Genomic DNA, 288,358 nt, shown 5'->3' on the forward strand with positions numbered 1-288,358 from the left:
AGGCTCAGGTTTTGTCCACAGAAATCAGAGACCAAAATTATCTGAGGCAGTGCACTGTACATACAAATGCAGGGATGGACACACGTGATGTGTTAATTGCCACCTTCACTGCAAGCTTGCGCTGCTAGCAAGGGACAACACGTTAAACATACCATGCATTGAAATGTAATAGCAATAAACCATTTTTATTTCCAGACTTTATGGCTACCTCATATAGCTTTATTTCTTCACCCATAAAAATGGAGTACCCACTATATTTCAGGATTTATGGCAGGATTAAATGAAATAAGACACATAAAATGATATGTATTTAAAATTTTGTATCTGTATCTAGCATTATAACATTTTCTTACGTTTACTGCTTTTTAATTGTTTACAGTGTCCACTGCTAAGACTTTTCCATCGTGAACTCCATCTTCAGGTACTTCTACTTAAAGAAACAATCTGTGCAGGGGAGAATGTCTTTGTTAAATTCACAACTGATAGTCTTATAAAATACAGTCACAAGGTGGCATCTTCCTACTGTCCCTACTGCCTGTCGCTGTGATTCACTAACACTGTGTGATAGATTTTAAAACAAAACGATACTGTGCCCAACATGCATGGAAACTGAAACTTTTCCTGCCTCTGCTTCCATTTACGGGACTTGATTCTTGACATCTCAGAAGAACCTTTGCCGGCACCACTCTCTTCTTTCTTCCTCACTTCCCCTTCTATCTCTCCCCCCTACAATCTGTCCTGTCTTTTTACAGCACCTGCTTTAATGTAGGAAGGTGGTTGCAGTGAAGGGTGGGGTGAAGGTGGGTGTCCTTTACACAAGTCCCATTGGATAGACAGGGATTGAGGTTCACTTTCTTGTTGATCAGGGTGCAGGTGGTGAGAAAAATATAAGGCATGCCCCATCCCTTACACCACCAACACACGTTTTTTTTTTTTTTTTCCACGTAAGTCTTTATGTCATGAGATGAATCCCAGGTAGTTTTTTTCTCAGTCTGGCTCCATGGTGTCATTTCAGTACCTTTAGGTTGCTTCTGGAACATTTTTCATGGGATGAAAAATATAGAAAAGAAGAATTTAATCAAATGTATAGCTTCTCAATTACAAACTCCTGCTAGAGTCAACCACTGCTACGTAATTCATCACAGTTACATGTAATACAGCAGGCATCAGGTGAATTTACTACCCCAAACTAAAGATCAGAAAGTCCTTGCAGAAATTGATTTATAACTTTCCTATAGGAACCTCCTCAATTTTAGGGCAGACTAAGCTTCCCAGGGTTTTGTCTCCACTTTGCTTTTTGAACTCAACTGTCTTCCCAATTCAGGTGACTCAATATGGTCATTATTTGCTCTGTTCACTAAATATTTCTACTTTCTGCTTTCTAGGACTATGGTAGGATTGTACTTCCCAACCTTTGGAATTGGACAGGGCCATGCATCTTTTTTTGGACAATGAAATGAAGCAGAAGTGATGTGTGTCACTTTTGGGGGTAGTGAGTAACTCACTATGTATGTCCTCTTTTCTCTGCCATAGCATTTATGAAAGCATATATTGAGAGGATAGCTTCCACGGCTGCAGGTTTGAGTTTATTATACAGGATCAAGTTCAGCTGAATGTAACGGGAAAACTCAATTAAAAGGGGTAGATAGGCAATCTGAGATGACTGTGGTGGTTTTCCTCTGTGAAGTCTGCAGGAACCCAGGCTCGTTCTAGATTACTACTCAGCTGTTGCTATAATGTGACCATTATTCTCATGATCCAAGATGGCTGCTAGAGGTCTGACACCATATTCATGTTCCAGGCAGAAAATGGAATAAGGGAAGAAAGGAGACAACCAACAAAAGAAGCAGCTGTCTTTTAAAGAGGTTTTCTCGAAGCTGCCACACAGAACCAGGATTTATATGTCATTACCCAGATTCTAGCATCACGGCCGCATTCATCTGTAAGGGAGGCTGGGATATGTAATCTTTATTTTGGGTACCTTTGTGCCCAGCTAAAACTCAAGAGCTCTATTGCTATTCAAGAAGGGGAGACCAGATATGGTAGGTAGGTGACTAGGAGTCTCTGCCACAGTGAGCATATGACCTAAGTTAGGACAATTATAATGGCCCATCCCCTTCATCACAGTGCTGGGCTAAGGAATGGGCATATAACCCATGCTTGCTTCAGTGGAGTCTTTCTTTAGGGTCATGGGGGTGGTGGTTTTTCTTGATTTTTTTTTTTAACTTGAGCTTAGGGGGAAGAGTCTTTCCTTCTCAGGTCATAAATCCAAAGACAGAAACTTAATCCAACATACAAAGAGAAGCAGAAGAGAGAGAAAAATGGAAGACTTACGTAGTTCTTGATTTCCTTTTCCAAGGCTTTTTGAGACCAGTCCACCACTGCCTTTTGTCCAGTTTAGTTACTGAGCAAAGCAATCCCTTCTTGTTTTCAGCAAGGAGAAGTTGGGTGCCTATTGCTTGCAACCAGAAAGTCCTAAAGCAATCGTCTACATCCCTGGGTCTCTTTGGGAGCATATGAGCAAATACACATAGTGGCTGCCACAGTGCCTGGCACATAAAGGTCCTAAAATATTAGCTCTTAATGATGTGTTCGAAATAACACCGAGTAGATGAAATTTGGACAGACTTTCTCTTTTTTTAAAGTCTCAGCTCAAATGAGGTCTTGCTTATTCCCGGGGAAGATCGAGAACTTTCTCTCCTTGCTCTCTCCATCCTTGCAATCATCCTACTGCTCTGTAATTGTTTGCAAGTCTGTGTTCTCTTCTGATATCCTTTGAACTTCTGGAAGACTCGAACTGAGTCTTATTCAGCTTTAAATCCTCAGTATCTAATATTCTAGCACGGTAGATGGTCAAATAGAAAAATCCTAGAAAAATGAGGATTTGAAGAGTATTTATGGTTAAATGTGGCAATAATAGCAACCAGCATTTGTAGAGTACATGCTATAGTCTAAGCACTAGCCTAAGAACTTTGTTTTTATGATTAGATCCTCACAATAACCTTTAATATGCTATTATTATTACTCCATTTTACAGATGAGCAAACTAATGTCAAGGTCATACCACTACTGAATGGCAGAGCCAAGACTTCATTCTGGGCAAACAGACTCCAAGAGCCCTAACATTTCAACCAATATACTGTGAAGGTATTTCATTAAATATAGATGGAATTAAATCATCTAATATTAGAGACAAAGGAAACTCTGAGATCATTGAATTCCATCATGAAACAGATGTGGAAATTGAAGCCAAGCGTTGGAAGTGTCTTGGTTCAGAGGATTTATATAATTGCAGAGGCATATCTACACCGGGCTCCTGACTCCTAGCTAGAATCATTTTTACAAAGTTTACTCCACCTCTTATGCAAAGTTTACTCCTTCTTTGCACTTGCACCATCCCTTTCGGGGTTTTGTTTTGGAAAAACTACCCCTAGGTGGCAACTTGTGTTTCAAAGTAGCTATGTGCCAGGTACCATTCAAAGCCAAGGAAATAGCCCTCTATGGGTCTCACCTGTTGAAACAGACCACCGGGCACATGAAAGAGGACTGGGGAAAAGGGACCCTTGCTCATCATCAGATTTCAGCTCAAACTTTATGTCCTCCACAAATGCTTCCCTGGTCTTCTAAGGTCAAATCTATCTGCCTAAGGTCTCCTTCATAGCCTTAGCATGGTCAGCTGTAATTATATACATTATTTGTGAAATATCTGGTTAATGGTCACGTCACTTGTTACCCTATAAGTTCCTTGGGGACAAGATCTATGTCAATTTGTTTTCCTCCTTATATTCCAGGTGTTCTGGCACACAATAGGTGCTCAAAACTATTTGTTGACTGAATGAAGGAGTGACCAAATGGATGAATAAATAAATGCATGAATGCAGCACCATGACGAATCATCCCTATGGGCTGCATAGGGGTAGATGCAACCCTTATATGGTGTGATCTGAGGCGACCCTCAAGAGGACACACTCACACAACCAGAAAGCCCCACCAGGGAAGTCAAATAAACATCCACTTGGTGAGGGCTTTGAGGAACCGGAGAGGGAAAAAGAGACACAAAAGGTGAGCAAGCAATTTTCAAAGGATGCTTTCAACTCCCTGGCCAGTCCGTGTGTGTTTCCTCTACGAAGTGTTTCCAATTACTGTGGCACTCTCGGTATCTGGATCCATCTCCAGTGAATTCCTCTGCAGCTCCTGCCAGACATATGGGATCAATCAGGGCTTCGGCGCTAGTGCGCTTGCTGCGGGAATGTTGACAGCCTGACAGACGCGGGGTTCTGGTGTCATGGAATCTCCGAGAGTCTTTGGCTTGAACTCGGGAGGAGAATGAGAAGGGGGAGGAGAGAGATAGAGGCAGAGATAGAGGAAGGAGAGGGGAGAGGGAGAGACAGAGATAGGAGGGAGAGAAGGAGGGAAGCGGGAGATTTTTCTTGACTGCCCCCTTTCCTTCAAACATTTTATAGGCTTCAGGGGGAGCGAGGAGGAGGAGAGAGAGGGGAGAGAAAAGACGAGAGCGAGAGGGGTAGCGAGCGCGCGCCGTTCCATCCCTTGTCCCCGGGCGGCCGGAGGAGGTTGGACTGTGTCCCCAGTGTCAGATGAGAGGGCGCTGAGGCTCGCGGCCGCCGTCCCGTGCCCCGAGCCCCGCGCCGCGCACGCCCCTCAGCGAGCCGGGCGGCTGAGCATCTCTCCGCGCCGGGCCGACGCCTGCGCCCCGGGCGGCCGCTCCGTCTCCAGCGCAATGTGGGCGCGCCTGGCCTTTTGTTGCTGGGGTCTGGCGCTCGTTTCGGGCTGGGCGACCTTTCAGCAGCTGTCCCCGTCGCGCAATTTCAGCTTCCGCCTCTTCCCCGAGGCCGCGCCCGAGACCCCGGGGCGGCTGCCCGCTCCGCCCGCGCCCGGCGAGGACGCGGCGGCGGAGGAGAGCAAAGTGGAGCGGCTGGGCCAGGCTTTCCGGCGACGCGTGCGGCGGCTGCGGGAGCTCAGCGAGCGCCTGGAGCTCGTCTTCCTGGTGGACGAGTCGTCCAGCGTGGGCCAAGCCAACTTCCTCAGCGAGCTCAAGTTCGTCCGTAAGCTGCTGTCCGACTTCCCCGTGGTGCCCACGGCCACGCGCGTGGCCATCGTGACCTTCTCGTCCAAGAACAACGTGGTGCCGCGCGTCGATTACATCTCCTCCCGCCGCGCGCACCAGCACAAGTGCGCGCTGCTCAGCCGCGAGATCCCGGCCATCACCTACCGCGGTGGCGGCACCTACACCAAGGGCGCCTTCCAGCAAGCCGCGGTAAGGTGCCCGCCCCTCCCGGCCCCGGCCCCGGCCCCAGCCCGCGCCCCGGCCCTGCCCACCCACCGCTGCCTCTCCGGCTCAAAGCCCGGCTCAGCCTAGGGCAAGCCACAGCACCCTGAGTCAAGCGTCCCCATCCCCAAAGTCAGAATCATACCTACCCTTCTATTGTTGGTGGGTGGGGTCCCTTGGGATGATGGATTTTAAAGGCTTAGGAAGATGTCAGGCTCCTTATTAAGTGGTCTTTGAGGACCCTCTTAGGAAGAGGTCCTTGAGATGCCCTTCACAATTCACGCTCGTAGGGACAAACCGTGGCCAAACTGGAACAGGTGAGTATGTTTTATGAAGTGTCTCTAAAGGTAAGAGGTAAAGTGACCTGAGCATTTCGCCAATTCTCTGGTACGTGACTTTATGCTTTCAATATGAATTTCGTTGCTCTGAGTCTTTTACAAGATTTTTAGCACCTGGTAGAGGAAGTCAGTTTAAGATGCTGGACTTTTACTTTTCCAAAATTTAACTTTTTCTAATTACAACGTGACACATGTTCAGTTGAAGAAAATTTGGAGCATATAGAAATGTCAGACACATGATAGCAAGCCAATTTTTGTGAAATGAATGAAATCAGAGGAGGAAAAGGGGGTGGGGGAACGAAGCCTCTGATCCCATCACCCTTATAAAGCCACTGTTTACATGTTGTTGAACATTTGCCCAGTATGCACATCTGCACATACTTTAAACCAAACTGGTGTCTTGCTCTTTTGTAGTCTACATTTTTCATTTGTTATATCATGAAATGATCTACATCATTATATATGTAATATAATATAGTTATTATATACCTACCTAAGTTGCATACTAGTCTAATGGGTGCATATACTATGATCTATTTTACCTGTCACCAGTTGTTGGACACTTAGGTTTTTATTGTCATGGTAAACACAAATATTTATGGACCCCTTTGATTACTTCTGTAGGAAGAATTTCTGTAAAGTTGCTGAATTAAAGATACGGACATTTGTAAACTACTTGATACATATTTCCAGTTCTCCCTTGGAGGCTTGTATAGATTAACATTCCCACCAGCAGAGCTATCACAGCAGTAAGTTTGCCACATGGTCACCAATAACATGTGCTCATATTTTTAATGTCTTTGCCAATTTGGTAGGTGAATAGAGGTATCATTTTGGCAAATTCAATTGTTTTAGTTTTACTGGGGAATGAACATTTTCTGATACATTTACTGGGCATTTGTATTTTTCCTTTGATAATTACCTGGTCATAATTTTTGCCCATTTTGCAATTATGGTACGTGTTTGTTAGTTTATTTTAATGATTTGTAAAAGCTCTTTACATAGTAAGACTGGTCACTCTTTTTTATACATGCTGCAAATGTTTCTCCAGTTCACTGCCTTTTACTTTTCTTTATCACAGTGTTGTTAGATGGATGATTTAAATTTGTATTTAGCCAAATCCATCAAACTTTGTCTTTAAGATCCTACATTTGCTTATGTTCTTAGAATGGCTTTCTCATTTCCCAAATCAGAGAAATATTTTCCCATCTAACAGTTTAATCTGTCAGGAGCTTGTTTTAGTGTATGGTATGACAGAGATGTCTAACTTTATTTTTTAATAAACAGTTAACCAATCGTCCCAGCATCATTTGTTTACTAGCCATTCATCCTTTTCCAATTTAATTGAATGCCACTTTTATCATACACTAAAAGCTTATGGGTATTTGATCTCCTCCTGGCTTTCTATGAATTTTTTATTATCCTGGATGATAGGATAGTCTATCCTATTATCTATCTATTTAAGCTTTCAAAAAGTGATTTAATTATTATAACCTTACAATATATTTAAATATCTGGTAGTGCAAATTCTCCTTTTTCTTATCTTTTCTTTTTAAATCAGTTCTTTTATATTTATTACTTAATATGAATTTTCAATTCACTTTCACATATTCCAAATGAAACCAGCCAGGATTTTGATTTCAATATAGAAAATATAGAATTAAATTGGGGATTATTTACATTTTATAATAATAGTCCTTCCAAGTCAAAAATATGGTATGTCCATTTATAACCAGTTCTTTTTGTATCCTTCAGTAAAGCCATAGATTTCTAGTAATTAAGTCCTGCATATATTTTTCAAATTTAGACCTAAATGTATTCTATTCAATACTATCATGCATAGCATCTTTTCAAATTAAATTTCAAACAATTATTCCTCTTTTACTTTTTAAAAATTTTATTGAAGTATAGTCAATTTACAGTGTTAATTTCTGCTGTACAGCAAAGTGACTTAGTTATACATATACTTTTTCATATGTTTTGCATTATGGTTTATCACAAGATATTGAATATAGTTCCCTGTGCTATACAGTAGGACCTTGTTGTTTATCCATCCTGTATATACTAGTTTGCATTTGCTAATTGCAAACTCCCAATCCTTCCCTTCCCCATTGCCCCTCCCCCTTGGCAACCGCAGTCTGTTCTCTATGTCTGTGAGACTGTTTCTGTTTCATAGATATGTTCATTTGTGTTGTATTTTAGATTCCACATATAAGTGATGTCACATGGTATTTGTCTTTCTCTTTCTGACTTACTTCACTTAGCATGATAATCTCTAGGTCCATCCATGTTGCTGCAAATGGCATCATTGCATTCTTTTTTATGGCTGAGTAATAGTCCATGTATTTAGGTCTTATTCCCATTTTTCGATTGGGTTGTTTGTTTTTTTGTTATTGAGTAGTATGAGCTGTTAGACAATTATTCTTAATGTAGAGAAACGTTGGTTTTTTTAAACATGACTTCTGTATCTGAATTCTTGTCCAAGTCTCTTTGATTCGTTTTTTAAGAATACATTTTATTTTACTGATAGTGTTTATTGTAGAAGATAAAATAAGCAGAAAAAATTTCTGTAAATACACTGTAATATTTTGGTACATATCCTTCTTTTTGCAGTTGTCAAGGTAGTAGGTGTGTTTTCATATGTGTACATATATCATGCATAAATAATGTTTAATTGTATTGTATGTTCTCTTTTTTAACTTGACTTTTCCATCATATTTTGCAGTCTTCTTTTCATAATAAGAAACACACTTCTACTTTGTCATTTTTCATGGTCACACAGTATTCCATTACAGGATGTGCTTTTATTTTTATCATGTAATTACCTATTATTATATATTTAGGCTGTTACAAACAATACTATCATATTTCTAATAATTTCCCTAATACAAATTTCTGAAGTGGTAGGTATTATTCCTTCAAAGAGGATGCCTATTTTTTAAGGCCTTTGTTACGTGTGCCAAGTGGCTTTGTAGAAAATGGGTACCAAATTGCACTCCTACATGTAGTGCCTGCATCTGTATATAGGACACAGCCAACACAGGTTAGTATCATTTGAACATGACACCCCTAATTTATATGTGAAAAGTAGAATCCCTTTTTTTTTTTTTTTTTTTTTGCTGCGTTGGGTCTTCGTTGCTGCGTGTGAGCTTTTCTGTAGTTGCGGTGAACAGGGGCTACTCTTCATTGCTGTGCGCGGGCTTCTTGTTGCAGTGGCTTCTCTTGTTGCAGAGCGTGGGCTCTAGGCACGTGGGCTTCAGTAATTGTGTCACACGGACTCAGTAGTTGTGGCTCGTGGGCTCTAGAGTGCAGGCTCAGTAGTTGTGGCGCAGGGGCTTAGTTGCTCTGCAGCATGTGGGATCTTCCTAGACCAGGATCGAACCTGTGTCCCCTGCATTGGCAGGAGGATTCTTAACCACTGTGCCACCAGGGAAGTCCCTAGAATCCCATTTTATATTGTTTTTCCTCATTAGTGAGGCTGAACACTTTTTTCATGTACTGTTGGCCATATATAGCTCTTTTTTTGAATACCTCTTAAAATATTTGGGGATTATTATCCATCTTTCATTTGAGGGTGCTTCTTTTTCTTAGTGATTTGTAAATGCATTTTAAATCTTAATGATATTAACCCTCCTGCTGCCAAGTCTGCGGCAAGTATCTTTTCTCTGTGTTTCACTTGCCTTTGAATTTTGTTTATGATGCTAGCATCTACCATTTTATCAATCTGTTGAATCTACTTTTAATTTGTGCTTTTTTTCCCCTTTCCTATGAAGTTTGAAAGGCTTTTGCCTTTAAGACACAAAAGAACTCCCTAAAGATGTCCTCTCTTGATTGAAGTAGTTACGCCAGGCAGGGTTCAGCTTTGTAGACTCAGTCCTCTGTTGGCCTCCACTCTGAGTTCTCATGAAGTCCCAAAGGCTGGCCTTATTCCTCATGTCACTGCCCACTCCATCAGGGAAGAACCCCTCTGCATCAGGGAAAAACTTGCCATAGACCAGCTCCTCTGTTTGGCTTGGCCAGGTCTGCCCAGGGCCTCTCAGTACTGTTGATCCAAATCAGTTCAATGGGTAATGAGTTGAGTATGAACTGCTTTCCTCAAGACCTGCTCTGTCTTCAGCTTTCTCCTTCCAAATACTACATCCTGTCTTGGAAAGTGGAATTGCCAATAGGGGTCCCAGTGCCTTTCTTCAGTCTGGATCCGTTTGTAATCTAACAAGCAGAAATTTCTCAAAAGTTTGTTTTAACTGAACTTTCCCTTGACTTTATTTTCCTTTTCTCATTTTGGTTGGGTTACGAGAAGGTACAGCAGAGGGTCAGCTGGACTCAGTTCCTGTCTAACCTGGAAACCTACATGTCTTTATTGTGACATTGCCAAGCCTCTGATGAGTATGCTTAGGTATAATTAGAATATGATATTTATGGAGAAAATTGATAGAAGATGACTGGTGTTTAGAAATGGTATTAGTAGAAGTTTGAATGTGAATTTTGGCAAAGAGATCAAGCAAGCCTGTTTTATCACAGGATTAGTTTGAAAATGATAAACTGTGTGGTTCTGTTTGGAAATTTAGACATTTCTTCAGGGAGATGAAACAGTTCATCAGATTCCCATGTGTGCATAGAATGGTAATATTGGAACTGATTGTGATCTGGCCTTTACGTGAAATTGAAAATCATGGGGACATTTTTGAGATTATTCATTATTTTCCCCAGAAAAATGAGTTTTTCAAACCTTTTCCATTTGACACTGAATGACCTCACAGCTGTCCGCAGCCACAAACACAGGCAGACAAATATGCAAACACATAGATACACACTTGCAAGTACATGGCTACCCCTCCCAATTCAGACATCTTCTCCTCTTATGTAAAATTTCAAGATAGAGAATTTCCTTTACCAACATGAAATTTGCTGTTATCTACTCAGCACATATGATTTACTAAACAAAAAGGGTAACAGTATTGCTTCATTTTTTATAGGGTGTCAGAATTGTACCACTTGATGGGGGGAGTGTATGCACAGACACACTTTATTTGAATGGATGAACTTTAATGTAGATGTTTTCTTTTGGGGCACCATCCCCGACTGTCATCAAAGAGTATAGGGCAAAAGCAGTGAAATCTGTAGTTAGTACAGTTCCCTCCAGAGACACAATCGATAGATTGGGGGAAAGATTTAGCACCTTGAACTTAATTACATGAAAGCCTTTGACAAAACAAACGAAAAGCTCTTCAGCTTTTCCTTTCCAAGAGATGACTGTTTCACAGTGACCTTTCTTTTGGTTTTTCTCCCTGACATGTATTTATAAATTGCCTTTCCTGAAGTGCATATTTTGGACTGGCCCCTCTATGAATGCAAAACTCTTCAACTCCTAAGCATTTCACATCATAATAAAATCAGAGCCCCTCATCCCACTTCACTTTTGCTAAATAGCTCTTACACAAACATAGCATGGAGCTTCCGTTGGAAAAAACTGCTGCTTTCTTTATTGTTCCAGAGTTCCAGAAATATGATCTGATGGTGGGGCACGTGCTGCCTTGCCAAAAATCTGAGCTTTAGGTGTGGCCCGAAGACTGGGAATAGACAGGCGGAGACTCTTCCTAGCTTCCAGGGAAGGGCATCGTCATTATGTGTCCACGCTGCTACACGTTCACACCTTTACCTTTTAAGTGTTCTGATAAAACCTGGAGTTGTGTGAGATGCCACCAGATTAAAACCCTGATGAATAAAATTAAGGCTATTTTATTTCTATACAATGAACCCATAATAGCCTATGAAGCAGTCTTTCTGATGGCCCAGATGCTGAAGGAATAAGCAAAGTTTGGGTTCTCCTTCCCTATTGGAAGAGGTAGAGGGGAGTCATACAATCTGCAGGGGATTCAGCTGTTCCAAACTCAGAGCATGATTTAGATGTCAAGAATTACTCACCGTTGAAGGAGCTAAGTTCTTTTTTGATGCTGGAAAGATGATCTTGCTAAATACAGCTCTGGAAGTGTTCTCTCTTTTGTGCTTCTTAAGCTTTAAAACAATTCTCTTGTTGCCTTGGTCTTCTGTAGGAACTTCTTTGGTAATCCCATCTGTACTTTAGAAGTGTGAATGAGGAATGAAGGAATGAATGAATCCTCAGTGCATAAAATAGATCCAGACCTCTCGTATATTTCCCAGGCAAAGATGGTACTGAAATTTATTTGGAGAGAGAGCAAATAATTGTCAGATATTGAATTCTAATTTCTTCTTAGTCTGGTATCTGTGTATTTTATTTATTAGTTTTGTTATGCCCAGCATACAGGACACTGTGATATGTATTAAGAGGGTGCAGTATGCTACTGTTAAAGACACTTATCACTGTTGGCTGCCAGTATTATATGGTGTTTGGTTGGAATGCATCATGAGGGTACTTGGTCAAAGACTGAATGCTGAAACACAGAGGAAGGGCAGACTGCTCTGTCCTACTTCACTTCTGTGGTCAGAGGATAGGAAAGCCTTCCCCAGTGTCCTCTTGGTACAATGTGCTAGAGAGGATTTCTCTTAACAGTGACCACGAAGTAGAATTATTAAATGTATTCATTCTTGATCAGATACACCTTTAATTTGTAAAGTGATCTGTAATTTATGAAGCGCTTTCATGTTATGATTTTACAGAATCAGTTTTACAGAAAAGGCCTGGATACTAGGAGAGGTTAGGTAACTAAATGGTACTCACAGGGCTGAATGAATGCCGAAGGTAGAGTCAATCCAGTGTCCGTTTTGTCATCTGGTCTTTCTCCTCCCCACCACCCCTCACCCCACCCACATCTTACGTATTACCTCCATTTGTTGAGTTGTATCAAAAGCCAGGGAGAAGAAGGAAATCCCATCTCCAGAGCTTCTAAAGTGTTACATAAGATATAATGCCAGTTTAACCCAGAAGACAAAAACCATGGCTTTAAGGCCATAGTCATTCTGTGGGTGCTTTTCAATTGGCCCTTAATGTGTGTGATATATATATGGCCTATGTGTGTGTGCAGGTGTGCATATATGTGTGTGTGTGTGTGTGTGTGTGTGTATGTATTTGTATATTTTAAAATACATATGTATATTTAATGTATGTTTTAATTTTGGCAAGCATTTTAAAATCAGGAGATAGCATTTTTTAAAAATCTGAGTTTGGGGCTCACTCTTTTTTTTTTTTTTAACATCTTTATTGGAGTGTAATTGCTTTACAGTGGTGTGCCAGTTTCTACCCTACAACAAAGTGAATCAGCCATACATATACATATATCCCCATATCTCCTCCCTCTTGCATCTTCCTCCCACCCTCCCTATCCCACCCCTCTAGGTGGTCTAGAGAGACCAAGCTGATCTCTCTGTGCTTTGTGGCTGCTTCCCACTGGCTATCTATTTTACCATTTGGTAGTGTGTATATGTCCATGTGGGGCTTACTCTTGACAGATTGGGGTGTGTAACAATTCTGGGTGTGATTTCTCTCCTCAGCATCCCCACCTGGCACTTAGAATTCCATTTTGTGATCCTTGATTGTGTTCCACACTCTAACAGGGACCAATCACTGGCAGAGCCTGAGATGGTATAATCCCTTCTGGTTTGTCCTCTGAGCTTCCTTTTTAACCCAATATTAGCTGAGATTAAATTTAGCTAGATGTAGTAGCAAAATCTAAAGTACCACTAGCTTAAACATGATAAACAGTTTTGTCTCTCTCAAATTAAGTCTTGAGTAGAAAAGTCAGAGCTAATATGGCAGCTGTCTGATGTCTTCAGGGACCCAGAGTCCTCTCTTTCAGACCTCTGTTCTATCATCTTCAGGTCACCTCATGGTCCAAGATAGCTGTTGGAGCTCCTACCATCAGGGGCTCATTCCAGGAGGCAAGAAAGGATAAAGACAGTCATATTGCTACTTAAGAAGACTCTGTAGCAATTCACACAATACTTCCACGTAGATCTCACCGAGGGGGACTTGGTCTCAATCCCGTCCTTAGCTTTCCAGAGTTTTGTTACTGAAGAGGAAGAAGAGTGTGGATACTGAGGAAGTGATGAGTGGTCTTTACCAAACCAGTGTGTCAAGAAGAGTGTATGTCTAACCAGAGAAATATCTGGAAATCCCATTTCGTTTCTTCCTCAAATGGCCCAGCTCAAGATGGAAGAGTCAGGCCTTGCCTAACTAAAAAAGACCTTTGTCCTTGTGCCTGATCATGCTTTTTGTTTTAGAAAAACTCTCAAAGTTCCTGAGCAACCTATTTAAATTTTGGCAACAGAAACTTTCTATGTTAGTTTCCTAGAAGCTTCTAAATAATATGGCATTCACTTCCAAATAAAAGATTATACTGAGAGAGATGGGGGGAAAAACGCATGCCGCAAAATATAATCAATATTTTGTTGTCAGTTAGTAAATCCAAATGAACCTTTCTCAGGAAAACATGGTTCTTCTTTGGCTTTTCAGAGGAAGCTGTCAGGTTAAGAGACTTCTACATTAAAAGGAATTTCCTGTTCTGTATTATCTCTGCCTTTCCCGTAGGTTTTTAACACTATTCTCTAAATCTCCCCCGGCCATATGAAGAATGTATTTCTGGCATAGAATCTGCTTACATGCAGTAACCTGCTTTGGTTTGGAGGCCAATTGTGGATAGGAAACATTCTGGGAGATGTTGTAGCCCATGAATGTTGTTACAGCACTTCATTTGAAATGAATGATAGCGAGAAGGAACTGAAATACGCAGTGCATTAGTAGGTGCATTTTCTTATCAATCTTGATGAAAAGATTTTTTAAATATTCATCTTCTTTGCTGTCTGCCTTTGTCATTAGGTCATTCAACCAGTTGCGTTTTATTTGTGTAAAGTGTCAAGCAATAACAATGTTTCAAATTCAGAGCATTCTTTCTTTCCTAGTTGCAGTGAACCCGAAAACTATAAACTTGAGGAGCTGAGTCTAGTTGCTACGTATGTTGAAATCGTGATGGCTACCTTGTTTTGTGTGAATAGATGTCATTCAAAATTAAGGACAAAACTTCCTACAAGAGTAATAGAGAAAAACATTTTTAAGTTCTTAGCAGGGCTTATTACAAGATTGAATCATTTACAGAGTAAAATTCGTTTACTTAGTAAATTTACTTAGTCATTTACTAAGTAGAATCCAAGTTGGATATTTTTCCAGTTGTAAGTTATCGCTAGAGGGTGTAAAATATCTTTTGAGGTACGTGAGTTCGATGCACTCTTTTCTTAATTCCCTCTGAAACGCTCCTGGTAGCCGTCGTCGTTTAATGCCCATCCTACTGCACCTAGTTATAGGATATACTGGTGGCTAATGTAAAGTATAGTTTTATAAAATTTCAAAGGTGATATTTAAAATGTATATATGTGTATATGGTTAAAATACATACACTTCTAATTTTCGCAGATATGAACTCTCTCAAATTTCCACTAGTTCCACCTCTAAACTTGTATGCATCTCTATTTAACCATACGTCCTCACCTTTATTAGAGTAATGGTCTCTTCCCTCAGCCCAGGAATACCTTCTACTGAATATTTCTCCTTCTTTCTTCTGTCTTCAAGGTCTTTCTCTTAACAGCCTCCTTTCTCGTAATGTAGAGCATTCACAATACATCTGTGTATTTAAAATCGGTAGCATGTTTCCAGAGCAATGTGGTAAATTGTCAGTATGTTTGCAGTCTTAAAAGTATAAGTCGTAAAACTAAATTACCCACCAAGGAGCTTCTCATAAGAAATAATTCAAGAAACACACAAAGATTCCTGTAAAAGGATGTTCATCCCAGCATTCCTTGGAATAGGACTTTAGAAACAATTGGCTATGGTTTGGGAGGGCTTAATAAATGACACCTTTCTTCACCTCTCCTGAGTTCTAAATCAGTTGAATTATAATACAATAGAGAAGTCAGGTGGAGAATCAAGCATGCCCGCATCTCCTGCTTAATGCAGGCTTAGGTGCACAGCAACCTAATACTGAATCTCTAAATTAGATTGACTTGCATCCCCTGGAACAGGCAGTGCTGGGCACATGGAGCCTACCTCTGTAAACTGCAGACTGGCAACCCAAGGCCAAAGAAAAGGGGAGAGGGAGGAGATGAGGAAGCCTTCCTCCCCAGGGGCAGGGTGAGAATGGGGGTGTCAGGGGACCAGAGGGTAACTCTGATGGCTGACACTCCACCCAGAAACTAGAGGCAGCAACAACCAACTTGCAAGGTTAACAGAATAAAAACACATCCACAGTGAATATATTCAGTAAAATCATGTCTTTAAAGATTATTTAATGACATCGTAGATTGGCCAAATAACATATGAAATGAGCCAAAACTCTCTGTGTGTTTACCATCACTGTATAAAACTGTATATATAAAAGTCCAATTTCATAAAATTATGCACTCAGGAAAACAACTGAGAAGAAAAATGTCAAAATATTAACAGTAGTTGTCTATAAGCAGTATATTTACCTGTTTAAATAAATCCATTTCTTCTGCTTTTGAAAAACTATTTATAACGAACATGTATTACTTACTAGGAAGTGAAATATCATTGCTCACCTGGGTACAGATGATTGAAGACATGCCTTTGGGGCATCTGGAGGCATAGCCTGAAGCGGTCGGTCTGAAGTATAAAATCCTTTTGAATCTCAGCTTTTATCTAAATTGTCATGCGAACTTTGTATACTATCCCACGAAACAGCTCTGCTTTAAGAAATAAAATAATGCTTTAGCTGATCATCAGGAAATCGAAGTGAAACAATTCCAATCTTTTTTTTTTTTCCCGAATGCCAAATGCTGTTGTACGGAGTCCATCAGGACTGGAGAATTGTCCTGGGTTGAAAGCACCGACCCTACAGACCCTGTTATGCCCTCCAGCTGTCCCTTTCCTCCCTCCTAGTGTCACCTTGCGTCTTCAGGATCCAAACTCACATAAAAATCTGCGCGCAGATGACAGTGGTTGTTTCACCACTTGGCAAGCTCCCTGTGGGTATTCACTCAGGAGAGGAGACCTGATGGCTGGCCACAGTGTGACACAGAGTAGAGCGTTGAGGCTGCAGATGGTGGAAACAACTGACTCCATCACCTTGCTGAGAGGCTAGGGAACGTGGCCTTCTTTTGGCTTCTCGCACCTGGAGGAGGGATGCTGACCCACTGCCCTGTCAGTCCCTCTTACTCTCGCTGATCAAAGACATTCTCATAGCAGAAAGGTATTCTCTAACCCGTTAATATCATCACATGTAAATGAAAAAATTGCCTCAAAGGACCCATTTTCCACAATCCATTCTTCTCTAGCTCTCAGGGTTCACTTTGTTTTGTGTGTGTGGTTTTTGTCCTGGGCGGAAACAGGCAGCCTATTTGCCTGCTGTTGTTGGTGGAGAGGGTTCAGGCACAGTCAGCTGTGTTGTTTGATAGTGTATTTTGATAATGGTACCTCTGTCAACTTGGCTCACTCATTTTGACCTACACCAATCAAGTTGTATCTGCAAATAAGGCCTCATTGTCTTGATCCTATTTTATAGGCGTTACCTTTCCAGATGAATCTGCAGTGGACTTAGAAAGAAGTTAAGCAATTTTTATTTGCTTGTTTGTGTTTTTCACAGTACTGTTTCTAGCCAAGACTTCTCTCTTTTTAGTCACAATTTCCTTCAAAATATGCATGCTTGGCTTTTAAATGTTGCTCCCAAAGTGGTGATTTCAGGCAGTTATTGTTGGAAGTTTCTAGCAATAAAGATACCAAAGTTTAGGCTATTTGTAGCTAATCGGTAGTAAAAATCTGCATTTTAAGTACTCATCGGCAGCAGGACGTGATGTAGGACTTTCACTGTGGTCTCAGATTTGGCACTGGGACCTGTGGCTTAAACTAATGAGCGCTGAATATTCCACATTTTAAAGAGCGCCACCAACAACTTTGATGCGTTCCCTCAGAGGAAATGGTTGGATGCTGCGCAGAGCAGGCCCTACACGATCAGCCATTTCCCTCAGCCTCCGCCTAGCACCCTGGTCTCGTTTATACCGTCAGAGGGCGGAGAAGCGAGGGAAAAACTGAGACCCAGAAACAGAGCAGGCATTGGGGATCTTTGCCTTTGGGGAGAGCAGAGTTCCTACTGGAAGGCTAATCTCTCCTGGCCCTCATAGAGGACTTTCCCCTTCCAGCAGCTAAGTGAAGGGGAGACCAGCATTCTCTGTACTGGTTGGAAATTTACTTGGGCAGAAGCCTTGATTTGCTCCTGTGCCGATTGAATGGAGACAGTGCAAGCCAGAGACAGAGCCAGTGTCTCCGTTTGGGTTCTGCCTGAAGCGGAACTGAGATGAGGATTCGAGTGCAAGTAGCTTGTTTGGGAGGTAAACAAACCTAGTAAACATTGCTAGGAGAGTCAGGATGTGAGCCAGGAAGGGAACCAGCAGTTACAGGAAAGGTAATTTGTGCTTAATCCCAGTAGGAGCCGGGGTGGAATTCAAGCCTTTGAGTGAACACAGCAGAGAGGGATCTGGGGGCATTTATAGACCTACTCTCATCAGTCACTGTTGAGGGCCTCTCTCTGGAGAGCATTAATTCTCTGCCGCTCTCACCTCCCCTGCCGGTGAATAGAGTGGTCTCCAAAGGAAGCCCTCAGACAAAGAGATACAGATGCTGGGATATGGGACGGGGCGTTATTGACAGGGTCGGGTGTTGCGGGCAGAAAGAGGCCTCAGAGGAACAGCCTGCCCTGCCAACGTTTGGCAAAGCAAGGGTGCGTGACTTTTCCATAGGGGAAGGAGAACAAGGAAAATAACTGGGCTTGCGTCACTTTATTGCCTGCTAAGCAGACAACTGGCATAGGGAGAAGTTACTGGGTGTACTACTGGAAGTGGGATCTGAACATGGGCCAGAGGTCGTTAGTCCACAAACACAGGAAGTACCAATGACTTTTTCTCTATCACCTTTCACTTTTTCCTCTTTTGAAATTTCCTGTTTCTCCTGTGGTTTCAAGGTATGAGGCCCAGTGTCGGAACCTAGGAGGCAGAGGTAGCTGAAGTCCCAGCAGTACAGTTCTGTTCAGAAATTTTGCAGAGTCATCTGTGTTCACCTATTTGATATTTTCCCAAATGTGGGGAAATACTGGAGGGAGTTATCTAATTAGATTGGGAAATTACAGGGAAACATGGTACATACTCTTTTGTAGCACTTGTTGTCTGGGTGATGTCTGTCTACCCTCTGCTTGTTAAGGACAGAGACCACATCTTATTTGACTTTATATCTCCTGAAGGACCTCGAAAATGATATTTATTATAACCTTAGTATTCAGTATTTTAAACTTTAGTATATCAGAGATAGTATTGTGCTTCTATGATTTCTAACTAAAACAAGGATGGCTATGACGTCTTCTTAAAGGAATATCCAGTGAATGCTTGGTTTCTTAAATGATAGGTTATAATAATTTTAGCAAATTCACCCTTTAGACCACTTTCCCAGGGGAGAAATAGAAAGTGCTGAGTAGCATCTTAGGCGTGAATTCTTACCTTTTTTCCCTAAATCTGGTCCAGGAGGCAAACCCCACAGCACCTCTAGAAGAGACCATCCAATGAGTTCAAAAGAGAACGTGCAGGCATCTGAGGTTTTAAATTCATGTCTTCTCTCCATATCACTGTCAGCACTGCCCTTTAACCACTTCTGTAGTGGCATCCTCATAACAGGACAGGTTCAAGTGGTTCTTTTTTTTCCCTCTACCTGGGGCATCATCACCCCCTTCTCGGCTCAGGTGGAGTTGTACAGGTTTTGGTTATAGAGTCATAATTTTCCCTAATCCCCTGATGTAGCTTGTCAGGCTTCACAGATATGATGACTTATTTTCATTCACCGCTTCAAATGAAATATGGGTTTCACTGTCATTGGTTTACCTACTTGATGGATGTATCCTAGCAACACGTTAAAAGTTTCTTTTGCGACTAATGGTAGTGAGTAATTGCTACTTGTCAGGTCCCACACTAAGCACTCCCCCTATATGAATTCATTAAACCCTTGCAACAGAAAAGTGTCCTCAGGTTGTTATTATTTCCTGAGTACAGATGAGGAAACTGAGGCACAGAGAACGTAAGTAACTTGACCAGAGTGGCACTGCTGATAGGTCAAGGTGTACTGGATTTCAGATCCAGGCAGTCTGGGCCAAAGTCTAAACTTTTAACCACTGTGTAATACTGCCTCTGTTAGAGGATCCAGTAAGGGCAAGACCCACTGATACATACTCAGCAATGAAGTTCATTGCAGAGACTTGAGGCAGAGAGGGCAGCTGTGAGGAGGACTTGAGTATGTGGATGCCCACGCAGAAGACCAAGCAGAACAGGCACAGGGCTAAGAGGAGTGAACATTTGCAGAATGTCATTTGAGTGGACACTCTCTGAAGCATCTGATAATCCCAAGTGATGATCTTTAGCCCCCATCCCCTTCACCCCCACTCAGTACAGGGAATTGCCTCTCAGATGCCATTTTTTAAAAATTTATTTTATTGAAGTGTAGTTGATTTACAATGTTGTATTAATTTCTGCTGTACAGCGAAGTGATTCAGTTATAGATATATATACCTTCTTTTCATATTCTTTTCCGTTATGGTTTATTACAGGACATGGAATACAGTTCCCTGTGCTATACAGTAGGACCTTGTTGTTTATACCATTTTTATACAATTTAATTACACTGGCCAGCGTCTCCCACCTCGTGTATCTTAACAGATGTCTCCACCAATCCTTGCAGAGACCAAGCCACTGAAGCAGTGGGAGATTGTATCTCTTGTTTGCAACACATCTGCCTCTGTCCTCTTTATTTATCTACTTTTCTGAGCTTTTCAGTTCCTCTAATCCAAGGTCAGCACTCAGCCTCACATCTTTTGTTGAAATGAAAATGTGACTCAAGCAAAGTTACTATTTTTTAGTCCCAGGTACTTCTTGTCCATGTCTCAAAATGTCATACAGTGTAAACTTAAGTTTATAAATGTACATGCCAAACCTCAGTATAAAACTTGGTCTTCCAACTAAATTCAGTTTATCCTGATCTGGGATACTCAGTGTTCCCCTGCATCATAACATTCCCATTTTTTTATATGCCATTCCATTTCACAAAAGAAAAATATCTCCATTATGAATATTTTAGTGTTTTCTTCAGATAAGAAAATCTCACTTTAGCAATCGGCTCCGTGATCCCCAATGCTTAGAAACATCTTTCTTCAAGTACCTTAGGTAATGAACTAGATCATTTATATATGCAGTGCATATTTAAGGAACACTGTCACTGTTCTAGGTGTAAGCATGTATTTAAATGATAAGAATTGTTTAATTCACTAGAGACTGTATTATAGTAATTTTAAAAGTCAGCATGTTTGAATGATGATGGATGTAAATATTACTACAGTCATTGATTGATAATTTAAGTATATACATATAATAAGTCTTCTAATCTATGCAAACTCAACCCTAAATTGTTTGGGGTCTAATTTCAGTTTTTTTAAAAAACATGATACACAGAATCTGTTGCCCTATAATGGAATTAATATAGTCATTCATAGAAACTAAAATACAAAACAAAACAAAGGAAACAAAAGGAAAACAAAATGAACTTCCAAATGTCATTCATTTGGAATGCTAATAAATGTCACAATTAAATGTGGTTTTTGATAAATTTAGGCTAATTATAACATACGCAATAAGTTCATGAACTGAGAACCTCCACTCAACCTCCACCCTCTTTGAATCTCCCATGTATCAGTACACTTGATTTGAGATACATCTGGCTTTTTGAAAAATTGTGTTGTTCCTGAATCCCAAATATTTACAATATAATGGTTAGATTCTCTGTGTCTTGTATATTCTAAACTCCAGCTAAACTTTTCCTTCATAGTTACTATTGAAATACCTGGTAAGAAGACATAGTTTCTTTCCTGACAGCTTTGAATCATCAATAATGTGTTTCTCTACCAAATGTCAAACAGATAGCTAGTGGGAAGCAGCCGCATAGCACAGGGAGATCAGCTCGGTGCTTTGTGACCGCCTAGAGGGGTGGGATAGGGAGGGTGGAAGGGAGGGAGACGCAAGAGGGAAGAGATATGGGAACATATGTATATGTATAACTGATTCACTTTGTTATAAAGCGGAAACTAACACACCATTGTAAAGCAATTATACTCCAATAAAGATGTTAAAAAATAATAATAATAAATACAAAGGAAAAAAAATAATGTGTTTCTACTTTCTCAGTTATATTTTTACACTTGAATTCTTCTAGTCTATACACCATGTTTCCTAACATTTGGTGCTTTTTTGGAAGAACAGTTTGACCTGATAAGTGTCCAAAGCAGTTTTTCTGCTGGATAAGTCTAGGCATAGCATTAAATTCTTCCTTTCTGTTGTAGCTCATTTCTTCTGTGGTCCATGTCAATCAACAACCATTTTCCCCAAGAACCATACCCATCGTCCTCCTCAATCCTTTGCCCACCTATAGAGGTTGTCCCATTCTGGATGGACTGAGGGTGGTGATCCAGTAGTTGAGATGGATCATTTATATTCTGTCTCCTGGAAATTTGGACTCAGGCACAAAGAGCTCTGAGAGAGTAGAATTTTTTTCCCAGTGTGTAGAGAATAGAGGTAGGACTATACACAGGTAACCAGAGGAATCCCATCAGCGTGAGGAGGGATTTGCATGCGTTTCTCTAAAAATAATTTTTGCTTCTTTTCCTTGTTATGTAAATAAGAGACCAATTAATAGTTTTAGGTGAAACAGAAAAATGTAACTATTTTAGTTTTTGTTTTGTACTCTTTTTTTCTATGTGTGAGTACATATATAATTATGTATAAATATGTAGTAAAAGTATGTTTTTAAGTTTTATTTTTAAAGCTTCATATTGAGAATTGCCCCATACAATAAAATTCTGAAATTACCCTTCAAGTTTATCCAATTGAACTTTTAAATATTACCAGTCAGTTGTCGCTACAGAACTTTGCAATTAAAACATTTACCCTCGTGCACACCTCTTTCTCAACATCTCTCAATATTTCCTTTTTATTTAATTCTGTTTCATCTGAAATTTTTGGATTATTCATTTCCATTCCTTGCCTCATCATATTAGCTAGACTTTCCACATAGAAGTGATGGGACAGTCTAGCTTTGTTATTAAATTTAATGAGACTGTTTCAAGCATGTTTTTGCCCATTGGTTTGCAGTAGCTCTTTCTGTCATATTAAGTAAGTGCCCCTGTATTCTTTGCCTAAGTCATTTGTAAAACCATAAACTGATACCCAAGTATCATTTGAGGTTACTTTCTCCTTTGACCACTTGATGTGAAGCCCATGAACAGACTCCCTAATACCTTTGACTTTATGGGCTGCTACTCGGTCATACTGTATAGACGTTTAACATGTTAGCTGAAATCATTTTATAAATTGATTGATAACAATATTAATCATAAATTTGAATTTTTATTTTGTTGTCAATTAGCAGTTTGAGTGACATGTCATTTAGCCCTCTTTCATTGTCATTTGGATTCCCATGACTTCACTTTTTGCTCTCCAGATTTTCTTTATTCCTGGCATGTTTCTAGAATGGATGGTGGAATTTGGCATTATTGGAAGACTGTTTGGTCTTTTGCATGTTTATTCTGTTGTTTTTTTTACAGTCTGGATTAAGTCTGCTACTCATCAACTCCCGTGCACACCATTTCCCAATTTGATGTACTGTTCCAGTGGGTCCACTTCAGAATGTTTTGTGTCTGTGTTTAATAACTAAAGCATGTACGTGGGTGGAGAAATTCTGTGACCATAAATCTGAGATTAAGTTCTTTTCTGACCCTCTGGTTCTTTTCTGATTTGGCTAGACTGTGAAAAATAGCCCAAATGTTACTCAAGCCAACATTGTTTTTTCATTCTAGAATTTCAGTCTAGAAAGCCTGAGTAAATGCTTAAATAAGACATATTAAATGTAATTGATTTGATATCACAATATAAATAGGAAAGCTCAGTTACTGCAGAATACTCTTTCCAGCTGTACTTTTGTCATTGTTTTACTTTTTGCTTGTTTGTTTTTAGTGAATGTTTTTGTTGTATCATCAAGTAGTACGATTAAAAATCCCGAGCACAATGCTTGGTATATAACAGAAGCTCGATATAGGTTTGGTGAAATAAGTTTAAATATAGCTTTTATAAGATTTTTTTTCATTTCACGATTGCATAACGAGACTACTGCCACAAAAGTTTTGGCCTAGAATTTATTAGTTTATTCTGCATGTTGGACACATATCTAATGAAAATTAAGGCATTTACTTGTTTATTCTTTCATCCACTTATTTCATAGTTATTTTTTGATCTTCAATGGAATAAAAATATGAGTCAACCTTGCCATTGAGTATCTTGCTAGCCTGGGATATGGCCAGATGTATAAGTGTCAACTCTGTTGGGGTTGGTGTGTAGTGGGGGGCATTGAGGTGGATTTCATACTTGGGAAAGTTTCAATGAGGAGATGAACTTTGATCTGGATTTTGAAGAACTGGTAAAAGTGGAGGTAGACATAGTGGGAGATAAGAAAGAGTTGTTAATTTCCAGGTGGAGCAAACAGAAGGAAAGCATGGTGTGTTTCAAAACCTCTGAATAGAATGGTGTAGGGAGCATATGGTGTAAGAAGTAGGTTGGGGAAGTAGGAGATAGGGATGGGATAAGGGATGTGACTGGAAGCGATACTTAGGACTAGGTGATAAAAGGGCTTGTAAAGAAATTTATGCTTTATTTTGTAGATGGAGGGAAGATCGTGGAAATTTTAAACATGATTAGATCAGTATTTCAGAAAGGTAAGTTGGATGGCAGGTCAGACAATGGATTTGAAAGAAGAGCAACTGCAGCTAGAGATGCTTAAAACAACTGGTGTTTTTCAATAATCCAGACAGAACCAATATCCTGTACCTAAACTGAGGCTGGGGCAATACAATCGTGAGACTCCTAGATAGTTCAGAGGTGAAATGTATAGGTCTGGATCGGTTACTGAAGGTGATAGATTAGAAAGGAGGCATCATAAATTACTCCGAGATTGCAGATTTATAAAGTGGGATAGATTATGGTGCCGTCGTTGACCTATTTTAAGAACAGAAGGAAGGAAACCTTATTTGTGCATCGTGAGGATAAATGGAGTTTGAGGGGCATGTGGCACATTCAGGCAGAGGTGTCCACTGGACTGCTGGAACTTCATACTGGGAGTTTGAGTTTATATGACATACATTTAGCAGTCATTAGTCTATAGGTGAGACTCAAAGTTCTGAGTTCACGTGACGTTTCGTAGGGCAAGAATAGAGGAAGGAGAAAGAGAAAATTCGGAAATGATATAAAAGGACAAAATAGAGGTAAATAAAACCCTGTAAATGTACTACCAAGAGATAGTCAACATTTTGAGGTACACGCTGTTAGTCATACTCATACATACATGCACATACATGTAGTATTGAATACATTTACACACACATGCACACTAATGTAAAAAAAACATTGTTTTTGGTTACCTACTTTTTACATTTAATATTATTCAGTATTATTATTCTAAGGATATTTCATGATTGCCCTGTTATTTATTTAACCAGTAACCTATTGTTGCAATTTTATATTGTTTCCATTTTCTATTTTGCAAATTATTCTAGGATATTCATCCTTTTGATCACTTTTTATGTGTATCCATGGTTATTTCCTTAAGATATTCTTAGATGTAGAATTGTAGTTCAAATCACATGAAATTTTGGGGGCTATGATCACTTTGTCTCACTGTACTCCCAAATATTAACAGTCTAGGTGGCGTTTCCAGTAGAAGTAACTGTTTCCCCACATATTTTACAACTTTTACCTTAAAAAAAAAAAAAAACTTTGACCATTTGAGAAGTGAAAACATAGTATTTCTATTATTGAACTTTCATTATTTTGGTTGTTAGTGAAGTTAAATGTTTTTCATATTTTCTGACAAATAGAATTCCTTTTTTTTTGTCTTTGTTTTGCTCAAACATCTATGTTTCTGTTATTTTTCTCATTCTTTTCCTTTAGAGATATATAAAAGTTCTTTATATTTTAAGGACCTTAATACTCTATTTGACAAGCATGATGAATATATTTTCCAGTTTATCCCTTGCTTTCTAATTGATTTTTTGAGACAGAGCAGAAACTTTAAGGAATGCAGTACTAATTATGGTTTTGTCTTACTGCCTTGGCTAGAAGTTGCAAAAGGATTTTAAGTAAGAGTGAAAATACTTAGAATTGCTGATTTGCTCCTTATCTAATTGGGAAGTATGCTGAGTCTTCACAGTTAAGCATGATTTTACAGTGTTGCTTTGAGATAGATACTCTGTCATATTACTGAGTATCTTTTTATTTCTAATTTTCATTCATAAAAATAAAAAACTTAATTTTATTGAATGCCTTTTTAGTATCTTGTATTATTATTTTCTTTTAATTGGCACGATTATGTTGTGTTATAGCAAAAGACAATTTTAATCTACTTTTGCATTTGAGGAATGAACCTTATTGAATAAAGGAGAAAGATCTTTTGAATCTTATATTTTTGTTTAGATTCACTTTATTTTTATTTTTTTATTGAAATATGGTTGATTTACAATGTTTCAGGTGTACAGCAAAGTGATTCAGTTATATATATATATATATATATATATATATATATATATTCTTTTTCAGATTCTTTACCATTATAGTTTATTACACGATATTGAATATAGTTCCCTGTGCTATACAGTAGGACCTTGTTGTTCACCGATTTTGTATATAGTCGTTTGTATCTGCTAGTCCCAAACTCGTAATTTATTCTTCTCCCCTTTCCACTTTGGTAACCATAAGTTTGTTTTCTATGTCTGTGAGTCTATTTCTGTTTTGTAAATAAGTTCATTTGTATCATTTTTTTAGATTTCATATATAAGTGATATCGTATGATATTTGTCTTTCTCTGTTTTGAATATCATTTGAATTCAGTTTGGGAGTGTTTATTTGGAATTGTGCATTTATGTTTTACCACCAAGGTGTATTTCTGTCTTTCGTTGCCTTTTTGGTTTCCCGGCATTTTTTTTTCTTTTCCAGTCCCTCGCCTCCTGCACATCTCTGTTTTCTTCTTAGCCTGCTCTCTTTCTGTGGCTTTCAGTTCCTGTTTTCATAGACGCTATGGCTTTCTAAATCCTAGTGATGCAAGTACCATTCTATTGCATTGCTTTCTTCTTATTTCAGTATTAAATTACGTATTCTTCCAAATCTTCAAGTTGATTTTGCAGTTCTTGAGTTGACAGAATATTTTTATGGGCCTGCTTAGACTTTCTGTGTTTTTCCCTCCAGGGACAAGGCTATATCTAGTTTGACCTGCATGATCCAGTATGGTAGACACTAGCTAGATGTGGCTATTTAAATTTAAATTAATTAAAATTATACACAGTTATGAATTCACTTCCTTAGTTGCAGTAGTTTCCTTTCAGGTGGTCAGTAGCCACATGTGCCTAGAGGCTACTCTATTGAACAGAGCAAATAACATGTCAATTATCACAGAAAGTTCTGTTGGACAGTGCTTATTTAGACCCTCTGTTTCCAGATGCAGTGTGTGGCTTATTTTTAACCCTCTTCACTGATCACTTGGGTAGGTTTTCGATTTGTTTTATCAATAATAATAATAGCAGATGTTATAGCCATGTATTCCAACACTGATTTTACACACTTGTTGATTGTGTGCTGCAAACACTTTCACCGGATATACCATTTCATTCATGGTTGAGGAAGAAGGAGGACACAAAACTCCTATCTGGCTTCTTTGAAATTTTTTTGCTAAATAAAGATAGAATGTAAGGTACAGATAAAGTTTAGGAATTCACTGTGAAAAACAGAACTAAATCCTAGAAAGCATTTATTATGTGCACTTACCATAGGTAAATAAAACACTGAAATGGTGATGAGAAATGAAGTAAACAAAGGACTGAAAGGAAAACAAAACTGGCTGAGAAGCTAAAGGGAATAAAGAGAAAACTGTGTGAGACAAAGAAGTATTGTAAAAAGAAAAATAAATGCAATGCCAGGATTAATTCTTTTTTTTCTTAAGGTGACAATTTTTAGGCGATTTTTAAGGTACTTTTTTAAAATAGGAAGTATAGTCGATTTACAATGTTGTGTTAGTTTCTGGTATACAACAAAGTGATTCTGGTATATATATATCTATTCTTTTTCAGATTCTCTTCCATTATAGGTCATTACAAGTTGTTGAATATAGTTCCCTGTGCTATACAGTAGGTCCTTGTTGTTTGTCTGTTTTATATATAGTAGTGTGTATATTTTAATCCCAAACTCCTAATTTATCCCTTCCCCCCTCCCCTTTGGTAACCATAAGTTTGTTTTCTATGTCTGTGAGTCTGTTTCTGTTTTGTAAATAAATATATTTGTATCATGTTTTTAGATTCCACATATAACTGATATCATATGGTATTTGTCTTTCTCTGTCTCCTTACTTCACTTAGTATCATAATCTCTAGGTCCAGGATTAATTCTTTTTTTTTTTTTTTTTGCGGTATGTGGGCCTCTCACTGTTGTGGCCTCTCCCGTTGCAGAGCACAGGCTCAGCGGCCATGGCTCACGGGCCCAGCTGCTCTGCGGCATATGACATCCTCCTGGACCGGGGCATGAACCTGCATCCCCTGCAACGGCAGGCGGACTCTCAACCACTGCGCCACCAGGGAAGCCCCCAGGATTAATTCTTAATTGGAAGTAGAAGGGAAGGGAAACACTGTGTAAAACCAGTGATATGGAAGAAAAGCTTGAGACATTTCCACCCAATTCGGAAGGAAGTAGAATGAGGTAAAAATGAAAAAAGAATAGAATATGTCCAGAAAATGATGAACCAACAGATGAATATGAATATATAAGAATATGAATATATCCTTTTCCCAGATATACTATTCACAGATATAAAGCAATAAACATTCCTTGAACTGAAGAATATTTGAGTATTCAAATTAAAAGTATTAACTAAATAGCAGATGAAGCTTGATGAAATTTTGGAATTTGAAGAATGAGGAAAATATTACAAGTAGCTTATGGTGTCTTTTTTTAAATTGAAGTATAGTTGATTTACAATGTTGTGTTAATTTCTGCTGTGCAGCAAAGTTATTCAGTTATACATATATATATACATATTCTTTTAAAAATTCTTTTCCGTTATGGTTTATCACAGGATATTGAATATACTTCCCTGTGCTATTCAGTAGGACCTTTTGTTTATCCATTCTGTATATAAAGGCTTGCATCTGCTAACCCCAAACTTCCAATCCATCCGTCCCCCACCCCTCATTCCCCTTGGCGACCACAAGTCTGTTCTCTATGTCTGTGAGTCTGTTTCTGTTTCATAGATAAGTTCACTTGTGTTGTATTTTAGATTCCACATATACGTGATATCCTGTGGTATTTGTCTTTCTCTTTCTGACTTACTTTGCTTAGTATGATAATCTCTAGGTCCATCCATGTTGCTACAAATGGCATTATTTAATTCTTTTTTATGGCTGAGTAGTATTCCATTGTATGTGTGTGTGTGTATATATACACACCACATCTTCTTTGTCCATTCATCTATCGATGGACATTTAGATTGTTTCCATGTCTTGGCTGTTGTAGATAGTGCGGCTATGAAGACACAGACGCATGTATCTTTTTGAATTATAGTTTTGTCTGGAAATATGCCCAGGAGTGGGATTGCTTAATCATATGGCAACTCTATTTTTAGTTTTTTGAGGAATATCCATACTGTTTTCCATAGTGGCTGTACCAACTTACATTCCCTGTGGTGTATTCTTTGTACTTAATGTTCCCTAACATGGAAAAAAACATATGTGGAAAACAAGTTGAAACACTGGCATAATTCACTAGTTTTCTGCCTCCTGGAGGAAAGTGGCTCTGATAGAGCCACAATAGGTATCAGTTCACAAAATCATATTTTTTTAAAGATGACTTATGAGTTTCTCTAGTTACTATCCTCAGTCAAAGTTGACCACAGTGGGTAATTGCAGCTAAGGTTGTGCTGAGGTTGGTATTATATCTACATGTAGTTTAATTAATGGAGCCCAAGGGCAAATATTGTCCCCATGTCAGCTTTCTTGTAACCTCTGTTTTTCTTTCAAGATCGTTTTTCAAAACAGTTCCCTTGTGGCCTGACTTGGAGGGTGTGGGGAGGGGGATTGCAGTCTTGTGTAATGGTGATGGATCTCGGGTGTTAGAACAATGTTACACAACCCTGCATTTTTATCATTCTAATGACTCTTACTGGACACGGGGAGCTTACTTCTCTGCCAGATATTTATACAAGCTAATCAGAGGCTTGATACAATACAGATGGTGATAACCTCTTGCTATACAAAGTTCACGTCAAGTTTTTTGTTGGCCACAAAGGGTTTGCCTCATTCAGTATTCTGGACCAAAAAATTCTATTTCTTAAATACCTTTCAAAGGATTGCAGATGATGTAAACTATTTCAGGAACTGTAAGAGGAGAATCAAGAGTTGGTCCTCTACCACATTCCACCAACATTACCACAGCTCTATTTACTTCTTAGATCTGTGGGATGAAAAAATTGTTTTTATTGAATTATGTTCTTATTCAAGTATGATGAAGCACAGAGATTGGGGGAGGGGGGTAGGTTATTTTCAGTAAATCATCCATTCCCCGCTCTATCCTTAAAGTGCATTCCAAACCCAGATCTTGTGTAATTCTTTGCTTGGACTACTAGTCCTGCTATTCTTCTTACTATTTTAAGCTTAATATATTGTCTTGCCAACAGATATAATGGTTCCTGTAAATACTCAGTAGTTCTCTGCAAGAAGAGAAGAAAAATAGAATCATAGCTTAAAGTGTTTTGTACCTAATGAGTAGTACAACCAGAAATCTCTGCAAATCCTAACCTGGATGTCAAGGAATGTTATTGACAGGAGTGAAGATTAATATTCCAAGATGGTATTTGTTTATGTCTAAAGGACAATAAAGGCACAAAAAGAAAACTTTATCTCTTTTTGTGCAAAACTCTACAACATACAGCACACACACACATTCTGTATATTCCCACTGCTCACTTAAGACCAATGTACTCAAGCAACTCTCTCCAGTGTATCCTAGAGTTTATCCACTCTAGATTTCTAGATGTAGAATTGCTGGATCAAATGGTTGGATAGAAAAAAAATTAATGAAGAATTTGATAAGCTGACTCTCAACCTCAATTGGAAAGGAGAATGTTCAAGGTTAACTACAAACATTTTAAAAGAGAAAATAAAAGGATGTTAGAGTTTCCCTACCAGATATGAAAAAAAATACTATGACAGTATAGTAACCAAACTATGTGGCATTGGCCATGAATCAGCAAGTAAGTCAATAAAACAGAATGAAGAGACTTTAACCAGGGAAGAAAATTGCTTATGAAGTTGGATAAAAGTAAAGGGAGTATCTATTTCACATCAAAGAAAAATGTATGGATTTAATAATTTTTAAAAAACAGAAGTGTTAGAGAAAAGACTATGAGAATATTTTAATAGACTTGGGGAGGGGAAGCTTTCTAAAGCAGTATATGAGGAGAGAGAGATAAGGGTGACTCCAAGGTTTTTGGCCTGAGCACTGGCTGCATTATGGGCTGCTGTTTATTGACTAATATTTATTGAGTGTGTACTATTTCCCAAGTGCTGTGCTAAACTTTGAGAATTAAGAATTGAAGAACTAGACAAAAATGTCTGCCTTCAAGGAAGTTACATGTGGGGAGGAGACTAGGTTTTTGTCTGAAGTTGCCCTTGCCTTTGTCACCTCGGAATATCTTTGAGCTGTGCTGCAAAGAGGTTGAATCAAGTGACCTCCTTCTCTCTCCCCCTGCCCTTCATCTCTAGCCTTTGCCTCTCCCTCTAAATAAGGTGGGGTTGTCGGAGTTCCAAAAGACTTTATTCTACCTGTTTTCCAAGATATCACAAGGTTCCATCAGTAAGAGAAGCTGTGTTTGTAAAAAAGAACATATTTCGCTCTCTGCCGATTAAGATTTTTAAAAAATTCTTTATGTTTCTAATATATTTTTCTAGTTGTCATTTCTATTTTGAGACTCCAATCCACCTGATGAGAGAAAACTCCACCCAGGTACTTCCAAGCAAATTCAAAATCAGAAATTTCTCAAGTGCTTCACTTTTGAAAACGGAGCCACATTCAGGAATGTTTTCCTCTTCCATTTCTCCCTCTAGTTGAGTCTAAACTTTGGAGCTTCTGCAAAGCTGCAGCAAAGGAGTGGATGTCCACCTCTCAGCTCTGACACTCCCTGCATGTCCATCGTCTGGAATTGTCTCAGTTCTCTCATCAGTGGTCATGATGATCATCCTTGGTCATCTGCATATGGGTTTGTCAGCTTTGCCACCCTTGATGCAGTAATCTGGGGATTCCAGGATTTCTTCATGTTGCTATTGCCTGAGAGAGACATAGCTCTCATGGTCCATGCTGTCAGCCACTCCCACATCCTTAATATTGCAAAACTCCCTAGGAGTCTTGATATTGCACCAACTCTCTCTCCTAAGCCTCTCCAGGAATACACAAGACTCATCAGGTCTTCTCCTCTTCAACATCCCACATAGTTATATTCTATTGCCCCATGTCACTGTGACCAGCAGCACTTCTGTGGGACTTACCATTATCCCAAATATCCACATGGAAAGAGGACTCATGGATCCCTATACCCATCCCTATAAGGGAATGTCAGTCATCGCTCCTACGGTGACTGAGTTGGGGGGTGTGGAGGGATTGGTATAGAGCACAGCGCCTCACAGCAACATCTAAATCTCCTCCCCTAACTCCTCTTTCTCTCCCTCTCCTCAGAGGTTCTTTTTTTAAATTATTTTTTATACAATTTTTAAAGGTTACACTCCATCTACAGTTATTACAAAATGTTGGCTATATTCCCCATGTTGTACAATACATCCTTGTAGCCTATTCTTATACCCAGTAGTTTGTACTTCCCACTCCCTCACCTGTATATTGTCCCTCCCCTCTCTCTCCCCACTGGTAACCACTGGTTTGTTCTCTATATTTATGAGTCTGCTTGTTTTTTGTTATATTCACTAATTTGTTGTACATTTTAGATTCCGCATAATAAGTGATACCGTACAGTATTTGTCTTTCTCTGTCTGACTTATTTCACTTAGCATAATGCCCTCCAAATCCACCCACGTTACTGCAAATGGCAAAATTTCGTTCTTTTTTATGGACGAGTAGTATTCCATTGTGTATATATACCACATCCTCTTTATCCATTCATCTTTTGATGGACACTTAGGTTGCTTCCATATCTTGGCATTTGTAAATAATGCTGCTGTGAACGTTGGGGTTCAGGTATCTTTTCAAATTAGTGTTCTTGTTTTCTTCAGATATATACCCAGGAGTGGGATTGCTGGGTCATATGGTAATGCTATTTTTAGATTTTTGAGCAACCTCCATACTGTTCTCCACAGTGGCCGCACCAATTTATATTCCCACCAACAGTGTACAAAGGGTTCCCTTTTCTCCACATCATCACCAGCATTAGTTACTTCTGTTCTTTTCGACGATAGCCATTCAGAGGTTCTTTTCTTGTCTGGAGTGAGGAAATATCTTACACGTACCAAGTATTCACCCCAGATCTTCTTGTCATTCATCAAGAGGGCGGCTTCTTAAGCCTTAAGAGCCATTAGTATCTCACGTTATTCTGCCACATACACCTGCCCTCTTCCTGTCTTCAGTACGGTCCTTCCACACTGTTTGTTTTCCTTTATTTCACTTGGTTTTCGAGAAGAAGTGGAATGAAGTGTTTGAATACCTTTTCTCAAATTGCTGGCTTTCCAGATGTTTTCCAGAGTAAATTTTAGTTTAATGTAATTGTCTTTAAATTCGGATTTAACAGCTTTATCTTTAGCTCACAAACTCTGAAACTAATTGGCAGGAATTATTGAATTAGAATAAATACCTATTAATTATATACTAATGAAATATGCTTTCTACAGACATGAATCTTATGAGAGAATCTGGGTCTTATAGCTGAGCCTGTCCCCTAACATGAATTGAGGCAAAGTTATTTTTAAAATCATAATATCTCCTTTTAACTTTAACAGAATGTAGGTTATAATGTTGCTCTTCTTTTGAATGTAGTATTTCTTGAATCATTGCTTAAGAAACATTGGATTCCTTCTAAGAACTTGCCAGAAAATATACCCTGGTGCCTCTTTACCTTTCCTAACCATTTCTAATGAAAAGCAACAACGGCAAATTTATTTATAAGCCAGACTCACCATTGGATCTCTTGTGCCTTTACAGTATGACGTTACAAAGCATCAGTGGCAATGAATATACACTTTTTTAAAAAAAAAGGTTTCACCTTTTTCCTTTTATCTATAGAGAAGGAACAGCATATAACATTGTAAAGGATAACTCACTTGTCCTAAAACAGTAAAGCCCAGTTGTCACATTGAATGAATCAGTATTTTCTCATGAAGTTAGGACACCACCAAAAAAACAGCTGATTTGGTACTAATACTGGGTGGTCCAAAAAAGATGAAGTGTTGAATCAATTCTCCAGTTTTGGAGGAGCAGTGGAAAAACAAATAGAGGAGGCAAGTGAGTCATTATTAACTCTGGAAAAGACACGTTCTGTTAAATTTTCTTCTCGTCCAGCTTTTAGTGTATGATCATGAAGTGGTTCAGCTAGGTAGGTAAGTGGGTAGCTAGCTAAATATGATAGGAAGTAGGTACATAAGACTCAGATTTGGTCCATATTTTGAGCCTGAAAATCAATAGAAATAGTTTAACAATAATTGATAATATTAATACAAATTCATTCCATAAACTTTTTTGTGTGTGTGGCTGTGCTGGGTCTTCGTTGCGATGCGTGGGCTCTTCACTGCGGTGCGCAGGCTTCTCTAGTTGTGGTGTGCGGGCTTAGTTGCCTCGCAGCATGTGGGATCTTCGTTCCCTGACCAGGGATTGAACCTGCATCCCCTGCATTGGAAGGTGGATTCTTTACACTAGACCGCCAGGGAAGTCCCCATAAACATTTGTTCCTCTCAATTAGCAAGCTCTGTGGCAATGATGATGATGGTGATGATGATGATACATTTTAAATGCTTTTGAGGTTTATTGTGGTTCTTTGAGAAGACCATTGTAGGCTCTCATCTGTGCCTGTTTGTGTTTTCCCTTCACTGATCAGTGTTCCATTCCTCGCTCTTGTGAAATGTTAATGATCTTCACCAGCACTCCCTTACCTAATAAGGGAGGCTCAGAGTAGGCCAACACAATACGTACTCATACTAACTTGCCCTATTTCATTACAGCAAATTCTTCGTCATTCTAGAGAAAACTCAACAAAAGTTATATTTCTCATTACGGATGGATATTCCAACGGGGGAGATCCAAGACCCATTGCAGCATCACTGCGAGATTTTGGAGTGGAAATCTTCACTTTTGGCATATGGCAAGGAAACATTCGAGAACTGAATGACATGGCTTCCACCCCAAAGGAGGAGCACTGCTACCTGCTCCACAGTTTTGAAGAATTTGAGGCTTTAGCCCGCCGAGCGTTGCATGAAGGTAATGGAAACCTACTGGCATCACGCAGTGCGTTTAAACAGGGTTTGCTTCTTGCTTATTTCTTGAAACCCACTGTGGGGATAATACCAAGCCCTATGAGGTCTTCGCTGAGCGTGATGCCCATGTGTTCTTTGTGTATTATGAGCTGCGTTGAACTTCATGAGTAGAGATGACATTCTGGCCTTGCAACAGGAGTATTTGTTTTGTTTTGTTTTTTAATAACTGTGATACATTTTCACTAAAATGTCCATATGCTCCCACCTGGAACCATTAGAATCAGTGGAATGAACGAGGTGTGTTTTGAGGCCACACACGGAGTCGGAAGCCTTGACTTACATCTCATCTTCAGTTATCTGGAAGGATGAAGTAAACATTCAGAGACATGCTTAGTGAATCTAACCAGAGTGTTTCCAGAAATATACATAAAGATTATAGGGACAATAAATACTCAACACATACTTCTTGACCCGACAGTTTGAATATAGATATGCTTATGGATAAACTGAAGAGCAGTGACAGCGACAGGGAGTAGCATCAGTAAATCCATTCATTAGAGTTCTTTGTACACCATTTATAAGGATGTTTAGTTGGGTGACTTAAGTCAGATGAACTTCCAAGTGTAGTATGGGCATGTATCTTGCAGTGATCCAGGAGAGAAAGTGCAGATTGGGAGGAGGAGATGGGGATCTAGCCTCAGACCAACGCCATGGAGCAAATTAGGCTTGATCTTTGCAGGTGTCCACATGAAAGATTCAGTTTGATGGGCAAATCATGGCAACATGAGGTTTCCTCACAATTAGTGATGTTCAAAATAAGTGGGTCAGCCTTACCGTAGTTCCAACAGAAGAATTTAGAGCAGCATCTCAGGCTACCTATGGATACAGGAAAAATTCCCAATTGGTCACCTACTAACTGGGTGGCTTTGGGAAAATTATTTAACTTTTGCACTCCCTAGATTTCTTGTTAATAGAGTAGGGTACAAGAATAGTACCTACTTCATAGGCTTATTCCAAGGATTAAATGGATTAATACATATAAAGTGATTAGAAAAGTCACTGAGGGCTTATTATACTAAGCTCTCAATAACTGTCCATTGGCTATTACCTTAGCCAATTTATCTAACATCTATGAGCTTCAGTTTCCTCTACTTTTAAAATAGAGATATTATAACATGTACCGAATAGCTTTGTCAGGAGAATTAAATAAAATATTTAAATTTCACCAGCACAGTGTTTGGCATATGACAGAAGTTCAGTAACTGGGGCTTTTTTTGTTTCTCCTTTTCTCTGGGAAAAGTGATATATATGCTGAGTAGGAAGACAGAGTGGCTGTTGCACTAGATGGGATTATGAAATTGTGGGTGTTATTGGCTGTGTCATAGAGGACTCATTTCCAGTCCTACCAACCTTCTGTTTTGTAGGATGGGGGCCTTCTGCCCAATGCAAGTTGAGTCAGAAACTGGATGGGACAGAGTCTTCAAGGAAAGGATTTTGGTTACCCTATCACAACAGAGTTTTGAAAGGCATCACTTTTATTACAAAATACTAAAATCTAAAATGTGTAATACTCTAATCAAGTTTCCAGGTTCCGTAAGAAAAAATTCTGTTTTTACTGAAAAGAAACGATGGGGGCAAAGGAAGTGAACCTCATTTCTCCTGCCTCCGTGTTCTCTGAAGCAGCTTTCTTTTTTATATATATAGTTTTTTATTTTTATACAATTTTTAAAGTTACTTCCAATTTACAGTTATTACAAAATATTGCCTATGTTCCCTGTGTTGTACAATACATCCTTGAGCCCATCTTATACCCAAGAGTTTGTACCTTCCACTCCCCCACCGCCACACTGCCCCTCCCCTCACTGGTAACCACTAGTTTGTTCTCTCTATCTGTGGTCTGCTGAAACTACTTTCAATTTGGATGGATCCACTATTGGTCTCAAGGCTGTCCATGTTTGTGGCCAGTCTCAATAGATGTAGGTTCCAGAATAATAGCTTTCCACATATGCAGCTTGTTCACTTATCTCTCTCCCCGACCTAAATGCCAGTGCACCAGTCTTAAAGCTACGTTTTTCTTGCTCCCTCGACTGCCAAATAAACCTGTGTCTCAGAGCTAAGTCCAAGATGCCCATGTTGCAGACCTTGTACCCACACCATAGTCTATTAGATGGGGCTTTAGGGTACTTGGTTGTACAGGTCTCTTTCTCTTAGGGCAGGGGTCTTCCCTTTACGTTGTCCCTGTCTATTGTTCAGGGTCTTAATGCATAGAGACAGATGTTCCATAACTGAGGCCATCACCAATCTCCTTTCTGGGTATTCAATGGCAGTTCATGTGTCTTGCTGAAACTCACTCATTTGAGTTTCTACTGTGGACCTATCACTGTATCTGCCTAGCACTGTGGACCTAGTGCTGGAATTTAGGCTAAGACTTTTGAACTTCCTCAGCAGGTAAATGGAACTTACTGTGTGCCTGATTGTAGGCCATCCATTCCTGATAAGTCATAGTCGACCTTACCCTGCCCCGTTAAGTCACTTTCAGAACAGGACAGCTCTGCCTGTGTTGTTGAATTCCCAGCATAGCTCACGTCAGAGCATGGCTCAAATAATCCGTATGGTCTCCTTTTACACAACAAGTGAACATTTATTTAAAATTGAGAGAGAAACCAGATCCTCGTTCTATTCTTCAACTTGTGTGGTACCATTGTTTCAGTTTTTAATCAAATAATTCTAGAAGTAATGGTATTTATTCTTAAATCAGTAATCACCATCAGCACCCTTTGGCAGCAGTCAGGATTGCAGCTTTATTTATTTATCTGAACAAGGATTCTAGAAATCTGGTTACTGCTGCCTGACCTCATGCTGGTGTGGAAGCCTGGGGATTGACCTGGAGAACCGACTACATTACTTCCTGCTGCATCTGGAGACTGCTCGCTGAAACTACTTAATTTCTGCCTGACCCTGCATGGCCTTGAGAACTTAGGATGAGGTCCAAGACTGAAATAGCTTAACCAGCTGAATCAAATTCCCAGTCTGTGGTCCTGCAAATCACACACCGTCATATTTGGATGGGAGTGGGGGAGCAGTTGGGAATTTGATGGAAATGAAAAGATACTTTCTCTGTCTTGAGCTTCAGTTGTGGTAACGAGAGAATGTAACATGCAACTGCTCATTCATTTTTTTTTTTATGACCGCCCTGTCATATGTGCTTGGTAGATCTGCCTTCTGGGAGTTTTATTCAAGAGGATATGTCCCATTGCTCGTATCTGTGTGAAGCCGGCAAAGACTGCTGTGACCAGATGGCAAGCTGCAAGTGTGGGACACACACGGGTCATTTTGAGTGCATCTGTGAGAAGGGGTATTACGGGAAGGGTCTACAGTACGAATGCACAGGTGAGTGCCCAGTCTGTGTGTAACTGTGTCAGTTGTCTTTTCCTGTGTAGGAATCTGTCCACATACTCCATGGGTAAACACTAAGTGTTTGGTACTGCTCATGAGTCTGTGGATCGGTTGGGCAGCACTTTTGGTCTCAGCTGTGTTGGCGCAAGCATTTGTCGTTGGCTGTGAGTAGGGTTGGCTGCCCCGCTGATCTTACTTGAGTTCTCTCACCTGTTTGGGGATCAGCTAGCTGGAGGCTGGTCTAAAAGGGCTTGTCTAGGACTACTAGGCTGTCCTTTATATGGCCTCTCAGACCCCATGAAGTCAGCCCAGGCTTGTTTACATGGTAGGGGCAGAGCTCCAAGAGGAAGAATGGCCTCTTGAAGCCTAGGTTCAGATCCGGAAAGGGAGGAGATTTGGGAACTTTTATTTGTAATCAGTCAATAGCCAAATCGCCAAAATCTACCTCAGCCTCTGTGGGAGATTGCAGCCCGTGGGATTCTGGTCCTCAGGCCACATGTAACTTGTAGGATTGTCACCAAAAAATGTAACTGATGGTCTTTTAGCTCTTCATAAGTCTCCACGAAGGGACATTAGAAAGCTCTAAAAGGGACATCACTTCAAAATGGAATTCACTTCTTCGACACTTATAATTTTATCTCCTCTAGGTTTTCTTACCACAGGATCTTCATGTTTTTAATACTATATTAGAAAGACAAGAAGAACAACTTGGGATTCTTGGGTTCTAAATTATATTTTAGCTGTGATACAAAAATAAATTATGTTTTAGGAAATATCAGATATACAGAAGTACTGTATGGTTTTGCTGTGATAGCATTTGGTTTGCTCTGTTTTACTTAAAAGGTAACACGGTTTTTAGAACTTACAACTCTTCCACGGTTTGCTGTTTGGGAAAAATGTATTCCCATGGAAATTAATACCCACCAGGAGAATTTGGGGGCAGTAGGTTTACTTTATACTGGCCGGTGTGGTCTTTCACTGCTCGTTTCACGTGAACATTATTTCATTCTGCTGTTGGGAAGGTAGGTGGGTCTGCTCTATAACACAGAAACGTGGTTCTCCCAGGGGTGAACCTTCCAGGTCTTTGACCTGACCTGCTTTCTCTCTTTTCTTCTCCTCGTGGGACATTTCTTCTCAGGTTCTTCTTTTACTCACTTTTACTTTGTTTTTTAAATTGAAGTATAGTTGATTTATGGTGTTGAGTTCGTTTCTGCTGTACAGCAGAGTGATTCAGTTATAATATATATACATTCTTTTTTTTATGTTCTTTTCCACTGTGGTTTATCCCAGGATATTGACTATGCTTTCTTGTGCTCTACGGTAGGACCTTGTTGGTCCATGCTGTATATAATCGCTGGCGTCTGCTAGTCCCAGCCTCTGACACTTGCTTTCATTCGTGTTGCTCCCTCATCTCCCTTCCCTCGATTTCTCCTCCCCCCACCACTGGCCCTGATCCCAGCTGGCGGACATCCTTCCCGGGTCCGAGTGTCCATGCTCGCCCAGCAGAATCATTCCTTTCTTGGCCCTGCTCCCACTCCATCAAGCAGGATTTCTCATTTAAGCAGAAAAAAGGGAGGGTGGGATCTGCCCAACTGCCTCTGAGTTGGCAAGATGCCTCCCCTTGAATCTTCCCACACTTTCACGAACAGCCCAGCTTGGCACTCTCCCCGACGCCCCCTCCTTCCCTCTCCCGTCCAAGCCCACCGAACACAGGCAGAAGCTCTCGTTTTCTTTGCTGCATGCTGTAGTCAGCATGTCTGCTTTCCGTGTGGTCCTAGACTGAGCTCGCTGCCAGCAAGCCACTGCCGTGTGGCTGCCCAACAGCTCAGCCATGCCGTACCCGGCCTCCGCCACTCCCGGGCACTGTAATCTTGCATCCCCAGGGATAAGCTGCAGGAAGAGAGGGGGGCAGTTCACAAACCCACTGCCCCCAGTTACCCAAGTCGCTGTGGCTGCTACCAGTCGTGCATTGCAGGCAGAGAGGCACAGCCATCCATCTGTAAAATGTACACAGTTGGGTGGGCCTGTCAGTGGAGCTGCAGTGGAGGGGACAACAGCACTTTGGCTGCTGGTTCCAGGCAAGAACACCAAGCACAAAAGGAATCGTTTTTCCATCCCTTCTCTTAAATTAGTAAGCCTTCCTTACGTGCAGGATTGCAGTTAGATCCAGTTCATTTATATAACTGTTTTTTGGTTTGTTTTTTTTTTTTTTGGCTGTGCCACGCAGCTTGTGGGATCTTAGTTCCCCGAGCAGGGATCCAACCCGCACTCCCTGCAGTGGAAGCACAGAGTCTTAACCACTGGACTGCCAGAAAGTCCCTGATACAAATGTTGATATCGTCATCTTCAATATTTGTTTCTCAGGGGTTAGAGAAAGTGGTATTGGAACTCTGAGCTGTGATTTTCACACTTTCGGGAGGCAGTGTTCATCACTGGCTTCTCCTTCATGGTACCAGCTAAGAGAAAATAAATAAATTATAGCCTTCTGGTGACATGAAAGACTCATTACTAGACTCGTATCTTTTGGAATGGCAGAAAGAAATATTTGCTCTAAATCATCCAATACTGAAAACCCAGCAGCTGTGAGCCCCTTTTCAAATCTATTTAGCTGACAAATGTTCCTGAGCACTTTCTCTGTGCCAGTGGTTCAGTAGTTCAACGTGCAGGTAGGTGTTCAGTGGTGAACAGACAGACATGGTGCCTACCTTCTTAGAACTTACAATCTGACTACACAAATCAATTTGTAATCACAAACTGTGAAGTGCAGTATGAAGAAGGGACTGCCGAGAAGTTTAGACTCATATTGTACTCTCTAAACCGAGATCTGCAGGATGACTAGAAGATAGTTATTTTATTGCTTCAGGAGAGGATGTTACCTTTCATTAAGAAGAGTTGGCATTCTGGGTATTTATCCTCATTGTAGAAACAATGCCTTTCCGAAGCAAATCATTTCTCTTTAGAGCCAAAAGAAACCTTAGGGAGTATCTGCTCTAAACCCTTCATTCTACAAGAGGAAATTGAGGTCTCAGGGAAAGACGGGTATTTTGCTCAAGATGGCATATCCCGCCATCAATCAGCAGGACCGGGAAGGGACCCGGGACACTCTTCTCTAAATCCTGTTTTCAAGTTATCAAACTGCTTATTTTGCACTTTTGAAAAAAGCTTCTTGGGTACATTGCTTTTTGGAGACCATAAACACTGAACTGAAAGTGGTTAAAAATGCAGAAGGATCGAGCTCCAGTTCAGCCTCTGACATAAACTGTGTGGCTTTGGGTGATGCTTTCTGATTCTCAGTTTCTTCTGTAAAGTGGGCTTAATAATGGTATAGTTTTATGTGTATATATGTATGTATAGTTTTATGTATATATATATATTTTTGGTATAGTTTTATATATATATATACACATACATATATGTATATAGAAGTATACCTATAGATATGTGTGTGTGTATACAGTCATGTATGTATGTGTGGATAGATGGTTGGGTAATTGAGAGAATATACTTAGAATGCTTAGGACAGTATCTGGCACATCAATTCTTGATCAATGGTAGCTTTTATTATTAATCATTGTGAGATAATATAAATGTTATGAGAAAGCTAATGAAAGAACATTAAAATAATTATCTCAAGAATGAGATATTGAAGACAGGGGATCCCATCTATTTTGTAAATTCCGCTCTTCTGGGCTAGACTAGTGGCCCTAACCTGAGGAATTGTGCTATGGGGAGGATAAGGAAGGTTCCTGCATGCAGGTGAGTACCATCGGGAAGCTTTGCTGCTACTAAAGATGACCATATTGACATGACGAGTGTCCAGTGAAAATCAAGAATCCTGTGTGAGAAAAGGCAGTGGGATAATGTGCCATTGGATTTTGAAGTAGAGGTTGTTTGCTTGATTAGGGAAGAGTTATATGCTGAGGCAAATTGTATTTGTTAGTTTCGTAGAAATGTAGAATACTAGAGCTAGCTGTAAGGGTTTTTCTCACAGTTCACTTGGGAGATGACGAAACTGCATCCCATATAGGAAGTTGTTTTTTTTTTTTTTTTGGTTGTAAATCAATGCTTTATGAAAGGCTGTTGATATTTTGTTTTTGTTTTTAAAAAAACCTACATAACTCGCTTTCATTTACTGCAGATATTTTGTATAATTCAGAAATCCAGGTATGGGACTTTAATACTACATGAGCAGGTTTCAAGGGCTGAGAAAACATCCTTCTAGGATTAGTTATTGAACTTAAGGGACTAAAAAACTGTCGAACCTAATGAAAGGGAGTCGCTTCCAATTTCTAGCTCTAGGATTACTTTCCTCATTCTTCACATTTAACATAGACATTTGGAAGTGGTGATGCTACGATGACAGCAGTAAATGACTGATGATGGTGATAATAATAATGATAGCTAATATTTGAGTAGCACTTACTACATCCCAGACACCATTTCAATCCTCGATGTATATAAACTCATGTAATGGTCACAGTAACTCTCTGGAGTATTGTGAGACAAGGAAACAAAGTCTGAGAGGTAAAGTAACTGGTCCAGGGTCACACAGCTAATAGAGCTGATTTATGAACCCAAGTTGTCTGGCTCTGGAGTCTACCAGCTAGCCATAGAGATAGACATTCAACAAATAAACACAATTGAAAATATAATTTCAAATTCTGTTAAGTATCAGTTTGATCCTTATGAGATCATCAATATTGGATCACTTTCAACCCACAAGGTAGCAGCTTCATGCAGCTCAACGTGATGTTAGGCAGGAAGAGAAGAGAATGAGTTATATAAAGACAAACCCAATCATGCCACACACCTGCTTACTGTTTTTTAATTATGACTCATTTGTTCAATAAACTTCAAGCTCTTTAGCAGAGCATTCAGGTTGTATTATCTGACCTCTTTACCCTTTGACCTAAAAGCTGGAGCTAGTTATAGTTTCCCCCAAATACCACTCTATTTCATTTCTCAGACATTTCTTCCTGCTTCTGCAGGTTCCCTTTCCCACCACACCCAACTATTCGCTTTTTTTAAAAACATTTTTATTGGAGTATAATTGCTTTACAATGATGTGTTAGTTTCTGCTGTATAACAAAGTGAATCAGCTATACATATACATATGTCCCCATACCTCTTCCCTCTTGCATCTCCCTCCCTCCCACCCTCCCTATCCCACCCCTCCAGGTGGTCACAAAGCACCCAGCTGATCTCCCTGTGCTATGCGGCTGCTTCCCACTAGCTATCTATTTAACATTTGGTCCAACCATTTGCTTTGTTCCTGCTTCATCAGACTAGTGATTTAATGGGCAGTGATTTTCTAGTTCGTTCTGTATCCTCACTGCCTGCCTTCAGAGCCCATCAAGGAAAAGGATGTGGGCTTCCCTGGTGGCGCAGTGGTTGAGAATCCGCCTGCCAATGCAGGGGACACGGGTTCGAGCCCTGGTCCGGGAAGATCCCACATGCCACGGAGCAACTAAGCCCGTGCGCCACAACGACTGAGCCTGCGCTCTGGAGCCCTCAAGCCACAGCTACTGAAGCCCGCACATCTAGAACCCGTGCTCCGCAACAAGAGAAGCCACCACAGTGAGAAGCCCACGCACCACAACGAAGAGTAGACGCCCTCGCCGCAACTTGAGAAAGCAGCAACGAAGACCCAACGCAGCAATAAACAAACAAACAAACAAATTTATTTTTAAAAAAAGGAAAAGAAAATGGATATAGGTAAGAGGCCAGGTTTAATACCAGAATCTTAAATGGACAAGAACTCATTATTGAAATCTTAAGCAATTGCCTGGTTTCCACCTCTGCCTTGGGCACCACAGGGTCCTTAGCACAAAGGCATGTGCTAAGACATTTTTAAGAATGTACTGAATTTGTTTGAATGCAAAATATTTACATTTGGTTAAATTTTGTCAGCAATAAATCAAATACAGAGTATGGTTAATTCACTAGATGAGTCACTTTTACATGGCTCGATCATCATAATCAGTTGTGAATAGCTAGTGAACTCCTGTTGTAAATCCAGGCAGCTGCAGCTGTTCTGAACTTCACCAGAAGGGATTTGAGAGACGCAGAGACCATAGACATCTTGAGACACTGCTTTGCAGGCACCGACTCCATTTCAGTGAGTTTGGAATGATTAGCAGATTGAAAATTATAGCTGGATGGGGGTCAAGGCTGAGGACCAGATAATGAGCCAGAGCCCCGGTTATATTATTTTTCATAAAAGGAGGCTACACAGTAGAAATGGTAACAATGGAATATTTATGTGGGAATATCTTATTACACATGTAAATATATACACACAATTCCCCACCCCCACCCGGCACACACCTGCATACACACACACACACACACACACACATACACACACACACACATTTTCCTAACATTTCTTTGGAAAGAGAAAGGACAGAGAGCTCTAGAAATTCTTGAATAGAAACCAGAACATTTGGAAATCTTGTTCTCTGAGCAGAGCGTAGCTGGGTTTTTTTCTCCAAAAAACCTCCCCAGTGGTGCCTAATAATGGATTTGTAAGGTGTAAGGAATTTGTACAATGTATCCCTATTCGCTTTTTTATGAGGGAATATTGCTGGCATGTTGACAGTGGTTCCCATCAGCTTGAGGAGGATGGGTCACTGCTGCCTGCACTGGGCTAGTTTGTTCAGTTTGCCACTGAATGTGGTAGGTATTCAGTCCTGATGGTGCATTTTCCAGTCTATCATAATTTTTTTTTTTTTTTTCGGTACGGAGGCCTCTCACTGTTGTGGCCTCTCCCGTTGCGGAGCACAGGCTCCGGATGCGCAGGCTCAGCGGCCATGGCTCACGGGCCCAGCCGCTCCTCAGCATGTGGGATCTTCCCAGACCGGGGCACGAACCCGTGTCCCCTGCATCGGCAGGCGGACTCTCAACCACTGCGCCACCAGGGAAGCCCTATCATAATTTTTATAACAGGAAAATGCATATCATTAGACCATAGGTGTGAAACATCACCAAACTCCAAAGTCAGAATATTGTATTTCAGTTCAGTTATTGTATTCTTCAGCTCTATACCTTCTATTTGGTCACTTGACTATATTTTCTGTTTCTTTGTTGAAGTTCTCACTGTATTCAGTCTTCTCCCAAGTTTGGTGAGCGTCTTTATGACCAGGACTTTGAACTCTATCAGGTGAATTACTTATCTCTATTTAATTAAGGTTTTGTCCTGAGGTTTTGTCTTGTTCTTTTGTTTGGAACAGCCGTTTCATTTTCCTTGACTCTCTGCGTTGCTCGTCCACCCCTCCCCTAGCTCTTGGTTGTCTCTTGAACCTTTGTGACTGTCCACGCAGCCTATTTTACGTCTAATTTATTTTAGTTGAGGCCGTGCCAGGACCTGTCAGTGTCCCAAAGGCGAGGATCTCAGTCAGCACCTAGATTCAGGCTGTTTGGAATTCACACCTTCGGGCAGCAGCTTCTAAAGTATGCAGATATCTAAAGTATGCGATATATGCAGTCCTCTGGGACCCCAAGTGTAAAAGACCTGTTGGCCGCCAGAGCCGGGTGATCTGGAGGTGTCCCCTGGGTGGCAGTCACAAAAACTGGGGCTCCAGACGCGTGTATAAACTTTCCAGGAGGTATCAGGAAGGTGTGGCGTGGCAGAGCATGCATGCCACGGCCTGGGTTCCCTGAGGGCACCTCTGCAGGCCTCTGTTTGCTTGGCAAAGCTGAAGCCACCCCTCCAGAAGCCTCCAGAAGAAGAAGATAGGCCTCTTTCACAGAAGCAGAGGGGCGGTGGTCGGTTTCAGTCTATTGTCTGTGCAGTGCCCCGGTGGGGAGTAGCCTGCCTGGAACTGTCTCTCCGATCATTCCAGGGGACCCAAGAACACTGGCCACCCCCCAGCCCCGGCCTCCAGAGACAGGAAATCCAGGGACATCTCCTGGGAGGCAGTCGCAAAAACCAGGGCACCAGACAGGTGTGAAAGCCCCCCTGTGGGAGATATTGGCATTTTGGAGCACGGCCAGGGAGAGCGTGAAGATAGCACCTCCTCTTGGAGATCTCTGGAAAGGATCACAGTTAGCACTTACGCGTGTGTTTAATTAGAAACCTGCCCCACCTCGGGCTGCAGCTGTGATGATTTGCTAATAGGCCACTTTCACAGAAAGTCTGAGCTCCTGTGTCTGTTGCCTCTTCCTGTCTCTTGGGGGCGGAAGCCGTTTAAGAGCTCTTTCTCCATTGGTTACAGTCCTGTGGGACCCACGAGCATAAGCCCTGCCGGCCTCCAGAGTCAGGCAATCAAGGGGTATCCCCTACTCAGCAGCCGCAAAAGCCAGGGCACCAGCCATGTGTGAAAGCTCCCCTTCGGGAGATACTATGGCTCTAGAGCACAGCGGAGGGAGACAGTATAGATGGCATCTGCTGGAAAAAGAAGAAGAAAAAAAGATGCTACCCACTGGCTAGAGTGAAGAAGAGGAAGGGGGTGAAGATGGTGTCCGCCAGTCAGCAGGCCCCTAGGTGTGTGCTAATCTCAGATGCCTTAAGATGAGCAAATGGCTTCAATCACAGCAAGTCCGGATGCCCCTGGACCCACTGCCTCTGCGCTGAACCCTGGGGCAGGTGAGTCATGAAAGAGCCCATTAAGAGGCGTTTCTCAGTTCCTTATGGTCTATGGGTCTCGTGGACTCGAGCCCTGTTGATTTTCAAAGCTAGAGGTTTTGGGGTCTCTTCTCTCAGATGCAGGTCTTACAAGTTGGGTACTCACGTGGCATTCAGACTCCTCCTGCCTCAAGGAGCAGCTTCGGGCTTTGAGTTTTCTCTGGATTGTGGGTGGCCACGCTGTTATGGGGTTTATGGCTAGGTTGTGTCCCAGCCCCTCCTGCCTGTTTTGATGTGGGCCTTCTGTCATTTGCCCAATGTGTAGGGGTCGCTCAGAGAGCTTTTAGTTTTTTTTCAGAGGAAGTTGTCCCATATGTAGCTGCAGATTCAGTGTGTCGGGGGAGGTGGTGAGCCCAGGATCCTCCGTCACCATCTCGAACAGAACCTCTCAAAGTCAGAATGTTGTTTCCTTTAGAGCTACTCATAAATATACCCAATATTGAAAAATTGTCAAAAGAAGGATTATGACCAATTTCTGCTTCTCACTGTAAAATCTTCCTCTCTCCCTTCTTCTTTTCCCCAGCCCCATTATAAGTACCTCTTTCCAATAACAATGAAAAGGAGACAAAGGGAAAACAATTAACATCTGCGAAATCAGTAATCTTCAAATGTGTTTGCTCACGTAACCCCTAAAGAAAGACTGAAAACCCACGTGCCCCTCATTGATTTTTAAGAGGCCCCCTAAGCTTTTCAATGGGGTTTGTAAAGACGGCATTTCTATAGTACTGTATTGATGTTTTAAAATAAAACTGTTGCAGCACTATTAAATGTACCCACCGAAATCTAAGTACTACAGCAAATCTGATTACTTCTAGTAGTATCCATTGATGAACAAGCACCTTTTTAAAAAATGTTTTATTGAAGTATAGTTGATACAATGTTTTGTTAGTTTCAGGTGTACAGCAAAGTGATTCGGTTTATATATATATATATATATTTTTTTTTCTTTTTCAGATTCTGTTTCCCGTATAGGTTATCACAAAATATTGAGTGTAGTTCCCTGTGCTATAGAGTAGGTCCTTGTTGGTTATCTATTTTATATATAGTAATGTGCATATGTTAATCCCAAACTCCTAATTTATCCCTCCTCCCCCCCTTTCCCCTTTGGTAAACATAAGTTTGTTTTCTGTGTCTGCAAGCAATTTTTTTTAATGCCGAAACTTTGCATGTTTTCTTAGATCTCTTTACTCCACTTCTACCACATAATTCTATTCTTTTTTTTATAGTTCTTTTATAAAAAATATTTGTTTATTTATTTGGTTGCACTGGGTCTTAGTTGCAGCAGGCAGTCTCCCTAGTTGTGGCTTACGGGCTCCGTAGTTGTGGCTCGCCAGCTCCTTAGTTGTGGCATGCAAACTTTTAGTTGCGGCATGCATGTGGGATCTAGTTCCTTGACCAGGGATCGAACCCAGGCCCCCTGCATTGGGAGAGTGGAGTCTTAACCACTGTACCACCAGGGGGAAGTCCCCACATAATTCTCTTCTAATGCAACATATTTTTATGTCCTAAAGGCTTTTATTGATTGCAGAATTCTACTTCTCTGCTACAAAAATTGTTGATATCTATTGAAATTTTTACATTTTCTGTGACCAAAATTGCTAACAGATTGAGTTATTATTGCAGTTGTTACTTGTATATAATTTGTCAAACATTATTACACATTTTGATACTTGTTACATATAAAAAATAAGATACTATTGGAGATTCATCTCTTAATCAGACGGGTTGTTCATTAATTCATGGACCCATGGATTTCTGTTGTTCACGGTTAGAATAAGAGCATACAGCATTCATTTCAATGCTGTTTTTCATTTTGATAGGTTTTAGTGCTGAAAACCTTCTTCATACAAATATGTAGATGGCATTTGAAAGAGTTGTGTTAAATTGATGTCACTCAGTTCTTGGAGTTCCTCCTGAGTTACATGCCAAAAATAACATAAGTTATCTATTGTCAAAAAAGGATTGTAAATGATCTCTCAGCTGACAATTCCCTTAGGTCCTCTTTCAATTTTATTGAAACTAAGGAACTGGAAAACTTTTCACCAGCAAAAGGGGTTAAAAACCCATCATTCCAATCATTCATTTTCTCAAATTTCTGGGAAGCCCCCCCCAAAGACTAGAACTTTACCAGGACTTATTAAAAGACTACCTGTTACTATTTCATTTGGAAGCATTTTGTTTAACGTTGATCTTGGGAAAAACAAAATAGTATGAATTTTAATAAACTTTTTAAAAAAATAATTTTTTTTTTAATTTATATATTTTTGGCTGCATTGGGCCTTTGTTGCTGCACGCGGGCTTTCTCTAGTTGCGGTTTGCGGGGGCTACTCTTCGTTGCAGTGTTCGGGCCTCTCATTACGGTGGCTTCTCTTGTTGCGGAGCGCAGGCTCTCGGCATGCAGTCTTCAGTAGTTGTGGCACACAAGCTCAGTAGTTGTGGCTCGTGGGCTGTAGAGCGCAGGCTCAGTAGTTGTGGCGCACAGGCTTAGTTGCTCCGCGGTATGTGGGATCTTCCCGGACCAGGGCTCAAACCTGTGTCCCCTGCATTGGCAGGCGGATTCTTAACCACTGCACCACCAGGCAAGTCCCTGAATTTTACTAAACTTTTAACAATTCAATAGTCTTTGATAAAATTATTTTACCCTAAAATGTGCGTTAATATCTTCTTATCAAAATCTTGGAGCCATAGATTTAGCTTATTTAGTTTCTGGACAAACATCTACCATATCACCTATCTGTGAAAATGTTTCTCACAGTCAAACCTATCCTCCAAATCAGATTTATTTTCTGAGAGAAAAAGGCCTAAATAAGCCAGTGCACATTCCAGTGGCAATCACATTACTTTAGAATTCTACAGTTGATAAACGAGGCAGAGAGCCTGCCCTGAACTTGTCATCTGGGCGAAATAAGCTGCTGCCACCTTCAGTATTTCTTATGGACATTTTCTTCCTTGCTTTGCCCTCATGCAACTCTTCTAAAGAAGTGGCGTGTGCTTCGACGGTAGTCAGGGGGTTGAAAAGGAAAGGGGGTAAATGAACGATGCCTTCCCTCCCCCGTCCCCACGCAACCATGTATCTGAATTCAAAACATCCCAGAAATGAGCCAAAATACTCCATTTCCAATGTCAAGAAATATTGAAAGATACTTAACTGAAATATGTGAAAGACTAGAAGAGTTTCTTAGAGGACCTGCTTATTGTGCCTTGATCTGAAGGGTCTCCAGATACCGGAGATTTATTGCCTTGGGGCAATGCATCAAGATTTAGAAGGGATGAAAAGGACACATTTCTTTTGAAAAATGAACAAAGGGCAGTTGTGTAAAGGTGCCCTAGATGCTTTCTCTGGCATATCAGTTTAGCTAAGAGGACAAAGGAATGTCGAAGTTCTGGAAATTGGCTCTCTAAAATGATTCATGCCACATCCACATGCCTCTTGCAGAGTCTGTGCCCGCTTATGTGCCTCTTTGGCAGAAGAGGAAACAGTGTGAAAGAATTTTAAGTTTTCCTAATGGCATTCATCTCTAAAGAAGTTAGTGAGCAGACCCAGCTCTCTCGGAGCCCAGAATCCACGCTGTCTCTGTGCCATTTTATTGCCTACAGTGATTCCATAGCACTCATTGCCCCGTCCTTATCCATCAAGGAAATGATCCAGAAATATTTTGCTGCTCTTTCCGGACTACATTTAAAATAAACAGTTGCTTCTCAGCTGTAGCTTAGCATCTCAAGTGTTTGGTTCCATGGGCTCTGCATGGAGATGGTGCTTACTAAATATGAGATGATCGGTCAAGTTTAGATGGTAGCCAAGGTTAGCAATTTGAAAATGATAGCCCAAGCTAGAAAAAAATCAGGCTCAGCAAAATGATGGGCGCTGTGAGTGTGCTAACTGCTGGTAATGCCGAGATACATGATTCGATCCTTATACAACCTTGTAAATCCATAAATAAATCTATAAATAAATAGTTATGGATTACCAGTTAGTGGCATGAATGCTAGTGACGAATCCTAGTTCTGTCACTTCCTCACTGTGTTTTTCTGGGCAAGTTCTTTGACCTCTGTGGGCCTTAGTTTCTTAGTCTATGAAATGGGGTTAATACCAGTAGGATTGTTATAAAAAGGCAGTGAGATAATACGTGTGAAAAGCTTGCTGTGGTGCTTGGCATATAGTTAAGTCCTTGATTAATTTAAATTGTTACGCTCTAGCAGTGGTGGTTCTTAACAAGGAGAGATTTTGCCCCCTTGGGGACATCTAGCAATGTCTGAAGATGTTATTGGTTGTCACAGTGGAAGGAGCTATTGTCATCTAGTGGCTCAAGGCCAGGGATGCTGCTAAATAGCCTACGATACACCAAACAGCTGTGACAAGTTCCACATGTCACCCTCTACTGAGGTTGAGACACCTGCTCTATATTGACAAACTGAATTAATGCTTTAACGTAAGATTCAGAAAACATTACTGTGTCTCTTTTTAAAGTTTGAGAATAAACATCAAAGCCATGAGATCCTGCTAGACTTAAATGATCTCTTGGGTATGAACATTGCAGCATCTGATGCTCCGGCCACCCCAGGGTGCTGGTGGCCGCTCAGACACTGCAGACTCTTTCACGGCTCCACACTTGTGCATTTTTGTCCTCCTTTGCTTAGAATATTCCACATTTTGTCTGTCTGTTCAGTTCTTACCTATCCATCAGGATTCATAACAAACTCACTTCTCTTATGAAACTTTCCCTTTCATTCCTTCTTGCCCTGGCACAGACAGATCTAGATTTTTTGGTTCTCATAAATATCTTTTTTTTCTGTTAACATTTACCACACAGCATCATCATTTTTGTTAGGTTTTGTCCTCCTCTGGTATCCTATGAATCCCTTTAGGGCAGGATTATGTCTATGTCTCTCTCTCTCTCCCTTTCTCTTTTTTCATTGCCTCTGCTACATGGCCATGAACTTGGAGTAAGCATTAATAAACTTTGAGTGAATGAATGAACGAGTAAATAAATAAAGCAAATTCCATGTTTAGATGTTAGAATACAGCATATGGAAACTCTGCTTGGTTCCCAACTTCCTGAGAATTTTCCATTCCTTTTTTAGAGAAATGAAGGTGAACAAGTCTACTGACCCTTAGAAGCACTGGCTTAGAATCAAAGTCAGCCATCTGGAAGGCCGAGATCAACAGTAGGAAGTGGCTAATCACACATTTATCTCTTTCATGTTATCTAGTTACTGAGATTAGTTTCCAAATTTTGTTCTAAAACCATGGTATTTTGTGTGTGTGTATGTATGTATGTGTTTGTATGTATGTGTAAAGCTATTTACATGTATTGATGATTGATGGTTTGGGGCAGTGTCTTAATTCATATCACAGTCAAGACAGCATTCCAGGATATTGTGGGTTTTTATCATTTAAACAATCATTTAACAAATATAAAACAAACCATTATCACTATATGCAGCATAGTGTTAGTGGTTGGGAAATTTTTCATAAAACCTTGAAATGTATAGATTTTGTCAAAATATGGAAGCAGTTGTATTAAAGTAAGTCATGAACTATAGAATAAGTTATGAGAAAAAAGTAATCAAATACACATTATATGTGAAACGTGAACTATGTAAAGATATAACCATAAAGATTAATAGGGCAAGGTTACACTTTTTCACCATCAATATTTAATGTTAAACAAAAAAAGAGCCGTTTTACTATTTTCATATGATGTTATTGTTAACCTAGAAAATCCAAAGAAATCCATGGAAAATGAGTAGAATTAATAGACTTGTAAGGTAGCAAGATAAAGACTTCAAATCAATGAAACATTAAGTTTTAAAAATGTGATGAAATCCCATTTACAATAATAAGGAAAAAATGTGTTTCCTAAGATTAATTTGAAAGAGAAATGTGTGACCCTCATTAGGAACTGTAAAATTTCAGAGAAACTGATATATGAATAAGAGGGTCAATTTGTGAATTTCTGCAGGAGGAATACCCTCTCCGGTCTTGCCAATACTCACACATACCCTTCATCATATTCTGTTCCACGTATAAAGCAATGGTTAGGTATGAAGAAATATCCCTGACCTCCAACCAGCTGCACCTCTGTAGTGATGCGGATACCCCAGGCTCCAAGATACAGTTTCTCTACATTGCATGTTTCTGGTTACACCTTGAAATTTTGCTTCTCTGCCTTTTGCTTTTTTAATTTTTATTACATGTTTTCTTTTGAGATAATATCGTCACGTGCAGTTTTAAGAATTAATACAGAGAGATCCCCTATGTCATTTTCCTAGTTTTTCTCAATGATATCATTTTGCAAAACTACAGTATAATATCACAATCAGGATATTGACATTGATACAGACAAGATACAGAACAGCTCTACCACCACGAGATTCTATAACATGCTTTTTTAGAACAACAACCACTTCCCTCCTACCCTTGGCTGCCCCTTCTTTAACCTCTTGAAACCTCTAATCTGTCCTCCATTTCTCCAATGTTGTCATTTCACCAGTGTTGGGTAAACATTCCTCCAGCAGAGGAAGAGGGTTGAGGGGCACTGCCAGGTGAACATAGAAACCCAGGTTCCTCCTTTTGTTCTGTTGATTGACACTGATAAGTATGTGTGTGGTGAGGGGATCCTCATTACTGCTGCATGTGGGTGGAAGTCCATGCCCTTTGTTAAGCCTTCACTGACACCACCCTGGGTGGAAGGGGTAGGGATGCCTGATGATTGCTCCCCATGTGGCCTCCACTGACACTGCAAGGAAGGAACCTCTTTACTGCTTGGTGGTGGTGCAAGTCCTCACTCTCCACTGAACCTACCCTGAGACACCACTCCAGTGGGGTGGGGAGGGACCTCTTGGTACTTCTGGGTGAGTATGGAAGAGAGACACCATCCTCGCCTCTGTGTTCTTCATTGGCATGAAAGACCCATCTCTCTGCTTGGCCTTCTCCCATACGAACTCTGGCAGAGGTGTGAGAGTGCTTTTCTAGAGCTTTGCAGGAGTGGAAGTCTAGGCTCTCCACTTGGCCTCTGCCTGGTATGGCTGGGCTTGGGTCACAGGTCTTTTTCTGTGGAGTTTGGCTAGAAGAGAGGAGTCAGTTGTTTACTGTCCACAAGTGTTCCATCTTGCTAGGCTGCCCTTTTCTTCATCCTTCGGCTGAGAGAACTGTATTTTGTTGTTTTGGGGGTTTTTGTCCATCCCCATTGGTGTTTTGGGGGATGCCAGCTTCTTCAGCTCTATGTCTAGGATACGTGATGAAAAAGGAAGCCCAAGGAACTGACTACCATGTTGTTCTTTGAATCTCAAGGTCCCTAGTTGGTCTGCCTTCTTATCAGTGTCATTTCTTGTTTATTTTATATATAACATCTGGGGGTTTTAGTTGTACTTTAGCAGAAGGACTAAGGAAAAATACATCTACTCTATCTTCCCAGAAAAATGTTCCTCTGCTTTTTGTGTGCATCATTTCTTCTCTGTTGACAGGTTTTTCCATGATGGTTGTATCAGTCCAACAGTGATATTGTTCTTTATGTGTTATGTCTTTAGGGTCACTCTTTGTAGAAGTGGTGATGTCAGTTTTTCTCATATCTTATGCCTGAAGATGACTTTTATTTCTGGAAAACCAAAAGTAACCAAAAAGACAATGGGAAACAATGGTTAATGGCCAATCAATAAAGGATAACAATTTTAGCAAGAATTATGGAGAAAAAGACATTAAAGCAATTAAGCAAAAAAAAAAAGCATTAATTAACTATAGCTCAAAGTTCTTAAATCATCCTTATGTATAGAGGTAGATGGGGGTGAGTGAATCTTTCCATGTGTTTGAGTATGAAATGTTATTCACATGCAAAGTCCTTCTCCAAAAGGCATCCAAAGTGATCTTTTCACACACCCTAACTTAACATGTTATCATTGTTCTCATTGTCTTAAGAATAAACTCCTAGCTTTTGAAAGTGACCTATCCAGCCCCAATGGGTCTGGCACTCACCTTTCTAAGCCTCACCCCTCTGTCCTCCAGCCAGTGTGAGCTCTTATATTTTCAGGATTGCCCTCTCTTGCCTCTGGGTCTGCACATGTTGTTCCCTCTGTCCGGAATGCTATCACCCTGTTTCTACACCCCTCTCCTCACTTCTATGCTCGGTCTTGGTCCCACCTCTGAAATCACTTTGACCAACAGAGCTTTCCTGACCACCCCACCCCTGCCTCAAGTCTGGATAACATCTCTCTCATGTGTTGTCACGTAGCATGGTACTTTGCCCCTTTTTAATCCTCCTTTGAAGACCACAGGCAAAGTTCTGTCTTATCCTTCTGTCTATCCCAAGTACCCCATCACCTGTCATATCCTTTTCATCCCTACAGAGGGTGATGACATTTTAGTTTCACAGCTACTTGGCTATAAACTTGATCACCCATGCATTGTGATGGAAAAAACAGTTCTCCAATTGGTTACATCAAGTAGAGATGGTCAGACAGTGTCACAGCCCATAGTAATTAGTAGAATTCTCATCCGAGGATTCTCCCTTGATGCTTTGCACCACACCCTCCTTTAAGTGATGAGCTGGGAGAAAGGTGGTGAGGTGGTGAAATTTCACGTGTTGAAAGTATTGTAATTGCCAAAGTAAAATACTTGCAATTTTATTTACACACAGATTATTCAGAAAATAATCCAAACATTTGAATATGGGAATATGGAAGGGGAAAATTGACTAGATGGGTGGAGTATTTCAAGGTGCAGTAGAGGAGACCACACAGATCATCAGAATGAATGAATGCCAGGCAGAATAGGTCACTCTGAATCGGGTTTTATGGAAACTACAGGAGGAAATCATTTAAATCTGTCCATTGACTCCTTTAAATATTTATCGAATTATCCTTTAGGTACTTCAGAAGATACGATTCTTGCACAGTACTTGCCTTAAAGTAGCTTAATATGAAGTAGAGCCATAATTACTGCAAACAAGTCAGAATGTGTGCCATGAACCAAGAATTACGGTTAATCCAGTTCTAAACAACTGAGATTGAATAAAAATAAAAATGATGTGACATATGTCATATGCAAAATGCTATGGCTGTTCAAAAAATATTTACTGTTAGTTATGGAGATGATGGGATTTGAAATGGGTTTGAAAGTTAGAATGAGGACAGTTAGAAATAGGGGTACTGTTGTGGACAACGAAAAGTACAGGCTTGTGATGGGGACTGAAGTTAGCTTGTATGGGTGGTTAAGTAGCCTAAATCTATGGGGAAAAGTGGGATTCATGGAAAGAATGGTAAGGAGCAGTGTACTAGATTGTACTGGGACTTGAACTCCAGGCTCTGGAGATGGCCTTTGGTCAATTGGCAACAGTAAGCCATTGAAGATTTTTGAGCAGGAAAGTGGCATGATGAAAGGCATGTTACAGGAATATGAATTCAGCATCTGTGGCAGAAATCACGGAATCTGAAGTAACCTAGAACAAGAGATGTATGTATAGAGGTTACAGATCGATCAAGTCATAAAATAATAAGATCCTCAATTAGCACAGCAACCAATGGGCATAGAAACTGATACTATCCATATTTCTAAGCCCTCAAAGACCTTAAAGTCTTATTGAACTGAGGTAGAAGAGATGAGGAAAGAAAAATACCAAAGGCAACCATGGCCTGAGACCTTACTCAAAACTTACCACTCTTTATATGACCCAAAGGGAAACAAATTTGACAACAAACACCAAACCATACTCAGAATCTTTCTCCTTTCTGACTGCTAAAGTCAAGTGTTACCAGATCCAGCATGTGCCCTTTCTCTTGTTCCTTAGGCCAGGCTAATTCATCAGATATGCATCAGTACAGTTGTGAAAGTTGTTAAAATTTTGAAATACAAATGTATTGGTTGGTAAACAGCTGCTGCCCCCAAGTCCCTAAATGTCCCCTTACTGATCTCACCCTCTCTCCAGCCTCACTGGTCTGTCCCACAATCCAGCACCTACAGAGGTAACATCTGGCAGATTAGTGGGCATGCAGAACTCTGCTTGATGCTACAGCTCATGTCTGCTCTTATGGATCAGTGTTCATGCCATTGTGGCAACATTTTATTTATTTACTTATTTTTAGTACTCTTTATTTATTTTTATTTACCTTTGGCTGTGTCGGGTCTTAGTTGCGGCACGCGGGATCTTTTGTTGCAGCGTGCAGGCTCTGGTTGCAGCGTTCAGGCTTCTCTCTAGTCGTGGCATGTGGGTTTTCTCTCTCTAGCTGTGGCACGCAGGCTCCAGGGCTCTGTAGTTTGTGGCATGCAGGCTCTCTAGTTGAGGCACGCGAGCTCAGTAGTTGCGGCACACAGGCTTAGTTGCCCCGCGGCATGTGGAATCTTAGTTCCCTGACCAGGGATCGAACCCGTGACCCCTGCATTATAAGGCTGATTCTTTACCACTGGACCACCAGGGAAGTCCCTCTGGTAACATTTTAAATATTACCCCTACCAGGGATAGAGTTTTCTCCCAGAAGGTTCTCAAGTTCCGTAAGAAAATAGACTTCTGTTGGGCCTACACATGTCTGAATCTCAGAGATAGATTCACCCTAGATTCAAGTTGAAAACCTGCTGCATTGGAATTCATGGGACTTCACATTTAAATAATGATTAATTGGTAATTTAAAAAACTCATGAGAGTACAGTAAGATATGTACTTTTATTCCTGATAATGGGAATATACAATAACTTGACAGTAGACTAATGAAGAGTTAATATTATTTTGCCTAAGGAAAAAAAATGTTAATGGGTGAATGATATAAGGGAAATAGATGGTTATAGGAACGTTGTTTTTAATTGTAAAACATTGGAATCAACCTAAATATTAAACATTAAAAGAATAGTTAAACCAGAGTAGTCAAGCTTATGGTAAATTTTATTTTTCTTCTTTATACAATTCTTAGCTATCAGCTATTTTAGAAGGAATAAATAAGTTGAAGATAATTCTAAAATCTCCGGAGGCCTTTCCTAAAAGTGCTTGCCCGTGAAGTTTTAATTGTAAAACTCAGGATGATCTCACATTTCTCACCCAGACAGTAAACACCTTAAGACAATTAAGAGTTTTCAGGGAATTCCCTGGTGGTCCAGGGACCCGGGTTTGATCCCTGGTCGGGGAACTAAGATCCCACAAGCCGCGTGGCACAGCCAAAAAAAAAAAAAAAAAGAGAACACAGAGTTTTCAACTACAAAGACTTTGCCTAAGTGTTCTATACTCAGCCAGGTTATATTTGTGTGTAATGTATGTGTTTATGTGTGATATATGTATTTATGTCTCTATGTGTACGTATGTGTGTACACATATATTCTTAACACATGACGCTTACTTCGCTGATGCATCTTCTTTTGGACACAGTCTTTTGAGAGTTTTGTCTTTTCTTTTTTGATAGACTCGTCCTAATCCATCAGTAATTTCCTTTCTAGTTGGAGCAGATGTTTACATTTGCAACATGGTGTCCTGCAGCTTGGGTGCCATTTGCTGCTCTGGCACCACACAGTTGCCTACATTCACAATTTTGCCCAAATAGTATTCCAGCCAGATGAGCTAACCAATCACAGGAAGGTTGGCAGGATGCTAATTCATTTTACACAGATTCAGATGTGCAGAATCCAGGTCAGTTCAAAAAGTCTCCTCTTCTAATTCCTTGAAAATAGAAAGGATCTTGGCTGTCTACTAAAAAAAAAGTCCCTCATATGTATACCTAGGTCCTTGTCCTGTACTTGTGACAAGGATTGACTTAGCCTCGGGGAAAGCTGGTTCTTTTCTAGTGCAGTGGACCCCTGTGCTCAAAATCCTAACACAACTGTTTGTAGGAACAGATTCCTTACTCAGAATGAATCCATAAAGTTGAGAAGAAGCATGATATTGTAATAATGAAGAGCCTTTTTGGGGGGGGGGGCCCAGATAACTTGCTTGATGTCCTACCTAGATACAGCAGCACCGAGGGCTTTTGATTTGCACAACTCCTGGGTCCCATTATCATCTACATGAATGGGCACACTTGGAGTTGTGTACTTCACAGCCTGAATGCAGCTGATGCAACTTCCCTAAAACTATATTCTTTAAAGAGTTTCATTAACCTTTAAAGGTGGATTGTGCAAAGAACAGAGGCTCTTAGTATTTATAGAGATTTTTAAAACATTAATCTTAGATTATGTATAAGAAGGAATTTTGTAAAGTATAAGTTACTGTATAATAAATATTATTAACTAAAATAGTCATCTAAAGGATTGATATTTAGAGAACAGAGAGTTCTTTATATTCTACAAATTCCAAACTGGTTGATATTTTTATTTACTTGAGTCAAAAAATTGTGTTGACAGTTGAAGAAAAATCTAATGTTAGCACATGATAATTTCAAGAATCACAGTTCCAATAATAGTAGCTGATAACTGCTAAGATGTTTCTGAAAAGAGAAAGTACTTATTTTAACAACAACAAGAAGAGCAATTAAGAAACATTATTTGGTACATTTCCAGGAAGGGAATCATTTCATATGATAAAAAAATTGTACCCTAGCCCTTTACCATCACTTGTGGAACTTTTTCAAACCACAGTTAATTTCATCTTTTCAACTTTTGCTTGGTTTTAGATGAGGAATTTCCCCCCTTGGGAATCAAAGAAGTTGATTACACCTCTCCCACTAGAGTTGTGCAATGCCTTTAAATAGTTCTCCTAAAATCTGTTTTCCATTACCATTATGAATTTCACAATACCTTTCCAAATGTATTTTTGGATATTTTTATCCAAAGCACTGTTCTCCAGTGTTGTAAATTCTTGATTACTCAAAAGGTTTTGGAGAGTAATGGTGTAAAATTAGCTCCTTTTTATGTAATATTATTTTTTAAATAAATTATAAAATCTGTAGGTAAAATCTGACTGTTCATATGAAAAGTTTATTTAACTTTTTAGTATTATTCTATTTATAGAATCATCAAATGTTAGCATTGGAAAGGTCATAGCCATCATTAAATGTAACCTCTGTATTTTGTAGGAAAACTTTTTAAAAACTCACTTGCCAGTGACCCCGTAGCTTGTTAGTGGAGCAGCCAGGATAGCAACTCAGTTGTCTTGACTCCTAGTCTAATGTCCTTTCACTCCGCCCTGTTGTTACTCCCTCTGACTTTGGTCCTTCCTCCACACTAACCCATCCTCCACTTCCAGTAGAGCTTGTTTTCTCCTGCCCTCCCATGGAGAGAAAGAGACAAGTGCGTATGTTACCCGCAGTGTGATATGTGCCAGAACAGAGGTGGGGGTAATGTGCTCTGAGGCACAGAAATGAAGGTAACAATATCTGTCTGAAAAAGTTAGAGAAGCTTTGAAGAACAAGTTAGTCTTGAAGGATACTGGAGGTTCATTTAGAGAAAGGAAAGCATATGCCAAGGCAGAAGCTAAGTGGAAGATAGGAAAGGGAAAGAGAGAGAGATAATATTTACCAAGCACCAGAGCATCTACTGGGCACAGCAAGCCATGAAAAAAGTATAACTGTCTCTTTTATAGTTGAGAAAATTAAGAGTTGGGGACATTATTCTAACATTTACTGAATGCCAACTACATGCCCGGCATTGTTGCTTTACTCACATTATTTCAATTAATCCTAACAACAGATTTATAAGGCAAGTACTACTAATATTACACGCGAAGAAACAAAGTCTCAGAAAAATTAATTGGTCAAACTCCCAAGTCCAGTAAACTGAGGTCGGGGAGGTGTGCTGCAAAACTAGTCTCTGCTTGATTCTGAAGCAGCTTCTGATCGGGATATGGAGTTCACTGGTTCATTGTAGCAGACAGGGGAAAGTTATAGATGGATCAAAGAATTACAGTAAAACCCAAAAGAACTTTTTGGCCAACCCAATTGTTCAGAGTAAAGAGAGAGGGCCTCATCCTGTTGGTGCAGTTTTTGATAGAAAATGCTTTGATCACATTTGTATTTTAGAAAGATGTTCAGGCAGCAACATCTAAGATGGATTAAAGAGTAGAGATGAAGGTTGAGGGAACCAGTGAAAGGACTTTGTAAAAACCTGGAAGAGAGGTAATGAGTTCCTGTCTAAGATAGGAGCGATGCAGATGGAGGGATAGGCGAAATGCTGAGGGTTTTTAAGGAGTAAAACCCAAACAACATGATTTCAATTTGGATATTGAAGGAGATGGAGGGAGAAGTAGGAATCAAAGTGATCTCTGAGGTCAGAGAACCAATAACTGTGAAATGAAATACAGCATTTGAGACAATGACTTTCTTTTATGCATAATTTTTATTTACTTTTAATGTTTTTGCACAATACCTATTCAGTATAATAAAACAAGAAAATGTAAATCAGCAAAAATATACAAACTGGGAAGGCTCATAATTCTACCATGAATATATGTCATGTATTCATAACATTATAGAATTTTATGCATTCATTAGCCAGAAGATCATACAATACATATGGTGTTTGAAACATACATTGTTTTACGCTCAGCTACACAATTTGATTGACCTTCCATGTCAAGAATTCTGTTTTTATGGCTAATATACCATTTGACGGATTTGTCATAAGAATTTAACAAACCCCCCATCTCTTGACATTTGTCTTGATTTCCAGTGCTGTGTAATGACAGACAATAATTATACATACTTATATGTGTAGGTAAAAAATGTTTACTTTCACTTGGACAAATTATTAGAAATGAAATGCTATATCAAAGGGAAAGCTCCACTTGAGGCTTTTGGTGTCTACCCTCAGGTTGCCCTACAGAGTTGGAGAGAGCCTGTTTGCCCACATGCCTGCCAGCAGTGGGTACTAACATCCATTAAAAATTTTTCCAAATTAAAAAGTAGTCATCAATTTGCATTTTTCATTATAAGTGAGGTTAGACAGTGTATCCTACTATTATAGGTCATTTTCATTTCTTCTTTAGTAAATTTCCAGCTTTTGTTCTTTGTCAACTTTTCTATTGAAGTATTCCTATCTTTTTCATGTATTAGAAAAAGCTCTTTATGTGTTAAGCTTTTATTTCTCCTTAAGGTACTAATTTGTTTGCTTCCTGAAATTTTTTTGAAATATTTAACATATATTTTAACATCCAACTATTTTTAACCTGTATCTCTGGCTTGTTTTTAAGTTTATATGTTATCAGCAGGGTTAAATTAACCCATTACTATTATTGATGATAACTGATATATTTGGTTTTACTTCCATTACCTTAGTTAATGACATTTTGTTATAAATTCTTTCTGCTATTTATCTTCTTGTTCTGTTTTTCTTTTTTTTAATTTTTAAAAATTTTTTAACTTTTTTTTTTTTACGGTAGGTCCTTGTTGGTTATCTGTCTTAAATACAGCAGTGTGTACATGACAGTCCCAAACTCCCAGTCTATCCCTTCCCCCTACCTTTCCCCCCTGGTAACCATAAGTTCATTCTCTAAGTCTGTGAGTCTGTTATGTAAATAAGTTCATTTGTATCATTTTTTTAGATTCCGCATATAAGCGATATCATACGATATTTGTCTTTCTCTGTCTGACTTATTTCACTTAGTATGATAATCTCCAGGTCCATCCATGTTGCTATAAATGGCATTATTTCATTCTTTTTAATGGCTGAGTAATATTCCATTGTACATATGTACCACGTCTTCTTTATCCATTCATCTGTCGATGGACATTTAGGTTGCATCCATGTCTTGGCTATTGTAAACAGTGCTGCAATGAACACTGGGGTGCATGTATCCTTTCGAACCATGTTTTTTCTTTCTTTTTTTTTTTTTTGCGGTACGTGGGCCTCTCACCATTGTGGCTTCTCCCATTGCGGAGCACAGGCTCCGGATGCGCAGGATCAGCGGCCATGGCTCACGGGCCCAGCCGCTCCGTGGCATGTGGGATCTTCCCGGACCGGGGCACAAACCTGTGTTCCCTACATCGGCAGGCGGACTCTCAACCACTGCACCACCAGGGAAGCCCCGAACCATGTTTTTCTCCAGATAAATGCCAGGAGTGGGATTGCTGGATCATATGGTAACTCTATTTTTAGTTTTTTGAGAAACCGCCATACTGTTCTCCATAGCAGCTGTACCAATTTATATTCCCACCAACAGTGTAGGACGGTTCCCTTTTCTCCACACCCTCTCCAGCATTTACTGTCCATTTGATGATGGCCATTCTGACTGGTGTGAGGTAATCTCATTGTAGTTTTGATTTGCATTTCTCTAATAATTAGTGATGTTGAGCATCTTTTCTTGTCCCTCTTGGCCATCTATATGTCTTCTTAGGAGAAATGTCTATTTAGGTCTTCTGCCCATTTTTTGATTGGGTTGTTTGTTTTTTGGATATTGAGCCACTTGAGCTGTTTGTAAATTTTGGATACTAATCCCTTGTCAGTCACATCATTTGCGAATATTTTCTCCCATTCTGTGGGTTGTCTTTTTATTTTGTTGTGGTTTCCTTTGCTGTGCAAAAGCTTTCAAGTTTAATTTGATCCCATTTGTTTATTTTTGTTTTTACTTCCATTACTCTGGGAGACAGATCAAAAAAGATATTGCTGTGATTTATGTCAAATAATGTTCTGCCTATGTTTTTCTCTAAGAGTTTTATACTATCTGGTCTTACATTTAGGGCTTTTGAGTTTATTTTTATGTATAGTGTTAAAGAATGTTCTAGTTTTGTTTTTTACATGTAGTTGTTCAGTTTTCCCAGCACCGTTTATTGAAGAGACTGTCTTTTCTCCATTGTACTCTTGCCTCTTTTGTCGTAGATTAAATGACCATGGGTGCGTGGGTTTATTTCTGGCTTTCTGTCCTGTTCCATTGGTCTATATTTCTGTTTTTGTGCCAGTACCATGCTGTTTTGATGACTGTGGCTTTGCAGTAGAATCTGAAGTCGGGGAGCCTGATTCCTCCAGCTCTGTTTTTCTTTGTCAAGATTGCTTTGGCTATTTGGGGTCTTTTGTGTCTCTATACAAATTTTAAGATTTTTTGATCTAGTTCTGTGAAAAATGCCATTGGTAATTTGATAGGGATTGCATTGAATCTGTAGATTGCCTTGGGTAGTATAGTCATTTTAGCAATATTGATTCTTCCAATCCAAGAACATGGTATATGTTTCCATCTGTTTGTGCCGTCTGCAGTTTCTTTCATCAGCATCGTATAGCTTTCAGAGTACAGGTCTTTTGTCTCTTTAGGTAGGTTTATCCTAGGTATTTTATTCTTTTTGATGCAATGGTAAATAGGATTTTTTTTTAAATTTCTCTTTCTGATCTTTTGTTGTTAGTGTGTAGAAATGCAACAGATTTCTGTATATTAATTTTGTATCGTGCAACTTTACCAAATTCATTGATGAGCTCTAGTAATTTTCTGGTAGCATTTTTAGGATTTTCTATGTATAGTATCATGTCATCTGCAAACAGTGACAGTTTTATGTCTTCTTTTCCAATTTGGATTCCTTTTATTTCTTTTTCTTCTCTGATTGCCGTGGCTAGGACTTCCAAAACTATGTTGAATAAAAGTGGTGAGAGTGGACATCCTTCTCTTGTTCCTGATCTTAGAGGAAATGCTTTCAGCTTTTCACCACTGAGTATGATGTTAGCTGTAGGTTTGTCATATATGGCCTTTATTATGTTGAGGTATGTTCCCTCTGTGCCCATTTTCTGGAGAGTTTTTATCACAAATTGCTGTTGAATTTTGTTAAAAGCTTTTTCTGCATCTGTTGAGATGATCATATGGTTTTTATTCTTCAATTTGTTGACGTGGTATAGCACATTGTTTGACTTGCGGATATCGAAAAATCCTTGCATCCCTGGGATAAATCCCACTCGCTCATGGTGTATGATCCTTTTAATGTATTGTTGGATTTGGATTGCTGGTATTTTGCTGAGGATTTTGGCATCTATGTTCATCAGTGATATTGGCCTATAATTTTCTTTTTTTGTGGTATCTTTGTCTAGTTTTGGTATCAGGGTGATGGTGGCCTCATAGAATGAGTTCAGGAGTGTTCCTTCCTCTGCAATTTTTTGGAATAGTTTCAGAAGGAGAGGTGTTAACTCTTCTCTAAATGTTTGATAGAATTCGCCTGTGAAGCCATCTGGTCCTAGACTTTTGCTTGTTGAGAGTTTTTTAATCACGGTTTCAATTTCAGTACTTGTGGTTGGTCTGTTCATATTTTCTGTTGCTTCCTGGTTCAGTCTTGGGAGATTGTACGTTTCTAAGAATTTGTCCATTTCTTCTAAGTTGTCCATTTTTTTGGCACACAGTTGCTTGTAGTAGTCTTTTATGATCCTTTGTATTTCTGTGTTGTCCATTGTAACTTCTCCTTTTTCATTCCTAATTTTATTGATTTGAGCCCTCTCCTTTTTTTTTCTTGATGAGTCTTGCTAAAGGTTTATCCATTTTGTTTATCCTTTCAAAGAACCAGCTTTTAGTTTCATTGATCATTTCTACTATTTTCTTGTTCTCTAATCCATTTATTTCTGCTCTGATCTTTATAATTTCTTTCCGTCTGCTAACTTTGGGTTTTGTTTGCTCTTCTTTCTCTAGTTGCTTTAGGTGTAAGGTTAGGTTGTTTTATTTGTGATTTTTCTTGTTTCCCAAGGTAAGATTGTATTGCTATGGACTTGCCTCTTTGAACTGCTTTTGCTGCATCCCATAGGTTTTGGATCATTGTGATTTTGTTTTCATTTGTCTCTAGGTATATTTTGATTTCCTCTTGGATTTCTTCAGGAATCCATTGGTTGTTTAGTAGCTATGTTTTTCTACCTTTGTTATTTGGGTTTTTTTCTCTTCCACTGATTTGGAGGTTATGCATTCTTTTTCTATTCATAGTTATGTGAATTTTTTGTGTACAAATTGAACCTGTGTTTTTCTTTCAGTTTTTTCATATTGATATATATAAAAGGAAATGAGAACTTTATCTTTTCCTCTTCCCAACCATCCCCCGTTTCCCTCAGACTTTAAACATTTTTTCTTTATAATATGTAAAGATTATTATTTTTTTCCCTTAGATCGTATGTCTTTCTTTTTAAGGGGCTTTATTTGCTATTTCATAATTTTTACAATTATTTTAGCAAGATATTTAGCAATATATGGTATGTCCCACTACTTTCTTAATCTCAAGTGATTTATTGAATACCATTTTTTTCCTCATACTTGAGTTCTTTATGTTGATTTCTTTTCAATCAGTGAAATACATGTTGATTTCCAGAAGTCATGCACATTCTCAAATGTATTTCTCTTCCCTCATATTTACCAGTAGGTTGCCCAGATATAGAGTTTTGGGTTCATAATATTTTTTCCACATAGCTGTATATCTTATTTCATTCTTTTTTCATGGCATTTGTTTTTGCACAGGAAAAATGAAATGTCAGTTTGATTTTCCCATTTATTTTGTTTTTCTTTCCTAAACACTTGTCATACTTTCCCTTTGTTTTGGGTGTTAATCACTTTTTATTAATTTTGCTGGGAACTTGATGAGTTTTTATTGCCCTGAAACTTCAAGTAAGGAATATTTTCTTGCATTAATATCACAGCTTTTACTTGTGTTGTTCTGGAATTTTCTGGCTTCTTTTTACTGCCTCCAACAACAGTTTTAATCTTGCTGTTACAGTTTATGTTTTCTTTTCCATTTGTATGTTTATCTTAATCATTTTCTCCTATAGCTGCTGCCTTCTGTTCAAAGGATACAGTGTTGTCCTGCATCTTCTTGAAGATCTGTGCCAATATTTACTGAACTTTTTATAAAAAGGACTATTCAGAAATATGAATAATTCAATAATAATTCAGTATTTAATGCTATGATGCTTTGAAGTAATGTTCCCTTTTTTTCTGCTGAAGTATTTTTCGTAAGTCACACATCATTATAACTTTCCTACAAATGTTTCTCTCATTCTTAAATAGCTACAGCTTTATCAATTCTGGAATTTTCTACTATATACATGGGAAAATGTTCTCTTCTGTTTTTAAATATAATCAAGAATGTTAGAAGCATGATTTTTTTCTAAAAATTACATTATATTACGAGTCTTCTCTCTCAATAATGATTTCTTCTGTTTTTAGCATATTTTAGTTGTTAAGACAAGGACTTTTGCATCCAGGAGACCTGGGTTTGAGACATAGAACATGTAGTAGTAAAGAACATGGCCTCTGGATCCCAATTCTCTTGGTTTAAACCCCAGCTTTGTCACTTACTGTGTAACTTTGGCAAGTTAGAACACCTCTTAGTGCCTTAGTTTTCTCATCTGTAAAATGAGGTTAATAATATTTATTACTTCATAGGTTCTTAAATGGATAAACAGATAATATTTATAAAATATATAGAACAGTCCCTGGGACATAGTGAATGCTATGTAAATATCTGCTTTAAAATTCTAGCTCTAATCTTTATCTCAATTTTGTTGTAAACCTAAAAAAAAGTCTTTGAAAAAGATAAACAAGCCAGAGCTTGTCTACCTGGAAACAGGCCTTAAACAAATGACAGTAGGAAGAAGAAAGGAGTGTACTACCATTTAAAAATATTTGACTTACTAATTACAAACAAGATAAATGTGATTTTGAATTTCAGCATAAAAATGTAATAAACCAATGTTAAATGCTAAAAAAATCTCCTAGCGCTATCACCTGTTAACTGAGTAACTTTAGTCAAATCGTCAAATTACTCTAAGCCTCCATTCTCTCTTTAAAATAGACACAATACTAATAAAAGTAATGTACTTATCAATAAAAATATTAGTAATTATTAATACTACTTATTAATACTGTGAGGATTAAAGGAGATAATTTATATCAAGTATCACCACATAAGTGCACATTCCTTGGTTGCTACTATTTTTTTAAATAATCTAATGCATACTTGACTACACTACATTTGTTTGGCTTTATTAAGTATTGCAAGTCTCTTTATTCCACAGTTTCTCTGTTGTTGAATTCTTAATTGTGAGTTACTTTACAGATGTGTAACTCCAGGGAGAGTAAGTACAGATTCAAAGCCGCATTGTCAGTGCAGAGGGAAGATATGAAGCAAGGTCAATCAGATCCCGCTTTTCATCTTTTTTTTTTTTTTTTTCCTTGAGCCTGGGAAAAGCAGGGTCTGTGATTCTTTTTTTCTTCAAAAGGCTTATTTCCCATCAGTAGGATCATTTCCCTCAAGCCCTTTACTTTTCCTCACCCTTTGTCCAGTGCTTTGAACCGAAACAAGGGGCCCAGTGCTTTTTGCATATCTACAACTATTCTGTTCTGCTGGGAGTGAGTGTTGGGGGACACAATGGGGGAGGTGCGGCTGCACAGGTTGGGGGGGGTTGATGGAATATGGGGTATACTGTCTTTAGCACGATGTTTTTACGTGTTGAGTATCATTGATGCCTTTTAGTCCATTTACGTACATTGCTGTTTTGAATTTTCCCACAAATAAGCCCAGCAATATCATGCCATGATGTGTTGTGATTGTAACTAATTGTGGGACATCAAAGAGGCCACTTCATTACCTGCAAATAGCCAACTATATCAATCTTTTAAAAAAATCTTGGTTTCTCTCCTTGCTTGAATTATACGATTATTTCTATGAAAAGCTATTGTTTGGGACTTTACCCCCCTAATCAGTTTCCAAAATGTTGTTAACTGTCCATTGATGTACCCCACATAAAATGGGTTTCCCTGGCTTACCCACAGCTTGCCCATCCGGGACATACAAACCAGAAGGTTCACCAGGAGGAATCAGCACGTGCCTTCCATGTCCTGATGAAAATCACACTTCTCCACCCGGAAGTACTTCCCCTGAAGACTGTGTCTGCAAGGAGGGGTACCGGGCATCTGGCCAGACCTGCAAAGGTACGGATCCCACCACTGGCAGATAGGAAATATAAAAGCTGATCTCTTTTAGGGAAGTAATGCCGGTGTTTTCATCCAATTAATTGGGCATGGTCTTTAATATTCCTTCCTCTAATCTTATTTGGGGGGAATTCTTTGTTTTTATCATCTAGCATTCCTTATCACTGAACATATCCACATCTTGCTCCAGAGAAAGGAGATCTGAGACTCCACAAGTAATGTGGCTATGAAAACAGATTTAGTATCGGCAAAGATCTAAAATGAATCTAAGAGAGAGAAGTCACAAATTTAACAGCAAATTTGAATAACAAATGAGCTAGTTTGGGCTCTGGTGATGGTTAAATCCATTTAAAGAAAATATTTTTATAAGTAAAGTACTTTGATATTATTCATATCAAAAATTAAAAGTATTTAATTAGTCAAAGCTGTGGCTCTTGGGATTTGTGGCAGACATGCTTTGCTGGACTTATTTGTTCTTTATTTTATGCCCCTCTAACTGAGAAGGAAAATAGCTAATGACCTATGAGGGTCAAGAACTAGAAAATTTCGTATCCACATAGATATCAAGATTTTAAAATTTCTAAGCTTAAACCATATTTAGTCTGTTTTTAAACTTAACTGGAAGCAAATACCTAGTAAGCATGAGCCGTAAGTGTTCTTCTTCCAAATGCGCTCTTAGGAATTCATATGCAGTAGATGGGAATGCTGTTGATAATTTAGCTCTGTGTATACAATGTCCTCTTGACCGGAAAAGAAAAAGCGGGGGTGGGGGGAGGATGCTTTATAGACAGAGACTCACTTTGCTTTTTACTCTTGTCCCTGTAAATGTTAGTTGTCCGCTGCCCTGCCCTGAAGCCTCCTGAAAATGGTTACTTTATCCAGAACACTTGCAACAGCCACTTCAATGCAGCCTGTGGGGTCCGATGTCACCCCGGGTTCGACCTCGTGGGAAGCAGCATCTTCTTGTGTCTGCCCGATGGTTTGTGGTCCGGCTCTGAGAGCTCCTGCAGAGGTATGCAGACTGCCAGTTCACGTTGTTTATTGATTGTCTTGCTCGACGTCCTCAACTTAAACTCTAATGGACTACTAGATTCTTTGTTTCTTTTGATTTCATAGACCATAGACCACAGAAAGAGAAAAAATTACAGGAGGTTTGAAGTCAGAACTACTAAGTTCAGTTGACCACATCATCATAAACTATGCCCTTTGTGTTTCTTTTATGAACAAGCAAAGGAAAGGCCTGCCTGGGAAAGAAATGGACAGGTTACCTTAAACCTCAGATTTCAAGCAGCCAAGACAGGGTCCAGGGAGAGTTTGGGGATGATCAGTGTGCGGCTTTGATGTCTACTTTGATTGTAGGTCTCCAAGGACCACACCAGTATCCTGTGACAAGAGTAGTTAGCCAATGTATACATCCCCAGCCTTCACTTTGAATAGACAGCATGCCACAGAAAGTGGGAGTTTGCTAAAGTGACATCCCAAAGAGCCTCATCGGGCCAACAGAAAAGGGGGCAGTACCATAGATAGAACCTGAGGCTCCCACATCAGATACAGAGGAACAACAAGCAAAATTGAGAGTACCTTAATTCGCTTCCACTCTTGCCGTCTCCAAGACCTACTTTCCTACTTCTTACGACCACTGCATGGCCAGCTTCCTAGGGTTTCACAAATTGGGTTGAAAGAGAAGGCTCTCTAAGAAGAGAGGGGGACAAGCCAAAGGACTTGAGAACCCCTGCCCGTGAAGCTTCTGAATACAGTATTCCCCCCGTCACCTCGGGTTGCCAGGTGAAATACAGGACACCCGTTTAGATTCAAATTTTAGATAAACAACAAATAACTTTTTAGTATAAGTAAGTCCCATACAAGACTGGAGACCTTCTTATACAAAGAATTATTTGTTGCTTTTCTGAAATTCAAATTTAACTGGATATCCTCATTTGTTTGTTTTTATGCTAAATCTGGCAACATGACCCCCAACACATCCCCTAGGCATCCTTTGGCAATATAGTTTGCTGACGCTTTGACTGTTCCAAGACCCTGTATCACCCAGCTCACTGGAGTAGGGTAAGAAGTTCTGTCTTCTAGTCTTCTCTTAGCTCCCACACCCATAAGGGAAGCCAACCTACTCACAACTTCACGGTCATTTGTGAACCCCAGGAGACATTCACTGTTTGTATTAATCGGCTACCAATACTGAACTCATCTATGAATATGAATTTGCTTAAATCAGGTCCCAGTCCAGACCCTTATCTCTACTTAACAAAAAGAGAAGGAATCAGCAAAGTGAACAAGGGAGACCTGAAAGAAGAGGGGAGAAAAATGGAATCACAGAGATTCAAAGGCAATTACATTGGTAAAATAAGATTAGGATTCCAAGAAATGGGAGAAATCTGAGAGGAGGAAGGTATCTTAGGGAGAAGAAAAAGGTTGCTGGCACAATAAACAGACATAGTCAAAAGCCAAATTAATAAGTTAGAAAATCAACGCAAGAAATCCTTCTGAAAGTAGAGCAACATTTGAAAGATTAGAAAAAAGATGAAAGAATAAAATGACACAAGAATAGTCAAAGGAAATAGACTCTTCACAGATTAGGAATCCAGAGAGAGAATGGAGTGGAGGAGAAGCACTAATAGAAGATCAAAGAATATAACCGCAAGCTGAAATCTTGAAAATACACATGACTGAAATCTTTGATAGTCAACTTAAAATCACTTACTGGGTGCCAGAAAGCAAATTATAGAAAACAGATCCATGTCTGGAAATAATCTTATTGAAACTTCTGAAAGCCCTGGAAAAATTAGAAAATTGGGCCTGTTTCACAGTTAGAAATAATATTACCTATAAAGGAAAGGGAATCAGACTTGCCTTGAGCCCGTTATTAGCCATTCTAAATGTTAGAAGATAAGAGTATGTTTCCTGAGAAAGAAAGAATTAGACCCTAGATTTCTAAACTCCGACAAGCTATTGTTTATGTGGGAAAGCAAAGCAAAGACATTCTTAGTCATACAGTCTCAAAGGGTAAAAAGCCTATTACTGAAAAGGTTGATCATAGGAACCTCTTAGAAATATTCCTGTAAAGTTACATAGTTATTAAGTTCTTTGTAAAACCTCTACCCCTTCTTCCAAATACCTCATGGCAGAAGGTAGAAAACATGACATTTTAACTTTCCACTTACTGACCTTCCAAAGAAGAGTGAGAAAATCAGGCAGACATCCCCTTTAGGATAAGGTCTGGCCCTTGCCTCTTTAACCCTCTACAGTCTCCATCCTGAGCCTCGAATCCTACACTAAAGCCTTAAGAAATGGCCATGCCCTCTCAGGAAGCCATCCGTTTGCAAGTTGTTTCAACAGCCTTGATTGTCCAGTCATTCCTTTGGTCCCTGTATATAAGCCCTCCCTGTCGCTGACCTTCTCATCTGGGATGGGATGACCCCTAACCTCTGTATGTGCATCCACAAACCTGTCCTACCCGCATTCTAGCCCTTGTGCTTTGTGTGTGAGGGTCAGTCAGGGAAGCCCAGGAAATACACCATCTGTGCTATGGGATGAGGAACTTTTTAAGAATCAGACCTTACATGATTTTGGAAGGAGCTGGGAAGCAGAAGGTCCAGAAGAGAAATTGGAGGATCAGAGGAGTTACTACCAGTTCAGTCTGAGAATCCAAGCCCACCCAGCTGCTGAAGTGGAACCACAAGGGAGAAATGCGTTGGGAGGTCTAAGAGAAGCTTTATCTCTCTGTAACCATGCCCTGATGCTCTACATCCAAGAACCCAGCAGTGAGCTTGGGGCCACCTTGGGTCAACAGGGTCAGCAATTGGGATGTGGACTGGAGGTGACCAAAGACAAGCTGGAACCTACTGTGCATGTGTGCATTTGTCCATCACTGATTCTGCCTGCAGTGATCACTGCCTCTCTTCCGCCTTCCAAGATCAAGTGCAGGTTCTTCTTTTGATCAACCCTAAACTGGCCCACAATAAGGGGATTCTGACAGTGTTTCCCAGCTTAACCAACTTGTTACAATACAAACCACCCTACTTAACTTTAATTAATTAACTCGTCGATCACCTCTGCTGGTCTGTGAGCTCATTATGAGCACAGAACGTATCTTCCCCCACCCCAGCTAATCCTTGGTTATACTTCTGGTAAATGATATGGATAAGTACATTGACAAATAGATACACTGACAGTCTGCTTGTGTCACTTCCCATTATGCAGTCCCATTTTTAAAAAGCAGGCTTGTTGTCTTCTATGCAATTTGCATTGATGTCCCCGTATAAGTAAAATAACTTTAATCAAAATAAGAGCGATGCTCCAGGATGTGAACTTTTCTGAGCTCCCTTTCATTTCACCTCCAAAAAACTACTCCCTAACTTACCAGTGAACGAAGTTGTCCTGAATGAAGGTACTAAGTCAGGCTCTTCCTCCAGCTCCTCATTAAAGGATTTAGTTATAGACATACTTCGTTTTACTGAGCTTTGCTTTATTTTGCTTTGCTGATGTTGCAGTTTTTACAAATTGAAGGTTTGTACTGATAACAACCCCACGTTGTCAGATAATGGTTAGCATTTTTTAGCAATAAACTGTTTTTAAGTAATGGGCGTATATTGGTTTTTAGAATAATGCTAATTTGCACACTTAATAGACTACAGTATAGTGTAAACATAAATTTTTTTTTTTTTTTTTTTTTTTTTTTTTTTGGTGGTACGCGGTCCTCTCACTGTTGTGGCCTCTCCCGTTGCGGAGCACAGGCTCCGGACGCGCAGGCCCAGCGGCCATGGCTCACGGGCCCAGCTGCTCCACGGCATGTGGGATCTTCCCGGACCGGGGCACGAACCCGTGTCCCCTGCATCGGCAGGCGGACTCTCAACCAGTGCGCCACCAGGGAAGCCCTAAACATAACTTTTATATGCACTGGGAAACCAAAAAAATCGTGGGACTTGCTTTACTGCAATAGTCACTGTATTTGGTGGTCTGGAACTGAGCCTGCAATATCTCTGAGGTCTGCCTGTACTTGAGGTATTGTTCTGTGAAACATATACCATAATTCATTAATTCAAAAACACTTTTCCCCCCACATCTTAACATCCTAAAACTGAAATGTACCTCAACAACCATGGCGTTGAATCCTTTCACAGACATTACTGTTTCTTTATTAGCAGCTTATAAAATAATGTTGTGCCTTACAATTGGGGCGTCTGGGATTCGGTGAAATATGGCAGTTATGTGGGAATTCACTTCTGTTTCAGGAGGGGTAGTGTGGAGAAAGTAGCATTTTACAGGTCTAATTTAAATCTAATATAAAGACAGAGGATAAGTTTATTTTTTTTCTTGAAAATCTTTCTAAAAGCGAGGCAGAAATGAAAGACCAGTGTAAAATATAAAGACTTTTACAAATTTCATGTTACATCCTAAATGTTCTGTAGGGTTAAATAATAACTAATAGTCTTGATTCTTATTCCTCCTATACATTCTTCATTAAAACACGCTCTGAATTTTATCTGAATTACACATTCCTTTCTAAACTAGTAAGGATTCCTTTGTGGTCTCTCAGTGATAACTAGCTAAACCACAACATGAAAGTAAAGTAAATTTTGTGATAGTATTTTTCCTGAGAAAAACGTTCAGGCAACAGTGAGAACCCTGCATTTCACATCAGATTTATTTTATTTTCAGTATAGAAGCTGTCAAAATTGGGAGAGTGACAGGAAGTGTAAATCTGAGAAAAAAATCTAACGAGTCTTTCCACTGAGAACCAGATCAAGTTCTCACATTGTCTGCTACCTAGTAGACCATTCTCTTGAAAGACTAAATTGCTGTTTTCTAAAAAGACTAAATAAATATTTAAGGATTGCTTTAACATGAATGTCAGTCAAACGTTTATTGCAGAAGTTTTCAGCTTATGGAAATAAAAATAGTTTTGAAGTTGAAACTCATAAATAAGCATGTTCCTATCAAAAATGATAAAAATGGTCATTCTTGGTTGAAAAGGAGTATAAAATGTTTAAGAACTAAATAGGAATTATTACATATGCTTTGTATTCCCTGAGGAGCAGTGCAAGTTTATTAAAACCAACACTTGAGAAGCAATGTAATTTGCATATGTATGAAACACCAGCTCTAATTTACTATCAGTTCTCTTGAGAGATGTTGCAAGTTCATTTCCTCTCAAGTTGGAAAGCTGGAGTCATTTCAGCAGTTTATTGGATCAAAAGCAGTTGTTTAATATGGTTTTCTAGATTTTCTATATCTTGATCATAGTAATTTGTCTCATTCACTTTTAATTCTACCTGGCTCTTGGTATTGTGCTACGCCTGATGAGTGCCCTCAAGAAAAGTCAAAATAGGGGAGGCAAAATATTTCTACACCCTTGATGGATACACTCAATAAAGATTCTACTTACATGGTGGACACACTCCATAAAAATCAAAACGTGGAAGGCAAAATAATTCTGCTCATTTGTCATTAATAGTTGACTTTGGTCCAAACCATCCCAGTGATTGAAAGACGAGGGCTTATGGTTTAACTTCTAATCTAATTCTTGAATTTTCTCTCAGGAGTAATCAATCCTAAATGAATATTTCATGCACCCAATATTTATGTTCTGCCAACTAATATAATTTGAATGGGTTCCTTCAGAGTAGATTCTGTGAAACCGCGACTTCAGTTGAATATGCACTGAATATTTTACCCCAACTTCCTTTCCTATTATTTTAAAGCTAAGCTTTCATCATAAGTAACTGCATGCTTCATATGAAAAATTGGCAAATGCATAAAAGAAGGAAAAAGACATCTTACCCAGAGTCTCAACAAAGTTCTTGAGTCCCAAGTGATTTTGTTCAAAAATATTTAGAGATCTCTCTGTTGTCTTGTGGCCTTTAGTGTTGCAGGAGTGTTATCTGAGAGAAAAGTGAGATTTGTTCTTTGCAGGGGTTTTTGCTTTTCGTACAATGCCTGATGCTTATTGGATTATATCTGTAAGCTATTAAAATGAGTATCCACGCCCATCTGTTGGCATATTCAACAAGAATCCACTGTCTTGTGCTCTCCGTATCTCTGTTTATCACCAGGATGTACATGCCATCTGACTGAAAGGGTGCACGGCCGTGGGTCTCTGCAGCCCCCCACCTTTCCCTCTCCCTTCCCTGCACTCTCCTTTCCCCACCCTCTTCCATGTCTCCCCCTCCCCTCCTCTTCCTCTCTGTCACCTGCCTTTCTCCTCCTCTTCTCTTCCCTTTCTTCTCCCCTCTCCTTATTCTCCCCTTTTCTTTCCTCCTTTACTGTCCTTCCTCCTTCCTCCTTCTCCTGATTTGAAATCCTGATTTGAGTGGGTCTAAGCTAGAACTGGAGGAAAAGAAGTGTAGAAAGAGCATAAACTCTTTAGAGATAATTTTACCTAAAGAAGAACACATAACAGATTGGAGGCTCCAGTAGGGTATAGAATTTGATGGAGTTGAAGCTCTTGAGGGAATAATCTAGGAAGATAGGAGGTCGTTGTCAGAGGAGGGTGCGTGGATTGGTGCTGGCAAGGTCTAGAGGATAAGGCAGTGGAGGGGAGGCTGAAATAAGGTGAAGGATGTGGTTATTGGTGAAGAAGAGGTAAGGAATATGACTCTGGGGTATTGGAATGATCATCTACATAGATCATGAAATCACCAGCTTATGTGTGTGTGTGTGTGCACGTGTGTGCCAGAGAGAGAGAGAGAGAGAGAGAGAGAGAGAGAGAGAAATATAAAATCATTAAAGAATGAGAAGTGGCCAAAAGGTCAACAGGCAACTGGGGAGCGGGGGTGGGGGTGGGGGGGGAAGGGATGTTTTTCCTCCCTCCAGGGAGCTGGAGGTGTTTAGGAAGAAGGAAGAGAATGATCTGGGAAGGCATTAAAGAGCAGGTCCTGTCTATAAGAGACAATAAGATTTTTTACTAGGATGAGAAAGTAAGGAAAAGTTCATAAGAGAAGTTTAGGATTTATTGAGGACTGATGATGTATTCCAGAGGGCAGGTGCATGAGTTTGTGAGTTAGAGTTGGATCAGAGCTGTGTGGGGATGACCCTGGTAGATGAAGCGATTGTCCTGAACAAGAATATAGGGCCTGCTGGAATTGACAGAGATGTACTCTAAGGCGCTCTATGGGATTTGGGTGGGCTAGGCGGTGGTAGACTCTTGCCGGAACTCAGAGCACAGATGTCACTTGGGAACCTGCAGGAGCAGTCCGAGTACCTTCTTGTAGCTTCTCTGATGCAGCGTTGAGGCAGGAGTGGCAGCGCTGGGGAAACGCACAGTTCTCTGGACAGCCCATGGCACTTCTGCTGCTGGTGGTGCAGAGGCACAGGGCCCTCTCCAGCCTCCAGAGCTTAGTAAATACTCTTCTAGCTCCTTTTTCATGGTGGTTTCAAAGTCCATAGAGAAAGGAAGTGTATCACCAGTTGCAACCTGGTCACTTCTCAGACCAGGGGAACATGATCTGGGCTCACAGGCTCTACCCCTGAGCAAGGTTGGAACACATACAAATCCCATGAGCTGAAAGAGGCGAAAGAGCTTCCCTTGGAAAATTAACAAAGGGAAAATGAATGGATGCTGGGCAGAGGGAATTAGGGTTTGCATATACCTACTGGTATCAGTGACCCAAGTAACTAGGTCATAAGACAATTAAGGGTTTGTTTTTCTCTCACCTGAAAGGACAGAAGTAGGTAATCCAAAACTGCTATGATAGCTCATTGTCATCAGAGACCCAGGCTTCTTTTATTTTTTTGCTGTACCATCTTAGTGCATGAGACTTACCCTGTAATATGCTGGGGCCCTATCCTTCATGTCTGTATTTCAGGACAAAAGGAGGAAGAGGGGAAGGCAAAAAAGGTACTCTCTCAACTGATAGTCCCCACTCAAAAGCTTTTCCAGAAGTCCCATACAACCTTAGCGTATATGTCACTGGCTCTCATTTGTTGCGACGGAGGTGGAGAATTGTTATCTTCTAGCTGTGCCTGTTACTATGCTGAATAAAACTGGGAGGAGTGGTTATTGGGTGGGCAACTAGCAGTCTCTGCTGCAGCAGCAAAAACAAACAAAACAATGGTAATGCATAAGTCAATATTATCATCATGAGCTAGGATTTGCAGGAAGCGTCTGGGAAGAAAGGGGTGAAAAAGCTAAAAGGACCAGAATTGTGGCTAGAGTAGAATGCTGCAGTTCAAGATTGCAGAGGCTGAGCAGCTGTCAAGAGTCTGGGATAATTAAAAATCCCAGGATATGCCCATGAGGTCTGAAAACGGAAGTGAACCTGATCTCTGTCCTGGGAAAGACCCCTTCCTTTTGTTAGAACGTAGCCTGGAGAATCACAGCAAAGGCCCAGCTGAGGGCTGCAGGGACCTCCCTTTGTAAACCATCCCCAGTCTCCAGCCATTATTGTCCATTTAGGACCAGACTCCTTAAACAGCTTAAGTTTCCCACCTGTAGACAGAGGTGGAACACAGTGATGTTGTTTAGGCCATGCATTTGATAAAACATAGGCTTTTAATTATCCCATACTAACTGAAAATATAATGGTGTGTTATTTACTGTTTGTAATGTGTAGGCCTTATTAAATTTATAATTATTATCTTTGTCCTCATTGAGTAGAATATGATCTAATTGTTTTCATTTCACATAGCGAGAACATGCCCTCGTCTCCGCCAACCCAAACATGGCCGCCTCAGCTGTTCTACCGGAGAACTGTCCTATAGGACAGTGTGTTTGGTCACCTGTGATGAAGGGTACAGACTAGAAGGAAGTGCTAGGCTTACCTGCCAAGTAAACGCCCAGTGGGATGGTCTAGAACCCCGGTGTGTGGGTAAGTTCTTAGAAGGCATGGTGCCTTGGATGGGTCATTTCTCTTGCTCTCTGGTTTCTCCTCTTTTCTGTGAAGACCTAGAACTAAAAACTGACTCATTATGGGTATAAATACACATCCATATGTATAGGTATGTGGCGCTGTAGACACATGAACAAATATGTAGTTTTATTCCCCTCCACTGGTAAAAAGACTTCTCACCACAATCCAGTTTTCCGAATCCCTAAAGATTACAGCTTCAAATGGGAATGATTTTTGTTTTAATTGGGGCAAATTTGGATGGATTTTTAAACAGCAAATGCTGTGTAATTCCCTCAATTTTTAAAACACAATTTACCTTTACCTTGTTGATGAAAGGACAAAATTATGAACCAGTGAATGTTAAGATGGGCCGTAAAATTCTCTTTCATCAGAAGATTTTCTGCCTTGTCCTTCACCAAGAGTTGTGACATCTCATGCCTGAAATTGGGTCCAGAATGAATAAACTCAGTAGCTCTTCCAGTTTGCTGCATCTTATACACTGTTGAAACATTAACGATGGTAATGATGATGATGAAATGATAATAACTACCATTAGTGAACCCTTACGATGTCTCAGATACAGTATACCTGGGAGTGCTACCAGGTAAGTCATTAAATAACCAACTTCCAAAATAGGAAGATGAACTATATGTAGGGAATAAATTGAGGTATTCCAGGACCCTAGATGGGAAAACTAGGTACTATAACTATCTCTATTCTTTATAAATTGATTTACAGGTTTATTCTAGTATAATCTAGTATTGGATCCAGGGCTGATAATAAGGGAAGGTGTCACCAGAAAGGATATTGGGCTTTACTGAGGGGTTCAGTAACAGTCCTAGAGTTGACCCTCATGGTGCAGGCTCAGAAAACTTATACGGGGGTATTATATATTTAAATAATAATTTAATAATAAAAATAACAAGTAAAGTTTATTAACAATGAGATACTTGTCATGACTACTGAAAGACATAGGCCTGACAGGCATAATATTTCCCTGGAGGCAGAAGCTACAAGGATTCCCAAACCACAAACAGACTTAGTTGGCATAAAACCAAGACAAAGGGAGTTAGCTTCTCCAGATAGTTCACAGAATTAAATGAAGATGATGGATCTATCCACCATAAAAAGGCTGCTTTGGCAATGGAACAAAAAATCTCAATAAATCCCTTTAGTTGGAACGTTGTCTCCCAAGATTAGAATTTGTATCTAGATATTAATGTTTACTCCTGAGAATCATCTATTTCACTGGCTCCATGGATGAGTAGCTTTTCTTGTGAGGGACCCAGTCTTTTATTAAAAATGTAATACATTTAATAAGGTTACTCTGGAGTTATTCTTTAAAGAATTTAAATTTAATTATTAAGTTTAGCTTAAAATTTTAAAATTCTTTAAACTTTAAGAATTCTCTTTAAAATTATTGCGTACATCCCTGTAATGATTTAAAGTGTATGTCAATCTTGGTAGATTTGAAGTCTAACCATCAAAAGGAAATTATATCCTTATTTACAATTTATTGGGGAACAACTCACCGTAGCCCCCAAATTCTGACAATAACGATAATTACTATGAAATTTTCCACTTAAAAAATTGATAGACATGAATAGAAAGCGTATTGAAGAATAGATAGTTGCAAAACTGGAAAATTTTGAACATGAGGTACAATGAGGGAGAACTTATTCTCACCATCATAAGACAGATTATGAACCCACAGTGATTAAAATAGTACATTAATGGTACAAAGATGCACAGAACAATGGAAGCAAACATGGCTCAGAAACAAACATTATTTTTTGTAGAAGAATATAATATTCAGTAAGGGAAATTTTAGATATCCATGGGGGAAAGAAGCTTATCTAAAAATTAGTCAGTTTTGACTCACCTCATTTTTAAAAATCACTAAGTTAATTTAACTAATTAATTAAATGAGGCAAATTAAGGAGTGAAGTATAAGAAATAATATGGAGAAAATACGGATTTTAATGGAGAAGAACTTCATATAAATAAAAAGGACACTAGATTTGAATACATAAAGATGTAAATTTCTGTACTTCAAATGAACTCTCTGCATTATTAAAATGCAAACAAGAAAAAGTTATTTGAAACACATAAAAAAAAAGTCAATGTCCTTAACATTTTCTGACGTATGAAACTAGACCAAAACACAAAAATGTGAAGACTCCAATACAAAAAGAGATAAAGGAAATGAATTAAATGAACAAAGGAGACGTTTTAAAAATACAATTAAAAAATAAACAAATTGAGAAAATTCTAGAACCAAAGTTATGAGATATGGGTTAAATTATACACTGATAAAATTTCTTAGATATAAATATTTTCATTATTAAACAGGAAGAATGAAAATAACATTAAATTCAAAAGCTACGAAAATAATGATTGCAAGAGAAGTTGAAAGAAGTACATAATAATAATGAAGATGAATTATAAAAGGAGATGGAATGCAGTAGAGTGGATAAGAGGAAAATCTTTGAATAAAGTAATAAAATAAATTTTAAAAAGAAAGAAAAATGCAAAACTAGAATTTTTCCAGGAAGCTATCACAAAGGAATACATGAGGTCTGAGGTTTTTATTTTATTTTTTTAAAATATATTTATTATTTTTGGCTGCATTGGGTCTTCGTTGGTGCGCATGGGCTTTCTCTAGTTTTGGTGAGCGGGGGCTACTCTATTCTTTTAAAATTTTTATTTTTAACATCTTTATTGGAGTATAGTTGCTTTACAATGGTGTGTAAGTTTCTGCTTTATAACAAAGTGAATCAGTTATACATATACATATGTTCCCATATCTCTTCCCTCTTGCGTCTCCCTCCCTCCCACCCTCCCTATCCCACCCCTCTAGGTGATCACGAACCACCTAGCTGATCTCCCTGTGCTATGCGGCTGCTTCCCACTAGCTATCTGTTTTACGTTTGGTAGTGTATATATGTCCATGCCACTCTCTCACTTTGTCACAGCTTAGGGGGCTACTCTTCATTGCGGTGCACGGGCTTCTCATTGCTGTGGCTTCTCTCGTTGCGGAGCACGGGCTCTAGGCGCGCGTGTTTCAGTAGCTGTGGCACGTGGGCTCAGTAGTTGTGGCTCACAGGCTCTAGAGCACAGGCTCAATAATTGTGGTGCATGGGCTTAGCTGCTCCACAGCATGTGGGGTCTTCCTGGACCAGGGATCGAACCCGTGTCCCCTGCATTGGCAGGCGGATTCTTAACCACTGCGTCACCAGGGAAGTCCCAGAGGTCTGAGGTTTTTAAAAGAATAATAAAATACCGTACAATACATTTATTATGCATGATTTTCTAAGAAAATGAAAATTATTAAATGAATCAAGAAAAAAAGTAGAAAAGCAAGTATATAGTTACCTATGGGTAATTTACAAAAAAATGGAAATGTTATCAGAGTTTAATTACTACTCCCAAAATGACTGAGGGATCAGTGAAACTCTTTCAAACTTTTAAAAAGCAGTAATTCTCATACCATGTAATTTGGCCCAGTTAGTGGAAAGTTAATCAGTTCATACTATCAAACTATTATTATTCTATTGCCAACCTGACAACTTTTACCAAGAAAGAAATACATATATATAGAAAATACACTAGCAATCCACATTCAAAAGAATGGTCTGCCAAAACGAGTAGAGGTTTATCCTAGGAATGTAAGGAGGGTTTAAAATTAGGTACTCTATCAACATAATAAATTACTTCATTATAAAAAATAGGAAAAATTCATATGGTTGCTCAGTATAAGATAAAAATGTATTATTATCATTTAAAACACATTTTTAATAGAACTCTAAGAAACTCATATTGATTACTGACATAATAAAAAAGTCCATCTTAAATCTGCATCCAGTTATGGAAACAATGTAGACAGTCTTATTAAATCTGGAAAAAGAAAAGGATTCCAGATTCATCCGTATTATTTAGCATTGTTCTCTAAGCTTTAGCTCTTGTAATAAATCATAAGGTTAGAGCTTAGAGGATTCAGAATCATCATTTGTAAACTACGTGTCTACCTCCAAAAAAGAATGAACCTACTTAAAGACTGAGAGTTCATTAAAGTCATAAGAATATCAAATAAACAACTCTTCTATATAAATGATAAACAGAATATATAGAGAAAAATCACATTCAAAAGATCTATAGAAAATATAAAATATGGAAGAATAACCTTAAAGAGAAATGTGTGAAACCTGTGTTACACAAACTACAAAATATTACTGAAAGACAAAAAGAACACCTTAATGTTTTTACAAAATGTTATCAAAATGTAAGTTCTCTCCAAATATATGTATATGTAAAATGCAATATCATCCAATAGCCCAAAAGGGTTTTTCTTTTTTGCCCCCTTTTTGGAATTGGGGATTGACTCCAGGATTCATCTGGAAGAATGTGTAGGCAAAACTCACTGAAATAAGATTGAAAGGGAAGAGTAATAAAGAGTAGTAAAAAGAAAGTAGCTCTACTGGGTTTTAAAATATATACTAAAACTGCAAAAATGAAGAGTATGCAAGAATTGCATCAGATCAATGGGACTGAATAGATTCCAAAACTTACGAGTTTCACGTATCATTAGGGAAGCATCATAGCTCAGTTGAGAAGATAAGATTTATTCAACTGATAATAAAGGAAAATTGGCTAGCTCCTTGGGAAAAACAAAATGAAATTTTCATATGTTTTTAATACACACCAGACACATAAATTCTTCATAGTTTTAAAAATATAAATTAGGGCTTCCCTGGTGGCGCGGTGGTTCGGAGTCCGCCTGCCGATGCGGGGACGCGGGTTCGTGCCCCGGTCCGGGAGGATCCTGCGTGCCGCGGAGCGGCTGGGCCCGTGAGCCGTGGCCGCTGGGCCTGCGCGTCCGGGGCCTGTGCTCCGCGGTGGGAGGGGCTGAGGCGGTGAGAGGCCCGCGTACTATTAACCCATGTATTAGGCATAAAAGCAATGGGAAAAGATTTACCATTAGATTAGAAAAGATTAGATTAGACTATATAAAAACTAAAGACATCATTCAAAAGGTCATAAATAGTAAGAAAGAGAATATTAACAGGGAATAAAATCTTCAACAATTATGACAGCTAAAAGAATAATTTTCTTAATTTATAAATAACATACCTGAATAAATGATTTAAAGTCCCATATAGTTGTTATATTTGAACCACAGATTTGGCCCTGATTTTCCTCTTGGTCAAAGCAAAATAGGAAGTCTGGGCAACCACGTGGTACATACTGTGCAAAAACAAAGAAACATATCAATTTCTCGGGAAAATTTGCTTTTGCTGACCGAGAGGTTTGAAAGCAGTCATTTCAGGGAAGAGGCATGGTTGTGGAATATTTTAGGAGCACACAGGTTCTGCTACTTACCAATTGGGTAGCCTCAGGAAAGTTAACTATGAGAGTTACTATTATGTTCCAGCGCTCTTGTTTGTAAGTGGGAATAATAACAACAGCCCTTACTGCATATGTTTAAATGGGTCTATCCTTGTAAAGCCCTTAGAATAATGCCTGGCATATCACATGGGAAATACAGACTAAAGACGCCAGCAGTGCTCCCAGTAGAATCACTACTACAACGACAAACAAATGTGTGTATGGGGTCATGTGTGTGTGTGTGTGTGTGTGACACACACAGAGACACATGCCCTGCATTAAGTCCTAGTCTGATTTTCCATTCTATCTCCAGTCTACCTAATTCTACCTAATTCATCTGCTATTCTTCATCTGTGCTGAAAATAACATCATTAAGAGTCAAGGCCCTAATTATGACATAGTGATTCTAGGGAGAGTATAAAAGATAGAACCTAATTCACTATTTTATACTTTGTAGCCATAACGTAACATTCTGCAAACTGAATGAAGGTGCTCTAAGCAAATGATAAAAGTCACAGTCGGCATTGATTTAAGTGCTAGTTAGAAATCTTTCAAGATTTTGATGCACCGGCAACATAGCATGAGGTAACTCAAGAGAGACGGTTGAGCGTTATTTACAATACAGCATTTGTTTAGTGTCACATACAGACCTCATTTAGTGACTTATGTCAGTCCCACAGCAGACCAATTGTATTTTTCTCGAGTAAAGCGAATCTGTGACATTTGCAATCTGTGGGAACGCAAATAACATTTTCTTGCTCTCCTACAATAGAGCGCCACTGCTCCACCTTTCAGAAGCCCAGAGGTGTCATCGTGTCACCCCCCACCTGTGGCAAGCATCCAGCCAAACCTGGGACGATTTGTCAGCTAAGTTGCCACCAAGGATTCATTTTATCAGGAGGCAGAGAAGAAGTGAGGTGCACCACCTCCGGAAAATGGAGTGCCAAAGTTCAGACAGCTGCTTGTGAAGGTAGGTCCGTACAATGGTCAAGTTAAAAACCAAATTCTATATAATGACACATTGGTGCAGTGTGGGACTGTCCCTCTTTGCTACTTTTGCTGCAAATCTATGGTAAAAGGATAGATGTAACCCCAGAAAATGCTATGAAGATGTCTGTTACAAAATCATGGACTCACAAAATCCAATTACAATGTACCAGGCAACAATAGAAGAGATAGAAAACTAAGGATGATATTAGAGCTGGAAATCAGGTTAAGTTTTCCATTGGGAGTTGAAGATCTTTGGGGAATTTCTGGCTCCTATAAAGCAGGTGAGATTAAGTTAATTTTTTTTAAAAAAAAGCAAGTCATCAGCCCTATGAAACCTGCATCTCAGTACTTTCACAAGAGAACATTGCCATCTTCCTAGCAACAAGAGCCGACTGCAGTGAAAAGGAGCTATTGAGAGCAAGAAAGAGTTCTTAGAAGTAAAAATATAAATGTCTCTAAGAGAAGGGTCGAAAAGTGGAGTGGGTGTTGTTGAAAACAATATTAGTGATTTGACAAAGCAAACTGAGAATTCCTTCAGAATGGAGAACTGATAAACAGGGAACTTGAATATCCCAATGGATCAAGCCCAAAAGATGGAAGTTAAGAGATACCTGTGATAAATCGAGAAACCCCAATAAAGAGTTCCAGAAGCAGAGAGAGGATAAGGGATGGAGGAGAAGAATTTCCTCCCAGTAGAAGGAAGTCCCCCTGAGCTTCAGAAAGCCTTGAATTTTTTTGATCAAAATAGCCTCAGACCTTGTTTATCTCTTTTATATAAAGTAGTATATATCTGTTAACCCCAAGCTCTTAATTTGTCCCTTCTCCCCAACAACAAGGTCCTACCAAGTAGCTCAGGGAACTATATTCAATATCTTGTAATAACCTATAATGGAAAAGAATCTGAAAAAATATATATACATATATATGTGTATATATATGTGTGTATATATGTATGTATGTATGTATAACTGAATCACTTTGCTGTACACCTGAAACTAACACAACATTGTAAATCAACTATACTTCAATAAAAAATAAAGTACCATTGCCAGAGAAATAGAGTTTATTGATCCATGTTCAAGAAAACAGTGAGTAATGTGACTCCAAAAAAAAATAGGGGCTTCCCTGGTGGCTCAGGTGTTAGGAGTCCGCCTGCCAATGCAGGGCACACGGGTTCAAGCCCTGGCCCAGGAGGATCCCACATGCCGCTGAGCAGCTAGGCCAGTGCGCCACAACTACTGAGCCTGTGCTCTGGAGCCCGTGTACTGCAATACTGAAGCCTGCGTGCCTAGAGCCTGTGCTCCACAACAGGAGAGGCCACCGCAATGAAAGGTCCGTGCACCGCAACGAAGAGTAGCCCCCGCTTGCCACAACTAGAGAAAGCCCATGCGCAGCAACAAAGACCCAACTCAGTCAAAAATAAATAAATTAATTTAAAAAAAACAGCCTCTGAATGTTGGGCAGGCATACTTTCACTACTCCCTGTGAAATTTCCAAGGTCCAAAGTTCAGGAGAAAATCTGAAGTTTCCAGAGAGAAAAGAGAAATTTCACAAAGGAAATAAGGATCAGACTCACACTACACTTCTCATTTATAACTCTAAATGCCAGAAGGAAATGTAGCAGTGTTCTAAGAATACAGAGGGAAAATAGATATAAACTTTAAATTCCAAATCTATTCAAGCTAATATTCAAGTGTAAAGGAAAAATAAAATACTGCTTTAGATTTTAAGAGTTAATATGCTAATGCATCTTTGTGGGGGAAAATTGTCTAAGTATTAGCCCCTCTGAGAAAAGGAAAATATAAATTGAATAAAATTTTAAAGGAACAAGAATGTGAGACACAAATTAGATCAATTCGGATATATTCAGCTGCAAGTTACAGAAGACCTAATTTAACGTAACTTAAGAGGATTTATTATACCATGTAATGAGAACTTAGCTGCACAGTGACTGATGTGGCTATGTGGAATGTTACCACATCTAATTCAGTATCTGTACTGCAAAGTTTCACACTGCAAAAAATATCATTGGCTTTAATTTGTTGTTTGTTTTGCCAGAACATTTTAGCGCACTAATTAATTCCATTTGACAGCATTTCCAGTGCAGTTCCTTCCTGCCAGTCAACATTCATTTTTTCTGTCTCTTTATTTCATTCCAAAAATATTTATCAAACTCCTGTTATATGCCAGGAACTATATAATACAATGGGACAAGAGATATCCTGGCATTCAAAGAACTTAAATTCTTTGGGAGGAGAAAATTTAATTTCAAAATGGCAAAACGAGTTATGGTTAGGAAGGACAGAGGGCCATGGGAACTTGTGGAGTGAGCACCTAAAATGGACCAGTGGGGTCAGAGAAGCTTCCTGAGGAGCTTGTGTCTAAGCTGAGAATTAAAGGACAAGTAGGGGTTTCCTGGGTAAAGGGGGAAGAGAGCATTGATTCAGGCAAATAAAAGGACGTGGGCAAAGACCCAGGTATAAGAAGAACCATGGTGCTCTCGTGGGACTGAGAGTATTCCATGTGGAGACTGAGTTCTGGTAGGGGATTTGTCAGAGAGGAGGGGATTTGTCCCCTCTTAGGGGAGCAGGTGCCAGTTCAGGAAGGGCTTCATAAGTCATCCTGAGATACATTATCCTGAAGGCAGTTGTAAATTCCAAATCAGTCAGGAATTGGGATGTAAAAAGCGAGTCACAGAGTATTAATGTCTTTTTACCTCTCTCTTAAACGACTTAGAATTACACATTGGTATGTTAACTGATTTGTGTATTTTCTGAATCAGATGTGGAAGCTCCTCAAATCAACTGTCCTGCGGACATAGAGGCTGAGACTCAAGAACAGCAAGACTCTGCTAATATCACTTGGCAAATCCCAACAGCTAAAGACAACTCTGGGGAAAAGGTAAGGTTTGAGCAAATATTTGCATCCTTTGTCAGATGGATTCTAAATACACTGCAAATATGTGTGCTATTGAAAACTTACTAATTAATGATAGTGCCCTCTCTAGCTGTACTCATAAATGTTAATGCTCCATCTGATAGAAGAATGATCAGCCTTGAATTTTTCATTAGAAATTTCAGATGAAAATCTCAAAACGGAAACCCTTCATTCTGCGGATTCGTTGGCTGAGAATTCTTTGCCCCTTCCTAGGCTCTGAAGATCTTTTAAGAAAAAGAAAGATGGGGAATCAATCTTAGTTTCTATTTTTAAGCATATGTTTTAAAATATGATCCTGAAATGATTGCATATTGGCCGGTCTGAAGAAGATAACATCAGTGTTTCTTACTCAGCTTTTTTAAAACCAGCATTATTCAGAACACAGTATTTTAGTCTAGTATATACAGTAGCTTGAGGTAATTATCCATCAGATGCTAGGAAAGGAATTAGGAATTTAACACCCTCTTAAATCTATACTTTTACCGTTCACATACATGAAGATGCCCTTAAATAGTATATAGTTTTTACACTTGCATGTAAATATGTAAGTTGTGTCATTCAAGGACATGTGCCATTCAACGACACACACACAATATGTTCTGATAATTGTGTTGAATAAACACAATATACTTTAAAAAATCAAGATAACTTTTTTAAAGTGTATTATTAAATATAGTCATCACTCTGTATATTACATCTCCAGGATTTATTTATCTTATAAGTGGAAGTTTGTACCTTTTGTCCACCTTCACCCCTTTTGAGCACCCCCATACCCCTCTTCTGGCAACCACCAAACTGTTCTCCGTATCTGTGATCTTTTTTTTTTTTCCTGCCACTTATTAGCGAGATCATATGGTATTTATCTTTAGGTAACCAAAGACAAGGTAACTTTTAAATCTGATTTTAAAAGTGTAAATGTAAATTATAGTACTTACTATACTGTCGGTGATGTGTGCGTTGAGTGCTCCCTCGTGTGTAGTTTCCACATTCTATTAAGAGGCCCGTGAAAACATGCACTGTCATCATCATCCTGGTCATTGTCATCAAATACTAAGAAGAGTGCAGGGACATACTTCAGGATCCATGAGAATTTAGACAAAATGTAGCACCTGTGTGTTGAAATACTTTTTCAGAATACAGTGGAAAAAACCAATGGATCTGACCTCAAAAGTATTTCTCAATTTTTTTAAATAAACTTATTTTTTTAATTATTTATTTTTGGCTGCGTTGGGTCTTCGTTGCTGTGCGTGGGCTTTCTCTAGTTGCGGCGAGTGGGGGGGCTACTCTCCGTTGCTGGCGGGCTTCTCCTTATGGTGGCTCCTCTTGTTGTGGAGCATGGGTTCTAGGTGCACGGGCTTCAGTAGTTGTGGTGCCTGGGCTCAGTCGTTGTGGCTCGTGGGCTCTAGAGCTCAGCCTCAATAGTTGTGGCACATGGGCTTAGTTGATCCGCGGCATGTGGGATCTTCCCACACCAGGGATCGAACCCATATCCCCTGCATTGGCAGGTGGATTCTTAACTACTGCGCCACCAGGGAAGTGCCTCAATTTGTATTTTTAATAGTTCTCTAGCAAACTAGAGAAAAATGCTTCAAATATGTCAAATGTTAGAATGTTTATTACATCACATATTAATATAAATTTATCTTTATCACATTATAATTTTCAAACGGACTAAGAAGGCAAACATATGGTTCAAAAAGGGAAGAATATATCTATATCATGCAATCATATGAGAATTTAATCTTACCGTAAGACATTAAGAAACTGCAAATTAAAACAATGACCTCATGCCATATTTTTGATTTACCAAAAGGTAATGATATTTAATATAGATCAGAGAACTTTGAATGGGAACTTTGACAATGATACTATCAATTGGAATGCAAATACTAACTAATACTAACAATGGGAATACTAACAATGGGAATACTAACAATGGGAATGCAAATACTAACTAATACTAACAATGGGAATTCTAACAATGGGAATGCAAATACTAACAATGGGAATGCAGATTTTTACCGTGATCTGGGAAATAAATTTTGTATTATCTATCAATAAAATGCTAATGACTTTGAGGTTAATAATTCTGTTTCTGGAAATTTATTATAAGGACATAATAAAAATATTTTAAAATTATCTGTACAAAACTGTTATCGTAGTGCTGTTTACAACATTAAAATTCAACATTTCATATGTATCCCAGCTCTATAAGCTATATAGATAAATAGTCTAGAAAGAAGTATACCAAAGGCTATGTCTGATTTTTTTTTCCTTTTTGCTATACATAAAATATTGTGTCTTTTTTACTTCTTTGCTAATAATATATAAACCAAAAAATAATAAAAGTACTATTAATCTTAACTTTAACTTTCCTGATATTTCTCTCCAATAGGTGTCAATCCACGTTCATCCAGCTTTTACCCCACCTTATCTTTTCCCAATTGGAGATGTTGCTATCACGTACACAGCAACTGACCTATCCAGCAACCAAGCCAGCTGCACTTTCCATATCAAGGTTATTGGTAAGTCTTCAAATTACTTGGGTAGGTTTGTGAAAATAATCCAGTGCCCCCAAAGACTTTCCTTCTCCTTTATCTTCAACAACTCCTTTCTCACTGATTCTTCCTTCTGTCATTGAAGCCACTTCCTCTTTGAAACCTACGTACCCTTTAATTATCACTCTGTCTCTTTGACCCCTTCCTATATGAGCCTTTTGAAAAGTTCCCAATGGTTGCCATCATCTTTTGACTTAACTGCCATTTATTCTCAAAGTCACTCAAGTCTGGCTTCTGTCTCCTTCACTCATAGAAACTACTTTCATCAAGGTTACGGTGATCTCTAGAGCTAATCCTACTGCACACTTTTTAGTCCTTATTTGACATGTTTCCATAGATTTTACATTATTAACCATGCTCTCTTTATCAAAACTGCCTCCTTCCATAGCTTCTCTGACACCAGTCTTTCTGGGTTTTTTCCCCCATTATTCTCATTTTTCCTCCTTGATTGCTTTTTTAGGCTTCTCTTCCTCAGACCAACTCTCAAATGTGGATCGTCCCCAGGATTCCGGCCTTGGCCTTCTTCTCTTTCTCTCTCTCTGGTTTTCCTGGTAATTTTGTTAACTGACAGCTCCCAGATTTCTATCTCCAGCTCAAATTTCTCTTCTGAAATTCAGAGCAGTGTATAATACTGCCTACCGACTTTCCCACGTGGATGCCCCACAGGCACTTCAAACTCACCCAAACCTAAAATATTTCTTAGCTCAGAAAATGGAGTGAAGACCTAGCTACCATGCAGAAATCTGGAAGTCATTCTTGATTCCTCTCCCTCCATCACCAACATCTAATACCTCATCAGGTTCTACTGGTTTCATCTCCTTAGTATCTCTGAAATCTGTCCCAGTCTCTCCATCCTCACATCCCACTGCTATACATCACTCCTTCTTTTTAATTTTACTTTATTGTTTTGGTTTGGTTTACTCCATCATCTCCCAATTGGTGTTTGTGCTTTCAATCAATTCAGTAGATACCAGATACCCACCAGCAAGACTTAATACGTGCAGAATATATGAAGTGGTCTGTAGCACTCAAGAGCACAGACTCTGAACCCAAACTGCTTGACTCCATAGCCAGCTCTCCCACTTAAGGCAGCATAACCAGTCACTCTCTGTGCCTCAGTTTCTTCATCCAGAAATAGAATGAATAAATATATTACCTTATAGGGTTATTGTGAGATTTTTGATTAGTTAAGATATACAAACTGCTCAAGGTAGTGCCTGACACATTAAGCTGTGTGTAAATGTATTAACATTTTTGTATTTTGGTCTCAGATGTATTTTTAATGTTTATTTTAAAATTCAGTACATTAAATTCATTTCATTTTAAGACTTTTACATAACCTCTTGAAATAACCAATGTGTATCAAACTGGCTTCTTACCCTAGAAGTGATAGGTTTTGGTGAAAGTAGGTAAAAAGACTCATGTGAAAGTCAGTCTAGTTCATGTCATAGTGCTTAGTTGTTTTTAATTGCTTTTTCAAGGTTGTTTTAAGCATGGACTTTATCAGTCACATGAAAAATATGTTGGGTGTGTTTTTATGGCGCTGTGATTTTAAACATGAAAATGTGATTCAAGAGTTTGCCAAGTTTTCGTTTTTCACAATGAAGAGTCAGTATGATGAAATGTCAAAAGTGTACTCGAGTGTCTAGCTAGACACTAGCTGAATTTTCAAATTATGAAAGAGAGGAAATGGGAGGGAGGAGGGGACAGGAGAAGGAGGGGGAAAGAGAGAGTGGGAGAGAAAGGGAGGGGGAGAGAGAGACACAGAAAATATTCCAAAGCCTGCATTTTCTTGTTTTCCTCAGATGAGGGGGGGTGTTGGTGTCTTGATGATAAATGAGAGGAAATAGGAACGCTTTTGCTTAACATTCCACAGAGTGCTGCCTCACTTGCTTTGAATGGACTTTCTCTCCCTCGTGGAGACAATGCATCTGGCTGGTCCCTCCAATTCTTTGACAGTCATTGGCCTCGTCTTACTGCTCTCCTGTCCCTGAACTTCAACTTTAAACTGTTTGGCTAAAATCAGATAAATTTAGAAAATCTTGGAACTATTTCATCTGCAGTTTCTTTTGGGAAAATAGTAAATACTGTCGGATTTGTAAATTTAACTGTGAATTGGCTTGATTCAGAATTCTCAAAGTGCACTGACCTCCTACGAGCGTTCCTTCATTCTTTTCCTTATTCAGCAACTTTTTCTGAGCATCTGTTGTGGGCCAGGTGCCCTGCTAGGCCATGGAGACCTAACTGTGAGCAAAGGAGGCTCCACTGCTGGTTGACAGAGTTTACAGCCTAGGAAAGTAGTAAACCAAAGATCCTGTACTAAGGAAATGACAAACGTGAGGAAAAGAGAAAAACTGAACATTTATTCATAAGACTTAGCTTAAAACAAAAATCTATATATTCTCCAGAGGTAGAGCTCGTTTACTTTCAGAATTATATGTTTCCGTGTGTCATTGACAGTATATCATCCTAGTCTTGAGGTCTATGACTCCAATTTACCAGCTTAATGACCTAAGGCAAGTCTCTTAAATTTGCCTGGTTTCAGATTCCTTACCTATATAATTAGAAAAGTAGTATTCGTCCCTCAAAGGCATGTTGTTACAAATAGAAGGACATTTCAAAAGTGTAAACATTAATAGTTATGTTAAAATTTCCTTCTTTACACCTTCTTTGTTGTCCTTTACTGACATCCTAAAAATTCCACCACATTCCGTCAGAGCTTTGAAACCTGGCTTATCCCTGCCGCCACCTCAAACCCCTCCTTCAGTGTAGATTACAGTGCCCAGCAACAGACTCACAGGTCTTTCATTTCTACCATGGCTTTCACCCCCTCTCCACTGTAGCCCCCCATTCCCATGTCCACACCCTGTTCTTTGTCTTTACCTGGAATTTATCAGCCTTAGGAATCTTAGACTCCAGTGTCCCATCTATGGACATAACCTCCTGGCCTTCCAACAATACAACATCCTCACTTACATCTTACGTATTCTACAGCATGACTCGGATCTCTGCCCATTGGTCCGTCCATTTAGCATCTATCAGCCCTTCCGTTAAGAGGAGGATCGTGGGAATGATCCCAGTGAAATGACTGCCTTGGTCATTGCACGCCTTCCAATTATCTGGGAAGGTTTTCTACACTTCTAGGTGGGTCAGCTCAACTACCAGTGGCGAAACTCACAAATTAAATGCTCACCGTATCCTGAATTTGCCTTTCATACTGCTATGCTCATGGTGATTTTAGCAATCTGGTATTCCTTCTTCAACAGGCAGAGGGAAGTATAGCAAGAATCAGCTTTTTCTTTTGATGTTGAGGTCAGGGATGAAACATACCTCCTCATCAAAGGGACCCCAGGGCCAGCCTTATGTCTAACAAGGTCAGGGTTCTCTGCCAGCACAAGTAGACTTTGGTTCTCTCTTGCAACCCTCCTCATCAGTTTTGAACATCAGTTGTGACTTCATTCTCTGATCTCATGTTCTTTAGATGTAGAACCGCCTAGCATAGACTGGTGCAGATCCCCACCTCCAGTCCAGGTCTCCGAGAAGGAACATGCCGCCACCTGGGATGAGCCTCAGTTCTCGGACAACTCAGGTGAGAACGCAGAGATCGTGTTGTCAGTATGTTACCACCAAATGATACTTTATTTTGAAAAGCTTTTAAAAAGGTAAAAGAGAAATGAAAAGCAAATTACATCTAAATAGAATGAATAATTATATAAGGTAATACGTTTTAATGCTAGGATAAGTATATATAATTTAACATTATTAATCTTACCTATTCGTGGCGTTTCCTTTCATTCAGTATTCAGTGGACATTATTAAACGTGTACAAGGTGTTTTATTTGAAAGTGTTCTAATAAATTCATTGAGTCTCTAAGCTTCCATTGTCCTAAAGACATAAACTATGCATCCTTTTGGTAAATCTAACGCAGTTCTATGTTTTCATACTCAGTTCTTAAACATTTGTCAAAAAAGTTATAAAAATTCATGGGAAGACAGAAAAAAATGGGCTAATATAGCTGAAATTCACTTTAAAGCTTTGACCAAAACCCCAAAAGCAATAAGAATGCAAGTTAAATAGATTTCTTAATTAAATTTCCAGTATTCACAGTGACTGACCTATTCAAGGAAAATATTTAGTAAGAATGCCTTAATTTAATAGGTTTTTGAGTCAACAATTTCTGTGTTATAGCGTAAAATTATATCTTTTATTTTCTACTAGCGGCCAAATCAGTACAAATAGAATGCCCAGCTGGTTTGTATAAACAGAAAATGAAAATTCAAATCAAATAAAGCGACTGCACACAATAACCCTCAAATTGGATTCCTTCTTTCCGCTTCTTTCCTTTCTAGGGGCTGTGTTGGCCATCACCAGAAGTCATACACCAGGAGACCTTTTCCCTCACGGGGAGACGGTAGTGCGGTACACAGCCACTGACCCCTCAGGCAATAACAGAACATGTGACATCCACATTATCATAAAAGGTATACTCTGCATAAGCCTCCAAAAATCTAGTTGAACTTGATACATGTAATCGCTGTTGCGCTCTGTTTTGTGAAAGAAAATAGTCCATGAGCAGTAGATGTTTAAAGTTAGAATACTGACAGATTTTACTGAGATTTCTGATCATTATTCCTTCACTTCATGGTAAATAGAAATATTTTCTTCTGGGGTAGTCTTTAATTAACGACTTATTAACATTTTCTCCAAAGTTGTAAAGTATTGTTGTCATGATCCTATTTTGAATGCTTGAGAAGACAGATTCAGAAAATGTATTTCCTATGTAATGTTGTCTGGTTTTCATTTTTCTTAAAGGAATGCCAAAAATAACTTGCAAATCAGAAGTACTTTATCTTTTCATAAAATATGCACAGTTACACATAGGTAATTAATTACCCATAATTACACATAGGTACAGTTTTTTAACTGTACCCACCTAGGAATCAAAAAGCAGACTTTGCAAGAATCCCACACTAAGGATTTACTGTGAGAGTTCTTCTAGGAGTAGTGGTGGACAGGAGGAATCCTCTTCAAAATTCAGCTTAGACTCCTGGATTTTAATTTGTATTTCTTATACCACTGTATATGAGGAATACAATTTTTTTTTACACAGGTTCCCCCTGTGAAGTTCCATTTACACCTGTAAATGGGGATTTTCTATGTACTCAAGATAGTGCTGGAGTTAACTGCACATTAAGTTGCTTAGAGGGCTATGATTTCACAGAAGGGTCTACTGACAAGTATTATTGTGCTTATGAAGATGGTATCTGGAAGCCACCATATTCCACTGAATGGCCAGACTGTGCTAGTAAGTTCTAATTATTTTCTGGACTCCTTTCATATGTGTGAGTATGTATTTGTCTGCCTATGTGTATAACTTTCTAAACATTAAAGGGAAAAATTGCTTTAATATAGGGATTAGGTTTGGTGAGTGGAAAACGGTGCCGTGAATTTGAAGTGTTTGCAGCTAAAAGAAATGCTTGTCCCTTGACTTAAGATATTAGCCCCCCAGAGTCTTGCTACTTATCGGATTGCTATAGGATAAGATTCAGTTTATGGCAAAACCATCTTGGCGCTCTCATTTTCATTTACCAGAATTATCCAAAGAGACTTGTCAGCGTGTCATTCTTGACTTGTAAACTTCAACTTATAAAGTATAGTCTTACAGTCTTTAGAAGAGCTTATGTTTAAGGTAAGAGCCGATATACGTGATGCAGTGAGAGATCAGTCACGTTCTCTTTAGAAGTGATTCAGATTTAGAGCTATTCTGTAATCTTATATATTATTATAAAAATAACCCAATATCTTTGTCTAGTGTAAATAATATTTTCTGGAGTGAATCTTTGATCTAGTACTGTAGATGAAGTTTAAATGCCAATGTCTTAGAAAAACAGTAAAGCCCACTTACTTGAGCTATTTTTTTCCCCAAATTTGGGAAGCAAATAAAAGTGATATCACTCACCTCTATCAAAGATTTAGACAGTAGGATTTTTTTTTTTTTCTTTTTCTTTTTTTCGGTATGCAGGCCTCTCACTGTTGTGGCTTCTCCCGTTGCGGAGCACAGGCTCCGGACGCCCAGGCTCAGAGGCCATGGCTCACGGGCCCAGCCGCTCCGCGGCATGTGGGATCTTCCCGGACCGGGGCACGAACCCGTGTCCCCTGCACTGGCAGGCGGACTCTCAACCACTGCGCCACCAGGGAAACCCTAGACAATATGATTTTAATGCTGATGCTATTAGGAGACATCGTCTCTGAATATTCCGAGACATCTTGCTGAGTCTAAATTCTAAGCTTCTGATCCAAGGAAAAATTTATCTTTGTGAAATTACACTTTCAAAAAATAGAATTTCACATAATATTCAGAAAATTTTCAATGTCTATTGTTTGCAAATATAATATAAACATATAAGTTATAAGTTTACATAAATATAAATTATAATATCTTTTTTTTTTTTTTTTGCGGTACGCGGGCCTCTCACTGTTGTGGCCTCTCCCGTTGCGGAGCACAGGCTCCGCACGCGCAGGCCCAGCGGCCATGGCTCACGGGCCCAGCCGCTCCGCGGCATGTGGGATCTTCCCGGACCGGGGCACGAACCCGTGTCCCTGCATCGGCAGGCGGACTCTCAACCACTGCGCCACCAGGGAAGCCCAAATTATAATATCTTTGATGCAGCTAGTATTTTTCAAAGATTCCCAGGAATATAATGAGGAGAATTTTTATATCTCTTTTTCTCTTAAATACTCATTTTTTAATATGATTGGAAGGCAAAGAATAATATATCAAAGCAAACTCATCACCGGGTAACTGGGTACAGAGCTGCTTGGCTCATGGTTTATTATGATCAATTAATGCCTGGAAACGTTCCTTAACTGTCATCTTTTGTTTTTATAACAATCCCAAAAATCATGTCAGGATTAAAATACCAAGTTACAGTTATTCCACAGAAAATTAAATCGTTGTTTTGAAAACACTAACCAACTGGAGCTGTTTTTTTCCAACATTTTCCAGTAAAACGTTTTGCAAATCATGGGTTCAAGTCCTTTGAGATGCTGTACAAAGCAACTCGTTGTGATGACACGGAGCTGTTGAAGAAGTTTTCTGAAGCATTTGAGACCACCTTGGGGAAAATGGTATGTCAGTAGCATTCCTGTGTTGTTTGCCGTATTTGAAAGGACGCTCGCTGTTGAGTTTTTTGTAACCTCTCTGGGTCACCTGCCACAAAAATTCTTTGTCCCGATGATTCCCTTCTTCTTTGTGACCCAAACTTGCTCCTCGTATTTAGAATTATTCGTAGGATTTTGGACTTCTGGAGTGAATTATATGTAAATCTGTGTTAAAGCACTTTGAATTTTTTAAAACACTCCAAGTCAGAAAGGGAAGCTTAGGGTCCATGTGGTTTGAGAATGTCTGCTTTGTTATTTAAAGTATGACAAAAATGCCATTGTAGGCTGTATTTCTTTTATGATGAGGAGATCATTGAACATTTAAAGGATTTTCTTTTTCATGTGTTTTCGTTTAGGACTCTTTCAGTGATTCCAAGAAAGCAAAACGATGTATTTAACTATATTGAATGTCTTGAAGGCAGGAAATGATGACATATATATATATATATATATTTGTATCCGTAACAGAGTTGAGTGGCTTAGATTTTGGATAGATTCTGAAAGTAGATGTAGTAGTAGTAGTAGATTTGATACAGAGTGTGAGAGAAAGCAAGGCATCGAGGAGGCGGAGTGTACAGGAGCATAGATACAGGAGTGAGTCCACATGGTGATGTAAGTGTGTGAAGGAAGGATCTTTTGTGACTATTTGATCTGTGAAAAAAGATGCGGAATGATCAGCCTGGAGTGTGGATGGGGAGGAGTTGCTGGAGGTTTGAGAACACAGAACATGGTATAAAATAATTTTCTAGGAGAGCATAAATGAATATTCTAGGGAAATGTAGTAGGCTTGGCAGTAAGCAGCATTGTGTTTTCTCCTAAGCTATGGTTGAGCATGTGGGCGCAAATGTGGAGAAAGCAGAGCAATGAATTTAACCAGGGTTAAAGGTCCTCCAGGCAAACATATTCAGGAGGGTGCATGCACGGGAGTAATTCATGGTGGTAGACCATGGGATCCAAGATGGGCAAATAAGGAAGTGAAGACATCAGGAGCTGAGAGACAGTGAGGAGGTGGGTAGCATCAGTGGATTATAGATTCTGATGAAGTCAAAGAATTGTTGGATTCTTGGGAGTAGGAGAAGGTGCAGTTACTGGTAACAACGAGGTCTGAGGGTATGATCATGAGACATACCCTCAAGTGTATGTCTCATGTATGTCAAGTGACAAAGTAGAGCTGGGGGCTTCCCTGGTGGTGCAGTGGTTGAGAACCTGCCTGCTAATGCAGGGGACACAGGTTCGAGCCCTGGTCTAGGAGGATCCCACATGCCGTGGAGCAACTAGGCCTGTTGCCACAACAGAGCCACAACTACTGAGCCTGTGCTCCACAACAAGAGAGGCCGCAATAGTGAGAGGCCCGCGCACCGCGATGAAGAGTGGCCCCCGCTTGCCACAACTAGAGATAGCCCTCGCACAGAAACGAAGACCCAACACAGCAAAAATAAATTAATTAATTAATAAACTCCTACCCCCAACATCTTCTTTAAAAAAAAAAAAGTAGAGCTGGAAGACAGAAGAGGAAGAGAAAGTGAGACTCCAAGGTGATAGAAGGATCAGCTGGGTGGATGCAGAAATCACCGAGGGCTCTAACAAGGACGGTTACCAAGCGCTCTCAGAATGAGAGGGTGACTCAGAGTGGGGGAGGGCTGTAGGTGATGGCCACAAGGAGGGTCAGTGTGTGGTATAGTTGATTGCAGGAGCTTCCAAACTGTGAGGCTTCAAGGAGGTTCATGGGAGCATGATCTGGAAACAGCAATAAAGAGTGAGGAGGACACTTCCTCCATGCCCACCACCTAAGAAAACTAGGAAGTCAGGTTTCATTGAGAGCAAAAATGAAGAGAACATAAAGAGAGGAGGTTAAAAAAATAATAATAATAATAGGAGATTGGCTGATTACTGACTGTGTGTTTCAGAGGGCATCGAGGAAGATTTTGAGGACTTGGAGAAGGGTGGGAGATAGGGTCAGAGAAAAGGGAGCTAAAGAGCCATTAATAAAATGTTGTAAATCAACTGCACTTCAATTTTTAAAAAGCCAAATGGGGTGAAAGTTAAGAGACAAGAGATATCCCAAGAGTCCTGGTTCTCTTGTGGTAAGTGATATAAACCGAAAGAAAAGGCATGAGGCTAATCCTGGTGGTCCACAGGCACTTAGAGGAGGTAGGGGAGGGCATGGAGGAGGTCAGGAGCCTTTTTAAGGGCAGACAGAGCTCTAGGGCCCTCTCTTCCCTCCTGCTGATGGAGAGGTGAAGGCCAGAGGAGCAAAGGGCTTATCCAAGGCACACCCAGATGTGAAGTACATTTTGTCCTCTTCATTTTTTATTTGCAGGTCCCATCATTTTGTAGTGACGCTGATGACATTGACTGCAGACTGGAGGACCTGACCAAAAAATACTGCCTCGAATATAATTATGAGTATGAAAATGGCTTTGCAATTGGTAATGAAATTATTTAGTGTGGGTAGTTGGCAAAACTGATCTGCAGACTAAGAAAATCATTCCAGAAGAGTGGGGCAAACTGGAAAAATGATCTTTCATTCATTTATTCATCAAGTATTTTAAGATGACTGGATAACTTGGTACTGTGCTTAATGATCTTTATAAATATATTACATTTGGGGTATCAAATAAATTCTTTCAAAATATTAGCCAAAATGCCTCACGATGATAAAAACTAAGAAAACTAAGTCACATTATGATTGTAAAATTCAAATATTCATATGAGATCTTAGAAGAGAATAGTAATAACTATAAAGTACTAACAATTTTTATATGGCATTTAACTTAAATTGCAAGTAAGCCATTTATTCAAGTCTAATATACCTTCAAGTGGAATTCTGATGTTTTCTTCATGTAGAGTCTGAACACTTTTTTCTTGTTTTTTTGAGATATAATTGACATATAACTTTTATTAAAGCTACTCCAAAGTGTGCTATGTGAGTTTTTTGGCTGGTCCAACTGACCATTTAGCTTACTGTCTTCAGATTTCTAGATTTCAATTGTGTCCCTCAATTAGCAAACTTGTCCTTTCCAGTAATTATTTTTATTTCATTCTTATAAAACTGTCCAGAACTTGCAGAGTAATGTTTTAAAATATAATAGTGATAACAAAATAGTGTCGTGTTTAAAGCACATGAACTCTACAAGCAACTAGTAAGGTCTGAATCCTGGCTTCCCCACCAACTAGGTGTGTGGTCTTGAGCCCAAGTTCTCAAACCACTCTGTGCTTCCATTTTCTCACGTATAAATTGGGTATATAAGAGTACTGAACTCATAGAGCCATCGTAAGGATTAAAGGAGGAAGTACAAGTATAAATAAAGTGCTTAGAAGGTTATTTGAGACAGTATTAATTCACATGACAGCAGACATCCTTTTTGTTTCTGACACTAGTCGTGTTTTTAGTGATGCAGCACTGAGTGATGTTGAATGTTGCTTTAGATTTTTAAATTTAAAAATATTATTTGTGCATATGTGTTTACTACAAAAATTTGAAAAATGCTAAAGAACGATATTGAGATAACCTGCAATCCCAGAAATAATTCTGTTAATATATTAATGAATATGTAACTGTACATGCATATGTATGCTGACCCATACTATTTTGTAAACGTGAGTTTTTAGGTAAGATTTTATTCAGGACATTTTTATGTCATAAATATTATGCTTCAATACAATTTTAATATCTGCATATTATTTTATGAGTCAGTTTGCCATAATTTATATAAACAGTTTCCTATTGGTAGGCTTAAGTTGTTTTCCAATTTTAACTATTATGTACAACTTCTCAGTGAACATATTTGACGTTAAAGTTTTAGATAGAAAAACACAAGGTGGCATTGGCAGGGGAGCTGGCAATGGCACATCTAGAATAACAATGCCTCTTCTGTCACACATGACCCAGGTTTCCCTCAACCCCCAGATTGTTGAGGTAGGTTGCAGGGGTGCAGGGATACACACAGAGGGAGTCAGTTGTCATCATGAGGCTTTGAGATGGGTGATGTTTGTCATTCTAGAAGGATCCAGATGGCATGTGGTACAAGTGATCCTAAGAGACAACCCTTCCTTCTTGAGTGTCCTCACAACAGAGTCACAAGATCAGCGTAATGGTTATAACACCTTGGCAAGTCATAATGTATGGAAAATAAAGGGCCAATAAATATATTAAAATTGTTTGATCTTATAATAATCATGTAATTCAAATGCAAACTAAAATGAGATGCCATTTTTGACCTGTCAGATTAACAAATTTGAATAAGAATCATAACACCCAGAGTTGGCAAGGGTGTCAGGGGAAAAAAACCGTATTCGTATATTGTGTGTAGAGGAGACATTGAAGGGCATTTGACGATATGTACCTAAAGGATTAAAAATGCTCAGACCCAGAAATTCCACTTCTAAGGATATTTCTCAAGATAAAAGTCATGCTAATGTACAAACATGTACCACTTTTTATAAATTCTAAGATGTACACTTTTCATTTGGGCATCTCTGAAATTGGGATGTGTCTTCTCATTGATGGTGTCTTATACTTTATGAAATAGTGTATGTACAAGGATGTTCTAAAATTTTGAAATAACCTAAAAGTTTGAAGATAGAAACCTGCTTAGTTTGTAGTATAGCTGTAGAAGAGAATATTATGAAACCATTTGACACAGAAATATTATATTTTTGAAAAAATTTGAAAAGCTATTACCAAATAATATACATATAGTATGATCTCGTTTTGTTAAAAGTGCAGTATGCTTATTTTTATTCTAGCTATATATATATATATATATATATATATATATGTATCTATGCATAAATGTGTATGTGTGTATTTATATATTCATAGAAAAAATTCTTGCCTAAAATGTTATGGTCGTTATTTCCATGTGATGGAATTATAAGTAATCTTTTATATTTTTCTCTTTGCTAATCTGTTTTTTTTTTTCTATCAACATAATGGCTACATGACACTTGTGGGACAAATGTTTAAGTGAAAAACAAAAATATTGATCCCAGTTCTTTTTAATGGCCCAAAACATGAATTAAGCTAAAAAAAAAAAACCAACTTACTCAAAAACCAACTTACTTAAGTGGACAAGTCTGTATAAATAGAATTTGATGTTTAACGCACCTAACTAAGCAACAACAGCAGTATGGCTAGACCAATATTAATATCATTTACTATCACTGAGGTTTTAGAATGAGTCAAATATGAGCCAGTTTGCATAAATTAGCTCAGTTATTCCACAGACAAACCTATGAGGTAAGCACAGTTATCTCAGTGTAGACACAAAGAAACTGAGATTCAGAGAGATGAAAGGAGCCTGACTAAGATTGTGCAGCCGTACACCGTATATGAGAAGCCACAGTCTGAATCCTTGATCACAGTGATATGGAGGGCATCCAAAGAAGCACGTGCAGCCGTGCTGCCTCCAGCATAGCTTCCTAACTACCTAATCATGTAACTTACATGCTGCCCTCAGAAACTACCCCCACCTTTGAAATATAATGCAGCTATGCAGATACTTGAACAATCTTCACAAAAGGAAATCTGTTTACATGCGTTAAGTTTATAACGCTGATACAAAAAAGCAAGAATGGAGCAAACCCTGAAGGGAAATAGGAATTGATTAAAATCTGTACCTCCTCCCATTTCCTCTAAAGTTAAGGTAATTTATTATTAGGTCAAGGATAGAATGTTTTAAATGCCTGTATAGCTCTACAGAGACTTTGCTTTATACTTTTAATGGAATTCATTGGTAATCTAAACTTCATATGAAGCTACAGGATGATACTACAGACGAAACCTTGTATATGGTATATTATTATGGGCAGTTTAAGCGATGATCAAGGACAGTTTGATTTGTGGACTCACATTAGAACCTAAACGCTGATAAAGGTGCAACTGTAACATCTTTTGTCTCTCTGCCCCAATTGTCCAGGACCTGTCGGCTGGGGTGCAGCTAACAGGCTGGATTACTCTTATGATGACTTCCTGGACACTGTGCGAGAAACACCCACGGGCGCTGGCAAAGCCAGATCTTCACGGATTAAAAGAAGTGCCCTGTTATCTGACCACAAAATTAAGTTAATTTTTAACATCACAGGTAAGGATAGACGATCTATTTGAAAAGGTTAATATAGAGAGAAATTCTTGATTGGAGACCTGTTTTTCAAATTTTCTGTTTGTTATCATTATTAGGAAATGACCCTGGAACTGAAAATTAGGGCAAGCACGATCAACCAAGTTTGGTCATTTTTTTCTTACTATCACAGATGTATTTTATAGTTGCCATAGCAACAAGCCCCCTGCTTTGTGCTCATCTTGACATGATGAACTACGGTGTGTTTTTAAAAAGCGAGAGTTTGCAGGAATTTAATATGTAATCGTGAAGAACTCCACAAAAGGGTGATGTAGATCCAGCATAGGAGAGAAAGGTTAAAACAAATCGTGTTGTTTTTAATATTCTCCAGGTACTAGTTGCTCAGTAAGCGGTGTTTAAGTTTCAGTTTATTTTTCCTGGAAGGTTTTTAATATGCTATTTCTCTTTGGTAAAAACTCAGTACAGATGGCTTCCTGCAACACCATGTGTGTGTGTTATGTTTTCTCTTGTTTCGTTTTTATCTCAGCTAGTGTGCCCTTACCTGATGAAAGAAATGATACCCTTGAATTGGAAAATCAGCAACGACTCATTAAGACATTGGAAACTATCACAAATCGACTGAAAAGGACCCTTACTAAGGAGCCCATGTATTCCTTTCATCTTGCATCTGAAATGCTTGTAGCTGACAGCAATTCCTTAGAAACCGAAAAGGCTTTCCTCTTCTGCAGACCAGGCTCCATGCTGAGAGGGCGTATGTGTGGTAAGACTTCTCCCTGTAATCAAAAATATTTGGTGCCTATTGGGTCAAATGACACGGATAGAGTCGTTTTACAACTCTAAAGGGATATTGTGATGAAAGCTACATTTTCTTATTGTTACATGCTTAGTGTCTCAAAAATCTAGATAACCACTATTGGTCACAACAAGAAAATTATTTTAGGTGAGCGACTCAAATCTTCGTTTTATTTATAGATCTTTAGACCTCACAGCTTTCAGCAGCAACTCCAATAACAGAAACTCATACTTTCTGACCACTCATGTGTGCTGGCTGAGCCCGTCTCATGTGTTTAATCCTGTTTAGCTACTGTATGCGGTACCATTCTTATTAAGTACATTTTATACATGAGAAAACTGAAGCCAGGGAGGCTAAGAACTTACCCAGTAAGTCTTACCATTTAAGACAGTAAGTGGTGTAGCCGAGATTCCCACCCAGGCAGCCAACATGAAATTCACATAGCATAAAGTGAACCATTTTAAAGTATACAATTCAGGGACTTCCCTGGTGGCGCAATGGTTAAGAATCCGCCTGCCAATGCAGGGGACACGGGTTCGATCCCTGGTCTGGGAAGATCCCACATGCCGCGGATCGACTAAGCCCATGTGCCACAACTACTGAGCCTGTGCTCTAGACCCCGCAAGCCACCACTACTGAACCCACGTGCCACAACTACTGAAGCCTGCGCGCCTAAAGCCTGTGCTCCGCAACAAGAGAAGCCACCGCCTTGAGAAGCCCGCGCACCTCAAAGAAGAGAAGCCCCCGCTCGCCGCAACTAGACCCGTGCACAGCAACGAAGACCCAGCACAGCCAAAAATAAATAAATTTATTTTAAAAAGTATACAATTCAGGGCCTCCCTGGTGGCGCAGTGGTTGAGAGTCCGCCTGCCGATGCAGGGGACACGAGTTCGTGCCCCCGTCCGGGGGGATCCCACGTGCCGCGGAGCGGCTGGGCCCGTGAGCCATGGCCGCTGGGCCTGCGCGTCCGGAGCCTGCGCGTCCGGAGCCTGTGCTCCGCAGCGGGAGAGGCCACGGCAGTGAGAGGCCCGCGTACCGCAAAAAAAAAAAAAAAAAAAAAAAAAAAAGTATACAGTTTAGTGGTATTTAGTACAATCGCAATGTCATTCAACCGTCACCTCTACCACAATTCCAGAACATTTTCATCACCCCCAAAGGAGACCCCAGACCCATTAAACTTCCCTTCCCCATTCTCCCTCCCCCGAGTCCCTTAGCTTTTACCCCTAATTTAGACTGTCACCATCTGGATCAGTTCCAGTCTCTTTCCCTAACAAGTCATCATTTGTAGATGGCAGGATCTCCTCTGACTAAACTCTGTACACTCAGTGGAACCAACTGACGTGAGTCTTCTGTTAACCCCTCTGTAGGTTGGGGCTCTTGTGTCCTGGTCGGAAAACCTTCCCCAACAGTTCTTATTGCTATTCCCAGAGCTCAGCTGAGTTTTTCACGGTGTGATAAACAGTCCATCCAAAGCACATGAACGTCGTCTTTCCGAGCCTCCTCTTGTTTCTTTCTCAACCTGTGAGTGAAAATCAGGAATCGCCTTGGCCAGCATTTTGCATTTCTCCGTGTGGTCTTCAGGCTACCTGTGTCAGCATACCCTGAAGTGCTTTCAAAATGCAGCTTGATTAAGGCCCCATCCCAAAACGGATGCATCTGACCCCTTGGGGTTAGGGCATTGGAATCTGAAATGTAATAAGTTGCCAGGTAATTCTTACATAGCTTAACACCTCAGAATCACCCAAGTGATTCTTTCAAGTGTCCTCTCTCTAAAAATACTAACTTCGATAGCAGCCTTTCAGTGAATTTAACATCCCACTTTGGTCTCAGAAACTCTGCACTCCAGGCGTCCAAATAGTAGAGCAAATCTTCAAGGAAGGAAGGTTCTAAGATTGGCCTGTTTCCTCGGAGGCTTTGGGTCTGAGGATGCCTCAGACTTGCCTTCAGTGGGCAGTAATTCCTGCAATCAGAGACAAGGGTCGACTTAACTCCCTTTTTTTAGGCTCACCACCTTTGCCTGTTTTTATTTCTAGAAATAATGCTATAATGGACACTCAATTTCATAAGGGAAACCATTCAGAAGAACAGCTATGAAATCATTTTTCATATCTCGAAGCCCCAAATTAACCTAAACATTCATTGTTTTATCCTCTTCTTCCATGAACTGTGTGTTTCCAGAATAATCTGGTTTATTAGAACTTTAACCCACACTTCAAAGCCGCCATCATATAAACACTAAGCTTGGTCAACAAGAATTTGCATTTTCTCAAAAAAAAAAAGAATCTACTGTTGGTTTAGAGGAATACATTTCTGGAAGGTTTATCATGTGAGTAAGCCTCTGGCAGTAAAATTTAACCCATAAACAATAGTATCTGGAAGCAGGCTTTATTACTCTCATGCCTTAGGGAAAAAGCACATTCCATACTATATTCAGTGTGTCCTGCTTGTTTTCTCTTCAGTCAATTGCCCTTTGGGAACCTACTATTCTCTGGAGAATTCTGTCTGTGAAAGCTGCTTGATGGGCTCCTATCAAGATGAAGAAGGGCAGCTTGAGTGCAAACCCTGTCCAACTGGAACTTACACTGAATATCTCCATTCAAGAAGTAGCTCGGAATGTAAAGGTAGGGGCTTAGTGCTCATTTTGACCAGAAGCCTAAATTTTGTTTCCAGTTATAAAATCTCAATGGCAAATAGGATGAAATATGAGCATTACCAAAAGCAATTTCATTAATTGATTTTTTTCTTTCTTTTAATTGCAAACTGTTACCTGAATGTTTCCCTCACTTTAGAGAAGTCCATTTATCTTTCCTTTTGCAACAGTCCATTGCTCTAAGTCAAACTCCACTGTCAAGAACTCTAATCCACATTCGTCAATGAACCTGGGTGTTTTAGTGAATCTCACTTTAATTGGTGGAAAGGACTTTCATGGCTCTTAGCAAGCATTAGGCTGCTTTTTGTTAGAATAATATTTGATGTGATGAGATTCACTCTCCATTTACTTGGAAATGAATAACTACAGGCCCATATGCAGCTATTCTTGCTACTGAAATATCCAGTCCTTTCAAAATATTGTTACTGTTATTCTCAATGAACATTCCTGATGGAAACATTTTCTTTCACATTTAAAGTTACAGTAAGACACACCTAAAAGAAGGAATTGCAGAATTGTTCCTTCTTGCCTATTGTTGCCAATGCAGGTGTGGGTACCTCATGACACGTAAACTTGAGAGCAGTGCTAGGTGATTGCAAATGCACTAAAAACGTTAGCAGCGATGAAAATGAGAGTCATCCGGAGGAGAAGGGCAGGAGGAAAGGACAGTGCACCGGGAATTGGGGAATCTGGCCCTAAGCCCGCTCTACTACAAAACCATTGCTATGAGTTTGGGAAAGTTGCTTAATTAACCTCTCTGGGCCTGATGCTAAGACTACTTTTACTTCCTCTCTGCCAACCCTCAAATGAAATGGTGTCTGCAGGCAGGAGGAGGTAAGAGGGCCTGTTCTTATTTAGAGGGAAAAAAGGCGCCGGTATAGTCATGAGACTCTAGCTCATGGGGGTTTTGTTTCAGTCACTCAAGGGAACAGTGCACAAGCTGAGAACTTGTACAGAAACAAGCTTCCCCGTGACAGCTTGATCTTATGAGTGTGCCTTTCTGAGGTGCAGGTTTCTAACTTCACCCAAAAACTCTTCGTCGACATTTTCTATGTGTCAAACACCGTGCTAGGTCATAATACAAGTAACTGGAAATGAGCCTAAGACTTAGTATACGGAAGTACGGGGAGTCTAAAATATGACGTGTATGCTTGGAGTTCTTCGTGACCCTCATTCTATCCTAAGTAAATTAAAATGTGGAAAATCCTGTTGTACACAGTGCTAATTTTGTATAGCTGATGTCATCGTTATTAACCATGTTACATTTTTCGTTTTAGCTCAGTGTAAGCAAGGCACCTACTCATCAAATGGGCTTGAGACCTGCGAATCTTGTCCACTGGGCAGCTATCAGCCAGCGTTTGGTTCCCGGGGTTGCCTCGTGTGTCCAGAAAATACTTCAACAGTGAAGAGAGGAGCCGTGGACATTTCTGCTTGTGGAGGTTAAGTCTTAGACATCGCTTTTTTCCCCAAGCCTCCTAGGTTCTATGCATGGAGGAGTGGAATCTTTTTAGCAAAACCATATGTCTACTGCATGCAAAGAATGTAAATAACTGTCTCTTCATAGAGAGTTTCCTTCTATTCGGCCAGTCAATACTTAAGTGTAAACACCCATAATATAAACACCGTGCTGGTACCGTTAGGAACACACAAGAAGCACAAGGCTTGGTCCCAGCCCTCAACATTTGTAACCATGTGGCCACATGATATGATAGAAATACATCTCAACTAGGAACTTAGATTCCTCGGGTTAAAATGAGGTCTTATCTAACGTTCCTTGAAACTCTAAAAATACCACCTCTGAATTGTAACGTTCATTCCCTACAGTTTGAAGATCTTCATGAGTGATTATCCACTCTGGCTGCACACTAGAATCATTGCACGTTTACATCAGTATTTTTAAAATACTGAAACCCAGTCTCTGTCCCCCCAGATATTCTGATTTAAGTTTTCTGGTTTTCTTCTGAAGTTCCCCCAGGTGATTCTAAAGTATGACTAATTTTGGTTCTCAAATGTCACCATGGAGGGTTTGTTAAAACATAGATTGCTGGGCCCCAGCCCCAGAGTTTTTAATTCAGCAGGTCAGGTGTGGGGCCTGAGAATTTGCATTTCTAACTAGTTCTCAAGTGATGCTGATTCTGCTTGGTCCAGGGACCACACATTGAGAACCACTGGTTTAAATAGAAATATAAAGATTAGAGTTCTGTTTTTCAAATAGTTCTAACATCCCTACCAAGTACAGTTTTCCAGCAGTGAAAAAACTGGAAGCCATAAACAAAAGCAAAAGATGAAAACTTAGAATGACAGTGAAACTAGGTCTGACAGTCAAGGTCAGCCTATTGCCAGAAACTCCCATAAACTGCAATGACTTTGCAATTTCAGTGGAACTTTGCAAAAAATAAAAATTTGTTGGCCTCTCTCTGCTACATCACTGGGAACAGAACAAGCATGCCTGGCTAAAAGATGACTTTTTAAAAAATTGTGAGTCCTCCCCATTCTTTATACCCTTACTGAAAAACCTAAGGTCTATGGCAATCTGAAAGTTTAAACTCTTCCCTTACTGAGTGATGTTTTTAAGAAGCCAGTCTGCTGGTTCCCCATTCCCTCAAGCTACACACACATCCCATCCTCATTGCACCCCAATCATATATACATCTGCATCCACTTAGAGGCTGAGAGTCCTAGAAAACAGATGCTTAGGATGTTTGAGTGTGGTGGTAGGGAGGGGATGGAGCGTGTCCAGCATTGCTTCCTGGGAGTCGTAGTCCTCATAACTTAAGTGCTACAGGAAATACATACTGTGAGTTATAGGTTTTATATGCTCCATCGGGTTGACTCTCAGAATTTCACAGTAGATGAAAGCCTCTTAGACCAGAGGAATTGGGAGAGCAGTGTTCATCGACCTAATGTTTCACTGATGAGAAGAGAATTTAACTAGGACCTATTTGAAACTCAGAAACCACGTGTGTTGTGTAATACCAGCTGTGGATTTTTTTTTAATTAAAAGTCAAACAAAACCTCACATTATGGTTGAAAGAGATCTGCCAAAGACTCTATTATTTTGTCAGTATACAAGCTAACTATGGAAGAAAGTCTGCAGGAAAAAATCCTCTCTCTCTCTCTGTCTCCCTCTCTCCCTCCCTCCCTCTCTCCTTCCTTCCTTCCTTCCAACCACAAAAGCAACTAGGATTTTTACAGTGAAACAAGTTCATAGTTGATAAATTTTTATCCTTTAACTTTCCAAATAATCCTTGAGGTTTTCTAATAGCAAATTACTGCAATTAAGTAATTATAATTCCCAGGAAATCTCTAAATTCCTGGTAACTGTTCCATTTCTCCTAATATTTCTAGCATATGTTTAACCACAGTCTACTTGTCCTGAGTAGGAACTGGTAATATTTGGTAATGACACTTTCCCCTACGGTGCTGGGTAAACACCATTTTACTTTTACTTTAAATTTAAATGTGTGTGAGTTCTAAAACAGTCCCTTATATATTTTCCTTAGTTTTCCCTTTTCTGTCCCTCTCTCCCCCTCCCCTTCTTTCTTTCTCTCCTTCTCCTCTTTTCTCTTTCTGTACTGATTTATGTTTTATGGGCATGTTGTACAGTTTATCTTATTTTTTGCTGACATATCACTTTTTGCCTCCTTTGGCCTGTTGAACTGAAAATATCATTAATAAATATAGCAGTTATCTTTAAGTATACTGTTATGTTAGCATAATGTAACATTCTTTATACATTTCACCGATTGTCACTTATTAGGATATTAGATAGTCTTGAGTCCTTGGTTACAAAAGAGCCTGAAATTTTCCATTTTTTAAAAATGATTTTTATCAAAATAATTAATCCCACAAATGAGTTTTTGGTGATGGTGTTGTTTACATATGGTCCCAATAGAAGGAAAGATTATTTGTGGCACAGGAGGATAACACTTCTTAGCCCAACCCTGTAGGATGAAGTTAAAAGGAGGCTCAGAATAAGAGGCTTTGACTTTTGGCTTTGTCATAGGAAACCAATGGCTCCAAGGCTGTATTTATTCCTTTACACTATCAGGGGACAGACATGTGAGGTTACATTTTTCCCTGGTCATTTCAGGGAAATGAATGCTTAAAAATGCTTTATTTTTAATTCTATTTTGATATCACTTTTGGCATATTTGAATACTTTTTTTCTCTATCTCTACAGTAGAAGAGGTGAGAAGAGTTTTGTTCCATTTGTCTTGATTTAGAAACCACAGTTTCTCTGGCCAAGGTTCAAAAGGAAACTTTCTCACATCTTTTCTTATGACATTAGTCCATTAGGAACTGTGTCATGTGTGTATGCATGTGTATTTAATACTATACTGTGTACTAGATAGTGCTATTATTATGTATATGTTTATACATTCATATATGTGTGTGTATGTATATGTGTGTGTGTGTGTGTATATATATATATATAGGTACTGCATATATAAATTATATATTAAATGCTGATTATTCACTCTTGGAAAGTATATTTGTGATGACAACTGTCTGCCCTTGGAATGTAATTTTTTTTTTTTTTTTTTTTGCGGTATGCGGGCCTCTCACTGTTGTGGCCTCTGCAATTGCGGAGCACAGGCTCCGGACGCGCAGGCTCAGCGGCCATGGCCCAGCTGCTCCGCGGCATGTGGGATCTTCCCAGACCGGGGCACGAACCCATGTCCCCTGCATCGGCAGGCGGACTCTCAACCACTGCGCCACCAGGGAAGCCCCTTGGAATGTAATTTAAACTAATTTCCACATGAAAGTTTATTTTACACTTTCTAGGTCAAAAAGCAAAGTACAGACATCACAACACCATGTTTGCTATTTTGAGATGCTAATTGGCTTATTTTTAATCTTAAGATTTTATTATTATTATATCTTCGTATAATTTTTGACAATTATAGTATAATTATGTGCTACAACTGACAGTATAATTCTGTCAGTTTTTAGGGGCACAGTCTTTTTTTCTTTTTAAGATTTCTTTTTCTTCTTTTTAAGATTGTACTGAAAAAAGTTATATGGAAAAAACAGTTTCATTCATTATAGCATCTTGGGTTTAAGTGGCAGCATTTATATTTCTAGCATATCATGCACACTCATAGATATCCTCTCAAACAGAAAATTTATACTTTTATCAGTGGAAGATCTATGCTTGCAATTAACTAATTAGCTATTTGGAAGGTACCTTTTCCAAATAGACAATCATTTTTGGAAACTTGGGAATCAGAAAACCCATTTTAAACTCCTATGGGTTTATAATATGTTTGTGCAAAGCCCTGGCTACATCTAGTAACAGAGTAGATTATTTTATTCTTGGTGAAACAAAGATACTTGTAGTTTAAAACTCTTCTTGAATATAGCAAATGTAGCCACCAGAAATTTTTTTTTCTAAATATGCATTAATAGCTATGTTATCTTCTGCCATCTCTTGATTCAACTCTCTACTTTTTGTCAGTTGGGTACGTAAAAGAACTCTTTTACAAGAGATTCGCCTGGCTCTTTTTGCTTAAGAAATTTGATCAAAGCGTCTTGAGATTACGACAGATGTGTTGTCATTTACTTCATGTTTATTGTCATACCAATAAAAAAGAGATGCCATCACTTGGAGTATCATGCTCCCTTGAGCCTCAAGTGTATCTCTAAATTTTTCAACCATATTGGTAATTATTTCTGCTATACTAATTTTTATTATCAAGAATCCAAAACCTAAATGATAAGTATGCTGATATCCTGAGTAGCTGTTTCCCTGTGTCCTGTCTTCTATACTTAATTTTATGCAGACAAGTCTTAATAGTTTTAGTAGTTTTCTCAGTTTATAATGGTTTCAGGGCTCACCCAAATGACTCCAGTTCACACACTCCACCTGAATTTGTCTATGGGTCACAGTCTAAAACCCCAACCCAAGGATTTAATCATGGGTGCTCTACCCCACTCTCCCTCTACCAGATGTAACCAAAATTTATGTTTGGGGCTGTTTTCTTATATTCCACCAAATCTTGGCAAGAGAATTTCCAATTTGGTTAAAAGATAATATTCAACTGCATGTTGTTTACGAAAAGCATGTCTAACCCAAAATGACATTAAAAGTTTTAAAAATAAAAGACCCCCAGTAAATGATAGACAACTCTAGAGGGGAAATAAAAATTTCTGGGAAACGTAAAAAATGCAACTTCATTTATCATCAAAATGCAAATTAAAATAACAGCGTGATTCCATTTTTACCTTCAAGTAGGAAAAAAGTAAATAATCATTTTGAAGGCTGAGCATGCAGTGAGAAGGGCAATTTCATACGCTGCCAATGGGACTGTAAATTACATTATTTAAACATTTGGGCATGACACATTTATGGCTTTAAATTGTCATATCTTTAGCTCTAACTACTCAACTACTCAAAGTCAAGTGTTATCCCAAGGAAATAATCAGAGCTATATTAAAAAATTTATAGAGAAAATTTCATGTCAGCATTATTTATAATAGCAAACTAGTAGAAACGAGCTAAGTGTTCAACAGGAGAGGAAACGTGAGATCAGTTATGGTCTGCCAATGAGATGTAACATTTTTCATTTGTTAAACACCATGTTACTTAATGATTTGGGGAATGATTTGCTTATGATATAAAGTTAAGTGGAAAAATCATAACACAATATTATACGGCCAATTCTGATTTTTCCTGAGTTGCTGTGTGTTGTTAAAGATGGGAAGGAAACAACAATACATTTATCTAGGTGATAAAATGGTCTGGGTATTAAGTACGTGCAAGGGAAAATATTAGCAATGCGATAGCTTTCTTATAACCAAAGCTTCTTTTAGAGGTAGGGTATACTACTAGGAAGCACAAATGATTTGTTCTTACTTTTGCAGTGCCTTGTCCAGTAGGAGAGTTCTCTCGTTCTGGGTTAATGCCCTGTTATCCATGTCCTCGAGACTACTACCAGCCCAATCCAGGGAAGTCCTTCTGCTTATCTTGTCCCTTTTATGGAACTACAACCATCACTGGTGCCAGATCCATCACAGATTGTTCCAGTAAGATGATATCCTTCATTTCTCATGTAACCCTGTGTTGGAGACTTTTGTTTATCTCTGCGGTAGCTTCAATTCTGAATATTACTATTTTCAGTGCCTTTGGGTGTCCAGATGTGTTAAACTATCCTTCTGAAGGTCTTTTTGATGACAGTGACTCAGAGATTCTTATTTTGGGAATGTCGAACTTGATAAATTCCAAATTTCTGAAAGTCTAGAATTTAATGACATAATTCCATCCATCTCTGTGCTCTCTTTATATTACTGAAACAAAATATATGTGGCTTTGCCCACTCTGAGAATCAGAATCTTGACTATGGTATTTAAATAGAGCCTGCTCCTAGAGAACAGACTTGTGGTTGCCAAGGGGGAGGGGCTTTGGGAGGAGGGGTGGAGTGGGAGGCTGGGATTAACAGATGTAAGCTGTTATATATAGAATGGATAAACAAGGCCCTACTGTATAGCACAGGGAACTGTATTCAATATCCTATGATAAACCATAATGGAAAAGAATTTTTAAAAAGAATGTATGTATTTGTATAACTGAATCACTTTGCTGTACAGCAGAAATTAGCAGTAAAACAACTATACTTCAATTTTTAAAAAAGAAAAAAAAATAGAGTCTATTTATTGGTAATATCTACTACACACAAATATGTTTTTCAGTTGTTTTCCCATAATTTTATTAGGTTTTAGTTCAACTTTCTCAGCAGCAGAGGAAAGTATAGTGCCCGTTGCTTCTCCTGGACATATCAAAAAGAAGTATGAAGTCAGCAGTCAGGCAAGTCCATTTTATATTTATAAAATTTTCTCTAATGGAATTCTTGGAAAACAACTTGTCATTATACGTGTCCCACAGAGGAAAAACTACCAGAGTTGAAACTTCAAGTAATCAAGACTCATGAATATTATCAATGAATAATTACATTTGCTTATGACTTATAAAATGAACTTTCCAAAAATGCAGCATTAGAAGTTCTAAGTACCAGAAATGGGAATTTTTCCCAGCAATGTCTGGCACAGAGAATTGTAGATGTGGGGAGTCTTTTGAGTTGCTAATAATTAACATGTACCATGTACCGTGAGCATAACCCATCATTTGAGTAAGGGCGTTTGGATTAACCAAAGGCCTTTTCCGATTAGCAGGAAGAGTTACTCAACTTTCATGAAAGTTATGTAAATTTTTTGCCAGCAAAAATAAAAATCATTTATTGGAGTAAGTTGTGGGTTTTTTAAAAAATAAGCAACATAACTCATAAAACTTTTCCATTTATTTTTTTGAAGACTAGTTAAGAATAATTATTTTGGGTGATTCAGCCATTACTCTGAATGCACCTTGCCCAATGTCATAATAAATTCCTTGGCTTTAAGTATTTTTAAGGAGGATAATGAAGTTATATTTCTTATTTTAACTTCCTACATCCAAACATACTCACTTATAACGGTTTCATAAGTCATATTTGAAACTGCACGTAATGGACACAGACACATTAGAATCCACTGGCTTACTTTTAAAAACGATGCACAGATACCACTTCCACAGATTCCTGATTTAGCTGGTCTGGGTTGGGGCCTGTCCTTAGTATACTTTTTAAAATGCCTTAAATGGAGCCAGCATTTAGCAACACTGCCTGGGTTTATCAGAACATCTCTCAAGAATAATATATAGCATTTGTGCCCATATATGGCAGGTACCAGCGTTATGCAGGCAGCCGTCCAGCTGACCTCACCTGGAAACCGAAACCTGATGTAAACCTTCTAACTCCCTACTCAGAATTGCTTTGAAACAAATAGTGTTTTGTCTCTGATACATTTCTTTTCTGCCACTGGTAGGTTTTCCATGAATGTTTCTTAAACCCCTGCCACAATGGTGGAACCTGCCAACAACTTGGGCGTGGTTATGTGTGTCTCTGTCCAACTGGATATACAGGTAACACAGAGGAGTGCAAATTTTCATGTGTTTTTCATACAGTATCTTTGTGACTTGCAGTATCAAACTTTGAAACATTAAAAATAAACGCCATAAGATACATTAGACTGTATAATTGCACAAAAGTTTGGTTGAACAAGACAAACCAATAAGTGAAAAAAGCATACATATCTTACGAATGACAGTGTTCTTTGCACGTTTTGGGGGAAGAATAAAGAATCATCTTCTCTATGAAAAGTCACATCATAACTCACGATTTAAATTGGGATACGGTTCCAGAGGCCGTGTCCAAGGTTGCATTCTAACACAAATTAAATGCATGACACTCAACATAGAACAGATTGTCCAGCATAAACATTTTTAAACAAACTCCAGTTTCTCTCATTTGCTTCACATGAATGGAAGTTCTCATGAATGGCCATGATTTGTTGCTTGCTTTCTTTCTGGAAGCTGTGCTTAGAAACACAGCATGGCTTTGAACTTGATTACATAGGAATTATGTAAGAATTATGTTTTCTTGCAGTTTGGTTCAAATTCCAGCTCAGTCCAGAAATATAATTTTTGAGGCGAAATGAACTATATCTTAAAAATTGCAGTTTATTTAAAATAATTTCCTGTTTTCTTCCAGAAATGCAGTTTTTACATTTTTTTTCGAGTTTTATGCCGCCAACATGAAGTGTTTTTAATGAGAAAGTGGTATTTAAATAATTCACCGCAAGATAAGCAAAAGAGAAGTTGGAAAACAAAATACAGAATGTTGTCATTCCACTTATTTCACCATGTGCATATGTGCATGTGTGTGGGTTTCAATTCTTATAAAAATTTCTGTCCCAACATTCCACAAGAAATAATGAACTTGTCCTAGAATTTTATAAGTGAGAGGTGGTTGAGAAAAGCATAATATAGGACAATGATTCTCAAATTTTGACGTGCATCAGAACCATCTGGAGGACTTCTTAAAACACAGATTGCTGGAGCCCAATTCCAGAATTTCTGATTCAGTAGGTCTAGGGAAGTTGTGAGAATTTGCATTTCTGTCACATTCCCAGGGGATTACTGATATTGTTGGTCCAGGGACCACACTTTGAGACCCCCTGGTGCAGAAGAACCTGGGTTTCGGCAGAGCTAGCCCATAGAAAGCCTGTGTGCACCCTATGGGAAGATGCACCCCATTCTAGGATACCTGACATATGAGCTGAGGTCTGGCAGGATTTAGTCCCGCCACCCCTCCTCCGCCAAGTGGCCTTGGTAGCAAGTATATATGACTCTGTATTTTTCACTTTGGAATTAAACTAATTCCTGGCTCTATTTTATGCTTCCAGATTTCCCTTTTTCCCCCTCTACTTCTAACTTAGGATCTTTTGCTATCTTTTATGTATCCTTATAAGGATATCTTAAAGCTGTTTAGAGAGAGGTAATACCTTCATTAAATACTTAACTAGATGGTAGCTCTTAACAAATATTGCCCTTTCCTTCACCACCACCACTCCGTATAAATTCAGATTATCGGGATAATTATCTTTAAATGATCATGGTTCTGTTTCTGTTAATCCGCTCTTTGATTGACCTTCAGTGTCTGGTTTGCATTTTAGGCTTAAAATGTGAAACAGACATTGATGAATGCAGCTCACTGCCATGCTACAACAATGGAATTTGTAAAGACCAAGTTGGGGAGTTCATTTGTGAATGCCCATCTGGTTACACAGGTAAGGGGAAAGTTTCTCGTTCTTAGAATATTAACCCTGGAATCCTTAAAATAATGAGTTACCACCTCACACCTGTTAGAATGACTATTATCAAAAGATAAATGTCCATCGATGGAGGAATGGATAAAGAAGATGTGTGTGTGTGGGTGTGTACACACACCCACACACACACACACACACACCCACACACACACACACACACAATGGAATATTACTCAGCCATGAAAAAGAATGAAGTAATGTTATTTGCAGCGACATGGATAGACCTAGAGATTATTGTACTAAGTGAAGTAAGTCAGAAAGAGAAAGACAGATATCATAGGATATTGCTTATATGTGGGATCTAAAAAATACGGTACAAATGAACCTATTTACAAAACAGAAATAGAATCACAGATGTAGAAAGCAAACGGTTACCAAAGGGAAAAGGTGGGGGAGGGATAAATTGGGAGATTGGGATTGACATATAAACACTACTATATTTAAAATAGATAACTAATAAGGACATACTGTATAGCACAGGGAACTCTACTCAATACTCTGTAATGATCTATATGGGAATAGAATCTAAAAAGAGTGGATATATGTGTAACTGATTCACTTTAGTAGATTCACTTTACAGTAGAAACTTACACAACATTGTAAATCGACTATACTCCAATAAAAATTAATTAAAAATTAAGAGACATAAGAGATAACAGTGCTGGCAAGGACATGGAGAAAAGGGGACCATTGTGAACTGTTGGTGGGAATGTAAATTGGTGCAGCCATTATGGAAAAGAGCATGGAGGTTCCTCAAAAAATTAAAAATAGAATTACCATACAATCCAGCAATCCCCCATCTGGGTATGCATCCAAAGGAAATGAAATCACTGTCTCAAAGAGATATCTGTATTTTCACGTTCATGGCAACATTATTCACAGTAGCCAATGGCCAAGATATGGAAACAAGCTAAGTATAAATCAAGGGATGAATGGATAAAGAAAATGTGCGGTAGGTAGGTAGGTAGATACATACATACATACATACATACATATAGATACATAGATAGATAGATATCATATATATAACATATATTGGAATATTATTCAGCAAATAATTGTATTTGGCAAAGAGCAAAATTTTTCACAAACATGTTAGCCATGGTTTCCAATCGTTTTGCTCTTACGCCTGAACAACTTGCTTGAAAACCGATTAGTCTTAAATTCCTTCCAGTTTTCTCCAGCTCAAATATTGTATGATTCTTTGCAGGTCAACTCTGTGAAGAAAACATAAATGAGTGTAGCTCCAGTCCTTGTTCAAATAAAGGAACTTGCGTTGATGGCTTAGCTGGTTATCGCTGCACGTGTGTGAAAGGATACACGGGTAAGATGTTTCCATTCTTCCTAGTTGTCACAGAGTTCTGTAAAGCCCCAGAAATCATTACATTTACGAACATTCCATATATATATATATATATATATATATATATATATGTAATATTATATAAGTTAATATTAATTTTCTGATTTTACAACTGTGCTGTGATTTCATAAGAGAGAGTCCTTATTTTTGAGGAAATTCACACTGAAGTATTTAGGGGTAAAAGGGCATCATTTCTACAATTTACTCTCAAACAGTTCAGAAAAATAATATGTTCCTGTACATGTGTGTATATATATATATATGTGTGTATACAGAGACAGAAAGAGAGAAAGAAGACATGAGTTTATATGCTAAGACAAGCACTCAAGAAGGAACTGGAGTTAAATTATATAAAATCATATTGTGAATGGATGCTAAATAATAGAGTTAAAATATCTATCTATCTACACTTAACTGATAAAGAAGAAGTCCAAAACAGAAAATGATCAGTGAAGGAAAGAGGCAAGGTCAAAGAAACAGAGGAACATTTTGAACTAAATTTGCTAGTTCCATTTTTTAACATTATCTCAATTAGATATTCATTGCTAATGTTCATTTCAGAAAGAGGTAAGATTGAAAGAGCAGATTTTCAGAAACGCAGTCCTAAAATGATGTAGAAAAGCCAGAGCTTGTTGAAGAATGGCTGTGAAACCAGTTTGGTAGGCCAGTGGCTCCGCAGCCTCCATTCCTGTCCTTTAGAAGCAGCATGCCCTAAGGAGGCAGCACCTTGACCCCAGTTTTCCCAAGGGGTTAACATGCGGGCTCCTTCTCGTCCTCATCCATCCCCAGGCCTACACTGTGAAACGGAAGTCAATGAATGCCAGTCAAGCCCATGCTTAAATAATGCAGTCTGTGAAGATCAGCTTGGGGGCTTCTTGTGCAAGTGCCCACCTGGATTTTTGGGCAACCGGTGTGAAATCAACATGGATGAGTGTTTCAGCCAACCGTGCAAAAATGGAGCTACCTGCAAGGATGGTGCCAATAGCTTCAGGTAAAAGACTAAGTCTGGCTCCTTTCACTATTTTTATTATCTTAACTGTTCAGTCATTCTGCAGTCTTTCCAGAGCATTACTTTGAATTCCAAGTCAGCCCTTCCCAAATCCTAGCCCAAGGATAAGCTATGGTAGAATCAGCCTACCACCTGATGTTCTGATTTCCTAAGTCTTGGGTAAAGTCTATAATTTTAAAATAGACAACCTGTATGTTTCAAGTTCCCCAGTGAGTCTGATGCACAGCCAGACTTGGAAACCACTGTTCTATACTTGGGAAGTCATAAAAGATGAAAGGAAGCACATTTATTCGGAAGCAAATGCAGAGGCACTGTACAAAACCCAGTTTTAAATGTTTTATATTTTAGCTGGAGTTTTCCCACTAGCTAAAATAGGAATTGTGCAATTCTACTGTCACAGCGCCATTCTACATTCTGTAACCATGGTTTTCAAACTTTTTTTTTTAGTTTAGTAACCCTTGTTTCAGGAGAAATCTGAGTGTAAACAAATAAAACAATAAAAGCTAAGCTTTTGGGGTTGAAAATAGTAGTGTTTGTGGGGAGAAAGACTCTGTCTTCCTGAGGCAGCTCTTAGGGTGCCAGTAGAAAGCAGTTTGAAAACCAACACTTTTTTTTTTTTATTACTATCAAGTCTGCCCTATTCCATCCCCTTCCTCTTGCAGGATCTGTGGCTTCTGCAGTGCAAAAGACAGACTGGTCTTACTTGCAAAATTTTAGGAAACTTTATTGCCCTCAACAGACAACTGGTTCTGTAAGTTTTCAAAAGTTAAAAGCAAAAAAAAAAAAAAAAAAGAATTCTACCCCAGTTGCAACATTTCCCAGTACTTTTCCGGTTCAGCCCCCTTCCATTACCGTCCCCTAACAGAGCTAGGATGCTATCTGGAAGAAATAGGAAGCCAGTTCTGCCAGTGAGACTTTCACTCTTAATATGGAAGTGAGGTCTTAGCAGGGTAGCATCATCTTTTCGTGGGCTTTTTTATATCTTCTGGCATACAGCCCCTAACCATAGGCAATGAGAATTTCCAAATGAACAGCAAGAGTTCCAAACTCTCCCCAGGGTCCAAAACAATTGATGAATACCAAATTTGTCTGAATCCTAAATAACTAGAGGAAAAGTGAAGGTAAACCCTCCTAATTCAACAGGAATGTTAGTTGCCACCAAAGTGAATCTGTTTCATAGACAAAGATACTGAACTGCCATAATGATATCACACATGTACATATAAAGATGAGTGAAATTCTAGCCAAACTAGATTTACCCTCAACTACACAGAACTCCATAAAGATGCACGCCAATTCCAGCTGAGATTTTCTTTTAAACCCCCAAATACCATTTATTCATATTATTGCCAATATCAAAGAGGTCCCCATATAAACATGCTGGTTAACAATATTCACTACATTTATTGGGCAGTTCCTTTTTAATTAAAAATATTTCAGACAGGGCTTCCCTGGTGGCGCAGTGATTGAGAGTCCGCCTGCCGATGCAGAGGACACGGGTTCGTGCCCCAGTCTGGGAAGATCCCACATGCCGCGAAGCAGCTGGGCCTGTGAGCCATGGCCGCTGAGCCTGCGCGTCCAGAGCTGCAACGGGAGAGGCCACAGCAGTGAGAGGACCACGTACCAAAAAAAAAAAAAAAAAAAAAAATATTTCAGACATACAGAAAATTACAAAGAATAACAAAAGTCATACACTCATCACAGTAATTATCAAACCTTAGCCTTTTGCCTTATTTGATTTATATCTTTCGTGTTTAAAAAAGCAAATTCTAAAGATAGATTTGGAGTCCCTCCAAATATGCATACATACACGCACACATGTACATCACCCACACATATTTCTCTTCTTCCCCAATAGTGATCACTGTCCTGAAGTTGGTTTATATCTTTCTCATTCAGACTTTATGTTTTACTATGTATATGACTTCATAAACAGCATATAGTATAGTTTGACATGTTACATTAAGTGGTATCATGTTATATGTATATATATATATCCCTTTGTATTTTGGGTTTTGTTTTTTCACTCAATACTATGTATTTTCAAGACTGATACATTTGGCTCTAGTCTGCTCATTTCAACTGCTGATTAGTATTCCACTGAATGATTATACCATGGTTTATTTTCCCATTCACTTCTCCATGAACGTGTAGAATGATGATGTTGTGAACACTTGTTATATGTGTCCTTGTGCACCTGGGCAGTAATCTCCTAGAGTTCATACTAGAAATGGACATACAGGGCTCTGGGAATACAAACTCTCCACTTCCCTTGACTTTGCCAAGTGGTAGTTGTACTCACTGAGATTTCCCATTTCATGACACCTTTGTCAACATTTGACATCATTAGATGTGTTCTCCATTCTGAGGGGTTTAAAGCGTTTGTTGCATACCACAGAGACTCTATGGCATACTGATTAAGAATAAGCCACTAGACTGAGATCAAAGTCCTCCTCCAGCACTTAGTAAAAAGAGGGCTCAGGCAAATTAACCTCTCTGAGCCACGGTTTACTCATCTGTAAAGTACCTCATTGTTACAGAGATTGGATTAACATATGTGAATTTTTGTTTTTTCTAGCACTTCTGTGGGGAGAGAAATTCCCATTGTATGAATAATACTTCACCTTGACCAGAACTGCTTTATACTCTATTTTTGCTACTACAATATCTCAAATATACGTTGTCTTAAATAGGTTTCTTTGAATGAATTAAAAAAATAACAGTTAAAGCACTGTTTTAATGGGGAAAATATGTTTCAGCATTTCAGCGTTTTTTTTTTAAATTCAATTTAGTTAAATTGAAAAAAAAGAAAAAAGGATTCACCTATTTTTCCCACCTCCCACTCCCTGTCTCTGGCTTATGTTCTATAAGCTTGGTGTGTGTGTGTGTGTGTGTGTGTGTGTGTGTGTGTGTACCTATATTTAGATTCCACATATAAGAGAGATCATAATAGCACTTCAGCTTCTCAGAGTCTTTTGAGACAATGTTGTCATTGGGGACTGCTTCTAATGCCCTTTCTGCAACTATTCTGTTACAATAGTTTGTTTTCTTTCAGGTGCCAGTGTGCAGTGGGCTTCACAGGGCCACACTGTGATTTGAACATCAACGAATGTCAGTCTAACCCCTGTAGAAATCAGGCCACCTGTGTGGATGAATTAAACTCATACAGTTGTAAATGTCAGCCAGGATTTTCAGGCAGCAGGTGTGAAACAGGTATATATGAACTTAATGTTATTAATAACGATACTAACCGTAATGATATAATAACAGTGTCAATTTTTACCTGCACTGAGCACCACCTATATACCAAAAACTATGCGAAGCATTTTGTACTCATTCTTCACAGCCACCCACTAGACTGGTTCATGTTATCTCCAGCAGCACAGGAGGCGAAGCTTAGAGATGTAAGGGAGAAATGGAGGAAATCTAATTTAGCAGAACTCTTCACATTCTGCGTGTTTAGAAAGGCTGCTTTGAAAGGTCACTTGATGTAGAAGGTCAGAATCCACGGATATGTTTGAGAGTCAATGCTAAACTGCTTTCTCAGAGCACTGGAGTCTTTTAGCTGTAGGACTTTTGTTCTGTTGAGTGGGATATGCAGGATTGGGGCTCATAAAATGGAGAGGAGCCAGAGCCCTGAGCAGGGCTGGAGAGTTGCCCTTGCAGCGACCCCATCCTTCTCTCCTGCAGTATCAATCGCTCCACACATGTACTTAGAGTCTCTCATCTTTAATGACTCCCCAACCCCACCTGTCCTTCCAACTATTCCCTGTTTCTCAGCTTCCTTTCACTGCTGAGTGCGTTTCCTGTCTTAGATACTCACGGATGATTTTATTTAAAAGAATTTGTTAGGGACTGGCTGTCCAGTGGTTAAGACTTCATCCTCCAACGCAGGGGGTGTGGGTTCAACCCCTGGTTGGGGAGCTAAGATCCCACATGCCTGGTGGCCAAAACAAAACAGAAAACAGAAACAATATTGTAACAGATTCAATAAAGACTTTAAAAATGGTCCACATTTTAAAATGGTCCATATATATGTATACATGCCACATCTTCTTTATCCATTCATCTGTTGATGGACATTTAGGCTGCTTCCGTGTCTTGGCTATTGTAAATAGTGCTGCTGTGAACATCGGGGTGCGTCTATCTTTTAGAATTAGAGTTTTCTCCAGATATATGCCCAGGAGTGAGATTGCTGGATCATATGGTAACTCTATTTTTACTTTTTTGAGGAACCTCCGTACTGTTTTCCATAGTAACTGCACCAATTTACATTCCCAGCAGTACAGGAGGGTTCCCTTTTCTCCACACCCTCTCCAACGTTTATTATTTGTAGACTTTTTAATGATGGCTCTTCTAACTGGTGTGAGGTGATACCACATGGTAGTTTTTTTTTTTTATTTTTTTTTTTTATTTTTGGCTGTGTTGGGTCTTCGTTTCTCTGCGAGGGCTTTCTCCAGTTGCGGCGAGCGGGGGCCACTCCTCATCGCGGTGCGCGGGCCTCTCACTATCGCGGCCTCTCTTGTTGCGGAGCACAAGCTCCAGACGCGCAGGCTCAGTAGTTGTGGCTCACGGGCCCAGTTGCTCCGCGGCATGTGGAATCTTCCCAGACCAGGGCTCGAACCCGTGTCCCCTGCATTGACAGGCAGACTCCCAACCACTGCGCCACCAGGGAAGCCCTCCACATGGTAGTTTTGATTAACATTTCTCTAATAGTCAGCGACGTTGAATATCCTTTCACGTGTCTGTTGACCATCTGTATGTGTGCTCATACTTTCTTATTTGTTGCAGAACAGTCTGCAGGTTTTAACCTGGATTTTGAAGTTTCCGGCATCTATGGTTACGTCCTGCTGGATGGTGTGCTTCCACCCCTCCGTGCTGTAACCTGCACGTTCTGGATGAAATCCTCTGACACCACCAACTACGGGACGCCAGTCTCCTATGCACTCGAGAATGGCAGTGACAATACCTTCCTTCTAACCGATTATAATGGGTAAGCAGAGGTGTCAGGAGGGCTGTGCTAGGACTTAGCCTGGCACCAAGCTAGAACTGACAAGGGGGTTGGAGTGGTGGGGGGGGGGTGGGGTCAGGTGTGCCAGCAGAACAGCAGGGTGACAGTAATCAGAGCATCTGGACAAGTCCTATAAGGAGGCAGAGTTTCAGTGGTAACGCCTTATACGTGTATTGCCTTTTGCTATTTGCTAAGTGTTTTCGTATGTATTATTTCATTTGAGCTTCACAGTGACTTGAGGAACTGATGCCCCTTAAAAGGTAAAATGAAGTTTCAGAGAAACTAAACGCTTTGCCCCCAGATCTCACACCCTGGGAGTGGCAGAGTTAAGTGTCAAACTGACTTTTCAGACCAGTGCTCCTTTATTTACATATCAGAGCGGCCAAGAGTCAAGAGATTTCAGTGGCACTGTTGACCCCTGGGAGACACTTGTATTGAATACGAATCCGTCTGTAATCTCAGGTGTGCAAGATGACGTTCCTCTGTGTCTTTTTGGATCAGTTCATTCCAAATGCAGAACCCCATCCCTCTGGGCAAGTCAGCCCCGGTTGTTTCTCTGATTTCTTTCTGCTGACTGCTTCTCCTGTCTTAGATGCTCACAGATCATCTAAAACCCACAGAGTTTTGCTAAGGAGTCACAGACTCAGGCAGGGCTCCCGTCATTGGTCATCTGTCGACCCTGCTGATCAGTGAGCCATCCACTGCCTCAGCCTCCGTGGTCCTTTCAGAACTACTGCTCTTCGCCGCACGTGGAGTCCTTGTCATGGCTGAGAGTTTACGCCTTCGGTCTAGAGAGATTCTGTGATGCACCACGTGGCCTTTTCCTCCCACATCCTCCCAAATGTGTGGCCTTTTGCTAGTGAGCAGGTTGCAGGCTTCAGGGACCCATTGAGCTCTCTTTCCTCTCATCAATCCGTGAGATTCTCACTATTCTGGTGGGAATCTTCCCATCCTCAAACCCCATTCTTCTTAATGGACTTGAACGTTCAGAAACAAAATCCCAAGAAATTTGCAAAATCCTCCCCTGAGGCAGAATGTATAGAAAGAGAAAACCTGTCGCCTGCTTGAATTGGGGGAGGAAAATGGGAAAACACAGAGGGGAGACAATTCACGTTTTATCAATAAAAATATTTTTTCATACACATCTTTGAATAGGGCCTCAGAAGAGGCTGGGAGAGTCAGTCAATGAATTCTTACCTTCTTTATCAGTTTTCCCTAGTCTCTTCTTTTTCTCCATGTGCTTTTGAAAATATTTTACTTTTAACTGCTGGTTAACTTTGACATTCCTCTAAGCGACATGGTTGTTGGAACCCTCTTGTGTTTGGTCACCTCTGTTTAGTTCCAATTATTCTTTTCTTTGGATCGATATACTTCGTCTGCCACGTGACTGTTTTGGCAACAGAGAGGTAGGATTGACTTCCTATGAGATCTCTGAAGTCCGTTCTGAGGTGTAGGAACGTACATCCTAGAGGAAGGAAGCCAGACTGACATTTACATAGCTCTCATTCCTTCCGTTCTTGACTCAGTCTCTCCAGGATAGACAGTTGGTGAATTATCTCAAGTTGGACTGACTTCTTTCAGCTCATCCTGAGACTTTTTCCTACCCCTCAGTGTTTCAGAAACACAAACCAGTTTTCCGTGAGCTACAATAAAGAGTAATTAGTAATCAAATCTGCTTCTATGAAACGTGGCTGAAATGGCGAAAAAGAAGTAGCGGTTTTACCCGAAGTGCTTTACCCACAAAAAAGGAAAAGAAGGAAAAAAGGAAAGATAGTAACATGCCCCACAGATGGGATTACGACATATGACTGATGACTGTATCCCCTGGAATCTTTCTGCAGCTGGGTTCTTTATGTGAATGGCAAGGAAAAAATAACAGACTGTCCCTCCGTGAATGACGGCAGTTGGCATCATATTGCAATCACTTGGACGAGTGCTGATGGAGCCTGGAAAGTCTATATCGATGGGAAATTATCTGACGGTGGTGTGGGCCTCTCTGTTGGTTCGCCCATCCCTGGTATGTCTTAGCAAAAGGAATATAATTCCATCTGATGCTAGAGGCGGTGGTGCTTTGATGAACATCAAGTTTGCTAAGTTCTCTCTCCCATGTACCACCCCCTGATTATCCTGACTGTGAATTATTAGAAGCGTTTCCTAGGTGAGCTGTGTGACTCTGTAAGAAATGCCTTTGGGTTGTATATTAAGACTACCAAGATGCGTGCTGAAGTAACAGTGGGTGGTTACTAAACTGTCTTCCAACGAGGAGATTAATTGCTGGTGTTTTTTGTTGGTTGGTTTTGTTTGTTGTTTTTATTTTAGGTTTGGTTCGTGATCAGTATACACGTAGATCCAGAATTCAAGCTGGGGCGCTGCTAATAGCTATCCATCTTTTAGGCCCTTTCTCTGATAGAACTCAAACTCTCTTCTAAAAATACTTTTAAACAAATATTTAGAGAGTTTTGTTTGAAGGAATGCAAAAGTATTCAATGTTCCAGTGTTCTCAGCATTGTACCTGGCAATAAGCCTGCACTATCTAGGTCCTTCCGTGACACATGTCATATGAGGAGGAATGGCTGGAGGCTCTCTGTAGTAAATAAGGAAACATTAAAAGCGTTTCTGCAGGAAGTGGCATCGTCCTGGGAAGTGGGGTGGTGTGTTTAATTTAGAGTATTCTTGTTTCTAACCCTCCCTTCTCTGGGTGGTGGGATTGCAGGTGGCTTTTATTTTTCTTCCTTATTCTTTTCTGATATTTTCATAATGAGCATTTATTTCACTGATGGTAAAAAAAAAAAAAGAATATTTCTATCTCAAAAAAAAAGGAATATTTCTATCTCAAAAGAAAATTACATCCTAATAGAAGAGTGAAAGTAAGTTAAAGGCATAGGAAAATAAAACAAGGGAACTATAATAGTAGCCACCCAAGGAGATGGTTGTCTGACCATAGCAATAAGAATGAATTACTGTCCATAAATACTGCAGAGCTCCAACTGACAGACCCTAGTGAATGACTGACTGCAGTTTGGGTGACCAGATTTATTGGAAGGTCTGTTAGCTGAGATAGGAATTCTCTCGGGAAAGGACAGTTATCGGAGCAGGAATCAGGGGTGGGGGAAGATTCTGTATTTGGTTTTAGGCATATTGAGTTTGAATTTAATCCCAGGAATACGTGCAGCTACAAACATAGGTTGATACCACTTTATATCAAATTGAGAGTTGCTTTTTAGTGGTAAGATATGCTTGGCAAGGATTCAGCATGGTGAATGTTCTTACAGAGCCCTGGAGGGTGTGAAAACTGATCCCGACTTTCTGGGAAACAATTCAGAAACTTTCATCAACAGCCTTAGAGAAACCCTTTGCACGCAACCAACAATTCACTACCAGGAATCAATCGAAAAGAAAGAATCAATGATCTGGACAAATATCTACGTATCAATTTATCTATCTCAGTGTTATCTTAGTACCAAACCTGGAAACAACCCCAATATCCAATAAGGAGTGGTTGTTAAGTTAGTTAATGAAGAAAATTATGGATCGTTGTGCATTCACATGATAAAATAGCTATTAAAACTCATGAAATGAGAACATGTTCAAGAAGAAAAGCAAGCTTCCAACGTCATATGTAGTAGGCTTCTGTGTTGTGTGTTTCAAAATCTCTCTCACACACACATACTAAAAAAAATAATTAAAAGAATATAGAACCTAGAAAGAAATACACAAAACTGTTAAATGATTGTTTCTGGGTAGAAGGAATTCTTTATACTTTTTTTTTCAAATTTCCTTCTATGTGTATGTATTAATTTTAATGATTAATTTTGTAAGAAAGAGGCGTAGGTTGGGAAATCATGAATGAGGGCTCTATAGACATGGATTGGCAGGAGTGAGGTCAGGTAGGGGGAATAGCTGAAGGAAGAAGAAAGGAGGCTAGGGTGGAATGCTGGGTGCATCAGAGTCTAAGAGGCAGGCAGGGAAGGGAGACTGGGAATGAGCAGAAAGGTTCAAGGAGAACCAGGAGAGGCTGCTGTCATGGAAACCAAGTAGAATCAGTCGGGCTCCTGGCAGGAAACACACAGGAGGGTAACTGAAGAGTTTCATGAAGAGATTGTTTTCAAAGTTGTGGGCATGCTTGAGAACCAAGATGTGGTAGTAAAACACACCATGACTAGCAACAATGGAAAAATCACAAGAGATGGACATGAATTGACAAGGATGGGGAGTTGTCGCCAGAAAGCAGGCAAACCTGCAGTGATGGGGAGAAATCACCCAGCGGGAGCGATGATGTGAGAGCGACGAAAGCAACCCCTACCATCTGCTGCCTGGGAGAAAGGTATCCAGGGAGTTAAACTTCTCTCTCATCCCACTTTCTTACCTCTAATTGGTCTTTCCATTGGCCAAACGGAAGCCAGAGGGCCGAGGAAACCAGTTGGTGTAGTCCATAGGTGTCAACCTTGGGGACACAAAGCAGAGTGGAGAAGGGGGAAGGGTGGTTCTGGAGGGGCAAACACAGACCATCAAGTATGCCAGGAAGGGCAGTTTAATAGAATGAAATGGTTAATAGGTGAATATTGAAGAGTTTCCATTGGATTTTGCAATTAGGTGGCCACTGGAATGTTCCTTGGAATTGATGATAGAACTTTAATCATTGTAAGCTGAAGAATAAAAAGATGAAGAGCAGCTCCTGGTAATCTGTCATGGAGGGTAATTTCCTAGAACAAAGGAGGCGAAATAGGACTTAGCTATTTTGTTGACATAAAATATTATATGCTTATATATGTATATATCTAGTTTTATAGTTAAATATATATAGAGCCAATATAATACTCGAAATCCTCTTTGACCATTTCTTAAGTTGGTATATAAAATATTGAATCCATCTTACTGATAAATCATGCAGCAAATGTAGATAATTTAGCTTGTCAATAACTTTCCCTGATACATTTATATAGGCTGTGCCTTCATTAAGTTAGCATTTTAGAAATAACGATCAGGCCAGTTTTCCTCCTTTTTTCTCTCCTTTCTCTTTAGGTGGTGGTGCATTAGTTCTTGGGCAAGAACAAGACAAAAAAGGAGAGGGATTCAACCCAGCTGAGTCTTTTGTGGGTTCCATAAGCCAGCTCAACCTCTGGGACTATGTCCTGTCTCCACAGCAGGTCAATTCCATTTTCAGTGTATGACAGTAATGAGATGCAAAGGTACAAACCTAGTACAAATGTGCACAGCCTAACGATGCCATATCTTATTGACACCTCTGAGTTTCCGGAACTTACCATCGATATCATTTGACGTTATGGTCGTAGACTAAGCCAGGCAGAGATTATCTACAGTAACTTTCAGTGAATCTCCTTTTCAATCTCTTGGTGATGTTTTACAATTTTATTGGACATGATTGTTTCATAAAATCTTGTGGTTTCAGAGCTAGAAAGAATCATAGAGAAGACTACTTCCAATCCCTCTGACTAAAGTAGGAGAAATTTAGGGCTGGCACAAGATTACACACAGAGAGTAACAGCTGGGCTAGTGGTTGAAACCAGTCTGCAGTCCAATGGCCTGGGTTCAAATACGAGTTTTACCACGAACTCACTCCGATGATTTTGAACGTGTTACTCCATCTCTGTGAGCTTCAGTTTTCTAATCTATGAAGGATAAATAGAACTGCCTAGTGGAGTTTTGGCAGGATGGAAAAATCCTGCATGTAAGATTGAGACACTGTTTGGCACATGTCTGCTCTTATCATTATAGTGGCAGAACTTGCCTAAACCTCAGCTTTCTCAACTCCAGATGAGAGATAGAAGACAGGAGACTGGAAAGGGAGAGCCCCTATAACACCTGAATACACTGCAAAGTTTTAGACAAGAAATTCTATAGGTAGAATTTGAGAATTCCAGTTACAGTGAAATATTTGGGAAAAGGAATGATGGGGGTGGAGGAGAGAGAGGGAAGGAAGAGAATTTTCCTTTGCCCCTGAAATCACACTCTACATCCAGAAGTCTGCTTCCCACCACTGCCCTCCACACTTCTGTGAAGGTTTTCAGTAGGAGATATAATAACTCTGTCTTCCTGAAAAAAAGTGAGGTTTATCTAAAGGTGTGTTTTTAAACTTTCAGGTGAAATCGCTGGCTTCCTCATGCCCAGAGGAACTCAGGAAAGGAAATGTGCTCGCCTGGCCTGATTTCCTGTCAGGAATTGTGGGGAGAGTGAAGATCGATTCCAAGAGCTTATTCTGTTCTGGTTAGTTTCCTTCTTCCATAGACTCTGCTGTCTCTTGACTACTCTGGGATTTTCTAGCAAAAGAAGACATTTGATTCTCTATTGGTCAAGTAGTATATGTTGGCCAGTTTATTGTTTACCTAGTAATTCATTTTACCCTACCTTCATCCGAAGGATCTATTATTTTTTAATAGTTAAATACATTCTGAGTAACAGGGTACAAAATAATTGTGCAGGAAACTTAAACAAAGGTAAAATAAGATAAGGAAAATAGGATGAGAGGAGGGATATAGTTAATTTTTTAAATGTCCCCCCCCCGAAGTCCCATCCTCCTGTTTGAGATGGGGTACTCTCTTGGCTCTGTACTTCCTAGCTGTCATCTAGGGGCAGGTGGCACAGAGAGAAAAGAAATGGATGTTAGGATCCACATACTGAATAGTCAAACTCTGAATGATCAAAAATGCCTCCTAAAATTCCGTGTGTTTAAACAAGTTTCTGAAGGTATCCTAGAATTCATGTTTTTGGATAACTCATAAGAACATTTTATTAACTCTAAAATACTATTTTTTCCTTAAAAAATATTCAGCAGACTTCTGCTGGAAGAGGGAAAGTTGTTTGTTGACTCCAATAGTTTTTTTTTCCAGAAATTTTGCCTGCCAGTGATCTGGTTACATGTTATCTTGTTTTAATGTCAATAGAGTGGCGCTCGAACGCTGGTACAACATATGATTTGAAACCCTTAACCTGGTGATGCTGCCACTGTGTTACTGACAAGCTCTGAACCTGCATTCTCTGCCCTCAGATTGCCCACCTTTAGAAGGATCCGTGCCTCATCTGCGAACTGCATCAGGAGACGTAAAGCCAGGCTCCAGAGTCAGTCTGTTCTGTGATCCGGGCTTCCAGATGGTCGGAAACGCCGTGCAGTATTGCCTGAATCAAGGACAGTGGACACAGCCACTGCCTCTCTGTGAACGTGAGCTGCCTTCATTGAAGGCGTTTCAGTAGCTCTTGAAAAATGCTGGAACCCTAAGAACACTTTTCAGGGATGCTAGATAAAAGTGAAATACTGCATATGCATAGTAGCCAATATAGCAGATATTCATTGAATACTTCCCTTGTATAATGAAGTGTGCTGGGCACCATGAGGGAGGTGGGAGATGAGGATCCAAAGAGCCCACCACCTGTGAAGGCACCCGGGTGACCCAAGGAACTGGATGGAGGGAAAGACAGGTGTGAGGGCTGGAGCCCAAAGGGAGATGGGTCACTGCTGGGTGGGAAAACGGGAATAGATCTCTTAAGTTGGACACACCCAGTTATTCATTTATTCAACAATTTTGGAAGTACCTGGTGTGAGTGTGTGCTGGACACTGAGCTAAGTTCTGCGGATGCAGCAGTTGGGGAAAAAAGTCTCTCTTCTTTTGGAGTTTACATTGTAGTAGGAGAGACAGAAAGTAACAAGTAAATATAATATTATTTATTTATAGTAAATAAGAACAGCAAGGGCCAAAAGTAAAGGCTCTGAAGAAAACTAAAGCAGGGTAGGGAGATATAAAGTGAGAGGGTTGAGTGGAAGCAGGACTGCTGTAGCAGATAGGGTGATCAGAGAAGTTCCTCCAGTGCATCTTCTTCTACCTGATATATCATATATTTATCTGTTTCTTGTGTCTCTTCTCTGACTAGATAGTACACTTTATAAGGCAGGGATTTTGTCTGTTTGGTTCATTCCTGCAACCTCAGCATCAGGACAGTGTGTAGCAGGTAGCAGGCTCTCCATAAATATATTTTTAAATGAATGAATTGCATGGCTACTGTGAGCCAGACGCTCTGGGCACAGGTATGGCTGTAGCCTGTCACCACTCCTAAGCGTTCTCAGTCTAATGTTCGTGTGCAATGAAAAGTGCATGCTTAATTCAACTACAAGTTTAATATAAGTAAAATGGGACTTCCCTTGGGGTGCAGTGGTTGAGAATCCGCCTGCCAGTGCAGGGGACACGGGTTTGAGCCCTGGTCCGGGAAGATCCCACATGCCGCAGAGCAACTAAGCCCTTGCGCCACAACTACTGAGCCTGCGCTCTAGAGCCCACGAGCCACAACTACTGAGACCACATACCACAACTACTGAGCCCGCATGCCTAGAGCCCGTGCTCCGCAACAAGAGAAGCCACCTCAACGAGAAGCCCGCGTACCACAACGAAGAGTAACCCCCGCTCGCCTCAACTAGAGAAAGCCCGCACGCAGCAATGAAGACCCAGTGCAGCCAAAAATAAAATAAATAAATACATTTATAAAAAAATAAATATAAGTAAAATGTTCATTGAGTATGTTGCTCCTAATGTAGTTGTCGCATTACAGGCATTAGCTGTGGGGTGCCACCCCCTTTGGAGAATGGCTTTTATTCAGCGGAGGACTTCCATGCTGGCAGCACAGTGACCTACCAGTGCAACAATGGCTACTATTTGTTGGGTGATTCAAGGATGTTCTGTACGGATAATGGGAGCTGGAATGGCATTTCACCATCGTGTCTTGGTGAGATGAATCTTGGCAATTACTGTGTGCATTTAATTACTGCATGCATTTAATTACTGTGTGCATTTACTCTAGCTCTGTGGGAGACAATTATCCCAAATTCCTGAGGCTTTCATGGCATGCCTTTGTTAATTTCATCTCCTCCTAGTGAGCTCTGGGCAAGCCATAGTGACAAAGCAGCTATCCATAGACATGCCAAACGTGTTTTAAATTTTTACCAGGCTCAATATTAAGAATATTTATTTCTGTTCTTCTACTTATTCACCTATAAACTGGGGAAATAATAGCTTTTATTGTAGATCTGCAGTGTGATTATGACTATCATATCTAAATTTCATAACAATAGATATCAATATATAGTGTGATGCGTTAAATGATATGTAATCATTTAAAAGGAAAAACAAATGTTTGCTACATAAGACAGATCCATCAACTGTACTATCTGTAAACTGTCTTCATTTTAGATGTTGATGAATGTGCAGTTGGGTCAGATTGTAGTGAGCACGCTTCCTGCCTGAATACAAATGGATCCTACATCTGCTCGTGTATCCCACCCTACACAGGAGATGGTAAACACTGTGCAGGTAACTAGGCTATGTGTAATTGGGAAGTCTACTTCAATTTTTTAATTCAAGTATATATTGTAAATGTACAGTAAGGCAAATTTTTAACTTCAAAGGGGAGATGGAAAAGTAAAACCACCTTTAAAAGGATACATAAGCAGAGAAAGACAAATATTATATGACATTACTTATATGTGGAATCTAAAAAAATGTTACAAATGAACTTATTTACAAAACAGAAATAGACTCACAGACATAGAAAACAAAGTTATGGTTACCAAAGGGGAAAACAGGGGGAGGGATAAATTGGGAGTTTGGGATTCACAGATACACACTGCTGTATATAAAATAGATAAGTAACAAGGACCTACTGTACAGCACAGGGAACTATATTCAATATCTTGTAATAACCTATAATGGAAAAAAATCTGAAAAAGAATGGAGATATATATATATATATGTATAAGTGAATCACTTTGCTGTACGTCTAAAACTAACACAACATTGTAAATCAACTATACTTCAATAAAAAAAAATTTTTAATGGTACATAAGCAACGGTTCAAGGTGCTTTAAACTAGCATTGTGCTTTTGCTAACTTCCCAATTTCTGAAAAACAAAACTGAGAGCCAACTTTATCACCAGACTGTTGAAGAAATACCTACATAATAGAAGAATAATAGAGTGGATTTAGACATATAAGCAATGGCCTCTACTCCCTCAGTCAGAGCAAGTAGGATGCTTCATCACCTCTTCACCTTCAGTATCTTTCCGCCTCAGGCACACAGAATTATATCATTGAAAAAACACAGACAATCCTGCCTTACACATCTCTATGTTTTGTGATAACCCATATATATCTTTCTACATGAGTTATGAGAAAGCAACTACCAGAAAACAATTAGACAGAAATTAAAGAGGAATTCTCAAAATCAATCTTATAATTGCTTTTACTTTTTGCAAGGGTTTCAGTTAAGGTCCTTGGCTTATAAGCCAAAAGGATCCTTCAGAAAGATTAAATCAGTATATCTTCCCTTTTTGAGAATTTAAGTATTTATTCACTCCTATTGTTCAGCCCTAAATCTCCCTTTAACTTTTTTCCTTTCCTAGAAGTAGTGACTCACCCCAGATCTACACATAGGAGGCTTAGGATCTGTAGGCTGTTTAGAAGGGGCGGCTGGGAACTTCTCCTAAATGTGCTTTGGGACAGCCTTCACATCAGCTTGAGAGAAGGTCCATTGCTCTTAAAAAGTGGGTATGACGTTGGGAGAAGGAAGAAGAGCTGAAGCCCTTATGAGCCATGCTGAGGCACCACCACTACTTCCTCGATAAACAGCTTCCTTTTGGGGCTGATAAATTTCGTTTCTTTTTCTTATACATTGCTGTTTCAAAATACCGTTTTTAAAATGCCTATTAAATGTATGTTCTGGTCTAATCAGCTAGTGTGTCCCTGGACTTCATGCCTTTCCCTTCAAAAGCTTTTTTTTCTCCTCAGGATTTAACTGGTACCTTAACTGTAGTGGAATTCTTTTGCTATGAGACCTTGCATGGTTGTGTGAAAGCCACCTATTGACCCACAAAAACCGTTTCTCTCTTTCAAGAACCTATAAAATGCAAGGCTCCAGGAAATCCAGAAAATGGCCGCTCTTCCGGGGAGATTTATACTGTGGGTTCTGAAGTTACATTTTCGTGTGATGAAGGGCACCAGCTGATGGGAGTGGCCAAGATAACATGTTTGGAGTCTGGAGAATGGAGTCATCTAATACCATATTGTGAACGTATGTTGAGTAAATTCCCCCATGTTTATGGCGTTTGGCCACTCTAGAAAGTCAAGGTGGAGAAATGCCAAGTGTTATGTTGTCTCAGTATTCTTTGTATTTAAAGCCCAGTATTGGGCTTTTATTTAAACGTGAGCAAAAACCTAGAGCTGCCCTTGAGCTTTTAGAGATTTTTACACACAGTGGCTAAGAAAAGCAATGCCTTTTGGTTTTCCTCCCTTAAGCCGTTTCCTGCGGTGCACCAGCTATCCCGGAGAATGGTGGCATTGACGGATCAGCATTTACCTACGGCAGTAAAGTAATATATAGGTGAGTGTCTAAGATTAACACTACATTGTAGAGTTTGTTGATGACGTGCTGGTAGTGATAGAATACTGGAAGAAAAGACAAAGAGTAATCCCAGAGGATGTTTTCAAATTAATATGGAATTAATTGAATGACATGTTTGGGTTTGGATCCGGAGCTCCAGCTTATAGCCAAAAATATTCATTAACTTGCAGGGTCTTCTTCCATGGCATCCTAGGGACTCATTCTAGACAGCACCACTCTCAAACCGAGAATTTTCTGTTTGTCAGAAACAGACTCACAGACACAGAAAACAGACTTGTGGTTGCCAAGGGGAAGGCGGGTGGGGGAGGAATGGATTGGGAGTTTGGGATAGTAGATGCAAACTATTATATAGAGAATGGATAAACAACAAGGTCCTACTGTATAGCACAGAGATCTATATTCAATATCCTATGACAAAACCATGATGGAAAAGAATATGAAAAAGTGTACGTACATACATATGTATAACTAAATCACTGTGCTGTACAGCAGAAACGGACACAACATTGTAAATCAACTACAATAAAATAAATTCTAAAAAAAGAATTTTCTGTTTGCAACTTCTAATCCATGACACAAACTGGAGACAAGCCAAACCCTAAATCCGTCCTTCTATTTATCACCCAGCAGGATCCCTGAGAGCAAGATGCGTAGTATTCAACCTTGAAAAAATTTTTTCAAAGCATGATTTCAGTAGGAAAAAAAAGTGCTCTAACAATATGTGTAAATTCTTGGTCTTTTTGGAAGTTTTGGCACAGATAAACTTATGCAAAATAAGGCATTCTGTTCTGTCATTTTCCTTTATCTTCATCAGGTGTAATAAAGGATATACTCTGGAGGGTGAAAAAGAATCATCCTGTCTTGCTAGCAGTTCTTGGAGTCATTCTCCTCCCTTGTGTGAACTGGTCAAGTGTTCCAGCCCCGAAGACATAAATAATGGGAAATATATTTTGAGTGGGCTTACCTATCTTTCTACTGCATCGTATTCGTGTGACAATGGATACAGGTACAGTCCTAGACACCAGCCAAGCTTCCTACAATGCCCTGTTCCTCATTATTTACTCAGTGGGTTTCACTTGCGGGTGACTGGCCAGCTTGAAATACAAGTTTTTAAATGTAAGATATTCTCAAATGTGTGTACTTCTTGAGGCTCAGCCTATAGTAAATGCCCAGGGAAATATTCCATCTAATTTTGTCTCTGGGACCTCTAATTCAATGTTATAAACATTCAGACATTAAACAAGAAAGCAAAAAATGTTTATGAAGCGTAACACAACACCTAATAAAATGCTTTAGTGATGGATATTTTGGCAAACGAAATATTGCATAGGATGTCGTAAAAATCATGTCAAGATAAGGACCAGGGTCTTTAATACTGTTAAGAGGTTAATTTGATTAATGGGGTGTGTGTGTGTGTTCAAAAAGAAGGGACAATATCTCTGGTGGTCCTGTAGTTAAGACTTCACCTTCCAATGCCGCGGGTGCGGGTTCAATCCCTGGTCAAGGAACTAAGGAATTTGTTAATATTGTAACAAATTCAATAAAGATTTAAAAAATGGTCCACATCAAAAAAATCTTAAAAAAAAGGGGGGGGGGCTTCCCTGGTGGCGCAGTGATGAAGAATCCACCTACCAATGCAGGGGACACAGGTTCAAGCCCTAGTCCGGGAAGATCCCACATGGCGCAGGGCAACTAAGCCTGTGCGCCACAACTACTGAGCCTGCGAGCCACAACTACAGAAGCCCACGCACCTAGAGCCCGTGCTCTGCAACAAGAGAAGCCACCGCAATGAGAAGCCCACACACCGCAACGTAGAGTAGCCCCCGCTCGCCGCAGCTAGAGAAAGCCCACACACAGCAACAAAGACCCAACACAGCCAAAAATAAAATAAATAAAAACAAATCAAAACAAAAAGAAGGGACAATAGAGAGTCGGGCTGTGATCAAAAACGAGGCCAACAGGATCTGACATGAAACAGATCAAATGAACAGAAAATGGAGTGAATTGTACAATCAAAAGCTGATTGGCAAGTGAAGGTGGATAAGGCATGCCGTAGGCCTGCGAGGTTTTTAAATTCAAAGGAAGACCAGAGGTCAGAGTGATGAGCAACACTGTTCAGATGCCCAGGCTAATGGCAAGGGCAGTTCCCTCTGACCTCAGTTACCCTGACTTCCTGGGTGTCTGTCTTCCTTATCGTTGGATCCTAACCAGCATGTTACCCTTTCTCATCCAAGTAATCTGCTAATCACAGCACCATCAATGAGCACATTGAACCATTTTATTTTGCACCCCAGTTATGTTGTTTTAGCCTACTCATAGTTTTAAATGAATCTATAGCCAGCTGAGATTTCCATTTAAAAAAAAAAAAAGTGATTGATTGACATTGATTGCCACACGCCATGTGGGATCTTAGTTCCCCAACCAGGGATTGAACCTGTGCCCCCTGCAGTGGAAGCACAGGATCTTAACCACTGGACTGCCAGGGAAGTCCCAGATTTCCCTTGTTTTTATATAAAGCAATAAAATGGGAAGAAACTTTATTTTTATGTATTAAAATTCCTCAAGTGTCCCCTATTCTCTCCTAAGTTCTTCCTTGTTCACCTCCAGAGCAGTAAGTAAATAGCCAACAAAAGAGGTGGCACCATTCTTTCCTGTAGCTTGCAGGGCCCTTTGGTCATCGAATGCTCGGCCTCAGGCAGCTGGGATAGAGCGCCACCTACCTGCCATCTCGTCTCCTGTGGAGAGCCACCGGCCATCAAAGATGCTGTCACCACCGGGAGTAACTTCACTTTTGGGAACACTGTCACTTACACTTGCAAAGAAGGGTGAGTAAACCCGATGAAGGAAAGGAATTTTGGGAGAGGATGGGCCCAACCGCAGATGGGCTCCATTGAATACTAAATTAAATTTCCTGGCGGCCAAAGCCAAAGAGAGCTTTATGTTCTTTTCTTACAACAGAAAGGGAGCATATTCCCCTGTGGGAACAATGTTTTCCTGGAATTAGAGTAATTTATCAAATTAGGCCTTGAATAACGGACATTGGGCAATGCAGTGGAAAATATCTCTATACTTTAATTAAAGATGGAAAAAGCATATTTAAATAGGCATTTGTGTATTTATCCTCTGCCAAATCAAACGCAAGACGTAGGTCACAACATAAAGATGCCACATCTGCATGAAAAAAATATTAAAAAGTTCAGATTTTTAAATTTTTAATGATCTCATTTAATTCAGAGATAAAATGTAAAAAAACAGGAACAGATTACAAAGTGCTTTCATACTCGTCTCATTTTATCCTCACAAAAACCGTGTAAGACACAGAGAAAGGAGAGGCTCCCCCTGGGATGGTGATCTGCTTAGGGTCTTAGGCAGGCAGTAAAGAATTGAGGGGTGATTAAATCCCAGATCATCTGACTGGCATTTCATTGCTCATTTTTTTCCGTGCTTCCTCAATAAATGTTTTCACCAGTAATAGTTTATAACTTTCACAGTCCAGATTTACCACAGATGCTTTTCATGCAGTTGGAACGAGTGACAGCAGAGGGGCTGCCATTTTCTGCATTTGTGTCTCAGCTCTATCTTTCACTTACTGTGCAGCCCGGGGAAAATGGTATAACCTCTCTCTGCTTCTATGAGTCATTAAAGGTTGATACTCCTTATGGATATTGTGAGCAGTAAAATGATATACTGCTTGGACTAGGCAGAAAATAATAACTCAACAAGCTGTGCCACTACTATGATGTTAGGACAGAAGAGAGGACACAGTTTCATGAAAGTAACGTGAAAGTTGAAGTTGTTTTCACCTAGATAGAAGACCGTTCCACTAATACAGGCCACCAGCAGGTGGCAACCATATTTTCTTGCAAAAAGCTCTTGAGAGTCAAATACTCACGTAAATAACTGACAGAAATCCCGGATCTTAACACCTTCTTAAGTGAGAAAAGAAATCTTGAATATTAAAATGTCAGTGTAAGAATTGGCTTTTTAAAATTTATTTTGTTGAAGTATAGTTGCTTTACAATGTTGTATCAATTAGTGGGAATTAGCTTTTGATGGCCCCATCACTCCCCTGTGGATTGACTCATTTAAAAATTGCTTCCTAGCGAACTACATAGTACTATTTAAGATTAGTCATTTAAATGTTTGTGAAACCTTATCGATATAAATGTTCCAAATAATAGCTACATATTGATAACTTCTGGGTTTTTTTCTGATTAAGAAGTAATGTATTATCACCATATAAAACTAGAAAATAAACATATTTTTTTAAATTGCCCGAAGATAAATGATACTTTACTATATCTCCTACTAGAATTTTGTCTTTGCATATACTTTTAAAGATCATGCTCTTATAAAAATCCCCATTTTTCTTTTTTTCGCTATAAATCACTCACTTATATCATAAGAAGAGTTCTATATCTGCCTAATGCTAAGTCTACGTATCATACAAAAAAGGTTTGTTAAAAGAAGCAATAAAGACAATAATGAAAATCACAACAAATCCCTGCATTCGTAGAGGGTTTTACATTCTTCAAAGGACACTCCTGTGAATTATCTCATGTGCTCCCTTCAACAAAGAGAGGGATTTTGAAGAAGATATATTATTCCCACTTTATAGTTAAAACATAAAGGCGTTGGGCCACGTTATCATACAGATCCCTTCTGCTCTAAGCAAATAGACACTCTGGGAGCTTTCTTCTCATTGAAAAGATGGAAACCAAATCTGTCATCTCAGTCATATAGCTGTTAAAGGGTATGAGGCCATTTTTATAAAAGTGCTTTACATGTGCGTGAAGGTACTATATAAATACGGCTTTATTAATATTTTCTGTGTCATCATTATTGTTATGTAAAGTGATGACATTTTAATAATATAGGGGAAACTATCTTAAGTAGTTAATCAAATGAATGGAAAGTACACATGGTCACAAATCACTACCACTCATGTTTTTTTCCTAAAAGAAAAATATCAATAGCTATTAGAAGATAGTTTCATTTTTCTGAAAGTAACAATTTTGGTGAGAGGAAGAACACTTTGCCCCTTTACATACACTTACTCTTAGAGTGTTAGGAGGGTGGCCAGACCGGAGAGCTCTGTCTTATTCCTTTTTTCTGGACAAATGCCTAATGAAACATTTAAATATACAAAAGAGCACAAAACCAAATTAATCTCTATTTAAAATTACCTGTGTATCCACTGCTGAGATAAAAGTACATGTTAAATTTTTGCCATGGTTATTGTAGATCTCTCTTTCTAAAAGAAATACAATATTACAAAAATAACTAGAAGCCATTCTCATCACTTTCTCACTCCTCTCAAAGTAAATGTGCATTTTTTTCTGTGTTACATATGTACTCATAAACAAATATGCTGTTGATTTAAATGTTTTAATTTTCATGTACGTTGTTCATACTCTGAGTATCCTTTTGAAGCTTGATTTTCGTTTAACGTCGTGTTTTTTGCCTTTGTTGATAAAGGTAAATCAACAGAATTCATTTTAACTGCTCTATAGTGCTTCCTTGTCAGAATGAGCAATCTCTAAGTTACCCATTTCCTTGCTGGTAGAGGGTTAATTGCTTTCCACTTTATTTGATGATACAGCAGTGCTGAAGTAAACATCCTTGCACATCTCCCAGTCCATAGAAGGAAGAATACCTCTGGCCTAGACACCAAAAGTGAGAGTTGTTGGGTCATGAGGCATGCATATTTTTAACTTTATACTAGATAGTCCTTAATATTTATCAATTGTTTCCTTTAGAGTTTGTTTTTTGTATGTGTCAAATTTAAGAAGTTTTTCCTACTCTGAGATCATACTCAGTTTCTTTGCCTTTCTGCTGAACAACTCAAAGATCTTAGAAAATATTTGTTTCTGTCACCCCTCTCATCTTAAATGTCTTATCACTATCTACATTTTACTGCCCTCTTATTTTACTTTCCAAATTAGTCATTTTTTTGATATACTCAATGCTTATTTAGATTTACTAACATTTTTATGAATCTTTCATAAAAAGCATTCATTTTTATGAATTGCTTTTTCCATCCCACTCCTTCCTTTGGGTTTAATGCTTCTGCTTCCTAAAGTACATCCTTTATATCTTTCTTTTGGCAAGAGTCAGTATGTTACACAATCTTTGTCTGAAAATAATAGTATTTTACCCTTGCTCTTGAATTATAGTTTAGCTGGGTATACAAGTCTACATTAATAGTTTGCTTCCATAAACATTTTTGAAAGATATTTCCATTGCCCTATGACTTCTAGTGTTTCTGTTGAGGATTCCATCCGTCTAATTTAGTAGCCCTCAACCAGGGGCAATATTGCCCTCCAGGAACATTTGACAATGTCTGGAGACGTTTTGGTTGTCCCCGTTGAGGGAAGGTGCTATAGGAACAGAGTCTGGGGGTGCTGCTAAAACATCCTACTATGCATAGGACAGACCCCCACAACAAAGAATTGTCTGGTCCAATATGTCAGTAGTGCTGAGGTTGAGAAACTGGTTGAATTGTTGTTCCTTTATAAGTAATGTGTTTTCCCTTTATTTATTTTTTTAATTTGTCTTCGTTGTTTTGGTGTTTCTCTATGGTATGACTAAAGTTGTACTAATTGCCATTCATCTTGTTCAGGGCTCATTGTACTCCTTACATCTGAGAATTTGTATCTTTCACCAATTTTAGAATAAGCTATTTTCACTTTAAATATTCTTCTTAACTTTCACTTTTCTCTATTTCTGTAAGTTTTATTAGATAAGTATTGGAGCTTTTATTTCTACTTTACATGTTTATTAACCTGTCACATTTTCCATCTCTTTAAAAACTTGGGTTGCATTTGGATAATTTCCTCACATATATCTTCCAGTTCACTAATTTTCATTTCTACTATCTGTAATCTGCTTTTGAAATGTGTCCCCTTTTTTTGAATTTTTATTTTCTATATTTTTATTTTTAGAATTTCTCTTTATTTTTCAACTATTTCTTTTTACAGTCTCTTCTTTTTAAATAGGATTTTAAGGGGTTTTGTCCTTAATTATTTGAACATATTTATTTCATTTTTTGTTTTAGATTTTAGACCACTTTTTCTATCATCTCAATTTATTGGTGCCCTCATCTTGCTGTTTGTTCTGCCTACTGACCCATTCATGATGGAAAGCGTGCATGTGTGTTTTGTAATTTCACATTCTGTCCTTATAGTGTTTGGGACTTGTTTGATCTGTGACAGTTCTTTAATGGTCTGAGTATAAGGATTATTTTTTCTTCTAGGTGCCCCAGGAGTATCACCATCCAAAAACCTAATTTCACATTTATTTATCAGTTCAAAGGCTATCCATACAAAATGAGTGGTATAAACCCTACCCTCAAGTCCACATGACGTGCAGTCCTGGGTTCTGCTACCTTAGCCAGGACTTTGTTTTTCCAGCCAGATTCCCAGCAAATACAGAGATCTCACTTGTCATCTCACTAGGCCTCTAGGTGGAATTTTTCTGGTGAATATCCTTTCAGTGTATGTCCTTCTAGGACACAGATTCTTGCCAGAGACTCAGCTATTACTCTCTATTTCCCCTTTCCTGTCCAATCCAGGGGCAGCCATAGCATTCATTCACAGGCTTACTTTTCTGTGTTTAATTTCCTCTTCATTTCTGGCACATGGAGATTTCCTTTCTGGTCAGCTAAGCTATGCATTTAAAATAATTTCTGTTGTATTTCATCAAGTGTTATATAGGGAGGGTGTTCAGACAATATTATAGCCAGAACTAGAAGTCAGTGCTTGTCCTCTCTCTCTTCACTCCTTTTCTATCTCTCCCCACCAAGGGATTGATTAGCATAGGTCAACATGCATTAATGTCTGTTCTATTCCAGGATGGAATCACTGTGTTCATGTCATGGCTTTTGTGTAATGGCTTTGGCATCCTGCTGTCTCCTTCCACTTCCTAAGATGCTTTTGGCCTGATAAGAATGTTAGGGCCTATTTCCCTCCCTAGCCCTTTCAATTCCCTCTTCTCCCTTGGGGCTGCCTAACACAGACCACTGACCTACACACCATTTAAGCTACCCACTCCTGGTTATTGGGTATACACACACACATTCTTGTTTTGGTCTCAGTATTTTTGTCTTCTCTTATTGGTGGTGTGCTTTGCATGGGCCTTTCCTTGGGTTAAGAAAAGAAGACACTCTCTCAAGATTAGGATAGAAGAGTAGAGACCTTAGGAGACTGGAGTAGTAAGATGAATGCCAGAGAAGAAAAGGAATAAGTCTGATTTCTGTCTCCTGCCCTGAAATTGGCCTTCCAAATTCACCTTTTATCAAAACATTACACTGGTGGTTTTCAGCTTTTTGCCTCAATTAATAAAATGTTCACTTGTTTCCCATTTTCCTTTTCATTCTCATGTATACTCTCTTGGTGAGAAACTCACTGGGAAGGAAGGGTCATTGACATCCGAACATCCTGATAGAATGTTTCCCTTTTGAGTCTTTTCAAATATAGACTTTTAAATGCAATTAGTGAATATACTACGATACCATTTTTGTAATCTTTTTCAATTGAAAACAGAACTAATTACTGAGACAGATTTATACTTTCTATTGCTCTTATTCAATTGCAGCCCTTTAAATATCTAGTATGCTGCTCTTTTAAGACTTTTTAAAGGTTCTTTTTCGCAGAAGAGAAGAGCTAATAACCCACTGGGGAGCCTTCTCACAAAGCTTCCCAGGCCCATGCCTCTTAGTAGGCGTTCACTCCGTGAATCAAATCACTGAAAATTGCATCTGGAGATTACTCTGCCCATTTTCAAAGGATTTTTGTTATCATTCCAGAAGTATGATAATGTATTACAGCCAGTGTATCCTAAAATGTGTCATTCTATGACATCACTGTAATATCGATGGGACAATTTTCCTTGGAATTATGGAGGAAAACAACTTGTTTTATAATACATATGGCCTGATTTTTTTTTTTTTTTTTTTTTTTTTGCGGTACACGGGCCTCTCACTGTTGTGGCCTCTCCCGTTGCGGAGCACAGGCTCCGGACGCGCAGGCTCAGCGGCCACGGCTCACGGGCCCAGCCGCTCCGCAGCATGTGGGATCTTCCCGGACCAGGGCACGAACCCGTGTCCCCTGCATCGGCAGGCGGACTCTCAACCACTGCGCCACCAGGGAAGCCCCATATGGCCTGATTTTTAATAACAGACTGCAAGGGTGTCCCCAGTGTCTCTTGAATGAGAATACAAAAGGTCACACAGAGTAAAATTAAATATTTCAATGTTTTAGATTTGTACCAATTCCACTTTTTCCTGTTTTAGTAGCCAACGTATATAGGATGTATCTTATCATCTGTACAAAACTTTATCATTTTAAGTGATTCTTTTACATAAGCAGGTGGAATATGTCTTCCAGAAATCTTAACACTCATTTAGATTTCTAACATAATGAAATGGTGTGGCTGTTTGATCAGAGACCAGTTATAGTTCTATCTAGGCAATAACTACAAATTAATTCCTCTTTTTTTTTGCCATTCAGAGAATATATCCTTCTTTAGCATCTTAAAAGACTAACTGATATATATGTTTCAGGAGACAGTTATTTTTGATAAGCCTCTGTCCCCATCTTCACTGAATATGCTGTCTAGTCTAAAGCACTGGCTTTATTTATTTATTTTTGAAGCCACTCAGTGTAAATTCCTCTGCTCCTCTGAAATGCCAGCCATTCACGTATTGATAGCTTGGCCCCAAGATTCTACAAATGGATCGTTAGAGCTAATTAAGAGGTTTCAGTAAGGGATCCCAGCCCCTTCATAACATTTCCATGACTAAAACATGATCCTACATTCTGGTTAAGATGCCAAGCTTGCAGCTTTGGAAGTGAAGGTGTAGGGAGACAGACGTTTAGACAGACGTTTCAGCCAGCTCAACCTCAAATCTGCCTTTCTCTTTCTCATCAATGGACATGATTCCAAGTCTGTTCACTCTCAGAGTCACTGTCCTCTGAGCCTATTCCAATAGGTCTATAGCCCTTTTTGAATTGTGATACCCAGAGCTGAATGTGCAAATTAGAATGTAACTGCAAGAGAGATAAAAACACCAAGTCTAGGGACTGACACCTGGTACTTAAAACATGACAATTTATTTCATTTCTCTTCTTCTCTTTCCGGATAAATGAGTTTCTAAAGATGCAGTAACCCTTTTAAGGATGTCACCATTGACTCATTCAAGGAAACTAAAGTCTTTCACATTGGCTGCCACTAAGCCAGGTTTCCCTTTGTGCAGTTTTTCTTTATTATCTATATACAGGACCTCCCATTTTATCTTTGTTGAATATTACCTAGTAAGATTAGAAACATTGAACTGCCCTGTTAAAACCCTTATCCTTCACCCTACAGTTATGTGTTGCTTACAAACTGATGGGCTAAGGACAGAGTTTTGTGACATTAGAAGATACGAAACGCCCAACTAGCTTACTTCTATTAACCAATAATACTCTTTGGGTCATCCAGTTAATAAACCACTTAAATATCTTTCTGTTCTAGCAGCATTTCTTCTGCTAAAATCTTATGAGAATCCTTGTCAAAGGAACTGTCAAAAACCATTTCCAGTTAATCTGTGCCTGCCACATCTTCACGCATTAACCATCACAAGTGTCAAAAACACACAAGATCCTAGTGACCACTGCTTCCTTTTCCAGATGTTCATAGGCCATTCCTAACTACTTATAAGTCCCCACAAGCCCCCAGCTATATCACACTCCCATTTCTTTGCTCCTGTTACTTTTCTTCCTTTCCTGCTTCTTTCACGACTCCCCTCAAAAGCTATTTCATCTGGGACACAAAGTACATGCACTGCCATTGCCTTGCACACTAGGGAAGGGATTCTTGCACACAGCATGGCCTAATTGCCTAATGAAGAGCTAAATGTTGATTGAGAATCATAAAGAAAAGTCAAGTTCTTAAGTCAGAGAAAGGGATGGTGTCAATTCTAGGAAAGTATGGATAGTATTGAAAATGCAGTCTTTAAATTCATTTAATCAAAATACATGTATTTAGTGGTAATCTTCCATTATATTACAGAAGAGTTTTTTGCTGTGATTTTCCATTAGGGAAGAGTCATTGGTGGATATTGTCCAGCAGATCAGGGGTCAGAGGCCTAACGAAGTGCTGCCAGATTACAAGACTCTGTTCTTGTGTCCTCAAGAGGCTTTTAGGAATAAGGAAGGTTCTGGAGGCAGAGGCTTCTGCCTCAAAGCAGTCAGTCCCATTACCTAAAGGAAGCACTCTATAGATGGCACAATGGATCCTAATAAATCAGGGATGTCTCAGGTGATGTCTATAAACTTCAGCCAATGAAATACGGTAGCAACATCAAAGGACCCCATGAAAATAATGATGCATGGTTCAAAGTGTGCAAAGGATGTAAACTCTGCTATAAAAATATAAAACAGCAAGAGCCTCTATAGGAAGCATCCTAAATGCCCATCGACAGACGAATGGATAAAGAAGATGTGGTACATATATGCAATGGAATATTACTCGGCCATAAAAAGGAACGAAACTGAGTTATTTGCAGTGAGGTGGATGGACCTAGAATCTGTCATACAGAGTGAAGTAAGTCAGAAAGGGAAAAACAAATATCGTATATTAACGCATATATGTGCAATCTAGAAAAATGGTACAGGTGAACTGGTTTGCAGGGCAGAAATAGAGACACAGATGTAGAGAACAAACGTATGGACACCAAGGGAGGAAAGTTGGCGGGGGGGGGGGATGAATTGGGGATTGGGATTGACATATATACACTAATATGTATAAAATAGATAACTCATAAAAACCTGCTGTATAAAAAAAGGATTAAACCAAGGATGTGAAAAATCTGTACACTGAAACTACAAAACATTGATAAAATAAATTGAAGGGGACCCAAAAAAGAGAGCCTCTGTAAATGGAGCACATTCTACACAGGAATAGCAGAGTCTAGGCACTCAGACCTAGGGCAATGTATTTTTAATAATACATTATTATTTTTAATAGTAAAATTATGCTTGTAACATACTGTCTTTGTATATCTTCCTGGATCCTTTAAGACAGAAGCCATCCAAAAATTTATTATATATTCTTATACAAAGAACTGAGCTTTTCCACAACAATGAACTGCAGCAGACCCTAACTGGAGACTGTGCTCAGCTATTGGGGAAGGCTATGAGTATTTGCTTTGAGACCACTTCTATCCATAGCACGATATATGACTGTAGATAGGGTAGGAACACATATCTCTGATGGTGCTCTATCATTTTTTCCTTGATCTTTCTGTTTCCTATAGATTTCCTAAATCTTGCCAGAGTGGGTGAAGGAATTCTAATCTCTCTGTAAGAGCCGATTCCTTATAAAACGAAAAGGGACCTCAGTAGAAATTTTTGCTAGCTAATGACTTAAGAATCTTTGCTGAAGGGCAGGTCAGATAAGTTGTACTAATGACACTTCCATACAGTTTCCACAGAACACCCACCGATTGTGATCTAACCGACCTCCTTTTAAAAAGAGAGAGGACATTGCAGCACTATTTACAATAGCCAGAACGTGGAAGCAGCTTAAGTGTCCATCGACAGATGAATGGATAAAGAAGATGTGGCACATATATACAATGGAATATTACTTAGCCACAAAAAGAAACAAAATTGAGTTATTTGTAATGAGGTGGATGGACCTAGAGTCTGTCATACAGAGTGAAGTAAGTCAGAAAAAGAAAAACAAATACCGTATGCTAACACATATATATGGAATCTAAAAAAAAAATGGTTCTGATGAACCTAGGGGCAGGACAGGAACAAGGATGCAGACGTAGAGAATGGACTTGAGGACACAGGGAGGGGGAAGAGTAAGCTGGGACGAAGTGAGAGTAGCATTGACATGTATACACTATTAAATGTAAGATAGATAGTGGGAAGCAGTTGCGTGGCACAGGGAGATCAGCTCGGTGCTTTGTGACCACCTAGATGGGTGGGATAGGGAGGGTGGGAGGGAGACGCAAGAGGGAGTGGATATGGGGATATATGTATACATATAGCTGATTCACTTTGTCGTATAGCAGAAACTAACACACCATTGTAAAGCAATTATACTCCAATAAAGATGTTAAAAATAAATAAATACATACATACATACATACAAAGGGAGAGTCATCTCCTAAAAAAAAAAAAAAAAAAAAGGAAGAGAGATAGAGCAACATCATGGGAAAGATAGAAGGGTTGGAATCCAGTAAACCAAATTCCGATCCTACCTCTGCTGCTTGCACCCGTGTGACTCTCAGCAGATTTCCTAGCCTGTCTGAACAACCATTCACTCATCTGCAAAATGAAGAAATTAATATTTCTAAACAGGGTTCAGTTGGTGCCAAATTATTTTAGTCCCCTTACGCTTCATTATTAAGACGACGGACTGATCGGATGTTAGACTCCCTGTCCTCTTTCTCTTCAGTACAAAAGTGAGAATGAAAATCAGAATGATTCAAATGTAATTATTCTAATGCTGCATATCCTAATGTTTTGTTCTGCTTCATTGAGAGCGCACTTGAGCATAATTAAGATTTTTGTAAGTCATCAATCTATCATCATATATGGGGAAATACCTGTGCATAAACAAAGCAAAATTTATTCGTGCTGGTTGAATAGCAGAGCCATATGCAGACACAGCTTTTAATGCTAACCACATGGTTAAGGGTTTAGGAAACAATGGAGACTGAAATTATAATCCCTCCTTTAAAGTTCATTGATTATAAGCAAGTGGATACCTAGGAGTTATATGCAGGCTACCTGTGGTTCATCAGAGCTTTTGTTTCAAAGACTAGTGATCAAATTAAGCAACGGAAATCATCTATAGCTAGATGAAGTTCCAACTTTGAATTGAGTCAGACAGGACCGTAGCTTAGTCCTCATTTTTATTTTTAAAGAAATGTGTAACAATTTTTAGAGTTTTTTTTTAACATCTTTATTGGAGTATAATTGCTTTACAATGGTGTGTTAGTTTTTGCTTTATAACAAAGTGAATCAGCTATACATATACATATATCCCCATATCCCCTCCCTCTTGCGTCTCCCTCCCACCCTCCCTATCCCACCCCTCTAGGTGGTCACAAAGCACCGAGCTCATCTCCCTGTGCTATGCGGCTGCTTCCCACTAGCTGTCTATTTTACATTTGGTAGTATAAATAGCAAAATCCATTTCCCTTTCTGAACAAGCCCTAATATTAATAACAAGATGTATATCTTAAATGAAGGTCATTTGATCAATAAGCTCAAATCCAAATAGTAAATATTGTTTTAAAGGATAAAGGATAAAAGTAAAGTTATTGGTGGAAAGATTTAAAAAATAAAAGCAGAATAAGAAGATGCAAACACTTTTCTCAAATAATGTGCTTAGTTACTGTTCCTTTCTCCCTAATCTCATAGCTACACCCTTGCCGGTCCTGACACCATTGAGTGCCTGGCCAATGGCAAGTGGAGCAGAAGTGACCAGCAGTGTCTGGCTGTCTCCTGTGATGAGCCCCCCAGTGTGGAACATGCCTCTCCAGAGACTGCCCATCGGTTATTTGGAGACATTGCATTCTACTATTGTTCAGATGGTTACAGCCTGGCAGACAACTCCCAGCTCCTCTGCAATGCCCAGGGCAAGTGGGTTCCCCCAGAAGGTCAGGCCGTGCCCCGTTGTATAGCTCATTTTTGTGAAAAACCCCCAGCTGTTTCCTACAGCATCTTGGAATCTGTGAGCAAAGCAAAATTTGCCGCAGGCTCAGTTGTGAGCTTCAAATGCACGGAGGGTTTCGTACTGAACACCTCAGCAAAGATTGAATGTCTGAGAGGTGGGCAGTGGAACCCTTCCCCCATGTCCATCCAGTGCATCCCCGTGCGCTGCGGAGAGCCACCCCGCATCATGAACGGCTATGCGATTGGATCAAACTACAGTTTTGGAGCCGTGGTGGCTTATAGCTGCAACAGGGGCTTCTACATCAAAGGGGAGAAGAAGAGCGCCTGCGAAGCCACGGGACAGTGGAGTAGCCCCATACCCACATGCCACCCTGTATCTTGCAGTGAACCACCAAAGGTTGAGAATGGCTTTCTGGAGGTAAGAGACTGATTCACAAGTGTCCATGGCTTTCATCGTTTACAGGGCCAGCCCATTGGAGCTTATTCAGAAGCAGGGACATGAATAGACTAATAGGTGAATAACAGAAGCTGCTAAATCTATTGGTGGTAAATATTGGAGAGAATTTGATAGAGGTCATGAATCCTTTTAATCTATAGCTTTCTACCTTCTACTAGCATATAGGCACTTGAAACACTTTATAGCAATATTTTAGCCCAGCTATGACGTTAGAATAAAATAGTTTTAAGAGATACTATTTTGATTTATAAAAAGTTACTCCAAGATGGATGTATTGTTTATTTTTATAGAAATCAAGGTCTAAATGGAACCTAGAGAAGTCTGTTACCATTTCTTATTTTTAGACAAAAGATGGGGGTAAACCATCCATTCACCGTAAGGTGGTTTTTGCAGTTTTCTTTTAGGGAACCTAAAGGTAATTTCATCAGGACAAAGGGTTTTGTCAGATCCACGCATATCCTCCTTTCTCGTTACTATGTGTCTTCTCATTAAATCTATCAAGAAAACAGGAATAACAATCTATTCCCCCAAATCAAGGGTCACTTTAAAGAGACAGTATTCTAATTAAACACTTTTTTAAAACCCACGCCTACATAGTACCTTTTCTCCTTTATATTCTAAAACAACAGTGAATGCCTTTTATTTAAGACTTTTGCTCAGGTGTATTAGCTTTCCATTGGAAGAAGGTGTCTAGGATATGTAAGGGGGCTTTCTTCATTTATTCATTTAACAGATATTTCTGGAGCTCCTACTAGGTGCCAGGTAAGTACTGGAGATCTAGTATTTAATAACACGGATTAGGTCTGTGATGCCATGGTGTTTATATGCATGTGGGGTGCCCAAGGAATAGATAAATAAACAAAGCAAATAATCATGTCCAAATACCAAGAAGTTCACTGCACCACAGAAGCTAGACGTACCGTTAACAGAAGAACCGTTGCAATCTTTTTTAAAGTTTTCATAAGTAATTCATCTTTGGACTGCCTAAAAATGACCTCTTATTATGTTATTCACTTATATAGTTGAATGTTGAGAGTATGAATATTGAATTTTTTGTTTAAAAGGTAAAATGTTACTTTTTATTTTCCACCCTTGTGTCATGGCAGCAATTTTTTAAAATTATATTAAGGATGAACACAAAACTCTGACAGTAGGTCCATATCCATAAAAACATTTGTTTTTCTTATTCTCTAACAGCGTAAACAAATGTACGTTTGTGTGTGTTTCCTTTTCTGTGAGTAAAACAACACACTCTAGCACTGCTTTGGTCGGTGAGATTTTTTTAATTTACCAAGTAATTTATAATTTTTGGTATTGCTCCATCAACTCATCAATCGTTTTAGAGACTATTGATCTTTAGTTATTATGGGCTGACCGCTGTGGCCAACATTTCTGCTGTAGGGATTACCTAATTTGACCTTCTGCCATCCTTTTTGTTTATTTAAATAAAAAAAATAGAGTGGACCTATTGGAAAAATACAAGTCCTCATTTGCTTATGTCTTAATTGATACATTTTAACATAGGCATTTTAGTTTAGTTCTTCTTTACTGTGATTTGCTGTATTTTGTCAGTTATATTCCGTGTTATACAAATTGTACTTCATTGTTTTCTCCCTGTTATGCAGCATACAGCTGGCAGGACCTTTGAGAGTGAAGTGAGATACCGGTGTAACCCAGGCTATAAGTCAGTCGGAAGTCCTGTCTTTGTCTGCCAAGCCAATCGCCACTGGCACAGTGAATCCCCTCTGTCGTGCATCCCTCTCAACTGTGGAAAACCTCCCCCGATCCAGAATGGCTACAGGAAAGGAGAAAATTTTGAAGTAGGGTCCAAGGTTCAGTTTTTCTGCAATGAGGGTTACGAGCTTATTGGTGATCATTCTTGGACGTGCCTGAAATCCGGCAAATGGAATAAGAAGCCAAACCAAAAGTGTGTGCCCGCCAAGTGCCCAGAGCCACCCCTCTTGGAGAACCAACTGGTTTTGAAGGAGTTGCCCACCGAGGTGGGAGTGGTGACATTTTCCTGTAAAGAAGGGAACGCCCTCCAGGGCCCCTCTGTCCTGAAATGCTTGCCATCCCAGCAGTGGAATGATTCTTTTCCTGTTTGTAAGATGGTTCTTTGCCTCCCTCCTCCGCTGATTCCCTTCGGTGTCCCTGCTCCTTCTTCTGCTCTTCATTTCGGAAGTGCTGTCAAGTATTCTTGTGTGGATGGGTTTTTCTTAAGAGGAGATGCTACCACCTTCTGCCAGGCTGATGGCACCTGGAGCTCTCCACTGCCAGAATGTGCTCCAGTAGAGTGCCCCCAACCTGAGGAAATCCTCCATGGCATCATTGACGTGCAAGGTCTTGCCTATCTGAGCACAGCTCTCTATACCTGCAAGCCAGGCTTTGAGTTGGTGGGCAATTCTACCACTCTTTGTGGGGAAAATGGTCACTGGCTTGGAAGAAAACCAACCTGTAAGCCCATTGAGTGCCCCAAGCCCAAGGAGATTTCGAATGGCAAATTCTCTTACACAAACCTACACTATGGACAGACCATCACCTACTCTTGTGACCGGGGCTTCAGGCTCAAAGGGCCCAAAGCCTTGACTTGTTTAGAGACAGGTGATTGGGATGTGGATGTCCCATCTTGCAGTGCCATCCACTGTGATCCCCCACATCCCATTGAGAACGGTTTCGTAGAAGGTGCAGATTACAGCTATGGTGCCATGATCATCTACAGCTGCTTCCCTGGGTTCCAGGTGGCTGGTCACGCCATGCAGACCTGTGAAGAGTCGGGATGGTCAAGCTCCATCCCAACATGTGTACTCATAGACTGCGGTCTCCCCCCTCACATTGATTTTGGAGACTGTACTAAGGTCAGAGACGGTCAGGAATATTTTAACCAAGAAGAAGACATGATGGAAGTTCCATATCTGACTCCTCACCCGCCTCATCATCTGGGAACAGTGGCTAAAACCTGGGGAAACACAAAGGGATCTCCTGCTACACATTCAGCAAAATTCCGATACAACACCCTGGTTTCGTACACCTGTAATCCAGGATATGAACTCTTGGGGAACCCTGTGCTGATCTGCCAGGAGGATGGAACTTGGAATGGCAGTGCGCCATCGTGCATTTCAGTGGAATGTGACCTGCCTGTTGCTCCCGAAAACGGCTTTTTGCATTTTACAGAGACTACCATGGGCAGTGCCATACAGTATAGCTGCAAACCTGGGCACACTCTGGTGGGCTCCGACGTAAGACTTTGTCTACAGAATAGAGAATGGAGTGGTACTTCCCCACTCTGTGAGGCCATCTCATGCCCCAAACCGAATCTAGTTATGAATGGCTCCATCAAAGGAAGCAACTACACGTACCTGAGCATATTGTACTATGAGTGTAATCCTGGGTACGTGTTGAATGGCACTGACAGGAGAACGTGTCAAGAAAATAAAAATTGGGATAGGAATGAGCCAATTTGTATTCCTGTGGACTGTGGTTCACCTCCAGTCTCAGCAAATGGCCAGGTAAAGGGAGAGGAGTATACATTCCAAAAAGAGGTTGAGTACACTTGCAATGAAGGGTTCTTGCTGGAGGGGGCCAGCAGTCGTGTTTGTCTTGCTGATGGAAGTTGGAGTGGGACGACTCCCATCTGTGTGCCTGTCAGGTGTTCTCCCCCACTACAGGTGGCAAACGGGGTGATGGATGGCCTGGACTATGGCTTCGGGAAGAAAGTGGTGTTCCATTGTCAAGACGGCTACGTGTTGCACGGTGCCCCCAAACTCATCTGTCAATCAGATGGTAACTGGGATGCCCAGGTTCCTCTCTGTAAACCAGTCAGCTGTGGCCCTCCTGAAGATCTTGCCCATGGCTTCCCTAATGGCTTCTCCTTTTATCATGGAGGGCATATACAGTATCAGTGCTTTCCCGGTTATAAGCTCCACGGAAGTCCTTCAAGAAAGTGTCTCTCCAATAGTTCCTGGAGTGGCAGCCCACCTTCCTGCCTGCCTTGCACGTGTTCCCCACCAGTCATTCAGAATGGAGCAGTCAACAGGACAGATTTTGGTTGCGGGCAGGCAGCTCGGATTCAGTGCTTCAAAGGCTTCCAGCTCCTGGGACTTCCTGAAATCACCTGCGAAGCCAATGGCCAATGGAGCTCTGGCTTCCCACGCTGTGAACATACTTCTTGCGGTTCTCCCCCAACGATACCAAATGCATTCACCAGTGAGAGTGGCTCTTTGGAGGAAAATGTGATAACTTACAACTGCAGATCTGGGTATGTCATCCGAGGCAGTTCAGATCTGATTTGTACAGAGAAAGGGACGTGGAGCCAGCCTTATCCTGTCTGCGAGCCCCTGTCCTGTGGACCCCCACCACCTGTCTCCAGTGCAGTGGCAACTGGAGAGGTACACACCTATGGAAGTAAAGTGAAACTCAGGTAAGACCTGGCTCTAGAGTCTCCAAGGGGCACAGGCAGGAGGGTTGTAAAATGAAAAGTGATAGGTCAAAAATGTAGCTAACTGGGAAGAAAACACCCTCTCTGGGCTGCTGTCCAAAAGCTGAAGCTTTTAACACTTGGCTTTATTCTGTCCACAATTATGCAGAAATCCATTGACTTGTAAGAATAAATTTCTACACTTTCAGACTGTAGTTCCTAATATAATTATCATATTCTGTTGCACTTCATGGAACAGCAAGATCCTCTAGCTAGCTTTAATATCTCTTAAATCACAGGCTCTTTTTTAAACATTATGCTGATAAATTTCTTTGTTATAACCTAGTGATTATATTCATATATGCAGATGTTGGAGAAATAAGGCAAAAGCTGAAGAATTCAGGTCAAAAGTCACATACTTTTTTTTTTTTTTTGCGGTACATGGGCCTTTCACTGTTGTGGCTCCGGACGCGCAGGCTCAGCAGCCATGGCCCACAGGCCCAGCCCCTCCGCGGCATGTGGGATCCTCCCGGACCGGGGCACGAACCCGTGTCCCCTGCATCGGCAGGTGGACCCTCAACCACTGCACCACCAGGGAAGCCCCCAAAATCACATACTTTAATTGGTCAACATTAATAGGGAGATAGTCTTGAGGGGACATCCAACCTATGCTGTCTGAGCAAACTAAGCATTTAATGCACAGATAGTGATTTTTGCTGAAAAGTTCTCTATTTAAAATGTATTAAAAAAAGATGAGAAAATATGGAATGAATTTATAAATTAGACTTTTATTGGAATAAATGCCTGTAATGTGTAAATATATCTCAACCCTCAATCAATTTAGATTTTATTGATCTCTCTGAAGGAATTGTGGATTAGCCTTCACATATTGGCTTCTTAGATTTTATTAATAATTTAATAACTCTTCTTAAGCTTGTCCGTTGTAGACATTTTAGCTCTACCTTCATTTTCTCTTAATTACAGTAAGAAATAGACCCAAGGGAGGATTGTCACTGTAATGAAACCTAAAGAATAGTGGATTATGCACCACGAAGAAAAACAAAAATTATTCCTCACTTTTGACATGCATTTTCAATTTTCTATTTGGACGTTGGTGTCTCAGATAGCTTGAGAAATCACAATAAGACCTGCTTCCCAAGACTCTCCTGTTTGTTTTTCCTTGTGTGTTGATTGTCTTCAGATCTTCACTTATTAGTAAACAGATCATTCCAAGTTTGTAAAACCTGTGACTGCTACCTAGCCTGGTAATTTGCGAAATTTAAAAAATATATCCACCCAATAAATGTTAGTTAATTAAAAAAGCAGCATAGTATAGTGGTAAAGGCTAGTGGTAAAGTATAGTGGTAAACGCTCTCTAGAGCCAGATTCCATAGGTAGGAATCTCAGCTCTGTCGCTTCCTGGGAAAGTTATTTAATCTCTCTGGTGTCAGTTTCATCATCTGAAAAATGGGCATAAAGAAAATAATCACACCTATTCATAGGGTTGACATGAGAATGGGTTCATATTTGTAGAGCAATTAGAACAGTGACTAGAATTTAACAAATGCTCCGTAAACATTTGCTGAATGAAAAAATGCAAATTTTAAAAATCATAGAGGGTTTTAGAGCCAGCTTGACTTGAGTTTGAACACCAATACTACTGTTACATGATACCTACCTACTAAACAGGGTTAAAAGACACACCCTATGTAGAGGACTTCATTTGGCACAAAGTAGATTCCCCAGAAATGTTAATTGTGTTATATTCTTACTAGTATCTGAGTCTATTTTGGACTTCGTCTAGAGTTTCTTGAACTGTTAGATATTTTCATAATAAAAATAAATTTAATAATGATATTATCCAGAACAAAGGTAAATCATGTCAACAACATTTAAAGCAACTTTAGATTTGGCTAATCCTTAATGTGGATAACTAAGGATTCAACTGGTTGTCATTGTTTTCTTGGTGTTTTTGCAAGGCAGTTCCATCCCCCTGACATTTGAGTCATTTTTAATACATCACATAAAATGTCTACTAAGCTTTATAACAGCTTCTTGAATCCAAGAATAAGTCACCAACTATATTGCACTCCCTTTAAGGCACTCATTTTTACTTTTGCATTGCAGGTGTCTAGAAGGTTATATGATGGATACAGAGATAGACACATTCACCTGTCAGAAAGATGGTCGTTGGTTCCCTGAGAGAATCTCTTGCAGTCCTAAGAAATGTCCTTTGCCAGCAAGCATAACACACATACTTGTTCATGGGGATGATTTCAGTGTGAATAAGCAAGTTTCTGTGTCATGTGCAAAAGGGTATACCTATGAGGGGGTTAATATATCAACATGTCAGGTAAGATTATCTGTCTTAATTAGAACATGTAGGGTATAACTCATTTATATATTATACTATGTGTGTGTGTGTGTGTGTGTGTGTGTGTGTGGATATATATGTAAGTGTATATTATACTATATGTGTGTGTGTATATAGATATATGTATATGTAAGTGTGTGGATATAGATATACATATACATATATCCACACAGGCAGTATCTTGCTGTTCAGAAAAGAGAAAATGTCTCGTTTCCAACCATGTCAAAGAATTTGAGAAGTTATTTGGTAGAAATATAATAAAATATATCTTTCTTTCCAATGATCCCAGTTTTAAAAGTAGGAAAGTGCCAAGGGCAGGTGAAAAGTCCCAAAGGTAAATAAAACGTTAAACATCTATAACAAGAGATTCATGACAGATGAACTATGTGTATGGTCTACACATAGACTCTCTATGTGTAGAAATGAGGCCTAATTGTTACCAAATATGTTTCCAGTTTTAGGAGAAGAGCAAAGGTAGCAGAAACAGAAATTGGAGTCAAATTCTGCCTCTGCTTACTACTTGTGTCACTTTAATAAAGCTACTTGGAATTGCCAAGCTCCTATCAGTGTGGTATTAGTGTAAAATTCGGTAGAAAGGGAAATGAATGGAATGGAAGAAATAAGTCAAAAGTAGATCCTGATAAAGGAATCGTCACAAGTCAGTGAAGAAAGGAATCATTAATAAACAAATCATTCTGATATAATGAAGGAACCACTAGGGAAAAAATTAGTATATACCAAAATAAACTCCAGATATATCAAAAGAAAACAATACTATGTAGCTTTTAAAAGTTAATAGTAATACCAGAATCATTTGTGCAAAAAATATATTTATTGAAGCATTATTTACAGTATTGAAAAATTAGATACAATGTATATTTCTGACATTAGGGGAATGGTTAATTATGAGGCAGGCATATATATATATGTGTGTATATATATATATATAATTATTTCTGGCTCATCTGTAGCATAAAGGGCTTAGCCTCAAGTCTTGTTTTAGACAGCTATTCAACTCATATGCTGTTTCCTCAAAGAAAACAACATTAGCAAGAGAATAACAGTCTTCAAGGGACACATCTGTGTACGCCTCACTATACCTGAAAAGAAGGCTGGAAAATGTTAATTCTAACGGTGGTGGTGAGGAAATAAAGTAAATGTATGTGTGTCTTTTTTTTTTCTTTAACTATGTGACTTGCTCACAATATATGATAGAATGTTTTCAAGTATTCATGTTGGGAAGGGAGAAAAGGAAGCCATCTTTTTAAACTTTGGATCATATGCCTGAAAGTTGCCGTTTCTCATCAACTTTAGATGAAAACGCAGAATTATGTAAAATATAAGGGTGTATTACTATAAGTCATGGAATATTTGTATCTACCATCCAGTCCTCATGCATCATAATGAAAACATACTTCTTGGTGTTCTTGATTTTTTAAAGGATTCTATGAGGAAGAAAATGCTTGTTTTGTGAGTTTCAAAAATGTCTAAAATTGTTTAGTGATGACTGTTAAAGCCATCTGATAATTAATGTGCGTTTTTTAAGGCCAAAGAAAATAAGTGGCAGAAGTGGGACCAAGTTCTAGGTCCTCTGACTATCATTTGCGGATTATTCTGTTTTACAACCAATATTTGCAGACTTCTTCATTCATGTGTACTAATTTCTAAATGTAACTTATAACTTGTTATTTAGGTTGATGGGACCTGGGAGCCACCGTTTTCTGATGAATCCTGCAGTCCAGTTTCTTGTGGGAAACCTGAAAGTCCAGAGCATGGGTTTGTGTTTGGCAGTGAATACAGCTTCGAAAGCATGATTATTTATCACTGTGAAACTGGTTATGAATTAGAGGTAAGCGAACAAATCGTTTAACTAGCAGTAATTTGTTTTTCCGATATACTTAGGAATATTTTTAGTGTTATGCCATTTTGTTCCACTGATTTGGGTCCTAAAAGGCTTTTCTATACTTTGTTGCCTTATATTTTAGCACTCTCTGAGAAATATTTAAAGTGACTTAGAATTTTACAAAGCAAAGTAAGTCTCAAATTAAAGAATCAAAGCCATGAAAAAAAGAGGAACTTTGTATACCAGCCACGAGACTTTAGTCGGTCATTTAAACCTGTGTTTTCGCCTCCTATTAATTGTATTCTACACAGTCCATCCGTCACTGTGGGGAGGCCACCATAAGAATTTAGTTATACAAAGCTAGGGTTTCCTCAAGCAATGGGCCCAAATACCTTGGAAGGTTTTTGATTGAGATTCCAGGTTCCCACAAGGCAGGTGTGGCCTGAAAAAGTCCCCAGAGCAGTTCTAACCAAATACCATGATAGGTCTCAAGACCATGCTTGCCTGGTTTGTAATATTAAAATCCCATCAGCAGCACCTATTTACTTTGGTGTGAATGCTGCAGTCAGTTTTGCTAAAAGCATGATCACATCATCAAACTTGAACTTTAAGAGGCCTGTTTTATATTACATAATGTTGTCCTTTGGTTTTTCGGGAAACTTCTTTCCTGTTTTGCTGTTACAATGGTATTAAATGTAGGTTTTGCAGAAATATGCATTGCCAGTGATTTGTTAAATGTGTATAGCATGTTCCATTTTTCTCCTACTGACCATAGAACCAGAGAATTTCCATAAGATGGGTCCATGAAAGCGGGAACTAGGCTTAGGTGGATCTTGTTTTATTTCCTCATCCAAGGATTTTTTTTTTAAAAAAGGTGGGGGTGGGGAGCTTCCCTGGTAGCACAGTGGTTGAGAGTCCGCCTGCCGATGCAGGGGACACGGGTTCGTGCCCCGGTCCGGGAAGATCCCACATGCCACGGAGCGGCTGGGCCCGTGAGCCATGGCCGCTGAGCCTGCATGTCCGGAGCCTGTGCTCCGCAACGGGAGAGGCCACAACAGTGAGGGGCCCGCGTACCGCAAAAAAAAAAAAAAAAGGTGGGGGGAAAGAAGGATGGTAATGTAATGGTTATTGCAGTTGAAGAGTTTTTCTGTTTTTGAAACTCAGTTGCTCTTCATGTGAGAGTACTAATCTTGCAATTTGTTAAGAAGGAAAGTGGTATAAAATCTAAACAAATATATAGCAAACTGATGGGTCATTAAATTTGAGGAAGTAGATAATTTACCTTAAAAATTTTGGAAATATCCCAGTGTTAACCACAAAATTGAGAGAGATGCTATAACAGTTGTTCTTATTCCAAGCTACATGTTTGCATCACCTGAGAAAGTTTTTCTAAATATTAATGTCCAGTAACTTACAGAAATAACCAAGTCCAGGTCTGGAACATGAAATGTAAAAGATTAGCCTAGAAAAACTTATCATATGAGTTAGGAAGGAACCTATCAAAGGTGACATGTTAAAAAAAAAACTCAGGAGCCAATTGGATGAGGCTTCCACAGGCCAAGATGAGAGCGTTTTAGCATCAATAAGGGGTAATAACTTTAATGGACTGAAACGCATCAAATACGTCATGAATGGCAGTAGACTCACAATGATACTAGAAGAAAATTAGTTGGTAACTTTTAGGGGATGCCCATGAGCAAATTCATTAGTTTGAAAACACAACGAAAGGAGGAAAAGTATCTTTTCAATGCTAACTGGATGACTAAGTAACCAAACAGTAGATGAAATCAGTCAATAATGATAGAATTCAAATCTCAGAATTTGCAACTACTATGAATTAATGGATTTAGGTTATCATCATCATGGCTACTGATGTCAGAAAAAAAAATAGAGGCACCCAGACATTATAATGCCTCTGGATGGAAAATCACACCATTAGGGAAAAGTCTTACCAAAAACAGAACTGTTGAATTTGAATTTTTGCATTTTTAACAAGTGCCCCAGATACCAAAGGTCAATGGCTGGAAAAGTGGTTAAGAATAGGGACTTGGTCTCAGCAGACCTCTGTTACAGGCTCTCTGCTCTTGCTGGATGAAAGATGTTGGGGAACTGACTGAACCTCTCTGAGCCTCTGTTTCATCCCATCTGTAGTAGAAATGCCATAACCACCTTTGCAAAGTTACTGCAAGGACTGGAGATAAAAGAAGGTGGCAAGCACCACCCTTTATGCATTGTCTGAGTTCAGTAGAGGGTAGTTATTATCATTACTCCTAGTATGCATATTATTACCAAAATCAGACAAAGCAATTAATACAGCTAATGTAAATCATGTTAAAATTTTCTAATAGGTAAGTAAATTATCATTTTTATGTAAGGTAAACAACTTCTTTGAGTCATCTAAATCTCAAAAATTTTACTACACATGCAGTCTTCTCGAAGCAAAAATCACTACAGGCGGGCTTCTCTGGTGGCGCAGTGGTTGAGAGTCCGCCTGCCAATGCAGCGGACACAGGTTCGTGCCCCGGTCCGGGAAGATCCCACATGCCGCGGAGTGGCTGGGCCCATGAGCCATGGCCGCTGAGCCTGCATGTCTGGAGCCTGTGCTCCGCAATGGGAGAGGCCACAACAGTGAGGGGCCCGTGTACCGCAAAAAAAAAAAAAAAAAAAAAAAAAAAAACTTAAAAAAAAAAATCACTACAGGCAATTGAGGAATAAATCAAAGTAACTCAAAAATGAGATAGTCATGTTCTAAAATCGCTGTTTGTGAGCAATAAAGTGGTATCTATGATTCTAAAACTTACTATAACTATCTAACTTAATTGTTGATTAAAGATACATTATGTCAAAAATAGTAACTTGATGCTAATCTGGATCTAAAACTCTGGATAAAAAACAAAACAAAAGCAAGATAAGTAAAGGGATAGAGAGAGAAAAAGAAAGAAGGAAAAGCATGATAAAATTTGCAACTTACTAAGGAGGGAACCAACAGATGGTGTTTGGTTTTTTTTTTACAGCAATAATTACAGAAAATAGAGTTGAGTTTTTATTGGAACAAAAATTGACATAATTGAAACAGAATATTATGTGAATTATTGGAAGAAAAAGGAAAATATCTTAGTGGGAAAAATGCTAACCTATTGACTAAAATTAGCTACTTGGGTGTAGTCCACTCTGGAAGTACCCAAATAGGGAGCTGGCTTTGATGGCTTGTCATATACTTCCTCAAAAGTAATAAAGAGGGCTTCCCTAGTGGCGCAGTGGTTGAGAGTCCACCTGCCGATGCAGGAGACACGGGTTCGTGCCCCGGTCCGGGAAGATCCCACATGCCGCGGAGCAGCTGGGCCCGTGAGCCATGGCCGCTGAGCCTGTTGCGTCCGGAGCCTTTGCTCCGCAACGGGAGAGGCCACAGCAGTGAGAGGCCCGCATACTGCAAAAAAAAAAAAGTAATAAAGAATAATTCACAAACTAGAATAGTATATTTTCCTGTGCATACCTAAGTATATAAACACAACAAAAGTACAGCAAATGTTAACAGGGTTTATCTCTGAATGAAGAATCCTAGAATCCTTTGTACTTTTCTTTCATGTTTTCCAACCTTTCTGTAGTCAAAACATATTATTTTTTCAATAAGAAGAAAATAATGAATATATATTTTTTAAAAATTTAATTTTATTGGTTCAATTATTTTCTTGGAAAGTCAGGAGAGTATCCTTCCATCAAAGTCAATGGATTTTTTATACGTAAAGATTTGTCAGTAATTAAACTGATAGCTCAAAGTAAATACCTTTGAATAGAAGATGAAGGATAAAAGACATCAGTCAATCAGATAAAAACCAAAGTAGAGGCAATGGCTCCTTTTCAGACATCTTACTAATTTAGAACACAGCTTCAAGAGGATATGTATCCAAAGAGCTCTGAGGATTGAAAAGCCATGAGACAAAGTCCATGTGCTAAGGTTCATATACTTGACTTAGGGTCAAGCCCCTTAATACATTACTTGGAACCTAATCTTTTTTTTTAACATATAATGTTAGAGAATTTTATTTATCGTATTATTATTCCATAGTAAATTAGGAATTTAAAACATGGGAAAAGGTTATCATTAGGAACACTGATGATTACAGTAAAAGATAAACAACAAAGAAAGAGGCAGCAAGGTCGCATAAAAATTATATCCAGAAATAAAAACCCAGTAATCTTAGCCTAGCTCAGCCCATAATAACTCTAGGGGGCGCAGACAGCCTGTATAGCCCCCAAGGGCTATGGGATATTGGAAAATATACCAAAAGTGCATTGAATAACAACTATAAATATTTTTTTAAGTAAATTACATTATTTTTACTCTATTTCTGAAGGCAGGGAAATAAATTTTAGAAAGATTTTTACTCAAAATATATAAAATTTTACTTGCTCGGGACCTTAATAGGGTAAGTTTATCTTTAATGGATACGTTACATTGTCAAAAAGTCAATCCTGATACCAATAAGATATCTTGACATGTTTCATGTCCAAGGGTATAAATAAACTAATTCACCGTCTTTGCTGTACCTCTCAGGTATTAAAAAATAAATTTAAGTCAAAATATTTTTAAGTGTCCTAAGCAAATATACCTCTCTGACATTTCAGACACATTCTTCATCAGTCTTTGCTATTGGTTATAATTAGTTATCATTTAAACAAAAAGTGAAACCAAGCCTGCAGCTTAATTACACTCATCAGCCAGAATACGAATTTTGAGGTAATTTGATGAAAACATTTTTGAAAGTTTAAACCTCCCTCTTAAACTATATTTATTTAATGAATTTATTTAGCATTCCAGTGCCAAGAGTTTCAAGTTCACATCTGAGGTGACTTTGCATTCCCTTAGTTTTTCATTATAGAGGTACCATCTTGTCAATGACCTGTTTTCATTGATTCACAGGGGAACAGGGAACGGGTCTGTCAGGAGAACGGACAGTGGAGTGGAGGGGTGGCAACGTGCAAAAGTAAGTCAAATGACACTTGGTCCCCAAAACGATACTAAGGACACAAAATAACAATGTGGCCACATTTTCTTTATAAGTCATTTTTGTAATTAAAAAAAAAAATTGACTCCGTGAACTGCATGAGAACCTTTTACGGGCTTTTGCTCAAGGGCACCAAAGCAATAGAAGGGTGAAACACTGTGGTAGAGATTAATGATTAAACTGCAATAGAGCACAAGATTGCTGACCCTGGAATGGCAAACATTTTGTTTAGAAACTAGTTAATTATTGAGTTTACCTGGCTTTTTATGGGTTTTTCCCCAAAATAATAATAAATTAGAAGGCTTAGAGCTGTTGCCTTGGTAACAGTCCTGGGCAATACTAACATCTTCTTAAAATGATGTTGGTACCACTGTCCAATAAATGAATATTCACACTGTCTGTGGAACTTTCATTAACTCATTGTATGAGAACAGTCAAGTGTATTTAGCAGGATGTGGGTGAATACAGGTGACTGTTCCTAGGATATGGCTCATATTACTCCTCTGCCGAAAGACAATGTATGTAAATACAATAGTTACAAACCAATCAAAATGGCAGGCTTAAAAATGTTTTTCTCTTAATAATTCTGGAGGAGTCATCAAATTTTCAAACTAGAAGGGGCCTCTTGAATAATATAGTCCAGACCATTGAGTTGACCAATGAGTGAAAACGGGCTGGGAGAGGGCGATTTGACCTGCCCAGTATCAGAAATGAAGTTAGTGACAGAGCTAACACTAGGACTTGGGGTACCTGAACCTTTGTTCACTGTTGTTTCAACCATACTGTCTAGTATAGATTAATCAGTTGATTTTGTATGCAATAGGAATCTTAAGTCTTTTAAGCAATATTATATGGCTGAAATTCAATGGGGAATATGACTTTTTAGTTCTAAAAAAGAACCGTGTGTGCGTGTGTGTGTGTACATAAACATTGAGTAACATCTCAAGTCACAGAAAGGCATCATTGGGCATTCCCAGTAATAGCATTTTTTTATCTCAGTTGCTCATTATCAAAAAGTGTGTGAATGTACATGCAGGGTGAAAGGAGAGGAGAATGAAAAGGAAACACCTATGTCTGGAATAGGAAACTGCTATGGTGTCGGTGAGGGGATTGTTTCCGTTTTGCAGTAGGTTTAATTCAAACTACAATGATAATGGTTTGAATAGTTTCTATCTCTGAAATGCAAGATAGTAAGAAAATGTTCTGTATGGAACGTGTTACTCTGTGGTTTTCTTTTCTTTTTCTTTCTGAATTATTAAATAAGTGATAAAGTTCTTTGCAGAAGGAAAGAGGACTGGGAAAATCACTTAAGATGAAGCTTTTCTTTTTGTTTTTAGAGACCAAGTGTGAAGCTCCACTTGGGTTTCTGAACGGGAAAGCTGAAGTTGAAAACAGTACTGCTGGACCCAGCGTGGTGTATTCCTGCAACAGAGGCTACAGCCTTGAAGGGGCACCCGAGGCCTCCTGCACGGAAAATGGGACTTGGAGCCACCCAGTTCCTCTCTGCAAACGTGTGTGTTGACCTTAGGAGGGGATTAACTCAGATTCAGTTTTCTAATTAGTTTCCCAAATGTGTAAACCATGGTGGAAAATTCACCTATAGGTGAGATTGGCCCAGAGAAAGAAATCTGTGCATATCCAAACCAAATATTATGGGGTATTTTTTTTAACATCTTTATTGGAATATAATTGCTTTATAATGTTGTGTTAGTTTCTGCTGTATAACAGAGTGAATCAGCTATATGCATACATATATCCCCATATCCCCTCCCTCTTGTGTCTCTCTCCCACCCTCCCTGTCCCACCCCTCTAGGTGGTCGAGACTGAGCTGATCTCCCTGTGCTATGCAGCTGCTTCCCACTAGCTATCTATTTTATATTTGGTAGTGTATATATGTCAATATTACTCTCTCACTTTGTCCCAGCCTACCCTTCTCCCCCCCCATGCCCTCAAGTCCATTCTCTACATATGTCTTTATTTCTGTCCTGCCCCTATGTTCATCAGAACCTTTTTTTTATTTTTAGATTCCATGTACTTGTGTTAGAATACGGTATTTGTTTTTCTCTTTCTGACTTACTTCATTCTGTGTGACCAACTCTAGGTCCATCCACCTCAATACAAATAACTCAATTTTGTTTCTTTTTAAGGCTGAGTAATATTCCATTGTATATATGTGCCACTTCTTCTTTATCCATTCATCTGTCAATGGACACTTAGGTTGCTTCCATGTCCTAGCTACTGTAAATAGTGCTGCAGTGAACATTGTGGTATATGACTCTTTTTGAATTATCGTTTTCTCAGGGTATATGCCCAGTAGTGGGATTGCTGGGTCATATGATAGTTCTATTTTTAGTTTTTTAAGGAACCTCCATACTGTTCTCCATAGTGGCTTTATCAATTTACATTCCCACCAATAGTGCAGGAGGGTTCCCTTTTCTCCACACCCTCTCCAGCATTTATTGTTTGTAGATTTTTGACAATGGCCATTCTGACTGGTGTGAGGTGATACCTCATTTTTGTTTTGATTTGCATTTCTCTAGTGATTAGTGATGTTGAGCATTCTTTCATGTGTTTGTTGCCAATCTGTATATCTTCTTTGGAGAAATGTCTGTTTAGGTCTTCTGCCCATTTTTGTTTTGATTTGCATTTCTCTAGTGATTAGTGATGTTGAGCATTCTTTCATGTGTTTGTTGCCAATCTGTATATCTTCTTTGGAGAAATGTCTGTTTAGGTCTTCTGCCCATTTTTGGATTGGGTTGTTTGATTTTTGATGTTGAGCTGCATGAACTGCTTGTATATTTTAGAGATTAATCCTTTGTCAGCTGCTTCATTTGCAAATATTTTCTCCCATTCTGAGGGTTGAATTTTCGTCTTGTATATGGTTTCCTTTGCTGTGCAAAAGCTTTTACGTTTCATTAGGTCCCATTTGTTTGTTTTTGTTTTTATTTCCATTTCTCTAGGAGGTGGATCAAAAAGACTCTTTCTATGATTTATGTCATAGAGTGTTCTGCCTATGTTTTCCTCTAAGAGTTTTATAGTGTCTGGCCTTACATTTAGGTCTTCAATCCATTTTGAGTTTACTTTTGTGTATGGTGTTAGAAAGTGTTCTAATTTCATTCTTTTACATGTAGCTGTCCAGTTTTCCCAGCACCACTTATTGAAGAGCCTGTCTTTCCTCCACTGTATACTCTTGCCTCCTTTATCAAAGATAAGGTGACCATATGTGCGTGGGTTTATCTCTGGGCTTTCTATCCTGTTCCATTGATCTGTCTTTCTGTTTTTGTGCCAGTACCATACTGTCTTGATTACTGTAGTTTTGTAGTATAGTCTGAAGTCTGGGAGCCTGATTCTGCCTGCTCCGTTTTTCTTTCTCAAGATTGCTTTGGCTATTCGGGGTCTTTTGTGTTTCCATACAAATTGTGAAATTTTTTGTTCTAGTTCTGTGAAAATGGCCCTTGGTAGTTTGATAGGGATTGCATTGAATCTGTAGATTGCTTTGGGTCATTTTTCATTTTCACAATGTTGATTCTTCCAATCCAAGAACATGGTATATCTCTCTATCTGTTTGTATCATCTTTAATTTCTTTCATCAGTGTCTTGTAGTTTTCTGCATACAGATCTTTTGTCTCCTTAGCTAGGTTTATTCCTAGGTATTTTATTCTTTTTGTTGCATTGGTAAATGGGAGTGTTTCCTTAATTTCTCTTTCAGATTTTTCGTTGTTAGTGTATAGGAATGCAAGAGATTTCTGTGCATTAATTTTGTACCCTGCTACTCTACCAAATTCATTAATTAGCTCTAGTAGTTTTCTGGTAGCATCTTTAGGATTCTCTATGTATAGTATCTTGTCATCTGCAAACAGTGACAGTTTTACTTCTTTTCTGATTTGGATTCCTTTTATTTCTTTTTCTTCTCTGATTGCTGTGGCTAAAACTTCCAAAACTATGTTGAATAATAGTGGTGAGAGTGGGCAACCTTGTCTTTTCCTGATATTAGAGGAAATGTTTTCAGTTTTTCACCATTGAGAACGATGTTGGCTGTGGGTGTGTCATATATGACCTTTATTATGTTGAGGTAGGTTCCCTGTATCCCTAGTTTCTGGAGAGTTTTTATCATAAATGGGTGTTGAATTTTGTTAAAAGCTTTTTCTGCATCTATTGAGATGATCACATGGTTTTCCTCCTTCAATTTGTTAACGTGGTGTATCACATTGATTGATTTACGTATATTGAAGAATCCTTGCATTCCTGGGATAAACCCCACTTGATCATGGTGTATGATCCTTTTAATGTGCTGTTGGATTCTGTTTGCTAGTATTTTGTTGCGGATTTTGGCATCTATGTTCATCAGTGATATTGGCCTGTAGTTTTCTTTTTTTGTGACATCTTTGTCCGGTTTTGGTATCAGGGTGATGGTGTGAAGTTCTGTATTTTTAAGCCTTATATTATCATTACTGAGAACCCAGCTCCAGCAGGGCTAATGCTCTGCCTTCAAAGAAACAAACTCAGAAAAGAGGGAAAATACCAGTACACATTTTCTTTTATTTTTAACAGCAAATCCATGCCCTGTCCCTTTTGTGATCCCTGAGAATGCTGTGCTTTCTGAAAAGGAGTTTTATGTCGATCAGAACGTATCTATCAAGTGTAGGGAAGGATTCCTGCTCCAGGGCCAAAGCATCATCACCTGCAACCCTGACGAGACGTGGACACAGACAAGTGCCAGATGTGAAAGTAAGTCAACACATGGAATCCAGTGAATTTCATTAGTGGGAAGTGTTTTCTCATCTTTGGGAGATTATTTTCAATCAGGCAACTTACATGTAGATATTTAGAACTCTGTCTTATCATGGTCATCAACTTCTGTCTTGCTACTTAAAAAAATTTTTTTTTTAATTTAAAATCCAAACATAAAAACACAATCCAGAACTAGACTAAAACCTGCCTGACCAGAATTTACTGAACAGGTTTTCAAAACGTGCTCTTCTAAGAGTGAGCAAGATATTAAATCTAAAATACCTTTTTTTCTCCACGCTGTCAGAGTCCCTAAACTCTCCTTTAATGGGCTATGCATGATTTGCAATACAAAACTTATTTCACCGTGGTTCTCCAGCTTGAGCGGATATCAGAACCACCTAGAGGGCTTGTTAAAAACAGATTGCTGGGAGACTTCCCTGGTGGTCCAGTGATTAAGACTCCATGCTTCCAATGCAGGGGGCCTGGGTTCAATCCCTGGTCAGGGAACTAGATCCCACATGCTGCAACTAAGACCCGGTGTAGCATACATGCATGCATATGTATGTAAATAAATAAATATTTAAAAAAAATTTTAAAAAGCAGATTGCTGGGCCCATCCTAGAGTGTCTGATTCAATAGGTCTGGAGTGAGGCCTGAGAATTTGCATCTTTAACAGTTTCCCAGGTGTTGCTGATGGCAATACTGCTGGTGCTGGAACCACAACTGGAAAGCCTCTGGGCTAGCACCATGCTGATACCTAACACACAGTCTGGCAGCATCTCTTGCTGCCTTGTGATAACTCTTGACATTATTCTGCTTTTTTAAATATTTTAATTTACATAAGCATTTGCTATTTTTTTCTTTTATTGAAGTCTAGTAGATATACAATGTTGTGTTAGTTTCGGGTGGACAGCAAAGTGATTCAGTTACAAATATCTATATATATATATATTCTTTTTCAGATTCTTTTCCCGTATAGGTTATTACAAGATATTGAATATAGTACCCTGTGCTACTTTATATATAGTAGTGTGTATCTGTTAATCCCAAATTCCTAAGTTATCCCTCCCCCTCCTTTCCCTTTAGTAACCATAAGATTGTTTTATATGTCTGTGGGTCTGTTTCTGTTTTATAAATAAGTTCACTTGTATCATTTCTTAGATTCCACATATAAGTGATATCATATGATATTTGTCTTTCTCTGTCTGACTTAACTTCACTTAGGGTGATAATCTCTAGTGCTGCAAACGGCATTATTTCATTCCTTTCTATAGAACTCTTGACATTTCTTAACACACATAAAGCATCTTTCCTGCCCAATATCCTGCCCTCCTTTGTGGTCCAGGCTACTCCCTCTACAGCAGTCAACTAACAAATATTCATTGAGTCTAACCAGATGCGAGGTAATGGGCTACATAGTATAAAACTATGTTATGCCTACAGTGGTCTTCATCTTCGGAACACTTGCACTTTAATTAATGAGATTAAAAATGTGCATATGGGGGCTTCCCTGGTGGCGCAGTGGTTGAGAGTCCGCCTGCCGATGTAGGAGACATGGGTTCGTGCCCCGGTCCGGGAAGATCCCACAGGCCGCAGAGCAGCTATGCCCGTGAGCCATGGCCGCTGAGCCTGCGCGTCCGGAGCCTGTGCTCCTCAACGGGAGAGGCCACAACAGTGAGAGGCCCGCGTACCGCAAAAAAAAAAAAAAAAAAAAATGTGCATATGAAGGCAATGGGGATTCTGAAATCAGAGAAAACCTGGGTTTGAGTTCTGTCCTCAAAACTTTCTAATTCTAAACTTATGCTAGTGCCCTAACTTCTCTGAACTTTGGAGTTCTCATTTGTAAATAGCACCAATAATTCCTATCTTATAGGTTTGTTTTGAAAAATGAATTGGTATATATTTGTGATATGTCCTGATAGGAAGAGCTGAAAAATAGCCCCAAATCCTTGAATTTTCAGCTAGCAGCCTACTGCAGCATTAGAATTCTGATTTTACTCCAGAAAAGTGTGTATCATACTTTTAGCTGGGATTTGGGTCCCAACTCCTTATGAAATCTACCCCTAGTGAAGTGGGAAGAACTAAGTATGTATAAGCCTTGACTGTCTAGGCTCCTTTAAAGCCATCAGCCTGAACTAAAGCAGGCCAAGTGGCCCGATTCTGCCCACATATCCTCACGTTGACCTTAGCTCCCGGAGACTTACCACTCAGGGGACTGGAAGCGAGAGCCAGGAGAGACATGCATTTATTACAAATGTCCCTTCAGTGCATGCTTAATTATTCCTCAGTATTCTTGAGAAGATCCGGGGTTGCCTAGGAGAGGAGACAGTTTCCACAGTTGTTGTCCTCAATCCCTCTTTTGCATTTTCTGTTAGACAGGAAGTCTTTGGCTTAGAACAAATATCCTTCCTGAGGGACCAAAGCAGCCACCTTCCTCATCCTTTTCACCTCATCCTGCTATTTATCACTACAAATCAGTGATGAACATTTAGTGTGTATGAGAATCCTCTGGGGAGAGTATGTAAGATGCAGACTCAAAAGCTAGAAAGCCCAGAAGTTTGCATTTTTAATAAGAACCCAAGCTGATTCCCACATAGGTGGCCTGAAATCCGTGCTTTGACAACCACGTCTGTGAACCTTCAAGCTCACTGGTATCTTTTTACATGCTGTTCCCCCAGCCTGGAAGCAACAGTCCTCTGATCCACTCAGGCTTTATGGCCTGGTCCAAAGGCCACTGTCGTTGTGATTCGTACCCTGACAATCCTAAGCATAATTAGTTACATTCTCCTCAATTTTTCTACAGTATGGCATCCGGACCTCTAATATAGCTCTTTTTAAGTTGTACGACAGTATTTCTTTGTCTATCTTCACCCATTTGTCTGAGCAAAGGTACAGCATTTTCTCCATTTATTTCTTTCCAGTTTCTGGTACACCGTATGCATTGATACATATTGGAAATCTGACTGATTGAATTAATGTTTTTAACTACCTTAGAAGGAAAAGAAAATTTAGAAGAATCAGACAAATTGATCATCCCCTCTGGCAAGATTTTAATAGCATTATGACCACAAAATGACCTTTTAGAAGCCAGTTCATGAAGACTCATCTAAAAGTTAGCCTTATACAAACTGGATACTAATGAGAGTCCTGACTCCAATCGAGTCCTTGTCTTGTGAGACACCACAGAAAAACTCTAGTTATCTAGTTTATTCTCTTGTAAAGTTCTCAAAGCAAAATTAGTTATAAACGTTTTTATTTAAATGTTCAGTACATGCGCTTTTAAAAGAGAGGATTCTCCTTCAATCTTACACTTTCCAAAAGAAGAGAGTCACTGCTTTACCGTCTTGGAGAGGGAAACTAATGTGAAACCTTGAATTTCATAAACCTCATCAAGCTGTGTAAATGGAGTATCTTTGGGCTAGAGACAGTATTCATTCATTTACTCATTTTTCAAACATGTATCGAGAGCCCATTGTACGCCAGGCACTGTTCTAGGCACTAATAAAACAGCCATGGTGGAATCTGCAGTACTACAATTCATGATCTTTACTCTAAAGTGGTAGACTATAAATAATCCCCATGCTTCTTCTCTTCTTATTTGACAAGCATGCTGCATTGAAGTTCTTATACCTCTTCGACGAGGTATAAGAAGGCAAGACTTACTGCCTTGAGTATAAAATAGCTCAGCTTCAACATATGAATCAGAAGACAAAACCTTTGATTGTACATCTAATTTTTCTAGAGAGCAGCAGGTGATGCTTTTAGTTTCTGGTGTCTTTTAGATATTATGTAAGTGAAAAGGTTACCTTTGTGTATTTTGTCTTTCCTCTTTAAGTCTTAGAGGTGAGACTGTGTCCTCTCCCAACCACTGACTGGGTTAGTAGCACAAGCTTAATTATATTTTTGGTTTTCCTATAGAAATCTCATGTGGTCCACCAACTCACGTAGAAAATGCCATTGCCCGAGGTGTACATTATCAGTATGGGGACATGATCACCTACTCGTGTTACAGTGGATACGTGTTGGAGGGTTCTCTGAGGAGTGTTTGCCTAGAGAATGGAACCTGGACATCACCTCCTGTCTGCAGAGGTAAGGAAATATTTGAATGGTTAGTTCTTACTGAAGCTGTAGGAAAATGTATATGGCAGTCTGATATGGCCAACAACTGGTATGCATGCTATTTTATCTTTCCTTGGCTTTCAGTCTTCTTTTAACATGTGTGTCATTTTCCTTAACTTTATGAGTTTGATTTTTGAAGGCTTGCACACAGACCTCTGGCCCAGCACATGGCCCCTTTCTGAGTCAATCGTGGCTCCTTACGCAAGTCTTCTCTCCAAATCTTGGAAGTGTTCTCCAGCTACTAAGGGGAGCTGTGTCATGTCTGGGCAATGAGGGCACCTCCTGGACACTCAGGTGTTTCAACACAGATTCCAGTTCTACTCGTCCATCCTGAGCAGACCCCTGAGCCCCATAAGGGATGAGGCAGCCCACCCAGAGAGCAGAGTATGAGACAAGAGGTACTGGGTGGCCCCAAGGAAGCAGAGCCCACCACTTGGTCTCCGTGGACATGCCAGGGGCTGGTGGCGAGCATTCCATGTTTACACAAGCTGTCTCTTTACTTGCTGGATTGAATTTGCAAACCTAAGGATGAATTTTGTGAGTGCATTCAATAATATCTTCTCGGGGACTTCCCTGGTGGTGCAGTGGTTAAGAATCTGCCTGCCGATGCAGGGGACACGGGTTCGAGCCCTGGTCCAGGAAGATCCCACATGCCGTGGAGCAACTAAGCCCATGAGCCACAACTACTGAGCCCGCAAGCCACAACTACTGAGCCTGCACGCGCCTAGACCCCAGGCCCCACAACAAGAGAAGCCACCGCAACGAGAAGCCCGCGCACCGCAACGAAGGGTAGCCCCCGCTCGCCACAACTAGAGAAAGCCTGTGTGCAGCAACGAAGACCCAACGCAGCCAAAAATAAATAAATAAATAAAACTAAAAAAAAAAATAATAATAATAATATCTTCTCGGTGGGGGGAGGTTTCTATGTTGAAAATTCTGCAAAATGGAATGAGGTAGATAATGAGACATCCTAGTATGTCCTTCTAAAACTCACATTTCTCTAATAAGATAGGCTACTTTTTTTTACAAATCATAATAATTATTCCATTCATTCTACAAATACTAAAAGTGAGGAATTCTGCTACTGAACAAGACAGACATTACCAAGGAGCTAAAAGAATAATCAGGTTGTTAGGTGGGTTGTCCACATGGCCATGAGGACAGTGGTCAGATTTGGATTTGGGGTGAAAAAAGGCCAAAGTCTTTTTTTATTATTTTATTGTTGATTTTTCAATTTTATAGTTGATTTACAATACTGTGTTAGTTTCAGGTGTACAGCAAAGTGATTCGGATATATATTCTTTTCCAGATTCTTTTCCATTAGAGGTTATTACAAGATATTGAGGGAATTCCCTGCCGATCCAGTGGTTAGGACTCTGCACTTTCACTGCCGAGGGCCCGGGTTCAATATCTGGTTGGCAAACTAAGATCCCACAAGCCCGCATGGTGCGGCCCCCTGCCAAAAAAAAAAAAGATATTGTATATAGTTCCCTATGCTATACAATAAATCCTTTTTATTTATTTTATATATAGTATTGTTTATCTGTTGGTCCCATACTCCTCCTCCTTTCCCCTTTGGTAACCATAATTTTGTTTTCTTTATCTGTGAGTCTTTTTCTGTTTTGTAAATAAGTTCATTTGTATTATTTTTTAGTTTCCACATATAAGTGATATCATAATATTTGTCTTCTCTGACGTACTTCACTTAGTATGATAATCCTAGGTCCATCCATGTTGCTGCAAATGGCAATATTTCATTCTTCTTTATGGCTGAGTAATATTCCATTGTGTGTGTGTGTGTGTGTGTGTGTGTGTGCGCGCACGCACGTGTGCATATATATATGGACACTTAGGTTGATGGACACTTAGGTTGCTTCTTGGCTGTTGTCTGTTGTCTGCTATTAGATATTGGCTATTAGCAGCTATTGTCTGCTAATAGCTATTGGCCATTGTCTGCTAAGAACACTGGGGTGCATGCATCTTTTCGTATTACAGTTTTTGTCTTTTTTGGATGTATGCCCAGGAGTAGGAATGCTGGATCATACGGTAACTAATATGGTAACTTTTTAAAAATTTTTAAGGGACCTCCATACTCTTCTCCTTAGTGGCTGCACCAATTTACATTCCCACCAACAGTGTAGGAGGGTTTTCTCCACACCCTGTCCAGCGTTTATTATTTGTAGACTTTTTGATGATGGCCATTCTGACCAGTGTGAGGTGATAACTCATTGTAGTTTTGGTTTACATTTCTCTAATAACTAGTGATGTTGAGCATCTTTTCATGTGCCTGTTGGCCATCTGTGTGTCTTCTTTGGAGAAATGTCTATTTAGGTCTTCTGCCCATTTTTAAATTAGCTTGTTGGGTTTTTTTGATATTGAATTGTATGGGCTGTTTGTATATTTTGGAAATTAAGCCCTTGTCGGTAGCATCATTTGCAAATATTTTCTCCCAGCCCATAGGTTGTCTTTTCATTTTGCTTATGGTTTCCTTTGCTATGCAAAAGCTTATAGGTTTGATTAGGTACCATTTGTTTAGTTTTGCTTTTATTTCTTTTGCCTTGGGAAACTGACCTGAGAAAATAGTGCTACAATTTATGTCAGAGAATGTTTTGCTAATGTTCTCTTCTAGGAGTTTTATGGTGTCATGTCTTAAGTCAAAAATGCCAAAGTCTTCAGTGACTTTGGGAGCAGGGAGAATTGAGGAAATCAGTGAGTGAAAGGCATGAGCCTCAAAAGAGGCAAGAGTTATTGCAAGAGAAAGGAGATTAATTGTCTGGAAGCAGCAGTGAGAAATGAGATCACCAACACATGGGTTGTAAGAGTGTGTGCAAACTCCTCTTCAGAGGGAGGCTGAGGAGGTGGTATCCTCAAGGAATAGCCCAGGTGTCACTTAAAGTCAGAAGTCAAATGAAAGTTGTGTGTTTGTTTACTTGTTTGTTTGTTTCTTCACTTGTTTAAGATAGTGTGGGACAGTGGTATCACCAAAGAGCTACCGGCCATCAAAGGCCTCCTTTGGAAGAGAATTTTCGCATCTTCTAGAAGGGCACTTCCCCTGGTCCAGATCAAAAGAGACTATCTTTTTATATAAGCCGCCTTGTTCCCTCCTGCCCTGAATCCTCAAATTATGAAAACGTTGATAGTTACAGTCTCAGAACTACCCAAGCTTGTTTATGCCCCTCCTGAGCCCCTCATGCTCATCCCCAACCGAATCTTGAGATTGGGTTTTGTTTCTCTTCCTTAAAACTCGATTCAAGGAAATACCATGAAATGTAAATAATCAGTGCTATTTTCTGACAACCACCCTTCCATAATTCCCTAGATTTATGACTCATTCTGCTTGTTTTCCAGCTGTATGTCGGTTCCCATGTCAGAATGGAGGTATCTGCCAACGCCCAAATGCTTGTTCCTGTCCAGACGGCTGGATGGGGCGTCTCTGTGAAGAGCGTGAGTCTGCCCTCAAATCTTACTTTGAGTCCCAGTGGTTGGTCTAGAAGTTGCCAACTCAGGGGAGTTACCAGGAGCTGGCTTTACTAGTGGCAGAAATTCACGGGCTTAAATCCCATAGCAGACCAGACAGAGGGCCAAGGGCTGACTTACATATGTCATTTAGTTGCAGAACATCTAGAATATCAGTGATCTTGAAAAATACAGTTATCGAGATCCATCCAAAGCCGTCTTCATCTGCCTCCTGGCACAGATTTCCAAGAATCTTCTTGGGAAGGAGCTTATAATAGAGGGTTCCACAACCTTGGTCTTCCTTTATCTCACTTCTGTTTGTGCTCTGTGCCACTCATTGCTACAGCTGGTATAGATTCATGGCATTACATAACATTGTACTTTTCAGGTAAGATTTGGAGCCCACCATTAATTAAGTGTAGCTCTTCCCCATTAAGAAAGTAAGGAAAGTTGGTACTCTCATATCTATGCAGTGCTTGATAAATTAACATAGAATTTCCATCCTCATGGAAATGCATTTAAATTTGAATTTCCAAAAGCATGTAAATGAATAGTTTTAATTTCTTTTAATGTCTAAACTACACTCTGTTTCAATATCTTAAAAGATATATATGTATGGATAAAATGATTTCATGTTTCACTGGGAATGTGTAAATCGCATTGAGTCACTGACATGATGGCCATTGGTCTATATCAGTTCTTTTTAAGGCCATTTTATAAGAGATTCTAAAGTGTAACTATTTCAACTCATCTAGAAAGGAAACTATAGGATGGAAATCAATTTAGGCTGCTAACAGCTCACCAAAGCAAGTGTTCTCACAGTGATTCAGAAAGAAGAGAATTGCATCTTTCCATCTCCTTCTCTCCAATCCTGCCTTCCCACCTAGGGCTCCCACACATGGCCTGCTATAATGCTAAGGATCCAGAGACTCGGGGAGCATCTACCCTGGGGTAACAACAGGCTGGGCTTAGTTCACTGAGCATGCGCTGGTAATGCCGTAGAGCAGGCCTTCCCAAGCTTTACTGTGCATACAAAACACCTGGGAGAAGTTCAATGCAGATTCTGATTTGGTAGATCTGGGTTGGGACCTGAGATTCTGCGTTTCTAGCCAAGTCCTACGTAATACCAACGTTTTGGGTTTGAGAACCGTGCTTTGAGTACCAAGCCAGTAGACAGTCTCACTCCTTTGAAACAGACTACACCTCTTCACAGAGCTCAGTAATTTCTAGTAGGAGAAGTGATTGCCATGGAGGGTGTAGGGGAGGCCTCATTCAGTCACCGTCGGGCCTCAGCTCCAAGAAAATAAAGACTGAGCTGTCCCATCACTACTAATGTGTTGCCAACACCAGCCCACGGAAGAGCTTATCTGACTCCCATTCTCACATTTAATTAAAGGCAAGAAGAGAATCTCGAGGTAGCCAAACCCTCTTAGAGCATTTTATGTAATTTGTAATGGAAATTTGAAACGATAACAAATGGAGAACATTCTGCTTAGTTTGTGAAGAGAAAGCAAAGCACTTAGCAGGCATCGATTACGGTGTGTCCTCTCGGAAAGAGTGCATTTGGCACTAGAGTCATTACATCAGGTAGAGGGTCCAGACTGACTTTCTGGATTGTGTCTTCCCAGTGATACTGATTAATAAACAGAGCACATACGGAAGATTAGCTAGTGGCTCATCCAAGGTTTTACTCCTCCTGGAAAATGTTTTTTGAACACTTGAACATATCTGAGTGTGTGTGTTTTGATCAAATCCTTTTTGATCTCCTTTCTAGCAATCTGCATTCTTCCCTGTCTGAACGGCGGTCGCTGTGTGGCACCTTATCAGTGCGACTGTCCATCTGGCTGGACAGGGTCCCGCTGTCACACAGGTAGGCCTCCTCTCATGGTTTGTTTTCTTGGTGACTTGACTCCGTGAAGCCCTAGAGGACACTGATGAGTGTGACTTAGATTCAGAGGTGGCAGCGAAACAAAAGGGTATCAGAATTTCTCAAGAATTCCTCAAGGGACTTCCGTGGCGGTCCAGTGGTTAAGATTCCACGCTTCCAATGCAGGGATCTTGGTTCAATCCCTGGTCGGGGAACTAAGATCCCGCATGCCGCATGGGATCTTGGTTGAAAAGATCCAAAAAAAAAAAAAAAAAAAAAAATATATATATATATATATATATATATATATATATATATATCATTCCTCAAGGTGGTCCCTTGAATGGCGGTCTCAATGCTGAACCTATGGCTGCCTCAGAGACACCTCTCGGGGTCGTGTGACAAAAAAGAGCATCTGAGTCGACTCAGTTGTCGGCCTTCTTCATGTCATTTGCTCTATTTTGCAGAATGTAGAGGAAACATAATGCGGAAGTTTGGAAGAATATTTATTTTAATCTCTATGAAGCTAAATCACTAAATTCGCAGTACCTATCTAGAAAGAACAAGGCTCTAAATAAATACAATTTAAGTTAAAGTGAAAAAACTCAACAAGAGATGGTTCCTTATCATGGAAGACAGTAACAAACTGTTGTTGATTTGTTGGTGACAAACATGTCCCCTTAGTAACCCTTGTCTATCTCAAATACGGGCATTTATCCCACTGTACTTGGATATCTGTTTAATTGCTCGGTAATTGATCTTTCCCTGCCCTCACTAGATTATATGCCACCTGAGGGCAGGGATATTCCTTTGTGATCTTTATATCTTCAGTACCTAGCATAGTGCCTGCATATGATAGGATCTTCAGTAATTGTCTAATAAATCAATCAGTTTAAAATGATAGATTTTTTTACCTTTTTAATGTCCTAATTTTCAGGCAACTATTAAAAGCAAAGAACTTGCTATATTTATTTAACACTCCACTATTCCTCCTGTAAATAATATGTATACCACCTCCTAGTGAGGTTAATTGTGAAGTAGAAGAGGCTAGCTGACACCAGAGCTTGTCATGAGCTCTGAGGCTGGGGTGACCATATAATTTAGCCTCCAGACTGGGACGTTTTTGAGAATGAAAGGGGCACTATTAATAAGTAAGCCAGGGAAATGGTAGTGAAAGGCAAAATCAGATGTGCGTCCACCCCACATAAAGCCAAAAGTGAGGCATCCGTGAGTGTAGAAAAGGAAGAATGTGACACCGGAGGCTAAATTTGAAGCTTTTATTTGAAACTCTTACAGCAATCTATTTGGTATTTCTTTATTACAAATCAACCTTGGTATTTATCTCTATTTCTCATGCATACAAAATTGAACCTACCTGCAAACCAGCCTTGCCCTTTCCCAGGCATCTTCTCTCTGCAGGTGGTGGCGTCATGCTTCCAGATGGAGACATCCTCCACTCTCCCTCCCCTTCATCTGAGATTACCAGTGTCGGCACTCCTTCTGTTCCTTCCTGCACAGTATCTCTTGCATCTTACTCTATCCCCACTCTCACCAGCTAGTAAAAGACCTCTCCTTTGGATCACCGCCAGAGTCTGCTACTTGACCTTCCCATCTCCTTTTCCAAAACAACACCATTACAGACTACCTTGGGCATGAATTGCCCTTTTTAAGAACCTAAGATGGTTGCCTGTTGTCTTCACATCCAGCCCAAATTCTTCTGACTCTCAGACTGGCGTCAGCACACCTGATACACCTTACTTCCCATCCTGCTAGTCACATCCTGTCCCCTGCAGGTGTGGCTTCCTCTACCTATTGGAACTTGACCCAACCTCCAAAGCCCTGCCTAAGTTTCCTCTTGTCCCTAAACTTGCTCTCTACCACGATAATCTATCTTCTAACATCCCATGTCTATAGATATTACACAATTAGCTAGAACCATGCCATTTAAAGCTCAGTTGATCTGATTTATTTGTATTTCTTTTAGCTCCTTAGCTCCCTAACTGACATTAAGCACCTTAATGACATGAGCCGTATAGTCTTTTTTTCCAATCTTGCTGCAGCTACCTCAGCCCATATCCCACTTATACCCACTAAGTATTGATATTAAATATACAAAAGTATATAAAACAGGAGCTCCTGCCCTCCAGAATCCAATGTAGAAAATAAGAAGGGATACAGAGTGGCCTATAAGTAGGTGACTAGAGGCTAACTGAATTCTCTAAAAGGACAACAGCGAAGATGGGTAAACTACCCAAGTGCAGACATTCAGATAAGGCTTTCCAAGCACAGAATCAAAGGAAGAGGAGTCACCAGGAGGAGCTCGTTCTAGCCAAAGGCGTAGAAGTGCAGCACAAATGTGATCAGCAAAATAGAGCTGAAGCCACCGAGGCAGTGGAGGGGTGTGGCTGGAAATGAAGCTGTAAAGATGGGCAGAGCCAGATTAGGAAGCGTGTCGCATGCCAAGTTCAAGATGCTGGATTATGTCTTCTGAGCCACAGAAGCCACTAAAGGGTCTTAAGCAGGAAAATCATGTGATCAGATTTTCTTTTTGAAAAATGATTTTGGCAGCAGTATGGAGAAGGGCAGAAAGCAAGACTTAAATTAGGGAGACTTGTTAGGGAGTTATCAAAGCAGAATTGGCAAGCCGTTATGAAGTCTAGAGAAATGAGGACGACCAAAAAGAATGGATTGGAGAGACGTTAGGGAGATGAGTCAACACTACTTGGTTATAGATGTATTGTAGGAGGAAAGGTCTGAAGGGAGTCAAGACTGATATTTCCAGTTTGGGCCCCTGAGTGGAAGGCGGTGCCACTTCTACCCTTGAGATAGAGAACCCAAGAGGAACAGGTTTGAAGGTACAGAAAAGGAGTTAAGTAAGTAAGGACATGCTGAGTTTGAGAGGCCAGTGGGACATAAAAGGGAGAGGTCTGACAGGCAATTGGATGATGGTTTAGGTTCCCAGAAGACTCATCTACATTGAAGATAGAAATATGTCAGTCATCATTGGAAAACATTCATGGGGGAGAAAAAAATAAGTCTTTGCAGAAGACACGTAGTGTGAGAAGGTGGCCCAGAATAGAACGTTGGGGCACCCATGTTATAGGGAAGGAGGAAAGTGTTAGGCTTTTAGACAGAGAAGTGAAAATAATAAAAAAAATTTGTTAGTACAGTCAGGTACCACTAAATCGTCATGCTCTTGAAAAAGAGTAATTTTTTAATATACATTAGCAAGCAGATATGGAGAATTAGTTGTGGATGATTGGGTTTTATTTTTGCTATTTTTAATCCTGCTTTATTTCATAATTTCCTTTTTGTTATATTGCAAATACGCTCATTCTGTTAGCTTGCTCGTCAAGAAAGCTAAGGGCAAAGATTGGTGTTTTCCCTCTTGTCCTCTCTCTGTGCTTATCCAGTGCCTGGATTGCTGACGTTTTCCCCATATTTTATGAATGAGTGATTAGAGAAGTGACATTTCTTTATCTCTCACCGAAGATGAGTTTTTCCTCTGGGGAAGCCTGCCCTTTCCAAGCTATAATGAGGCTGAAATCATGAGACTTAAATGTGTCTCGTTTCCAGCTTCCTCCCAACAGACATTTTATTTTTTCTTTGATAAGTTAAACTGACTGGTCTTCATCAGTTTTTAGTGTCCTTAGGTTTTTTAACAGATAGATTCATGCAGATGAAGTGTTTGACTCTGAGACTAAGGACTTGTGAGAAAGTTGTCTGCGTAGTAAATCTCTGGGTGTTCACTCAGGGTTTCACCTGTGGCTAATTTTTAACTCTACCCCAGGTTCTGTAATTCCAATGGTAAAAGCCATGAAATACGTTTCCTAGCAAACACAAAGGGCTTTTGAATCATCTGTCATGTTAGACAATCTGCGTGACTCATCTGTTGTCGTAAGAGTTGATGTCTGATATAATGACTTCATTGGTCATAGAGTTCAGTGCTGGCTCCCTCCAGAGACTTACAGTCTCATCGAGTATTTGAATAATTTACAGTTCAAAACAGGATGTGTCAAATTGGTTGAACAAATAAAAAGATTAAAGAGAAAAATCAGTCGACTGAGTTATCAGCAAATAACTCAGTATGTAGGTATGTAGGTAGAACTTAACCTGGGGCTTAAATATGAAAATGGACTCGGTTGGAAGGAAAAAGGGAGGTGGTACCACATAATGACATGAGGTTGAGCAAAGTAGCAGGATGCAGTCCATGAGGAATGGTGGCGGCTGGAGCAAAAAGAGTCAAATCTTATTCTGCCTGCCTTCATGGGCATCTTCAGAATTGCTCAGTATTCATTAAATAAATACATGAATTTCTCATCCCAGCTGTTTGCCAGTCTCCCTGCTTAAATGGTGGAAAATGCGTAAGACCAAACCGGTGCCATTGTCTCTCGGCTTGGACAGGACATGACTGTTCCAGGTAAGACAACCAAAAACTACTATTTATCTGTAACTTAATTAAGGAGACTGAAATTCAAGTTAGTTAAGTTGTCTCAAGAGCCAGAAGGTACCTCTAGTTTGAATGTAAGCATTTTGTATCCAAAACTATCCATTTTGAGATATTCCCTAAATTTGAACTAAAACCAAACGAAGAAGTATTAGTTAAGGATTGACAAATAAAACAATGATTTCTCAAAAACACATATGTGTTACAGCACATATACTAAAATTGGAACAACACAGATTAGCATAGCCCCTGCATAAGGAGGACTTGCAAATTTGTGAAGTGTTCCATATTCCCCCCCCAAAAAAGGAAAAAGCGTTAATTAAACAAATAAATTAACTGCCTTCTTGAACAGAAGATTTCACCCTTCATATGCAAGGATGCAAATAAATAACAAACTCAATATGCTTTATTGATGTTCATTTCTATTCCTGTTTATAATAAAAATAGAATTGAAATTGATGATAAGGAATGTTTATTTTTAAAGTCAAAATTTTTGTTTCATATTTTTTATGGTATATATAGTCAGTATTTAATGGACTACAAGAAAATTTATGTAAAAATATGTTCTAGCAATTGGTTTTTCATTGCTAACCAGATAAATATAGTTGAGAAAAGATTATCACAAAAATAAATCAAAGGAGAAATAGTTTGAAATAATTTTTAAAAAATAATAATCTAAACTTTTTTATTGAGGTGTAATGGACATACAACATTATATTCGTTTAGTATATTAGTACAACATAGTGATTCAATATTTGTATGTATATATTGCACAGTGATCACCGCAATAAGTCTAGTTAACTATGTAAGTCCATGTACATAGTTATAAAATTTTTTTCTTGTGATGGGAACCTTTAAGATCTACTGTCTTAGCAACATCAAATGTGCTATACAGCATTATTAATTATAATTGCCATGTTATACATTACATCCCCATGACATTTATTTTATAACTGGAAGCTTGTACCTTTTGACTCCTTTCACCCATTTTGCTCACCCGCTACCCCCACCGCTACCTCTGGCGACCACCCACCTGTTCTGTGTATCTATAAGTTTGGTTTGGGTTTTGGTTTTAAATTCTACATACAAGCGAGATCATACGGTATTTGTCTTTCTTTGACTCATTTCACTTAGTATAATGCCCTCGAGGTCCATCCATGTTGTCAGAGTTGGCAAGATTTCATTCTTTTTATGGCTTAATAATATTCCATTGTGGTGTGTAGGTGTGTGTGTGTGTACACACACACATATTTTCTTTATCCATTTATCCATTGATGGACACTTAGGTTGTTTCCATGTCTTGACTATTGTAAATAATGCTGAAATGAACACGGGGGTGCAGATATCTTTTAGAGTTAGTGTTTTTGTTTTCTTAAGTTAAATACCCAGAAGTGGAATTACAGGATCATATGGTAGTTTTATTTTAAATTTTTTGAGGAACCTCCATACTGTTTTCTACAGTGGCTGTACCAATTTACATTCCCACCAGTAGTGCACAAGGGTTTCCTTTTCTCTACATCCTCAACAATGCTTGTTATTTTTTGTCTTTTTGATAATAGCCATTCTAATAGGTGTGAGATGACGTCTAACTGTAGTTTTAATTTGCGTTTCCCGATGATTGGGGATGTTGAGCGTCTTTTCATGTACCTACCTGTTGGCCTTCTGTGTGTCTTCTATGGAAAAATGTCTGTTTGGGTCCTCTGCCCATTCTTTAATCAGATGGAGATTTTTTTGCTCTTGAGTTGTATGACTTCTTTATATTTTTTGGATGTTAACCCCTTACAAGACATATGGTTGGCAAATATTTTCTCCCGTTCAGTAGATTGACTTTTCATTTTGCTGATGCTTTTCTGTGCTTTGCAAAATCTTTTTAGTTGGATGTAGTCCCACTTGTTTATTTTTGCTTCTGTTGCCTTTCTTTTTGGTGTCAAATCCAGAAAAAATCATGCCAAGGCTGATGTCAAGGAGCCTACCACCTATGTTTTCTTCTAGGAGTTTTAAGGTTTCAAGTCTTACATTCAAATATTTAATTCATTTTGAGTTGACTTTTGTGTATGGTGTAAGATAATGGTCTACTTTCATCCTTTTGCACGTGGCTGTCCAGTTTTCCCAGTACCATTTATCGAAGAGACTGTCTTTTCCCCGTTGTATATTCTTGGCTCTTTTGTTGTAAGTTAACTGACCATACACGTGTGGATTTATTTGTGGGTTCTCTATTCTGTTTCATTGATCTATGCATCTGTTTTTATGCCAGTAACATACCATTCTGATTACATATTGCATCATACCATTGACAAAATATTTTCAATATTAAAACATTGTCCTCACAAATATTGCAATGTTGGAAGGTCACCAGCTCTATTTTAAAACTTTTAATATACATCATTGTATTACATCACTTAGATTTGTATTTTGTATATTTACTTCCATCTTATAGGAATCATTAAAAACAAATGGATATTTCCATATTGATTTTTAAAAGTTAACTGAAAAGAGCTTTTATTTTTCCATGTCCTTTTATTTCATTTCGATTGGAATATCAAAGTCAACTTGCAAAGACAAAAATCTATCTAAATACAAACTTAATTAACAAAAAAATCTGTCTCATGCCCATGAATTTCTTCATATCACCTCAAAGATATGCCATCTCTGCAGAGAAAAAAAAAACCTGAACCCAAAAGGACAAATTTGGATTGTACAAGTATATTTAGAAGTTTCCAAGATAAAGATGATCATTTTAACTGAGAGCAGAGTCGAAAGAGCTTGAAGTCAAACTGGAGAGAATTGCTGGGAAAAAAGAGAGCAAAGAATAGAAGAGAGAGAGAGAGAGAGAAAATAAAAGGAGTAAGAATGACAGTGACTCAAGAAGGAACAGGAAGTATTTGTAACATTCTTATAATTTTAGACTTTATGTTTCAACTACTTCATTTTACAGATAAGAAAAGGAAACTCAGAGTTTGCGTGATTCCCTAATATCAAAATACAGTTGACCCTTGAACAACATGGATTTGTTTACCTGAATGCAGACTTTTTGCAATAAATCCACAGTACAGTGCACACGATCTGGTTGACTCTGTGGATACAGAGCCACAACAGCAGAGGACTGACCAAATGTAAAGTTGTACACCAATTTTTGACTGCTGACAGGGTCAGCGCCCCTAACCCCGACATTGTTCAAGGGTCAAAGGAGCTTTTTCTTGACCAGGGGAAGGGTAGTTATCAGCTTATGTTAAAATACTGTCTATTAATAAAGATAACACAATCTTCTAGATTTTTTTACGCAAAAGGTTGATAAAGGAATCCAAAAAAATGATGGCAAATTCACCTCAGAAGCATTTCCCACATTCAAGGAAAGGTCAACCCAGAGGCCTCAGTAGCCCCCCTGCCCCTCCTTATGCTGTGATGGGTTTTTCTAGGAGACCTGAATTAGCTAGGACTCTCTTACTGCAACTCTAACTGGCTTAAGCAAAGAAAGGAATCTGTTATCACAATAATGGGATCGTGTGTGGAACCCAAAGACGTGGGTTGGCTCAGCATCAGGACGACCAGACTGAGTTCTTGAAAGCCATCTGAAGTCTCTCACCTCCCGTCTCACCTCCTCTCTCCAGCATCTTCTCCATGACTCTCTTGCTGCAGAGTGCTTTCCTCTGCTGTTCAGTTCGCATGGAAGGACAGAACTGCTTATAGAGCCAACATTTTACCTGTCACACTCCAGCATCTACAGAAATAGTGTGCTGACCCAGTTTAAAAATCCAGGAGAAGAAGTCACGAGTCCACATTGATTCAAGGGCCCACCATAGATCGATCAGTCAATGGTGATCCTAGGTTAGGTCATGTTATACTAACGTGAAAAGTCATTTTGCTAAAACTTATACCATGCCTTTGGGTAAAGGGCAGAAGAGATTGGCAATTCACTGAAGAAAGAAAAGTGGAGTATAATTCCCTGAAATGGGATGGGGAGAAAGCTTTTCTGAGAAATCAAAATAATAAATGTTTACAAATAATATTTATTTCCTTCTCTCCCACAAGATTGAGTGCCTTAAAGATTGTCTCCCTCATACTTAGTATAGGAACAAAAATTGATGCTCAATTAGTGCCGGTTGACAGCAGTTTCTGGGCATCTGTGACAACTGGTGGAGAAACACCCTGTGGCATTCATTAAATCCCTCAACCTGCATCCTTCTCTGATGATTAATAAGACTGACCCAGTATTCTTCCTAGATAGCTCAATCCTTAAGGAAGAGACTGTTTCCTCTGATCTCTGTATGCAGAAAATGAATCCTAAACAGATGCCATAAATAAAAACCATAGATGGGGGCTTCCTTGGTCGCGCAGTGGTTAAGAATCCACCGGCCAATTCAGGGGACACGGGTTCGAGCCCTGGTCCGGGAAGATCCCACATGCTGCGGAGCAACTAAGCCCATGCGCCGCAACTACTAAGCCTGCGCTCTAGAGCCCACGAGCCACAACTACTGAGCCCGCGTGCCACAACTACTGAAGCCCGCACACCACAACAACTGAAGCCCGCGCACCTAGAGCCCATGTTCTGCAACAAGAGAAGCCACCACAACGAGAAGCCTGCGCACCACAACAAAGAGTAGACCCCGCTCGCCACAACTAGAGAAAGCCCACACACAGCAATGAAGACCCAACGCAACCAAAAATAAGTTTAAAATTTTATTTAAAAAAATAATAATAACACCCACAGACGGTTCACGCTGTAAGAGACCTTCAGATTCACCAAGTCCAAACCCCTCATTGTACAGATGAGCAGATTATCAAACAGGAAACTAGTGACAGAGCCAGGACTAAAACTCCAGTGTGCTGATTCTCACATCTTTTCATATGTTAGCGCTTTTCCTCCCCGTGTCCCTTTGTTTTCTCAAGGAATGGCCCCCATCCATCCAAACAACATCACAGATGATGCCCAGGTATCTGAGACTTTCATTTGCGTTTTAATCAGCCCCCAAATAGCTGTTCCCCCTTCAATTCAGTCTTTTCTGTTGAATCTCTTTTTTTTGTTGTTATTCCAGGAAAAGGAGGACTGGCTTTTAACCACTGCACAACCAACCAGCTCTCCTAAAATGCAGGATCATCTCTTCCTGGCAGTCCTGGACATCCCAGAACTTACACAAAGACATTCCAACACGGTGCTGGGTCTTGTCTTGTTTTAATCAACTTGTTACTTTTGGTTTACCTTTTTATTTTGTGTTATATTTTGTTATTTCTTGTGACATACTTTCTTTTTTTAAACGTGCCTGTATTTTCTATATAAAAATATATTAAATAGATGCTGCTCCACTCTCACAAAATGTACATATTCTCCTGTCTATGGGGAAAGTTCCTGATACACATTTTTATTCAGTTACTTAAAATGATTTTTCAATTAAAATATATTTTGCTACTAAATAATGTTTTGCTGGATAGTGCCATTTTGTGAGGTGGCCCGGGAATAATGAAGAGGATTCATGATCTATGCCACTAGCATATTATGGGATTCCACGCAGTGTACTGAGAAATTACAATAAAGGAGACCCCTTCGTGCTATTTCCATTTTCTCTACCATTATGTGTAACCGTAAAGGTTTCCTTTTATTTAATCGGAAAGTAACTATTGGACCTACTACCCTCCACACAAAATGCTGTCCTGGTGCTGAGGGCAGCCTGGCTAATTCCTTCACCAACATTTGGAAAGCTATAGGCATCAACTTAGTGGATGGGGGAAAAAAGCATAATGACCATGGTTCACAAGATAAAGTGCTCCCCTTCCTTCTCACAGCTGGAATAAGAAATGCAAGTACTGGAAGATCACTGCTTTGGGAGAAAGGAGATTGGAATAAAAGAACAGGGAAAGGGAAGGAAAAAGGCAAATGAGGAAAATTCCCAGACCTATGCTCCTGGCTCCACCTGCAAAGAAAGAATTGAGTTTGCCCAAGGCAGAGCTGAGCTGCTTCTCAGACTCTGCTGCTTCCCCTAACTCCATCACTATCCTTCTACCAGGATAAAGACCTCCTCAGGCTTCTGGGGGGGAAAAAAAGCCAGAATACTAGATTTTGTTTCAAGTAGGAAAATCCCAATCAACTCACCTCCATCCTCTGGGAGAACTGCTTCGACATAGGGCACGGGGGCACACTATAGCACTCTGAAGAAACACAGGAACAATGAAAAAGATCTTGATTATCCGAGTCGTTCTCTTCACCGCCTTCACTTCCCTCAGCCATTGAGTCCGCTTCCTTCTTTCTTCTGGCATTCACTCTTTTGACCAATCTTCCATGCTTATGAGTATTCCTTTTATTTAACTTATACCCCATCAACTTCCAAATTATATTGATTTTTGTCATTTATAATCATAAAACTATAAAATAAAGCTCAAAATCTAAATAATAAAAAGAAAGATGGTGCCAGAAATTTTTAGCTAGGAAAAGCTACTGCAGTTGAAAACAAAACACAGTTCTGAAAGTGTACCTACTACGTAGAATTTGTATTGGGTTACTCTGAATAGATTAAAAGATCTATACTGCACAGTAAGTCAAATTAGTTGCATTATGCAGACAGAATAAGGAAGTAAAGCACCATACGAGTGAGGTTTGCAAATGATATGAGGTTCTACATATCTAGAAATGTGATTCACAGGGAAATAATACTAAAAGTAGTTGAAGAATTTTTTTTAATTTTATTGAAGTATAGTTGATTTACAATCTTGTGCAAATTTCTGCTGCACAGCAAAGTGATTCAGTTTTATATATATATACATATATATGTATATATTTTTTCATATTCTTTTCCATTATGGGTTATTACAGGATATTGAATATAGTTTCCTGTGCTATACAGTAGGACCTTGTCGTTTATCCATTCTATATATAATAGTTTGCATCTGTTACCCCAAACTCCCAATCCATCCCTCCCCCACACCCCCTCCCCTTTGGCAACCACAAGTCTGTTCGCTATGTCAGTGAGTCTGTTTCTGTTCATTTGTGTCATATTTTAGATTTTGCATATAAGTGATATGTGATATTTGTCTTTCTTTGTCTGACTTCAATTAGTATGATAAGTATGATAATCTCTAGGTTCATCCATGTTGCTGCAAGGGCATTATTTCATTTTTATGGCTGAGTAGTATTCCATTGTACATATACCACATCTTCTTTATCCATTCATCTGTCGATGGACACTTAGGTTGTTCCCAGGTCTTGGCTATTGTAAATAGGCTGCTATGAGCATAGAGGTGCATGTATCTTTTCGAATCGTAGTTTTTTCCAGATATATGCCCAGGAATGGGATTGCTGGATCAGACGGCAACTCTGTTTTTAGTTTTTTGAGGAACCTCCGTACTGTTTTCCATAGTGGCTGTACTAATTTACAGAACACTATTATTTTTTAAATCTCCAGTACTAAATATATTCATAGTGAATTCTTAAATTTCTTAAAGAAGAAATAAGGGTGTTTGTCCAGCATTACTTAAAGCATATCTGTTTCAAACCAACTATAACCAGTTCTGTAGTGAACCATTAAATGCTTCCCTTTAAACCAGAAACAAAGCAGAAAGGCTATCCCACTGATCTTGAACATTATTCTGTGAGTTCTAGCCAAAGTAATAATACATAGATTTATAAATAAAGGGTATAAAAATGAGAAAATTAAGAGTCACAATTTTCGTTTTGGCAGAAAACACGAAGATATACCTTCTAAGATAAAAACCAAAGGCATGAAAATCTGTTAGAAACACTCAGTCCCGTAAACTGGATGGTTACAAGATAGAAAAATAGTTTTCCTGCTTGTCATTTATAAATAGAAAGTACAGTGAGAAAGATCCTATTCACAATATATATACATATATAAGTAAGAAATCTATGTGACCTCAAGGAAGAATATTATAAAATTGTATCTATAAACATTTATAAATACTAAAATAATGAGAAGCATGCCATCTCCTGGATGAGAGAACAACATGTCTTAAAGATGTTGATTTTTCCCAAATAAAATTATAGTCGTAATGTAATTCCAATCACGCTTAATATATTGGATTTGGGGGGGGGAACATGACCAGATTATTTACTCTAATGTTCATTAAGAAGAAAAAAAATGGAAAATTAAAATATTTTAAAGAAAAATAATGAAAAGGACCATCTTTACTAAAAATCAAAGCATAATAAAAAGCTGCAGTAATTAAAATAGTGCATGCTGGATCAAGAAACGGGAAAGCATCAATATGAAAAACTGTACCTACTAATTTAAATATTCTATTTAAAAACTCGGAAGTCATGAAGAAAACATCAACAACCAGTGGAATTTTTGTTGTAAAATATTAGAAAGTAAGAGAGTGACTGGCATTAGACAATTGGTAAAATTTTGAAAATCTTTTAATTTGTATTCTCACCACATAAAAATAAATTCAAGGTGGATTGGGGAGTTAAATATTGATATTAAAACCATAAGATAGTTTTTAGAATTAATTTTTCTCAAAAATTTAAAGGCTTAAAAGAACCTTCTAAGGACTTCCCTGGTGGTGCAGTGGTTGGGAATCTGCCTGCCAATGCAGGGGACACGGGTTTGAGCCCTGGTCTGGGAGGATCCCACATGCCACAGAACAACTAAGCCTGTGCACCACAACTACTGAGCCTGCGCTCTAGAGCCCGTGAGCCACAACTGCTGAAGCCCGCCCGCCTAGAGCCCGTGCTCCACAACAAGAGAGGCCACTGCAATGAGAGGCCCGCGCACCTCAACGAAGAGTAGCACACGCTCGCCGCAACTAGGGAAAGCCCGCGCGCAGCAACAAAGACCCCAATGCAACCATAAATAAATAAATAAATAAATGTATCAAAAAATTTAAAAAAGAACCTTCGAAACCTAGAAGTTACAGAAAAATTACAGTAGGAATAATAAACAGATTTGATAGCATAAATAGAAAGTTTGGGCTGTCATTCAGAGAATGATAATCAAAATGGAAAGATGGAATTCCCTGGTGGTCCAGTGGTTAGGACTCTGCACTTTCACTGCCAAGAGTGTGGGTTTGATCAATGAGGAGCTAAGATCCCACAAGCCATGCAGCCAAAAAAAAAAAAAAGATAAACAAAATGGAAAGAAAATTTTTTATGACAGACCAAGTACGAACATTTTATTATAATGTCTTTATTATATAAATTGAAAAAAAAACTTACAGAACTCCAGAACACAGACAACTCACCAAAGAAATGCCATATATTCATATTTGTGTGAGAAAAAGTACAACCTCACAAATATGGAGAAAACATTTTGTTTACCAGATTAGCAGTGACTTTTTTTAATGTTAATAAGCAATGCTGGCAAGTGTGCAGTAAAATAGGAAATTTTATATATCGTCAGTGAGAGTGTAAATTGATATAATTTAGAAAGCACTATGATGATCTATATCCCTAAAAGTATTTTTATATGCTTTGAGCTAATATACACAAGTTTTAGACATAATAAATTTCATCACAACGTTATTATTGCTGAAAATGTGGACATGGATGAAAGGCCCAACAATAAAGAACTCTAAACTATGCTACCTCAAGCACATTTCTAAATCATATATTATACCAGGCTTCAAAAAGATAATGCAGTAACATGGAAAATGTATGTGGTGTAAAGTTAAGTGAGGAAAAAAGCAGGATATAAAATTTTCCATACTCCTATGATTGAAAATCTACAAAAATAATACAAAGTGAGGATGAGAAGGAAAATGCCCAAGGTCACAGGATTATGAGTAATGGAACTTAAATTAAAACTCAGATATGCTGGCCCCAAATATCTGTGTTTTCACTGTATTCAAACACTTATTCTCAACTTTGGAATATCCACGTGGCAAACATAAAATAGTTAATGATAACAGATACAAACAAATTCAACAGTCCATGACAATCCATGTTTTTTTACCACAAGAATCAAAAAACTGTCCAACTGTAGTAAAGTTTCTCCTACTGTATATCATAGGAATGTCAAGTACTAGAAGCCATTTGATCATTTCAGTAGATGTAGGAAAAGCTTTCAGAAAAATTTAATATCTATTCTTAATAAAATCTCTAAAACTCAGACTAGAAGGATACTTCTCTACTGTAGTAAAGCTTTTCCTTTTCAAATACCCATCATGCTTAATGCTCTGATGTAAGAAGCAGTAGAAGCTGAATGGCAAATTAACTAAAGCCAGTGGGTTAAGGTGTACTATGGCCAAATAGATTTTAAGTTCCTGTGGTTCCTCAAAAAAGACAAAGGATGTAGCAAAACCAAACAGGGTCAAAAGGAGACAAAAAAAACAAAGACTGACGTGAAGCTTGGGAACCTTGAAAACATTATGCTCAGTGAAAGAAGCCAGACACAAAAAGCCATGTATTATGTGCTTCCATCTATATGAAATGCCCAGAATAGGCAAATCTATAGAGACAGAAGATGAGGGAGGAGAGAATGAAGAATAATTGCTAATAGATACAGGACTGATGAAGTATTCTACAATTTGATAGTGGTGATAGTTGCACAACTTTATAAATAGTATGCTAAAAACCACTGACGTATACACTTTAAATTTTTTTAAATAAAATTTTAAAGGACCCACAAAAGAAATATATTTACAAAAATGTGGAAGCTTCTCTCACAAGTTGAAATTTAACAAAGGGCTTCCGTGGTGACGCAGTGTTAAGAATCTGCCTGCCAATGCAGGGGACACGGATTCGAGCCCTGGTCCAGGAAGATCCCACATACCGCAGAGCAACTAAGCCCGTGCGCCACAAATACTGAGCCTATGCTCCAGAGCCTGCAAGCCACAACTACTGAAGCCTGCGCACCTAGAGCCCGTGCTCCACAACAAGAAAAGCCACCCAATGAGAAGCCCACGCACCGCAACGAAGAGTAGCCCCCACTCGCAGCAACTAGAGAAAGCCCGCGTGCAGCAACAAAGACCCATAAATAAATAAATTTATTTTAAAAAAAATTTAACACAAACTGCATTGTAAAACCAAGCAGAAACATGCATGACAAAATAGTAATATTCTAAAATATCATGATTTAACAGATAGCCATAAGAAAACATTTTGTTTTGGGCAGAGATACGAACAGGCAACTCACTAGAGAAGAAATATGGGTGGAAAATGAGCAGTTTCACTAATGATAAAAGAAATGATGAAAATTTTTCACCTACCCACTTGGCAGTGGTTTTGGTAGTGGTGGTAGCAGTGATGGTAGTGTTTGTTTTAATGACTATATGCAGCTGGCTACTAGATAAAACCATTTTCTTGAACATTTGTAGGGAGTACAAACTAGTACAACCTTTCTTCCAAACAACTGGCAACCTGAATCGAAAAATTTTTAAATGTGAACGCATGCCTTTTACTTCAGTAATTCCTTGCCCGAAACACAATCTCATTAAAAAAAAAAAAAATCTAACCTAGGGACAAATATTTATGCACAAGGATAATTATCACAGCATTTTTTGTTTTTGTTTTTGTTTTTTTGCGGTACGCGGGCCTCTCACTGTTGCGGCCTCTCCCGTCGCGGAGCAACAGGCTCGGGACGCGCAGGCCCAGCGGCCATGGCCCACGTGCCCAGCCGCTGCGCGGCATGTGGGATCCTCCCGGATCCGGGCACGAACCCGTGTCCCCTGCATCGGCAGGCGGACTCCCAACCACTGCGCCACCAGGGAGGCCCATCACAGCATTTTTAATATTAAAAATCAGCAACAAATTATATGGTGAAAAATCCTGGAATTCGTTATGGAATTCATGGTATTGGCTATGGAATTCATAGGGTTAAATATTACGAAGCCATTAAATATTACATTTACAGAGTTTTAATAACAGAAAAAATCATGGCATAATGTTCAGTGGAAAACAGTATATAAAATGTATTTATAATGTGCTCCTAATTGCCTAGAAATGCATACGCAGTATGCATAGAAAGAGATTTACCTAACTTTGTTAATAATGATTTTCCCTAAGACATGGAACTATGGGTGATTTTTATCTCATCCAAATTTTCCCTTTATTTCTGACAATTTTCAATGAAAATATATTAGTTTTACATCCATAAATATACTTTCATATTCATACAAAATAATCTTAAATTTGTAAAAATGAGTTGAAGTGAAAGCCCCACGTGAATGAGCATATCATCTTTCCGTTTACCCTAATTAATCTGGCATATGCATTGGCATGTATAAGTTTAAAGATTGTGCCTCCACATAATTTTGTTTAAACACTCCTTCAGGAATCTTTAGAGAAGAGTTCAGATCAAGATGATTAATAGTTTAACATAAAAGTGGAAACTGTTACCAAGAGGAAATATGAATCATGAGCTACTTGTATACACCAAAGGAAAATATTTGCTGATGATCAAATTAAGGAACCGAAATTAATTATTGAAACTCTCAGTGTATTTATACAGTATATCCTTGTGCTTTATGCTCCAGTGAACATAAGAGCCGGACGCTTAGAATACCTGAAATTTACCAGCCAGGTTACATCAGAATTACTTTGTTATGCTTCCTTAACAACCAGCCTAGCAGCAGCAGTATTTTTTGTTTGAAGGGATTATACCTAATTACTCATGATTCTCTCCTAACTCTGACCTAAAAGCAGTGACAGTAACTTCAGACCTTTTTCCCCTAATTATCTTACCAACCAGCCATTAAAGGTCACCTGGGCTCAAAGTGTCGCGTTGGATGGAGCCTGAAAGAAACGCACTGTTTTGAAAATAATAAAAAAGCCGCAAACATATTGTAAGGTCCACATGTCTTCAGCTGGTCTACAGCTACATATTCCAGCCACAGTAATCAGCAGGCAAAATCACTTAAAATATATGATCCTTGGTGGAATACTTCTGGGCTGTTAAATTTTGTGCACACATTCAAGCTGCTTTAAAGAGACACACATAGGGCTTCCCTGGTGGCGCAGTGGTTGAGAGTCCGCCTGCCGATGCAGGGGACACGGGTTCGTGCCCCGGTCCGGGAGGATCCCGCATGCCGTGGAGCGGCTGGGCCCGTGAGCCATGGCCGCTGAGCCTGCGCGTCCGGAGCCTGTGCTCTGCAACGGGAGGGGCCGCGGCGGTGAGAGGCCCGCGTACCGCGAAAAAAAAAAAAAAAAGACACGCACATAGACCAAGGCTGTTGGGATGTCTGTAAGCGTTGCGGTACAGACTGCTGTCCCCTTCTCTTCAGAGGAAATGCTGATCACACCCACTCCTCATAGAAACCACTTTCTGGTGTGTTCGCTCCACCCGCATGATTCCTGACCAGTCTAATTACACACCTGATCCTCGCCCTCCTAAATCATTAAGATTCTTCCTTTCATTATGTCCACTGAATCTTTTACTTTCCCAGCAGTGTTCAAGATTGTTTATACTTCTCTAAGTCAAAGTGTATTCAGTCAGCAAGGGTAATAAAGACTAACTGACAAACTAGAAAAACCTGAAAGAATGGAGCAAAGTGAGGACCACAAAAAAAGTAGCAAAAACCACCCATATGCATTTCTCAGTTACACCACATTCTTCAAAAGAATCTGAATCCTTTATTGAGAATCTATGAAATATACAGTCAAAGGGGAAATATTTCCAAACTGTTTTTGCACACCTTATAGTTTGTATTGTGTTTTGTCATTTAAAATGTATTTTCTCCTACATTGTCTCATAAAGTTGTGAGAATTGAAAGTCATGTGGGTGCCTAGTATTTAGCAATGGCTGGATAAATATCAGGTCCCTCCTCTTCTCAGCCCCTCCGCAGCCCATCTCAGCTGATTCTGCAAAGCTCCCTCTTTACACTTAAGAAAACTGAGGTAGGGAAGCAATGCCTACAAGATCTAGAAATTACTGCCTAACACCTAAGTCCAAGGCTAAGGTTCAGAGTAACCAACCACAGCACACTTTCTAGAAAACAAACCTTAGCTAGAATATGGCTGGCATTCTCAACCCTCAGTAAGCTTTATTGACTATGGTCCTTTATTATTACAGCCTATGTTTCTGAGGTTTGCAAAAGGAAATGTTCCTAATTACAAAGCAGCCTTTGTTTTTGTAAGTGTCCCATCAAGTAACTCCAGGCAGTGTTTGTGTTCCATAAGTCATAATTGCAACATTGAGAGGACCTCATGACGAATGGCTTTCAGCTCTCTGAATATCCACGGGCTCATCGTGAAGCCTTTGCACAAGCCATTTCCTTTATCTGAGTCACTTTCCTCTACTCCTTGTTCTCCCCTCACCCCACCATCATCATCACCACTTGTTCTGAGCCCTCAGATGCTGTTGACTTTGTTCTAAACCCCTCTGCCTCCGCCCCAAGGTCAACTTAAATAGGACATGAGGAGAACGAGCTCTGCCCTTGCTCATTCCAAGATTCCTTCTAGTCAGCAATGCCAATGAGTAGAACAGACAGGGTGTTTGTGGGTGGGGGTGTGAAAGAAGTGTTAAGATTCAGAAGGAGAAGCAACAGGTGAGATATATCTGGAAGCTGTATTACACACACACATACACACACCCCACAGACCTTTTTATCCCTATCAAAATAGTTCATGATCTTGGTCTTAAGTCACTGCCCAGCTTGCTACACTTGAACCTTGAGTAGACCCCAAAATTCAGAAATGGACCCCAGAAGCCTGTAAGCATGGTGTCACAGGAACATGCATACACTTTAACAGTGTAGACTCTTGCCTGCTAAGGTGTCTCCTATCAAACTAAAAATAGAACAGGCACTGAGCTCCAGTTGATTCCTCACTGCACAGGCTGCCGAGATGATCAAACTCTGATAACCGCAACAAGTGGATTGAGGGGGGCAACTGGAAGGCCCACCCACTCATCTGTATTCTTGCTCTCATGTACATCATTATATGAATATTTGGCTAGTTTTACAGTAAACTGAAGGAAAACAAATCTAGCCAACTCACAGTCACAATCATCCTGGTCCCTAAGAAACAGAACCAGTCCTTGTGTGTTCTCTCCTCATTTCACCTCTGATCTAGAGCACACTTTAATCTACTAACTCAGCTCCTTTTCTGTATACTGCTAAACTTGACGCTTTTTCTCCCTCCTGTGGAGTAGATTCCCCTTCTTATTTTTCCCATGACCAATAGTTGCCCCCCACTGCGGTTCTGAGGTTAGCCCGTAGCGCTTAGTTATCATTTGTCTGCCTCCCTCCCTCTGTGAAGACAGAAGTTATATCTTATTTATCAATATATCCTTGGTGATATTTGCCATATAGTAGGTGCTCAATAAATACTAAGGAAAGAATGCAATAGTAAGTACTCGTGGGGAAGAAACAAAGTATTTAGGGGGATATAATATTTTAGATAATGTGTGTGTATGTGTCTGTGTGTGTATATATATATATATCCACATATATACACACACGTATATAATTTTTCCTCAGAGGCAAACAACCAAATTTCTCAATCCTGTTTTCATAATCTGCCTTTCCAAAGTCAAAGACAAAAGAAATCTAAAAGGTGAAAATGATGATAGTTACCTTGAATGCTGGACTGATTCAGAGCATGCCGAGAGGGACCCAGCATCCTGAACAGTTGGTGTCCTGATGAGGTTTCGGAAGACATTTGATAGTGACAAAAGTTCTTCCATTAAAAGCATGTTTATTAATCAGGAAAAAATTAGACATAAACTAGGTATTAGGTGAATATTTGGAATTATTAATTTCATTGGTTGGCATAATGACGTTTTAATTATTTTTTAAGGCTTGGTAGTTTATATAGCCCCACCAAAGTATTTACCAATAAATTATATGCATGCTTGGATTTGCTTTCAAGTACTCCAGAAAAAAAAAAAAGTGGGGAGCGGGAGGAGAGGTAGGTATAGCTAAGGCAAGAACAGCAGAATGTCGCTAATAGCTGAAGCTGAGTTAGGGGTACTTGGGAGTTCGTTATACTCATTATACTCTCCTCTCTACTTCTGTGTGTGTTTAAAATTTTCCACAGTCAAAAAGTGTGTTTATATCCCATTTATTGGCTATTCTCTGATGAATCTTGTGTTTGATATTCAGGAGTCTTGTAGTAAATGCATTGCTGTTCGATCCACAAACAAACAAATGCATGGTATTTTAGAAACCCATGATCTGAAATTATAGAGTAAGAAGTGTCCCTTCTTTAAAAAAAAAAATGTAGCTGACTAATTCTCAGGCTCAGTTTCCTTATTAATATGTGAGATGCATGAACTTAATTGCTTCATCCTCTGGGCTGTGTAGCACTTTGTAAACATGTCTATTAAAGCACTTTTATCTTTCTATCATGGCTAATTTATGTTTGACTCTCCTTAATGGCAAGATTTAGTTCTTATTTATGGGTGCAGTGATGAAAAGCACAAGCTCTGGAATTCAACTGCCCACGTTCAAATGCTCGTCCCTTCCCTTATGAGCCATGTGAGTTGGACAAGGTGCCTCCTGTCCTCATCTGCATAATGAAAAGGATAAGACCTACTCCAGTTGTTGTGAAGACTGAGTCTCACAAGCAAGTAGGTACTCACACAATTTACTGAGTCCATTTTTCTCAATCAAGTACATTTCCTTGTGAGTTTCATTACAACGCTTATAGTCCGTGAGACTGTAATCCAGGCTCTTTTATCTCCTAATCCCATATTCTTTCCAGGTAACTGGGCTAGACTAGAGGAAACCTCACAACAATACTGAAAGCCGGGCCCTTCAGAGGAAAGTGCAGGCAACGTTAACCCCAATGCAACATTGCTGATGCTTTAGACAGGTGCATGAGACATGCTGTGGACCTTATGGATTTGATGCCTAGATGGCCCCAAATCTCTCCCACTAAAGAAAGGACAATATTAGGATGTATATATATGTAGATGTGTGTATATATATATGTGTGTGTGTATGTGTGTGTGTAACTGAATCACTTTGCTGTACAGCAGAAATTAATACAACGTAAATCAATTATACTTCAGTGAAATAATTTTTTTTAAAAAAAGAAGGGACAATACTAAGATAAGGGCACTGTCAACACTTGGAAGTGGAGTTGAAAAGCTTATAAATAAAATAAAATTTAAAACTTAAAAAAAAAAAAAGCACTGTTATCCTTGGTCTCTTGTGCTATGCTATCAATTTGCCAAGAGAATCAGTTTTCCTATTACCACCCGGCACCCCTGCTACCGACATACCACCAGTGACCCTCCCCACTTAATTCTACCAGCTTGGTGTTCAGGATTCTGCGCCAGGTATCATAACAAGGCCCTGAGAATTAATAAACTCTTGGCCAGAGTTGCCTTACCACATCCCCGGATAGGATAACAGTGTTTGGGTAGCAGTTAAAGTTAGACTTACATAGAAACCACAGTATTCAACAGTTAGGATATTAAACATGCTTCATTCATTCAAAATATATATTTTTTAGTATCTCCAAAATAGGAATGCCTCTTAACAATGGCATTGCATGATACCGTTGGCAGTTTAGTAGTATACCTTGCCATCATCCTATCTTAGATTCATGATCAAATGAAATCTTCAGCTCCTGGCATTGTATCAATATAACGTTTGACATATGGAAACTTCCAGGCTTAGGTGAATTACTGCCCAAAGCTCTAGAGGTATTTTCTGAGTCTATGAAATTTCTTATTGAGTCTCTGTGTTCTCTAAACCCTGGTATTTCTAACAAAAAATAAACATCAGGATAGAAGGAACACATGTGAGCTCTTTGAAACCCTGAACTTTGATTTGAGAGAGGCTCTTTCCTAAGCACCATTGTTTGTATGAGTCATCGTGGAAGGTCTCTCTAGGTCCTGACCGCTCCCCGCCCTGGCAGCCTCCCCCAACAATTTCTGTCGGTTTGCCTAACAGCTGAGTGGAGTCTATGGGGAAAACTAGTTGGCTAAATCCACCATCTTTCCCCCTAAGATGCCACTTACAAAGTCATTCCCTTTCACATACTTGGAGTACCTTCTCCGCCCAGTATCAGCCTTGTCACCAAGTTCCTGGGTGGTTCACATAAGCATGCACTGGAGGGCTTGTCTGTTAGGCAGCAGTACCTGGACTACACCCCTCTACCCTGAATAGGAACACTTGGTCTTCCTATTGCTGATACGATCATTTTCCCCTTTTCTCTTGGTGTGCTGACCTTCGACTTCATATTCCTCTTTCCCAGAAAAAGTGCCTTTCCTTAAATCAGCTTCTGCTGTAACAATCACAACCAATCTGTCCTCTTAACAGCACAACTCCCCACAAGGTTGTTGTCACTGGAAGGGATAAGGACCTTAGTGAAGTTCTTAAGGTCCTTAGGGGATCTCTTTATCTTTAGATTTTAAAAATGAAGCTCAGGGCTTCCCTGGTGGCGCAGTGGTTGGGAGTCCGCCTGCCGCTGCAGGGGACACGGGTTCGTGCCCCGGTCCGGGAGGATCCCACATGCCGTAGAGCGGCTGGGCCCGTGAGCATGGCTGCTGAGCCTGCGCGTCCGGAGCCTGTGCTCTGCAACGGGAGAGGCCACAACAGTGAGAGGCCCGCGTACCGCAAAAAAAAAACAAAAAAGGAAGCTCAGGGCTGAGGGACTTACCCAGAGTGACGTCATCATTGGCAATAGAGTGAAGAATAGAATCTTGGCCACTGCCACTAGGGAATATGTACTTCTGCCCTCTGTTTAGATTCTCTACAACTGCAGTCTTTTTTTTTTTTTAATTTTTTTGAAGTTTTTTTGGCTGTGCCATGCAGCTTGAGGGATCTTACTTCTCCGACCTGGGATTGAACCCTGGCCCTCAGCAGTGAAAACAGAGTCCTAACCACTGGACAGCCAGGGAATTCCCTCTCCAACTGCAGTCTTTTTGTGTATGTGTGTGTGAAGTTAGAAAAATATTTATAGTAATATGGTAAAGGATTCATACACTTGATATATAAAAATGTTCACACTAATCAATAAGAAAACCCTAAAACTCTAGTGAACGCCGTGAGAAATTCACTGAAGAGTAAATACAACTGGCCAATTAACAAATTAGCCGTACTAAAGTTAATTAAAACAACAAGGTGAGTATTTGTTTAACCTGTTAAATAAACAGAGATTGAAGATAAAAATATTAGCCGGAGCTATGAGGCTCCAACTGCAGTCTTAAGAAGAGCAGGTAGATTGCAGAACTGGAGAGCTGTCATCCTCTTCATAATCTTCCTGGATTACAGTAAAAGGGTGTGAGAATGCAGTGGACATCACTTTTATCACCCAGACTGTGGTGACTTAATAGATGCAGCAATGTGGTTGGAAAATGGAGCTTGGCTTGCGTTTGACTTTATGTTAGATCAAGAACGAATCGATTGTCCACATCAAAGAGTGGAGGGTGTGTGGAAAGGGTTAAAGCAAGTCCCACACTATCACCTCGGCACCCTTACCTCAACCAGGCAATAGGTCCCTAATCTTTGGCCCCTTAAATGCCTTTGCCATTTGAGGATCTTCCCTGGCTGGATTCGTTCATCAACATTCTTTCATTACAGTAAAATTATATAACATGAACTTGGGAATGTATTCTCCTCCCCGTGCTGTTGAAGATCTTGGCTACATTCCTTCCTGAGCAAAAATACACAAGAACACACACACACACACGCGCGCGTGCACGTGTGCGATCCAAGAAGATTCAGTACTTTCGTCTCAAATACAGGTGATAAAATCAAAACTTAACAGACTTAGTGATAGGAGATAGGGGTAAAAAAAATCAGGTATTTGTGTCTCTTAGTCTAACTATCTGGTCCCCTTATCTAGAGAAGTGTAAGGCCTCCCCGCCCAGACCTTCATGAGCTCCCCTCTTAGATGTTCCCTCACATGGTGGAGAGAGGCCCAATCTAAACCTTCCCTTCTCTCCTTTTATCATTTTTTTCCTCCAGAAGTCCCACCTCTCTGTCCCCATTGCCAGACACTGTCCCTTCTCCAGAAGGTGTAAAGTCCTAAGACTCTTCATGTGTACTGTGAACATTCACAATCGCCAGCTAAGCTGTTTTCTCCTTCATCTTTTGAAAGTGCTGGCTATAGCAGTAGGAGCAGTTTTCAGCTTCCAAGTAGGGGAGGAGGACATCTTGACTAAAAGCCTAATTTCTCCAAGCACTGACTTGGAGAAAAGGTGATAAATCTGATCTCACTCTATCCAGCCAACATAAAAGAACTAATTTAACCTGGTGGCATTCAGCAAGAAAGCCTCCTCTGAGGGTGTGCTGGGTCCAGCTTTTGTTTTTTGGGAGCTCATGAAAACACTCTACTTGTATATTGTAGATGTTTTTTCTACTGAGCATCTATTGCTGTTGTAAAACCTCTAGCTCACCCCTCCCTAATGTGTTCTCAACCATTTCTGGGGGTCCTGAAACTACCTTACAGTTTTTCCAAATTAGTAACATCTGTCATTCTTTTTCTCTTGGGCTCTGATTCCTTAAAATGAGACATCTCTGGAATGTACATTGTGAAATTCCTTTGGAAAGTTGCTGCCTTTTTCCTTCCCATCACCAGGTATCCATGGCCCCCAAGGTTGACCTGCGCCCATCACACTGGCTTATAATACTCTACTAAAGAGGAAAAATTCCTTTTCCCACACACCCATTGTTGCAATAATCTAACATGATGATTGCCAGATAGCACTGCTCACATTGCCAACATCTTATGAAAATTCTGTGTGAAATCCCGTTCTTTTGTGACGAAATTCCCCAGGGTAGGTCAGAGGACCATTCTCTGAGACTCTGCCCCCCAAATCCTCCTGTCTCTCTACTCCCAGTTACTCCTAACCTGCTCCCAAGCCTTCCTCCAATTAGCCCAATTACATAAAGCCTTGTGTTCTATTTTGAAACCTTCAATTTATCTAGTTTCAAATTTTTGAAACTGGTACTATAATCTCCTAGGCCTGGCTGCATTGGCTTTTCTCTGTGTCTTGTCTTTATCTCTTAGGGGAGGAGGATGGAGGGAAGAAAGGAAGGCACCCAGGGATAGGGCAATCGGTGTGGATCAAGCACTAAACTGTTTTCAAGTGACAAGGCTGGGTGACTGACTAAATTTAGTAGCGATGGAAGCCTCTTACAAGGTGTTTTTGTCCCAGAATTGTTCATATTGGGCAAGCTAGAAATTGCAGACCATGTGCCTTTCCTAAATCCTGTAGACGGTGTAGCACCTTGTGGTAGAGTTCTCAAATTAGATCATGGGCATATGTTGAATAAGCATCAACGAAAAGAATGACAGTGGGAAAGGTCTAAGGAGTCCCAGGTGATTGAACTATATACCTGATCATCCAATAGCTTCTAGAAAAATGGACTCACGTCCACTGAAATCTACCTCTTCTATGCCTCCCACATACTCCTTTTACTCCCTGTACAAAAGCATGGTTTGAAAGCCAAAACAAACATGCTTTTTGCCCCAGTATAGGTGCCCAGTAATGTTTGCTCAGTGTTAAATGTATGGCAATTACAATCTCATGGATTTGTGGAGCAATTCATAGCTTTCAAAGCCAGATTCCACATATAATCTCATTGGATCCTCACAACAACTCAGTAAGGCAGGCAGACCAAGTTGTCTTAGCCTCATTTTATAGATCGGCAGTTCTCAAACTTGTGTAGGTTTGGAGCAATCAGAGGTCATGGTGCCCTCTGAGGAATCATGTGAGCTACTGACATTTTAAATTACATAGTAACTAATTGTAGATTCTGGGCAGCAATGTCCGACTATAGGCCAGGCAGAAGCCATGTGGGCTGTTGGTGGAGTAGGTGCGGAGGTGGGGGGAAGCAGAATGGTTCTGGAAGGCAAAAACAGCAGGGACTTTTCTACTAAGGTGATCTGAAGGCTTTTTAGGGATAAATTCAAGGAGAAAGATGAGGAACGTAAGCTAAGCAATGCAAGAGGTTCAGAGTTACAGGCATGAAAACATGGGTTCCTGTTGGTTTCGTGATGTTCAAACAGAGAACCAAAATTAGCCAAAGTCACCTTATACTCTGATGAGATGGGCTGAATCACGCTGGAGGGCTCTTCTCTGAGACCTAGATGAAGGGAAAGGGAGGTTTGACCCTTTTCCTCCTTTTACATAAACTGATCTTAGGGACCTCCCATGTGAAGAGCCCCTATTAGAGTTTGTCCTGCACGGAACTCGGAGAGAGTGGAAGGAAGCTAAGACCACCTGTAAGTCAGAGCGCGTGAACGATAGTCACAACTGGACTCCCCATCCAAGGATTGATGGACTGAAAACGACAACAACAATGGTTGGATTCCCCTTGGGAGTTATCATAGAGAAAAATGATGAGGACAGAGTCTCTTGGGGGTTAGTTATGGTGAGTTGAGTGGAAAAAGGTTATCCTGCAGTCCACACAGTACGAGAAAATGTTCCCATTTTGATCAGGGGTATTACTATTTCTTTTGGTATAAGGCTCACAACGGTAGCATTCTCTTACTCTTTCTTGTCCCTTATAGACCTAGAGTATATAGAAATGGCAAATATCTATTGAGCCAGTGCCGTCTTGTCGATTTTACATATGGAGAAACTGTTGCCTTCTGCTCTGTTGCCACTCTTGTAAAACTCCTCATTCTATCATGGATGATTTTCTGCAATTCCCAACATGCTTCTCTGAATCAGTGTCTGCCACTAGCCTGTACAGCGTTTGTTACCAATCCATCCTAAAGCATGTCTTTCCCCCATCACTGTCCCTGCTCAAGAGCCCTTAATGTTTCTTCTAAGTTGCTTATTGACTTCAAACTCCTCTCTTTAAAGTCCCTCCATAATCTGACCACAGTCTACTTATCCAATCTTAGTTTTCTTACACCTCATCTCCAACCTGCTCTACATGGGGGGGGGGTTCAATGTTCAACATTCAACTTTCATACAACTCACATTTCCACATGTCATATATTAACACTCTATTGTCCTCCGTGTGCAAAGGCTATTTTTTTTTTGCTTTTTTTTTTAATTGAAGTAAAATTGATTTACAATATTGTGTTACTTTCAGGTATACAACAAAGTGATTCAGTTATATTTTTTTTCACATTCTTTTCCATTATAGGTTATTATAAGATATTGAGTATAGTTCCCTGTGCTATACACTTGTTGGTTATCTTTTTTTGTTTCCATTTACTCTTTCTTTTTTTTTGACATCTTTATTGGAGTATAATTGCTTTACAATGTTCTGTTAGTTTCTGCTGTATAACAAAGTGAATCAGCTATACGTATACATATATCCCATATCCCCTCCCTCTTGCATCTCCTTCCCACCCTCCCTATCCCACCCTCTAGGTGGTCACAAAGCACCGAGCTGATCTCGCTGTGCTATGCGGCTGCTTCCCACTAGCTATTTTACATTTGGTAGTGTATATATGTCCATGCCACTCTCTTTGTCCCAGCTTACCCTTCCCCCTCCCCGTGTCCTCAAGTCCATTCTCTATGTCTGCATCTTTATTCCTGTCCTGGCCCTAGGTTCGTCAGAAACTTTTTTTTTTTTAGATTCCATATATATGTGTTAGCATAGGGTATTTGTTTTTCCCTTTCTGACTTATTTCACTCTGTATGACAGACTCTAGGTCCATCCACCTCGCTACAAATAACTCAATTTCCTTTCTTTTTATGGCTGAGTAATATTCCATTGTATATATGTGCCACATCTTCTTTATCCATTCATCGGTCGATGGACACTTAGGTTGCTTCCATGACCTGGCTATTGTAAATAGTGCTGCAATGAACATTGTGGTACATGATTCTTTTTGAATTATGGTTTTCTCAGGGTATATGCCCAGTAGTGGGATTGCTGCGTCATATGGTGGTTCTATTTTTGGTTTTTAAGAAACCTCCATACTGTTCTCCATAGTGTCTGTATCAATTTACACTCTCGCCAACAGTGCAAGAGGGTTCCCTTTTGTCCACACCCGCTCCAGCATTTATCGTTTGTAGATATTTTGATGATGGCCATTTTCACTGGTGTGAGGTGATACCTCATTGTAGTTTTGATTTGCATTTCTCTAGTGATTATTGATGTTGAGCATCCTTTCATGTGTTTGTTGACAATCTGTATATCTACTTTGGAGAAATGTCTATTTAGGTCTTCCGCCCATTTGTGGATTGGGTTGTTTGTTTTTTTGTTATTGAGCTGCATGAGCTGCTTATAAATTTTGGAGATTAATCCTTTGTCAGTTGCTTCATTTGCAAATATTTTCTCCCATTCTGAGGGTTGTCTTTTGGTCTTGTTTATGGTTTCCTTTGCTGTGCAAAAGCTTTGAAGTTTCATTAGGTCCCATTTGTTTATTTTTGTTTTTATTTCCATTTCTCTAGGAGGTGGGTCTAAAAGGATCCTGCTGTGATTTATGTCCTTATTGTAGGTCTTTTCCTTCTCTTCTGTTTCCTGCCTAGAGAAGTTCCTTTAGCATTTGTTGTAAAGCTGATTTGGTGGTACTGAATTCTCTTAGCTTTTGCTTGTCTGTAAAGGTATTAATTTCTCCGCCAAATCTGAATGAGATCCTTGCTGTGTAGAGTAATCTTGGTTGTAGGTTTTTCTCCTTCATCACTTTAAATATGTCCTGCCACTCCCTTCTGGCTTGCAGAGTTTCTGCTGAAAGATCAGCTGTTAACCTTATGGGGATTCCCTTGTATGTTATTTGTTGTTTTTCCCTTGCTGCTTTTGATATTTTTTCTTTGTAGTTAATTTTTGATAGCTTGATTAATATGTGTCTTGGTGTGCTTCTCCTTGGATTTATCCTGTATGTGACTCTGTGCTTCCTGGACTTGATTAACTATTTCCTTTCCCATATTAGGGAAGTTTTCAACTATAATCTCTTCAAATATTTTCTCAATCCCTTTCTTTTTCTCTTCTTCTTCTGGGACCCCTATAATTCGAATGTTGGTGCATTTAATGTTGTCCCAGAGGTCTCTGAGACTGTCCTCAATTCTTTTCATTCTTTTTTCTTTATTCTGCTCCCTAGCAGTTATTTCCACCATTTTATCTTCCAGCTCACTTCATTCTTCTGCCTCAGTTATTCTGTTATTGATTCCTTCTATAGTATTTTTAATTTCAGTTATTGTGTTGTTCATCACTGTTTGTTTGCTCTTTAGTTCTTCTAGATCCTTGTTAAATGTTTCTTGGGTTTTCTCCATTCTTTTTTCGAGATTTTGGGTCATCTTTACTCTCATTACTCTGAATTCTTTTTCAGGTAAGTTGCCTATTTCGTCTCCATTTATTTTGGTCTGTTAGGTTTGTACCTTGCTTCTTCATCTATAACATTTTTTTTGTCGTTTCATTTTTTTTTTTTTTTTGATGGGTTGGGCTGTATTCCTGTCTTACTGGTTGTTGCCCTTTGACATCCAGCACTGGAGTTTGCAAGCAGTTGGATAGAGCCGGGTCTTGATGCTGAGATTAGGACCTCCAGGAAGCCTCACTCTGATTAATATTCCCTGGGGTCTGAGGTTCTCTGTTACCTATTTTATATATAGTAGTGTGTTTATGTTAATCCCAAATTCCTAATTTATCTCTCCCCCCACCCCTTTCCCCTTTGGTAACCAAAATTTGTTATGTTTGTGGGTCTATTTCTCTTTTGTATATGAGTTCATTTGTATCATTTTTGGTTTATAGTTCACATATAAGTGATATCATATTGTAACAGGGAAGAGCCAAATCTGACTACATGTTGGACCTGTTTCTTTTACTTTAACGTTTGCTTTCCACTGCTTTTGTTCACTCAGAGGATACTGTCTATACATAATGGCCTACCTTGGGGAACCCTGCCCCTCTGCCTGAATGTTAAACCAGAGTGCCTTTGTTCAGGGAAACATCTGAACACCTGTCCACCTGTGGATGGCTACAAGAAAGAAGAAATTAACCCGTCCCCTCCCCGAGGCTGGCCATTCCAGGTGATATTTGCCAAACTTATGGCCTTTTTACTTCACTTCCTCATCTCCTCCCCATCTCTGTGCTATAAAAGAAACTGGCATCCAAACCCCGATAAGATGGTTATTTTGAGACTTTAGTGTGCCTTCTTCTCAGTCTGCTGGCTTTCCAAATACAGTCGTATTCCTTGCTCGACACCTCGTCTCCAATTTATTGGCCTGTCGTGCAGCAAGCTGAGTGAGCTAGTACTCCATAACAATATGATATTTCTCTTTCTCTGTCTGGGTAACTTCACTAAGTATGATAATCTTGGACTTCCCTGGGGGCACAGTGGTTAAGAATCCGCCTGCCAGTGCAGGGGACACCGGTTCAACCCCTGGTCTGGAAAGATCCCACATGCCACGGAGCAACAGAGCCCGTGCACCACAACTACTGAGCCTACGCTCTAGAGCCCATGAGCCACAAGTACTGAGCCCACGTGCCACAACTACTGAAGACCACGTGCCTAGAGCCCATGCTCTGCAGCAAGAGAAGCCACCGAATGAGAAGCCTGCACACCATAACAAAGAGTAGCACCCACTCACTGCAACTAGAGAAAGCCCGCATGCAGCAACGAAGACCCAATGCAGCCAAAAATAAATTTATAAATTTATTTTTTAAAAGTCTTAAAAAATGGGTATGATAATCTCTAGATCCATCCATGTTGCTACAGATGGCATTATTTCATTCTTTTTATGGCTGAGTAATATTCCGTCGTATATATATGTACCACATCTTCTTTATCCATTCATCTGTTGATGGACATTTAGGTTGCTTCCATGTCTTGGCTGTGGTAAATAGTGCTGCAGTGAATATTAGGATGGATGTATCCTTTCAAATTATGGTTTTCTCTGGATATATGCCCAGGAGTGGGATTGCTGGGTCATATGGTAGCTCTATTTTTAGTTTTTTAAGGAGCTGTTTTTTATATAACTTAACAGCAATGATTTTTTTCCAGACGTTTTCTTTTTCTTATTGAAGTATAGTTGATTTACAATGTTGTGTTAGTTTCAAGTGAACAGCAAAGTGATTCATTGATATATATGTGTATATATGTATGTATATATATATTCTTTTTCAGATTCTTTTCCATTATAGGTTATTATAAGATATTGAATATAGTTCCCTGTTCTATACAGTAAGTCCTTTATCTATTTCATATATAGTAGTATGTATCTGTTAATCCCAAATTCCTGATCTATCCCTGCCCCCCCTTTTTTTATACCTAAGAAAAGTTTCCAGTGGACAAGTAATATTAGCTTTTATATTTTAATTAAATGTGTAATAAACAAAAGTGGGTCTGGTGCAAGAATAAAAACACAAATCACTGGGTGAAAAACAGAAATGCTTAAACATTGCCATGTCAGATATTATCTCAACAGGTTGTATAGGAAACATCACAAAGCAACAGAGATAGATTGATGTCCCATAAACTGAATCGAGGAAAATGTACGTATATCCTCATCTCTTCCCTCAACAACAAAATAAATAGTGAAAATATTAAAGAGTAAAATGTTCATGGATACAATGGGGGAGGAATATATATAATATTTTATTTGTTGGGGGGGTACATCTTTTATCCTTTCTGTATTTTGATTGTCCTAGGTTTTTATAATGTGTTTTGATCATTACAGAAAAGGTTTAAAAAGTAAAGTTACTTTTTGTTATTAGGAAAAATATGACTATACACTAATAACCATAAAAGGAGAGGATCTTTTCAAGTATGCAATCAATGGAAAAATGACAAAAGACATGATCAACAGATTTGACTAAAAAATTAATTTCTGTGCCTAAAAAACTATTAATTACCAAAAAACTTAAAATATAAAGAGACTCTCACAAATTGAAAATCAGACCTCCTGGGCTTCCCTGGTGGCGCAGTGGTTGAGAGTCCACCTGCTGATGCAGGGGACACGGGTTCGTGCCCTGGTCCGGGAAGATCCCACGTGCCGCGGAGCGGCTGGGCCTGTGGGCCATGGCTGCTGGGCCGGCGCGTCTGGAGCCTGTGCTCCACGACGGGAGAGGCCACAGCAGTGAGAGGCCCGCGTATCGCAAAAAAAAAAAAATCAGACCTCCTAATAAAAAATTAAATACTAAGTAATTTTATAAAAAATAGAAATATGTTCAACCATATTAGTAATCAAGGAAATACAAATTAAAACTATAATAATATAACAGCTTTCCTATCAATTTAAACAAAGAATAATTAAAGTCATAAAAATCAGTGCTAACGCTGGTGATGGTATGGCAAGGTGAGCAAGTTCAAGGATGTGCTGGTGTCTGTAAATTGGCACAAGCACTCAAGAAGGAAGTTTGCATCAAGATCACTAAAAATAGTAAATTCCTAGGAAGTTACTCTCAGAAAATAAGAGTTTCCACAATTACTTATTGGAGAGACACGCATCACAGTTTTCTGTGATGTTGTTTTGTGACTATGTTTGTAAAGAGCATGAGAAAAAAGCCAGTTAAAACACAATGCACCCAAATGATAGAATGGTATGCAACAGTTACAAATCAAGTGCGTCTGAGTTCATTAGATAATGGGAAAATGCCCCTGGCATAACATTAAGGGAGGGAGCAAAATGCAAAATCATGTAGTAATAAAATGGTGATTTGCTTAAACTAAATTACATCTGTGTGTGTATAACATCAACATATAAACAGTGGTGATAATACAGTCTTGGAAATAGTATCTCAGTTAATTATTTTTCTACATTCCTGTTCTCAGTATTTTGAAATGTTTTTATAATAAAAGCAATCAGGAAGACACAATTAACTATAGGTTTTTTACAAGAAGCCTTGGAGACTTTGGGGGGACTGTAAGCCACCTGTGGCCATGAGAGAAGTAAATGAAGACTCAAGTGTTTTCTAATGTAAACAAAACAAAGGGACCTTTCAGTAGGAATTTAGTCAATTCTCCTTGGTGCTTCCCTGAGCCTCAGTTTATCAGAGGGCGCGCTGAGGTCCTTTTTCTGTGTTTACAGATTCAAGCAGATCGTTTTCTAAACTGACTCACATGTAACATCTCTCTCACTCCAAGTGACAGGCATTTCCCTGACCTCAGTCTGTGTTCCAGCTCTTTCCATGCCTGAAGGAAAATCCAAGGACTTTTAGGATGCGGATCTAAGAAGTTTGGGGTAACGATGTACATACTTTTCCTTACTATTACCACAGTGCATACGTATCTCACTGCAGCCACAGCCCACAAAAGCCAGAGGCATGAGTTTGCCCCAGGCTGGCAGAAATTGCCCCATGATGGTTATAATTGCCGTAATACTAGATAATTTACCTTTTGTAAACACTTTGCCCTTGGCACAGTTTTTGATACATACAGTTTCATTCACTTCCCTGAAGGCGCATTGTAGGGATTGGGTGATGCTTGAGGATGGCCCTTTTCTCTTTTGGTCTTTCTGTGAGTCCTTGGCCTCTTGCCTTTCTTTTTCTCCCCACTATCTGAGCCGTGTACTATTCATACTACACGCCGTTGTGACTCCTCCCCCATAACCTTGAGCCAGTGCCAAGTGCCTTTCAAATAGTAGAGCTCCTTCCTGCTCTGTCCCATAGACTAGCCGTCGACCCAGGGACCTAGCAGAGTTTTGCTTCCTACTAGTAAAGGGATCACTGAAGGTTATATTCCCATCTCAATGCTGAAATGCCAAGCAGATGTGCTTGTTTATTTTGAATAAGCATTTTTCCTGGTAAATGACTCACTTCTGAATGTTGCAGTTGCCCTTGATGTCTGGGAAGAGCAGTTTTTGCATTTTTCATCAATATCACAAGGTTGATCTTCAGCCGATACGTGCAGGTATGGCCAGTTGAACCCGCTGTTAAATTATGGGAATGTATAATGGCTGATACGTAGCCTCTGTCCTCATGTCCCACCTCACTGAGGCTGTCCCAGTCCTTCCCCTTGGACACCCTGGATCTCCCCCAATCTAGCAACTGAAAGGGTGAATACCGGGCCAGGCACCCTGCTGAGCTGATGCACAGCTGCTGTCCATTTGGACTGATCAGTGCCCAAGTCACTCAGGGTGTGAGTTGGTTTTGGGTTTTTTGGTTTTGGCCACACCACACGGCTTGTGGGATGTTAGTTCCCCGACCAGGGATTGAACCAGGGCCCTCAGCAGTGAAAGCGCAGAGTCCTCACTACTGGACCGCCAGGGAATTCCCAGTGTGGGAGATATTTTAATTGATCCTCCTGCATCATTATGGTGTTGAAGGCGTGATACACCAGACTGACATAAATCAATCCGACATCAATCAATCCCATTGTTAGCAAAAAACTTCTTGCCTTGCGGTTCTCTAACGTGAACGCCCAGCAGAATCACCTGGAGGGCTAGTTTAAACGCGCACCTCTGGGCCCCGCCCTCAGAGATTCTGATTCAGGAGGTCCAGGATGGGGCCTGAGAATTTGCGTTTCTCACAATTCCCAGGCGAGGCTGAAACTGAAGCTCCCAGTCCTCTGTTCCACAGGCAGCTCCCTGATAGAAACGATCTCTAGAGCAGCACTTCTCAAACACCCGTATGCATAAGAATCACCTGGGGAACCTTGTAATACAGATTCTTATTCAGTGCATCTGGGATAGAGCCTGAAATTCTGGGATAAAGCCTGAAATTCTGCTTTTCTCTCAAGCCCCCAGGTGATTCCACTACCTATGACCTTGAATAACAAGGTCTTCTAAAGGGAATTCATGCTTCTCATCCACATAATGAAAGTCTTCCTTATAAATCCTTTATTCTCTCTGTATACAGTTCCCTTCTCGACCTCCTTCTTTCATTTCTTATTCTTTGCTGCTGTTGTAGTTCCTGTAGCTTCTTTCATTTTTTTCTTTTAACGAATTCGCAGGTGATGCTGATACCGTTAGTCTGTGAGCTTACTAAGTAGTAACACCTCGTAGTGGCTGTAATTCTAGACCTCGGTGGCAGAGCACTTCAGAACAGCCCCTTCTTCCTCTCATGCGAATCCTCGAACTTCCCCCTCTCACCGCTCAACTAAAGCCTAAACTGACAGGAAGAGGAAGATATCACCCACCGGAGTCTTTGGTAAGAGAGAATAAACTGGCTTTTTTTCTTTAGGATAAGACTAATAATGATCTGCGTTTTGTACTAAATCGTTCTCTAGCTGCTTCCATGGTCCTTCACATTTTGGCGTGTCTCTGTAAGTTCTGAGGTGGATTACAAGTCATGTGTGTGAATGATTTATCTCTTTATTCTTATTTTTTAGTTATTCTTTTAAAAATTGTTTTCACTTGGCCTCTTTTGCTCGTCCTCTCTCCCGCTTTGTTTTCTCCCTTTCTCTCTTTACTTTTCTTCCCACTCTCTGTTTTTTTCTTGCCAGTGTCTTCAAGATTTCAAATTCCCAACCCACTCTCCGGATTCCACCCCTGAATAATTTTTTTTTTTTTAATGCAACCCTGACTTCTCAAAAAGAGACTCCACCCAGACTGTTTTGGAGCTTCATGATTCCAACAATGAGATCAGAAATGAGTCTAGGAAAATTACGTGTGAGTGCGTGTCGGGGAAACAAAGAAAGCAGTCAAGTGTAAAAGGAAAGGCTCGAGTGCGCTTTTCTAGAAAATACTTGACTAGGAGCTTTTATCCAGGACTAGAAATTGCCCTGCTTACCAACTAAGCACTTTCTCTGCAAAACATAAAAAAGATGTCTGTTTTTATGAACTTGGTCATTTCCTGGACTTTAATAACGCTTTTCCTGGACTTTAATAGCGCTTGATTCCAGTTGGATATAAACAGACTTCTGTGATCCATCGGCTTGTACCCTCCCTGCCCGTGGGCTGGGCAAGCTGCTTAGCAGCTAATTCTGTGGAAAAGTCTACAAGCCCTAGTGCTGGAAGGCAGAAATCCTGGCCCAGGCTTGCTCCACTTCTGGGAACCCAGGGACATGGCAGGAGTTTGTTGGTTAAGTAGCTGTGCCTGAGAGTTAATTCTGTACCATCTCCTTTCCAAATGCAGTGGAGAGAAGTTCAAGAAGATCTATATTCCATAAGGAAAAGAATAGTAAAGATGATGGATAGCTTCTGATGCAGAGGAAAAAAAGGAATTCACTGCATTCAGTTCATCCAGTATTAAGTAGCTTTCTAAGGGACCTGCAGATTCCAGCTGACCCTGTGTTCCTCCCTATCTGACAGGTGACCCAGACTTGAATTCTAAATTGATTCCGGCTAGGATAAGTTATCTAAGGGCTGCACCTCGATTATCTCATCTGTAGAGTGAACACAATCACCTTAACTAACAGGGTATTTGCAAAATAACATAAATGACATTGATGCCAAGAATGGAGCCCACACTTCAAAACTGGTTCTCAACCTAGGGCTTGGAAGATGTTCAATATGCATCAACATCTGCCTTTCCTTCTTGAATGAAAAAGACAGAAAAGAAGAAGGAGAGGCAATGATGGGATCTTCAGTGGATAACCATGAATAAAATTCCTGGCTGTGATGGTAGAAGCATCAAAATCAGCAGTCTCAAACTCAAATGCCAGTAGAAGCCGGGCAAGTAATATTAATAAGCAAAGCACCCCAGGGACAAAGAAAAAAGAATACAACAGACAGTGGCAAGACAATAGAAATGCTTCAAATATCTATTATCGTGGTAGAAGACAAATAGCTGCACACCCACAAGAAAAATGGCTTCTTGCCACTCCACCTTGCGTTCTTGAAGCAATGGAAGATGATGGGGACGGGACTCAGCTGGAAAGGGCAATGCCCCCTCCAGAGGGGCAGCCACTGCTCTCCACCTGACAGTCATCATGTGACACAAAATGAAAGGCCCAGCATTGCCGGATCTTAGGACTCTTTGCAAGATAAGTAAGAGGCTCTGTTGATTCCTAAAATATTCCATTTTACCAATGTTGGCCAACCCTATGGTACGATCAACATAGTGGGCCATCAGAGGCTTGTGGACATTAGCTTACAACCTATGTCGCTTCTCCTTTTTAGAGCTCTGTCAGCTCAGAAGGGAGCACATTGGGTTGCGGTTTGCTTTCTGTTCGCTAAGAGGTAAGAAACCCCTTTCAGAAGTAGAAACTTGGAAAGCCAGAATGGTGCATGCCTTTACTGGCTTCAGCTAGGAGCTGTACACACTTCACTAGACTTCTTTATATCTGTTAATTATCATCATATCCCTAAGAGGTGAGCGCTATCTCCATTTCACAGATGAGGAAGTAGAAGATTAGATAAGCAGTCATTTGCTCAAGAGCTCACAGTAGCAGCGCTCAGGTTTGACACCAAGTTGTTTTATCCAAGTTTAGTGCCTCTCATATACCGTAAAGTGGCATAATAACATTTGTCTGAGTCTAAAGCTCATTTTCCTTCCACCTTCTCCCTTGATAAATATGAAGCAGTTAGGGAGGCTCAGAAAGGAACTTAGATGACTGGAATGCCAGTTGGTAAATAGTTATTTCAGAGCATTAATGAGTATTTTGAGTCTGGACACATTGCAGGCCAGAAATTAGATTCCTCAATCCTGAAGTTAGATTTTGCTCTACTATTGTGTGCCTTGTTTGAGAGATTTTTAAACACCAGTGACCATGTTGAGTCATAGTTCTTGCGGTTTGACCCAAGTGGAGAAATTTCTGTAATACTGTATCTGAGTGTTTACCAGGTAAGTATTAGAAATTCCAGCTTAATTCAGTTTCAGCTGTAAAGGAATTTGCTGTCTGTGGAAACAAATGTCAGGCTTAGATATAGCACTTCCAGCAACATTTCATCCAGTGGACCAAACCAAAAACCCAGGTTTCCTCTCTGTCGCCTCACTGCTTTCTGAAACATTGGTCTTAAAGACTGGGTTCCTGTGTGTTTTATAACAGCTGCCAGCCAGCATCTTGTTTACATTCAGATGAAGAAAGAGGAAATTTCAGTAACTGTCACAAGGGCTAGGAATTGCTTTCTCTTGCTTTCTCGTTCTCTCGTGCTTAACCCTTGGCCTAAAGATAGGATTGTTGGTTGGATTAAGATCATCAGGGTGGAGCCCTGGACTTAGATGAATCCCATACAAACCGCATAGCTGCTGTAAAATGGAGGAGGGATAAATTCACCCACAGAAAAATCCGTGTATTTTTGGTAGAAAGTGGAAGAAATGGGTGCTGGGAAGCAACAAAAAACAACTTGGCCGAGGCTGTACAAGAAATATTCATAGCTCTTCATCTAACACACACTAAAAAGAAAGGCAGATAATTCGTTCCTGAGAGACCTGAATGGAGGAGTGGAAAAAACCGAAAGAATGATTTTGCTGGTTTTGTTTTATTGTAGAATTCTGCAGTTTCTTACTTTGTGGTGATGGCTGGTGGTGTTGCTCTGAGGAAGGTCTGAGGAACATTGGTCCTGGCCATGTTTGGGTTTTCTTCTGACCTTAAATTCTGAAAAATAACAAATCATCCTGTGCAGAGTTTGGCAAGCTGCTGCTATCTTTGTAAGGCCCAGCAGCTAAAAATGTTTACTTTTTTAAAAGATTTAAAAACAAAGAATATGAACCAAAGACTGCACGTGGTCCATAAAGCCCCCAATATTATCTGGTTCTTGACAGAAAAAGTTGGCCAAACCCTGGTCCAGTCCGTGAAAGTGAAGTTTCATTACTTCCTAAATAAGTAGAGCAAAAATAACAAAGTTTAGGGAATCTGTGACTCATAAAACCAAATGTACAAGAAACATTATTATAGGATTAGGCTTTAGTATCTTTCTCAACTGCAAACTAATCCCTTCAAAATCCTAAATGAAAATAACTTTCATCTATTTAATATTACTTTGCTTGTTTCTCATTTGGTGGTTGCCAGGGCTGGGGAAGGGAGGGGGTGCATGGAAATAGGTAGTAGAAGGTTAACAAGAGACAGACACGTTTTTGACTCTGCCCACAAGGCCAGCAGTTGGCTGATTTTTGGCTGACCACACACTGACTAACTAGTCATAGCATCAAAATGAAATTAGCTCCATGTCTGCCAAAGTTCCAGATTCTAAGATGTCATGTTCAATGATGTCATAGAGAAGGTACCCTTATATTCCAGCTAGGATCCTATAGTTGATAGGAGACAGCTACAGTCAGCCAACTGAACCAACAGGAGAGTTTTGTCCGCAATTCCCAGGTGTAAGTCATGGTGCAGAATATTAGAGACATGGCAAGTATTTATGTGGCTTCAAGGAGTGTTTCAAAAGAGACACCTTGAGAGCAGATTTGATCAACTTTAAGGAATATTTCCTCCATCCAGTACTCCTTCATTGCTCTGTAGCAAGAGGAGATTTTTCTTTTTTAATGCTTGTTCTTCATGTTGTTTCTTGAGGGATGGCACTCTCTAGAGAGTAGCCAAGAGAAAAATTGATCAAAAAGAGTTTTATCCCTTCCTCCATCTCATTTCTTGCTCTGACTCTAGCTGGATCCAGGCCAGCTCCTAACATAGCCCATCCTGTACCTGATCCCACCAATTTTACCTTAGTTGTACCTGGAAAATTTTATGGAAGTAAAATAGTCCACATATTTCTTTTATCCCAGGAAAGAGAACAGAACCCCTAGACATGCCTATAGAATGGACCAGGGGCATTAACAAGTGTTTAGGTGGTATTTCATAAAATCACTTTCTATCCATTGTCCAATGGTACTGCCACAACAAATCTCAATACATATATGGGCCAGGGATAATTCTTTATGTAAAGAAAATTGCCTCTAAAAGAGTGGTTAAGGGCCTACATCATTTAGAGGTAGAGCAGGCATTTAGCATCCAGACATTCTGATGTGACCACATTACAGGAGGACCAGGAGCTGGAGGGAAGAGGGACACATAGGGACTGGGTCTTCCCTCCACTAGCACCCTCAGAATTAGACCTTTGACACTTTCCCCAAATGTGCCTGCATGTAAGATCACAAATATGAGAGCGACCAGATTGAAAGAAGGCATTGCCATGTACCTTTGACATAAAAAAAGGTTTTAGAAATAGCACACACTTGCTAATGATTTTGGTAATTCTTCTTTTTTTGGTTTTCTGGGACTCTCATAGAGTAGCTTGGAGTCTCACTCATCCTCTGAGAAGCCCTCTCCATCTCCTCCTCAGAGACCTATTCTGAGGGCCTACTGTCTCCTTTATGTCTTTATTCAAATGTCACATCGAGGTGGACCTTGGCCACCCCAACTGTGATTGTCATCCAGTGCCCATCCTTCCCTCCTGTTTTATTCTTCTCCTTTTTTCTTTATTAGCAATGATCACAAATTTACTATATATTTTACTTATTAATCTTACCATTGGCTTCCCCACCAAATGTAAGCTCCATGAAGGCCGTGGGTGGAATGTTTTGTTTTTTGTCTATGCTATATCCTAGCAGCGTGTCCAGTAGCTGGCATAGAGTCAGCCTCAGTAGGTACATGTGGGATCACTATGCATACCATGGGAGTATTACCTTCAGAGAACTTAGCCAAGTCAAATTCATTGGACCAGGTAGTCCATTTTACACCCTAACAACTACTGAGAAGAGAAGACATGTATGCTTTTGAGGATGGCATCTACCTTATAACTTCAGAAGCAACTGAGAAGTGGAGGCTTGGCGTGGCTTTTTGAAAAGTTAGTCACCCCTCTCTTGGAGGAATATTGGTAAAGGAAGAGCATGTCTTCTTTGAGTCATCCGTTTCACTTCTTGAAAGTAAATCAAATGGCAATGTTAATTGTCAAGACTCCCCTATTATGAAGTATATGCCATCTGTATGGAATTAACCCCATCCCTATTTCCAGTGATAGGCCCTGATTGATTTAACTCAATTAGTGATCCCATCCCTCCGTATTAATTAGTGGTCCAGGTATAAGCGCATGATGGCATTTGGGCCAGAGAGAGGAAGAGTGAGCCCCGTTACTGTAAAGAACTCAGGAGACGATTTTGTCTAGTGGTTAAGGAAATGGACTCTGGGGTCAAGCTTACTAGGTTAGCAATCCCAACTACACCACTCACCAGCTGGTTGACTATGAGAAAGTTAATAAATGTTAGTTTTTTCATCTGTGAAATTGGGATAATAATAATAATATCCACTGCATAGGGTGGTTGTAGAGATTAAGGAAGAGAATACCAAGCGCAGAGTAAATTAGATACTCTTGGTAGAATTCCAGTGAGAAAAGGAAAAGTAAATCTTGAACAGAGCACTGTGTATTAGCAGATCATTCATTCATCAACTAAATGCTCCATGAGCACTTACCAGGTGCCAGTTAGGGGCCATGGAGGCACAGAAGTGAGTCAGGATTGAGTTCTGCAGGGACTTGTTGGAAAGACAAGCCGTGCATGAAATAACTAGTGTAGGACATTGTTCACAAAGCAATCAAGCATAGATACCATGATCTGAGGTCCCAGGAGGGAAAATCTTACTTTACTTAGATGATACAGACAGTTGGTAGAAAAAATTCACTTAAGACATTCAGCAAGAAGCATGTCTAATCCTTAAATATATGGTTTTAACTATATCTTTAATAATGATCAGCCCACCCCCCCCAAAACCAAACAAAACAAAATCAAGAAATGATTCAAGGTATTAGGTTAGCTCTCCTTTAGATTTCTCTGTTAATGCATGTTTAGGTCCTTGTTTAAAAAATCAAATATAGATGTCCACCTTGAACACCCATTCATCCCCACCTTCCACCCCTCATCTCTCACTGTCTAATCTCAGCCTCTCCCCAGAGGTATCCAACCATTACCAACCACCATTACCAACCCATCTGGTAAATAGAATCCTAACCTTTTTGTGTGGGTATATCATCACTTATGTATACTTAGAAAGATAAATATATATATATGCCCTCAGGGACATTTAGGAAAGGTTGGATCCCCTGGAGAACAATGGGGTGGGGCACCATAACTAAGCTGTCATTTTATTCCCTGCAAGACATTATGAGATTCAGTGATTGTGCACATTTCCTCATTTATGCTCTGGTCTCAGGATGAATTAAAAGCACTTTTGAAATCTGCCGAAAACAAACTTGTAGTAATTGAATTTTCAGCAAAATGGTGTGGTCCTTGCAAAAGAATTTATCCTCTTTTTCATGTAAGTATCATCAGTGTCTATTTCACAATTTTAGAAGGAATTTAAAGTTCTTAAATAGTTTTCCCAATAAATCTTAAAAGTTTTGCCTTTATGAGCCATTATGGAATCACAGCTTCCCCCCCTCCACTTGGTGCCTACTTCTTTTTTTATTATTATTTTTAAAATTTTTCAATTTTATTTAAGTATAGTTGATTTACAATGTTGTGTTAGTTTCAGGCATACAGCACAATGATTTGGACGGATAGATAGATAGATAGATTGATAGGGATAGAGATATTCTTTTTCAGATTCTTTTCCCTTACAAGTTACAAAATATTGAGTATAGTTCCCTATGCTACACAGTAGGTCCTTGTTGGTTAACTGTTTTATGTATAGCAGTGTGTATGTGTTAATAGCAACCTCCTAATTTACCCCTACCCCCCTTTCCCCTTTAGTAACCATAAGTTTGTTTTAAAATGACTGTACTATCCAAGGCAATCTATAGATTCAGTGCAATCCTCATCAAATTACTAATGGCTTTTTTCACAGAACCAGAAAAAAAATTTTTTTTCATTTGTAAGGAAACACAACTAACCAATAGCAATCTTGAGAAAGAAAAACAGAGTTGGAGGAATCAGGCTCCCTGATTTCAGACCTCACTAACAAAGCCACAGTAATCAAAGCAGTATGGTACTGGCACAAAAACAGACATATGTAGATCAATCGAACAAGATAGAAAGCCCAGAAATAAACCCACGCCCCTATGGTCAATTAATCTATGACAAAGGAGGCAAGAATATACAATGGAGAAAAGACGGTCCTTTTAGTAAATGGTGCTGGGAAAACTGGACAGCCACATTTAAAAGAATGAAATTAGAACATTCACTAGCACCATATACAAAAATAAACTCAGAATGGATTAAAGACCTAAATGTAAGACCGGATATTATAAAACTTCTAGAGGAAAACATAGGCAGAACACTCTTTGACATAAATCACAGCAGTATCTTTTTAGATCCGTCTCCTAAAGTAATGGAAATAAAAACAAAAATAAACAAATGGGACCTAATTAAACTTAAAATATTTTGCACAGAATCATAGTTTTTTGAAGCATCCTGGTTAACCTGAATATAATATAGTGAGATCTAATTAGATCATTAGTATACACACCAGAAAATTAATGTTACTTGTCTATGGATAATTCTGCAAGGATCATCAAAAGGTGCGAAAGAGTACAATCGTACAAAGCAATGGATTATTCATAATAATGACATTTTACCTAAGTTCCAGAATTCAGAACTTCCAAATATTGGAATAGATTACAGATGAACATGATACTTGTTTTTAACTATAATATAAAAGAATAAACTGCTCCCAATCCTTCCACCCTATTATCAGAACAAATCCTATGTCTCACATATTCCTTTCATATCTGAACTCCTTTATAAAATATCTTAGTAAAATATTCCACTTAGTTGTAATCATATACTTATATTCAGATCTTTTTCCATATACACATTTGTTCATGTTTTTATCAAGTTTCCAGATTATCATTTTCATGTCTATACAATGTTTCATCTAGTTAATTTTCCTATTACCCCATTTAAGAGTTTTCACCGTTGAGGGATGGGGAGGGAGGTGTATAATGTGCGGCAGAAAGAAACTCAGGGCATTTTCTTTTCATTTCTCCTTATTGCACAGATGTTTCACATTTATGGACCATTTTATGAAATCTGTTCCTTCAAATATAAAATTTGGATTTCTCTACACAACTGAAAATACTCTGGTTTATTTTCAGCAAGATTTCTAACATTTCAACTTTTTTGACTTAAACTCTTCAATCTACCTGAATTCATTCTAACCACAGTCACAACCTTTGATATTTAATTTTAAAAGAAACATATTCAAATAGAGAAATTGGCTACATGACATCTCAACATCTATTCTCTGCCTAAAATTCTTAGAATATCCACAGGGAACATTTTCATATCTGGCAGGCCCCTCTATTCAGACACTTAAACTTAGAGTCTCCAAAGTTTAGCTTCAGGAGTATAACTACCTCACCTGCCACAAAGTCAAAACTGATCAAATTTCAATGGCCCATGAGGCATTTTAATCTCGGGCTTGGTAACCCCTTTCTCCCTTCATACCTTTGGGCCCTGAGGGTGGTAAGGGCCCTGCTACTGTTGTGTGCAGACTCTCACAGCTCCTCAACACCCATCCCTAACTTTACAGTTATTTATAGTTAGCCCTTTGGTGATGAATGTCCCTAAGTTATCCTAATTTGAATGTGCCATCTGTTTTCTGTTGGGATCCAGACGAATGCACACACAGTTTTTAAATTTGGGTGTATCCACACTGTGAAATACTATTCAGATGATAAAAAGAATCCAGTAGACCCACACATAATGAAGGAATTACCTCCAAGACAATAGAATTAAGTAAAAAGAGAACAATATAGGAAAATGTATACAGTACGGTCCCATTTATGTAAAACAGATACATATACATATGTGTGTATGTATATATCAACATATATACATATATATTATATGTCGACAAAGGGGAGCAGAAGATGCAGATCAAACAAGTTTTTTTTTTTTTCTGTGAGAGGGTGAAAATTGGGGGAGGATTGAGAATGGGAAAAGTCCATGCTTTGCTTTATTTTTCTTGTAATGTTTGAACTTTTTCAAGAGAAGGTATTCATCATGTGTCATTTATTAAAAACTCATTGTACATAATGGAGTTGGAGGAAACGCTTTTCTTACTCTAGGGCACTTTGTTGGAGATCAAAGTAGAAACAGAAACCAAATTAGACTGAAAAGGATTTTAATACGAGGAGTTAAATGCTCATAAAATCATTACAAGACTGGATGAATGGGCTCCAGACGGGAACCCCATGAATGACTCAAAAGCACAACAGACCCACTTGAGGGGATCCTAACTTTACCAATATCAGATGTGAGAAGAGATGGGAAGCCACTACTGGGAGAAAACAAACAAACAGAAAAACAGCAGTCGGGGAGTTAGAATCAGAATCCGGAAGCTGATGTCGGGGCACTGGATCCCTCAGCATAGCTGCTGCCTCCAGCACGATTACCCTCCCACACCCCAGTCATGCTTTCCAGCAGGACATCCAAAGATGAAAAGAAAGTAGCCCTGTCTCACTTCTGCCTTCCAAGTCTTGCCTTCATGCATCTCACTGGTGAAACCAATTTGCATCCAGAACTCTAGCTGCAAGGGAATCCAAGGAAACTTTACCTTTTCCCTTTTCCAGGTTCTGCAGGAAGGTGGAATGGAAGTGAGCCGGCTAAACCATTACTCTAGGTGGGGAAGAGTTCAAGACATTTTCAGGGGCTTCCCTGGTGGCACAGTGGTTAAGAATCTGCCTGCCAATGCAGGGGACAGGGGTTCGAGCCCTGGTCTGGGAAGATCCCACATGCTGCAGAGCAACTAAGCCAGTGCACCACAACTACTGAGCCTGTGCTCTAGAGCCCGTGAGCCACAGCTACTGAGCCTGTGCCACAACTACTGAAGCCTGTGTGCCTAGAGCCTGTGCTCTGCAACAAGAGAAGCCACCACAATGAGAAGCCAGCGCACCGCAACGAAGACCCAACACAGCCATAAATAAATAAAATTTAATTAATTAATTTTTTTTAAAAAAGACCTTTTCAGACACACAAAAACTAAAAGTTGACAACCCAGAGTCTCTGCTAAAGGATATATGGCAAGAAGAAAAAAAGTAAATCATAAGCAAATGTGGATTTTAAGAAGTGATTTAAAACTTTAAGTCTTGAGTAAATTCCACAGTCCCATTTGATCTGGGCCTTGATGATTAAGAGCAGGGGTCAGGAACCTTTTCTGTAAAGGTTAAAGACAGTATTTTCAGGTTTGCAGGTTATATGGTCTATGTCATATATACTCAGCTTTGATCTTGTAGCACAAAAGCAGGCAATGGCAATACACGAATGGGCAAACATGTTCCAATAAAACTTTATTTATGAGACCATGTGGAGATCTGGATTTGGTCTATAGGGCAAAGTTTGATGACTCTGGGCTAAGAGGATTACCTGGCATAGAACCCCAAAAAGGACATTTCTGGAAAAGAGGAGGTTATAAATTTGTTGAGAAATTGCATGGTATGATCGTGGGAAGGCAAGTACTCTGTGAGGCTAACTTACGGTGTATACAGTGGAAGTAGCAACACACGAGCCTTGAAAAGGAAGCTGAGCCCAGATGGAGAAGGCCCTTGTGTTATAACTTAATGAGTTGCTGTAGAGTCAAAATAGAAGAATATTTAAAAAGGTTTTGCCATGATCAAATGTGGGTTTTTGGAAAATACTTTTGGCAGTGTTGTATAAGAATGGGTTGGAAAGACTGAGGCAGGTAACCCAAGGTGAACAACAATATCAATGATGAGTTTACCAAAACTAGGGCAGTGATTTGGGGAGAAAAAAGGAAAGGTCAAATTCAGGAGACAGTTTAGAGTTAAGAGCAAACAGAACAGGTGACCAGATGGTAACAGATTGTATGGGAGGAAGAACAGAGCAGGAGGAAGAATTTTTGTTGAGGGCAGAGGAGGGTCCTAGGTAGATGGAGTGGGATAGTGAGGGAAGGCAGTGTTCACAAGGGAACCCCAGTCTAGCAACGAACCTGTACCATCTGTACCATGTCTTCTGACTACTACTCAATACAAAACTACTATAACCCTGTCTACTTCCTGTCAGACTTGGGAGACTCTGAAAACTTCCTAAATAGAACCTGACCCTGAAATCAGATGTCCACATAAGTCAAACCCATTGCCCCGCCTGACTGCTACTGGAGAACACCCATGTATCTTGAAACTTGAAAAGTGCAAGTCAATTTCTCCAGAATTCTTGGGCAACACCATCTTCCTGCCAGGCGTGGAGATGCTGCCAGTCAAAATCAGCATCTTTTTTTTATCTGCAAAGTACTCTAAGATACCAAAGACCTTTGTATTTATTATCCAAGAGTTTTCCCCCAATTTCATCATCTTGATGAGCCACTGAAGAAAGAACTCCCACTTAGGGCACATTTCATGGACAAACAACCAGAGAGAATCCCTACAACAGAACTCTGCACCTAATGTCCACCTAATCAGTCCATGTCATGCTGCTTCCTGCTTGCCCACAGGAACAGCCACCAGTGACAGCTCCATCCGTTGCTGTCTCCACTTGGCCAAACTCTGGACACTTCATACCACCATTGAAGAGAGGTTTCATTTGAAACAGGTCAATGGAAATGCTTGAGATATGATGTTAATGCAAACAAATCAGTATGCTATTAAGTGCCCTTAAAGAATGAACCTAGCTGTTGGGAAAAAAGAAAATCCCAGGAGCTGACATTTACAGGCTGCTTCTGCATCCACTACCCCATATCCATTACCAACACCACTGTCACCACCGCTGTCAAAGATGCTTCCAGAACATCTGGAACAGAAGCAGGAGAGTTGTTTTTCCCTCCTCCCATTTTCCATTTTCCTGCAAATGCTTCCCACTGGCAGAACCTAACAGGAAGACAGCTGGCGGAGGATTCTGGAAAATCTAGTTTTGATACATAGCAGGACACAGACTTTAGACTCTGGTTCTGCCGTTGATCTTTGCTTGACCTTGGCAGCATCCAACTTTGACTTTCGTGCTTGAGGTTCTAGGCAGTAGTGCAATGCCAGAATGATGCTTAGCTCTCTTGATCAACCTTTTTGTTCGGTTTTGTTTTTGCTAAAAGACATTGCTGGTGTGTGATTTAATATTAACATTAAGCTAATGAGGAATTTTTTACTCTTTTACTTTGAAGGAAATGTCTGTGCAATACCGAAACGTCCTGTTTGCTAGTGTGGATGTGGACGATGCTCGGGTAAGAATCTTAAATCCTTCCTTGTAGATATGTAAAATCCAACGCAATGTCATTGAGAGTGCTGTCTCAGTGATTATATAAGCAGTTTAAAGTGTGATGAACAGGCTTCCCTGGTGGTGCAGTGGTTGAGAGTCTACCTGCCGGTGCAGGGGACACGGGTTCGTGTCCCGGTCCAGGAGGATCCCACATGCCGCGGAGCAGCTGGGCCCGTGAGCCATGGCCGCTGAGCCTGCGCGTCCGGAGCCTGTGCTCCGCAACGGGAGAGGCCACAACAGTGAGAGGCCCGCGTACCGCAAAAACAAACAAACAAAAATATATATATATAAGTGTGATGAACTGTAGTAAACTCCCTCATAACGTTCTTGTATATTTTGTATTTTTTTTAAAAAGACAATAGATATGTGGCTCTCCTGCTGCCCCCTGCCTTCCCAGACTGTGGCAGAATTCACTAATCAAGCCTAATATTCTTCACCACTTGCTCTGGACTCTGCCCCACAATCCTGCTCAGTAGAGTTGCTCTAGACAGACAATACCAGTTGGTTGAAGTTGAGCTCAGAGTGAAAACTGATTTTCACCCCTATAATAGATTATTATTCAATTTCTAAAACCTAACTCAATGCATTACAGACATTTTAACATAACTTGCTTTCCCCTTGCTATAGCTTATGCTTTTTGTGGGGTTTTTTAAACACCACAAGGAATTCCAGGAAATCCTTCCCTTACCTCCCTAGAGCCTTTCTTCCTCACCCCCCCCCCACAAATATAATCAGCCCGTGTCCTCAATCAAAATGTGCTTACTGATACACACAATGTGTCTACAAAATTTTTCTTCCTAACATTTGTTCACTTATAATGAGGAAAAGTACCGATAACAAGTGGCCTATGCATACATTGGATTGAATTTGAGCTTTAGAATTTAAAAAATCTACTATTCACCCATCCTGCCCTTTAATAGTTTTGTGACCTCTTATCAGTTAACCTCTATAAACTTCACTTTCTCTGTATGTAAAACAAGGTAATAATTAACGGAGTATGGTAAGATAAAAGGCACAACATATATGACATACTACCCAGAACATAAAAAAAGTTCCATGTTTCCATTTCCTTCAACTTTCATTAAAGTATGACAGTGTGTGATTGTCCTTTAAGATGAATCATATACTATGCATTCAGAATACACAGCTAGGGTTATTATCTCTTTGTCTTTTTCATATTCACAGAGTTGTGCACCTGTCACTACAGTCAATTTTAGAAAGTGTTCACAACTCTGGAAAGAAACACTGTTCCCTTTAGCAGTCATCTCCCTGCCCCGATCCCTCCATCCACCACCTCAACCCTAAGCAACCATAAGTCTACATTGTCTCTAGATTTGCTTATTCTAGCCATTTCATATACATGGAATTATAGAATATGTGTTCTTTTCTGATGGGCTTCTTTCACTTACCATAAGCTTGCAGGGTTCATCCATGATGGGGCATGTATCAGTACTCCATTCCCTTTTATTGCTGAATAATATATTACCTTTTTTTATCCATTCATCCTACGATGGACATTCGGGTTGTTTGCAACTTTTCGCTATTATGTCTAATACTGGCATAAACATTTATGTATACATTTTCGTTTCTTTTGGCTATATATCTAGACATGGAATTGTTGGGTCATATGGTAACTCTTTATTTAACTTATTGAGGAACTGACAAATTGTCTTCAAAACAGCTGCACTATTTTACATTCCCACCAGCAATGTATGAGGGTTCTGATTTCTCCATACCCTCAGCAACATGTGTTATTTTCGTTTTTGATTACAGCTCTTTGTCTCTTAAGGTGAAACAAAATACACAATTTTCTTTTCTAATAGTAATGTATTCATTGTTGTCATTGCTGTGGTCATGAAAATGATAATGTAGTGGGGGTGGCAGGGGAGAGGTTTTGATCCTGTGGGTGGCTAATTTTCTTTTGACTCAAACAAAATAAACGGAAAGTGGTATTTGAAATCAGATTGTAATGAATTAGAGCAATTGGAGTGCTAACATATTTTCTTGTCTCTTGGCTCCAAATCTTTCACAAAGATGGGCAGTGAAGAGGCATAAGGCTTAAAAGAAAGAAATATGCAAGCTTTACTTAAAATGCAAGACATTATATCACCCCATGTCTCAAGTGTGAGTTATAAAGAGACCTTTACCCGTTCTTATTTTTTACAATATGCTCTTTCCATATTGGATTCCACTGGCTCCCTTCTGCCGTCTTTCACAAGCTCTTTTAAATAGAGCTCATTTTGTCCTTCAGTCCATTCTGTTTTGGCCCCCATCTCTCACCCGTCTCCTAGAGCTCTTGAATGAGAAAGCTCAGGAATGCTGGAAACAGTCATTTTTTCTACTGTAACATTCCTGGAAGCTTTGAGGATATATTAGAAAAGTTCTTGGCAAGAGAATCTGTAATGTATCAGCTGTCCCTGGGCTCTCAGACATGCCTCCTGAGACGTCACCAAGTACCACTGTTGGTCCAGAGACAGGATACCAAAACTGTGACTTCATGCTACTTCTTTCATTTTCCAGGAGTTGGCCCAAATTTATCACATCAAAGCAATGCCCACATTTCAGATGTTCAAGCAAGCCCAGAAGGTATGTTTCTATGGTAACTGGCAGATTGAAATAGATTATAGAGCCATCAGAGTCTTAAAAAAAAAAAGGCCTGGGGTGTCCTGGATGGACGAAACAACTGTATTTATTTTCAATCTTAGCAATGTAATTCTTAGTTTCTGAACTTTACATATTGGCAAGGGGTAAAAAAAAAAGCATGAATCGTGATAAATCTCCCCATTCAGACCATTTGAGGTGTCCCAATCCATATGACATACCCCACTATTATCCCTCTCTGGGGCAGAACCATCAAAAAAGAACCTTATAACAAGGGGCATGATGAAATTCTCTCACAAATATATACACGTTTTTCACACTTGGGCAAACATCAATCAAAAGCTATTACAAGGTTAAATAGCCTAGTGGTTGACCAGGCAGGTTCTGGGCTGATTTCTTTGGTTCAAAAACCAGTTCTTCCACTTCCCAGCAGTTTACTTAATAACCTCTTGGTATCTTAGTTTGCCTATCTGTAAAAACATGGATCGTAAAAAGTTTCCCCCTCCTTAGTGAAAATGAAATGAATTAACATGACTAAACTTTTTAGACCCATCCTGACACACATGAGTATGTTATGTTAATTACCTCGAAGATATTAATGGAATGGAATGCCTCAAATACTTGGTGTGTGATGAAACTAGTAATTACATATATGGCTGGGAGCACGGACACTTGTGTGTGTGTACCTTTTGAAAGGTGATTTTGCAACACACTTAAGACGAACAAACTGTTCATTCCCTTTCACACATTATCCCATTCTTGGGAATTTTTGCTAATGAAATATCTCATGGAAAAATAAATGGCTAAGTGCATAGTAATTGTAGCATTATTTCTAACAAAATGTGGAAGCAAGGTAAATGGTTTTTTTTAGTAGAGTGGCTAAGTGATTTATGATGCATCTAGTCTATGAAACAGTATGCAATTAAAAAGGTTATGGACAGAAAAGAAGCAGATTCACAGATACAGAAAACAAACTACTGGTGGTGGGGGAAGCAGTATAGGGGTGGGGGAGTGGGAGGTACAAACTATTGGTTGTGACAGGCTCAAGGATGTATTGTACAACGTGGGGAATATAGCCAATATTGTGTAATAATTATAAATGGAAAGTAACCTTTCAAAATTGTAAAAAATGTTTTTAATTGTTTTAAATGATTGAGCTAAAAGATTAAATAAATAAATAAAAAGAGTTATGAAGAATATATGTAAAGTAAAAAAAAATTCATACTTAAACTTTGTAAAGATTACGTAAGTCTGCAGTACAGAGAATGAGAGCATTTGATATGCTAGCTGTAGAATTTTATCTTCGTTTTCTATTTGTGTGTATTTGCTGTAACATAATTGAAGCAATAGATTTTTTTTGGCTGCGTTGGGTCTTTGTTGCTGCACGCGGGCTTTCTCTAGTTGCCATGAGCAGGGGCTACTCTGTTGCGTTGCGTGGCCTCTCATCGTGGTGGTTTCTCTTGTTGCGGAGCACGGGCTCTAGGCACGCGGACTTCAGTAGTTGTGGCATGTGGGCTCAGTAGTTGTGGCTCGTGGGCTCTAGAATGCAGTTTCAGTAGTTGTGGCTCACGGGCTTAATTGCTCTGTGGCATGTGGCAACTTCCCGGACCAGTAATCAAACCCGTGTCCCCTGCATTGGCAGGTGGATTCTTAACCACTGTGCCACCATGGAAGTCCCAAAGCAATAGATTTAAATAATTTTTCCCCAAAAAAATGACACTACCTATTTCCTCTCTTGAGGTTTTACTTGAAAATTGAAACCGTTTAATGTGTGCATTCTTTTTTTTTTAACAACTTTATTGCAGTATAATTGCTTTACAATGCTGTGTTATTTTCTGCTTTATAACAAAGTGAATCAGCTATACATATACGTATATCCCCATATCTCCACCCTCTTACATCTCCTCCCACCCTCCCTATCCCACCCTTCTAGGTGGTCACAAAGCACCCAGCGGATCCCCCTGTGCTATGCAGCTGCTTCCCACTAGCTATCTATTTTACATTTGGTAGTATATATAAGTCCACGCCACTCTCTCACTTTGTCCCAGCATACCCTTTCTCGTCCCCGTGTCCTCAAGTCCATTCTCTTTTTTTTTTTTTTTTTTTAGATTCCATGTATATATGTTAGCATACGGTATTTGTTATTCTCTTTCTGACTTACTTCACTCTGTATGACAGACTCTAGATCCATCCACCTCACTACAAATAACTCAATTTCGTTTCTTTTTATGGCTGAGTAATATTCCATTGTATATATGTGCCACATCTTCTTTATCCATTCATCTGTCGACAGACACTTAGGCTGTTTCCATGAGCTGGTTATTGTAAATAGAGCTGCAGTGAACATTGTGGTATATGACTCTTTTTGAATTATGGTTTTCTCAGGGTATATGCCCAGTAGTGGGATTGCTTGGTCGTATGGTAGTTCTATTTTTCGTTTTTTAAGGAACCTCCGTACTGTTCTCCATAGTGGCTCTATCAATTTACTTTCCCACCAACAGTGCAAGAGGCTTCCCTTTTCTCCATACCCTCTCCAGCATTTATTGTTTGTAGATTTTTTGATGATGGCCATTCTGACTGGTGTGAGGTGATACCTCATTTTTGTTTTGATTTGCATTTCTCTAATGATTAGTGATGTTGAGCATTCTTTCATGTGTTTGTTGGCAATCTGTATATCTTCTTTGGAGAAATGTCTGTTTAGATCTTCTGCCCATTTTTGGATTGGGTTGTTTGTTTTTTTGAATATCGAGCTGCATGACCTGCTTATAAATTTTGGAGATTAATCCTTTGTCAGTTGCTTCATTTGCAAATATTTTCTCCCATTCTGAGCATTGTCCTTTCATCTTGTGTATGGTTTCCTTTGCTGTGCAAAAGCTTTTAAGTTTCATTAGGTCCCATTTGTTTTTATTTCCATTTATCTAGGAGGTGGATCAAAAAGGATCATGCTGTGATTTATGTCATAGAGTGTTCTGCATATGTTTTCCTCTAAGAGTTTTATAGTGTCTGGCCCTACATTTAGGTCTTTAATCTATTTTGAGTTTACTTTTGTGTATGGTGTTAGGGAGTGTTCTAATTTCATTCTTTGACATGTAGCTGTCCAGTTTTCCCAGCACCACTTATTGAAGAGGCTGTCATATTTCCATTGTATATTCTTGCCTCCTTTATCAAAGATAAGGTGACGATATGTGAGTGGGTTATCTCTGTGCTATCTATCCTGTTCCATTGATCTATATTTCTGTTTTTGTGCCAGTACCATACTGTCTTGATTACTGTAGCTTTGTAGTACAGTCTGAAGTCAGAAGCCTGTTTCCTCCAGCTCCATTTTTCTTGCTCAAGATTACTTTGGCTATTTGGGGTCTTTTGTGTTTCCATACAAATTGTGAAATTTTTTGTTCTTGTTCTGTGAAAAATGCCATTGGTAGTTTGATAGGGATTGCATTGAATCTGTAGATTGCTTTGGGTAGTATAGTCATTTTCACAATGTTGATTCTTCCAATCCAAGAACATGGTATATCTCTCCATCTGTTGGTATCATCTTTAGTTCCTTTCATCAGTGTCTTATAGATTTTTGCATACAGGTCTTTTGTCTCCTTAGGTAGGTTTATTCCTAGGTCTTTTATTCTTTTTGTTGCAATGGTACATGGGAGTTTTTCCTTAATTTCTCTTTCAGATTTTTTATCATTAATGTATAGGAATGTAAGAGATTTCTGTGCATTCATTTCGTATCCTGCTACTTTACCGAATTCATTGATAAGGTCTAGTAGTTTTCTGGTAACGTCTTTAGGATTCTCTATGTATAGTATCATGTCATATGCAAACAGTGACAGCTTTACTTCTTCTTTTCCTTCTTCTTTTATTTATTTTCATTATGGATGATCTGTCCATTGGTGAAAGTGGGGTGTTAAAGTCCCCTACTATGATTGTGTCACTGTCGATTTCCCCCTTTATGGCTGTTAGCATTTGCCTTATGTATTGAGGTGCTCCTTTTTTGGGTGTATAAATGTTTACCATTGTTATATCTTCTTCTTGGATTGATCCCTTGATTATTATGTAGTGTCCTTCTTTACCTCTTGTAATAGTCTTTATTTAAAATTTATTTTCTCTGGTATGAGAATTGCTACTCCAGCTTTCTTTTGATTTCCATTTGCATGGAATATCTTTTTCCATCCCCTCAGTTTCAGTCTGTATGTGTCCCTAGGTCTGAAATGGGTCTCCTGTAGACAGCATATATACTGGTCTTGTTTTTGCATCCATTCAGCCAGTCTATGTCTCTTGGTTGGAGCATTTAAGCCATTTACATTTAAGGTAGTTATCGATATGTATGTTCCTATTACCATTTTCTTAATTGTTTGGGGTTTGTTATTGTAGGTCTTTTCCTTCTCTTGTGTTTCCTGCCTAGTAAAGTTCCTTTAGCATTTGTTGTAAAGCTGGTTTCATGGTGCTGAATTCTCTTAGCTTTTGCTTGTCTGTAAAGGTTTTAATTTCTCTGTCAAATCTGAATGAGATCCTTGCTGAGTAGAGTAATCTTGGTTGTAGGCTTTTCCCTTTCATCACTTTAAATATGTCCTGCCACTCCCTTGTGGCTTGCAGAGTTTCTGCTGAAAGATCAGCTGTTAACCTTATGGGGATTCCCTTGTGTGTTATTTGTTGTTTTTCCCTTGCTGCTTTTAATATTTTCTCTTTGTATTTAATTTTTGATAGTTTGATTAATACGTGTCTTGGCGTGCTTCTCCTTGGGTTTATCCTGTATCGGACTCTCTGCACTTCCTGGACTTGATTAACTATTTCCTTTCCCATATTAGGGAAGTTTTGAACTGAAATCTCTTCAAATATTTTCTCAGTCCCTTTTTTTTCTCTTCTTCTTCTGGGACCCCTATAATTTGCATGTTGGTGCATTTAATGTTGTCCCAGAGGTCTCTGAGACTGTCCTCAATTCTTTTCATTCTTTTTTCTTTATTCTGCTCTGCAGTAGTTATTTCCACTATTTTATCTTCCGGGTCACTTTTCCATTCTTCTGCCTCAGTTATTCTGCTGTTGATTCCTTCTAGAGAACTTTTAATTTCATTTATTGTGTTGTTCATCATTGTTTGTTTGCTCGTTAGTTCTTCTAGGTCCTTGTTAAATGTTTCTTGTATTGTCTCCATCTATTTCCAAGATTATGGATCATCTTTACTGTCATTCCTCTGAATTCTTTTTCAGGTAGGCTGCCTATTTCCTCTTCATTTGTTTGGTCTGGTGGGTTTTTACCTTGCTCCTTCACCTGCTGTGTGTTTCTCTGTCTTCTCATTTTGCTTACCTTACTGTGTTTGGGGTCTCCTTTTTGTAGGCTGCACATTCATATTTCCTTTGTTTTTGGTGTCTGCCCCCAGTGGCTAAGGTTGTTTCAGTGGGTGTGTAGGCTTCCTGGTAGAGGGGACTAGTGCCTGTGTTCTGGTGGATGAGGCTGGATCTTGTCTTTCTGGTTGGCAGGTCCATGTCTGGTGGTGTGTTTTGGGGTGCCTGTGACCTTATTATGATTTTAGGCAGCCTCTCTGCTAATGGGTGGGGTTGTGTTCCTATCTTGCTAGTTGTTTGGCATGGGGTGTCCAACACTGTAGCTTGCTGGTCGTTGAGTGGAGCTGGGTCTTAGCATTGAGATAGAGATCTCTGGGAGAGCTTTCGCCACTTGATATTACGTGGAACTGGGAGGTCTCTGGTGCATCAGTGTCCTGAACTCGGCTCTCCCACCTCAGAGGCACAGGCCTGACACCCGGCTGGAGCACCAAGACCCTGTCAGCCACAGGGTTCAGAAGAAAGGGGAAAAAAGAAAGAAAGAAAATAATAAAATAAAATAAAGTTATTAAAATAAAAAATAATTATTAAAAATAAACAGTTAAAAAGTAATTTAAAAAAAGAAAAAAAAGGAAAGAGAGAGCAACCAAACCAAAAACAAATCCACCAATGATAACAAGCGCTAAAAACTATACTAAAGAAAAACAAAAAACTGACAGACAGAACCCTAGGACAAATGGTAAAAGCAAAGCTATACAGGCAAAATCACACAAAGATGCATACACATACACCCTCACAAAAAGAGAAAAAGGAAAAATATATCTATATCATTGCTCCCCAAGTCCACTGCATCAATTTGGGATGATTCATTGTCTATTCAGATATTCCAGAGATGCAGGGTACATCACGTTGATTGTGGAGATTTAATCTGCTGCTCCTGAGGCTGCTGGGAGAGATTTCCCTTTCTCTTCTGTTTGCACAGCTCCTGGGGTCCAGCACTGGATTTGACCCCGCCTCTGCGTGTAGGTCCCCTGAGTGCGTCTGTTCTTTGCTCAGACAAGACGGGGTTAAAGGAGCAGCTGATTCAGGGGCTCTGGCTCACTCAGGCTGGGGGGAGGGAGGGGTACGGAGTGTGGGGCGAGCCTGTGGCGGCAGAGACCAGCATGACGTTGCAACAGCCTGAGGCGCCGTGTGTTGTCCCAGGGAAGTTGTCCCTGGATCACGGGACCCTGGCAGTGGCGGGCTGCACAGGCTCCTGGGAGGGGAGGTGTGGATAGTGTCCTGTGGTTGCACACAGGCTTCTTGGTGGCTGCAGCAGCAGCCTTAGCGTCTCATGCCCATCTCTGGGGTCTGTGCTGATAGCCGTGGCTCACACCCGTCTCTGGAGCTCCTTTAAGCGGTGCTCTGAATCCCCTCTCCTCAGGCACACTGAAACAATGGTCTCTTGCCTCTTAGGCAGCTCCAGACTTTTTCCTGTACTCCCTCCCGGCTAGCCGTTGTGCACTAGCCCTTTCAGGCTGTGTTCACACGGCCAACCCCAGTCCTCTCCCTGGGGTCTGACCTCCGAAGCCCGAGCCTCAGCTCCCAGCCCCCGCCCACCCCAGCGGGTGAGCAGACAAGCCCCTCGGGCTGGTGAGTGCTGGTCGGCAAGGATCGTCTGTACGGGAATCTCTCCGCTTTGCCCTCCGCACCCCTGTTGCTACGCCGTCCTCCGTGGCTCCGAAGCTTCCCCCCGCCGCCACCCCCCGTCTCCACCAGTGAAGGGGCTTCCTAGTGTATGGAAACTTTTCCTCCTTCACAGCTCCCTCCCCGAGGTGCAGGTCCCGTCCCTATTCTTTTGTCTCTGTTTTTTCTTTTGCCCTACCCAGATACGTGGGGAGTTTCTTGCATTTGGGGAAGTCTGAGGTCTTCTGCCAGCATTCAGTAGGTGTTCTGTAGGAGTCGTTCCACATGTAGATGTATTTCTGATATATTTGTGGGGAGGAAGGTGCTCTCCACATCTTACTCTTCCACCATATTGAAGGTCTCCAACATATGCATTTTTAACTACCTCCACCTACATGGTCAAATGGTTTGTGTGTCATCTTTTATTATCTTCTCCTTCTCTTCCATCAGAGAAATGAAGATGCTTCCTCGTTTGAAGTCAATTCCATCCATCTCTTGACTGCATCCCTCCCTTCTGTGCCAGGCCTTTATTCTTCATTGATCCTTTTTCAAACCTGGTGTTTCGACCCTTGTTGTTTTTGCCACCCAAGCTACCATTCCCTATTAGTAGTTCTCTGATTTTCCTCCAGGGAACCAAGCCCTTTCTAGTTCTTAGTCCATGTACTTCCTAGGGTTCTATCTCTAGGTCTAGACAAATCAGTGAACTCCATCCCCATCAAGAATGGGCCCTTCATTCCATTCAAGCCAATCCAAGCCCAACCAGAGCTAATTCCAGGGCTTTGCTTAAGCAGCTAGTACAATCTTTTGATTGTACTAAACTTGAACTTGGAAAGATATGATGCTCAAGCTATTACATAGCTGGCTTGCCACCATAGGGAACCTAAAAATGAAAGCCCCATATAGAGGAAAGCAGAGTCAGGCCAACTGGTGCCCATGGCATTGATTGACCTGAATCTATCCATGCCTGAAGTCTGAACTACCCCCATAAATTCTGCAGTTATGTAAACTTTGGGTTGCTTTTTCTGTCTTTTGCAACCAAAACATTTCTTTTTTTTTTTTCCTTAAAATCAGAAAGATGATTTTAATCTTATTTCTCAATAAAATAACATACATTTGTAAAGCAAACAATTTTAAGAATATTTCTCTAAAGGCTTTCTGGAATTCCTAAAGGAAATTCATCTATTTTAGAAAGAAAATTCCAAAGAATAATGGAAAACAACATAAAATTATCAAGTAGCCTCCTCCCCCTACAACACACAGTAATCATTCTGGTACAAAGCACTTTTTTTTTTTTTTAATACAGCAGTTTCTTATTAGTCATCAATTTTATACACATCAGTGTACACATGTCAACCCCAATCGCCCAATTCATCACACCACCACCACAACCCCCCCACAGCTTTCCCCCCTTGGTGTCCACACGTTTGTTCTCTACATCTGTGTCTCAATTTCTACCCTGAAATCCGGTTCATTTGTATCATTTTTCTAGGTTCCACATATATGCATTAATATACGATATTTGTTTTTCTCTTTCTGACTTACTTCACTCTGTATGACAGTCTCTAGATCCATCCACGTCTCTACAAATGACCCAATTTCGTTCCTTTTTATGGCTGAGTAATATTCAATTGTAATATGAGCCACATCTTCTTTATCCACTCGTCTGTCGATGGGCATTTAGTTTGCTTCCATGACATGCCTACTGCAAATAGAGCTGCAGTGAACACTGGAGTGCATGTGTCTTTTTGAATTGTGGTTTTCTCTGGGTATATGCCCAGTAGTGGGATTGCTGGATCTTATGGTAATTCTATTTTTAGTTTTTTAAGGAACCTCCATACTGTTCTCCATAGTGGTTGTATCAGTTTACATTCCCACCAACAGTGCAAGAGGGTTCCTTTTTCTCCACACCCTCTCCAGCATTTGTTGTTTGTAGATTTTCTGATGAAGCCCATTCTAACCGGTGTGAGGTGATACCTTATTGTAGTTTTCATTTGCATTTCTCTAACAATTAATGATGTTGAGCAGCTTTTTATGTGCTTCTTGGCCATCTGTATGTCTTCTTTGGAGAAATGTCTATTTAGGTCTTCTGCCCATTTTTGGATTGGGTTGTTTGCTCTTTGAATATCGAGCTGCATGAGCTGTTTATAAATTTTGGAGATTAATCCTTTGTCCGTTGATTTGTTTGCAAATATTTTCGCCCATTCTGAGGGTTGTCTTTTCGTCTTGTTTATGGTTTCCTTTGCTGTGCAAAAGCTTTTAAGTTTCATTAGGTCCCATTTGTTGATTTTTGTTTTTATTTCCATTACTCTAGGAGGTGGATCAAAAAACATCTTGCTGTGATTTATGTCAAAGAGTGTTCTTCCTATGTTTTCTTCTAAGAGTTTTATAGTGCCCAGTCTTACATTTACGTCTCGAATCCATTTTGAGTTTATTTTAGTGTATGGTGTTAGGGAGTGTTCTAATTTCATTCTTTTATATGTAGCTGTCCAGATTTCCCAGGACCACTTATTGAAGAGGCTGTCTTTTCTCCATTGTATATCCTTGCCTCCTTTGTCAAGATTAGTTTACCGTAGGTGCATGGGTTTACCTCTGGGCTTTCTATCTTGTTCCATTGACTGATGTTTCTGTTTTTGTGCCAGTACCATATTATCTTGATTACTGTAGCTTTGTAGTATAGTCTGAAGTCAGGGAGTCTGATTCCTCCTGCTCCGTTTTTTTCCCTCAAGACTGCTTTGGCTATCTGGGGTCTTCTGTGTCTCCATACAAATTTTAAGATTTGTTGTCCTAGTTCCATAAAAAATACCATTGGTAATTTGATAGGGATTGCATTCAATCTGTAGATTGCTTTGGGTAGTAGAGTCATTTTCACAGTATTGATTCTTCCAATCCAAGAACATGGTATATCTCTCCATCTGTTGGTACCATCTTTAATTTCTTTCATCAGTGTCTTATAGTTTTCTGCATACAGGTCTTTTGTCTCCCTAGGTAGGTTTATTCCTAGGTATTTTATTCTTTTTGTTACAATGGTAATTGGGAGTGTTTCCTTAATTTCTCTTTCAGATATTTCATCATTAGTGTATAGAAATGCCAGAGATTTCTGTGCATTAATTTTGTATCCTGCAACTTTACCAAATTCATTGATTAGCTCTAGTAGTTTTCTGGTGGCATCTTTAGGATTCTCTATGTATAGTATCATGTCATCTGCAAACAGTGACAGTTTTACTTCTTTTACAATTTGTATTCCTTTTATTTCTTTTTCTTCTCTGATTGCCGAGGCTAGGACTTCCAAAACTATGTTGAATAATAGTGGTGAGAGTGGACATTCTTGTCTTGTTCCTGATCTTAGAGGAAATGCTTTCAGTTTTTCACCATTGAAAATGATGTTTGCTGTGGGTTTGTTGTATATGGCCTTTATTATGTTGAGGTAGGTTCCCTCTATGCCCACTTTCTGGAGAGTTTTTTATCATAAATGGGTGTTGAATTTTGTCAAAAGCTTTTTCTGCATCTATTGAGATGATCATATGGTTTTTCTTCTTCAATTTGTTAATATGGTGTATCAAATTGATTGATTTACATATATTGAAGAATCCTTGCATCCCTGGGATAAATCCCACTTGATCATGGTGTATGATCCTTTTAATGTGTTGTTGGATTCTGTTTGCCAGTATTTTGTTGAAGATTTTCGCATCTACATTCATCAGTGATATTGGTCTGTAATTTTATTTTTTTGTAGTATCTTTGTCTGGTTTTGGTATCAGGATGATGATGGCCTCATAGAATGAGTTTGGGAGTGTTCCTTCCTCTGCAATTTTTTGGAAGAGTTTGAGAAGGATGGGTGTTAGCTCTTCTCTAAATATTTGATAGAATTCACCTGTGAAGCCGTCTGGTCCTGGACTTCTGTTTGTTGGAAGATTTTTATTCATAGTTTCAATTTCATTACTTGTGATTGGTCTGTTCATATTTTCTATTTCTTTCTGTTTCAGTCTTGGAAGGTTATACCTTTCTAAGAATTTGTCCATTTCTTCCAGGTTGGCCATTTTATTGGCATAGAGTTGCTTGTAGTAGTCTCTTAGGATGCTTTGTATATCTGTGGTGTCTGTTGTAACTTCTCCTTTTTCATTTCTAATTTTATTGATTTGAGTCTTCTCCCTCTTTTTCTTGATGAGTCTGGCTAATTGTTTATCTTCTAAGAATAAAATTCTAAGAATTTTGTTTATCTTCTCAAAGAACCAGCTTTTAGTTTTATTGATCTTTGCTATTGTTTTCTTTGTCTCTATTTCATTTATTTCTGCTCTGATCTTTATGTTTTCTTTCCTTCTGCTAACTTTGGGTTTTGTTTGTTCTTCTTTCTCTAGTTCCTTTAGGTGTAAGGTTAGATTATTTATTTGAGATTTTTCTTGTTTCTTGATGTAGGCTTGTATAGCTATAAACTTCCCTCTTAGAACTGCTTTTGCTGCATCCCACAGGTTTTGGATCGTCATGTTTTCATTGTCATTTGCCTCTAGGTATTTTTTTATTTCCTCTTTGATTTCTTCAGTGGTCTGTTGGTTATTTAGTAACGTAGTGTTTAGCCTCCATGTGTTTGTGTTTTTTACTTTTTTTCCCCTGTAATTCATTTCTAATCTCATAGTGTTGTGGTCAGCAAAGATGCTTGATATGATTTCAGTTTTCTTAAATTTACTGAGGCTTGATTTGTGACCCAAGATGTGATCTGTCCTGGAGAATGTTCCATGCGCACTTGAGAAGAAAGTGTAATCTGCTGTTTTTGGATGGAATGTCCTATAAATATAATTAAATCTATCTGGTCTATTGTGTCATTTAAAGCTTCTGTTTCCTTATTTATTTTCATTTTGGGTGATCAGTCCATTGGTGTATATGAGGTGTTAAAGTCCCCCACTATTATTGTGTTACTATCGATTTCCTCTTTTACAGCTGTTAGCAGTTGCCTTATGTATTGAGGTGCTCCTATATTGGGTGCATATATATTTATAATTGTTGTATCTTCTTCTTGGTTTAATCCCTTGATCATTATGTAGTGTCCTTGTCTCTTGTAACATTCTTTATTTTAAAGTCTATTTTATGTGATATGAGTATTGCTACTCCAGCTTTCTTTTGATTTCCATTTGCCTGGAATATCTTTTTCTATCCCCTCACTTTCAGTCTGTATGTGTCCCTAGGTCTGAAATGGGTCTCTTGTAGACAACATATATATGGGTCTTGTTTTCGTATCCATTCAGCAGGCCTGTGTCTTTTGGTTGGAGCATTTAATCCGTTCACGTTTAAGGTAGTTCTCGATATGTATGTTCCTAAGACCATTTTCTTAATTGTTTTGGGTTGCTTTTTGTAGGTCCTTTTCTTCTCTTGTGTTTCCTACTTAGAGAAGTGCCTTTAGCATTTGTTGTAGAGCTGGTTTGGTGGTGCTGAATTCTCTTAGCTTTTGCCTGTCTGTAAAGCTTTTGATTTCTCCATAGAATCTGAATGAGATCCTTGCCGGGTTGAGTAATCTTGGTTGTAGGTTATTCCCTTTCATCTCTTTAAGTATATCATGCCACTCCCTTCTGGCTTGTAGAGTTTCTGCTGAGAAATCAACTGTTAACCTTATGGGAGTTCCCTTGTATGTTATTTGTCATTTTCCCCTTGCTGCTTTCAATAATTTTTCTTTGTCTTTAATCGTTGCCAATTTGATTACTATGTATCTCGGCGTGTTTTCCTTGGGTTTATCCTGTATGGGACTCGCTGTGCTTCCTCGACTTGGGTGGCTATTTCTTTTCCCGTGTTAAGGAAGTTTTCTACTATAATCTCTTCAAATATTTTCTCTGGTCCTTTCTCTCTCTCATCTCCTTCTGGGACCCCTATAATGTGAATGTTGTTGCGTTTAATGTTGTCCCAGAGGTCTTTCAGACTGTCTTCATTTCTTTTCATTCTTTTTTCTTTATTCTGTTCTGCAGCAGTGAATTCCACCATTCTGTCTTCCAGATCACTTATTCGTTCTTCTGCCTCAGTTATTCTGCTATTGATTCCTTCTAGTGTAGTTTTCATTTCAGTTATTGTATTGTTCATCTCTGTTTGTTCTTTAATTCGTCTAGGTCTTTGTTAAACATTTCTTGCATCTTCTCCATCTTTGCCTCCATTGTTTTTCTGAGGTCCTGGATCATCGTCACTATCATTATTCTGAATTCTTTTTCTGGAAGGTTGCCTATCTTCACTTCATTTTGTTGTTTTTCTGGGGGTTTATCTTGTTCCTTCATATGGTACATAGCCCTCTGCCTTTTCATCTTGTCTGTTTTTCTGTGAATGTGGTTTTTGTTCCACAGGCTGCAGGACTGTAGTTCTTCTTGCTTCTGCTGTCTGTCCTCTGGTGGATGAGGCTGTCTAAGAGGCTTGTTGCAACCAAAACATTTCTAATGAATATATCTGATGTTCTCTCAGACTGGTCTCTTTTATTTATTTTATTTTATTTTATTTTATTTTATTTTACTTTTTTTCGGTACACGGGCCTGCCACTGTTGTGGCCTCTCCCGTTGCGGAGCACTGGCTCCGGACACACAGGCTCAGCGGCCATGGCTCACGGGCCCAGCCACTCCATGGCATGTGGGATCTTCCCGGACCGGGGCACGAACCCGTGTCCCCTGCATCGGCAGGAGGACTCTCAACCACTGCGCCACCAGGGAAGCCCTGCTCTCTTTTATTTTGTGGTCTAATTCGTGAAATTGGATATATTTACTGCTTCCAATTCTCATTTTCTACTCATTCCTTCACCCACTCTTGAAAGTCCCTAAGAACCTTCCAGCACCTAGTTTAAAAAGCCATTTCTCAATCCTGCTCTTCCTTGATTACACAAGTGTCATTAACTAATCAACTTCTGTATTCTGGAAACTTCCTCCTTTTTTGGCTTCTATTGCTGATTCATCCCCAAGTTCTTCTGGCTTCTTTGTCTCCTGCCGTTCTCAAATATAAGTGTTTCCCAAGGCTCTGTCTTTTTTCCATTTTACCTCTCTCCCTTAGTAATTTCACCCCCACTTCTAGTTCTAGCTGTGAATACCTTTAACTTAAACAATAGCCCTCCTCACCCCCACGTTCACGCCAAAGCTTTGTTCTCTTTTCCAAATAAATCCTTGCTCCCTGTATGTCATTCCCTTATTTAAAAGTTGATACCTGTCCCCCTCCATTGCCTTCAGAATCAAGACTAGGCCCTTGTATTCAAGTCTGACTTTAAAATTTCTCCCTAATTTTGATCCAATCTACCTTTCCAAGCCCATTTTTGTTTGACTCAGATCTTAACTTCATGTAGTTGTCTCATATTCTTCTAAGCACTTGGAGTTGTTCATGTCTGATTTGAAACCCCAGGGCCTAGGAGAATCCCCCGTCAATAGAAAATATTTATTTTGTGTTTGACTAATGAGGAAGTGAACAAATGAATGAATGAGCAAATAAGTGAAGCCTTCTGTCTTTCCCCTGCATCCCCCCGCAGCTTTGCCTCCCCTTTCCGATTTTGTCCTCGTATTAATCTGACTCACAGGAAATTTCTGTCCAGCTCAGAATAGCTTTCTGGTTTCATCCTTTCTGCAGAAGATACTGCTTAATGGCTCAAAGGTTGTTCTCTGTTTTAGGAAACAAAACTTTGTGTTCTCAGTTGATTATGTGTCTAGGCTCTCGAGCAAATCCATAGCTATGCTTTTGATATAAGGCTTGGCCCGGCTTAGTCTCGGTTCTCTCTGGAGGTGTAAGAGCCCTCACTTGTAGGTGGAGAGACCTCCTATAATCAAGTATTTCTGAACTTGTGTCTACAGGGTATGGATCCTTTTGAATTAATGGAATACAATGCCTGTATTCTAGGGATCATTAAGGATCTCAAATTGGAATTTTATGCCAACTAGCTAATGGAAAATAAAATCAACTGAATTGATGACAATGTCCATTAAACTGATCTACCTCCCTGTAGTCTAATTCCAGAGTCATCCAGCAAGCCTCTAACTATAACATGGATATCCATGTCCCAAGAAATTTTCTTGAGAATGGAATTTTTCGTTGAATAGCATTAACTTAGCATGGCGGTTATAGTTAATTTTTTTTTAAAAAAAGAAAACTTGAGATTATTTATGTCATAATATCAAATGAGTCTACTTCTAAATTTCATTTGTAGTTATATGTAATCATATCTCCAGAAGGATTCATACCTGGATCAATTTAGATATCATTTGAAAACCTGTGGAAAAGATTTGTAATGGTTGTTCCATTTGACAAAGAATATCAATCTTCAGTGCATAAGACAAAGGCACAAAAAAAGGAGGTGGGAGAGGTAATAAAGACACAGTATTACAAATCTTTTCCCTCTTTGGACTCCACCCCCAGAATTGGGTAGCTGAACAGCCCTGTAGGGCTTCTGCAAGGTCCCCATTTCTAACCATTACATCCAGAGCTGCAGGCGAACTATGAGACCTCTGAAATTCCCCTCAGGCTCTACCTGTTAGTGGTCTGCACTGGAAAATCATTGGAACCAGAGGAAGTTTGGGGTGGCCAGGCCAAAAGACTAGTCCCTGTGAATTTCCCTCCTCTCTCAATAGAATTGACTATGAAGGCTGCCAGTGACGTTCACTGTTTCCCTGGGAATAGAGAAAAACTAAATATACTTCTTTGAGAGCACTTCTATAAACGTGCTCCTCTCTTTCTTCTGGGATGGCACAACTGAAAATTGGCTTATTGAAGCAGTTAAATACTATTTATCTAGTATTAAAAAAAACCCTAGAATCTAGCTTCGATGGAGTAATGTTATAAAAAATGTCTTTACATTTATGGTAAAGCATCTGGCAACAAGCCACTGTCCATTAATGCCTTTTAAAATGTACACTGTCTAAAAAGCCTTATATAATTCCTTATAGGACATAGAGTTAGGAGAATGTAGCGTTAGGAGAATGTTTGCCTCCCTTGAAAATATGATCAGCTTCCTCTCATTAGATCAGAAGACTTAGGGAATCCCTTGGGTTTCTGTTTCCATCGTTGCCAAAAATCTCAGGGTTACCTCCTCTACTCAAATACAATAGCCCCCTTACGTGCAGTTTCCTGGCATTTCCTAACTGCCGTCTCCACACTGGATCATCCTTTAATGGTTCTGTTATTTTATCTTGGCCTTGAGTCTAGCTCATTTCAAATATTCGCAAAATACATAGACTATAAACAAAATAAAACATTAAAAACCTAAAACAAATGAAGCTACATAATCATGACCTAGGGTCATGGTGGATGATGGGCCTTCCCTGATGCTGGAAGTTTTCATGAAGGGGTTAGATGAACATCTGGCTGGGATGCGCTATAAACAACAGCTATAATTATTTCACAGTTTTAGGGCAAAGGACAGCCAAAACAAATTCTAGGTAATAAATAAGGTGGGTTTGTTCTTTCCTGCTGTATTCCTTAGTGTTTTCATCTAGGACATCACAGCGTGTTCTAGTAAGATTCATTGTGGTTAAAAAAAGAAAACAAAAGAAAAAGAAAACAAAATGTGCATTCCTGTGGTGTCTGTCAGATGGGGCATCCAAAACCTTGGCTGATTTTTGTAACCAGAATAATACACTATATGCTATTATGAGTAGTTCATAAATTTGGTTTATAGGCCCTCTTAAAATCTGTAGACCCTCTTAAAATCCAGTGGAGACTATAAACTCTCTCTCTCTCCAGAAAAATATACGTATAAACTGAAACGTGCATGTAATGCCTAGGGTATTCAATGAGCCTCTGAAGCCCATCAGTAGATCCTCTATGTGCATTACGTTGCTTCTAGCGAAAGTTGGTATGTCTATGTAGAGGAAAGGAAGACTAAAAGAGATTTAGCAAGTCTTGGCCAACTGCTTAAATATGGGCCAACTCTCAAAAGTTGCCTCCCTCTTTTCATTTTTTGATATGAGCGTAAGATGGTTTCCTAAAGCAGTTAGGAAAGATGGCAGTGGTGGGATATGAGTCCATAGATGCTAATGCATGAGTTATTCAAAAATGAGTAATTCAGAAGAACTGAGCTCTCATATGGAGTGAGAAGAAGCTCTTGCCCTTTTATGTGTATGAATCGCAGGGCTCCAGCTGAAGTCATGGAAGTCATTTCCAGCAAGCACCCTCCTTGAAGTTGGTACAGAGATAAAAGGAATCCAAAGTAGGTGACACCATCTAGTGCTAGAAAGAGGACAGGCTTGGAAGCAGAGGTCCCGTACGCAGTGTCTTCAAGGGCCAGGCAGGGACAATAGGTGACACAGTAGGAAGTGAGGAGGAGGTGGTCCCTGGAGAATCACCCTCCCAAATGCTCTTTGTTCAAGTGCATAAAAAACAAGGTTTGACACACAGACACACAGACACACACACACACACACACCCGCAAAAGAGTGTCTGCGGCTGGCTTTTGCCATGTCTGGAGTCAGATGATTGTAGGTTGAATTCCAGGTCTGCTTCTTATTAGTGGGGGACCTTGGGAATGTGTCTTAACCACCTTAAGGCTCAGTTTCATTCTTTGTGAAACAGAGGCAGTATCATGTGTCTTTGAACTATTGTCATAAAAATTTGTGATAATGTAAATAAAGTGCCCAGCACTAGTCTTTGTACATACTATAAAATGTAGCTATTATTAGAGCCCCAGGATCTAACTGTGCACCTATCTTCCTGAAAATGTCTGGGTAAATAGAAGTTTAGAAATGAAGGTTACCAGCGACCTGTAAAGCTCTTTTGAGTAACCATAGTATGCATTTAAGCTAAGTTATCTTAGCATTCAGGAGTCACCTACCAATGGTATTCAACCTTAATGGATTGTTTTAGTTACAGAGGGCTTCTGCATGAGGAGGAAAAGAAAAGAATTCTCATATAGTCTTCAGGGCTCTGAGGGCTGCAGATCCCCAAAAGGGGTTATATATCAGCCCCATAAGCAGCTGATACATTATCAGAGGTTAATTGACTGGAGGAGGCAAGAACTAAGTGACATGAAGGGAAAGGCAGAGAAGTACAGCAACTATTTATCACCATTTAGCAACCTTTAGCACCATAGCTAAAGATGCAGCGCTCAGCTTTAGCAACGTACAGGCAGTAATTACTTGTGTACCTCTTTTCTCCAGGGCAGGGATTTGGGTGAGGCAAGTGAGGCAAGATATTGCAGGTGTAGGGTGGAAACCTGTCTTTATTTGAATTTTTTTTTTTTTTTTTTTCTGTACGCAGGCTTCTCACCGCTGTGGCCTCTCCCGCTGCGGAGCACAGGCTCCGGACGCGCAGGCCCAGTGGCCATGGCTCATGGGTCCAGCCGGTCCGCGGCACATGGGATCCTCCCGGACCGGGGCACGAACCCGCGTCCCCCGCATCGGCAGGCGGACTCCCAACCACTGCGCCACCAGGGAAGCCCTATTTGAATTTTTGATGTTTCGTTTATCATGGGTTTTTTGCATTCAATGTTAATACTTTTTAAAATATTTATTAAGATATTATTTATCGTAATCACTAAGTTTTTGGCATCCCTTAAATTTTCCACCCTAGTCCCAGCCCTGTTCTTCTCTGAATTTTAAATTGTTGAACTAAAGGAGTGTTTCATTCAGTGATTCACAGAAGGATTAACAAGACTCAACAGCATGGTATATTCCTAGCTAAGATTTATTACAGCAATAAACACAGACTTAAAGCAGCAGGGAAGAAAGAAGGGTGTTGTTGGAGTCTAGAAAGGTCCAGCACAGAATTCTGATGCCCTTCCTCGTCCAGAGATACTTAGGAGAGTGTTCTCCCTGGCAGTGAGCTTCAGGGACATGTGTGGAATGTCTCTGCCTAGGGATGCCTTCTTGGTTCTCTGGGTCTGAGTTTTTTTTATGTGGGGACTGGTCACATAGATATATCTTGCTGAGCAACCATAGCTACACAACCAGCCATGACAATGGAAACTCAGGACCCCAACAATAAAACTAGGTGCACATCATCATTATTGACGTTTATGCAAAACAACTTGGCAAGCCAGCAATGGCATAGTCCGTTGCTCGAGATACATGTAACCAAATCATCCATCACTAACACGAGGAACACTTGGAGGACCACGTTACCCAGGGGTTGGTGCTGGATCAATCGTGGTTCTCTTGGAGACACGCCAGGAATAAGCAACCACACCTGCTACATTAACTTTTTTCTCACATGGATTCATGTGGAAAATCAAAATGTCACCTTTATTAAAAGTAGCAGTAGGGCTTCCCTGGTGGCACAGTGGTTGAGAGTCCGCCTGCCGATGCAGGGGATGCAGGTTCGTGCCCTGGTCCGGGAAGATCCCACATGCCGCAGAGCGGCTGGGCCCGTGAGCCATGGCCACTGAGCCTGTGCGTCTGGAGCCTGTGCTCCGCAATGGGAGAGGCCACAACAGTGAGAGGCCCGCGAACCACACACACAAAAAAAGTAGCAGTAGTGCTAAATTGTAGTAATTGAAGAACATGGCTTGGATCCATGTCAAAAGATTTCCCACTTGTAGCCTAGATCTTGAGATGACCCCCCGCCTACGGTAGAATCTGGGGCTGCAGAGGACAAACTTCCCCACCCAGGTGGAGGAGATACTGCTGCTTTTCATAACTATTTAGCCCCAAAAAGGGAGGACAGAGGGTCATAGCTTTCCAGAGCTATCTTTAGAAGGCAGATGTTAGGCTCACTTCAAATGTGCTTTGCAGAAGGACAGACCTGTCCCTCGAGCAAACACTCCCAAAAAGGGAGAGGAGGATAGGCATGAGCTCATGCCTTTGTCTAGGCTCAGCTGATAAGCTCGCCTTTGAACTTGGGGAGAAGTGAAGGGATATAGGAAACAGGTATATTTTCCCAATAATAGACAGTTAAGCAGATGGTCTAATGGAGGCCTGAGAACTAGAGTATATGCCATTGAAAGGAATGGCTCCAAAAGTATTTTTATCCCGAAGAACAAAATTCCATCCCACACTTGCAGTAATGGGCAGGATGACATCTAACCTGGCCAGAGTCCAAAATCACTTGTCCTATTCTCAGTGTAGCTTGAGATGAATTCCCACAACATTAGACTCATGCCTCTTATTCCCTTCAACAGAAAGCCACATCGTCCTGAGTGACTAACTCTCAGGCAGCTTCAGTTGATGGCATAGAATAAGGGTTGGCAAACTATGGCCCCGGGGCCAAATCTGACTCTCAGTTTTACTGGGACACAGCCATGCCCATTTGCTTTAACTAATTACCTGCAGCTGCCTTCGCACTACAATAGCTGATTTTGTCGCAGGAAGGGGGACCCCTTCCAGGGCCCGAGAGTGGGCTCTTGTCTAATGCTCGGAAATGAATTGTCCAAGGAGACACACGCGCTGACAAAGCAAGAGACTTTATTGGGAAGGGGCGCCCGGGTGGAGAGCGGCAGGGTAAGGGTACCCAGGAGAACTGCTCTGCCACGTGGCTCACAGTCTCAGGCTTTATGGTAATGGGGTTAGTTTCCGGGTTGTCTCTGGCCAATCATTCTGACTCAGGGTCCTTCCTGGTGATGTGCACATCGCTCAGCCACGATGGATTCCAGTGAGAAGGATTCTGGAAGGTTGGTAGCTCATATGGACTGGCGTCTCCTCTCTCCTTTCGACCTTTCCCGAATTCTTCCAGTTGGTGGTAGCTTGTTAGTTCCACGTTCCTTACCAGGACCTCCTGTTGTAAGATAACTCATGCAAGTGGTTACTGTCGTGCCTGGCCAGGACGGACGGTTTTGGTCAGTGGTTCCCCTAACAACTTGGGTAGACTTTTTTTTTTTATATAAAAGGAAGTTTATGGCTGCATTATCATTATAAAGAATGGACTATATTTTTAATGTTATTATATAATTTATAGATTTATATAGAAAAAACTTAGATTTACGTAAAAGTTGCAGATAGTACAGAGAGTTGATTTGAGTAGTTTTGACAGAAACGATATGGCCTACAAAACCTAAAGTGGGTATTATCAGGCCCCTTACAAAAAAAGTTTGTCAACTCCTAACATAGAAGAAAAAAGCACTTTAGTCCTTATTTATGCTACCAGTGTGCCAAGAAACAGATGCATAGGCAGTTTCTAAATCTGCTACAGGAAAATGAAAGTGAATTAGTATGTTACTGAAGTCTCACAACTGGAACAAGTTGAGAAAAAGGCCAGCATAGATTAGGGAAAAGTGAGTGAACAGATTGCTTTATATGCTCTTTTCTTAAATGCAAGTACATACAAATTCAAGCTGTTTGAAACAGACTATTTCGAAGGGACTGTGTCATCTTGGTTGGATTTTGCTCAACTCCAAAAACCTTAACTGACCTCCTTGCATTTGCAGAGTCTGCCCTGGGTGTTGTGAAAGTCAAAGAGGAGGTGTACAAATACCTGCAATGTGATGCAGATGGTTCTAGGGAAGGAACGGGTGTGGATGGAGTCAGAGAAGGAAGCCAAGATAGGAACAAACGGTGATTAACACTGTCCACCTCTCAACAGAAGGTTGAGGTACTTTTAAACGTTCTCTTGTTGGACATATCCTTTTCATCTTATTCATCAGTTTTAATGTCTTAATAAACCCTTCCTAAAGAAAAAGAACATCATACTATTTCACATTATAAACTTGTACATACATATACTTCCACAGCCATCCTCCAAGAAGTATCTTGTGTGGGGTGGTTGTTGGGCTTTTTGGTTCGTGTTGTGATGGTTGCTATTGCTTGGAGAATTTTGTTGCTGTTGTTGTTGTTTTTAACTCACTACAGAGGTCTGAAAATTGTTGAGCTCTCATACAGCTGGTCCAAACATAACTTCAGTGTTGACTCAACTAAATTGCACGTCAACTGGCCAACACATTTTCTAGTTATTCTATGAGGACATCACTAGCCAGACTCCTTAATTTATGTTCTCAGAAGTCACTGTCTCTCCAGCCCCTTTGCATTTTCCCAGCGGCAGGAATAAACTCTGTAGGTGATTGAATGTCTTTAGCATACAGAACTGCCTCTGGTTGCACCTGGGTGGTGGGTAATCAGAGGGTGGGGTTCACTTTATTATTCTGTTTTTGTGTATGTTTGAAAATGTCCATGATAAAACTTCAGGGTTTTTTTTTTTTTTTTACTGATCGTTGGCTATAGTTGGTTCTCTAATGCTGGAGCAGCCACTCCGTATTCCACTGGTCTTTGCAAACTGGAGCTTGTAATTTTCATTAGCAGTCATTGCTAGGGTGGCAGCCATACATGATAAATGAAGGCATTGAGAAGAACAAGGTAAACAGTGCTTCCTAATGCTTCAGAGTGGAGCATGCGCTTGAGAGGTACAGCCAAACATTCAGGTTAAAATGAGAAAATATTTTGAGCAGAAATTGTATGTTAACGGCCTTGCATATATATCCTTTCCAAAGAAAGTTACTTATAAAATAAGCTCTTATCCGTAAGCTGCTCCTTATTTATTAACTACTTTTATTAAACTCCTATATGCAAAGGCCCATGCTAGACAGGGAGACACAAATATAAAATTTGTCTTTGGCAAATTGGACAAAGAAAGAATAAAATAGATAACACCTAATCCCCGAAACTTAACACAGAGTCTTGGACCCGGACCTCAGTGGCCAGAAATCAGCATAGTTCAACTCATTTCAGGCCTAACACCATTAATAGAGCACCTACTCTGGGTAAGGTTCTGGGCTAGATACTAAAACTATGGGTGGGAAAATAAAGTACAGTCCCCATCCTTGGTCTAGTGGGGAAGACAGATAACAAAATCAACTCTTTAATCGTGGAATGCACTAGAATAGTGGATACTATGAGATGACAGAGAAGGACTTCAGGGAAGTCTTCGTGAGTTAAATCTTAAAGGATGCTTAAGATTAGCAAGTGATTTAAAGCTGGGAAGAAGCAGAGAGTTAAAAAATGTCACAGGTACGGGTCAGGAATTATTTGATAATCATATACACCAGTAGTATAAAATTGTAAAATTATCACTAGAATGTGAGCTCCGTGAGGGACTTTTGTCTTGTTTTGTTCACCATATGTCTGGCTTATGGTAGGCTCACTAAGTATTTATTAAATGAATAAATAAATCCAACTATAAAGTGTTGCTAGAGTCCAGAGTTTACGGTAGATAGCGACAGTGGAGCTAGAAAGGACAAGGTCGAGGAATTCTGGTAAAAAGCTTGGATTTTGGGCTTCCCTGGTGGCGCCGTGGTTGAGAGTCTGCCTGCTGATGCAGGGGACGTGGGTTCGTGCCCGGTCCGGGAGGATCCCACATGCCGCGGAGCGGCTGGGCCCGTGAGCCATGGCCGCTGAGCCTGTGCGTTGGAGCCTATGGAGCTCCGCAACGGGAGAGGCCACAACGGTGAGAGGCCTGCGTACTGCAAAAAAAAAAAGCTTGGATTTTATGATGATGGAGAAACACTCAAGAATTTCCATAGAAAGCATGATGGGATGTGTGTTTTTGAGCTTCAAGGGGGAGAAGAGACCTCAGGGGCACAGACTGGAGAAAGAAACCAATTTGTAAGCTGTTACTAAAACCCAGAGGGAAGTTGATGGGGTAAAAATCCATGGAATTCAGAGACAAATTTAATGTCACCTAAAGCCACCCGAATGCCTAGCATGAAAAAGACTGGCAATACCAAGTGTTGTCAAGCATGTGGAACAACCAGAACCCTCATCCCCTGCTGGTGGAGTGTACATTGATGCAATCACTTCAAAAAACTGTTGGGTATCTCCTACGAAAGCTGAACTCAGTTATCCCCCTTTCAGGTAGACAACAGAACCCAACAAGAATGGGTGCTCATTTGCCCCCAGAGATGTCCCCACAAAGTTGTGGAAAAGGATTTTCCTAGCAGCACTCTTGGTCACAGCCCAAATGGATAAACTGTGTTATAGTCGTGCAACAGAGTACTAAAAAACGGCACTGAAAAATGAATGTATGGCCATTACACAGGTGAATCTCAGAAACATCACGTTGAGTGAAAGAAGCCAGACACAGAAGAATACGCACAACATACCGTAGAATTCCATTTATAAAAGTTCAAAAACAGACTAAGCTCAGTTATGGTGAAAAATCCAGAACAGTGTTTGGCTTGGGGCACAGGGTGATGACTGGGAGCGAGGGACTAAAGCTCTATCTGCATCTTGATCTGGACATGGTTACACAAGTGGGCTCTCTTTTGTAATAACTCCCCAAACTGTATGCTGACATGTGTGCAATGTTCTGAAGATATATGAATGTTTTAAGTGACCTCAGTTTCCTGGCTCAGGTACGAGGGTGGGTGATGGTGCCCTGTACTAGGCTCAGTGTATCTAAAAGGAAGAGGAGTCACATTCAACAGTAGCCAAGGCTCTTAGTGCACTTGTGGCTTCTGGCTGCCCAAGTCCCAGCACAGGCATGCCACAACCCCGTGGTCATGGAAATCACCCCTCCCTGGAAATCTCCCTTCAGGCCTGTGCCTTCCTATGTCTAATACACTCATAGATTGTGCCAGCCCTCTGTGCAGGGCAGTGTCCTCCAAGGAGAGATGCCCATGTTTAGGGGCCCCCAATCTCTCTTTGGTTCCACAATGCTTTTTGGCAGTGGGGGAGATCCTAAGATAAGGAGGCATAATCAGATCCACTAGAGTTATTGCCATAAGAATGACAAAAATATCATCTTCTAGACCACTGGGGTGGGTGGGGTGGGGGACTGTCTAGAATTACATGGCGGTGGTCGTGGGGAACAGACACACCTTGGGAACTTCTCATCCCTTCTTTGCCAGTGACTTTCTTCTGCTCACCTAGTACGTGTGCCCTTCACTGGAGTCAAGCCACTCCTGAAGCAGAGGAGTAGAGGATAGAGACTCAGGAGGAATCTTGGACAGAGGGCACAAGGAAGGATAAACGGGAACCACTGCAAACATAGTACCTTTCCAGCTCCCATGGAGAAAGACAGACTGAGACTGGGGTGAACCCCAAGCCTCTCCCACCCTGCATTCCACCCCAGCATTAGTTAGAGACGAGGGACAAAGTTCCTTTCCAACCAGACCGAGCTGTCTAGAAAGTCCTAGTACCCCCAAGTGAAAAAAGTATGCCCAAGCTCCCAACCTCCAGCCTCATGGAGGATGCCAAGTCTTCCTTTGCCTCACCTTGGTCAGGAGTTTCCTGGCAATGGGTTCAGTACTTTGGTCAGTTGGCTAAGCTTAGCATCCTTTTCCTGTCCCCAGCCAAGTCTGGTCATTCAGGTGGCCAAGCCCTGCCTATGTTATTGCCAGGACTTCTTGTCTTGGTACCTGCTCTAGCCTGAGAGGAGTATGAAACTCCCTTCATGCCCTAGAGGCACCGTCCCGCTGCCACTGACTCTTAAGAAAGAGCCTTTTGCAGATCCTTTCTGACACCTTCCTCCCCTGGTGGCCAAGGCCAAGAGAACTATTTATAGAGGAGATGGCTACAAACCAGACAACCCAGATAAATCATGAAATTCTCCACCCACTTAGGTAACCCTATTCTCAAGAATCAAAAGAGCAATTTGCTGTTATAGAAGTGGATCCCTGAGCGAGCCGGTAAGTGAAACGGGATCAAGACAGACGCACAAGAGTGGGGTTTACTTTCAAGGAACAGAATGAACCATGATGCCCACAGGCACCATGCTGCTATAAGGGGAAGCAGAATCATTAGATGTGGGCATAGTTTCTTCTCTGCTGCACACTGAGCACTGAAGTGAGTTCTAGACTTTTCTAACCCCTGCCCCCAATGTCCTAACACCATTTCTGGCTGCTGAAACCTCCCTCACTGGAAACTCAAGTCTTCACCCAATCTCAGCCTCATTTTACCCACACTCTTCCTTCTCTCCACCCACCTCATACAACTGGTACTAAACTGATCATGAATAGTTAAGGGTCTCTAACTTCCATATTTCATCAAACATAAGATGTGCATTGACAGAGGCACCCTTATTTTATCTCCTACTGAAAAGTGTTCCAAATAAAATATACCATCCCCTGTGAAATGCATCCTGATTCAGAGATGTGAGCATTTGAAAAGAAAATGTGCTTCTGTGAATCAATTAATTAAACTACTATTACCTGGGCTAAGGTCAGGGCATGGGAAATCACAAGCCATTTGATTTCAGGGAATCATGTATATGAATTAACAAGCTCTCAAGATCAGTGTATAAACGCTCTGAGAAGTGTCAGTGATTGGGTTTCCTCATTTCCAACAACATGATATGTTTTAGATCTTAATTTAGAGGAACATCGTGGAGAATTATATAAATCTGGCAAAATATTAGCATAAACAATTTTGAAAAGGTGCCAAATAATTAAAACATCAGAAATTTAATGTGTTTAATGTATGTTTAAAGTATCTTGCAGATGATGGAAATGAGTAGAGGATAAGTTTATAACCAGGAACAAAATTCCTCAAAGCTTCATCTTTGCCATGTTTGAACCAATAACTATTTCACCTTTGTGTATCTGTGAACAGATTTTTGAACTTTGTGGAACTGATGCTAAAAAACTGGAAGAAAAGATTCGAGAACTAATGTAAGCTGATCTCCAAGACAAGACATACTTGCAACGTTTTAAAAGGCCACCGTGATTGTGTTTGTGTTTTTATTTCCAGCAAACATTGTAGTGTTCTATTGATCTCTCTCCTAATGCTTTACAGGTTGAATCCCATATTGCCATCTCACTGCAAAAATTGTTGGAACTCTTGTGCTATCAGAGATTGTGGCATTTGCATTCTCTCACTTGGCCTTTCCACTTCCTCTGAGCACACTCCTTAGGCAGCGTCCTTCACAGCAGAGGCCCTGCACAGCTAAGGAATACCAGCTCAGTGAGAAAGTTTTCCAGAGATTGTGGAAGATGGGATCCACCTCAGCAATGAAGAAACAAATAACTGTCTTATTGGCCTGGTGCACTCCAAATACATAGAGGCCTCTTCCCAATTGAGTCATTGTTTGTAGTACCAAATTCTTCAGTACATCACCTTATATTAGAAATGTGTCATTGGATAAAAGCACATATAAACAGCTATGCTTACATATATAAAAACTTATTACATGCTAGGCAATATGCCAAGCCTGTAGCCGAAATTCAGCCTCTGTACACTGATACTGAATGGAATCTTGGAGACGGTTTTGGATGAAGTAGAAAAGAATTGCTTTACTGCTTTGCTGGGCAAAGGGGGCCACAGTGGGTTAATGCCCTCAAAACTGTGTGTCCTGACCTGGAGGGGGTAGTGAGGAGTTCTATAGTAAATGGTTCAAAGAGGAGGGCGCGATCAGCTCGTGGACATTCTTCTGACTGGTTGGTGGTGAGGTGACTGGGAGCCAGTAGCATCAACCTTCTGATTCCAGCTGCTCTGGGGTCTGCATGCTTGTGGGCAGCATACAGTAAACTTCTTCCACCTGGTGGCGGTTTCGGTACAGTAAGTCCCTTACATACGAACCTTCAAGTTGTGAACTTTCAAAGATGCAAACGTGAGTTCGCGTGTGCAGTCACGTAAGTTAGTTCACGTGTCTGGCGGACATTGTCGCGTGCGTGCCTCCTCTACAAGGGGTTGTGTTTTTGTGTACTTTACAGTACTGTATAGAGTACAGTAGTACAGTATCTTTATTTCAAGCCCAGGATGTCCAGAAGCAAGCATAAAAGCAGTGGTGATGTAGCTGGTACTACTTTAATTTTCAAGGTACTGTACTGTAAGATTAAACGTTTTCTTTATTTTTGTGTTTGTTATGTATTATTTGTGTGAAAAGTATTATAAACCTATTACAGTACAGTATTCTAAAGCCAGTTGTGTTAGTTGGGTACCAAGGCTAACTTTGTTGGACCTATGAACAAAAGTGGACTTAGGAACACACTTTCGGAATGGAACTCATTCGTATGTAAGGGACTTATTGTATCTGCAAAACAGCTCATAGATATTGTTATATATATCCCTTGAGCGGGAACCGGGAATTCGTCCCAAGGCCACACTATTGTTTTTTTTTTGTTTGTTTGTTTTTGTGTTTTGCGGTACGTGGGCCTCTCATTGTTGTGGCCTCTCCCGTTGCGGAGCACAGACGCGCAGGCTCAGCGGCCATGGCTCACCGGCCCAACCGCTCTGCAGCATGTGGGATCTGCACGGACGGGGGCATGAACCCGCGTGCCCTGCATCGGCAGCCGGACTCAACCACTGCACCAGGGAAGCCTTGCACTATTGTTTCTTGACTCCTCCTCCCTTGTCTCCGCATCCCCTCCCTTCCCTGATTAGCAACTATTTGAACCTGCCCCTTGGAACTCAGGGAAGGTCATGGAGGCTGAATGAAGCTATTTCCTACAAACAAGAAACGGAACACAGAAAGGCTTTTGTGCCCAGGAGGCTCACAGGATCCTGCTCAGTTTCAAGCCTTTTGCATCCATCACCCTGTTTAACCTTTGCAACAATCCTGTAAGTAGCCATGTACTAATAAATGTTTAATTGGCTCTCTGGGAAGAAAAAAGTTCCAGTTTGTAGTGATTGCCAATTTCGTTGGTGTAAATACTTGGTAGATTTCAAGCTACCAAATGATGTCACTAAACATGGAGCTGGGAAAAGATGGGCCTAATAGGCTCTTGTGAGCTGCTTAAGATTTAGATCCAGGACACCAGTACCTACAAATGAGGTACTACTTTTATCCCTCTCTTCTTACAGAGAATAGAAGACACAATCTAGTTAAATTGAAACCGTGCGACTCAGATTGGGAATTGAACCCACGGGCCAGGACTCAAACCCAGCCAAAACCCAGATTGGGACTTAAACCCATGTTAACTGAGATCGCACACCTGGCCTCAGAACTTAATCAATTTCAGGTTCTTGATGTCTCATTGCAGAAATAATTCAGTGAGAGACAAAGTGATAGGTAAGAAGTGGATTTATTTAGAGAGAAATACACTCCCCAGACAGAGTGTGGGCCATCTCAGAAGGCGAGAGTGGCACCAGGGTATGGGGTTGTCAGTTTTTATAGGGGTGGATAATTTCATAGGCTAATGAGTGGGAGGAGTATTCCAACTATTTGGGGGAAGGGGCGGGGATTTCCGGGGATTGGGCCACCGCCCACTTTTTGACCCTTACGGTTGGCCTTGGAAGTGTCATGGCGCCTGTGGGTATGTCATTTAGCTTGCTGATGTGTTACAATGTGCATATACTGAGGCTGAAGGTCTAGTGGAAATCGACTCGTCTGCCATCTTGGACCCATTTGGTTCTAATCAGTTTATGTCTTTCCTCGGGCTATGTCATTCTTTTAAAGGTTGTGCCCTGCCCCCTTCCATCCTGTTTCAAAATGACTTGCCCAAATTTTCCCAGAAGAATCCAGTGCTTTGAAATTTCTTTCATCTCTTCTAGGGGATTGATAGGAATTTCTTCTCCCTTCAGGAGCACTGCCCTGGCATGTGGTGAAATGTCTCATTTACACATATCTCAGTAACACAATGTAATCCAACTTCCTTTCCTGGGTCCTGTAAAGCACTGGGTTGCTGCATTCTGAGAAAACAGGGATTTGCAGTCTTGCCTCCAACAATGACTAGTCCCTTTACCGGTCCCAAATGTATATCCTCCTGCTGTGTGTTCAGGCCTTTCTGCATCCACAGTAACTTTTCATTTCAATACTGACAGTGTATTCTTTTAAAAGACATTTTAAACTCAACCTATAGGGCATCAACAAGGCTCCTAAATTGATCCAGGTGACCACACATGAATAGCTGCGGCTGAGTCTGTGCACACACAGACAGTGACAACCAAGTCAGACCTGCCACCTGGTCCACTGTGATTGTGAGATGCCACTCCTTGTCAGGGGCATCTCAATTTCAAAGATGTTAAAATGTGAAATAATGTGCACCTGGAGTATTCAAGCTCCTTGATCTCACAATTAAATGTTAGCTCAAGAGCAAAAGGTTGGGGGCTTCCCTGGTGGCGCAGTGGCTGAGAGTCCGCCTGCCGATGCAGGGGACACGGGTTCGTGCCTGGGTGCAGGAGGAGCCCACATGCCGTGGAGCGGCTGGGCCCGTGAGCCATGGCCGCTGAGCCTGCGCGTCCGGAGCCTCTGCTCCGCAGCGGGAGAGGCCACAACGGTGAGAGGCCCGCGTACCGGGAAAAAAAAAAAAAACTAGCAAAAGGTTAAAAGCAAACTGTCATAAAAAGGCTGTTGTACTCCTTCTGAATGATAAATTGATCTCAGTCCCTTGAAATGCAAGTATCAGTTAATCAATGTTTGCCTCACTAAGGAAAGGACAAGCAGAGGAGGACTCCCGTAGGGAGCAGGGAGGGGTACAGCTCTCTTGACCTTTCTTTAACCTTGAGTTGCTTATCTTGACCCTTAGGATGTTTAAGCTGAAACACTCTCATAGGATGGGAGCATGTTCTCTTTCTCATCTCTGATTTGCTGGTATTCAGCCCAATGCACAGACCAGAGGAGATCCAGAAGACACGAAACTAAATTCAATATGGAACCCTGAATGGGAACCTAGAGCAGAAAGGGGCATAAGTGGGAAAAAATGGTGAAGTGCAAGTAAAATCTGGTGTTTAGTCCTCAGTAACATACCAGTGTTGGTTTCTTAGTTTTGATATATACTATGATAATTTATTAACATCAGGGGACTGGGTGCGAGGTATATGGGAACTCTCTTTACTCTCTCTGCAGCTTTTCTGTAAATTATTCCAAAATATAAAATTATTTTCCAAAATTATTCCAAAATTATTCCAAAATATAAAATTTATTTTTTAAGATGCCTCCGTAACGTGGCTATAGGGGAGAAGCACTAGTGTTTTGTGAGCGCGTGTTATCCCTACTTGACCATGATGTGACCTGGGAGTGCTTTCCCATGAAATGACTGTTGACCTGATGTCTTAAAAATGAGGAAGTGTTTTATGAAAATCACAGGTCACAAGGTTAAAAAGCCTGGGACTTGGAGATTAGAAGATCGTTTTGATTCCAAAAAAGTTTTTTTTTCTTTTTTACTAAAAAATCTTAATTATTTTTAGTGATGCCTTAGGCAGAGTAGGGCGTCCCCAAAGGAAAAGAACCAGATATAGCTTTTTTTTAATTTATTTTATTGAAGTATCGCTCATTTACAATGTTGTGTAATTTCTGCTGTACAAGCAAAGTGATTCCGTTGTACGTATATATACATTCTTTTTCATGTTCTTTTCCATTATGGTTTGTCCCAGCATATTGGATCTAGTTCCCTGTGCAATACAGTAGGGAGATACAGTATACAGATACAGCTTTTTGACATAAGAGAAGCCATCTTAGGCCTAAACCATTTTGTGATCTAAGCCTGGCCATAATGCTTGCCCTTGACTAGATCTCAGTAATTAATGATCTTAAGGGAACAAAGGGATGAAAAGTAGTCAAGAAACAATAGTTCAGAGATAAAATAGAGTCCTAGTTCCTCCTCAAGGGATATACATCACAATCTGATACAGAGCTTTGAGTTCTGCAGGAATTAAGACCCCTACCCAGGTGGAGGATGTAACTATGCTGAGACCCCAGATTGGTTGGGGCCTAAGGAAAGAGGATGGTGACCTCTGCTGACCCTCCTGACTTCACTCAACTAAAGCTTGGACTCTGTCAACCTTTGCCCCAATTCTGTGTTGAATTCTCTTCAGCTCAAGCCCCTTCATAAATATGCATGTACCCTTAGCTTAAAACTTTCCCAATTTTGCAGCTGGGGAGACACTGCTTTGGGAAAGATCCCCAGTGTTCTCCTGACGTGCTGCGAGCAAGAAATCCTTCCTTCTCCTGCTCTTCCGTTTGGTTGTGTCTCTTGGCAGCTAACCCAGTTGTTTTGGTAACAATGCCGCCACTTTCCAGCCCAGACCCCGCCTCAGTGGGGCAGATGGAAGCCTTCATGAAGGCTTGAAGGCTTGTTTGAGGTTGCGGGCAGGTCTCACTGCTTGTCTGCCTGAACAAAATCAAGCCTGGCATTTCTGTTTCCCACTAGCCTGACCTCACCACCGGGGTGAGGATGGAAGGTTTTATGGCTCCTAAACTTTAAATCTTTGGGCCCAGATATACCAGGACAAAGGAAGAAGAGTTCCTCTCTCCACCAAAGCAAGAGCCTGGTGGGGCCTGAAGCTGTCACTCTCCGGCATTCCCCAGACATGCCATTCTATGGAGCCCAGGTGATATGTGAGTGAGGCTTAGACAGAGGCTGGGCCGGATGAGATTTCCATGCCAGGGATCTCAGCTTGGAGCTAGCCCGCTCTAAAGGGCCAGACTGCTGGAAGGTCAAAGAGTGTGGCCAGGGAGCTGTGGGCCAGACTGAGGCCCTTGGGCCTAGACCAGCACTGGCATTAGTACAGGAGAGTGAATATTCCTGTTACCGACCTGGGTCCTTGGACTCTTTAATCAATAGAAATTGATGAGGCCAGATGAGAAATTCAGGCAAGGTTTTACTGGGACTCATGCTGCAGCACGAGGGAGCAAAAAGAAACAGGTGCCCTTGGGAGTGGGTAGCAAACGAAGCTGGTTCCTTAAATGGAGTGAGGGTAGGGGCAGAAAGGTGGGTTGGGCAGGAGGGGTAGCTTGGGCGGTCTGCCTGCCTCCGTGGTGGTGCTGTGTGCAGGCATGATGCGAAGTGCCCTGCTTTTGTTCTCCGCACCTCAGAAATGGCAGTTGGTTTGTGGCCTTTCTGTACCTTATTGTTCATAATTACCCCAACTGCACATGCGTGCAGTTATTTATAGTTTCTTTGTATTTTGTTGCTCAAGGAGAGATTTATCCAGGTGCAAGCACTCCAGTAAAAGGTCCCAGTTCCCAGCCTATCTCATTCCCATCACCTTGGCTAAGGCCTCCACCCATCCCCAGAGCACCAGCTACTGTAGGAAAGATGGCTGGGAAATCATTCTATGGCTGGTGGCAGTGGAAAGATGGAGTTCTGTGCATGAACGTGGAATGTGTGCACGTTGGAGCAACGAAAGTCAAGGACCACCTGTAACCAGTCAACTTGTGCAAGTCACTGGCCTCTGGAAAGGGCACCCCCAAAATTGTCTTTGGAGAAGAGAAGCAGGATAGAGGATGAATTCCATGCCCAGATGTGCCATGGATGGAATCACCCAGACAGCCTCCAGCGTTTTACGTTCTGTAGCATCTCTGTACGTGATGGAGCAAGAAGATGTTTCATTTTCTTCATTGTTATTTGAGTCGTGCCTTCCATGTCAGCAGTAAAAGAGGATACGTGTCGGAGTCCCAGAGAATTCCCTGGAAAACAAAGTCTTCTCCATCTCACTTTCAGCAGCCAAGGTCTCAACATAATTTCTCTGGCTTAAGAGTAGAAGAAAGGGGCTTCCCTGGTGGCACAGTGGTTGAGAGTCCGCCTGCCGATGCAGGGGACACGGGTTCGTGCCCCGGTCCGGGAAGATCCCACATGCCGCGGAGCGGCTGGGCCTATGAGCCATGGCCGCTGAGCCTGCACGTCAGGAGCCTGTGCTCCGCAACGGGAGAGGCCACAACAGTGAGAGGCCCGCGTACCGCAAAAAAAAAAAAGAAAAAATGTAGAAGAAGGGTCCATACTTTGATGATGGCCTTTCTATTTTGAGAGGAATAGAGAATGGGACATCACTTAATTTCTGCCACGTTGCCTAATGGCTGCATTGTGCATTTTTACCAGTGCCATATTTATTTATCAAGCACTAACAGTGTTTTCTAGCTGAGATAGGACCCAATGATGGTTCATAAAATACAGGTAGTAGGCATTTTCTTAAAACCAAACAAAACATATCGGAGTACATTTACTGCATTAATGGTGAGTATTATTTCATGAAACACGTTTAGTTATATGTATGTTTATACTGGGGTCACAATGTAAAATATATTTCTCACCGTGGGTTCTGGCGAGGCGTGACTGAAAGCCATTGCTGTAAGGGTTTCGTCTTTGCCAGGGATGGCTAGGTATAGGGGTTCTCAAAGTGAGGTTCTGGGACCAGGAGCATCACCTGGGAACTTGGTAGAAATGCACATTCTCAGACACCCCCCACCCACCTCTAGGTACCCTGAATCAAAAGGTGGGTGAGGTTGGGGGGCGGTCATGGGAGGAACCCAGATTATTCTTTTTTTTTTTTGCAGTACGCGGGCCTCTCACTGTTGTGGCCTCTCCCGTTGCGGAGCACAGGCTCCAGACGCGCAGGCTCAGCGGCCACGGCTCACGGGCCCGGCCGCTCCGCGGCATGTGGGATCTTCCCAGACCGGGGCACGAACCCACGTCCCCTGCATCGGCAGGCGGACTCTCAACCACTGCGCCACCAGGGAAGCCCCAGATTATTCTTTTTATTTTCTACTTTGTATTTAATTAAGTAGCTGTTGCAAGAAGGTGTACACATACTAAATACATCACATTTAGCTAACCTCATTGACCATGGAGACCAGCACTAATCTGCAGTCTTGTTCTTAGCCCAGAAGGCACATCCCCACCTTGAAGCAGCACCCTTGAAATGACACTGAGTTACTTATGTTGACTCCTCTGCATCTTGCCTAGGCCTTCCCACCTTGTTGGTAGACTGAGGAATCCAGTCTACCAACTGGACGCACACTCACATTTGAGCACCACTGATAAAATCCATCAAAGGATTGTTTTACAAACATGAGTGAAGCCCAACTCTACAGTGAGGGTAATAATCAAACTTTGTACGGCACAGCAATGTTTTTGTGCAGCCGTTCACAGCATTACTTCATTTCTTTCCAAAAATAACCTTGTGAGGCAGAGAAGGCTGATGTTTTTATCCTCATTTTTCTCTCTGAAAAACCTAGGATTGTCCCTGCTTGGATAATAATTTGGTTTGAATTGATTCTTAATATTAAGCTAAGCAAAACCATGGAGTGCCAAGTGGGCAACAATATCTTGTTAACTAGAATTCTTATCACTTCACAAACATTCATGGGAAGCTTTAAAACTTCTTTTATAAATGCAAATTAAGCCTTAAAGCAAGCTTGTAAGATAACTGAAATTCTATTTTAACCTGATGGACACCAGAATGACTTTGCTAAATTTAAACTGCATTTCAGTGGAAACCCACGGTCACTGTAGAACCAAAGGGTATTAGCCTGTTGTTTGTTTGCTGTGATGGTTTTTTGTTTTTTTTTTTAATATTTATTTATTTGGCTGCGTCAGATCTTAGTTGCAGTGCGTGGGCTTCTCTCTAGTCGTGGTGTGTGGGCTCTCTAGTTGTGGTGTGTGGGCTCTCTAGTTGTGGAGCGCAAGCATGCAGTTATCCCATGGCATGTGGGATCTTAGTTCCCCGACCAGGGATCAAACCTGCGTCTCTTGCATTGGAAGGTAGATTCTTAACCACTGGACCACAAGGGAAGTTCCTGCCATGATGGTTTTTAAATAAAGCAAGGAAACACTAAAAACAAACAAACCATCAGTGAGGCATTAGAACCAAAGAGGAATGACAAAAACAATTTGCAACTCTTATGATCAGTCATGAGGCTTATTAATTTCACACACTATCTTATTTAATCCTCAAGCAAACCTATGATATCAGTAACAGCCCCCTTGGTACCCATGGAGGATTAATTCCAACACCTCCCTCAGATACCAAAATCCATGGCTGCTCAAGTCCCTTATATAAAATGGCATGGACTTTGTATATACCCTGCAGACATTCTACTGATACTTTAGATCATGTCTAGATTACTTACATTACCTAAAACAATGTAAATTATATACATTATATAGATTACTTATATTACCTAAAACAATGTAAATTATATACATAGATGTAAATACAACATAAATGCTGTGTAAATAGTTGCTTTCATGCAGCAAATGCAAGTTTTGCTGTTCGGAACTTTCTGGAATTTTTTTTTTAATATTTTCTATATGTATCTGGTTTTATCTGTGGATGCAGAACCCATGAATATGCAGGGCGGACTGTACTGGATTTCTATAAAGCCACTGCTCCCCCAGATGAGCCTTATTCATTCTCCTAAAAACAATGGGGCTTTTCTCCAGAAAACTCCTCCATCAATATTGAAAAGGCTGGGTGGGAACTTGTCACCAGGTAAGAACGCAACCTCAGCCAGGATTCCTTAGCCCTAAATTTTCCAAGCTTTTGTTATTTGCCTGCCAATTTAATTATCATTTACTTCTCCTATTCACTACTTGTATATGAATACATTTATTTTGCAACAAATCTTTTTATCAACACACCTTTTTCTAAAATTATTATTGAAAAATAGTTGATTTATATTAGTTTCAGGTATACAGCACAGTGATTCAGATACACACACACACACATATATATTCGTTTTTAGATTCTCTTCCATTATACGTTATTTATTACAAGATATTGAGTATAGCTCCCTGTGCTATACAGTAGGTCCTTGTTGGTTATCTATTATATGTCTGTATATATATGTGTGTGTGTGTGTGTATATTTTAATCCCAAACTCCTAATTTATCCCTCCCCCACCCTTTTCCCTTTGGTAACCATAAGTTTGTTTTCTATGTCTGTGAGTCTATTTCCATTTTGTAAATAACTTTGTTCGTATCATTTTTTTAGATTCCACATGTAAGTGATATCATATGGTATTTGTCTTTCTCTGTCTGATTTACTTCACTTAGTATGATAATCTCTAGGTCCATCCATGTTGCTGCAAATGGCAATATTTCCTTCTTTTTATGGCTGAGTAGTATTCCATTGTGTACTACATACCACATCTTCTTTATTATCCATTTTTTATCCATCTGTCAATGTCAGCATACCTTAAATAGAAGACCAGTATTGTTCTCAGAAGAAAAAAAAACTTAATAAGCAAATACATTGAAACAAAATCATTCAATGATGAAATTTGGTATGTGGCCAGTCAAAGACTCAAAGGCTGAGTGCTTACTCTCCCCTCCCCTCCCCTCTCCTCCTCTCTTTTCTTTCTCTCTTCCAACAGGATGAACAACTATTAGAGAGGTGTTAAAGATAGAATAGCACCAAATTAAGACTTTCTTCTTGAGTGATCAGTATTGAAAGAGAATAAAAAAGGTATCAAGAGGGGGTATATGGAAACTCCCTGTACTTTCTGCTCAATATCTCTTAAACCTAAAACTCTTCAGAAAAAAAGCCTATTAATTTTTTTAAGTGTACTCATAAAAATAAAATTAAGAGTTCTAAATTGAACAACGACGAAAAGGACCAACATTCTCCCTGAATGAGTCAAGGCTATTTAATGCTGCATTCCCCATACTACCCCAAATCATCAGAAATTACTACCTGAAATTACCTCTCATGGTCACATGGGTCCATGGCTTCCATTTTGTGAAAACGTAGCCAACGTCTGATTATATGAAAAAATAAGAGAAAAAAGCAGAGATGGGATGGTTTCCTACTGATGGCAGAATGAAGTTGTGAATCACTCATCTTTCTGCCAAAGCCGTTCGTGATCTGGTCCTCATGTTCATGTTTGCCCTCCTGCCATTGCCCACAGACCCCAGGCATTATCATTATGTCAAACTCTGTACTCTTCCCTGCATCTGGAATTTCCTCCCCACATCTCTGCCTGTCAAATCTTCTTCAGGATCACCCAGCACACACACCGTTCCTTCAAATGGGCCCACACAGTCACGTGAAGCCTCCCTCGGCTATCCCAGATGGGGAGAGCGTTCTTTCTCTTGGGTGTCTGTGGAGCTGTTTGTGCACAACCATTAGAGCCACCATCTTTTGTGGGGTGTGATGGATTTTTACCTCTGCCTAGGGTACCAGATAAAATACACGGTGCCTAGTAAACTTTGACTTTCGGGTAAACAAAGGATAATTTTTAGTGTAAGTATGTCCCATGTAGTATTTAACTGGGTGTCCTGTATTTTTTATTTGCTAAACCTAGCAACCCTGTGTTTGTCTCCCGTGAGACTTAGCTTCCTAGGAAAAGGGTGGTAGCTTTCCATCCCTGTGCCTGCAGTACCAAGGACATTACCAAGCACTTAGTAGAAGCTTGGTAACTATTAGATGGAGAAATGGCGGCATGAATGACTTCTGCCCAAACTCACACAGGAAACCCTAAGATTGCAAATAATGCCAGGAATACATTTCTATTCCTGCCTAGAAATGCAGGTTTGGAAGAGGGGAAGATAATGTGCTCCAATCTAATACATTCCTAATCTACAGACTAGAAGGAGCGAAGCTGTCTACATGGTTCTCTAGCTTGTCTTCAACACATATAAAAACAAGTCACAGACGGCTTGGTTTCTGTAGACGTTACAGGTCTATAGTCGGCTCCCACACAGATCACATTATGAGGGTGAGAACTTGGTCTACTGAATCCGAAGCCAGGCATGATGAATAGTAGCCACAGCCAAGAGCAAATCTACCCTAGAAGGAGCGAAGCTGTCTACATGGTTCTCTAGCTTGTCTTCAACACATATAAAAACAAGTCACAGACGGCTTGGTTTCTGTAGACGTTACAGGTCTATAGTCGGCTCCCACACAGATCACATTATGAGGGTGAGAACTTGGTCTACTGAATCCAAAGCCAGGCATGATGAATAGTAGCCACAGCTAAGAACAAATCTACCCCATGTTAGGGCCAGTTCTGTCCCTATTATTCAGGTAGGCAATGAATCACTGTGTTTTGCTTTCAAGCCTTCCTGTGAGGGCGGTGTGTGGTGATGGAAGAAATCACAGGCTCTAAAGTCAGATAAACCTGGATTTGCAGTTATGACTCAGCCACTGCCAGGCCAGAGGCCTCGCTGGGGCTCAGTTTTCTCATCTGTAAACTGGGATATCATGGATACCTCCCAAAGATCGAGGTGAGTATTAAATGGAATAGTGTACATGAAGCGGTTGTATGGGACCTGTTCACAGCAAGTGTTCCAGTGAGGACGGGGATAACGATGATGATGTTTTTTTGTTTTTTTTGTTTTTTCCTTCAGTACGCGGGCCTCTCACTGTTGTGGCCTCTCCCATTGTGGAGCACAGGCTCCAGACATGCAGGCTCAGTGGCCATGGCTCACGGGCCCAGCCGCTCCGCAGCATGTGGGATCTTCCCAGACCGGGGCACGAACCCATGTCCCCTGCATCGGCAGGTGGACTCTCAACCACTGCGCCACCAGGGAAGCCCTGTGGAATTCTTTTTAATTTAATTTTTATTTTATATTGGAGTATAGTTGACTTACAATGTTGTGTTAGTTTCAGGTGTACAGCTAAGTGATTCAGTTATGCATATACATATATCCATTCTTTTTCAGATTCTTTCCCATATAGGTTATTACAGAATATTGAATATTGAATAGAGTTCCCTGTGCTATACAGTTGGTCCTTGTTGATTACCTATTTTATCTATAGTAGTGTGTATATGTTATTCCCAAACTCCTAATTTATCCCTCTTCCCCCACCATGTTTCCCCTTTGGTAAGCACAAGTTTGTTTTCAAAGTCTATGTGTCTGTTTCTGTCTTGTAAATAAGTTCATTTGTACCATTTTTCTTTAGATTCCACATATAAGTGATATCATATTGATATTTGTCTTTCTCTGTCTGACTTACTTCACTTAGTATGGTAATCTCTAGGTCCATCCATGTTGCTGCAAATGGCATTATTTCATTCTTTTCTATGGCTGAGTGACATTCCTTCACCCTTTAGAGCCAGTTTCTTCCTCTAGCTCCCGAAGAGCAGCTGCTTCTGGGCTCTCATTACCATCTGCGACACCTGCAGAGAATTCTAGGCATTAGCCTACCATTGGTGGGCGGAACTGCTTCCTTCGCCAGGACGATGCCCTTATAATGAAGACTTCTTTGCAGCTCAGGGAAAACTGCCACTGTCCTTCCCTGGTTGTCTGCTTCACAGTCTCCCAAGTGCCTATTTTACCAGTAGGATCCATGTAAGTTTTTTCAAGCTTGATCTGTTGTCCTTCTGAAATTAACTCCTCTGAAATAACAGACTGTTTTGGTATCTGGGAAGAATCTGTTGGTTCTTGGTTTTTTGTTTTCAAACGAGTTAGTCTTCACAGTCCTCAGGCAGGAAATTCCCGTCCAAGATGTGGGGTGAAGGGAAGGGGGCCAAAAGAAGAGAGTGTGAGGCCAAGGCAGCGGTCTAAATGCTACTGCATTCAGATCTTAGGTTGTTGTGAGAATTGTGTTCAGAAATTCAAAGTGCATGGTTTATTCAGCTAAAATCCTGGGCGCACAATAATGAAGCATCATCATGTCCTGGCAGGAATGACCGCCTCTGCCAGGCAGCCTTTAGCCTCAGTGTCCTTCCCTTTAGCCTCAGTGTCCTTCCCTGGACACCTCTGGAAGGACGAGGCCAGCTGACGTCGCACAGTCTAGTCACAGCCCTCAGATGAACTCATTCTTTCATTCATTATAGTAATGGAAACAATCAGGAGCTGGGAGAAATTCAGGCTTTTTCAACTGTGCAGCTGGGAAATTACAACTCCCACTAGAACATCAGTACCATGAGGGCAAGGATTTTCATCCACTTGCTCACCACCATCATCCCAGTGCCTGGGACAGTGCTGGGCACCTAGCAGGTACTCAACACACCTAGTTGAATGATTGTGTGAATAACTCCACAGATATTTACAAGAGTTAATAATAGTGAGATGAGAGAATTCACACTGGGGAGGAGATGACTCACAGCTGGGTCAAATGTGAAACAGGCTTTAATCCTATAGTCTCCCCTTTTCTATAACAGCCTTTAAAATATCCCAGTTTTATGGGGCATTTTAATGGAGATAAACTTAATAAGTTAAAGTTATGTAATTAGTTATACTCAGCTTCCCTTATAATTACTTATTGATCCAAGGCTGCTTAGGGAGCACCTGGCAACAATGAAAGAAAAACAGTAGCAGGTGTTTGGACTTAGTTTGTGCTTGCTAACTAATTAGATGAGGATTTTTCCCCCTGGAAACCCTAAGCAGTTCTCGTTTGGCTCCAAAATTGAGAGTCGGAACCCAGGGGCTTCAGCCAACTCTGTTTCTCTCTCTTGCTTCTGGACTGGAAGACATTCTAGCATTAAGATGCTTTTGCATATTACTAATGTTATTCATTAGAGGTTGATTTTCTAGTTAAAGTCTCAGCATTCTATTGATGCCAGAGTTTGCACAGTGGAGGGACTGGAGTCAGACTACTAGAGTTTGAATTGCAGTTCTACATTTACTAGCTGTGTGACCTTTAGCACATTACTTAAATTTTCTGTGCTCCAGTTTCAAAATCTATAAAATGGGGATAATGATGGTATTTACATCACTCGATTATAATGATGATTAAACAAATAAACAACGCCTTGGACACAGTAAGTGCTATAAATATCCCTTTAATCATAAAACTACTTGAATTTCTAACACTTTAGTTCCCAGTAAAGATTTTGTTAATAATTGATTATCTGATAATTTAGGCATATGATCAAGGTTGTTATAAACAGGCTTATATTTACACATGCCTAGTAAAAATTAAAAGTGTAACTCCTAAACGAAGGCTGGGTTGTGTTCAAGGATTCATTGGGTGGAGAGGGTCAGCCTGCCAGAGAGATTCACACTGGCTACCTTAGGCAAATGGGGAGGCCTCCAGAATCAAGCCTCAAGAAGGACAGGAATCAGGCATTTCCAGGGATCTCAGGAGGAGGGACCCAAGGGGAATCCCTTTAGGGATGACTCCAATGATTTTCCCTCTTGCATCACTCCCCTTGAGAGCTGAGCTCTTCTAAGAGAGTTTGATTGGCCTGAAGTCAGCTGCCCACCCTTGGGCCTAGTGGTGGGGCAGGTCCTAACAGGATTACAGGGAATGGAGGAGAGAGAGTTACCCAGAGGAAGAGCAGGGTGTCATTACCCAAAGGAATGGGGAGGGTTGCTAGACAGGCCAAAGCAGCAGCTGTGTCCTCCATGAAGAAAGGAGAAGGAGGCAGGGTAATGTTTTCTAAAATACTGTTTATGTTTGTCCCGGAGGCCTTTCCAGGAATTTAAATGTATCTCTCTCCCTGAGGGGCTGGCTCATCCTCTCGGGGCATTCATGCAAAAAGAGCAAGAGTCTGGTGATAATCATAAACTACTTCTTTCCCTGGCCTAATGAAGCAGATCTCTAGTTGTTTATGTTGCATTCATTTAAATCTCATCTTTGCCTCACAATTTCATAAGAGCAACAATTCCTAGTTCAATCAAAACACATTATACTAAAAAAAAAAAACCACATTATACTAAACTCTCAGAATTCAGCAGATGATAAGCTTACAAAAATGGCTCACATATTCATGAATCTTTTCCCCAGTCAGGTTGTTTTTGGCTATAAGTGCTAGAACATCCAACTTGAAGTTGCTTAAGCCAGACAAAAATGTATTGATGCACATGACTGAGTGTCCAGATGCAGGAGAGGTGTCGCTGGTGGAGAGGGATTTCATCCAGTGGTTCTAGCCCTCTCCTCTGCAGTTACCATGATGCTTTCTGCCCTGTTTTCTCCCCATGTTCTTCATCTCAGGCTGGAAGCAAGATGGCTCAGAATTTCCAGGCCTCAAGACTACAAAAAGCAGTATCTGGAGGGAAAATGAGATCATTGCTTAACGCAAATCTCAGGAATAATGTAACTTTCCCCAGAATCTGCTAGCAAACTTTCCTCTCATCTCCTTAGCCCAGATTGGGTCACATTCCCAATCCTGAAACGACCCTGGTGGTCAAGCAGATTCCATCTGCTAACTGGCTTAGACCTGGGTTCTTGAACCAGTCAAACTGGCAAAGGGAATTATATTATCATGCCTGGTTCCCAACTCACAGACCACTAGATGAGAAAAAGAAGGAACGTATGTTAAAAAGAAAATAGGGTAGGCATTTATCTTTTTTTTTCCTCCCCCAATATCTGAGCCTCACTGCTGCCCCACCCCTATGTCTGAGAAATTTAAGATTTAATGGAGGGCTTCCCTGGTGGCCCAGTGGTTGAGAGTCTGCCTGCCAATGCAGGGGACACGGGTTCGAGCCCTGGTCCAGGAAGATCCCACATGCCACAGTGCAACTGAGCCTGCATGCCACAACTACTGAGCCCACGTGCCACAACTACTGAGCCCATGAGCCACAATTACTGAAGCCCACGCGCCTAAAGCCCATCCTCTGCCACAAGAGAAGCCACCGCAATGAGAAACCTGCAAACCGCAATGAAGTGTAGCCCCCGCTCGCTGCAACTAGAGAAAACCTGCACACAGCAACGAAGACCCAACACAGCCAAAAATAAATATAAATAAAATGACACCTTCTTCTAAAAAAAGAAAAACAAGATTTAACAGAAGACAGAGGCCACTTCGTGTTAATGTTGGAGACACCATCAGCTTTCTGACTTTCTCTCGGCAAGAGCAGGGACATGTAACTGAGGCTCCACTGATCACACAGAACTATCTCAGGTTCTTTTCAGAACCTTGAGGCAGAGAGCCAGGCACCTCCTAGAAAATCCATTTGAATGGCAGGTGGTAGCAGGCTTCCAGGGACATCAGTGGCCCCAGCAATGGTACATCCAGTGTAGGGTTGCCAGGTTTAGCAAATGAAAATACAGGAGACCCAGTTAAATTCAAATTTCAGATTTCAAAAAAACAGTTTTTAGTATAATTTTTTTTTAGTGTGTGTCCCAAATATTGCATAGGACATACTTATACATAAAAAATTATGCACTGTTTGTTTAAAATTCAACTTTAACTAGGCATCCTACGTTTATCCCACAGCCCTAATCCAATGGCATCCAGTTTCCAGGGGCAACCACGTGTTCAGTGGCAATGGCGGAAGGGCCCTCACCAGACTGGTTTTGTGGCTTCTTTGGGGTTGTGGTCCAGCCTGCTTATCTCCCTCCCTGGCTCCTGCTCAGTTTCCAAGCCTAGTTCTGCATCATGACCAGAAATTCTGTGCAAATAAATCATACCGTGTAAGCTTTGGTTGCTCGCAACTCTGAACCCTGGTAATACAAACCTCGACATCCACTACAAAAATGTGAACCTGTCCTTTGGCATTGATGTCAGTATGAAACACAAAGGGAGAATGGAACATTTTTAAAGCAGAAGTAGCATGATACTGCCTTTTTTTTTTCTAACTTCTTTATTGGAGTATAATTGCTTTACAAGGGTGTTAGTTTCTGCTTTATAACAAAGTGAATCAGTTACACATATACACATGTTCCCATATCTCTTCCCTCTTGCGTCTCCCTCCCGCCCACCCTCCCTATCCCACCCCTCTGGGTGGTCACAAAGCACGGAGCTGATCTCCTTGTGCTATGCGGCTACTTCCCACTAGCTTATCTATTTTACGTTTCGTAGTGTATATATGTCCATGCCTCTCTCTCACTTTGTCACAGCTTACCCTTCCCCCTCCCCATATCCTCAAGTCCATTCTGCCTTTTGAAGTCTGGGTCTTAGAACACGATGTTTGGCAAGCTTCTTCTTTGTCAGTGGCTTAAGGAATTTCCCAACAATGCCTCCTGCTTCAACTAACCTAAGGGTAAAATAGAAACAATTCTGGAATGTTCAATGACTTTAAAATTAAGGATAACAAAATTCTGGCATAAACAGACAAAAGTCCCTTACTAGGACTTTTCCAATCTTTTAGCCTATCCTGACTAATAAAACGAAACTATTTTCATATATCATAATCTCACTACTACTACGTTTAGCAATAAGAATACAATGAAAACCTGTAGCATGAAAAACGTTATTAATACTTTCTGGCTCCTAAGTTAAACTGTATTGCTATTAACCTTCTTATGTCCCCAGAATAAGACATATTCATGGTCTGGATTCTGTTTGGATTGGGGGCTGATGCTAATTTACCAGTTGTCATTGGGTAGTATAATAAAGCAATTTAATTACACTAATAGTTATAGACTGGAAACACTGCCCTCCTTCCTTCTCTAGATCATGAAAGAAGCATCTTGGTTCTAGGTGGTGACATTTGCTACCCTGCCTACATGCCAGGGGACACTGGGGTGCTTGGGCTGCTGGCTTATTAAGTGATGATATAGGTCGTTTGCTGAGGTTGAACATGGTGCTTATAAGCTGGGCACAGCCTCTCTAGCCTTTTTCAGCTTCACTCCCTCACAACTGGGACAGCTGGCAAGGCTCTGGAAGCCAAATATGAAGCAAACATTCTCTTAACAATTGACAATTCCAAACATGAACAGGCTCCCAAAACATAGGGGTGGTGGATTTTTTTCACATCCAGCAGCCATTCCTTTTTTCTGACATCCCCTGATTCCTACATAGAAAAGTATTGCTCCCACATGATGTGAAATCTAAGAGACACAGTGAAACCAAAGGCTGCCATTCTACTGAAGAAGCTGAGGGGGTCCCTGAAGGCTCCTTCTATAGGATTCTACTCCCAGCCTAGCCAAAGGGGTAGAGGATGTGACCTCATCCTGGCCCAGTACGTGGCCATGTTGACTGGTCCACTCAATCAGAGCCAACCGGACACAACAAAACCTGGATTGGGACTCCTGAGAAAAAAACATTTTCGCTCTTTTTCACTGAATTTGAAGTGCTAGAAAGTTAGGTTTAGAACTGTAGCAACCAAACTGCTACCACAGTGAAGAGGCTTTTCTGAAAATAGGGCCAATCAGAGGCCAGAAGATCAAAGAGAAACTAGGTCCTGGTAACATCACTTAACCTTCAGCAAGTCATAACTGAAGCCAGACCTACCCCTGGAATTGCCAAATTCCCTTTTCTAAGGTCAGAGTGTTCCTGTCACTCGGGACAGAGCTGAAGTGGTACAATTGGTTTTCCCTCCACATGCAAGTGTGAGACTGTCCAGCATGAAGAACAGTCACAGCCAGGCCTCGGACCAAGGCCTTGGATCTCTGGATCACCGTTGGGTGGAGTCTCATCCAGGGTCTCCTGCTGTAACTTCAGGCAAATCACCTCACCCGTCTCTGTCTCCTCCCCATCAAAGGAATGTTCCTACTTGCCATTGTGGGAAGAGCAATATGGAAGCAACCAATATGGAAAGGCTACAATATTGTTTTGTTCTAATATTATAATATTGTATTTGCTTTCCAAGCAATCTGGGAAGCTTTACCAAAAGAAGCAACTCTAGAACCACACTTCTTTGTGTTTTTGTTTTTCCTGAGGGGCATAATTTCTTCCAAAATCATAGAATTTACAAGACCAACTACCTTTTATTTTTTAATTTTTTTAATTTTTAAAGTTTTTTAGTTTTGGCTGCACTGCACAGCTTGCGGGATCTTAGTTCCCTGATCAGGGATTGAACCCGTACCCCTGCAGTGGAAGTGGGGAGTCCCAACCACTGGAGCGGCAGGGAAGTCCCTCAAGTGCCTTTTAATTCAGTCATCTTGCAGTTCATTTTTTGCTTCATATTTAAGTGTTTGGTGGTCAGACCACATTTCCGCTAAGAGTTCATGACTTGTTTTCAGGTGGGAATGATTAAAAGGTAAATATAATTGTTATCTGTTTGAGATCTATGAATAATTTTGAGAAAATGTTCAGAAAGTGTTATTTCACAAAACCCTGCCCTGATCTCAAGATCAAATGGTATTGAATTATGGTTTTCTCAGGGTATATGCTGAGTAGTGGGGTTGCTGGGTCATGTGGTAGTTCTGTTTTCATTGCAGCACTATTTACAATAGCCAGGACGTGGAAGCAACCTAAATGTCCATCAACAGATGAATGGATAAAGAAGATGTGGCACATGTATACAATGGAATATTACTCAACCATAAAAAGGAATGAAATTGAGTTATTTGTAGTGATGTGGATGGACCTAGAAGCTGTCATACAGAGTGAAGTAAGTCAGAAAGAGAAAAACAAATACCATATGCTAACACATATGTGGGATTTTAAAAAGCAGTACTGATGAACCTAGTGGCAGGGCAGGAATAAAGATGCAGACGTATAGAACGGACTTGAGGGCACAGGGAGGGGAGGGGAAGCTGGGATGAAGTGAGAGAGTAGCATTGACATACATACACTACCAAATGTAAAATGGTTGGCTCGTGGGAAGCTGCTGCATAGCACAAGATCAACTCAATGCTTTGTGACTACCTAGAGGGATGGGATAGGGAGGGTGGGAGGGAGGCTCAAGAGGGAGGGGATATGGGGATATATGTATATACGTAGCTGATTCACTTTGTTGTATAGCAGAAGCTAACAAAACATTTATTCTCCAATAAAGGTGTGAAAAAAAAAGATTAAATGGTATTGAAACACTGGTTTGTTTGGTTTGGGGTCAGCAGATGGGGCTGTGCTAGATAATATGTTTAAGTTATCAGATTTCACTGGAAAAACGAATGATTTTCTAAATGTGTTTCCAGAAAAAATGACTAAGTGTGAGTAACACTAAAATAAACTTCCTGTAAATTGCGAGAGGGATACATGGAAGGGGAGAAAAGGCTCAGTGTTTCTACCACTGTTTCTGAATTGTGTTACCATGGAAACTGGTACCATAAAACAGGTCACTTTGTTATTCAACAAAGTATTTATTAGTTTCTGCAATCAAAAAAGAAAACAAAGGGGGTTTGAAGTAAGTACAGATAAAACCCCTATTCCTCAGTCCTTGTATTTCTACAAGGAATTTTGGCTCCTGACAAGGTCTGATCAGAGCTGCACGTCTAAGTCTGTTTTCCATTCTTGTGACCGTAGGCAGTATTTGCGTTCTATTCAGGGAGCAATGAAAAGATCATTGAAGGGTTGGTTTCAAGCAGAGGTGTAACGTGTACATCAGATGTACATACTGATGTGTAAAGAATGGATCATAGTGGAGCAAGCATGGTAGAAGGGGGATGAGTCACGAGGGTATGGCTGTGGTCCAGGTAAGAGATGAAGTGGTCTGAACCAGGACAGTAGCAGTGAAGTAGAATTGAGGAAATGCCAAGTGCTTTATTGGAGTAAAGATATCCTTTATGAGCAAAACAAAGGTGACCTCACGTGAATCCAGTAAAAGTTACTACAATGATTCTTTGGGGGTTTTCGTAAGTTTATTTTTTTATTTTTGGCTGCATTGGGTCTTCATTGCTGCACGTGGCATTTTCTCTGGTTGTGGCGAGCGGGGTCTACTCTTTGCTGCAGTGCACAAGCTTCTCATTGCGGTGGCTTCTCTTATTGTGGAGCACAGGCTCTAGGCGCGGGGGCTTCAGTAGTTGTGGCACAGGGGCTCAGTAGTTGTGGCCCGTGGGCTTAATCACTCTGTGGCATGTGGGATCTTCCCAGACCAGGGCTTGAACCCGTGTCCCCTGCATTGGCAGGAGGATTCTTAACCACTGCGTCACCAGGGAAGCCCTGATTCATTTTTAAATATTGTTGTCTCTTCAATTCCCTTTGCTGATAAAGATTCTAATTAAAGACTAACACTATTTTTCTAAGAGGAGAATCATGAGAGAACACAGGCCTCACAAACATAGGCCAAGTGACAAAGATAAACAAAAGGTAAAGGCCAATATAACAGAAAAATCCAACCAATAACGTGTTTACATCTTTGCTTGGGACACCTTGACTGTACCCTCAAAGTTGCCAACATCGGGAATAATCTTGAATGCACATGTTGGACCACTGAATTACTTCTTTGTAAAGTGATTTCTAAATAGTTCTAGGATTAGACATCCTAGACAATCATGTATTTCAAATGAAGTCTTACTTCTTTTACGTCTTAAGGCTCCAGCCAAGTAAAATTCTTTTATGGCATCAGCCTCTTTCCCTTAAAGGTTATCTGCTGGTAAGGATACTTGTGCATAGTTAGATTGTTAATAGAGTTCCAGTGAACCGTGTAGCACACCAGCAGCCATGTAGGTAAGGAGCAGATAATCGAAAATATGTACTCCTGATTGACTGGGGGTTATAGATAAGCAAGTTGTCCTCCCCACAAGAGTCAGGGTCACTTTTACCTCTAGACCAGTTGTTAATGGCACCGGGCAAAGATAATCTACCCACATTTTATCTCTCTACTTTCTGGAGAAATAAAATTTCCAAAGTACAATTAGAGGAACTGGACTCAGCCAGCTTCTGTAGGAAGGGTTTTCATTTCTTTTTCTATAATCTGAAGAGCATATTTATTTATATTAGATGATTTGGTGAAGGCACAATAGATATCTTTATCCCATTTTTGTTTTATAGTTAAATGGTTTTTAACATATTCACAAAGTTGTATAATCATCACCATTATCTAACTTCAGAACATTTTCAAGACCTCAGAAAGGAACTCCAGGACTTCCCTGGTGACACAGTGGTTGGGAGTCCTCCTGCCAGTGCGGGGGACACGGGTTAGAGCCCCGTTCCAGGAGGATCCCACGTGCCGCAGAGCAACTAAGCCTGAGAGCCACAACTACTGAGCCCGTGTGCTGCAGCTGCTGAGGCCCGCACGCCTGGAGCCAGTGCTCCTCAGCGGGAGAGGCCACTGCAGTGACAGGCCTGCACACCGTGGTGAAGAGTGGCCCCTGCTCACCACAGCTGGGGAGGGCCCGCACGCAGCAACAAAGACCCAATGCAGCAAAAAATAAATTAATTAAATAAATTTTAAAAAAGAAATGAACTCCATATCCATTAGTAGTCACTCCCCATCTCCTACTCCCCCCACTCCCTGGAACCACTAATGGACTCCATGGATTTGCCTGTTCTGGTCATTTTAGATAAATGGAATCATATACTACATGGCCTTTTCTGTCTGGCTTCTTTCACTTAGCATGTTTTCAAGGTTCATTTTTATTGTGGCATGTATCATAACTTCATTCCATTTTATGGCCAAAAAATATTCTGTTGTGTGGCTATCCCACATTTTGTTATTCATTCATTAATTGATGGATATTTGGGTTATTGCTACATGTTTGCTATTAAGAATAATGCTGCTATGAACATTCACGTGCAAGATTTTTTGTGTGTATGTATATATTATCAACTTTTTTGGGCATATACCTAGGAGCAGAATTGCTAGATTATATAGTAACTCTATGTTTAATTTATTGAGGAACTGCCAAACTGTTTTTCACAGCAGCTGCACCATTTTTCATTTCTACCAGCAGTGTATCAGCATCCCAATTTCTCCACATCCTTACCAACACTTGTTTTAATCTTATTATAGCCATCTTAGTGGGTGTGAAGTAGTATCTCATTGTGGTTTTGATTTGCATTTCTGTAATGATTAACGATGTTGAACGTATTTTCATGTGCTTCTTGGCCATTTGTCTATCTTCTTTGGAGAAATGTCTATTCAAATCCTTTGCCAATTTTTTTTTTAATGAGTTGTCTTTTTACTGTTGAGTTGTAAGAGTTCTTTATGTATTCTAGATACAAGTCTCATATCAAATACATAATTTACAAATATTTTCTCCCACTGTATGTCTTTTCACTTTCTTGATGGTGTGCTTTGGAGAAAAAAATTTTAATTTTGAAGAAGTCCAATTTGTCTATTTTTTACTTGGTTGCTTGTTCTTTTGGTCATCTCTAAGAAATCATTGCCTAATCCAAGGTCACAGAAATGTATACCTATGTTTTCCTCTAAGAGTTTAATAGTTTTAGCTCTTACATTTAGGTCTTTGATCCATTTCGAGTTCATTTTTGTCAATGGTATAAGGTATGGGTCCAGTCTCATTCTTTTGCATGTGAATATCCAATTGTCCCAGCACCATTTGCTGAAGATACTGTCCTTTCCCCATAATGGTCTTGCACCCTTGTTGAAAGTCAGTTGACCATAGATTTATGGGTTTATTTCTGGACTCTCAATTTTGTCCTACTGATCTATATGTCTGTCCTTATGCTAGTACCACACTGTTTTGAATACTGTAGCTTTTGTAGTAAGTTTTGAACTTAGAAAGTGTGAGTCCTCCAACTTTGCTCTTGTTTTTCAAGATTCTTTTAGCTATTCTGTGTTTCCTTTGCATTTCCATATCAATTTTAGGATCAGCTTGTCAACTTCAGCCAAAAAGCACAGTTGGGATTTTGATAGGGATTGTACTGAATCTATAGATCAATTGGGAAGTATTGACATCTTAATAATATTGTCTTCCAATCCATGAACATGGGATGTCTTTTCATTTATTTAATTCTTTAATTTCTTTCAATGAGGTTTTGCAGTTTTCACTGTACAGGTGTCACACTTATTATTGAATTATGTCCAAGTAATTCATTCTTTTTGAATTTTATATACTGAGCCTATATCCTGAATCCTTGCTGAACTTGCTTATTCTAATAGTTTTTAGGATCTTTAGGATTTTCTGTATATAAGATCATGTCATTTGCAAATAGAGATAGATTTAGTTCTTCCTTTTCAATCTGGATGCTTTTTTTTTTCTTGCCTAATTGCTCTGGCTAGAACCTGCAGTACAATGGTGAGTAGACGTGGTGAGAGTGGACATCCTTGTTTTTTACCTCATTTGGGGGTGTGAGGAGTCTTACCCTACCTTTCTTAACTATGTGCTTTCTTCACTGTGGATGGCTTGGACTCTCCCAAGGTGGCCCTTTATAAAAAGTCCACCAGGTTTTACTTGTATTTTTCCCTCAGTGGTTCTCCATTTCTCTGGATTTAGAGTAAGTAGGGTATGTCACACCAATTAGATTGTATATGTTTAACATCTTATATCCTATATGAAGGCTACTTCATATAAAAGGGTATCTACTTTTGCATGCACTGTCTTGGTTAGCCATGCTTACAACTTATGTGGTCCAAATTAGAGCACTGCCTAAATGCTTCAATTTATCCCATCTCTGTTGCTTTGTATTTTAATGTCTTAAGGATGGCTTCTGTGACCAGAAAGGATTATTCAGAGACTACAGTTTAGCTGTTTAAATCAACTTTATTGTGGATAGAGTTTGCACCCATAATAAATAAAATGTACCCATCTTTAGTGCATGGTTCCATGAATTGTAAAAACTGTGTAGATCTATATAATCACCAAAAAATTTCCCTATGCCTCTCGGCAATCCCTCCACCCCAGCATCATGAAACTGATAATTTGCTTTCTGTCGCTATAGATTAGTCTTACCTGTTCCAGAACTTCATATGAATAGATTTTTGCAGTATGTAGTCTTTTCTGTCTGGTTTCTTCCAATTCAGCATAGTATTTTTGATATTCCTCCATTTTACTGTATATATAGTAGTTCTCTTTGCTGCTTAGAAGTATTCTATCATCTGGATATATCACTTCCATTAGTGGTATTAGTTAATAGTTTTCACCTGTTGATGAACATTTGGGTTTAGTTTGGGGCTACTGTGAATAAAGTTGCTATGAACATTCATATGCAAGTCTTTGTGTGGATTTGTGTTTTAATTTCCTTTGGGTAAATATCTAGAAGTGGAATTACTGGACCATATGTTAAATGTATGTTTAACTTTACTTTAAAAAAAAAAAAGGAAAACAAAACAAATTTACCAAACTGTTTTCCAGTTTTACACTCCTATCAGTAATGTATCAAAATTACTTCCAGTTAATCTACAATCTCACCATTTGGTGTTACCAGTCTTTTTAATTTTACCAGTCTAGTGGGTACAAAGTGGTATCTCACTGTGGTTTTGAAATTCCCTGATGCCTAATGATGTCGAGCATTTTTCTGTTTGCATACTTATTGGTCACTCAGATACCTTCTTTTGAGAAGTGTGTGTTCCAGTCATTGCCATGTTTTTACCAGCTGTTTAACATGGTTTTTCAAAGAGTAGAGGTTTCAAATTTTAATGAAGTGAAATTTATTAGGTTTTTCTTTTATAGTTAGCGATTTCAGTGTCCTGCCTAAGAAATATTTGCCCCAAGCTTGCAAAGATTTATTTCCAACATCTTCTAGAAGTTGTATAGTAAATTTTGAGTTATTTTGTTGTATGGTGTGAGGTGAGGGTCAAGTTTCTTCCTTCTTTCCTTTTTTTTTTCTTTAAATAGAGCCATCCATGGGCTTCTTGGAAAAGGAGAAGGAATCTGAAAGCAGCAAGAGGAGGGGTTTTCCTGACTTCCTGGACCCTGGTGTACATGGAGCCCACACTTGAGAAGAGCAGAAGTTTCAGATAAGGTAAAAGAAACATCTGAGAAGAGGCTAACAATATATCAGTGCTGCTGAATCCAGCTAGTTTCAGCAAGGTACACAGTGAAAGGGTTTGAGAGGGCAGGGAGCGGGGGCGATTGCACCAGATGAAGGGATGTAAAGAGCAGTGGTGTGCAGGCTACTCACAGGGGTTATTATACTGAAGTTTACATTAAAATACTTAGCATTGAAACTGTGGAATGTATTTATATGTATATTAGTTTTTAAAATCTAAACAGTTAACAGTTTAAGTACCTAATCAGGAGTCTACTCCTGGGGTGTTTAAATCAGTATCTGAAAATCCCCAAATAGGAACTGATGTTCTAGAGGGAGTTTCTGCAAGCTATTCAAATATCCTTATAGTTAGAGTTCATAAATTAGTATAAGGAATGTTAGATATTTGTCACTGGTGGCATGAGGAAATTCAAGACATGTAGATGGGCTGGCTTGAAAACTGTGCTGGTACTTTCTCCCCTTCATTCTGTCTGTAGAATGGGAAGAATTAAATCTATCTCCTAGGGGATGTTGAGAAGAATGATGCAATATACCCAGCTCCAGGCCTGGCACTGAATGACTGTTCGACACTTGTATTTGTTCCTTTTCCTTCTTTACCATTGTATTTTGAGCTCCCAATTTCATATCACTTACATGTTCACTTTTGTGTCGTCATCTCAACTCTCTTGCTAGACAAGCTTTAAGCTTCACTAATTGTTGGCCTCCCTTTGGAGATCCCAAGGCCAAGTTTATCAAATCTTAGTGTACCTAATCACCTGGGACGCTGCTTTAAAATGTAGAGTCCAGGGATATACCTCAAAAGATTGTGATCCTGGGTGTGGTCCAGGAGTCTGTGGTATCATCACATACCTTCAGCTATGCTGAATGAGGCGGTCAGGGTTCATACTTAGAGAAACGGGTGATCTGAGAGCAGCTTGCTCAGAAGCCCTAGAGCTGCATCTTCTTCAAATTCGAGCCTGAACAAAGACAGCAAACCTAATTTTCCGGTCCCTCAGGGAGCCTCAGACTGAGCTGACCCAGAAACTTGAAGCAAGCTCACCACCCAAGCTCCTCATTTCTGCTTTTCTTGACAACATAGAAATACCATTTTAGTCTGTCCAAAATGCATTTCCCCTTTCTCTGGTAACTCCCTGGAATTTGCTCACTCCTAGTTGAAATAAATGGTTCAAGCAAGGCTGAATCCCTCCTCTACCCCCAACTCAAGTCGATGAAGGTCAGCTTCCAGGACACTTACTAGAGCAGGGGAGAAGAGTGCCCTTTCTTTGGGGATACTAAAGTGGTAGGGACCTAAGCCTGGAGGGGCTAGTCTTGCATTAGTGGAGAACCCACTGAGAATGAAACAGTAACTATGGTGCTCCTGTGACAGCTTTAGGCCCCTGGAGTTCCTACTTGTATGAGTTACTAATGCTTTTTGGTTTAAGTCCATTTGAGCTGGAATTTCTCCTTACGACTGAGAGTTCTGACTAATACACAGAACCAACCCCCCAAAGAAAGGCCTTTATATCACCCCCTCTCTCTCGCTCTTCTCACCCCTACCTTTCTGCACAAACAGATCCTCCCTCACTGGGCTGTCCCAGCGATTCCCCTGCATCTCACTCTCCCCACAGGATGTTACCTCCTTGCCCCAACTGAAATCCTAAGGAGTTTCCCATGTTCCTGTAAGCAGGGGACTGTCCTCTTTGGGTAGGGCCAAGTCTAGCCCACTTTTCTTTCACCCCCTGAGGGGGAAAAAAATCCTTTTCCTTTGAGATTCATGTAACCGAGCTCACTGTTCATTACGAATTTCCTGATAATTCACTTAGGACTTTGACACCTGTTTTACAGTCTCCCCTTCCACCTCTGCCATCATTCCAGAGGAATGTCACCATCCTATTAATAGCCTGTAAACATAGTTTATGTAGCACTTACTGTGTGGTTCTAAGCACTTTACATATATTTTAGCTCACTTGACCCTTCTAGTAGCACAGGGTATTATTATCCCCATTTTATAGGTGAGGAAACTGAGGCATAGGAAGGCTGTTTAGACTTGTCTAGAGCTACCCAGACACTAAGTGGTAGAGTGGGTATGAGGACAGGGAATCTAATTGCAGAGTCCAGGCTCTTAAAACACATGCTCGCCTGCCAGTTCCCTGTTCCCTGTAATTGTAGCATCCCCCATAATTCCCTCTCTACATTGGTCCTGGACATTTGGAAGGTCCTTGAAGAGGAGATGTCAGCTGAGGGTGGTTTGGATGGCCAATGGAGATCTGTACCTCCACTTCCTACAGCTCAAATATTTATTATCATCTCCCATGTAAATGTACCAACTAATAGGCCCAGAAGGTGGGATGTAAGTTGGGCTGAAGACACAGCAGAAGCAAAGCAAATTTTGTTTTGTGCTCCTGGTACCCCGTAAGGCCTCTTCTCTGCCCCACTATTCTTATTCTCTACGGGAAGGTTGCTGCATTCAAGCCAGCCCATCCTCCCTTTGTCTAGGACTGTCTTTAGAATGTGTCCCTTGTCTATATCCTTACCCATGGACTGTGTTCCTCAACCTTGTAGAAACTTTGCATAAGAGGTTCAAAACCTGTTTTCCTTCCCTCCTCTCTGTTTGAAAGAGCAGACAGAAGGAAGCCAGGGAGCAGTTTCACCATCCCAGCCAATCACACCTAGATGAGCTGCATCCAGAGTGCCTCCACCTGAAAAATCGTGCTCCGCCCTCCTACCCCAACAGCATTCCACTACTTTCCAGCCTCCTGGCTCTCATTCCAGCTCAACAACTTGCCCATTTCCACTCCCAGCTTCCCTCCTGGCTTCACAACGCCAGCTAACAATCCCCAATCGCCTTCCACAATCCCCAGTCCTGCCAACACATGACACCAAGCACGACTAATTAGTGCTCACAACAGCTTTAATTATAACTACTTTTTGAGTGCCTACCATGTGCCAAGCACTCTCCTAATCACTTTACAAGCACTTTACTTAATCCTCAAAACACCACCGCCAGGAGTTAGGGACCATCATGATTCTCATTTTACAGAAAGGAAAACTGAGGCACCAGGAGGTCAACGCCTGCTCAGGGTCACAACTGCGTCACTCCGGCGGGACTTTCAACCCGCATAAGCTGTCTGCTTCGCAGGATCCCAGCCACCTCCCGGCCGTCACTACCGCACTAAAATGCTGTGTCACGCTGGAGCAGCAGGTTCCCCGTTAAAGTGAAAAAAACAGGAAGGAGGGAAGAGAAGAGAACCTTCGCGATAAACTCCGGTAAGGAGGCGGAGGTGCACAAGCAGAAACACTTCCTGGTGATCGTTACTCGGCATTTTGTGGGGTTCGCGGGGCTGGCGGGCAGGGGTGCGACGGGCCTTTTCGAGAAATCGTAGGTGGCCTCTTCTCGAGCCTGGGCGCGTCCGATTAAGGCCTGGCTGGCCCCTTCCCAGGTGACCCTGTAGCTCATTGGGCGGCCTCCGCCCGCCATGCATAGTGCAGGCGCCCTTTACGTCACGCATCCCCACTCCCAGGTGGGGTACAGGTGGGAGGCGCCGAAGGGCTCCAGCCCAGAGGACTCCCAGGAGCTCCGCCCCGCGCCCGCCCCAGCCCTGCCCCTCCGGCCCCGCCCCTGCCGGCGGTCCCGCCCCCGTCCGGCCGCATCCGGGAGGCGGGGCGTAGCCCAGAAGCCTAGGCGGGCCCGGGAGGCCCCAGCGGGCGCGCCCCCGCCACACTTACGCCGCGCGCGCCCGCCCGCCCCGCCCACCGTTGCTATAAAGGGAAAGCGGGCTGCGTGCTCTCCAAGCTTCGTCCGGTGCCTTGGATCCGCTTCCGTGTATTCCAGTGTAAGGTCGCTAGTCAGACAGCAGCAGCCAAGATGGTGAAGCAGATTGAGAGCAAGGTAAGCGTTCCGGGGCCGGCCAGGGCGCGGCGCGCAGCCCCGGCAGGTGGGGTGGGCGGTGGGCCGGAGGTGGGCAGGCCGCCCCTTCGCATCTCTGGAGGAAGGGGACGCGGCGACTCGGCCGGGGACTGCGAGGAGCCCGGGCCTGGGCGCTCCCGGGGCGGTGGAGCGTGCCCTGGAGGGCTAGGTCCGGGTAACCTATGCGCCCGGGGGATGCACGCGCGTGGGGAGCGCCCTGGAGTCCTCCATTGCGCCTCCGCCCCCTCCCCACCCCAGCCGGGAAACCGCGATTGGGTGAAGGATGGAGGGAGTCTGCCTTTGGCCCCCATTTGTATCCGGACACGGGCCCGGGCAGGGAGGTGGAGGGCTCCTTGGAGAAAGCCGGGGCTTGCTGGCTGCCACTCTCCCCGGAGAGCGGCGTGATCCACCCGCGCTGGGTGCAGTGAGCTCCCTGGGGAGTGGATTTAGGCCGGACACCCCCGGCTGCCTCCAGCACTGCTCGGCCGCAGAGCTGACGCGTGTTGCATCCGCGCGAAGGGAGCGGTTCCGGGCTGGAGACACCCCCCGAACCCTTTCGCTTGTACAAGTCCGGCCCTAGGGGCCCAGGTGGCGTCAATGAGGTGAAGTCCGGGCCGCGCCCTCGGGACTCCTCCTCCTGCGGCGCAGGGCGTGTTTCCGGCAGCTCAGGCTTTGGAATGACTCAGTCCGCAAGGCTGGGCCCAGGGACCTTCACTGCCCTACCCATCTGTGATTCACCCACGGTGAATTTCGTGGTCGGTGGGTTTCGCTAGAGCCAGGAGTGCCCCTGAGAGCGGCCGCGCCCCGTTGTGTGCTCGTCGGCTTTCTGGTACCCAGACGGCGGTTCTGTCCTTTTAGGAATGACCAAGACAAAAAGTGTTCTATGTCGAGAGTTATTGCAAACTTAATACCCTCCTGCTTGGAAAACTCAGAGCCTAACAGTGTCTGGTGTACTGTGGCCCCTCAAGGAGTGGATGTTAAATGCTGAGGCACAAAACTGAGTGGGAGAAAACTGATGTTGCTCAAACAGTGGGACGAAACCGTTTACCCTGCGATACCGCCCACCCCAGTAAAGCAGTGGAAAGGCGGGTCGCGTGCCCCGACCTGGTTTAGGTGCTGGGGTTAGCTTTGGAAATGGAA

At 40.1% G+C, this 288,358-nt stretch overlaps 3 protein-coding genes and 1 pseudogene across 5 annotated transcripts in view; all 4 read left to right on the forward strand.

The window, feature by feature from the left end:
* The first annotated feature begins 4,659 nt into the window (after positions 1-4,659).
* Positions 4,660-189,672, forward strand: SVEP1 (sushi, von Willebrand factor type A, EGF and pentraxin domain containing 1). Of its 2 annotated transcripts, none has more exons than XM_060014343.1 (48): positions 4,660-5,275; positions 34,929-35,184; positions 38,394-38,570; positions 68,823-68,981; positions 69,814-69,993; positions 78,623-78,802; positions 84,981-85,178; positions 87,981-88,099; positions 90,531-90,660; positions 94,175-94,282; positions 95,044-95,175; positions 95,805-95,999; positions 97,701-97,822; positions 100,176-100,284; positions 103,777-103,941; positions 104,465-104,698; positions 107,191-107,352; positions 108,659-108,820; positions 114,249-114,410; positions 115,097-115,188; positions 116,241-116,337; positions 117,930-118,043; positions 119,296-119,409; positions 120,238-120,439; positions 123,513-123,670; positions 125,249-125,450; positions 127,310-127,485; positions 130,491-130,615; positions 131,570-131,693; positions 132,475-132,645; positions 134,025-134,198; positions 134,663-134,782; positions 136,362-136,538; positions 136,763-136,847; positions 137,683-137,874; positions 139,526-139,693; positions 151,292-151,964; positions 153,629-156,420; positions 158,545-158,770; positions 160,485-160,640; positions 165,556-165,619; positions 166,978-167,151; positions 170,192-170,368; positions 174,290-174,460; positions 177,839-177,934; positions 179,721-179,816; positions 184,140-184,233; positions 189,294-189,672. In XM_060014343.1, exons 1-48 carry the CDS (start codon positions 4,739-4,741, stop codon positions 189,313-189,315), a joined length of 10,719 nt encoding a protein of 3,572 aa, XP_059870326.1. In that variant the 5' UTR covers positions 4,660-4,738; the 3' UTR covers positions 189,316-189,672. The 2 variants fall into 2 exon arrangements, with proteins under 2 accessions (XP_059870326.1, XP_059870327.1); XM_060014344.1 differs by having other exon boundaries at positions 114,264-114,410.
* LOC132427743 (U6 spliceosomal RNA) lies at positions 184,460-184,554 on the forward strand (annotated as a pseudogene).
* Positions 189,673-219,151: 29,479 nt separating the features above from the next.
* On the forward strand, positions 219,152-256,958 carry TXNDC8 (thioredoxin domain containing 8). Of its 2 annotated transcripts, none has more exons than XM_060013346.1 (6): positions 219,152-219,175; positions 221,966-222,070; positions 227,864-227,923; positions 230,479-230,544; positions 255,908-255,973; positions 256,896-256,958. In XM_060013346.1, exons 1-6 carry the CDS (start codon positions 219,152-219,154, stop codon positions 256,956-256,958), a joined length of 384 nt encoding a protein of 127 aa, XP_059869329.1. The 2 variants fall into 2 exon arrangements, with proteins under 2 accessions (XP_059869329.1, XP_059869330.1); XM_060013347.1 differs by lacking the exon at positions 256,896-256,958 and adding an exon at positions 256,784-256,807.
* Positions 256,959-287,042: 30,084 nt separating this feature from the next.
* The window catches only part of LOC132427168 (thioredoxin), a 19,396-nt gene continuing 18,080 nt past the window's right edge, over positions 287,043-288,358 (forward strand). The window contains exon 1 of the mRNA XM_060014354.1: positions 287,043-287,200. Within this exon, the coding sequence (XP_059870337.1) occupies positions 287,177-287,200 (24 nt within the window). The 5' untranslated portion in view covers positions 287,043-287,176. The remainder of the gene's footprint in view (positions 287,201-288,358) is intronic.

The sequence above is a fragment of the Delphinus delphis genome, chromosome 6 (assembly GCF_949987515.2).
Source record: "Delphinus delphis chromosome 6, mDelDel1.2, whole genome shotgun sequence".
NCBI classification, from domain to species: Eukaryota; Metazoa; Chordata; class Mammalia; order Artiodactyla; family Delphinidae; genus Delphinus; species Delphinus delphis.

Coding starts and splice junctions, on each gene's coding strand:
- SVEP1 (XM_060014343.1), top strand. CDS start 4,739: ATGTGGGCGCGCCTGGCCTTTTGTTGCTGGGGTCTGGCGCTCGTTTCG. Junction 137,875..139,525: donor TCGTGTGACAATGGATACAG/GTACAGTCCTAG, acceptor TCTTTCCTGTAG/CTTGCAGGGCCCTTTGGTCA. Junction 174,461..177,838: donor ATCACCTCCTGTCTGCAGAG/GTAAGGAAATAT, acceptor CTTGTTTTCCAG/CTGTATGTCGGTTCCCATGT.
- TXNDC8 (XM_060013346.1), top strand. CDS start 219,152: ATGGTGCAGAATATTAGAGACATG. Junction 219,176..221,965: donor TGCAGAATATTAGAGACATG/GCAAGTATTTAT, acceptor CTCTGGTCTCAG/GATGAATTAAAAGCACTTTT. Junction 222,071..227,863: donor GAATTTATCCTCTTTTTCAT/GTAAGTATCATC, acceptor TTTACTTTGAAG/GAAATGTCTGTGCAATACCG.